This window comes from Acomys russatus, chromosome 3, assembly GCF_903995435.1.
Source record: "Acomys russatus chromosome 3, mAcoRus1.1, whole genome shotgun sequence".
Taxonomy (NCBI): Eukaryota; Metazoa; Chordata; class Mammalia; order Rodentia; family Muridae; genus Acomys; species Acomys russatus.
In genome coordinates this window covers 62,935,981-63,189,908 of record NC_067139.1, presented here as the reverse complement: position 1 = coordinate 63,189,908, position 253,928 = coordinate 62,935,981, and the positions used below count along the sequence as shown (strand labels likewise).

At 44.9% G+C, this 253,928-nt stretch overlaps 7 protein-coding genes across 11 annotated transcripts; 4 read left to right on the top strand and 3 right to left on the bottom strand.

Annotated features, from left to right (window-relative positions):
* Positions 1-8,105: 8,105 nt before the first annotated feature.
* On the bottom strand, positions 8,106-28,917 carry Mmrn2 (multimerin 2). Its single transcript, XM_051141980.1, has 7 exons — positions 28,536-28,917; positions 14,773-14,895; positions 14,590-14,696; positions 14,421-14,501; positions 13,595-13,771; positions 11,698-13,494; positions 8,106-9,149 (listed from the first exon to the last, which is right to left on the bottom strand). Exons 1-7 carry the CDS (start codon positions 28,859-28,861, stop codon positions 8,767-8,769), a joined length of 2,994 nt encoding a protein of 997 aa, XP_050997937.1. The 5' UTR covers positions 28,862-28,917; the 3' UTR covers positions 8,106-8,766.
* A 714-nt stretch (positions 28,918-29,631) lies between these two features.
* Sncg (synuclein gamma) lies at positions 29,632-33,850 on the top strand. The gene is made up of 5 exons (XM_051141958.1): positions 29,632-29,857; positions 30,684-30,725; positions 31,036-31,163; positions 33,214-33,279; positions 33,540-33,850. Exons 1-5 carry the CDS (start codon positions 29,737-29,739, stop codon positions 33,558-33,560), a joined length of 378 nt encoding a protein of 125 aa, XP_050997915.1. The 5' UTR covers positions 29,632-29,736; the 3' UTR covers positions 33,561-33,850.
* A 23,456-nt stretch (positions 33,851-57,306) lies between these two features.
* On the top strand, positions 57,307-61,011 carry Fam25a (family with sequence similarity 25 member A). Its single transcript, XM_051141967.1, has 3 exons — positions 57,307-57,473; positions 58,691-58,753; positions 60,820-61,011. Exons 1-3 carry the CDS (start codon positions 57,401-57,403, stop codon positions 60,951-60,953), a joined length of 270 nt encoding a protein of 89 aa, XP_050997924.1. The 5' UTR covers positions 57,307-57,400; the 3' UTR covers positions 60,954-61,011.
* Positions 61,012-70,130: 9,119 nt separating this feature from the next.
* Positions 70,131-109,284, bottom strand: Glud1 (glutamate dehydrogenase 1). The gene is made up of 13 exons (XM_051141915.1): positions 108,695-109,284; positions 94,917-94,997; positions 93,098-93,153; positions 90,871-90,934; positions 86,496-86,590; positions 81,430-81,609; positions 79,791-79,928; positions 78,993-79,130; positions 78,514-78,594; positions 74,869-74,992; positions 73,625-73,716; positions 71,996-72,058; positions 70,131-70,606 (listed from the first exon to the last, which is right to left on the bottom strand). Exons 1-13 carry the CDS (start codon positions 109,137-109,139, stop codon positions 70,487-70,489), a joined length of 1,677 nt encoding a protein of 558 aa, XP_050997872.1. The 5' UTR covers positions 109,140-109,284; the 3' UTR covers positions 70,131-70,486.
* A 176-nt stretch (positions 109,285-109,460) lies between these two features.
* Shld2 (shieldin complex subunit 2) lies at positions 109,461-194,284 on the top strand. Of its 5 annotated transcripts, none has more exons than XM_051141897.1 (11): positions 109,461-109,826; positions 151,350-151,449; positions 152,587-152,647; positions 153,365-154,885; positions 164,377-164,484; positions 174,748-174,936; positions 175,084-175,218; positions 179,461-179,667; positions 180,747-180,975; positions 192,346-192,461; positions 193,949-194,284. In XM_051141897.1, the coding sequence occupies exons 4-11, from the start codon at positions 153,370-153,372 to the stop codon at positions 194,188-194,190; spliced, it is 2,742 nt and encodes a 913-aa protein (XP_050997854.1). In that variant the 5' UTR covers positions 109,461-109,826; positions 151,350-151,449; positions 152,587-152,647; positions 153,365-153,369; the 3' UTR covers positions 194,191-194,284. The 5 variants fall into 5 exon arrangements, with proteins under 5 accessions (XP_050997854.1, XP_050997856.1, XP_050997861.1 ...); XM_051141899.1 differs by lacking the exon at positions 109,461-109,826 and adding an exon at positions 111,065-111,175; XM_051141904.1 differs by lacking the exon at positions 109,461-109,826 and adding an exon at positions 111,122-111,145.
* Positions 194,285-202,708: 8,424 nt separating this feature from the next.
* LOC127185561 (synaptotagmin-15) lies at positions 202,709-211,021 on the bottom strand. Its single transcript, XM_051142002.1, has 7 exons — positions 210,706-211,021; positions 209,888-210,030; positions 208,689-208,984; positions 206,663-206,833; positions 204,728-204,848; positions 203,738-203,917; positions 202,709-202,896 (listed from the first exon to the last, which is right to left on the bottom strand). Exons 1-7 carry the CDS (start codon positions 210,915-210,917, stop codon positions 202,754-202,756), a joined length of 1,266 nt encoding a protein of 421 aa, XP_050997959.1. The 5' UTR covers positions 210,918-211,021; the 3' UTR covers positions 202,709-202,753.
* Positions 211,022-230,474: 19,453 nt separating this feature from the next.
* Gprin2 (G protein regulated inducer of neurite outgrowth 2) lies at positions 230,475-237,277 on the top strand. The gene is made up of 2 exons (XM_051141950.1): positions 230,475-230,652; positions 235,885-237,277. The coding sequence occupies exon 2, from the start codon at positions 235,891-235,893 to the stop codon at positions 237,256-237,258; it is 1,368 nt and encodes a 455-aa protein (XP_050997907.1). The 5' UTR covers positions 230,475-230,652; positions 235,885-235,890; the 3' UTR covers positions 237,259-237,277.
* Positions 237,278-253,928: the final 16,651 nt, after the last annotated feature.

Sequence of the window (253,928 nt, the reverse complement as noted above, 5' to 3'; positions counted from 1 at the left end):
AGGCCAGCCTGGTCTACAAAGTGAGTCCAGAACAGCCAGAGAAACCCTGTCTCAACAAAAAACAAGATTTGCCCAGCCCAATTATCTGAGGCATCTACAGCACTGAGTATAGTTCTGAGTATAAAATTTGAACTGATTTCTCTAGAAATTTTGTAACAAAAGATATTTTAGTCTGCGTTTTACCCTTTCAGGGTCTAGAAACGTTCCTAAGCCCATAAAGTGACATTTTGCTGTTATCATCCTAATGACAATAACATTTTTCTTTTTAGATATTTTTCTTGTTTAGGAAAAAAAAAACGGTAATTTTTCAAGAACCGTGCATCTCTGATTTGGCAAGTGGTCAAATTGGATATTGAATAGTCTATTCCAGGGCAGACTTCCTAAGTGAAAACTTGTCTTTTCAGATGTGTATTGTTTGAAATATTTCCAAATGTCTAAGATAATTTCAACAGGAATGTACTCATGTAAAAAGAAAGGTTGTGTAGCCCTTGCGGTAATCACACAAATTGACTAGGCAGGGTCAGGTGGATCTCTGAGTTCGAGGACAGCCTGGTCTACAAAGCAAGCCCAAGACAGCTAAGGCTACACAGAGAAACCCTGTCTCAGAAAAAAACAAACAACACAAATTAAACTTGAGTCAGATGCTAAGCAATGACAGTTCGCTCACCTGGCTGTGAGAGCGGTGGAGACTAGGCAATCAGAACTTGTTCCTCTGGTGCAGTGTGTGAATGAATCCACAGGGAAGGGTCATCCCATAAAGAAAGCCTATGGATATGGCTTTTGCAGAGAATTAGACATTATTGTAATTTTAGATTGTGCTCTGTACTCTCCTTTAAGTGAAATTATTTAAGCGCTTTAGTGACCTTTGTTTTCCCCACTTAAAAAATAAAATGTAGCATATATTGTATAAAATGAAAATATTATAGCTTAGGGAAACTGTACATAAGGCATTGACAGGTTTAAAAAGTGTTTTTATTATGCAATTGTAAAACACCAAAAATATAGATTCACCTTTGATATGTAACACACTAAATGTATTTTGTACAGCATCTGATTTAAAAGGTGCCTTATTAAGTTTACCATTAATTGCTTTGTTCTATATACAGATTATGTCCAATGTATCATTTTTCAGTAAATAACCTTATTTTAGTATACTTCAGTGATGTGTTTTGTGATGCTGTTCTTGGATTTATTGTGTATCAGAAGTCATCTGTTGAGATTTTATAGTAAGTAAGCTAGTGTACACATACATGTTCCTGCGCATGCATGTCAGCTTCCAGAAAACATGCATGGAGCATGGCTAGGTAAGTGCCCATACATTTTACCTTCATGTAGAGACGATGAACCTACTATAGTGAGGGGATTTTTTTTCCTTCTATAAAAAAATAGAATATTGTTCTCTGGTTATAAAACTGTGTATTTATGACAGCTTTTGAGAAATAGGAAAAGAATAAAGAAGCAAATAAACTACTAAAGTTTATTGCCAGGCAACACTATTTACATTTGAATGTTTCCTGCATTGTTTTGGGGGTTTGGTTTGGTTTGGTTTGGTAACCTTAAGATCATGGTATTCTATTACATTTCAGTGGAAAACACCTTATATTGGCTGGGCTTGGTGGTACATGTCTTTAATCCCAGCACTCAGAAAGCAGAGGCGGATCTCTGTGAGTAGCAGAGGACAGCCAGGGCTACACAGAGAAACCCTGTCTTATATATTACCATTCCATTCCCACAAAAGAAGCCCTTAAACTCCACTCTTACAATCCTGTGCCTCCCAAGTAGCGGGGACTCTAGATGCAGACCATAGACCATAGAGCTCAGCTTTAAAAAGTGTAACTTTGAAGCCAGGTGTGGTGGCCTTTTGCATTCTCTGTGAGTTTGAGGCCAGCCTGGTCTACATAGTTCCAGAACAACCAGACCCTGCCTCAAAAAAAAAATTGTTTTCAAAAATAAACATGTAGAAATAACTTGTTTCTATGATCTCCTTTTTGGTTTTTAGTTAATTTTTTTTCATGTTTTGTAGTTTTGATTTTCAGAGGAAGAGGGTGAAACTGGGTCTTGCTCATAATCCAGGCTAGTCTCATCCCTTTGTGTGCTTAGCCCTGAGCTGTGTCTTCAGCCCCTTCACAGTAAGACGTGTATTGAGCATCATAGTGCACAGACCGTCTTGTCTCTGTCCTAAATGCAGATATGTATATTATAATACTGTTTGCAATAAAGGAAAGTTGAGGCTCTTGATACTGTCCTGTCATCTTCAAACATATCTGTTACACTGTGCAAAATAGTATGTTCTTCAAGGCTTTTTTTCTATTTGGTTAGGTGCCTTTAAATATCCTTACAGTGTTCCCACTGCAATGTGATAGAAATCCTTGGGTAGCTTTCTTCTATCCCACATTGCCTTTCCCACGTACATTCACCCTTGCCACCCACTGAGTACTGTTTGCACCTTCCGCTTCTAGAGAGCCAGACAGGTTTCCATTTTAGAAGAGTCGGCACTGGTTTATGTTACTCAGCAGCATGCTTGGAGACAGCCTATTCCATGTTAGTGTAAAGCAATGGGTTGCAACAAAATTCTGAGTCATCAGCTTAAAAGAAGAGAGGCTTGTTTTAGCTCAGTGTCCATTGGCAGAGAAGGATGGCAACAGGGCTTGGTCCATGGAACTGAGCTGAGGCCAAACCAGAAGCTGACAACTCCCCACTTCTGTTAGTCCACAGTCCACAAAGTTCCAAAACCAGCTAGGCAGAGCTCATTTATAAAGTGTTTGTCTCATAAACATAAAGGTTGGGTTCAATCCCCAGAACCTGTTAAAACCCCAGACATGATGGTGTGGGCTCTGATCCCAGCACCCCTAGTCTACCTGGCCCCAGGCCAGTGAGGACCAGAGACGCTCTCAGCAGACATAGCAGCTCACAGCCCTCTGTGACCAGTTCCTGAGGATCTAACACCCTCTTCTAGTCTCCCTTTTTCCTGTGTATGTGGTGTAGCATGTGTACCTGTTGCCTAAACAGTCCATAGATGGTGGATCCGTCCCTTTGGAACTGGACTTGGCAGATTGTCATAAGCTGTGCTGTGGGTGCTAGGAACCAAATCCAGATCCTCTGCAAAAGCAGTTGCTGTTTTTAAATACCAAGCCATCTCCTTGGCTTTTGTTTTTTGAGATGGGCTCTCTGTATTGCCTGGCCTGGCCTCAAGCTGAGGGCCTCCTGCTTGAGCTTTCCTGGTACCTAGGACTAAGGCGCATGCCACCAAGCCCAGGCAAACCTCCTGTGAGATAATGTATTTTCTGCATGTCTCCTCCACAGTAATAGCCTGCTTTTTTTTTTTTTTTTTTTTTTTTTTTAAATTTTAGCCTGCTTGTTTTATGTTCCATTCTCTCCTTTGTTTTTAGCCCATGCACTGATTTTTTTCTTTCAATTGCCTGATTTAGCACTTTTAAAATATTTTTCATCTGCAGGAACTTACAAAGATGCTATAAAGGATCCCATTTACTCTTCATGCAGTTTCATTAACATTTTGCATAACTGCTATGTGGGATGTAATTGTGTGCTGTTTAGAGCTGTTTGGAGTAAGTGAAAGAACTTATGCCCTCTAAAGACTTCAGGAATATTCTATTATGTGCAGTGATAAAAATCAGGAAAATTGGCATTGACACCATAAGAACGGTTGACAATACCACGACCTGCAGGCTTCACTCAAATTTTACCAATTCCAGTAAAGTCCTCATGAGTGACATTTTCTACTGGGTGATGTGGTCTGGATAGTGTGATGTGTTCAGTTCTTGGGTCTCTTCAAGAAGAAAACATGGTTTATGAGGTGGGCTAGATGGCACACGCCTTTAATCCTAGCCCTCAGGGAAGCAGAGGCAGGCTGATTGCTGTGAGTTTGAGGCTAGCCTGGACTGCAAAGCAAGTCCAGGCCAACCAAGGCTACATAGAGAAACTATCTTGAAAAACAAAACGACAACAACAGAACATGTTTTATGTTGCTCTCCCCCCTCCCCCCATGAGACAGGGTTTCTCTGTGTAGTCCTGGCTGTCCTAGACTCACTTTGTAGACCAGGCTGGCCTTGAACTCACAGCGATCCACCTACCTCTGCGTCCCAAGTGCTGGGATTAAAGGCGTGTGCCACCACTGCCTGGCTTTTTTTTTTTTTTTTTTTTTTCCTTCTTTTCTTAAATGTAGGTGGACCTGATCTTTAAATGGACTTTGAACATGGCAGTCCCTGTTTCTGTCTCCTGAATGCTGCCATACCCATATGTGCCATCACCGCATTCCTGCAAGGAATTGTTAATGTCAGTGCCAGCCACTGGCTTACTGTATGTCTTCAGGTTTCTGCAGCTGTGATAAGGTATTAAGACCAAAACTTGGGAAGAAGGGCTTTATATGACGTACACCTTCACATCATAGTCCATCACTGAATGAAGAAGTCAGGGCAGGAACCTGGAAGTGGAAATTGAGGCAGAAGCCATGAAGGAGTACTGGCTTGCTCCCCATGGCTTGTTCAGCCTGCCTTTCTTATACCATCCAGGACCACATTCCCAAGGGTGGCTCTGCCTCCAGTGAGTTGGGCCCACATATATCAATCACTAATCAAGAAGATGCACCACAGACTGCCCCTTAGGCTTTTTCTCAATTAAGAGCCCCTCTTCTCAGATGACTAGCTTTTGTCACGTTAACATAAAACTAATCAGGACACCATGATAGCTGGTTTCTGTAAAGTTGCCATTCTGTTTGTATTGAGTACATTGTGGGGCATGCTTTGGACTACCTAGGAATTGTGTATTAGTGGTTAATGCCATCTTATTTCATCTACAGTTCCCATTGGCATTGTGTAAGGAAGTGCTTTTCTTACACAGCTTACCAGTATGGACTCCTGGGTTCCTATCTGTTGGTTATAGTCCTTTAAGTCACTGTGCTTCCATGCTCAAATGGTCCCCTACTTGTCTACAAGGATCCCCTTGAGCTGACTCAGGAAGCCTCTTGGCACATACATGCCCATCATATTTTGAACCCTTAATTGATACATTGGGAGGTCTGAGCCCCCAGCATGGAGTGAGCCATTTCTCCAGGGTTGGATGGGATTCAGAGTTGAGCCCTGGATGGCAGTAAGCCTGGTTTACGTTTCCTCTTCCGTGGTGCTGGTAATGCAGGTCAAAGGCAGTAGAGCACTTGCCTACCAAATACGAGGCAACACAACTTTTTAGAAAACACCAACTTCCTCAGTTATTTCTAAAGATGTTCATGTTCCCAGATCTTCAGTTTGGTGAGTTTGGGGTCTTGTTCATTACTGTGCTTTCCACAGATGTTTGGTAAGGAGTTATAGGTGCTCATCTTTGTATTAACCTGCCCCTCTTCATCTTCCTGTGAGTGCCTCAACTTCCCACTAGGGCCAGGTGATAGGACCATACCCGTTAGAAAAACACAAAAGCAACCCTCCTCTTGCCTGCTCCAAAGGATTCTGGCTTTTCCTTCAACATTTTTTTTTTTTTTTTAAACTCCTTCCAGAGAGTTCTGTCACTGTCTGGAGTTTTTCTGATGAAGGATGGGAAGTTTCAGGCTAAACCTAGGTAAAGAGTTTTCATGCTTTTGACATAAGACAACCCTTAAAACATGAGAGGGGGAGGTCTTTTAAAATGCCACTATCACCACCCTGTCCTTGGAACCCAGGTCTTAATGAATGCAACCAAGGGTGTTCCTGCTGCACCACACACAACTCTAGCGAACACATTTTAGACTGTGTATCCTCAGGTAAGACATTATCTAGCCATGGTAGGGTGATTGTGACTCATGTAAGGTCACCCCTGTCACCTGTGGTTCAGCTCTTTCCCTCCAGAGAGTCAGCGGCTGTCTTGTATTGGGCTTAGGACTGACTGGCTACATAGTTCTTGTTCTGCCCAGGACTCCCAGGTAATTCGGGCAGTTTAAGCTTGAGGCTCTCTGGCAATACTAAGAGGGCTGGCTTAGGATTGTTTAGGACTCACTTTGTATACCAAGCTGGCTTTGAACTCACAGAGATTGGCCTGCCTCTGCCTCTGCCCCTCCAGTACCGGGTTTAAAGGTGTGCACCACCACACTCGGGTTTCTACCTTTTCAAAGAATCACTAAGTCATCTCGATGTGGCTCTGGTGCTCTTTCGTAGTTATTTTCAGTGTTTCAACTGCCCTGTGTCAGCCCCATGTCTACCTGGAGGACACTGGGAAAGTTTCCACCTGGTATCAGATATCTCAATACAGATGAGACTCCATCAAAAGAATTTTGAATTCTTACTGATAGGAACCCAGGGAGATGGATCAGTTGGTAAAGTGCCTGCCTTGCAAGCATGAGGACCTAAATTTGGCTCGCTGGCACCTATCTGAAAAGCTGGGTGCAATGTATATCTGTAATCCCAGCAGTGGGGGTCGGGACACAGAGGTAGATCCAGGAGCCCATTGGCCATGCAGCCTAACCAAATTAATGAGCTCCAGTTTAAGTGAGAGACTACCTCAAAAAATAAGGTGGAGATTAACTAGTAAGATGCCCAGTGTTGTCAGCTTCTGGCCTCCATGAATACCACACACATACACCCAAATGAATACATACATTCAATTTTTACTGATTTGGGGTCCTAATCATAGAACTGTCTAAGCAGAAAAGCATGGCCTGAGCTTGGTGTTAAGGCTTTGTAAAATTTAACCAGCTGTGTACCCTTGCTATTAGAACTGTTATTTGTCCTCACCCAAGAAACTTCCAGAGTGCCTCGTACAGTGGTGATGGAAGACCTGACCAACTAGTGCTTTTTATTACCTTCCCATGAGAGCTAGTTTCTTGAGGGAACTAGAGTCACACTGTATTGTATGCCAGAGATTCTGAATGGAAGTCTGTAGGGCTGAGACTGCGTTACCCTAACTCACCAACTTAGTACTCACAAGGGACTGGCCAGTGAGGAAGATGGAGCCTAAGAAGTTAGCGAAGTCTACTGGCAACAGAGGTGACCTGCCACACACAGGTCACCCTAGGCTTTGGTCTGGGAGGCCCAACAACACATACCCTAGATCAGAAATAGTCTTGACAACTAAGATAAGTGAGAATCAGGGAAGTGGGCAAGATCAGGGAGTTCCAGAGAGCTGGATGAGAGCCTTTAGCTTAACCATCTCACTACAGATGAATTAAAGGTTAGCAGAAATGTGGCTTAGCTCATGGTCAAACTGTCACTGACAACTGTCTGGCTTACTGTCCATCTGACCCTGATACCTCAGCACACCAAGTGCTCAAGGCTTAATAGTAAATTCTGAAGGCCAGTTATTTGAATGATAATTGATAGCAACCTATTACCAAGTCAATCTCATTTAATATGCAGGAGAGGATATTTGGCTAGCACTGAGCCCTACCAAAAGCCTGCTTTACTTCCTGATGGTGGCATGGCTGCTTTCTTGAGTCTGTTGTAGGTCTAGAGATTTGTAAGCCACATGTGGATGCTGCAAAAAGAACTGCCATTCTGCACTGTCCTGTCCAGTGACTGTCCCTGTCTGGTGAGAAGGCCTCCAGATAGCCTGTGTAGGGTATACTGAATATTAACAGTGGGAGTCAAATATGCCTGGGATGACAAGTCACGTTAACCCTAGTTTCATTCTGCCCCATTTCCCCAAGTGCTTTACCAAATGTTTTCCCTCCCAGCAGTAAACAAGGCAGAGCTTTGGAGGGCATTGCTTTATTCCAAGTTCAATTTTCCTCCTTCCCTTCCACAGAGATGCCGGGGAGGATGTGGACTGTACGATACTGGGAGAATGAAATGGGGGGGGGCATGCACAGTATTGTCCCTGTTGGACACCTGTTGGCCTTTACGCTGAGTGAAGCAAGGAAAAAAGGGTGTGAAATTTAAATACACAGATAAAGACAAAGAGTGACTGAAAGTTAAAATAACTTCTCTCTCATATCCCAGGCTAGCCTTGAACTTATTATGAAGCTTAGGATGGATCTGAACTTAATGATCTTTGTGCTGAGATCACAGATGTATTCCACTAGTGCTGGGGACTGGATCCAGGGCTTAATTTCATATCCCATGGTTAATTCAACCAAGTGTTAGATCCCTTCTGAGACTAGAAAGACTGTTTTTGTTTTTTGTTTTTTGAGACAAGGTCTCTCTGTGTTAGCCTTGGCTGTCCTGGACTCGCTTTGTAGACCAGGCTGGCCTTGAACTCACAGAGATCCGCCTGTCTCTGTCTCTGCTGGGATTAAAGGCATGCACCCAGCTAGAACGACTGTTTTTAACTAGCTTTTCTATAGTAATTGGAGACTTGTTTCCAGTTTCAGGTTAAACTCCAAGTCTTTTGAGGTATTGGAAAGAGAACATGGGACCTTTTGCATGTCAAATGCTCCCTGAGCTACATATGGCTGGCCCAGCATCTTCACTGTAAACATTCCTGGGAGACAGTGACTTCCTAACACAGGGAAGAGGAAACAGGGAAAGGTTTAAATGTACAGAAATTTCCAACCACGAGGAAGAGGAGGAGAAGTCGAAATGATTGTTTCAGAGCCAAGTCAAGTCATTCCCATTGGGGAAGGCATACCCAGCTCCTATTCCGGGCACAAGCCCAGCCCAGGGAGTAGCACTCCTGGCCTCCCCAACCTGTGTGGCAGAAGGTACATGCTGCCTACTGCAGGGTCTTTGCAGAAGGTATCCAGGGAAGAGCTAGGCCACTACATGTTCTCCAGCCATTTCTGGCCAGAGCCTCAATCTAAGAGCAGCTGGCAAGTCTACCATGTCTGATGCAAGCTAAGTCCAGAGTTCAGGTCTTGAACATCAGGAAGCCCGCAAATGCAGTGCCTGGCTGGCTCCTCTTCATTACTGACCCTTGGATTAACTCAAACCACACCCTCTCACCCTTTTGCAGCTCTGCCATAGCAAAAGTAGTGGCTGTACTCCCACCCCTCTGTTCTGTACTGTAGACTGGAACCCGATGATGACCTTCAAATACCAGCTGCCCCATGCCTGGGCCTGGGCCAAAAGTAATGCTCACTGCAAACAAGTAGACACCACGCTTGGGGGCTTGGAAGTAGCTGTGTTCGGGGAAGTAGCTGCCGCCCACATTGATGGACGTGGTGTTGAACTTCACCATGTGCAAAGCGGTTGCCGCTTCTGAAGAACGGGCATAGAAGGCCACAGAGGAGCCTGGGGTGAGGGAAATAGTCAGTTAGCCATTCGCTCGCAAACTCTGCCTTCTTCCTCTTACTTGCTCTAGAAGCAGGACACTATGTTTAGCTACCTTCAACATTCCCAAAGGTGTTTGTCTCAGACAGTCAGTGTGGTTTCAAAGAGGATGGGAATACAGATCTGCTGTCTGACTGACAAAGGCATTTCCCCCTTTGATCCTCAACAAAGAACTTCAACTCAAGAGATAAGTGTCTTTGGCTACCCAAGGCTCATGCCTTGGTGGGCTGTGCTAGGAACCTGGGTATCAAACTCCCTGCTTCCTGCGAAGGAGCTTCCCTCCCTCGTTCCCTCTCTCCCCCCCCCCTCTTTACAAATCAGTGCTAGGGATGGAAAATGGGACTACAGTCATGCCCCCAGCACATACCTGCTAGGAATCTGAGATACTGGGGGAGGAAGGGACTATTACCCATCCTCAAAATAATGTTACTGCCAGGAAATGACTGGCAACAAGAATGGTGGTTCTTACCAGATGTGGGCACAAGACCATAAAGGGAAAGGAAGGAGAAACCCTTTGAGGCCAGTCTGAGCTACACGGTAAGACATTTCTCAGCAGGGGGAGCCCCCCTCTGGTTAGTCATCTAAAATGTAATTATTTTATGTGTAGGATAATTGCTTGCATGTATGTCTGTGTGCCATGTGCATGGGTGGTGCCCACAGAGGCCAGGAAAGGTCACCAGATCCCCTGTAACTGAACATCTAGATAGATGGTTGTGAGCTGTCATGTGGGTGCTGAGAATTGATCCCAGGTCCCGTGGAAGAGCAGCCAGAGCTCTTAACTGCTGAGTTGTCTCTCAAGCCCTGGTTACTCATTGTAAGTTTCCAAAATGTGACACAGCGCTCTGGCATTGCATATGGGGAACCTGGAGCCTGTGAAGGGACAGTCTGCCACACATGCAGACCTTGGCCCTCTTGACTTGGGGTGCTCTCCTGTCCTTCTCACTTGCAAAAGCACCTCTTCCAACCTCAGAAGCACAGTTATGCTGAAACTAGAGGCAGAGGAACACCCTACCTGTATAGTGAGGAAAGGTGCTGGCTGTTCCACCTGTTTAGGAATCTCAGGGGGCGGAGAGAGCTGGGGAACAGACTGATAAACACAAGATGGGACAAGAACAATATACCTTACGGGAGAGTCCAGAAAGTAAAGCCAACCCTTTAAGAGGATCCTCTTGGGAGGCCCTTTATCATTGTGTGTGTGTGTGTGTGTGTGTGTGTGTGTGTGTGTGTGTGTGTGTGTGTAAGCCCTCCATTTCTCAGGAAATGGAACCAAGGCCTCAGAGAAGTTCGCAGAGCAGTTGGCCACTGAGACTTAAGCACATCTTTTTGTATCCAAATCCAAAAATAGCTTTATGAACAAGAAAATTTTGCTTCTCTCTGTGTCTGGAAGATTTAATGAGAATTGTTTATGAATAGCTTTTCCTGTTTGTGCCACAGTGAAAGCTGGTCTGCTGCTTCAGTCCCCGCAGCACCCAGCAGGTGGCGCTATTGCTTTGGTGAAAGGCGGCTTCCCTACAGCGCCCACTGTTGGCTGTTCTTCTTTCAACCCGCCTACATAGGGCGCCCAGGGTAGGAAAAGGAAGACCTAAGGGCTGTGTAAAATGAGGGTGCACTTCCCTGCAGGCCACAAATTCAAGCTCTATGGCCTTCTTGGAAGAAAAGAGTTTTTAAATGGAAAATCATTTTTTTCTGAAATAATAAAAAATATTTCAGGGGTAAACAGATGCTTAACCTTAGCAGGCAAATGGTGAAAGGCATGTTGGGGCTTGTACCACTCACAGGAAAAAAAGAGATGGAAGAGCTAGCGTAAGCACACGCAGCTCTCTGGAGATGCTGGGGGAATTGAGAGAACTGCCTGGGTTTCTGCATACTAAGTCTGTGCTGGGGAAATGAAGCTGTCAGGGTTTTGTAGCAGCTCTTTTGTGTATGTGGCCTCCTTGGGGATCGCCCTTCTGTGGATTTGCTGCACCTGAGAGCTAGCCTCACTGTGCTGCTCACTGGTTGGGTTAGAAGGTCATTTCCTGGGCTTGAGCCTCAGGTAAGATGTGATAATAATGAATTCCTAATTGAGCAGCTAAGGCTGAGTCTCCATAAAGGCCAGGAAATGTAGTGAAGCACATTTACAGGGCTCCTTCCTTCCGAGCATAAGGCTTTGGTGGGGTGCTGCTGTGGACGAATGACCCCTGCTCCAATCCACCCTCCCTAGGGTGCAGGAGTGAGCTGATGAGAGGCAGGACTGGGGCGAGGGTGAAGCATTGAGACACGTTCCACTGTGCTCCACAGAGGAGGCCAATACATGGACTCTGGAACACAACTGACTCACCTCCCTGTCCTCCAGTAAGCTTACGAGACCCATAGCCCCGAAAGTAGCCCCCCCCCTGAGTAGTGGGTGACCAATGATCCTGCTTTCTTGCACCCCATGCCCAACCCCCACCGCAACAGGAGAAGGGAGCAGCTGGGTTGGTAGATAGCCTTGTCCTAGATTCACAGTCTCCAGGGCCCCGGCACTCACCTCCCTCCCAGAGCTCTGAGTCTAGGACACCTTGTGCATCTGCAGACAACACCACTTGCTTCTTCTCCCTCTTTCGGGATGCTCCTAGGCCTTTCTGTTGCTTCTTATCTTTCTTGCTCAACACGGCCTGTAGTTTACCCAGGTCCAGGCTGATGTTGCTTGCCACCAGCCCTTGGAAGTTCTGGAAGAGGCTGTGGAAGAGCTGCTGGTGCTGTCTTAGGCTGTGCTGGGTGTCAGAGAGCATGCCGTGTAGATCTTCAAGGGAGCCATTGAGGGAGTTGGCCCAGGAGGCCTCACAGCACTGCCCAACCTGCTTGACATCGGAGCTCAGGCGCTGAATTTCCTGCTCCAGGTCTGCCAAAGCCATGGCTTCCTCCGCCCTCCCAGAGTCGTGGCTGGGCTCCAGGCGCTCTGCCAACTGTGGGTGCTGCTCCGCGAGGACATCTGCAGCCTGCTCCAAGGTCTCCACCCGAAGGACCAAGGCCTCCCAATCAGATGCCTGTTCCTGCAGTCCGGTGGCAGCGTCCCGCAGGGCGAGACAGATCTGTTCATAATTCAGGGGCAGCAGATGAGGGGCCTCCTCCGACATCTCCTCTATCATCTCCTCCCCAAAGAGTGCGGCCAGCACAGCCTGATGCCGCAGTGCATCCTCCAGCAAGGCTGCGAAGGAGCCATGCAGCTGGCGCATCTCTTTGCGAGTCCCGTTCGCCGCGGTCTTCAACGCTTCCACCGCATGGTCCAGAGCCCGCAGCTGGCTCCGCATCCTGGCCCTCTCGGCTCGGGCCCTCTCACCCTCACCTTTGTACACGTCCATCGCGGAGGACATGGCATCTACAGTGCTTTGCAAAGCCTGCAAAGAAGAACCGTCCAGTTGGTGCTGCTCGTTCAGGCTCACTTGGGTCTCTTCCAGGGTGCGCATGGCGTCCCTTTGGCCATCCCGGATGACGTCCATGTCAGAGTGTGGCCTCTGGCAGTTGCAGTCCTTAACGTACTTGATGAGGTCCGCGTGGCCTGCCTGTAGATGCTGCAGAGTGAGGTTGAGTTCCAACAGTTGCCGCTCCATCTGCTCTTTGTTCTCCTCCATGATCAGGGACTTTTCCATCAGGATCACACGCAGCTCTCGAAGCCCGGTGTGGTTCACCAACAGCTCCTCCATCTGCCGTTCTACCTTGCTGATCTGGTCGAAGGTGTCATCCGATTCAGAGTACAGCTCCTTGATTTCATCCCCGTGCTGTTTTAGGACACCGTCCATGTCCCTGAGGGTGCTCTGCAGCTCCTCCTCCCTCTGGGTGATGACCACGTGCAGAGCCGAGAGGTTTCTCTGCAGCTGTCCCAGCCTGGCCTGCAGGCTTTCTGGCTCTGGCCTTGCTGCTGCAGCTGCAGATGCCACCACCTGGCTGCCATTGGCCCCCGGAAGTTCCTGAGTCTTGGCAAGCTGCTTTAACTTGGTGCTCACTTCAACCTGGACCTCAGAGAGGGCATGGTGCAGGGAACGGCGCTGGGCATGCAGCTGGTCCTCCACATCCTGCCACAGCTGGCCTAGTCTCTGACTATTCTCCTGGACCTTGGCATCATATTTGGCACCAAGCTCTTGGAAGTCAGCCCTGGCCACGGTGCCCTCCTGGATCATCTTGATGGCCTGGTGATTGGCTTCCACATCAAGAGACAAGTTTCTGATAGCCTGGGAGAGGCTATGCAAGCTCTCACCAAAGTCCTTCCAGATGGGACTGAAGTGTGCTTGCAGGAACGCATTGATTTGGGGCTGTAGCGGGTGCTCTGAAATCCTGCCAGGAACCTCTGCAACACGCACCATGTGTGAAAACGCAAGCCTGCTGCAGCAGACACCTCTCCCCAGGCTGGGAGAGCAGGGCCTCTGAGGCCCCAGGCTGCTACTCACCTAGTTCTGTTTGATTGGCTTCTGTCACCTCAGCTGTGAGGTTGTTGTCTGGGGCCTCCCAAAGGCCTGGAAAGCCATCTTCTACCAGCTGGGCATCATTCTGCAGATTTTGAAGCAGGTGTTCCCGTCTTTCCTGTGGCACCTGGGTCTCACTGAACTCTGTGACAGGAAGGTGGCCTGAAAACACACCAGATATCATTGTTAAAGGCCGACTCCCCAGGCCTGGGCAGATAATGAGGTCAGGAAAAGACTTAAGCAGGAGTTGGCCCCTTTTGAGCTGGAACTTAGAAACCATTAGCCTTCTAAGAAGGGAAAGTGCAGATCTCTTAGCTATCGCCTTTCCGCCCTTACCCACAGCAGACAAGACTAATCAATCAGCTCACTTCTTTCCTTAGCCACAGTTTCATTCCTGATAGCTCTAACTGATAGTTGATCACATCATGAAATCCACTCCCTAGCCCACCCTTGAAATCAATTCGTAAATGGTGACTCTTTTGTGTTGACACTGACACCAGGGGACAGAATGACTTCCAGGCCCTGGTGTTGAGCAAGGAGGTGCAAGAGTATGGAAGAGCCTCCTCCAGGCCTGGAAGCTCGTAGCGATCAAAGAGCAAGAAAGGTACCCAGCAAAGGCAACTTTCCAAGAAAAATAGGGTCAGTAAAAATGGATAGGTATCGGCCCAGGTAGTGTGAAGGGCCCTGGGAACCTGGCCCTAAGAGAATAGTGCGGGGTCACAAGGAAGCCCATGCTAAGGCTAAGGGCAAAGCCTATCAGAGGAAGAAGAACTAGACGCAGGAATTCTGTCCTTCCAGGAAAGCAACACACCCAGTTCAAAGCCATCCAGCTGGTCCCAGGTCTCCTGCAGTTTGCCACTCGCCTCTGTGGGCTCCGGGCTTGCTGTGGGATCTGCAGGAGGAACCATGGTGTGTTAAGCCCAGGAGTCAGAGGAATAGCATGATTTCTGGGGTTAAGAAGGAGCTTTGGGGAGCCCTACCATGGTCCTGGCAGTCTGTACCCTGGAACCCTGGGCAGCACCTCCAGGCCACAGAGAAGAGCACCTTTTGCTGGACCTGGTACACTGGCTTCTGGGCCACTCGGTACCTGAGAAAGAAGGCAAGGGACTCAGCACGTCTGGGGAGCCCACTGGGCCTGGAAATGGCCCGTCCACCCGACTCACGTGACTCTCCTGCAGTCAGAAGCCCCCTGTTGACATGGCTGCTGTGAATGGACCAGGACTTTCTCTGTTTTGCAAGCAGCTACGAAGGTGACCAACCTGGACTTCTGGTAAGGGCACCAGTTCCTGGAAAAGAAGCCATAGGAAGATTGCCGAATCTTGCTTGGTCTCCTCCCAGATGTCTAGGGATGCCCTACCCTGCTTCCTGTTCTGCTCAGCTCTGGGATTCCGGAAACCATTAAATGCCAGGGAAGGGAACTCTTGCCTTAATTCCTACACTCTACAAAGCCACTCAAAAGAGCACCTGGCCCACTGTCTTACCGAAGCCTCCCCAGGGGCCAGTGCAGTGAGGCCAAGGAGTCTTAACACAGCTACCTGCAAGCTAGGGAGTTGTCACTAATGCCTGACACCAGGGGGCATCATGGTGCACCTGGAGCTTGGGGAACCTTAGGTCTGAATTGCGTTTTGGTGGCTGCGTGACACACTGAAGGAGTTCTTACTTCCCCCCCCCCCCCATCTGCCGTTGGCAGTGGTGATGCCCATTTCTTAGCGGGTGGAGTATCAAGTGCTCTGGGAGCACTTCATGCCCTGTCCTGGCAGCTGCCCAATTCTACTCCCATCTTTTCTCACCAGAATATGCCTGTGGCTCTTACTTCCTGGCCCTGCCTCCTGGGCAGCTGGCTCTCCAGCAGTTATGGAGGAAAGAAGATGGCTGGGTGGAAAAGCCTACTCTCTGGGAAAGGCCTCTACTTAGTGATCCCACAGAGCAGTTGGGGGTCACACTCGGTGTGCTCAACCCTTCAGAGGCAGCTTCTCCACTTTTACCCCTTGCCAGTATGCACTGTAGAGGTCCCGGGATGGAGAGCATGCTCACACTGACCTAGGGCTGACTCCCTGGTTCAATGCAAGGGTCAAAGCATTCTGCCTCACAGTTAGCTCTCAGAACAAAGCTCTGCTGCCCCATCCAATCCATTGCCTCTTGGGTGTCAGGTGCTGGACTCAAACTCAGCAGTTACTGTGACACTATGTTGATGCAGACTTTCCTTTCAGGGTACCAAGGAGAACAGCCAATCTCAGAAGAAGGAATGTGGTTAGGACCTGTAAAAGATCAGATATAGATAGACAGACATATAGATGATAGATAAATAGATGACAGATGATAGATAGATAGATAGATAGATAGATAGATAGATAGATAGATAGATAGAAAGATAGCTAGCTGAGAGTGTGGACAGAGCTATGGAAGTCAGAAGAAACTGCAGATGGAGACAAGAGAACTAGAACCATGCTAGGGAGGCATGGGTACCAGAGAAAGAACTGGGCCATTTCTTGAGGTCATGAGGAAGCAGAGAGGGGCTTCAATCAGGGAAGCAATTATCACAGAGGCACTCTCATCCCAGGGACCAGAAAGGATAGGAGTCAGTAAGCTATGGATGTCCTAGGGTAATGGTTTTAGGGACTAGAGGAGAAATTCAGGCATCTTTGGACCAAGTGATGGGGACTTGGAGGAAGTGGCCATGTCTGTAGGCATCAGAGATCAGTGTTCAGGGGCTTTGCTGATTGGGTGGCTTCTTGGTATTGGATTTCACTTTCTGAAGCTGCCCTTTGTCCTGGGGCCATTAGGCACCATTAAAGATACTGCTGAGGAGAGTGGAGGGAAGGACTTAATGGTCATGTGGAACCACATCCATTGTTATCCTGAGATACCCCCTCCCACCCACACTCACCCCACCACACAGCCTGCTTTCCCGCTAGGCTTCTAGAAGCCTGACAGGCAGCCTTTACCTTCTGGGTAGCAGGCCAGGAAAGCTCTGCAGAAAAACTACTCAGTCCCCACAAAAGAAACCTGAAGATGTTGACATCAGGGGAGCCTCTCGGTGAACTGCCCAACAGAGCCTCCTACATCAGAACAGCTCAGAAAGGCACAACCGGACCTCTGAGAGTGACCCCTGACCTCTGAGGATGACCCCCTGAGAAAAAATATGTTACAAAACAAGGCAGCTGGACCAAGTTGTAGCTTGGAGTTAGAGCTATGAGGCCCTAATTAAATTCTCAGGACTGAAAAGAAGAACAAAACAGATCAGTGGGAGGTCAGAAGGGACAAACCGGGAGAGGGGTCAGTTTGAAGGGAATCACAGCTGTGCACAAAGAAAGGCTGCCATCTCCAGATTCACACTAGTATTTCCAGATAGTAAAAAGTTGCTACATGGAAGAAACAAGACAAGGACTGTCGGGGGTGGGACAAGTGTAAGGGTTTGGCAGGGTATTAAGAGAACACCTGAAAATGAAAAGCCTGTATTAGAAATGGGGGAAAACAAAACCAGGCTGGGGACATAGCTTGGCTGGCTGAGAGCTTGCCTTGCAGACAGGAAGAACTGGGCTACATTTCCAGCACAGAGTACAAACAGGTTTAGTGGCTCAGGCCTGTCATCCGAGCAATTAGGAGGAGGAAGCAGGAAGATCAGGAGCCAACGTCAACATCACCTACACAATGAGTTTTAGGCTAGCCTGGGCTGTATGAGTCCCTGTTTCCAAAACAAAAACCAACATAAAAATAGGCACTAGAAGGATGGCTCAGTGGTTAAGAGCACTTGTTGCCGCAGTAGAGGACCCAGGTTCCACTCCCAACACCTACATGACAGTTTATCAGCATCGCTAGCTCCGGTTCTTCTGACCCCCATAGGCTTCCAGCACCCATTTGGTGCACAAATGTACATACAGACAAAACACCTATACACATAAACAACAACAAAAACAAACAAATGGCAAGAAGACAGGAAGATCAAGTAGAGATGAAAATAAGAACTACAGAGCGCTATTCCCATGCCCAACACCCAAACGGCAAGGATGACAGAGCAAAGGGAAGGAGTCTGATGAAACTGTGTGTGTGTGTGTGTGTGTGTGTGTGTGTGTGTGTGCGCGCGTGTGTGTGTGTGTGCATGTGTGTGCTCATGCACACAAGTGTGCCTATGTGTGTGTATGTGTGTATGCATGCATGACTGTGTGTGTGTGCTTATGTGCATGTGTGTTTGTGTGTGTATGTGTGTGTTCCTGACAGAGATGAAAAGACTTAAATTTTCAGATGCAAGAGGCCCACTAAGTACCTGCAATAAGAAATAAACTTACATCAAAGCTCACCACTGTGACATTTTAGAACTCTGGCAGCAAAGTGGTTACATCTATATTCTTATAGAAAGAAAAACCAGCATGCACGCAGGCATGTGTGCGCGCGCGCGCACGCGCACACACACACACACACGAGAGAGAGAGAGAGAGAGAGAGAGAGAGAGAGTTGGGGCAGAATGGCCTTGAACCTCTCAACCCTATCCCCTGGAATAGAATCATAGTGAGAATTACATTAAAAATATTGGCAGAAAACAATTGCTAACCTAGAATCCTATGCACATATCATCTATCAGTCAACACTACAGAAGAATACAGAGCAGACATGATCTCAAACACAGCAAGTTTCAACAGGGTCACCTTAGCGTGCCAAGCTGTGAGGGTCTTCTGAGCTCAGAGTTGAAGGCCAGCCTGAGCAACAGTGGAGACCTCTATCCAAGAAAGAAAGAAAGAAAGAAAGAAAGAAAGAAAGAAAATATATTAGGTTTTTAACCTGTTGTCTCCCATGTACCTCTTAGTAGGAGGTTACTCATAAGTTGATTCCAACCCTTGCTGTTTTGTTTTGCTTTTCGAGGCCGAGTTTCTCTGTGTAGCCTTGGCTGTACTGGACTAGACCAGGCTGCCCTCGAACTCACAGAGATCTGCCTACCTCTGCCCCCAGTGTGCTGGGATTACAGGTGTGTACCACCACACCCGGGGTTCATCTGTGCTTTTTAAAAGCAAAAGTTCCCTTGTGGGTTGAAAGTGCATCTTGATGGTAGAGCATTTGCTGGGCATGCCAGAGATTCACTCCCAAGCATTGTCATAAAGTAATAATAACAATAAACCTTTAATCCCAACCCCAGACCAGTTTCAGGAGACCCCCAAGTCTTGGCCAGTGCATTAGCATTCTAGAATTCTCCGGGTCACTCCAAGGCACAGCCTAGAACTGAGTGCCATGGGGACACAGAAGAAAATAGCCAGGTGTGGTGGAGAATGCCTATAATCCCAGCATTCGGGAGTCTGAGGCAGGAGGATTTTAAGTTCCAGTCTAGCTTGAATTACATAGAGACTTCAAAGGCACACAAAGCTATATATCAAGATTCTGTCTTTTGAGCCTAGAAGAGATGACTCAGTGGTTAAGAAGACTAGCTGCAAGCGGCACACTTCTCCATTGCTGGTGGAAGTGCAAACTTGTACAGCCACTATGCAAATCAATAGGGTATTTTCTCAGAAAATAGGGAATTAATCTACCTCAACACTCAGTTATACCACTCCTGGACATATACCCAAAGGATGCTCCATCCTACCACAAGGATACTTGCTCAACCATGTTCATTGCTGCTCTATTCATAATAGCTAGAAACTGGAAACAACCTAGATGTTCCTCAACAGAAGGATAGATTTTAAAAATGTGGTACATTTAGACAATGGAGTATTATTCAGCTGTTAAAAAATAACATCATGAAATTTTCAGGAAAATAGATGGAACCAGGGGGGGGCATTCTGAGTGAAGTAACCCAGACCCAGAAAGACACACATGGTATGCACTCACTTACACAGGGGCATTAGCTGTTAAGTAAAGGATAATCATGCTACAACCCACAGACCCAGAGAGGCCAAGTAACAATCAGGGTCAAAAGGGGATGCCTGGATCTCCCTGGGAAGGGGAGCTGGAATAGACTTTGCAGGTGGACTGAGCGCAGGGAGGGATGGGAAAGGAGGGAGCAGGTGCGGATGGATGGGGGAGGGGGTGACATAACTGGAACTAAGGAGCATTTGGGTGGCAATCTGGAAACCTAGTGCAGTGGAAACTCCCTGGAATCTACAAGGGTGACCCTAGTAAAGACTTCTGGTAATGGGGGATATGGAGCCTGAACTGGCCATCTTCCATAGCCAAGCAAAGCTTCCAGCAATGGGACTGGGACATCAACCCAGCGACAAAATCTTCAACCTAGGATCCATTCTGCCTCTGAGATGTGCTGGGTGCTGAGTGCTGGGTGCTGAGATGTGGGGTGGTTCAGAACTTGTGGGAGTGGCCAAGCGACGACTGTTCCAACTTGAGGCCCACACCAGGAGAGGAAGCCCCATGCTGGACACTGCCTGGATGGCCAGGAACTAGAAGCTGGACAGCACAGAGACCCAGGACAGACCCAAACACAACTGGCAAAGAAAACAGCTCAATGAAACGATACTTTACTATTCTCAGATTGGTGCTTAGCCCAAGTGTCATCAGAGAGGTTTCATCCAGCAATTGATTGGAGAAGATGCAGAGATCCATAGCCAAACACTAGGCAGAGCCAGGGGAACCCCACAGGAGAGGGAGAGGAAGGATTATAGTAGCCAGAGAGGTCAAAGACACCAAGAGAACACCATCCACAGAATCATCCAAGCAGGTATCATAGGGGCTGATAGAGACGGAAGCCACAATCACTGACCCTGTATGGTTCTGAGCTAGATCCTCTGTGTATATAGTATGGTTGGGTAGCTTGGTATTCTTGTGGGACTCCTCCTGACAGTGGGGTTGAGGGCAGGGGGCGATGTCTCTGACTCTTTTGCCTGCACTTGGGACCCTTTTCCTCCTACTGAGTTGCCTCACCCAGCCTTGATACTAGGGGTTGTGCCTGGTCTTCTTCTTATAACTTATTGTGTGATGTTTGGTTGATAGCATCCCTGGGAGGCCCGCTCTTTATTTGAAGGGAGACAAAGGAAGAGTGGATCTGGGAGAGAAGGGGTCGGGATGGAGACAAGGAAGAGTAGAGAAAGGGGAGACTTCACAGTCAGGATGTAATGCATGAGAGAAGTATTAAATAAATGGATGCATGGATGGATGCATGCATGTATGTATGTATGTATGTATGTATGAATGAATGAATGAATGAATAAATAAATAAATAAATAAATAAATAAATAAATAAATAAATGGAGCTGGCTACTCTTCCAGAGCATCAACTCCACTTCTAGGGCATCCAACACCTTCTTCTGGCCTCTGCAGGCACAAGGCACACACATCATGCATAGACAGACACTCAGGCACACAGCACTCAGGACAATGGTGGGACAATGCTGTGGTCCAGAGGGCAGCTCTGGAAGAGTCTTCACCAAGAACACACAGATGTTTGAACATCCGGTATGAGTGCCAAGATCAGATATGGACAAATGGTTGAGAAGTTCAGCTTTTAAACAGAAACAGAAAACCGAGTGAAGGGGTGTTTTACTCCAGAGAAAACTAAATGCTTGCAGAGGAAAAAATGATTCATGGTTTATTTCAAGACTCAAGTCAAGTAGCATTTACAGTCACATGGCTAGAAGTATTCTGAAGATAAGAGAGGACGGTGAGGTGCACTGGCTGGCGTTCGCCTCTGCATGGCATGCGGGGGCAGAGATGAGAGCCGACTCATAGGCAATACTAATTCCAAAGAAGTAGCAATGCTAAATATGTAATTCAAAAATACAGAAATCAATGACAAAAGCATTGCCTAATGAGTTGAAGATTATCACTTCTGGAGACTAGAGGGTGTTGGGACTTTTAATGGTCTCAGTGAGCCTTACAGAATTGGCTGACTTCAACCTCGGAGTGTCATACTTAGCTTCAGCTGTGAACTTGAGATGATCTAAAGTGGCCTGGGAATAGGGAACCTCAACTGAGGAACTGCCTAGGTGAGATTAGCCTGTGTCCAGCCCACTGTGGGCGGTGTTATCCCTAGGCAAGTGGACCTGGGCTGTGTAAGAAAGACACCCGAGGAAGCCAGAGGTAAGCAGCCTCCCCCAAGGCCGCTGCTTTAGTTACTGTCTTCGTTTCACTCTCATCTTCTCACTGGGAACGTGTATTAAGTCTATGTAGATGGGCTGTAACCTATAAGCCAAACAAGCCTTTGCTTATTGCACTCAAATTGGTTTTGATAGTATTTTATCACACAGAGGCAAACTAGAACAAGTGGTCAGCAGGCTTTCTCTCTAAAAAGACAGATACAGTAAATATTTTATACAAGCTTAACTGAGCAACTTGCCCAGGGCAGAATGGAAATTTGAGCTATTTGTTCAATAATTATTAAGAATTTTAAAATGCTAACTGCAGGAAGGTACCCAAATGTAGGCCTTTGAGAGTCCTTGTAGATTCCCAGGGAAGAGCCCTTCCTGACAGAAGTCCTTGAAGCTGGCCCTGAGTTTTTCAGGTCGGAATGGATTTTTGTCACAGCTACTTAAGTCTGTCACTATAATATAAAGCAGTCATTGAAGATACATAAATAAATGAACCCAGTTGAGCGCCAATAAAATGTTATTTAAGGGGCTAGAGAGATGGCTCAGTGGTTAAGAGCCCTATCTGTTCTTCTAGAGGTTCTGAGTTCAATTCCCAGCAACCACATGGTGGCTCAGAACCATCTATAATGTGATCTGATGCCCTCTTCTGGCCTGCAGGTGTACTTGACGGTAGAACAATCATATACATAAAATAAATAAATGTTTAAAAAGATCCTTATTTAAGCAAAACTTGGTGGCCCACTGGCCATTGTTTTCTGGCTGCATAGGAACACATATATCTAAAAACCTGAACTTTAAAATAAATAAATGAGCTGAGGGTGGTGGTGGCAGCAGTGTGGTGGAGTACACCTTTAATCCCAGCACTCGGTAGGCGCAGCAAGTGGATCTTCGTGAGTTCCAGGCCAGCCTGGTCTACAAAGTGAGTCCAAGACAGGCAGAGCTATTACCCAGATAAACCCTGTCTCAAATAAATAAATAAATAAATAAATTAAATAAAATAAATGAATGAAATTGTGGGAGGCGAGGTAATACATGCCTATAATCCCAGTACTTAAGAAACTGAGGAAGGGGGATTACAAGTTTCTGGGCAACCTGGCCTACATAGTAAGACCTGAAAAACAAAAACATACAAACAAACAACAGCAAGAGAGGCTGGGGGCCTAGGTCTGAAAAGTACTTGTCACATAAGTATGGTGGCCTGAGTGTGGTTCCTGGCACCCATGTAAAAAGGCAGACACAGTGGTGCACACCTGGAATCCAGCTCTGAGGAGGTGAAGAGGACTCCTGGGCCTTGCTGGCCAACTAATGTGAGCTACTTAGTGAGCACGAGGGTCAAGGAGAGACCCTTCAGTAGGTACAGGGCACTTAAGGAAGACACTTGATGCTCCCCTTAGGCCTCCACATACATGAATACACACACATGTGTACACAAATATGTACACATATGAACACATGCATACACACACAAAGGGAGCATGTAGCTCAGTTGATAGAGTGCAAGCACAGAGTCCTGAGTTCAATACCAGCAGCACATAAAACCAGGAACGGTGGCACAAGCCTGTAATCCCAGCACTCAGGTGGTGGAGGCAGGAGGATCGGAAGTTCAAGGTCACCCTCTTGTGACCAGGCCAGCATCTAGAGTACATACAGAACAAAGGAAGGAAGGAAGGAAGAAGGGGCATGTATGGTGATACTTACCTGTATTCTTGGTACTCGGTAGGTGGAGGCAGGAGGTTCAGTAGTTCAGAGTCATCCTCAGCTACCATAGGATGTTTGAAGCCAGCCTGGGCTATCAGAGACAAAACAAAACATAGGAATTCTGGCCAGGATATGGAGGTGGGAGTGCGGGTAAAAATGAAAATGAGTGCAAAATGGCTATCAGTGTAGACATTCTGGGTGACCATGTCCACGCATGCCTGTAATCTCTGCACTTGGGGCAGGAAGTAGGAGGAGCAGACATTTGAAGCCAATAATGGACTATATCGAGAGTTCAAGGCCAGCATGGCTTATATATAGAGACCCTGTCTAAAAAACAAAGGGACTGGAGAGAGGGCTCGGTGGTTAAGAGCACTGGCTGTTTTCCCAGAGCGCCTGGGTTCAAGTCACAGTGCCTACGTGGTGGTTCCACAACTGTCTGTAACTCCAGTTCCAGGGACCCAACACCCTCTTCTGTCCTTCTCAGGCACCAGGCACACACATGGTGCACAGTCAAACTTGCAGGCAAAGCACCCATTCACATAACAATTTTTATTTTAATTTTTACAATTTTATCTTTTTTTAAGTAACAGAAAATATTTTGTGTGTATTTATGGAGTACAATATAATTTTTATTATTTTTAATTAACAACATGTATACAAAATTAAAGGAAAATAGTTAGACCCTAAAACTAAAACAAAATATATAATTAACATGTGGTCTATCTCTAGCACACCAGGGTGCCTGTTGAGAGGGATCTGTACCAGCAAACAGGCACCTACACAGTATGTTTACCAGGCAACATTTATAACAGTTGAGGTATGCAATTAGAGGGGATACCTATCAACAAATAAACGGATAAAGAAAAAAAATTGCTGGGCATGGTGGCACATGCCTTGAATCCCAGCACTTGGGAGGCAGAGGCAGGCAGATCGTTGTGAGTTTGAGACCAGCCTGGTCTACAAAGCAAGTCCAGGACAGCCTAGGCTACACAGAGAAATCTTCTCTCAAAACAAACACACACACACACACAAACAAAATTATATATGGTATATATAAGTGTGAAATATATAGTCAACCATAAAGAAGATTGAAACCAAGAAGAGACTTGATACCCTATGAGCATATACAGGGGGAGGAGGTCCCCCTCAGTCACAGACATAGGGGAGGGAAATAGGGGGAAAGCAGGAGGGAGGGAGGAATGGGAGGATACAAGGGATGGGATAACAATTGAGATGTAACACAAATAAATTAATAAAATACTTTTTTAAAAAAGAAGACTGAAATAGCGGCATTTGCAGGAAAACTAATGGAACTCTAGATCATCATATTAAGGGAAATTAGCCACACTCAGAGAAGCAAATAGCCCGTGCTTATTCTCGTATGTAGAACCTAGACTTAAAAACAAAAAGGACCCAGAAGTAAAAGAGAGACTTCTGAGAAGAGGAAGATGATGGGACGAGGAGGGGAACAGGAGAGGATAAGAGGGAGGGGTGAACATGATCAAAGACATACTGTGAATGTCTGAAAATGTCATAGTGAGGCACTAGGGCGATGGTTTGCTGACAAAGCGCTTGTCTGTGCAAGCACAGGAGCCTGGGTCTGGATCATCAGCCTGCATGAAAAAGGCAGGTGTGATAGCATGCACTTGCAATCGCAGCACTGGGGGACCAGAGAGAGAGAGAGAGAGATAGGAGGATCCCGGGGTTCGGAGGACCATCAGTGTAACTGAATCGGTGAGCTCTGGGCTCAGTGAGAGCCCCTGCCTCAAAAAGATAAGACACAGCGCATTGAGGACACTTGATATCAATCACTTGCTTTCACATACAAGTGGACACGTACATGTACGGAGACCATCGTGGACCAGTGAATGTCCTGAGATGCACATGCCATACTCCACCTATAAGGAATTATCCAGTCCAGAGTGCCTCGGAACAAGTCTAAACAAGCCCCTCACCTTGAAGCTTGTTAACAGAGGCCAGGAGGCCAGGTCCAGCCTGCCAGGAGAGATGGGACTTTCCAGCTCCCTCCCCTGAACTGAGAGCCATGCTTACCCACCCTTCCTGCCCAGGAACTTTCTCTGCTGAGCTACCATACCGCTGCTGGCTCTCCCTCCTCCCTTGGCAGCTCCCCCTTTGGCATAGCACAGGCAGCCAGCACGCTCGAGGCCCTGGGAAAATTCCTAACCTTTGCTTTGGTTTCCTCAGGCTCTTGGCAGCTCCTGGGAGGCCCCGGGCACATGTACCCCAGGCTGGGCGTGCTGAAATGCCCCATTGTTCTCACTGCCCTCTGCCTCAGGCCTCTTATGAGGAGCTGTGCTGGGTGTATTGAGCGTCAGGTGCCAGGCAAGAGTGAGTGTAGGGTTTGTCCCCCAGCCTGGTGTGGCACAGATAGGAGGGGATGTGGAGCCTGACTGAGAGCTGGGAACCTGAAGGTCCCCTCCCCTTTCCTTCCTGGACTCTGGTGACCTTGAACCAGGCCCTCCTCCCACTCCTGGAAATGTGCAGAAGCCATATCCCTGGAGACACTGAGAGGGGGAAGGCTGACAGAGCCTGTCACAGGGAGAGGCTGTGGCTTTCTGCATAATGGATGTGCCTCGGCTGTGCCTGTGTGGCTGCCTTGGCAAGTAAGTCTTTGCTAGCCAAAAAGCCCATCTCTACAGCCTCTTCCTGGGCTGAAGGCTGTCCTCGCTGGCAGCCATGTTTTCTGAGGCCTGTATCCAGCTGTCAGTGTGACATCCTAGGGAAGACAACTGTCCCAGGGCTTTGTCCCTGAACCCAGACTGCTGGCGTGGTGGTCTCTCTTGGCGGGGAAGTACAATGCCCATTCAACAGGCAGCCTGGCTCTGGGACTCGCTGAGTATAAGCCTAGCTGCCTCCCCTTGGCCCGTGGGGCTCCACTCTGCTGCTGTGTGACCTCCAGTGTGTGCTGAACAGCTCTGGGCCTTAGTGACCAGCTACAAAAGTCCCCTAGTGTTCCTCCCGTTAGGAGGAGCCCGGTACTGGGATTAACAAACACTGCTTGATCCCCGCCCTGCATAGGAGCCTATCAGGACCGGAACACCTGGCTCCATTCTTTATGGGATCCTGAGGCCCTGAATGGCAGCCTCACATCTCTGAAATGTCATAACGAAGTAGATGGGCCATTTCTTCCGGGTTTGGCAAGGCTCCTACCACAGACCTACCCTCTCTGGGGCAGCTGACTTGGGTCTGAGGAGACCACACTTTATATACACAAGCATGACAAGAAGCTGGGAGGGACCTCTTATCCCTGAGAGCCAAAGGTGCTCCTTGTTAGGTCCCTGGCCCTGCCCTCGAAGGATCCCCAGGGGCTTGGGAAGCAGCTCTCCCTGGGCCCTGGCAGCCTGGGGAGACAGGATGTGGAGGCTCCAACTTGTTCGCTATTCTTCCAAAGACTCTTCTTGTCCCTATGAATCCAGGGTCTGCCTGGTCCCTGGTCTTGGGAAATTGGAAGGGCCAAAGAGAAAGCTGAAGGCCTGGCTCTGGCAACAGAGGTTTGGTGACTGATGCTGATTCCCCCACCCCCACCCTCACCCCCACCCCTACCCCCAGCTGATGGAGTAGTGGAACAGAGTGCCTGGGACCCCTCACCCCCCTTCTCCTTCTGTCCAAGGACTTTGAGCAGCACTTCCGCCTCCAGTCACAGGAACATGGGAAGCAATCAGCCCAGGAAACTGCAGCGTTTCCTTCCTTTCCCACCGGGCCCTCCAGACACTTCAATAACTTGGGCTTGGACTATGGGGATGTGGAAAGGAAACCCCGGAAGGCAGGAATCCTGGCTTAGGTCACCGGGGCATTCTTGGGTCCCTGTGCAGTACGCCCAAACCCTTTAGTCACTAGTCTGACACCACCACCCAGGGAGAGATGGAGAGTCCTCTGTTAGCAGGGGCTAAGGGGGCCAGCAAGCTGTCTTCACAGCCAGGAGGCAGGAAGAACAAAGATCAAAACTCCTTCCTCCTGGCCCCTCAAGTTCCTTCATCCTTCCCTGTGCTTGGGAGCCTGTGGTAGAAGAACAGGGCACCTCCTCTCCCCATACAGCCACACCCACCCTTTTCTCACGAGGGGGCAGCGCACGATTCCTCTCACCCTATGGCCAAGCAGGCTTTCTACAAAGCTCCCAACAGACATCCCCTTGCGAGTGTCAGAAGCAGATGGAAACCTGGTCCAGGTAGATTTGTTGGGAACCCTATCACAGACCCTTTTATATATGTCAGGGAGGGCTGTGGGGAGGGAGGGGTCTGAGTTGGCAGCTCACCCTATAGATCGAGGGGTTCCACTCTGAGAGCTGGCTGTGAAAGCAAAAGTCCAAGCTGGGCATTGGTGGCGCATGCCTTTAATCCCAGCACTCGGGAGGCAGAGGCAGGTGGATCGCTGTGAGTTCAAGACCAGCCTAGTCCACAAAGCAAATCCAGGACGGCCAAGGCTAATACGGAGAAACTATCTCAAAAAAACAAAACAAAACAAAAAAGACAAAAACAACAACAAAAGCAAAGGTCTAGCTCTCCTTGCCCTGGGGCAAGTTACTCAACCCCTGCAAGCTTCAGGCTTCTCCACTGGTCCATGGCCTCCCATGTGCCTTGGTTATGTTTAGCCATTAGACTCCAAACCTTGAGGACAGACTCAGAGTCCAGGCCCCTCTAAGCATAAAGAGGATGTTGGAAAATCATGTCTGGGGGTCCAGCTGCATCCTGTCCATGCAGGAAGGAGACTGCACGGGATCATCACTCTGGGATTCTTTGCCTCCGTGAGCTCTGAGGGATTGCGGAGCCCTCGCTCACTGTTCAGCAATTGTGGCCTGGCTGGTACCTCAGGCACTTAGATCCAAATGGCTCTTCCCTGGGAGTGGCTGTCCCCTAGGGTTTGGCCTGGGCCAGCCTTGCTGGGGCTCAGCTTTTAGAGCTGAGTTCCTTCGAAGAGCAGGAGGCACAGCCTCATCAGCTTGAGGCATCTAGAACAACCTTTTAAGACCTATGCTGGTAGTGGAAGCTGCTTGCCCTGTTGCCTCCCCCAGCCAAATCCCCTTGCTACGGGTCAAGCAGGAATCACCCTGGCAGCCTCAGCTTGGGTCCAGAAGTACTAATCCAGGAAACTAGCTCCCGTTCACCACAGAGACAGCCAGCCACACGTCAGCTCACTCTATAGATATCATCATCCCATGACCTCCACCAAGGCCGGGATGTCCTTACCATCTGATGGGGTCTCTGCCGGTGTTCTCAGCCTCTATTGGCCAGCCTGGAGTCACTCTGGCTCTGTTGGGATCAGAGAACCTGGCAGTAGGGTCCTGTGCCCAGGTCCCGAGTAGTCCCCAGTTCAGGTACCCCCCAAGGCCCAGCAGCAGTGTTAGGATCATGGCGCGGGGCAGACTTAGCTGGTTCTGCTGTGACTCAGCCTTGCAAGTGGCTCCCAAATTTGCTGGTGACGTGGTCTTCAAGTAAAATCCCAGAAAGAAAAGAAAACACGAGAACAACAAAGGGAGGAAGTGGCCTGGTCCGGCCCACCCGGTAAGTCTCATCCGCCCCCGCCTCTTCCAGCCTGGCCCCCTCTGAGGCCACCAACCACTCAGGCCAATTCCTGTGTCCTGAGGGCACTTGAATCAAGGACACTGGGCGGCTAGGAGACACATGAAGGTGGCCCTACAGGACTCTGCCCTCAGTCTGGAGATAGAGCTGGTGCTATCCACATTGTTGGCCAGGAAGTAGGGAGCCAGTGTACCACACTCTCTCAGCACCTTTCAGCTGTGGCTGTGGCTGCCTGCTATGGGAACCAGCAGGTGGGTGGAAGCTCAGAGAAGGAAATGAACTATGCTGGAGTCACACAGCATGCAGCCCTGTCTAAGGGCATAGAGGAAGCTTTGTGTGTTTCTGGCCTCAGTTTTCCAACAGGTTTGACTGGCGCTCCAGGCTCAGGAGCATCCAGGATGCTATGGGTTGCTGGACAGCCAGGATAGCCTACAGGTTGGTCACTCACTGGACAGACCCTGACCCCTGGCCAGCCCGGGACACTGAGGCATCAGCCAAGGCGTGTTTCTCTTCTGCACACATGGCCAGGGCACAAGACCACCAGGGCTTTCTGAGGATGAATGAAGGAAAATGGTAGATTAGGCTATGCCCAGCCTCCTACAAGTACCCCCTCCCCGGGGATGGTAGGAGTCAGCAGGGCAGAATTGAGCCAGCAGGGGCCTGCTCTCTGGTGTCCCCCTGGGGCAGGCTTCTTTCCAGCCCGCCCCTCCCCGCCCCCACTCTGCCCTGGGCTGGCTAGGCTCCAGCCAGCAACTACAGCATCAATATTTCACCCGCGTCAATAAGAGGCAGCGGCAGCAGGGACAGCAGCTGCAGCAGCACTCCAGCCCATAGCTCACAGCAGTCAGGTCCCATCCGTGCAACCACCATGGACGTCTTTAAGAAAGGCTTCTCCATTGCCAAGGAAGGTGTTGTGGGTGCCGTGGAGAAGACCAAGCAGGGAGTGACAGAGGCAGCTGAAAAGACCAAGGAGGGGGTCATGTACGTGGGTGAGTGTGGCAGGTGGGGCGGGGCAGGGTGGGGCAGAGGGCTCCCTAACGGAGAGTCGGATCCCCCTACCTTCCCTCTGTTGATTCCCCCCAGCTTCTGGGGAGCACTTGGGGAGGGATGAAACCCTGATTGTTGAGGCAGGGTCCCCACCCCCTGGAGAATATGCTAGTGTCTATTTGTTTTTGGAACTCTGCGGGGAGAGACTCTGAGGTCTCCAGGACAGAATCAGAGCGCTGCTCAGACCACCTGAGTGTGTGCACACAAAGGGACACACACACACACACACACACACACACACACACACACACACACACACACCTGGGGGGGGGGGCGTCTCCTAACCCTAGAGGCCCTGCGGTAATGATCTGCTCAAGCAGACCCTGTTTTTCTCCAATGGGAGCTGCTGCAGCCAAACCAGGCCACATGACCCCACTTGGCTTAGAGGGAAAGGGCAGGCTGTGAAAATGGGCCCAGTTTAGTGTTCAACCCACCCCTGCTCTCTGGTATTCCCTCCAAAGAGGGTGCATGGGTGGCCAAGCCTGTGACTCAGCTTTCTTTGCCCTCTTCAGCTGCTGCTTCTGAGGCTCCGGCCACACCCATGCAAGAGCCATAGACCCATCTGTAGTAACTCTACCTCAGGCCTGGTCTCTGTGTCTCCTCTTCCTGTCCTGTCTCCTTCCCGTCTGTCCTCTATCCTTCAGACATAGCAGGAAACGGCCCTTTGAAGGGGCTGCCGTTCCCAGCCACGGTACTCATCCCCCTCCTGGCCCCCACAGTGTGTCCAGCATTTGCCCTGACAGCCTGTGCATCGCTTCCCTCCAATAGGTACCAAAACCAAGGAGAATGTGGTACAAAGTGTAACCTCAGGTAAGGCAACCCAGAATCGGGGACCCCACGAATCCTGTCCCATACCCAGAGCCCACAGCCTGGAGTCCTCCTTGTACCAACTGGAACCCCAAGCCCTAGGTGCCCCAAACCACTATGTCCCCTGAAGAGAGACCAGAGTAGGCTCCTGCTCTCCCTCACATTGTTGCTACCCTAGAGTCAGAGAAAGGCATGGAAATAAGTCACCAGGAGTCAGACATCCGAGCTCTGGGGAGGGGCTGCTCTTCCCGACTCGGGTAGGCAGCAGTGGAGATGGCCGGACAGGGCTGAGTCCAGCCGGAATCCTCTGCAGTGGCCGAGAAGACCAAGGAGCAGGCCAATGCTGTGAGTGACGCTGTGGTCACCAGCGTCAACACGGTGGCCACCAAGACCGTGGAGGAGGCAGAAAACATCGCGGTCACCTCTGGGGTGGTACGAAAGGTGAGCCTGGCTCATGGCCTCTCCCTAGGCTCCCTGGCAACAGGAGATGCTGCTGCACTTTTAGGACACTTGGGTAAAGAGTATTAGGCCCTGCCTGGCTTTACAGGCAGCACCCATTGTGTGTTGGGGTGACGTGATGTTCTTATACCCATTCATATCTGCAACCCTCACCCCAACCCCGAGAACGGGGACTTGGAATTTATTTTATGCACAAGGAAAGTGGCACTCAAGCCACGCCCAGTGCATCGCTTTTGGTACACGGGAAATTAATTGTACAAGGGCCCTATATGGTGAAGGGCAGCCTTCTAGACAGGCTAAAGCTGCCAAGCCACCGTCAGGACTACCCGCTATGCTATCTATGTCCCAGGGTCTGGCTGCTGCCTCCCTGTGAAGGAGTGATGGCAGCACTGCCCACTTGTGGCAGACAAGCAGCAGGGCTCTGACCCCACCCTCTGCTGAAGTCTTTGTGTGAGCATGTGGGCGTGTGAGCATGCTCGTTATAGGTAGGGTGGAGATGTATGCGAATGTGCGTGAATGTGCGTGCGTGTGTGAACAAGTGTGCATGCGTATGTGTATGGCACAGGGGCATCAGGCTCTCTAAGGAAAGACACCAGGTATAGGAGCCGTCTCAGCCCTTGCTAAAGAGCTTTTTACACTTACTAACCCATTTAATGGGCTCTCAGATTCCACAAAACAGGATGTGGAAAGGAAGGCCTAGAGAGATTGGGTGATGCAATGGGTGTACCACAGTCACATGGCGCGTCTACACAAACCTGGAGGTTCCACGGGTGGCCAGCTGATGGGCTACACTCTTAAAAGACTAAGTATAGATTGCGGAGGGATGTGGGTTCCGGAATGGAGGTTGGAGAGGAAGCTGCTTCCAAAGACGTGTTATCTCCGGTCCCCCACTTATAACGGCAACCCCAGTGGTGCAGCCCCAGGGTCCCACACAGCTGAAACTACAGAAGTCTGCTTTAAGGAGTAGGGGGAAGGGGAGGGGTCACCCATCCCAAACAGCTGCCTTCAGGGCCAGCATAAGGTCTCCTGCCACTGGGATGTGTGGGTGCGTCTCTGTAGGCTGTGTGACTTTGAGAACATCCTATTTGGGTCCCCATGTCCTCATCTGAAATGGCACCATCTCACGGGGCTGTGGGAGAAGGCAGAGAAGTGATGCCGGGAGGCAATTCTGACAGGCACATGGTGAGCACCCATCATCACTATACCCACTGTCACCAGTGCTGTAGGCACCCCAGGAAGCTTGCTCCCATGCCACTAGGAAGGAGGATCCTGGAAGAAAGTTCCAGGCTACCCCTTGCTAACCCCAAAGGTGCTCCTGTGCCCTTGGAGCTGTGCCAAGGGATGGTCTTTTTTTTTCTGGTGACACACAAACTAGTTGTGACACTATACCTAGCCCTGCCGGTGAACTTGAGATGAATGTAGCATGGCTGTCTAGCCACTCACACCACGGGTTTCAGGGGCCATTCTACGTCTAAGCAAGCAGTCACCTATCCTTCATCCTGACAGTTCGGTGTCCTTTTGTCTTTCATTGCTTTGGGTCCTGAGGTAATACAGGTAGGTTCTGAGAAAAGACTCTAGACTGGCCATCAGAAGACAGGAAGAGGGACTCACAGTGCTGAGGACTTGAAAGGGACCTGACACAAGCAGGGACCCATGGCAGCAAGCCCTGATGCTTTATCTCTGAGGCTTTGCACTAGTGTCTAGGGTCTGAGCCCTGCTCTCAGGGTCTCGGTGAACAGTAATGGCATCTACTGCTCATATAGCCTAAGTGAGGGGGTTCATGCAATTCAAGGGTCTCTGCTCACCCCCCAACCTTACTCCACATCCTCCGGGCTTTCTTACTTAAAGAGCCCAAGTGTGTAGGAAGGCGGGTACCTTGGGATCTGTTTGTGGAAGATGCTTGCAGGGTGTCTGGCACACTCAGAAATCTGTCTTTGGTTATCTGGCACCTCCAGACCCTCTAAGCACAGGGGAGGCCCTGGCTGGTCAGCGTATCTTCCCATAGCCTCGTGTTCCCTTTACTCCCCCATAGGAGGACTTGGAACAACCTGCCCCTGCACAGGAACTGGAGGCCAAAGAGCAAGAGGAGGATGAAGAGGTAAGAGCTGGGCTCCCAGGGCACACCAGAAAATTCTGGGGGTAGAGACCTGAGCCATATAGACTCTCTACTTTCATTTCTGTGTCCCAGGAGACTCTCCACAGCCTCCCATGGGGATGTGGGTTGGGGCGGTCAGGGGCCTGAGTGTGTGATCTCCCCATGAGTGACCACTTCTTGATGGTCAGGGAGAGCTGTGGGCCTGGGGCTGGGTGCCAGTCTCTCCTCCTTCTCTTCCTCCTTCCCTTCCCTCTCTCTGGCAGGCCAAGAGTGGAGGAGACTAGAAAGCCACCAGTCAGCCACAGAGGCCCAAGGGACACCCCCCTCTCTCTCTCTGCCTTGGACCCTGTCCCAACCAGATACACTGAGTGCCCTGCCTAGAGTGCCCTGCAGGTTGCTCACATTCTCTGCTCCCCAGCCCAGTGCCACAAGGCTGTCTACGCACGCTACTGCCAGCGCCAGCGCCCCCTGCTGGCTCCTTCTGCCCTATGGTCCCCCTGATCACAGATTGGATGCTGCTGTGGATTTTTTTTTTTTTTTTAAATGATTCCAAATAAAATCTGAGCTCCACTCCCACCCATGCTTCTTCTCTGTGCTGTGCCATCACTCACAAAGCCTCATGGACACTCCCAGGGGAAAGGCATCAAGGCTCAGCATTTGATGGGGCCAGGTACTCTTCAAGAGCTCTTCTGGAACCTGTGCCTTCAGGAGCACTGTCCCCTCATATCCCTCCTGCCTTTAGCAGTAGGGTGGTGGCCTTTCCTCTCAGCTCCCCAACACTGACACTGACACTGTCCACAGAAGTGCAACTGGACAGATTCGGGTCTCAGCTTCAGTGATCCCACCACCTGCCTGCTTTGTGTGTTTGAGGAAGCTCAGGAGGGCAGAGGGTGAGCTTGCCTCTAATTTCAGCCTGGGTGCTATGAGGACAGGGGCACCTTATACCTTCCCTGGAACAAATGGTGAAGCCTACACCCATAGTGAGGACAGGCACTGCAGAGCAGCCTGACCCCAGGTACCCTCCCACCTGGCCCCAGGCACCCTCCCACCTGGCCCCAGGCACCCTCCCACCAGGCCCCAGGCCCCTCCCACCTGGCCCCAGGCACTTCCCACCTGGCCTCAGGCACCCTCCCACCAGGCCCCAGGCACCTCCCACCTGGCCCCAGGCACCCTCCCACCTGGCCCTAGGCATCCTCAGGAAGGTGGGATTCCCTTTCCTGTCTAGCCCAGGAGCCTACAGGACATCACAAATAAAAGAAAATGGCATTGGTATATTTGGTACTGGGAGTAGAGCTCAGTGGCAGAATGCTTGCCTACCGAGCATGAGGCGGTAGGGTCAATCTTCAGTACAGCAGATGAGTAAATAAGCACAGCTGGGATGTACCATAGTGAGCCTTGAGAAGGAATTAACGAACTGAGTTCAAACAACTTGCCCAGGGGCACCGAGCTGAGGACCATTGGAACTGGGCACACACTAGATGGCTTTGTTCCCGAGCCACCTGAGGTCGTGCCCTGCCATGGTCTCCACAGTGCCTGTTCATAGTCCTCCCCCCCCTCCAAATTTTCAAAATAGTCCAGGCACCCTGCCTGTCTGGGGCCAGCATGAGGCTGTTTCGTCTTGGAATCTTTCTTGGCCATCACCCTTGCCTTGGACACTCAGCTTGGGTTCAGAACTTTGAAGTGTCTGGTCCAGGCCTCCATCCAGTCTGGTGCCAGTGACAAAGCCACAGCTTGAGTCCACAGTGGCTTGAGACACCTGTCTTCCAGGCAGCCTGTGCAATGCGGAGCAGGGGTGGGGAGGGGGTCAAGGAGAGCCTAATCAACCTGCCCCTGAGCTCTTTATCCTGATGGGTTAGTCACAAACATCACTGCTGAGGAGGAAGGAAAGAACTGAGGGGCGCCGGTCCCGTGGATAGGAGGAAGGGGTAGAGGAGGCTCAGGGCAGCCAGGTGCTCCTGCACACACCTCCTTTCCACAAATTTCAGGAAGTTGTTCCTGCCCAAGAAGTGTGCCTACCTAAGAGCTGTGCCCACCAGGGAGCTCTCTGGGCTGGAAGAGCAAGGCTAGCTTGGGCAGTGGGTGTGGAGGAAGGGCAGTAGACCTGGTCTGAGGAAGTCTCACACTTCCCAAGTGCCTTTGCAGATGTTTCTGCTCCCCCAGACCCCCTGTTGTGGACCAAATGACAAACATCAAGGTTAGCCTGCTCCAGGAAGACCCTTCTCCAACCTACAGGCACCTGCAGTGTTCCTGGCCTTTAACCCCAGTCACAGGCTTTCGGCTAACCTCTGGAAAGGAAAAGCAATGCTCTGGCCTTAGGCCTGTGCTTCCTCAAGAAGCCCCACTCCCTGCCTCCTCCTGTGGGCTCTCTGGTGGGCTGGACTGTTTAACTTTGGGAAAAATAAACCTTTCAGCTGCTTTTAGTTAATCTCTGTTCCTCTCTCTCTCTCTCTCTCTCCTCTCTCTCTCTCTCTCTCTCTCTCTCTCTCTCTCTCTCTGTCTTTTAAAGTTAAATATTGATTTGATTTGTTTAGTTTTTAATTATATGTATATGCGTGTATCCAAATGTGCGTTTGTGCACACAAATGCAGTGCCCCCAGAGGTCAGAAGAGGGTGTCAAACTACTCGGAACTGGAGGTAGAGGCAGGTAAGAGGCACCCTTCACAGATTCTGGGACCAGATCTCCGATTCTCTGAAAGAGCAGCACGCATAAGAACTGCTGAGCCATCTCTCCAGCCTCCCTGTCTTTAAACTTTATTTATTTATTTATTTATTTATTTGTGACAAGGTCTCACTGTGTAGCTTTGGCTGTCCTGGAACTAGTTTTGTAGACCAGGCTGGCTTTGGGCACATAGAGATCTGCCTGCCACTGCCTCTTGAGTGCTGGGATTAAAGGCGTGAACCACTATACCCGCAGCTTATTTTTGTTTTTTTGATGCAAGATCTCATGTAGCTCAGATTGGGCTCAGACTTATCCTGTAGCTAAAGTGGCCCTGAACTCCTGACCCTCCTGTGTCCACCTTCCAAGTGCTGAGATCACAGCAGTACACCACTCATAGCATGTTTTGGGCTTTGCTCTACTTATTTATTTATTTAGTTAGTTACTTAGTTTTGGTTCTTTGGTGTTTCTGTGTCTAACAGCCCTGGCTGTCCTAGTCTCCCTTTGTACACCAGGCTAGCCTCGAGCTCACAAGAGATCTACCTACTTCTGCCTCCCAAGTGCTGGGATTAAAGGCATGCTTCACCACATCTGACTATATTTATTGGGTGTTTTGCTTGAACTACAAACAGTTGTGAGCTGTCATGTGGGTGCTGGGAATTGAACCCAGGGCCTTTGGAAGAGCAGCCAGTGCTCTTAACCACTGAGCCATTTCTCCCTGGTTTTGTTCTTTTAAGATAGTCTCATTTCATCGCCCAGGCTGGCCTCCAACTTCTTGCCTTGGCTTCCCAAGTGCTGGCATTAAGAATATGAGCCACCACATTGGGCTTTTTTGGTTGACTTCAAAAATCACTGATTTGGGGCCAGCGACATGGCTTGCTGCTGAGTCTGATGACCTGATTTCAGTCCCTGGAACTCCATGATGGGAGGAGAAAGCTGACCCCTGCAGGAACTACAACTTCTACCGTCACATCGAGGCACATGTGCACGCACGCGCACACACATGCATGTGATCACACTCACACACAAATAAATAACAAGTACACAATGTTTACATTTTTCTTTTAAAATAGCAGTAGTTTGGGGCCAGGTGAGGGGAGGTGAGTAGCCATTTGCTGGGCTCAAGAGACAGAGGCAGTGGCTGGAGAGATGGCTCAGAGGTTAAGAGCACTGACTGTTCTTCCAAAGGTCATGAGTTCAATTCCCAGCAACCACATGTTGGCTCACAACCATCTATAATGAAATCTGTATACATAATAAATAAATAAATAGAGAGAGAGAGAGAGAGAGAGAGAGAGAGAGAGAGAGAGAGACAGGAGAATCATGAGTTTGGAGCCAGACTGGGCTATAGGGAACCCTTGTCCTGGAAAAGAAAGTAAATTAAATAAATCAGTAAATGCACCTGTGCCACATGGGTTATAATGAAGCCTAGGATACTTTAGAAACCTGAAGGCCATTTCGCTAAAAACATACTTCAAAGTATCTGAAGGGTGATTGGCATGTGTGTCTCTTTTGTTGCCTTAACCTTTGGGTTATGCTTTGACTCGCCGATAGGCATGTTCTTCGGTTATGTAATATTTGTTTAGGGCTGGCAGTAAAGACTGACTTATCAAACTCAGCCAATCCCTCTCCTCCCCACTTGGGATCTGTGACTTCTCAGGGCTGCTAGTCCATTGGAGAGGGGCCTGCAAGTGTCCAGTCACCCAACTTTTCCTAACCAAAGCCCCCATTCTTTTCCTTTTGCCTGAGAACAAAACAAAACAAAAAAACAAAAGAACAAAAACAAAACAACAACAAAACAAAAACAAACAAAAAAGAGCTCGAGTTAGCTGAGTTTCGATCCAGGGCCAGCTCTGGCTTCTCCTTGGTTGGGGTCCTGAAGATCTTCCTCCTTCTCTGGGCCCCTTGATCACTCCGCAGACAGATGTTGAGTTTGGGGGAAAAAAAATGTCTTTCAATCCATTTCATGTCCACCGAAACACTTTAGGGTAACTGTGTTAGTGAAGGGGCTCCAGGGTTAGACGATGTGGGAACTTGTCCTAAGGATTTCAGAATCTGGGTTCTGACTCCAATATCTGTTACGATGGGACCTATATGTAGTACAGGGCCACATTAAGATGTCTTTAACAGCACCTCTTTAGGCTAATGTCCTCAATGAAGTCTCTGCCTTCCCATCGTGTGTACCATGGCAGACAGGACTGGCAGCCCTCCCTGTGGTGAGCAAGAACAGTGGCATGGGGGAAGGGGTGAGTGTTGGGAGGCCAGCAGGAGGGAGGCAGGGCCTGGCCTGGGCTTCTGGAGTCACAGATGTTAAGAGATAAGGTCTCTTGGTGCCTATATTATGGGACCTTTGTGTGTTGGCTCTGGTACCTTCCTGCACCCCACCCAATCTCGCAGCTGCCCCTTCCGCTAGTGTGTACACGAATACAAACCACACACATTCATTCCTCTCCCTGGCCCTCCAAAGGCCAGAGCTGACCCTCCACTCCTGTAAGCAGGAGGGCAGGGGTCATCAGGGTGGGCCTGGGTAGGCAGAGGCTCCCCAGAACTCCAGGAGACTCCAAACAGAGGTGGAGAAAGAATGAAGGAGTCACAACGCTGGGCTGGGGACTCAGAGGGGTGCACAGCAAACATTATGTCTGTTCCTTGAGAGGTGCCTATAGCTATGGCTGTTCTCTCGCTCCTTCCCCGGGGGTCCAGGCTCCCAACACCCTTCCTAGCACCTCCAAATTGTCCTCGGATTCAAGGAGCACCCCTTTGCAAGAAAGTAAAGTGAGCAATCTCAGGACATTCCTGCCCGCTGCCCAGCCAGTGGGTCTGGGTAACCTGTGCCAGGCTCCCTCTCTTGCCTGACACAGAGAACGATGTGTGCCCGCCCCCGAGTTGGGGCTGTATACTTGCACACTAAAATCTCACCTGCAGGGTTTTACCTCACCCTCCCTTAGCTAGTTAGATCCCAAGGGCCTGAAGTATATGGCCCACCTGCCGTGCCAGAGCCAGATGTGTGAGGATAGGGCTTCTGCGTTTACCACGACCCATGACGATGGATGTAAGTCCTGACTGTGGAGTTTGAGTAGAACCCGACTCACCATTTCGGCCTCAGTTTAACTTCTATAAACCAAAACTGTTTCAGCTCACTACATGATTCTGACAATTATACAAGAAACTGTAAAGCTTTGGGACAAGGGATGGTGTGTGTGTGTGTGTGTGTGTGTGTGTGTGTGTGTGTGTGTGTAAGAACTTGTCTTATATATGAATCTAAAATTTATACAAGAAACACACACACACACATACACACACACACCACAAATGCTCCAAAAAAAAACAAACAAAAACAAAAAAACCCTGCTACTATTAGTATCAATTCAGCTTTGAGCTCCTGGGATGAGCAGGTGGAATCCTCAAAGCTGAGGAAGAAGGAGCCACATCCTTTGGGTGAGTCATTTCCTGCATCTCTCACCTAGCCATTCAATATTCCTTAGCTGCCTTTCCCAGTCTAGTTAGGGTCTCTGCCTTCCCTGTGAGGAACCCCCGGGGGCCTGCCTGTGTCCCCACTCCCCCACCCCTCACGCACTCTTATTCCCTATTTCCCGCCTCAAACCCAATAATCTGCCAGCTGACCTGCAGCCACCCTGCCCCTTCCCTCTGCAGGGTGAGCCAGCTCTGGGCTACTTTTAAAAATTCCAAATCGGTGTTCAGATGAACCACAGCGCTCAACAGGATTGACCCTCTGCAGCCAGCTGTGCCCAGAACTCCTCCGAGCCATGGGAGTAAGATCACAAGAGACTTGGCATAGCAGGTAGAAGAGGCCCAGATGCCAGTGAGTGGAGCCCAAGCTGAGCACCAGCAAGGGCACCTTTCTGGGGCCCACCAGCAGGAGCAGCAGGTCTCTGTAGTGCGAAATCCTTGCACCTGGTCTCCCTGAGATGGGGGAGCCACAGGACACCTTGCTGGAGTTGTCTGAGGAGGAGTCAAGCAGGTAACCAGTCCTACAGGCTATGGTAAGGGTCCCCTGAGACGGACCCCTGCCACCTGAAAGACCTCCACGGTGTCCCAGCACCGGGCAGATGGGACCAAGAGATTCTTCCAGACCCCAATGAACTTTTCCCCCACAATCTCCTTGGGCGTTGGGGGCAGATTGGGGGGGGGGGACAATTGTTTATTACTTCGAAGTCTCACCTGTCAGGCAGGTCCCAGCCTCAGTTTCTCCACAACTAACTTCTTATGCCAAACTAGTAGGGAAACAAGCCAGGAAGAGGCCCAGAGCTATAGATTACCAAGGGGCAGGCTCACCAAGGCAAGAGACTTCACGTCAATGCCATGGGGCTAAGGACACTATCTTTTTGTTCCAAGAGATGAAAAAGGATGACCCCATCCCAGAGGACATACAGTAAATTCTAGTCGTGTTAGGGGTGGAGGCTGAGGGAGAGTGGGTACACACTTCTCAGGGGCTCGAACGCCTGCTTAATATTAGCCTCCTTTTTGCAGGCCCATCTGAGCAGCTCTGCCTTTAGCGACTGGAAAGTGCATTTCCTGAGGAGCCGATTCTAACCAGATTTAACCCTGCAAAGCTATGAGTGCCCAGGGCCTATGAGTCCTCTTTCCCAGGCACAGAGAAGCGCTGCCAGGCACCCAGGAACCAGGTTGCTGACCAGGATCTGACACGGTGGGCAAAGACTTCAGGCATCAGCAGTGAGGAGACTGGGCTCTTTTCTCCAGTTCGGGATCCGCTGATCTTGGCCCGGAGCTCTCTGTTCAGCTGCTGCCTCCTTGATCTGCCCTTAATTAAAGCTACTATTGTACACTTCAGTGATTTCGCCAAGCAGGGCCCAGCTCTTTGGCGCCGTTAGGGGCGGCTTCCCCATCCTCTCCGCCGCCTTCTACTCATTAGCTCCCCAATTCAAAGGTTTCCCCTGCTGTGGGAAGCAGACTGCACCTAGAATGGGGGTACCCAGTCCCCTGATCCTCCAGGGACTCCTCCTCTCAGACAGAAGTGGGGCGGAGTGCTGATGGACTTGCTCCAGGAGGCTGGGAAGGGGTCGCCGGCGCCTGGGAGGCGGTGCAAGCGACAGAACCGCCAGAGCTGTGCACCCGGCCACACCCTGCGGTGACTCACCAGGAGGGACCGCTGGGGTTTTGGTCATGGGCTCCAGGCAGAACCCCAGTGCCCCCCCCCGCAAAGGAAGAAGCGCACGTGCGGAGACCCTGTGCCGGCTGCCTTGTGGTTTAGGGACCGCGAAGCACGTTGTGCTTGTGAAAATAAGGTCGACCTCGCCTAAGCTTCCTTTCTTCTCAAGCTAACTAGAAACTTCTGGTCTAGAACGAAGCTGTGCATTTTCGTCCGGCGAGTCCCAAACAGAGTAGGGATCCTGCAAAACCAGCTCCCTCTCAGGTCGCAGCACGTGTCCACGCACGGGACCTCAGCCCGGGGCGCGCCCTGCTTCTGAGTGACTCACAGATGCCTCCCGGTGAGGCTATGCCTAGGCACCCATTCATAAGAAACACTGCCACACCCGGGGAGACATCTACCGGCTCCGTTCCCATCTCCAGGCATGTATGAAATTATTGTCATCGTCTGTAGTAGTGCCTTCCACCAAATGGCGCATAAAAAGGCTTACCACTTCAGTTTAAAAAAAAAAAAGAGGGACCACGCCCTTCCCAGTTCCTTGGAGATTAAGAAAAACCAGCCTCCGTTGCAAACTGGCCCCAGGCTGGCCCTGAAAGCCTTCCTCATTCTGCCAGCAGGGGGCAGTGTCTCCATGAGCAGGGAAAAAAAAAAAAAAAATCCTCGCTTCTTTCTTCACCCTCACTCCAGGGTTGCGCCCATATTGATGACAGTTCCCTACAAAGAAGGCCTACCCAAGTGCGCAAAAGAAGCCGATACAGTTGCCTCCAGCTCAAAGGGAAACGCCTAAAAAGGATAATTCGGGCTCTCTGAAGGCTTCGGGCATCTCCAAAAGAAAGACCTCACCTTCAGGCGCTGGTGCTGGGTCAGGACACAGTCGGGGCCACACTGGGAAACTGACGGGGCTGAATCTATGAGGTCCCACTATCTTTCTGATGTTCATCCTCGCCCTGTGTGACTCAGGGGTAACTCCAAAGAGGCTCACACGGCTGCATCCTACCTGCCCTGCTTTAAGCATGGATGTGGGGCCCAGCTCTTGCCAGGAGAGAAAAGGTCAAGTCTGTGAGGGTAAAAGAGCTTCTAAGTTAGGCTTTGTGTTCCAATGGAAAGCTAAGTCTTCCCCCTGTTCCCCGTGCTCCAAAGCCATGTCAGCTGTTTCTCAGGCAGTCCCTTCCTCCCTGTCTCAGCCGTATGGACAAGCCCTTCTTCAGGTACCCATGGGCCAACACTCTGCTTTTTGTGTCTGCTGTCCCCTCATAAACTACCCTTACCTAGCTGCATATTGGCTCTTGTCTCAGTTTGGCAGAGCACTCCTGTCTGTCAGTCTGTCTGTCTGTCTGTCTGTCTGTCTGTCTGCCTCTGGCATCAGACCCCTTGAGGTGGAGTTGCAGGTGGCTGTAAGTTGACTGACATGAGTGCTGGATCCTGAACTCACGTCCTCTGCAAGAGCGGTATTCATTCTTAACTACTCTGCAGCCAAAGCCATTCATTCATTCATTCATTCATTCATCTGGTTGTTTGTTTATAGATAACAGTATCTCAGTGCGCAGCCTGGCCATTCCCAGGCTCCAACCTCCCCAGTACTGGGCTTACAGGCAAGTAGCTGGCAGCTTCCAGTCCGAATTCACTTTAGACATGTAAACAGGCAAGAGCGGAATTTCCTAGCTCCCAGTCTCTCTTCTTTCACCCTCTCCCTCTCCTTCGCGGCGCTCTCCTGTCTACTTTGTGAACACGCGCAGCTTTTACATTCCATTGCCCAACCCTGAGCCGCTCCTTTGTTTTCGACTTAGATCTACAGCTGAAGATAGTAAGTTTCCCATCTGCCCCTTGGCTGAAGGATTTTCTGCTGTCTCCTGATTGGTTGAAGTCATTCCTCCAGAAGCGGTTTCAAGACTGAAACACCGATAAGCTATTCGGGATCTAAGATGACAATTTTTACAATTGGGTAAAGGGCCCATAAAATTTATAAAATTCCAGTTCCTTCCTTCCTTCCTTCCTTTCTTCTGCGGCCCCACGGGGCCCCCCAATTTTTATTTTTATTTTTCGAGACAAGGTCTCTCTGTGTAGCCTTGGCTGTCCTGGACTTGCATTGTAGACCAGGCTGGCCTCGAACTCACATCGATCTACCTGCCTCTGCCTCCCGATCTTTTGGGTTTTTTGAGACAGCATTTCTCTGTGTAGCCCTGTTTGTCCTGGAACTCTCTCTGTAGAACAGGCTGGCCTTGAGTTTACAGAGATCTGCCTGCCTCTGCCTCCTGAGTGCTGGGATTAAAGACATGCGCCACTACCACCTCCTGCCCCACCTGCGCTGGCATTTTCTATTTTTAAAAATGTTAAAAATTTAAAAAGAAATCGGTTGCAGTAATGTGCACCTGTCTCGAAAAACCAAAACAAACCAAAACAAAAATTAAAAAGAAAGGAGGGGGGTGTGTAGAAAGGTTCTGCAGTCAGCACTTGCTTCCTCCCCTCTCTGTATCTCTGTCTCTGTCTCTCTCTGTCTCTGTCTCTCTGTGTCTCGGTGTCTCTGTCTCTGTCTGTCTCTCTGTCTCTGTCTCTCTCTCTTTTTCCCAGACAGGGTTCCTCTGTGTAGCCTTGGCTGTCCTGGACTCACTTTGAAGACCAGGCTGGCTTTGAACTCACAGTGATCTGCCTGCCTCTGGTTCCAAAGTGCTGGATTTAAAAGGGTGCACCACCATGCCTGGCTTATCCACAACCTGGGTTTGGTTCCCAGCACCCACACGGTGGCTCAGAGTCCTCTGTAACTCCAGTTGAGGGGACCCACTGCCCTTTTCTCACCTCCAAGAACACTGCATACACATGGCGCAGATACATACACAGGCTAAGCACTCACAACACAGAAAAGGCAAGTCAATAAACTTTTTTGAAAGGAAGGGCTGTATGCCTCATGTGTGTCAGGCACAGCATCCACCACTGAGCTCCATCGTTGGGCCCTTTACCTTGAGACGGGCAGTCTCACTAAGTTGTTGGGGAACCCGTGTTGTATCTTCAGGAGGCCTTGGCTTTGTACCATTCCTTCCTTGGCCTCCTACATAGTAGCTAGAAATAGAGGCACAGGCCCTGAAGCCTAGATATCCTGCATTTTCGATGGGCAGGGCAAGCACGGGAGATGCTTTGCATCCTGTCCTACTCCCCACTTCCTATGTGGTTAAGCATACTCCCTCCTCTTGTAATTACGCACTTGACAGTCTAGTTCCTCCATCTGCTCCTACTGTGTGCACACATACCTCTCTCCAAGTGCACCTACCAACTTCAGAGCCCCTTGACCTCCACGTGCAACTGGTTATATGAGCCCCCATGCCTGAGCAACGCTGTAGGGTTCCCCACCCCCCAGTAACAATCAAATTTAGACAGTTTCTATCCTATCCAGGTACGAAGAATAGAAGGGCCAATCTGGTCTGACCTAGTTTTGAGTGTGTGTGCAGTGAGGCAAAAGTGTGTCCCCTAGTAACCATGTAGGGAAAATTCCCTGTTTATCATTTTCTGCTGATGCATAATTGGGTGTGCATATAATTAAAATCAGATGCATTATGGGAAGGGCATGTTCAGTAAGAAAAATAAATATATGGCCTGCACACTAGTAACCAGTCCCTCTTTCTCTTGAATCCCATAAGAGGAAGCCCCAAACAATTATTAGGACCCTTGAGTATTTTCATTCATATGGTCCACCATCAATTGGAATGATCTCTCTCTCTCTCTCTCTCTCTCTCTCTCTCTCTCTCTCTCTCTCTCACTGCACTGTCACTTTGATCCAAATAAAATGATCTTATCTCGTTTATTTGCAAATCCTGGAAACACTAGCACTGCCAGAAACATCAACTATTAATGTTGTTTGTTGATCTTGTCAAATACATATTACAGGAGGCCTTGTTTTGAAGTAAATGCCTGCAAAGACCAGGTTAAAAATCAAAATGGATGGCCAGGTGTGATGGTCCTCATCTTTAATCCCAGCACTTGGGGAGGCGGGGGAGGCAGAGGCAGAGGTAAAATCAGGTGGATCTGTGTGAGCTGGAGGCTAGCCTGTTCTACATAGTGACTTCCAGGACAGCCTGAGTTGTGTAGAGAGATCCTGTCTCAAAAAACAAGAACAAACAAACACAAATCAAAATGGAGTCACTCATGCTAAAGTTCCAGGTCACCAATTGGAAACCTTATCTGTTTATCTGTCCCACCCAGACGTCAGGACTGGGGGAACAATAGAGATATCAAACAGGCCAGTTTCAGTTGGCAAGCAATGACTTGCTTCTGCCTTAATCCCTCCACAGAGGCAACCTGGAGTAACCTGCTGCTCACTAATTACTTCACAGTGTTCTGGCTCCAGGTCCATCCCTGCCTAGAGGGGAAGGCTATCTGGTTGTCTGATTGGTTCTTTTTTTTTTTTTTTAAATTAAAAAAAATTATTTTAAAAGCCGGGCGTGGTGGCGCACGCCTTTAATCCCAGCACTCGGGAGGCAGAGGCAGGCGGATCGCTGTGAGTTCGAGGCCAGCCTGGTCTACAAAGTGAGTCCAGGATGGCCAAGGCTACACAGAGAAACCCTGTCTCGAAAAACCAAAAAAAAAAAAAAAAAAAAAAAAAAAAAAAAAAAAAAAATTATTTTATTTATACAGTGTTCTGCCGGCATGTGTGCCTGCATGCCAGAAGATGGCACCAGATCTCATTAGATGGTTGTGAGCCACCATGTGGTTAGTTGGGAATTGAACTCCGGACCTTTGGAAGAACAGACAGGGCTCTTAACATCTGAGCCATCTCTCCAGCACTGTCCCCCCCCCCCCTTTTAAAAACAGGAACTTGGGTGTTCCTAGGCTGGTCTCCAGCTTGTTATATAGTTGAAGGTGACCTTGAAGGTCTAATCATCTTGCCTGTGCCACTATGTCTGGGTTATATTGTGCTGGGAACTAAACTCAGGGCTTCATGCATGTTAGGCAAGCACTCTCCCAACTGAGCACATTCCCAGCCCCACTCTGTCTTTTTATTCAGTTTGCCTTTTTCTCCTCCCATCCTTGTAGTTGCTACTATCTGTATCTTTGAATTTGACTTTTGTAGACCATTCACTTCTTGGTTTATTTGTTCTGTTGTTGTTGTTTTGAGATAGGGTTTCTCTGTGTAGCCCTGGCTGTCCTGGACTCAATTTGCAGACTAGGCTGGCCTCCAACTCACAGCAATCCACCTGTCTCTGCCTCTCAGAGTGCTAGGATTACAGGTGGGTGCCACCACACCAGGTTTTACCATACCCGACTTCAATACTTGTCTTTCTACATTTTGATTATTTCACTTAGCATAATGTCGGGGTCTCTATAATGATTCCATTTTTATATTTGTGTGTGTGTGTGCGCGCACACGCACGCGTCCCAAGCCATGCCACACAGAGGAAGTGAGTGGCTTTAGGTTTTTCTTTTCACCATATGGGTCCTGGGAATCGAACTCAGGTGGCCAGACTTGGCAGCTGGCTCCTTTAACTCACTGCGTCACCTCCCAGCCCCACTTAGATTTTGAACCTTGCATTGCGTAGTCACCTCCTGCGAGATGCTCTTTCTTAGGCTTCTTAGGGGCCTTATTTCTGCACTTCTTTGTTACGTCTTCTGCCTGTCTGTTTAACTTCTCACCTATGTAAGTTCCCACCCACTCTGTTACTCCTAGTGGCAGGCCCTCTCACCCCAGAATTCTGGTATTTCTGATTGCAGACTTCTTTCATCACTGTTTATTATGAATCTTCTGGCCTTTTTGAAATCCATGTTGAAAGGTTGGGTGATAATTTTCATTTGCCTTCTCGGAAGTAAGCTTCTCTGGTGGGATTTATCTATGTGTGATGTGATTTTAGTCACCTTTCTTCCCCACTTAAAAAGTGTGTTTAGCCGGGCAGTGGTGGTACACACCTTTAATTCCAGCACTTGGGAGGCAGAGGCAAGCAGATTCCATTCAGGGCCAGCCTGGTCTACAGAGTGAGTTCCAGGGCATCCAAGCCTACACAGAGAAACCCTGTTTTGGAAAAACAACACAACAACAACAAACAACAAAGTGTGTTTCAGGCTGGTGAGATGACTCTGTAGGAAAAGGCACTTTCCCCCCAACCCTACCTGATCCCTGACACTCCCCCCTCCCCCCACCACACACCATACCCCAACACCACACATACACACACCATACCCCCCCCACACACACACATACACACGCACAAGTAAACAGGCAAACTTTAAAACTGAGTTTTAAGACAGGTGCAATGGCACACACCTGTAGTTCATTGCTATTGGAAAGCTTAGGTACAGAGATCAGTTAGCCTTGGAGTTTGAAGCCAGCCTGGGCTGCATCATGAGACCCTGTCTAAAAAAATGTTTTTACTGTTAAGCAGACAAAAGTGAAATGTAATGTACACTTCCTGTGTGTGTTGTAAGAAACCCTGCAAGTGACTGAGGATGTTGGTGACCTACAGGGGGCAGTAGAGAGGAGTGGGAGAAGCAGAGTAAGAGATAACCAACTATTTCCCAGACCTCGTCCCTCTCCCTCTGTGTGTGGGCAGGCTAGAATGTTGGGGGTTGGGAACCCAAAATGGAACAGAAGTGTTAACAAATGAACCTAATGCTATTACAAATGCAAGTAGGTGCTGGGAATGGTGGCACTTATTTGTAATTTTAGCACCCAGGAAGCTGTGGTAGGAAGAACGTGTGTTAGAGGTCAGCCTGGCTTCATAGAGAGTTCAGTGGCAGATTGAGCTACATAGAAAGAATTTGTCTCAAAAACCAAATGCTAGCCAGTCAGTAGTGGTGGTGATGGTGGCGGCGGCGGCACACGCCTTTGATCCCAGCACTTGGGCGGCAGAGGCAGGGGTATCTGTGTGAGTTTGAGTCCAGCCTGCTCTACTGATCAAGTTCCAGGACAGCCAGGGCTACACAGAGAGACCCTGTGTGGAAAAGCAAAACAAAAACAAGCAAACAAAGGCTAAAGAGTATGACAGCCTTGAGAAGAAAGGGTTGAGTGGGAGGGGAAGGGGGTGGGGATAATGGAGAGAGGCAGTCACGGTATTTGTGTGTGTGAAACAGTGAAATGCATACCATTAAAAAAAAATCTATACTCTGGCATCATTGCATACACCTCTATTCCCAAGATTTGGGAGGCTGAGGCAGGAGGATCAGGAGTTTAAGCCCACACTCAGTTTGCCCATATCAGTAGACCCACTCCTTCAAGGCTCCTTTGGGGCAGTGGAGTGAAAGCCATCGTACGGAGCGTAAGTGGCTGTGCGCCCACAGTGGCACACACAAGTCAGGGGTTAAATAAGTGTGGAGAAGGAGGGACCTTACCATAGATTTCCAGCCAGTCAACGTGGAAAGCAGAGGGCAATGGCGGCGGCACTGGGCAAAACACGGAAGAGTTGCTGCAAACAGCTGGGCGCTCACGCTGAGAACGGTCAGATGATAGGTCTCCCTTTTATTTTATTTTAATGTTTTTCAGTTATTTGTTTTGTTTTGTTTTATATGTATGAGTTTTTGCCTACATGTGTGTATGTGTGCCATATGTTTGCAGTGCCTGTGGAGGCCAGAAGAGGACATCAGATCCCCTGGGACTACAATTACAGACAGTTGTGAGCTGCCACACTGGGAATTGAACCTGGGTCCTCAGAAAGAGCAGCAGAGCTCCAGCACTTTTAACTGCTGAATCATCTCTCCAGCCCTAGTTTTCTCTTAAGAGAGAGAGAGAGAGAGAGAGAGAGAGAGAGAGAGAGAGAGAGAGAGAGATGGGCCAGGCATAGTGGTGCACACTTTTAATCTCAGCAATTAGAAGGCAGAAGTGTGTGTGTGTGTGTGTGTGTGTGTGTGTGTGTGTGTGTGTGTGAATTCATGGCCAGCCTGGTCAATTTAGTGGGCTCCAAAACAGCCAGTACTACATAGCCCTTGTCTCAAAAAACACAAAACACTAACACCACACCACCCACACACCCACCCAGCCCCCCACATACACACAGCATACTCCCACCCGCACCACATCCACACCCTCACACAAACCACACATACACACACACTACACCTCCACCCACACCATAATAAACACACCATACACCCCAGCACACACACATATACACACACACACCATACCCTCCATAGCACACACCACACATAAACACACACACACACACACCCATACCACATATACACACACTATACCTACACACACACACACACACACACACACACACACAACCATACCACACATACCATACCCCCCACACACACACCACATACACATATATCCCATACACACACACACACACACACACACACACCTGACTCCCCTACACATACACTTGGGCACTGGACAGATGAATCAGCTGTTAACAGCACTTACGTTATTGCTCTTGTAGAGGACTCAGGCTCAGTTTCCAACACCCACTTGAGAGCTCATAACAGCCCGTGACTCCAGAGCGTGGGTTCTAGGAATTTGTCAAAGTCCTGCTTTGACATCCAGGGTAGACTGAGGCAGGATGAGTGGTGGGTGGGGTGGGGAGCTGATAGCTTCTGGTGAGAAACTCTGAACTTTCTTTAACCCTTTAAGGGCCGGAGCTGATAGCTTCTGTTGATTGGGGGTGGGGGACTCCAGTTGTAGCAGCAGGTGATTAACTCTTTAGGGTCAGTGCTGGAAGCTCCTGGTGATTGAGGGCAAAGCTCCAAACACTCTCTATATACATATATGAACATATACATATATACATATATAAAGACAACCAGACAATCAGAGAGACACATATTTGGTGGATGGAGCAAACTCCAGTGGCTCCAATAGCTCCAACAACTTTTATTTTTGTCTTTAGGCTTTTCTACCCTCTAAGAAAAAAATTATCTCATAGCCATAAAAGCAATGATCACAAAAACAGCTAAAACTGTTGCCCAAGAGGGAGTCACAGTAGAATTAATGAGTACATGTCTTTCTATTAGAACTGAACCCGACTAAACATACTTTAATTATCTTTTTTTTATTCCACAAGTTCAAAGCAATAGATTTTATGTCATAGGTTAACAAGGTTTTTACCAAGAAACAGGTCATGTATCTTATGTCTTATTTTTGAGGTCTTCTATAGTCACACTAGTTAATTATCTACTTTCTGTTTCTGGCTTATCTATCAGGGTGCACACCGAGACCTGATCTCATCTCTCATCTCTGGACCTAACTTACAGTAAATGTTTTCCTACACGGTAAATTTGCCTCAAGCCTGTTCTTCTTCCTAGTGCAATTTATAATTTATGTGCTTGTGACACATGAAGGTTCACAGAACTCCCTTAATGCAGCCTTTGCTATTTTCTGGGGAAAGGACGGGGGCACCTTAAAGTTGCTTGAATCAAATCAGGAATTCTACAAAATCTTTATCAGGAATTATAAAATCATCAATTCATCTAAGCAGTGAAAGCAATCTTCATATTGATCTGCAGGAAATCTGCCCAACAGAGTGGGGTAAATACCTAGGAAACAATAGGCCGTGAGGATTCTCCAGGACACGCCAGCTATACGAGAGATACAGCAATGACAAACATGAAAAGGCATGGCAGCAACAAGAAGCAATTTGGAGACAAAACCCCTGGGGTCCATGCCTCTCCAGGGCAAACGCGGCACAGCCGTGTAAAAATGGCGGGCATCTCCAGGAGGCTCACTTGCTTGCTGCAGCTTTTCCTGAAAGGCCTTTGCCCAGAATTAAACTTAGGTCTTCAGGTTACCAGGCTTTCATAGCAAGGCCTTTACCCATCTGCCTGGCCCAGATGATTTTCAGGAGAGGAAATTCTGACCTATGCTACTTTATGGAGGAAACTTGAATGTATATATATTTTGTGAATATATATATGTATATTATATGAATATATATGCATATATACACATATACATACATAAATAATCACCAAATATACCAGTTGCTGAAGTGTTTATGGTCTCACCTACAGTGTCTAGTGCAAACTGACACATAGAAACAGGGAGTGCTGCTGTATTTCCTGTACAGCAATGCTGGTTGTCAGAGACTTTGCTAGAAGAGTGGGCTCTGGACACTGGTTACATAGCAAAGGGATTCTACTTGGCTCTACTCAGTGCACACCTGCAAACTGTTAAGATAGTGAAGTTTGCCAGGTAGTGATGGTGTACGCCTTTGATCCCGGAACTCAGGTGGGAGGCAGAGGCAGAGGCAGGTGGAGCTCTGTGAGTTTGAGGCCAGCCTGGTGTACCTAAAGAGTTCCAGGACAGCCAGGCTACACAGAGAAACCATCTTTAAAAACAACAAAACAAACAAAGAAAGAAAGAAAGAAAGAAAAACAAAAAAGGGACTAGAGATGTCTCAGTGGTTAAGAGCACTGGCTGCTTTTCCAGAGGACCCAGGTTCAATTCCCAGCACCTACATGGCAGCTCACAACTGTCTGTAACTCCAGGTCCAGGGGATCCCACTCCCTCACAAGTGCGGGCAAAAGACCAATGTACATAAAAAAGAAAATATACAAATTGGGCTGGAGAGATGGCTCAGTGGTTAAGAACACTATCTGTTCTCCCAGAGGTCCTGAGTTCAATTCCCAGCAACCACATGGTGGCTCACAACTATCTATATTGGGATCTGATTTCTTCTTTTGGCATGTAGATGTACATGCAAATAGAGCACTCATCTACATAAAATAAATAAATCTTAAAAAAGAAAATATGTAAATTACAAAAAACAATAAACAAAACAAAACAAAAAGGATAGCAAAGTTTATATTTTGTGAAGCGCTGTGAGTCCTGCACTGGGAAAGGCACTTGTCTAAGGTATTTTTCTCTTTGGAAGCAGGGTCTCACTAGAGCCTCAGGCACTCTCCAACTCTATGGCTGAGGCTGGCCTGGAAGGCATAGGTCCTCCTCCTACGTTAGCCTCTCGATGCTGGCTGACATTTCAGATGGGAGCCACCATGGCAGCTCTGAGGTATTCTTGTCAAGCACGCATCACTTCTCTCCAGTCATGGGAAGTCAAACCCACACCAAAGAACATTTGACAAATCTTGACCAGGACCAGTTAAATGTGTCAAGGTCATGAAAGAAAAAGAAAGACAGACTTAGAGTAAATATCGCAATGCAATGTCTGAATTGAAACCCAATAGCGGGATGGAGAAGTCAGCATTTGAATGAACAAGGGTAAACTGTGCACAGTCCACAAGAACCTTATGCCAACAGCCATAGGAGCCATTCATAGAAACCACAGTACAGACATAACCTCCAAATGCAGTGTGTGAGCCTGGATGGAACCATTAGTGGGACATCATTAGTGGGAAGGACATTAGTGGGAAGGCTGGTAAAAGTCCAATGAGGTCTTTACTTTATGTAATACCTTACAGTTAATTATTTATCTTATATCTGAGGGCATATATGTGCTCCACATGTGTGCATGAGCCCACAGAGGACAGAAGAGGGCCTTGGGTCTCCTGGAACTTCAGTCTCTGACAGCTGTGACCCTTTGTGTGGGTGCTGGGAGCTAACTCCAGTTTCCCCACAAAGAGCGGAAAGTGCTCTTAACCTCTGAGCCATCTCTCCAGACCCTAGTTTATCTTATATATTTGTTTTGTTGTGTGTGTGTTCTGAGATATGGGCTCACACTGTAGCCAAGGCTAGCCTCAAATTCACAGTAATCCTCCTGCCTCACGTTGTTGAATGATGAGATTACAATGGGAGTCACCACGCTACGCTAGTATGTTCAGTTTAAGTCAGTTAATTAGTTAAAATTTATTTGACTTTTTTATTTAGGAGACACAGGCAATAGAATCAAGAGTTCAAAGCCATCCTTAGCTATGTAGTAAACTGAAGGCCGGCTTGGGTGACATGAGACCCTTTGTCAAAAGCAACAGAAACAAAGCTAAACTGACAAATTCAGACAAAAACAACCGGTGGATATTTAATTAAATAACTTGAAATCATTTAGTTAAATTGACACACTTTTTTTTTTTTTTTGAAATTAGTCCTGTACACTGTTGTCAGCTTCCTGGATCTGCTTGCTGTGCTGTGGTTAGGGAAGATGGGGCTATTTGGGAGGCTGAGAAGGAGACATAGAAACACGCAGTGAGGCAGGACCTGAGACTCTAGTATGGCAGTATTGAAGGAGCTGTGGGAGGGGAGGACCTTCCTTTCCTGAGGTAGTACCAAAACCTTCTGTCTCTCAAAATGTAGTCAGCTTCGGGAAGGTTCTCCTGCCAGGCTTCTTTCACTGGTGGCAGGCCCTAGGGACTCTCAGATGTCCACAGGCCTGGACTTCCATGGCACCATCACCAGTGCCTTCCCGGCTCACTTCCACAGGAGTCCTCTCTGCTGTGACAGAAGTCCCTCTGCCCTGCCCTGCCCGTCCCTCCCATCATTTGCTCCTTGCTTCCCACACAGGTTCCACACAGGTTCTGCTCAGCTCATTTGCCTCTGGGTTTCCAGACCTTCCCCATCTCCCAGGTCTCTGAAGTCAAGCATGACGAGGGGGATGGGGGTGGGGGTGGGGAGCTTTATTTTCTTCCTTTTGTGGTTCCACACAATTCTAGGGAGGAGTGAGGGGGATTTAGACTTAAGCCACTGGTTCTGGGAAGATAAGCTGGTATTTTGATCCCCTTCCACACCCACTATCTCCCTGCACAGCTCTCCTGGGCTGCATTACCTGGGCTCCTGCCTCTGAGACTGACTGGGACCAGTCAGAGGGAGACCAGTCAGAGATTCAAGAGTTGCTTTAATTCCTGATGACTAGTGTCCCCCCCCCGTCTCTTATCATCTGCCCCTGTGAATGGTCTCTTCCCTTGAGCATACATCTAAATGTGCTCTCTGCCTTCCACCAGGAGTCTAGCTGACATCCTGGCTATATGTAGGATGACGTGATACAGATAGCTTCCTTTGGTGACCCACAAGCCAGGTCTATACGAGTCTGGATGAACAAGGTTCCACTGTGGCTGGGAGGGCTCAGCATGTGCAGGAGTTGTGGGTACAGCATCTCCTCCAAAACTGATCCTGGAGCCGAAGTGTGAGGAGGCACAGACAGGATGGCCCATCATTCTTTGGATGTTTGTGACGGTCAGGCGTGAGACAGACAGCCTATGGGTTTAGCCACCCAACGTCAACATTTTAAAAAGAGCACTGGCATTTGTGAAGTTGGCAATTGGTGTTTGAAAAATCAGCTTTCTTCGACTTGATGATTCAGCCAGCAGGTCCTTTGCCAAACTGGGGTTGCTGAGAAAATTCTTCTTGGGGAATTAGTTCACTCCTGTAAAAGCCAGATTATCCCAGCCCAAGGGAAGGCTCGACTCGACCAGCTGGCTCAGGATGGGTTGGCCTGGGTGCCTGCGTTCAAGGGTTGCTTTCCTGGAGTGTCTTCCAAGATGTGGTAATGGAGGGCAGCTGCGCCCCCCAACCCGCCACCCCCTCCCCACCTAAGTCATCTTTGGCCTCATGCAGGCAAGTGGAGCTGCCGAATGACGTGGACCAGAATCCATCATGGTTAGGAGACTCTTTGTCTAAGAAGGAATCCAGTAGTGTCAGAAATCTAGAGGGAGCACAGAGGCCATGTCAGGACACTCAGGACAGGATGCAGGACACAGCTGGAGCTGAGTGACTGGTGAGCCTGGACCAGGGCCAGAGCCAAAGGGTCAGGGAACTAAGTCCATCTCTGAGCTGTTTGGCCTTTCCAGGTCCCTCTACTTTTCCTGGCCAGGCATTTGGGGGTGTGTGTGTCTGGGCAAAGGGCAATAGTGTGACATCACTGGAGTGCTCACCCAGAGACAGTGTCCTAAAAAGGGCAGGATTCCTGGGCAGCAGTGCCTGAAGGGCAGGGGGAAGGACGGCTGTGTGAGCTGACTTTTGACAAGGGTCTGTTGAGGCTGGTAAGCTTCAGAGAGGAGAGCCATGCTGAGAAGTAGACTCGGGGAACACAGGGAAGGGTCTGGAGGCCATCCTACAGCTGGTAGGGGAATAGCAAGAAGTCCTGGTGAGAAACGGGGTCACGGGCACCCTCAAAGGAAACAGGGCCTTTGATAGGTCTAAAAGTATCTCCATGCATGTTGAAATCCCATCCCCACCAGCTGTACACTCCTTCCCTAACCTAATGATCTGAGTGGAACACTCTGGAACTTTGTCCTAAGTGGGGAAGGATGGTGGGGACTAGACTTACTTGAGTACCCCACTTTCACGGTAGTTTTCCCACCCATGGGGATACACCACACACACACACACACACACACACACACACACACACACACACACACATCACATTATTGTGTTCTTTTTCTTTCTTTAAAAAAAGTAGTTGTGGGGATGGGGTGAGGGGTAGGGTGAGGGGGATGGGGGGCTGGAGGGCTGGGGGGATGGGGGGACTGGGGGGATGGGTGGTAGTGGTGCATGCCTGTAATCCCAGCACTCAAGAGGCAGAGGCAGGCAGGTCTCTCTGAGTTTAAGGCCAGCCTGGTCTATAAAGCGAGCCCAGGACAGGCAAGGGTCCACAGAGAAACTCTGTCTAAAAAAAACCTAAAAAAAAAAAAAAAAGTTGCCTTGTGTATGGCCTTGTGTGTGTGTGTGTGTGTGTGTGTGTGTATGTGAATGCAGGCATGTGTGTGCTGTGACATGGTTCCCACTGTATATACCAGGCTGGCTGGCCCAAACCATCCTGGGAATCTCCTGCCGTTGGTTCCCATCCTCCTCCTGTACTACTTCTAGGATTATGGATCCTCCATATTGCATTTGGCTTCATGTGGATCCTGGGGTTTGAACCCAGGTCCTTTTGCTTACACAACAAATGTTTTACCCACTGAGTCACTTCCCCAGCCTTCTTTCTTCTTAAAGGGGCTCTTCCAAATTAAGTGTCTGTCCAGTTCTGACCTAAGGAGATAGCTGTGACATGTGACCGGAAGTCCTGCTGTTCACAGTACCCTTCAGCTACCCTAACCACAGCCCAGGGCCTGCCAACACCCACCACACAGGAATGTGAGAGAGCCTCAGCTCTCAAGGGCATGGACTGTGAGGGCCCTTGGTCTGGTAAACACTAATTAAATCCTGACACACCTAGCAGGACGGGTTTGAGGAATGAGAGAGGCTTTATAGGGCGGAGGTCTCAGCCTCCTGAGGCAGGTCGAGACCATAGGAGTGGGAACATTGGAAGACCTTCTGGCCCTGGCGCTGGGCCAGTGGAGTCTGTATCCCCCAGCTCTCTAGCTCCAAGGGGTCTAACCCCACCCCTCCTGTTGCACTTGGCCTCCTGCTGTAGTAAGTAGGACCTCCTGCTGAGAGGGACTTTCCTCAGCATGTGTTCCTCATCCTCATCGATGACCGAGAATGAACAGGTATTTATTTGCAAGAACTTGTGTGCTTTGTCCCACTGACTGTCAGTGACACAGCCAGGAAGGCATAGCTGCCCCATTTTATAGATGAGGAAACCGAGGCTTAGTATGGGCTAGGGATTAAAGGAGGTACGTGATTAAGGGTGGTATGTGGCTTGAGAAATCCAGGCCTAACCTGAGTAATGAGGGAGGCAGCCTGACCCTCTGCATGTGACACATCAGGAAGCTGTAGAGCTGCCCCTTGAGTTCTAACTAGAGACACATCTCCCCAAGTGGTGGTGGGGCCTTCCGCCTACTTGTCTAGGATGTGGGGAATTCAGTAGCTTCTGTTCAACTCACAGAACTTGCTTAGAAGCTGGACCCTGTTGTTACAAAGTGGCTAGGACTCTCCCGTGCGTGCGCTGGCTGCCCCAGGAGCTAGGATGAGTGAAGATCATCTGACTGAGCCAGGATGACTGCACATCTGTCAATGCTGTGCTTTCGAGAGGGCCAGACAGCACTCTGAGCCTCCTGTCCAGCAGCTATTACAAGCCTGGTCTGCTGGAGCAGGGTCCTTGGCAGAGGGAAAAGCAATGGTGCCCACTCCACTTGTGCCTGCCCTCAGGGCCACTTTGGCTCTAGGCTCTAAAAGCCTGGCTAGGCCACATTGGGGACCCTGGTAGGCAGGCTGCAGGTCTTCTCGTAAGGTACATGTCAGGATTAGACCCCAGCCAGGGCCTGTTCCCAAGTGCTATCATCTCACAGAGCATGCAAGCTCCCTGCCATGGGGACCAGATATGTTCAGAACCGACTTCTCTGGTCCTGCCTTCTGACTCAACTGCCCAGAACTCCTACTAGAGGGAGTAGGACGTGGGGACTCACTGAAAGAAGGGTAGTGCACACTATTAGGGTAGCCCCACCCCGGCTTTGAACTGACTCATCTGCTCAGCCTACTACTGGCTGAGTAAGTTGGTGCCCTGGAGCCTGGCAGGGCGTCTCAGGCATGTATAAAAGCAAGTTAATCCAGTCTGCAGCCTTCTACTGTCACTGTCTGTTGCTACAGGATGCTCGGAGGCTTGGGGAAGCTGGCGGCCGAGGGCCTGGCCCACCGCACTGAGAAAGCCACTGAGGGAGCGGGTAAGGGCACTGGGGAAGATTGAGGCCGAGGTCCGTCAGGAAGCTTGGCCCACTGCCACCACCAAGAGACAGCAGAGTTGGGGGCACAGAGGCTGGGGTGGTTGCTCAGGGTACAGCCACCACGCAAGCAGCCTCCCTACTAGGGACTTGCTCCATGACCCAGGCTCAGCTTGCTTGGAGGTCAGGAGGCTCTAGGGTGGGGGGTAGGGGTGGGGGGAGGTGGGCGGCAGACTCAGGTGCTGGAAGGGGGGCTGGTGGCTTGGATCCTCTGTATGGAAGTATAGAGTACCTTTTATGTCAGTACTGTTTATTCCAGGGCCTGAGTCTGTATCTCAATGATAGGACAGTTGTCTATGCAAAGCCCTAGGTTTTTTTTTTCTTTCAAGAACTATAAAACAAAATGAAACAAAAATCCTGCCTATTTTGATTAGTTTATATAGAAAAAAAGGAGGGTAGATTTTAATTTTCACCATACTTTAAAGCTTCAAATGTTCCTCTATTATGAAACCATGGAGTCCAATCTTGTTCATAGTCTAAAAGGACACTTCTATTTCTTCCAAGAACCTAGGACATGGTTTTGCCAGTCGAGGCCTGTGGCTACATGTGGCGGTTCATATGAGCCCCACGTTGGGACATAGAGGAAAACCTGTGTTAAGTTTGCTGTTGCCTTTGGAACTGGCTGCGGACATATCAGCACTTATTTCATTTTTAACTCTACAGCAGGGTCTGGCCCCTTCTTAACCTTCCAGCTGTCTGAGTTGTGAGGGACATGGCCAGTGGTGTTAGAAACAGTTCTGTCTCTAAAATTTGGGTCCACCAAACCCTCGAGAACCCAGAGGTGGGTAGGGGTTCCCTCTTCCAGGAAGAGCTGCCTCGAGGAGCTTAGCTTCCCTGGAGATGTACAGATGTGACTAACTGACAAATAGACTTGCGCTGACTCAGGTGTCCAGCTGGCAGAAGGCTGTTCCAGGTATCCATGCCCTTCCAAGCTGAGGGGAGGGGCATGGAGGGCCTTGCACATCTCCAACGGCCAGGCCTCTTGGAGTCTATGAAGGGAGGCAGTGAGGGGTTCTCCTGAGCTGTCTGTCATGACGGGGGTGTTGGGGGTGGGGAGAAGCACACCGAGTCTCACCCTATTGTCTAAGAGGCACCCGGGTCACTTTAAGCGGAAGTGGGCTTCCATCTACCCTCACTCTGAACTTTCCCTCTCTCTTCAGTTCATGCAGTGGAGGAGGTGGTGAAGGAGGTGGTGGACCACGCCAAGGAGGCTGGAGAGAAGGGTGAGGCTGAGGTTGTTTGGAGATAGGGATGGGGGGAGGGAGGGGAAGAAGGAAGGATAAAAGGGGGGGAGTGTAGCGCGGTGGGTACCTCACATCGGAAGTGGTTGCATCCCTAGCATGGGAACAGAAGTAAGTAGGGAGAGAACCAGCAAGCTGCCAGGAAGACAGCGAGGGAGGAAGGAAGCCCAGGTGCTAGAGCCTTCCTTGCTCAAGCAGACCCCGCCCCGCCCCAGGTGTAGCACCCTCGCAGCTAGGTTGCAATTATCTGTACATTCTCCCAATATGTAATTATCTGTCAGCTTGTACCTAGTGTCGGGGCTCCAGCTAGGCTGTTTTCTCTGTGGAGTGAATCCTAAGGAGACAATGTCACAAAAAGCGACATGGAAGCACATGGGGGCAAGACATTTAAAACAGACAATTTTATGTTTAAATACGTATCTGGATAAAAACCTACTATGTATGTGGTGTGCTGTGAGCAGAACAGTGTGCAAAGCATATCACATGCCACTCTCCACAGTGAGGCAGAGCCCAGAGGGATGAAGAACTAACATTTAAATACACGGATGTATTGAGCTGTTTAGACTATAACTGTTTGAGCTCAAACCGCTAAAATGAAATGCCACACATTCAATGGCTCATAAACAGCAGGAATTTACTGTTTCTACTCTCAGGCATGGTGGAGCATGTCTGTGATCCCAGGACTTAGGAGAATGAGGCAGGATGATAGTGAGTTTGAGGCTAGCCTGGGTTACACAGCAAGTGTCAGGCCAGCCTCAACTATATAGTGAAACCCTCACTCAAAAAAGAAGGAGAAAAGGGGGAAAGAAAAGAAGGAAATGGGTTGTTCCTGGCATTGAAGTTGGAAAGCATCCGTGGCAGCAGATGAGCATCGGGGGAAGTTGGCTCCTGGCTCACACGTGGTACCGCTCTGCTATGTCCTCACATGGCTGAAGGACTAGCTTACTTTCCTGGGTGTTACCCTCTCCTGCTCATGAGGCGTCATCCACCCTCCTAACCTAACCAGCACCACAGCTCCCATCTCCTCATGGCACGATCTGCAGGAGGATTACAACACAGAATTTTGGAGACATAAAAAAATTCAGATCAAAGGAGTGTCCTAAGAGACCTTAGTATGATCCTGGAGAGGAGAGGCTTTTTGTTTGTTTTGTTTTGTTTTGTTTTGTTTTGAGACAGGGCTTCTCTGTTTTAGCCCCGGGTGTCCTGGAACTCACTCTGTAGACCAGGCTGACCTCGTACTCAGAGATCCACTGAGTCCACTGTCTCCTGAGTGCTGGGACTAAAAGTGTAAGCACCATGCTTGGCTTTGTGTGTGTGTGTCTTTTTGACTGAGATTAAAAAACAAAAACAACCCAGTAGTCATAAAGAAAATATTAGGTAAAAATTTCAGTATGAAAGTTCAATTTTGCTGGATGGTGATGGCAGTGCATGCCTTTAATCCCTGCACTTGGGAGGTAGAGGCAGGTGGATCTCTGTGATCTGAGGGTAGCCTGGTCTACAAAGCGAGTCCAGGACAGGCAAGGTTACACAGAGAAATCCTGTTGTTTTGGAAGAACAAAACACCAAACCAAAACCAAACCAACCAATCAACCAAAAAAAAAAAAGAAAGAAAGAAACTTCACTATTTCACACAGGAGGGGTAAGGGAGGGGAGAGAACACAAAAAGCAAAGCAAAACGGGAGTTAAGTCAAAAGGAAGGCCACCAACTGTGTGAAACAGAAACAGTAATGTCACAGAAACAATAATCCAGTATTAAATGGTCAAAGTACACAAAGCAGCGGTCTGCAGGAAAATGAAGTCTAAGTAGCCAGCACACCCATGAGCTGCTTGTGCTGTCTCACCCAACTTTGAAGAAACAAAAGTTGTTGGGGAGAATCAAACCAAATTGGAGTGATAGGGGCACTTTGCCCTTTGTCCTGGGGGGGAGGTGGGGGAGGGGGAGGGCGCTCCAGGATGATCCTGTAAGATGGTCTTGCCCCATAGGCCTCTTTTTCTGGAAGCACAATGGGTCACTTACCTGTTTCTTTCTCTTTTTCTTTTCCCGACAGCCCTTGCAGATGCCCTAAAGAGAGCCCAAGAATCAGGGGAAAAAGTGGTGAAGGAGGTCACTGAGAAGGTGACCCACACTGTCACTGACGCTGTTACCCATGCTGCAGAAGGCCTGGGTAGACTGGGGCAGTGAGTCCTTCTACCAGCACGGCTGCCTCTTCCTGAACATCAATAAAATTGGTGAAATGTGAGCAGTCCTGAGTTTACTCCTGTTTGGGTGGAACCCCCAGGCAAAATGGTGTTTTGTTGTGTTTTGTTTTGGATACAGGGGCTTAGTTGGAGCAGGATGGCCTGGACTCACTTGCTGTGTAGTGGAGGTTGACCTTGAACTCTTGATTCTTTTGCCTCCATCTCCTGAGTGTGGGACTGCCGACAAATGGCAACAGGACTGCCTAGGCTAAACGGTCAAGAGCCCCTCCCCCACACACCCCCTGCCCCCCTCCCCGAGACAGGGTTTCTCTGTGTAGCCTTGGTTGTCCTGGACTCCCTTTGTAGACCAGGCTGGCCTCGAACTCACAAAGATCTGTCTGCCTCTACCTCCCTGAGAATGTTGGGATTAAAGGTGTGAGCCACTGCGTTTGTTTTGTTTTTAAATGGAAACACTGCATATTGTGGCTTCTCCGTTATAGAGTATCCGACATGGTGGGTACCTCTTGTGGTTTCCACCCAATGAATGAAATGAGGAATTATCATTCCAGCAAGCAGTCTTCCAGTGTGTGTGTGTGTGTGTGTGTGTGTGTGTGTGTGTGCTGAGACAGGGTCTCTAACTGGCCTGTAGCTGGCTGACCTGCAAGCCCCAGAAATCTGCCTATCTGCACCTTTGGCAGCACAGGGAATACAACCATGGCTGTTTTTTTTAAAATTTTTATTCTTGTTATTTGTTTTTTTGAGACAGGGTTTCTCTAGGTAGCCTTGGCTGTCTTAGAACTCACTTTGTAGACCAGGCTGGCCTTGAACTCAGAGATCCACCTGCCTCTGCCTCCCAAGTGCTGGGATTAAAGGCGTGCGCCACCAGTACCTGGCTTGGCCCTTTTGTTTATTTTAAATGTGGGTTCTGAGGATAAAGCCCAGGTCTTTATGATTGTACAGCAAGGCCTTTACCTAGGAAGTTATTGTGCCTTGAACTGTTAACCAGCCTTTTCCCACGTCTCTCTTTTATTTTTCTTCTCTGCTCTATTTGTCAAGTGAACAGAGCCCTTAACAAGCAGTAAGCTGGGCTGGAGAGGTGGCAATAAGAGGGCAATATAGCATATATATATATATATAAAATATATATGTACACACATATATACACATATATATTATATATGTACACGCACGCACACACACACACACACACACACACACACACACACACACACACACACACACACAGAAGCCAAATGTGGTGGTATGTGCTGGAAATTCCAGCTCTTGGACGGTAAAGGGAGGCAGCTGAGTTGAAAGCCAGCCTGGGCTACACAAAAACCTGCAAAGAGGGGCTGAGGACAAGGTGGGCGAAGTGCTTGCTGTACAAGAATGAGGACGTGAGTTTGAGTGCTCAGCATCCATGTCCTCCGTATGTGAGCAGAGACGGGTGGATCCTGGAGTCTTGCTTGCAAACCCCGGCTCACAAATCAAGGTGAAGCATGGTAGAAGAAGGCACTCTACACCAACCTCTGGTCTCCCTATTTGTATGGGCTAGTGTACCTGCACAGACATGTGCAACATGCATGTATCATTCACACACACACACACACGTGCACATGTACATTTTTGGGAAAATAGATTAAGAGAGATTCTGTATAAAATGATGATGTTTTTATTTATCTTGCTGGAAGCTATTTGCTCTTAGTAGAAATGAGGAAAATGAGGAGAAAAGGCGTTGGTTAGGGAATAAATAGCTGTTGGTTTTCTTTTGATTTTCAAGACAGGGTTTCTCTGTGTTATAGCCATGGCTATCCTGGAGCTCACTGTATAGATCAGGGTGGCCTCACAGAGATTTGCCTGCCCCTGCCTCAAGTGCTGGGATTTAAGGTATGCCACCCCCTATGGCTAAATCAGTTTCTTGGCATGTTTTGGCTCTTCTCAAACTGTATCACAGACTTCTAAAAGGCTCAGGAATCTCCAAAGGGTCAACACTGGAACTGCTCTAGCCAGTGTTGGAATTACCTTGCTTTGGCTCCTGGAGACTTCTGAATGTCCCCAATCCAGACCCAGGCTTATGAGTGGAGGCAAGAATGGGAAAAGTGGCAAAGGGAGAATGCAGCTTTACTGTAGCATGTTCATGGTAGCAAGGGCACGAAAGCAAGATGAAAACATCTGGAAACCAGGTGCCTATAAAATCTGCTGAACCATAAGTTCCTCAGTCTGGAAAATGAGATCTGTGCCTGGAAAGCTACCACTCATCTTTGGCTAACAAACAGTGCCTATACAGGAAAGGGAACATTCCACGTGGCCAGAGGAGGAAGGGCTGAAATGTAGGCCGTTCGTACAGTGCTTGCCTAAGACAGGCAAGGCCCACCCCAGGCCTGAAAAGCAACTAGAGGGATGTAAATATACTGTGTCAACTAAGTTAGTAATGTGCAAAATACATGTGCAGAGCAAGTTCATTTTTCATAAGGCAAATGGCATAATTATATAAGACCAGCATGAAAACTGGACAGCTCATACCTGGCAATGTTAGCAGTGGTCCTCTCTATGGGAATATGAGAAATTCTTTAGCATTGTATATTTCTCTGATGTTTGAATTTAAGAGGAAACTAACGCAGCTGTTTTTTAAAAATGCAGTTGTGGAGGGTAATATAGGATGTTCAGGACTGTTCCCCAGGCCAGGTGATGGTGGTGCACACCTTTGATCCCAGTACTCCAGAGGCAGAGGCAGGTGGATCGCTGTGAGTTCAAGGCCAGCCTGGTCTACAAAGTGAGTTCAGGTCAGCCAAGTCTACACAGAGAAACCCTGTCTTAGAAAAACAGCAAACAAACAAACAAAAGACTGTTCCCTAGTGACGTGCCACTTAGAGTGTGCTGCCACTTGGGAAGAGTGACAGAGCAGCATTTGGAAACTGAGCACTGTGGTGTTGTGGACATCCAGGGAGGACTCTGTGGGCTCCAGAGACCAGTTTGCCCTGTTGAACGTGCATGGTGAATCTCATGTGAGCTAGCCCACATGCCGTGAGTTAGATCAACAATGAAATTGTTCTATCTGAGGCTGGTGAGATGCCCCCGTGGATAAAATGCTTGCTCAGTAAGCCTGAATTCAGTCCCTGGAGCCCATGTAAGAAAGCATAGGGGTAGAACAAACCCCACAAAGTTGTCCTCTGACCTCTGCACGCACACTGTGGCATGTGCGTGGCCTTACCACACAATAACAATAAAATATCCAAAGAATTGTTCCATCTCCAAACAAGGGTCAAAGTGCTGCCTGCGTCTGGATTCACCCCCATACTGCCATTTCCTAGACCAAGCACTTTTTCCATCTTTCATTTTCTTCTCTGCATAGTTGGCGATGAGGGGCATGAAGTCAGAGTTATCAAAATAATAGTGGTGTCAGCAAAAATGGCGTGATGCAGTGTTTTCAGTTTGTCTTACTCTTGGCTCATCCTCCACTCCTGTCTTTGCCACAGCCTAGAAAACTGCTGGCCCACAATCACAGTGAAAATCAACAGTCCTGAAATTCTAGCACTAGAAAGTTTGAAGTACAATTCCCAAAAGTTCAGGGCCAGACTGGGCTGTAAGAGTCCAGACCCTGTCTCGCAAAGGCTGAACAGCCTACATGCCCCTTCAAAGACAGGATGTAAGTTGGAGTTCTTTGAAGATCTCATTTGGCCGGGCGACATACACCTTAAATTCCAGCACTCAGAATAGAGAGGCAAGAAGATCCTGAGTGTGTGGCCAGCCTGAGCTACGCAGGGAGACTCTGTCTCGGACAACTAAGGGCAGGGGGTGTAGCTCAAGGGTAGAGCACCTGCTAGTATGTGCTAAGTCCTGGGTTCCATTTAGAGAGCCACAGGAAAACAAGCTGATCCATCAACTGTAGAGACGCGGGTCTCTGGTCCCCAGGAACACTCACTGCCAGGTTGTCTTTATTTCTCCTGCCTAGGAGCTCATGTTACACTAAAAGTCTTCATTGGGGACAGTTGACAAAAACACTCAGATGTCATCATTTAAGTTGGTGGGTGGCAACAATTTGAGCAAAAAAGATAAGGAGCCCAAACTGGGGGGCTCGGTCTGCAGGGACGGTTCCTCTGACCTTGAGGTTTTGGGCCAGCAGTGAAGCTAGGCAGAGGCGCTCTGCCCGTGGTTGAAGAGGATCCCCAACCTGCAATGAAGTCTGACTAGATCCGGATTGAAGAAACCTGCCTACTCACTGATCACTAAATTGGGTGAGCAAAACTTTCAGAGGCCACATACAACAGACTTCAGGGTCAGTTGGGTCATTAAATAAGGACATGGAGACAAGGGAGCAAAGTCTGAGCTGGCCTCTGGTCCACAGGAACACCCCCTCTCCCCATATATCAGCACCCTGAAAATGTCCCAGATGGGGTGCAGTTTAGAGGCTGAGTACTTGCCGGGCACACTGTCGGCCGCTCTTCTTACTGCTAAGCAGCTAAACTCATTGTTATGTGTATGGGTGTTTTTGCATGTATGTATGTATGTATGTATGTATGTATGTATGTATGTATGTATATATGTATGTATGTGCCATGCATTTACCTGGTACCCCTAGAGACCGGAGAGGTATCAGGATGGGAGTTAAGGCAAGTGTGAGCCACCATATGGGTGTTGGAATTGGACCTGGTTTCTCTGGAGGGGCAGCCAGTGCTCTTAACCGCTGAGCCATCTCTGCAGCATCTTTCATCCCAACTCCACACTCTCTGCCTCCTTGCGCTCATAGTTATGCTATATTGTACTGTACTATACCATAAAGCTATACTATAGCCTTTGAGGTTAACCCCGCTGACCACTCAGCAAGCTGCCAGTCTCCTAAGAGCACTCAACCCTAACTTCTGGTAGAAAAGGTTTCTGTGGCCTACCACAGCGGCAGCTCATCGCGCTCTCCCCAGGCCACAGGGTGAGATGGTGGCTGCTATGAGGCCTGCATGGGAGTCCCTGGGTTTTAGGGGCCTCCCTTATGGTTACCCAGACAGCCCTGGCTTGTTTGACAGCTGGTTCACCCTGGGTCCAGTTCTTGGAGTGCCCTACTCTGTGGTCATCAACGCCATCTCACATGAGGGGCTTTGTCAACCACTGGGGAGCTAGAAAATTGTCCTGTGGCTCCAAGAGAGAACTTTGTTTTTTCCCAAAGACACAGCAGGGGACATTTAGGGACAACCCCAATTCCTTGCCCATTCTCTATCCTGATACCTTTGTGAGCACTTTTTTCTAATCCCTTGTAACATTTCCCTAACTATACCTAGGACTATGGTTAACATGCTGTGAGGAGGGAGGAATGGAAGACCTCAGCAGCCACCTGCCTGGTATGGGGTTTGAGAGGGAATCAGTCTATACTCTGTTCTCCCGGCCTCACAATTCATATACCACAACGACAAGCAAAAGTGTGCTTAATTATACCCCAAGAACACCCAGTGGCACTGCTACTATCATCACAGGCATGTGCTTGGAAACACCCAGTTTTCTTTCTTTCTCTTCCTTTTCTTCTTTTCTTCTTCTTCTTCTTCTTCTTCTTCTTCTTCTTCTTCTTCTTCTTCTTCTTCTTCTTCTTCTTCTTCTTTTTAGGCAGGGTTTCTTGTGTAGCCTTGGATGTCCTGGACTCACTCCCTCCCCCCACCCCCCAAGGCAGTGTTTCTCTATGTTATCTTGGCTGTCCTGGACTCACTTTGTAGGCCAGGCTAGCCTTGAACTCACAGCAATCCGCCTGCCTCTGCTTCCTGAGTGCTGGGTTTAAAGGTGTGCATCACCACCACCTGGCTTTCCAGGACTTTCTTATACCCTTGGAATTAGATGTAGAGGCAGAAAACTGAAGCTTCTGTGTGTGGAAATCAAATATCTCTGGCACTTCCACAGAATGGAAGCTGGCTAGTTTAGCTGTCTCCTTCCTACATTAATAATTATAGACTGAACCAATTTGATCATTTATAAGTACTTTAAAGTAAATGTTATATAAACAAACATATACACCTACATAAGTACTACCAATAGGTAGTCAAATTAGCTATGGCAGAACTGAGGATGACCCTAAGTTCCTGATCCTCCTGCATCAACCTCCTTAGTGCTGACATTAAGGGTGTGTGCTACCAGCCTGTTTATGTGGCACTGGAGACTGAATCTAAGCACTCAGCCATCTGGGCTATACCCCCACCCCCCCATGTAATATATTCTTTTCTGTATCTTTTGTCTTTTTCACACAAGGTTTCACATTGCTATGCTGGCCTTGAACAGGCTACGCAGCTGAGGGTGATCTTGACCTCCTGCTCCCCCACTCAATTAGGATACTTCCATTCTTTAGTGTGTAAGATAATGGGTTTCATTCCCCACAGCATTAGCTCACAGCTGATGTCTGTTACCCTTTCTTGCCCCACCTCTCTCTAGTTCCCCTCTGCTTTCAGCTCACATATGTATTAATTTAATTGGCTAAAGGCATGTGCCACCACTCTCAGTTTAGAAAACACACTATCTACCCTTTCCTTTGTCCCAGATCTTTCATGTCTTATACATGCATGCGCATATACTACATCTAACATATATATTAACTCCTGTGTGTTTGTGTATGCAATATAAATCAGCAGACCTTTTTAAAATTAAAAATAAAACTAAAAAAATTAAAAATGATCCACTCAAAGGAATATACCCAAAAAAGTCTAAGTTAACACACCACAGAGATACTGGCACATCCACAGTCATCCATAGAACTTGAGAAGGCTTAGCAGTTAAAAGTACTTGTTGCCAGAGAAACCCTGTTCGAAAAAACAACAAAAGTACTTATTGCTTTTGCTGAGGGGCTGAGTTGGGTTCCCAGAACTTACATAGCAGTTTATAACTATCTGAAATGTCAGTTTCAGGGGGAATACAATGCCCCTTTCTGACCCCCATTGGCACAGGCACACATATGGTGCACATATCTACATGTATACGAAACACTAATACATAAAATAAAAACATAAATTTTGGGCCTAGAAGGATGGTTCAGAGGTTAAGAACACTGGCTGCTCTTCCATGAAACCCTGGCTCCATTTTCAGAGTTCACATGGTGGCTTATAGTCTTCTGTAATTCCAGTCTCAGGGAATCCACCATGCTCTTAGTCTTCCACAGGTACTGCATACACACACATGTAGGCAAGACACCCACACACATAAAAAAAGAAATAGATTTAAAAATCTTAAGAAAAAAACCCAAAACCTTTAATCCCAGCACCCAGGAGGCAGATCTCTGTAAGTTCATGGCCAGCCTGGTCTACAAAGTGAGTCCAGGACAGCTGAGGCTACACAGAGAAACCCTGTCTCAAAAAACAAAAAACAACAAAAAATTAAAAATCTTAAGAAAAAAAACCCCAAAACCTAGAATCTGAATATGAAAACATGTCTGAATGCCTTATTTCACTTACTGTGGTGATCCATTGTTTTATCTACTTTTCTACAAATGACACAAGATTCTTTTTCATGGCTAAATACAGCTTCATTGTGTATAGGCATCCATTCGTTCACTGATGGACATCTAAACTGGTTCCATTTTGGCTATGGATGTGCCAGTATCTCTGTGGTGTGTCAACTCAGACTTTAGGTATATTCCTAGTTCATTTATGTATGACTGCTCTGCCTGCATGTACACCTGTATGGCAGGAGAGGGTAGCAGACCCCTTTTTATAGATGGTCACAAGCCACCATGTGGTTGCTGGGAATTGAACTCAGAACCTCTGGAAGAGCAGGCAGTGCTCTTAACTACTGAGCCATTTCACCAGCTCCGGTAGTTCTATGTTCTTTTGTTTTGTTTTTTGAGACAGGGTCTCTCTGTGTAGCCTTGGCTGTCCCAGACTCGCTTTGTAGACCACAGTGATCTGCCTGCCTCTGCCTCCCAAGTGCTGGGATTAAAGGCATGCGCTACCACATGCAACTCTATTTTTGATTTGAAAAATGTCCATACTGTTTTTCCCCCTCATTATCTTAAGTAGCCTTTAAATTCTATAGCTAAACTGCTTCAAACAAAAAGATACCAGAAAAAGGTAGGTGTGATGGAAGTAGTCTGGTGCAAGAGGCAGGAGGAGTTCAAGACTCAGCCCAGCTAAAAGCAAGTTTGAGGCCAGCTGGGCTATGTAAGACCTTCTTTCAAACAAAAAGTACCAGATTACACTAGTGTACTAGCTTTATACACTACAGCCTCTTACCCATTACAGTTTAATAAAATGAAATAAAAAATAATCCAGAAATAAAATTTGAGCATCTCATAATAGATGGAAGTGACACAGACAGTTAAGAAAATTTCTGAACCTCAATTACCGTTTTATCACTTACTAAGAGATTATCAACATGAAAACACAGAAAAGAATCATAAATTTTGGAAAAGGTAGACTTTTAATAACTGCTTTTATCACCAAGTTAATCATGCAGTTACAAAGTAGTTAGAAATTTCTGAAAGGGTATTATTTAAAAAAAGCATTCATTTTTATATAAATAATATCTGGTACTTCTGTGGAACACTCCTGTTTAAAGCCCTGGCCAGGAACTCCCCAAACAGAAGTCAATTCCGGGCAGTCTCCAGCCTGCTGTTGGTGAAGCACTGTGCAGACTGCAAAGCCTCGGAACAAGGGGACACACGGGTTGAGCCTGGCCACGGGCTGTGCTTGAAGCCTGCCAGACTCCAAACAGGGAGCCCAAGTGTTTTTTTTCTAGGACACTCTACTTGAATTATGGTTCAATTACTCAACACAATAGATCTCCAAATGAGAAGAGCAAGTAATTTTTATGGCAAAGAGATTTCTGCACTCTCTGGGCTGAGTCAGAAGTTCCCAAGAGTCCCTATCACTTGCAGGTATGAGGAGAGTGCCCCATAGTGCTACTTTATTTCTGCTGGACAATGCAGGGCCAATAAGCTACAAATGATACTGTTTTATGTTATAAAAAACTAGCTTCTCCCATCTATTATGTTTTTAGGCATTCACTGCTTGAGTCAAGTTAGGCATAAGTGATTAAAGGCAATTTTATTACAGCAGCATGTACTAGTTTTATTCTGAAAGAATAAAATACATGAGAAATAGCTTTTATTTTTGTTTGCAACTTAGAAAATGGAGTTATTTTGTTGATGTAAAAGAGCAATAACTCACTTGAGGACCATGCCACCTCTGGAAAACACCACACACCTACTTCTTACGTGTCGAAGTTCCCAGGCTTGTCCAGAAGCGCCTGCCTACTCTCGACTGCCTTCCTTGGCAATAGCACTGGCCCTGCTGGGTTGCGCCAGAGCCAGGCAGTGCAGCCAGGAGGAGAGAGTCTATCTAAAGCAAACACCTAACCGGCTCTGATACACGTGATTCCTACTTTACACTCATCAGTTGTACATGATCCTCTAACTTAATCTCTTTCTCTTTAGGGGCTGATTCCCACCAACTTGTTGAGAACAGTGTCCATTAACTAATAGTCACAAGAACAGATTTCTGTGGTTACATGTAAACTTGTGACAGGTCTGCAGAAAGTATAGGTGAAGAGGGCGGTAGAGGAGTCAGCTGTGATGGTCTATGTGAAGGTGACGCCAGCCTCGTTGTACACCTTGAAGACTTTCTCAATGGCGTTGACATAGGCAGCTGTTCTCAGGTCCAACCCCAGGTTATACTTCATGGCTGTGCGCATAATTTGCTGAAATGAAGGAGAAAAGGTAGTGAGGAGGCCTGACTGGGTAGCAGGATGTGGACAAAGGTACACGTGGAGGTCTGGTACTCATCACCCACCCGACACCCAGGTAAGTTTAAGACTCAGAGGGCCAAAGACAAATGACCGTAGCAGCAGAAAAGTTTCTAGCATGATGACTAATTCTCTGGAACTCATGTAAGTTGTTATTGTCCAGGGACAGCAAGAAATGACTCCTAAGGACTACAGGTGTGAACGGTTTCTCTGTGTGGTAACTATCCTGTTGTCTGGAATGAGCTCAGATTGTTTCTGAGCTCACTTAGTGATTGTTTAAATAACCAAGGCCAGGCGGTGATGGCGCATGCCTTTAATCCTGGCACTCGGGAGGCAGAGGCAGGTGGATCAATGTGAGTTTGAGGCCAGCCAGGTCTACAAAGTGAGTCCAGGACAGCCAAGGCTACACAGAGAAACCCTGTCTCGAAAAACAAAAAAATAAAGTTAAAAAAAACAAAACAAAACAAAAAACAAAAACAAAAAAACCAACCAAGAACAGGGAACTAGGAACATTCTAGAACTTCAGCAATGACATCTGCATCTGCACAGCCTTGTGAATATATTACAGGCTGATGAACTGTATACTTTAAAAGATGATTATAGTGTTAAAAGGTAAATTTCCTGATTTTGTGTATGTGTGTGCTGTGTGCATGTGCACTCTCGTGTGCCAATGTATGTGTCAGAGGAATACTTGAGTGGGTGGGTTCTTTCCTTCTACCATCTGAGTCCCAAGAGTTGAACTCAGACTGTCAAATATGGCAAGCGTCTTTATCCACGGAGCCATCTTGCCAGACCATTAAACTGTTTTAATTATATCTCAATTAAGAAGTGCCACCTTCTTCAGTAAAATCTGTCTGTGTGTTTCAACCTGGAAATCCAAATGGACAGAATCTGATCAAGAAGAAATCAGTCTTTAATGCTAGCACTTGAGGAGGCAGAGGCAGGCAGACCTCTCTGCATTCAAGACTAGCCTGGTCCTACATTCAGAGTTCCAGAACAGCCAGGGCTACATAGAGAGACTTTGTCCCAACCAACCAACCAACCAACCAACCAACCAACCAACCAACCAAACAAACAAAAACCTGTGCTCAAACTGTGTTACATTTAAGGCCCTGGTGTAAAAAGGGTTCAAGTGATAAAACAAAACTCAAATATTTCTTACTTAAACCAACTCAGCACGATGTCTTCCTAGGCCTGGGAAACGCTGACAATAATAGTGCTCATCACCTGACGCTGAGAAGGTACATAAGTAAGGACCAGGTAACAGAGTACTGCCTGCCAAGACAGCATGGCTATCTGTGCTTCATGTTATTAACACAAAGGCAGTCCCATCTGCACACCTACCCTGGCAGATCTCTCCATTGTGTAGGCCAAGCCGGAGTGCACGATGTCTTTCTCAGACGCACCCTGTTAGGAAAAAGAACATTAACTTAACAAAGACACATGAAGATATGGTTCGTGACTCTAGAAGAATATCAAGGGTTAAGCTGATATGCAGCAATATAGGAAAGACATATAATTTCTATACTGTATCAATAGATACTAGCGAGCAGACAAAACACATTTTCACACACAGCTTAGTTTTAGTGGTAGTGGACAGCTACAAATACTCGTAAGGCAAGATCACAATGAACACACACACAGAAAGGCAGCCCTGGGGCAGGCGAGTAGTCAGTCAGCAGCCTCCTCACTTCTCCAGGCAAGAGGGCCACCAGACACAGAAAGGAATATGGCTAACGCTGACCGCAGCTCTGGGACAATCTCGCCTGTGCACTTAGTAGCCCTACCTTTAAAACTGGAGGGTCTAAGATCTTTATATTTCTATAGATTCTATTTAATTTCTTTCTTGGAAGGATTTCTAAAAAAATGTATAAATCACTATCACTCCAAATGTAACAACAAAGCTGTACAACATATATCCTATGGTGCCAGATAAAAACTTGAAGTGGGTTACCAAAAAAAGTGATCTGCTCTGAGCTGGGCGTGGTGGCGCGCGTCTTTAATCCCAGCACTTGAGAAGCAGAGGCAGGTGGATCTCTGAGTTCAAGGCCAGAGTGAGTCCAGGACAGCCAAGGCTACACAGAGAAACCCTGTCTTGAAAAACCATTAAAAAAAAAAGTGGCCCGTTCTCCTCCAGAGCTTGGGAGGAGGAGGGAGAAGGGTCAGGAGCTGGTCCTTGGCCACTTTTTGCAAAAAAAAAAAGTTATTTATACTGAACATCTTGCAGCTCATACTTCTGCAGCATTTATGTTATACTTTGTTTTGGTCCATAAAATTAGGAGACAAAACAAGCTTACTTAATAGGTGGAATAGTGCTGTTTCTTTCACTCATTCAAACATTTATTAAAAACACTATGTCCTAGGCATGTTTAGGCATTAGGGACACAGGAATAAAAAAAAAAAAAAACCCTGTGTTTTCAAGGACATGATGCATGTGTGTATGTACATAAACCACATATATACAGACCTGAAACTTGGAGGCTAAAGAGATATACAACTTTTTGGGTTTTTTTGAGACAAGGTCTCTGTGGCCCAGGCTGGTCTTAAATTCATACCAAGTCTCTTACTTCTGCCCCTTGAGTTCTAGGACTACAGATTAAGTTCTCTTTGTAATGTGCACATACTATGGCTACACCATGTCAAGAATGGATTGGTGTTCTCTTTGCTACTTGGCTAACTATGTGTCCATATAATTATTTCATATTTTCATATACTTCAGTCTCACATTTACTTTTCAGTTCTAGTTTGTTCTCTGAAACTTGAGTAATAAAGTATGGCAATCCTTCATGACTGTGTTGAATAACTGCTGTGCTGCAGCCATCATTTCTAGAATGGAATGAACGATGAAGTATAATCACATGATACAATTACGGTTAACATCTTTTGATAATACTACATTTAATCTACCTAGCCTGTCTGAAACACAGGGCAGGGAACAGGTATAAAGTGCCACTCTGGTTTCACCACACTCACCGATATCCTGTCCTGGAACTCCGCTGTGGGGACCACAGGAATAGTTCCGCCATGCTTTCCGAATTTTCTCTCTAAACTCTCTTGAACAGACACTGTGAAAAGCCAAGACATCAGAGTAAGATACAGCTATACAGGTGGGAGAGACTAAATGCAGAACTTAAAGTAACTAACCTATATATGTGTAACCCCAAAACTAATGTTTTAGAAATCTTTACCCCTAATGGCACAGAAGGGTTAATCATTAAACACTTAGCAAGGAGAAGTCTGCCAAATTCCTATAGAAATGTGAATTTAGGTCACTGCTCCGTTTCCATAACACCCACCACTAGCCTTTTCTTCTCTTGGCTCTGTTAAAAAGAACTGTTGAGGGAAGAGAAAAGGACAGGAGGAACATTCTCAGAGTGGCAGAGGACTGGAGCACAGTTGGAGGTCTTGGTTTTATTTCAGCTGGATAAGAGATTCTTTTCTCTCTCTCTCTCTCTCTCTTTTTTTTATTAATTTATTCTTATTACATCTCAATGGTTATCCTATCCCTTGTATCCTTCCATTCTTCCCTCCCTCCTATTTTCCCCTTACTCCCCAAGAGATTCTTCTTTTTTTTTTTTTTTTTAAGTTTTTTGAGACAGTATTTCTCTGTGTAACTGCCCTGGCTGTACTAGACTTGCATTGTAGACCAGGCTGGCCTCAGACTTACTGCAATTGGCCTGCCTTTGCCTCCCAAGTGCTGGCCTGGCTGGATGAGGGATTCTTTTTAAAAATATTAAAAAATTTATTTTTGATGAGAGATTCTTAATGGAGTTTACTCTGGTCAAATAAAAACTATTACCAGAGGACTCAAAAAAGGGTTTCCACACAAGGTTGGACTTCTTTTAATTAGTGAAGGAGAGAATAGGTTTCACTCCATTTTCAGAAATATTAGTGAGGACTTCTCTGAGAGCAACTAGCGATTAGTAAGATCAGAGGTGGACTACTTGTCTACAAAGACTCTACAGTATCACTAATTTAGATTATATTTGGGGAAAACGAGATTATAAAATAATAATTTGACTATAAGCATCTGAGACCATTTATAAAAAATGGTATACTTTTGCTCTATGGCCCAGGACACACACAACTGTCTTTTGTTCTAGGCAAAGGTCTCTAGGATTATCAGGAAAAATTTCTCAAGTATGAATGCTTTCCCAGCTCTGTCTTTGGCCCAAAGCACACTTTTTGGAGATGCAGACAAGATTCTAAGAACTCACTGAGCAAGTGGTAGTTAGAGTCCCTTTCGTATTTGAAGGTCAATCGGCCATAGCTGACATGATTTAGGTTCTTCAGCCACTCAAAGTAAGACACTGTCACTCCTCCAGCATTTAAGTAGAGATCCTATACACAAAATGTGACACAGAAAATATAAAGAAAATGAAAAGATGACTTTAATAAAAAATTATTAGAAAACAATGAACTCACACATACAAACAAATGTATGTGTGTGAACATTTATGTGTCTTGCATGTGTTACATGTACAGGTCAGAAGACAACTTCTGAGATTCAGTTATCGTCTTCTAGCACGTCAAACTCTTGGGGACGGAACTCTGGAAACCAAGTTTGGAGCTTAGCATCTTTAATACCTTAGCCATTTTGTCAGGCTTAGGAACTCAATTTCAATACTAAGGTGGACTACATATCTGTGCTGGATAGATTTTGTTTTTTTTTTTGGTTTTCGAGATAGGGTTTCTCTGTGTGATAGTCCTGGCTGTCCTGGAATCACTCTGTAGACCAGGCTGGCCTTGAACTCACAGTGATTCCCCTGCCTCTGCCTCCTGAGTGCTGGGACTAAAGATGTGCACCACCAAGCCAGTCTTGTGCTAGACAATTTTATGCCAACTTCACACAAGCTAAAGTCGTCTGAGAGGTGGGAACCTCAATTAAGAAAATGCCTCCATAAAACCCAGCTGTAGGTAAGCCTGAAGGGCAGTGGCTTTCAAGCATTCTAACACCGTAACCCTTCAATACAGTTCCTCATGTAGTGGTGATCCTAACCCTAAAACTATTTTTGCTGCTACTTCATAACTGTACTTTTACTACTGTTATGAATCATAATGTAAATATTTTTGGAGACAGAGGTCTGTCAAAGGGGTCAAGACCCACAGGTTGAGAAACACTGCTGCATGGCATTTTTAATTAGTGACTGATGGGGGAGGGCCCAGCCTGTTGTGGGTGGTGCCACCCCTGGGCTGGTGGGCTGGTGGTCCTGGGTTCTATGAGAAAGCAGGCTGAGTAAGTCATGGGAGCCAGTATACAGAATTCTCCATGGCTTCTGCATCAGCTCCTGTGTCCAGGTTCCTGCCCTGCCCTTTGATGAACAGAGCTGTGGAAGTGTTGCTTTGGTCACTGTGTCTCACCACAGCAACAGATCATCAAACACAGCAAATGTATCTTAGAGGTCATTGGATGGTAGTGATACTTTTTTTTAGACAGGGTTTCTCTGTGTAGCCTTGGCTGTCTTGGAACTCATTCTGTAGACCAGGATAAACTTGAACTCACAGAGATCCACTGCCTCTGCCTCCCAATGCTGGGATTAAGGGCATGCTAGCTTATTCTTACCATGATCTCAGACTAAACTGTCTGCTCACCCATCAGTGGACTCACGGTGCCTCCAGTGCCTCTTCAGACGCCAGCATTACTTTTGCCTCCATCTAAAGGCAGCCTACTTCAACTAAATCAGATTACTATTTTTTTAAAACACATTTTCTGCAAAGAGGGCTCTTCTGGGTGACATTAAGTCCCAATGACCCCTCCATTACACCCCAGACTCTGAATACATGCTCCTTGTAGTAGTTAAAAAAAGAAATGTGTACAGGTGCCTGCAAGGGCCAGAAGAGTGTCAGATCCCCTGAAGCTGGGGGTACAGGAAGGTTGTGAGTTGCCCAGCATTGAAGCTCTGAACTTGCAAGAGCACTCTAGGCTTTTAACTGCTGTGCCATCTCTCTAACCCTGTTTTCCTTTCCTTTCTTCTTCTTCTTCTTCTTCTTCTTCTTCTTCTTCTTCTTCTTCTTCTTCTTCTTCTTCTTCTTCTTCTTCTTCCTCCTCCTCCTCCTCCTCCTCCTCCTCCTCCTCTTCTTCATTCCCCCCCCCCTCGTCCCAGTAATGCAGGAAGAGCCAGTCAAGATGCACAAAGTTTGGAACTGTATAGCAAAACTTAGGAATTTAGTGTAGGATTGTATTTTCAGCACAGTATAAATTTAACATAACCAGATTTTTAGAGGGTTACATATACTCAAGTTACACATGAAGAGTGTTCAGGACTAAGAGAAAAGTGGCTAGTATACTATATTAACCATGCTTGAATCCTCCCTGCGTCTCTTTTTTCTTGAGGTGCTGGGGACTGAGCCCTGGACTTCATGTTAGGCAAGAACCCTACCATTGAGACCGTGGCCTCAGCCTTGTTGCCATTATATTTTCTTCTTATTAATTTATTTATTCACTTTACATCCCAGTTGTAGCCCCCTTCCTCCCTCCAACCCGTCCTCCCCTATTCCTCAGAAGAAGGGGGCCCCACCCCCACCCCAGCTCGTCATGTTGCATCAGGACTGAATTTGTCCTCTTCCCCTGTGGCCTGGCAAGGCAGTCCTGTCAGGGGAAGTGATCAAAAAGCAGGCAACAGAGTTCATGTCAGAGACAGCCGCCACCCCTCAGCTGCCCATCGGCTACATCTATAGAGAGGACCTAGGTCCAGTCCACCCATGGTCCTTGGTTGGTGCTTCAGGTCCCCTCTGGGCCTTGGTTAGTTGGCTCTGTTGGTCTTGTGGAGCTCGTCACTTCTAGGTCCTTTTATCCTTCCTACAACTTTTCCACTAGACTTCCTATGCTTTGTCCAATGTTTAGCTATGAGTCTCAGCATCTGTTTCCAACCACTGCTGAGGGGAGCCTCTCAGAGGACAATTCTGATAGGCTTCTGTCTAAAAGTATAGCAGAATATCATTAATAGTGTCAGAGGTTGGCTCTCTTCCATGGGGTAGGCCTTGGGTTGGGCCAGGCATTGGTTGGACATTCCCTCAATCTCTGCTCTATCTGTTCTATCTTTATCCTTGCATGCCTTATAAGCAGGGTGAATTTCCCCCCTCCACTAGGAGTCTCATCTAGTTAGAAAGGTATCCTCTTCGGTCTCTACAAAGCCTGCTACTAGGAGTCTCAGTTATAGTTCCCCTCATATTCTCCCTGAGGCCTGTTCTGACTTAGGTCTCCAGCTTGTCACAGAGAAGGCCCCACCCACAGTTTCTCTTCTCTGCAGGCCTTCTGTCTTCCACCTCTGCTCTCTCTAGGTCTGATCTCCACCCTTATTTCTCTCTGTGCTCCCTCTCTTACCTTGATCCCTCTCTTCATCCACTACCTCTGCCTAGTCTATGCCATTATATTTTCTTTTTTTCGAGATAGGGTTTCTCTGTGTAGTTTTGGCTGTTCCGGACTCACTTTGTAGACCAGGCTGGCCTCAAACTCACAGTGATCCACCTGCCTCTGCCTCTCAAGTGCTGGGATTCAAGACGTGCACCACCACCGCCCGGCCTGCCCTTATATTTTCTTAAAAGTAAATAAAAATTAGGAGTTTACCATAGCTGCTGGGTGGTGGTGGCGGCAGCGCACACATTTAATCACAGCATTTGGAAGGCAGAAGCAGAGGGACCTTTGTGAGTTCGAGGCCAGCCTGATATAAAGAGCAAATTCCAGGACAGCCAGAGCAATACAGAGAAACCCTGCCTCTAAAAACAAAACAAAACAATACACAACAAAATAATTTGCCACAACTTGTGACACCATTGGGTCCTTTCTTCTGCCAGTTGCTATCAAAATAAAATTATGATTCCCAGAACATATAAAACCCGAAGAACATAGATAGGTGACCTACTGGAATAACCATGATGTTCCTTTCCAGGAAAATCTTATCAGCCTCTGGGGTGGTCGGTCCATTAGCACCCTCAGCAATGATCTGAAAGAGAATTAGGGACATGCACAGATGCTGGGAAAACCTTCATAACAAAGAGATGTATATATGGGTAAGGAGCTAAAAGACAGAACATAATTCAGCTTTCTGTTTCTTTAACTTTCTTAACTATGTTGGAAACTGGTGACGATGGTATAAACTGCCAATCAGACTTTTGTGACACCTAATGCCCTTGCACACTGAAGATGCTGACACCCTTAATGCCCTTGCACTGAAGATGCTGATGCCCCTAATGCCCTTGCACACTAAAGATATTGACACTCTAATGCCCTTGCACACTGATGATGCTGACACTCCTAATGCCCTTGCACACTGATGATGCTGACACTCCTAATGCCCTTGCACACTGAAGATGCTGACTTTGGCTTTCACAGTGGTTTTACCTTGGCTTTGACTCTGGGTGCATTGGACTTGGTCAACTGCTTCTCGCTGGCTGCAGGGATTAGAATATCACAGTCAGCCTCCAAGATGCTTCCTTCATAGACCTTGGCTTTGGGAAAGCCCAGAATTGATCCATGTTGCTGTAATTGACCAGAAATCAGAATTAATGGCTGACAACTGAATTTAAATGCTGGCTTTAGTGTCTACTATACAAAATCTGTTTATTAAGAGACTTTTGAGAACCGGGTATGGTGGTCCATATCCCTGTAGTAGGGATGCTGAGGCAAGGAGAATATTGTGTGTTTGCAACCAGGCTGGGCTACCAAGGGAATATAAGGCCAACAAAGTGCACATAGCAGGAGCATGTCTCAAATGACCAAGCCAAGCTTGAATGAAAAAACTCAACCCCACCACCCAAACATAAAACTGAAAGGAAAAAGAAATAAGACTTAAGGTTCCTGTTACCAAGGAGACTGATAATCTGAGTTCAAGCACCCATACAGTGGAAGGAGAAAACTGCTGCATGTTTCCTCTGACCTCCACGTGCACATGGTGGTACATGTTAATAAATTAAAAAAAATTTTTTTTAAAAAGGGCTGGTGAGATGGCTCAGTGCTTGCCATCAAGCAATGACCTGAGCTTGAACCCTGGGACCCATATGGTATAAGGAGAGAGCAGACTCCTGTAGGTGATCCTCTGACCTCCAACTGTGTATCACAGCACATGAAAATGTAATTAAGGAAAAAAAAATCTATTCTCTGAAAAAATTTAAAAGACTAGTAGATATCAGAATAACATACCAACTTAAAATCTTCCAGTTCTTTTGGATCAATACCATCTGGATTCCATATGCTCCCATCAGATTCACCAACACCAACACATTTAGCACCAAAACGATGTAGGTATCTCATAGAGTGCAGGCCCACGTTACCAAATCCCTGTGAAGAACAATTATGCATGACACAGACTTGGTACAGATAGCATCAGTCATTTTGGCCAACATAAATCTATATTCTGCTAGTTTAGAATCAAGTACCAAATTCCTTTTCCTAAAAGAAGCAATGTCCTGGGCCAGTAGATGGCTTAGAGGGCACTTGTCACCAAGTGTACTCTGATGATCTCTGAACGGAGAGAACCAACTACTATAAGGGTGTCCTCTATGTGTGCTTTGGCACACAGATATATACACAAATACAAACAAAATAAGTAAATATATATTTAAAAAGAAGAGATATGCTGAATGAATGGTTTCTTCAGTGGCAAATTTCTATGATCAAAAATCTAAAACCCAACCTCCAGTTACCCATGAGACTGAGCTCTGGACAAGTTTGGTGAGAGAAGGGCAATGGGGACAGCCCAGGCCAGTGTAGTCAGGGTCCAGCGGTCTTCTACTGACTGTACGTATGAAGACACGCTACTGACTGTATGTATGAAGACACGCTACTGACTGTATGTATGAAGACACGCTACTGGCTGTATGTATGAAGACACGCTACTGGCTGTATGTATGAAGACACGCTACTGGCTGTATGTATGTATGAAGACACGCTACTGACTGTATGTATGAAGACACGCTACTGACTGTATGAAGACACGCTACTGACTGTATGTATGTATGAAGACACGCTACTGACTGTATGTATGAAGACACGCTACTGACTGTATGTATGAAGACACGCTACTGACTGTATGTATGAAGACACGCTACTGACTGTATGTATGAAGACACGCTACTGACTGTATGTATAAAGACACGCTACTGACTGTATGTATGAAGACACGCTACTGACTGTATGTATGAAGACACGCTACTGACTGTATGTATAAAGACATGCTACTGACTGTATGTATGAAGACACGCTACTGACTGTATGTATAAAGACACGCCACTATTCTAAGGTGATGCTAACTGAACTAAGTGAAATACACGCTAACATATAAGACAAATTTAGGTCAATGTGAAAATACTTGTGCACATTTCAATAGCTTTATAGTTGAAGCCTTTTCCCCTCCTGAATGCAATTTTATGCTTAAATAAGAACCAAAAGAAGTTGGTAAGTTGTATATTTAATATCTAAGAGATATTAAATTGGGTTTAATTCTATGAATCATATCAAGATTAAGAAAAAAAGATGTTTCACTTTGAAGACAACCACTCTAAAAATCTAACAAATTCTCAAAGAGTCCAATGTTAGTGCCATAAATTGAAAACTTTTTAAACCTTTTATGTATTATAAAGACAAAAACTAGGGGCTGGTGAGATGGATGGATGGATGGATAAAAGCATGTGTACCCAAGCCTGATGACCTGAATTTAATCCTTAGGGTTTACATGGAAGAACTGACTCCTCCCTGACCTGCAATGCATCCTATAGCATGCATCTTCCCATATAAATACATGTAAGGAGTAGAGCAAAACGAAACCTTCAAGTTCTTTTACCTGAACAACAAATGTCTTGTCGCCAAACCCTGGTGTCATTCCTAAAATGCTCATGTAAGAAGCTTCATTGATGAAGTTTTCAATTCCATGGAAAACACCACGGCCAGTAGCGGAGATGCGCCCATGGATGCCTCCTTGACTGATGGGTTTACCAGTAACACAGGCATGTGCATTGATGTCCTGAAAGAGAGGGCTAGAGATATAGCTCACAAGTAAAGTGCTTGTTTAGTGTCAATGAGGCTTGAGTTTAAGCCTGGTGCCATGTTAAAAAAAATTCCTGTGAGAGGAAAGGAGTCATATTTAAAGTCACATATTGAAATAGGTCAGCTGCCTTGAACTTGTGACCCTTGTTTCAACCTTCTCGAGCACTGGGATTACAGGCATGTGCCACCATACCCAGTGCTAAGCCCTGTGTCTATGATCGACCAAATACAATGAAGCACATTCCTGTTAGCTAACCATATTTCCATTAAGAGTGTATTCATGTTGGTGTCGTGGCACTGCCTGTGACCCCCAACATTTGCAGGGGCAGAAGAAGCTCAAGTTCAAGGGTACTCTGGTTATGTAGCAAGACTGTTTCAAACCACAAAACTTAAACAAGGGTGTGCAAATCTCTTGAGTAAGAGTGACTCATGTAAAGTTCATATTCAACAAAAGGGAGGGGCCTTTCCCAACTTTCTGTTCTTAGGAATCTATTAATGTAGGCCGCTTTCCACACTGTAACAGTTTGGGAATTTAGTGTTAAGCATAAGCATAGATATAATTCAGCTTGAAGCCCTTACTCCTTCATTGAAAAATTAAGCCACATGATGCTAGGGTATACATTCCACTTGCAAGTGCCTTAAGACTGTCAAAACATAAACAAAACAAAAAATGCAGAACCAGAAGAAATATTCTAACTTTCTTGGACGGAAAGATGGATACTGTGTTGTATTCTGCCAAACTCATTTTTAAATTTAACATGTCATTGAAGAGAAAAAGAAAACCAACCAACCAACCATAACAACCCTCCGCCCCAGAAAAGTTAGGATTGGTAACAGGCCCGTAATCTTAGCACTTGGGTCGCGAGGCTGAGGCAGGAGGATCTTTGCCGTCAGGGCCACCCTGGTCTACACAGTGAGCTCCAGGCCTGCCAAGGCTGCACAGGAAAACCTTGCCTCATTCAAATAAAGAAAGAATTTAAAAAGATGACATTTAAATGATTTTTTTTTTTTAGGTTTTTTTTTTTTTTTTTTTTTTTTTTAGTTTTGAGACAGGGTTTCTCTGTGTTATCTTGGATGTCTTGGACTCGCTTTGTAGGTCAGGCTGGCCTAGAACTCAGTGATCCACTTGCCTCTGCCTCCTGAGTGCTGGGATTACAGGCATGTGCCACCATGCCAGCGTGAAAAGAAAAATTTAAATGGTGTTCACGGGTAGGATGCAGATGCCTTTGGTAGTACCAACAAATCTGTAAAATGGATAGAGGGGTGATTCCACTCTTACCACCTACCTTTTTATCTTCTTTCAATTAAGGCTGTGCATGTCTTTTTGTTTACAAAGAGGCATAGTTAGTAAAATAGGTTCTTTGGGGCCTGGACAGATGGCTCAGTTGGTAAAGCACTTTGTGTGCAAGCATGAATATCCCTAGGGCTTTCTGGCTGCTTGGCCAGTGTTGCCAAAGCAGTGAGCTCCATGTCCGGCACGACTTTGCCTTAAAAAATAAAAGAGGAGGGCTAGAGAGATGGCTCAGTGGTTAAGAACATAGCCTGGTCTTCCAAAGGTCCTGAGTTCAATTCCCAGTGTCCACATGGTGGCTCACAACCATCTATAGTGAGATCTGGTGCCTTCTTCTGGCCTGCTAGTATACATGCAGGCAGAACACTGTATATTTAATAAATAAATAAATCTTTTAAAAAATGAGGAGATCTACACTGGAAGACAATGTTGACCTTGGGGGACACACACACACATACACACACACACACACACACACACACACACACACACACAGAGGGGGGAACATGGGTTTCTTTTCTGAAGTACTGCACACTATAAACATAGCAAGCAGAACTTTGTGGAATAGACACATTCACTGATAACTAAACAGAAGAAATGAGGCAGTACAATCACACCTAGAAGATCAACAGAAGATGAAGGATAATTTTTAATCAGTTTCAAAAGCATGCTGCTGAGTGAAGTCATTTATTGCAATGAAGTGATCAACTCCCTATCGCATCCCTACTCAGAGGTCAGCAGACCTTTACTCCTCTTATTTAAACATTTTTTTAAAAACAGACAGAACTTAGAATTGTATTAGTTGTACAGTTACCAACAAAAGAATGAAAGCAAATTTGAAAATTAGGCAGTTTAGTAAAGACCTTAGAATTAGTTTTCCCACAGTTCTTTCATGAATAATTAACACCATGAACACAGAAATGCAAAATTGGTGCCAAATGGTTCTAAACTGTGGAAATGCAAATGCTGGGGCTGAAGGAAATACTGTGTGAGGTCAGGCCTGATGCCAACTGACTCCCCAGCATACCTAGTGGCCTGGGAACCCGGGAGCATGGGATCATGTCCTCCAACACTATATGGCCAGTAGAGTGACATGGCGAGTAATGATAGCTTCTGGGTCTGTAGATTTTCTATCAGTTAAAGATGGAAGGACTCCTACCAGCTCTATCCCAGGTTTATTTGGCAAGCCTCATAAAACTTCATGCTGCCACAACTGTGAAGGCGCTATGAGTAACAGTGCACTGTCTAGCAGCTTGCACTGGTCAGCAAAGGCCAGTTCCCAGCTCAAGAGCAAGATAGCACAATTAGTACTTTCTTAACATTAAAAGACAGCATGCAAGCCAGGTGTGACAATGAAGGCTGAGATTCAGCTGTGACAAACTCAATTCTTTGGGAGCCTGAAGCAGGATAGCTCTAAGTTTCAGTCCAAACTGGGCTACATAGCAAGATTCTGTTTCTTTAAAAAAAAAAAAAAGAAGAAGAAAAGAAAAAATAATGAAGGTAGAATGGTAATCTGAATCTTACACTGTTGCACTTTATTTCATAGATGGAGGCACACTTTTTAAAAAAAACTTACTAAGGGCTGTGGATTGTTCTAAGTACATTATTTAATAGTCTTATAAAGAAGATATTATTGTTTCCTTACATATGAGGAAGTAAGGCTGAGACTCCCAGTTCATGAAGTGGTATGTGAAGGAGGCGGGACTAGAACCCAGATGGCCGGCCTGCGCTCCAAGCCAGTGTTCAGGAAACATGCTTCTCCTCCGAAGCCTAGCTTCCCATTGGGGCCAGCCCTGGAACTCCCCTGTCCCCCTCAACTACCCCAGCCTTTTACTCCCTGAAGGGCTGTATTCCTCTTACATGGTCTGCCTTGCACACCAATGAGTCTGTGGCTCACATCCAGTTAACAGTCAGACAACAACAAAAACCTCCTTTCCCAGGCAGCAGTTACCTTTTAGACTGTTTCTTTTTTCTTCTCTCCAGCGCCTCTTTTCTTAGCTGGAGGTTTTACTTAATGTCCTATTTCCCTCTTTTCATACTCACTGCTGTCTGGGATCCTCTATCTAGCCCTCAACAATTCCATCTCCTGCTATGCAGGGTGAAGCACTAATTATAAGCTCTTCATGGCTTCCCCATTTTCAGGACAAAGCTTCAAGTCCTGGCTGTCCTCAATAAGCAGTGCTCTGGCAGGAGCCCTTCAGTCTTCTGGACCATTCTCCTCTCCCACTGACTGGTTCTAACACCCACCTCCCTGCCTGTGAAGCTCACTTGTCTTCTGTACTTCAGTACTTTCTAGATACTTCTTTTCGCCTCCCCTCCTCCCCCGACATGAACTTTCATCTTTCAGAGCTCAAAACATTTCTAAAGGTCTTTAGACTCTACTTCCAAAGGCTCCGGTTAGGCCTCACTATCTTTTTTATAGCTCTGAAACAGCTTCCATATTTATGCCAGTTGTAGCACGCACCTGATTACTACTCAGTGTAAATGAATTTTTTTCTTTCTTTGGTTTTTTTGAGATAGGGTTTCTCTGTGTAGTTCTGGTTGTTCTGGAACTCTCTGAAGATCAGGCAGCTCTTGAACTTACAGATCTTCCTGCCTTTGCCTCCAGAGTGCTGGGATTAAAGGAAGGCATTACCCCGGCACTAAAATCCCCTTCCTAACCTAGCCGCCCAACTTCTCGTTCTTGTGTTCACTCTCACCCACCGCGCTCAAGCAAGCAAACAAGCTGGGCATGCGTTAATCCCAGAACCTTGGAGGCAGAGGCAGGCAGAGCTCTGTGAGTTCAAGGATAGCCGGGATTACACCGAGAAACCTTGTCTTGAAAAACAAAACAAAAAAGCCACTTCTCTTCCTAGTTTATGGATGTTTTATTTCCTGGGTTCCACAGCTTTCAGAAATGGCTGAAGTTGTTCTCTACAGGCCTGGGTTCCCGAGCCGTGAAGATGGGGCTGGTGTCACATGGATGGCTACTCCTCCTGAAGGGGAGGTCACAGCAAAGGCTCTTCGCTATCAAGTAAAACCCACACTAGGGCTCCACATTTGTAGTGGTTCACTTACCTCTTCAAGCATCGCCTTTCCACATGCATGTCTTACCTGCAATCTCAGCTGCTTCTCTTCCTCTTAGCCCCCAAATCTCCAGATGTTGAAACTCAACCATATTTTCAAGGTCCAGGCCAAATATCCCTTCAAAAAGACCTTCTTCCAGAACCCAGAACTCTATATCATCACACTATTTCCATATCGTAGCTCATGTGCCTTAGCTCCTCTTTAAGTTAAAGCACTTTGGAGGGGGAAGCAGACTGAATGAACCATCTCTAGTGTCTTAGCAACTGAGCTGCTTGGGAAGGGTCTGGGTTCAGTGCCCAGTATAGGGCAGCATGGAAGCAGAAACCCAGTTCATGCTCACTATGCTTGCAGTTTCAGAAGAGAGAGAGGGCAAAGTAATGTGCACAGCAAATTTATGACTAAAAGTGAGATGAGCCCAGTGATTACCAACTTCTCATTAAATCAGATGAACTGTTACTTCTTATGGACAGCAATGCAGGACGCCTCAGGTTTCAGTGGATACTCACATAGTGCCCTATGGTGCTGGCATAGGTGTCAGCGATCCAGGACATCTCCCGCTCACCCGTGCTCATGTCTGGGGCAGGCACATCAATGCCAGGACCTGGGAGCACAGGGAAAGGGCAGTGCGCCAGTTTTTAAGATAAACTTATCCCAAACATAAAGATGCTTGCAATTCTCTAAGAGAACAATGTCACTGTGGCTAGAAAACTTTAGATCTCATTTTGGTAACAAACTGAAGTCATAAAAATACTCATTAAATATCTCTTCTCTATGAAACGTGTATACACAATGTTATGTTGCTACTTCTTCTGCTGTTGCTACAGGCAACAGATATAAGTTATCCTGAGACTTCAGGGTATGGCACTGGCAAATGTGTGGTCTCTCAACTTCAGTTCCCTACACAGTAATTAGAGATAATGTATCATTTTACCCGCTACAACAGGATCATTCTGGTTACTGAGTAGAAAATGGGGAAGTGACACTGCTAAAGCAAGTGTTTTATAAAGTCTGTGATACTTTCACTCACTGAACACTTCTGGTTGACTTATTAGCCAATGGTTGCTGTATATAATGTTCTCAGGCTCAGCTTTTAGTTCACTTTGTAATTACAAAGCAAGTATGAGAATAACAATGGCTTCTGGGCAATAACAGCACCATTGCTGTTTCTAACATCACTGGATATAGTGAACTTACTGAGCAACACATTCAGTGATGTGTCTCCAACTGTAAAGGGAGAACTATGTTGAAAACCAAGAGATAAAAACAATTATTTAAGATGCCAAGTAAGTAAGATATGGCACAGCCACACAAAGTACTAACTAGCCATTAAAACGTAGAGTTAATGGCTTGCAATCATCATAAAATCTACCATGTGGAAAAAGGCAGGTTTCTATAGGCATATATGTTCTCATTTATACAAAATTCTATGCTCTCTTCCTTCCCTCCCCACTTCCTCGCACATGCATATCTATAAATAAATAAGTGTGTGTGTGTGTGTGTGTGTGTGTGTGTGTAGTAAGATAGGTCTCAATACCTTGTTTACTATACTCTGGGATTCTAGTATTATAACTTTCTATAATATACTGTTGGAGTTGCATCATACATTATTTTCATAAAAATAACTTAAAATGCTCAAATAGTGTTTGAGTTGTAGTATACATTATTTCACAAAAATAACTTAAAAAATGCTCAAATTATTAAGTCCATCCATAAATAAAGCTCTTAAGTGTATATAAATTCTAAAACTTTTAACTTTTAGTCAACAAAATAAGTATATCTTTTTTGCTTTCTAAACAAATTGTGATATATTGGAAACAAGATTGGCACAAAAAAACCTTTAAGTCAAGGTCCAAGGTTTATCTCCCCCTCCCCCCACCCTTTGTTTCTGTTTTTAGGCATCTTTAAATCTCAGGGTGTCTAGCCTCCATAACCTGATTACCACACAGAACTTCGATCTGAAGGGTTGACATTCTGGCCTCATCACTGATGAAAGGTTCTACTTGTCTACTTTGCTTACTTTCTATTTCTTGAGTGAAATACTCGGGCTACAGGTCAGTATAATTTTGCTTAACTATATTTCTTTCCTAAGCTACAATTGCTACCAGATTTGTCTAGAAATATCTGTGGTGTATTATCCTAGCTTTCAGCAATATTACTTGCTTCAAATAAAAATATGAATTGGTAAGTCTGAGGTAAGTAAGTTTGTCAATCAAAAGACATTGAAAAAACATGAAGACATGACTGTTGACTGATAAGCTTGCATTTTACAAGTTTCACAAGGGGAGCAAGGAGAAAGTCCACCAAAAAATTAGTCTAGACTTGCACTAACCAAGGACAGAAAAATAGTAAACATCGAACCGCTACTCTGATCTACCCAATGGACAGGACATTCTCCACAGTTATGTGGAGAGTAGGGACTGACTTTGACATGAGCTCTGGTGCCCCATATTTGACCACCTCCCTTTGGTAGGGAGGCCTGTTGGACTCAAAGAGAGTAATCAGGCTACTAAGATGAGACTTGATAGCCTATGACCAGATAGTGGGGGAGGAGGCCCCCTTCGGTTATAGACCTAGGGGAGGGGAATAGGGTGAAAGTGGGAGGGAGGGAGGAATGGGAGGATACAAGTGATGGGATAACAATTGAGTTGTAATCTGAATAAATTAATAAAATTAAAAAAAAATTAGCCTAGACATGCTAAGGTAAGACAGATTTCCTAGTAAGTTAATGAATTTCCTGCCTCAGAGAGTATCAATCTATGGGGATGTACAGATCACAAGTAATTCCTGTACTACAAATTCATCCTTAAATGCACCTTGTTTGAAAATAATAAGATTCTAACAGAACATAAACATAAGGGAAGAGCTGAAATCAGGGTAATTTTGGTGTATGGAGACATGAGGAGTAAGAAATAGAGATAAGGAACCTACAGCAAAGTTACAGTTGATAGGATCCATCTAAACACACACAAAGAATGAACATTTTCAAGCTTTTCCATGAATCTTAAGAGGAAGGAGCATTTTCCAATTTGTTCTGTGAGGCTGGTATTACTTTATTACCAAGTCTGGACAAAGAATAATCATAAAGCAAGAAAACAATAACCAAGTTTAAGTTCATACTATGCAGGAATAAATAGTCATAATGGTCTACACATGTTAAATTTCATTATTTCCTTTTGTGCAGAGACAACACACTGTATGAAATACGTAACATCTTACCCATGTGGATATGACTATAGAAATTATTAAGTATGCTAACCAAAGCAAAATAAAAAATGACTCAACAGCCAACGCCCCCATAAATCAATATCCTTTATAATAGCATCAAAAAGACTATGCAGCTATCTCTAATATTGAGGAGTATGAGGCAGTGTTTAAGGAAGTAAGAGGCTCAGTAAGTAGAAAGAGGGCCGCGTTCAAGGATTAGAAGGTTAAATCTGGCAAACATGGCAACTCCCCACCAAATGGTCTCCATATTCAACTCGATTCCTATCAAAATCTTAGTTTTCCTCCTCTAACCCGACCCCATGGAATCTGACAAGATAACCCTAAACTCACAAAGTTAATTCAGACTCAAGCCTGAGGCACACTGGAGAACTCAGGAAGGGAAGTGAGAGGATAACAGATAAGCTTTGAAAGTTTGCTCTCTACAAGCAAAGGGCCAGATTACTCATATTTAAGGTTTGCCTTTTTTCAGAGTACCAATGAGTCACTTTTTACCTTTTAGAACTGTCAAGATTTACAACTAAGCTGGAAAAAACTCTAGATGGCAATACATACGACTGATGAAATCTAAAAAACTCAAGGATGTTAAAATGTAGTTAAGATTTTAGGCTAAGAGCAAACATGCTACTTAAATAACCACAAAGGTCATCACCAGGTTGGAATATGATTTCAAGTCACCATCTTGAAATTCAGACAGCATCCCTGCAGGCATGAGTGAGGTGCTCATTAACTTCTATTAGCAAAATGTCCCTGTGCAACCAGGCACACGTGAAACTCATAGTAGTGTTCATATGAGGAATGTCAAGAACCCTAATGACTTTAGACCAAATCTTGTAACATCCTGGCTTTTCCTATAGTCACTCCTGTATTAATTCATTTATTTCATACTTTGTTTCCTAAAAACAGGGCAAGTTTCAATAGATAGCTTAATTTCATAGGAACTTGTCACTTGTGGAAGAAACATGGAGGGAAAACAAGGGTAGGAAAGCAGTTAAGAGTATGGTTGTGCCCAACCCCATTTCAGCCAGCTTTCCTTTGTTTTACATCCTACTGAGTAACCTTACTTATTTTATTTAAATAAACCAGAAGCCTTATAGACGAAGACAAACTGCTTAGAAATCAAAGGGTAACGTGTATGTCACAGAGTATTCATATCTCACAAAGAATATATCAACACAAATGAGGCAATAAAAAATATCAAGCAAACGGAAGTTCCCTTAGAACTGAGCATGCGTCACAAAAGCTCCTAAGTGAATAGCGCAGTGGGTATGTTCCATCAGCCTCACTGTTGACCCCCAGCAGCTTGAAGGAACAGCTAATGCATATTAAAAACCACTAGCTTCATAAGACATCAGATTTTTTTTCACATGTTAAAAATACTGTTATGAATCCAGCATTTAGTGGTCATGTCCTTTTTCATGTTTCAGAAAAGAATGGGAACAAGGCAGGAGAGATCTCGCCGTAGTATCCTTGTCCTACGCGGCAGTGAGAACCCGAACCTGCCTATTGGAGATAGGCAAAGGTAGGCTAAGATGTCTATGAGCTCTCTGTAATGAAACTTGGCTTCTAGAAGGGAAAGGACAACTATATTCAGGCACTTTATAAAATATTTTTTTAGGTGTTTCCAGTTTATATAGAAACACATATGGCAACACATACCAATAAAACCCTTCTTTGCCAGCTCCATAGTAAACCTCCGTGTAATCTTCTCTAATTCATTATCCTATAGAGAGAAAACAAAACAAAACAAACCTAAAACAATGAAAAACATTTTTGATGTAAAAATCAAATGGAAAGAGGATTTTTATCATGTTTTCTATGTAAAGGACATTGTCACATTCCCTCATAAACTCCACAGTACAACCAATAGAGCAAGCATTTCTATTTGCTTTTTGAGTCATGGTCTTACTATGTAGTAGTCTAGGCAGACCTTGAACTTACTATGCATCTCAGACTGGTTAAGAAAAGTAGTGGTCAATAATCCCAGTGTGAAAAAAAGTTTTGTTTGTTTGTTTTTCAAGACAGGGTTTCTCTTTGTAGCCCTGGATATCCTGGAACTTACACTGCATACCAGGCTGTCCTCGAACTCAGAGATCCACCCACTTCTTCCTTCCAAGTGGTGGGATTAAAGGCATGCACCACCACCGTCTGGTGAAAAAGTGATTTCAAAAGGCCTGCTTGGACCATAGAGAATCCAAGGCAACCTTGTGAAGCCCTGTCTCAGAATAAAAAGTAAAGAGAAGGATGGGGAGACATAGCTTAGTAGAACATTTGCTTAGTATATGAGTAGGGCCTGGGCTCAATTTTCAATCCTGTGTGTGTGCACATGGAGGGAGAAGAAGACATGACTGAATTGTTTTTGAGAGTCTTACTATGTAGCATTGGCTGGCCTTGAACTTGCTATATAGTATAGATTAGCTGTGAACTCAAGAAATGCACTTATATCTGCCAGGTGTGGTATCTGCAATTCCATCCTTGGGAGACTGAGGCAGAAGAAGCTAGAGATAGATATAGGCTATATAGGTACAGGCTACATAGGGAAACTTTGCCTAAAATGTATGTACGTATGTATGTATGTATATGTGGGTATGTAAAGCAGAGCACGAGAGTGCATCCTACAATCCTAGTACCTGGGAAGTAAAGAAAAAAGCCATCCTAGGGTATATATAGTAAGCCAGGGCTTCGAAGTGATAAATTTCTCCTCCTTAAGTTTCTATCTCATACACACACACACACACACACACACAAAACAATTCTATCTATATAGACCCTGAGGTGGTTTGAATAAGAATGGCCCCCATAGACTCCTGCGTTTGAATGCTTGGCCCATGGGACGTGGCACTATTAGGAGGTGTGGCCTTGTTGGAAGAGCGTGTCACTATAGGGGTGGGTTTTGAGATCTCATATGCTCAAACTAGGCCCAGAGTGGCGCAGTCTCCTTCTGTTGCCTATGGACCCAGATGTAGAACTCTCAGCTCCTTCTCCAGAACCATGTCTGCCTGCATGCTGCCATGCTTCCCACAATGACGATAATGCACTAAACCTCTGAACCTGTAAGCCAGCCCCAGTTAAACGTTTTCCTTTATAAGAATTGCTGTGGTCATGGTATCTCTTCACAGTAATAAAATCTAAGATGGATCCCATGGGTCATGCCTGCACTTTCATTTAAATGTTAAGTTTTAATATGGGTGTGATGGCTTGTGCCTGTAACCCCAGGTCTCAGGAGGACTGCCGAGAATTTGCAGTCAACCTGGACTATATAGTGAGTCCCTGTCTCAAAACAGCAAAATCACATGCAAAAAGGTGAAACAGAGTTGGTGTTTAACATAGATGTTCAATATTGGCATGAGGGTTAAGAGTAAAAAAAGACAAGACACATCTGAGATGGGTGTGGACTTCTTAGAGTTACTGAAACAAATAAGACACACCCAAGTGTGGGTGACAGGATGTTCAAGGAACATCAAAAGGTGGATTTCAGACAGAATAAAGCCAATTAACCACGGCAGCAAGCAGCTTTAGTTAACTTGAACTACTAAAAGAATAAACATGATTTTTTACCATATTAGTTATTTGTTGCTAGAACAAAATCTCCACATTAGAACTTCAGAGCAAAATCTTATTGTATGTATGTAGACCAGGCTGGCCTTGAACTCGGAGATCTGGGATTAAAGGTGTGTGCCATCATTAATATTAAAGTACTAATTACTCATTAACTAAGTAAGAAAAATACATAGATGGCAAACAAGTACATCTGGCATTGAGTAGCTAATTTATGTAGTTATTTGTTTTCCTATTCCTTCAGGAAAGCAATGGAAACCATTACTCTCACTGGCCTGAGGAATACAGGCCCTCCCTGTGTGTGTACAAACACAAGCTGGATACTCACTGTATAGTTCTTGGGATTGATCTTAACACCTGCTTTAGCACCTCCAAATGGCACATCTGAAAAAGAAAACTGAAAGATGTTTTTCCATATAAAGCTTAAAAATTATAAAACCAGAAAGCATTGCCCAATACAGAGAGAGCAACTCTCATTAAGTGTTTCTTGCATTTCAGATTTTTAAATTTACATATACACAATTAGACATCTTCTTGAGGATGGGATCCAACCCTAGACAACAATTTTATGTTTCTTATTAACATAGTCTACAGGTAATGGTGTAGAACATTTTACTGTTGCCTAGGTTTTGCTTTTGTTTGCTTATTTGTTTTTCAAGATAGGGTTTCTCTGTGTAGTGCTGGATATCCTAGAATTCTCTCTATAAACCAGAAATGGTCTTGAACTCAGAGATCCACCTGCCTCTGTCTCCAGAGTGCTGGTATTTAAGGTGTGCGCCACCACCGCCCGCCTGGGCCTGACGCTCATTGCGTAAGGTCAGGTATGGAGCTTTCTACTAGGGAATCATCTTGGTGTTCATAGTTTCAGATTCTGAAGCATTTCAAATTAGCAAATTAGGAATACTCAACATTTACTACAAAAATATAAGACTTTTTATTCTAGAAAATTGCAAGAAAAAAAATATTCCAGTACTGAAGCCGTAGCTTAGTTGGTAAAGTTCCTACCTAGCATGCACAATGCCCTGGGTTCAATTCCCAGCATCACCAGAAAACAGTGTTAAACTTGAAATGAAATCTTACCAAACAGATATTATAATGCCAGCCAGGTGTTAATTACATTTCATCAGTACTCTACTACTTCTAAGAGAATACTATATTTACTTTTCTTCTACTATGATTTGACACCCCTACCCCCATGCCAAGACAGAGTTTCTCTGTGTTAGCCTTGGCTGTCCTAGATTCACTTTGTACACCAGGCTGGCCTCTAACTCACAGAGATCCACCTGTCTCTGCCTACCAAAGTGTTGCAATTACAGGTATGCGCCTGTACCTGGCTTGATTTGATCTTATTTATAGACTATGGATAAGCATTTAAAACAAAGATTTATGCTTAAAGAAAATCCACTTAGCTTCTATAAAAACTTTACTGTTAAGTTTGGAAATGATGACAAACTTCTTATTTCTTTAATCAACACGTTCTCTTTGGTGATATATATTCCATTACATATTGTACACATACAATCTGCAGTGATATACAACTGTACATGCAAATACATAAAAGAATGAAAGCAGCCTACACTCCCAATAGCATCTGAAGAGATCCTAAAGAGCAAAATCTGTGTTATAATTCAGAAATGAAGACTAGTATGAAATCAAATTTAAGAATAAAAAGAAAGAAAATAAAAAGACTAAGCCAGGTTTGGTGACACACACCTTTAATTCCAGCATTTGGAAGGCAGAGGCAGGAAGATCTCTCAATTCAATGCCAGACTGGTCTACATAGAGAGCTCCAGGCCAGCTAGGGCTAAATAGTGGAGACCCTATCTCAACAAACAAACAAACAAACAAACAAAGCCATTAAAAAAAGCAAAACCAGTACCGTTAAATATTTTCATAGCATACTAAAAGTAACCTGGGGGCCAATGAGTTGGCTCAGCAGGACAGAACTTATAAGTTTGACAACCTGAGTTTGATTCTGGGAACTCAAGTAAAGGGAAGTAGGAGAGAATCAACTCTACAATGTTGCCTCTGAATTGCACACACATATCATTATAAACATAGTAATAAAAAGTAATTTAAAAAAGTAACCTTGTATATATAGTCTTTCCCCAAAGAGTTATTAGGTATCAGCAGAGAGGACCACTTACCAACCACTGCACACTTGTACGTCATTAAGGAGGCCAGTGCTTTCACTTCATCCACACTCACTTCCGTGCTGTAACGGATTCCTAGTGATATTTTCATAAAAAAAAAAAAAAAAAAAGGAGGGGGAAGAAAAGTTATATTTAGAACAAACTTCCGGTAAGTTAATGAATAGCTATAAATTGAAAAATGCCTGAACCATTTATACTTTACAGCCAAGCTATTTCTATAAATACTTGAAATATATTTTATTTATTTTAAGTTGTTTGAGACAGGGTTTCTCTGTGTTGCCCTGCCTATTCTGGATCTCACAGAGATTCACCTGCATTTGCCTCCTGAGTGCTGAGATTAAGACTGTGCCACCACACCTGGCTGTAACACTTGAAATATCTTACATAATAGGATACCATGAAAAGGAAAAAAGAAAAGCTGCTAATTAGACACCCAAAAGGAGTTACAGAATGGGCACCAAATGAATTAATTTAATTTATTCTGATAGACAAGGTGGTCATGAATCTTAGAAAAGATTCTCAGAAAGAGATTTAAAGGCAACTAAATCATCCTCTCTGCCTTAAGGAACTTATTGCTCAGTAGAAAAGAACAGTAACTAGTTTCACAAAGACAAAGGTTATCTCTTGGGATGAAGGGCAGGGTGAGAGGGCGAGTGGGCAAAAAGTGTTTGCTGTGAAAGTCTGACAAATTGAGTTTGATCCCTGGAAGCCAATGGTGAAAGAAGGGAACAGATTGTTGAAAGGTATTCTATGATCTTCACACATGCTTTCTGGCACAATGTGACCACACTTAAGATAGCATACATATAAAAAGTACAGTAAGAAAATTTAAAGTTATCTCCAGGGTGTGGAGAGATGGCTGAACAGTTGGACCTAGGCTTGGTTCCCAGGACTCTCATGGCACTAACAACTGCCTGCAATTCCGGTTCTAGGGCTTCAATTGTAGATGTGGGGCACAAACAGGAGATGTGGTGAATAAACAGGTAAAACATGCGGGTGTGTGTGTGTGTGTGTGTGTGTGTGTGTGTCTGCTCGCACGCGCGCGTACACACACATATATCTGAATATGTTAAGAATAAAAGCTTAAAAAAGCTGTGTGGTCGTACATACCTTTAATCCCAGAATTTGGGAGCCAGAAGTAGGCAAATCTCTGAGTTCAAGGCCAGCCTGGTCTACAAATTGAGTCTAGGATAGCTAAGACTGTTACACAGAGAAACCCTTTCTCCAAAAACCAAACCAAACTAAAACAATCTCCTCCAATAAACCACAAACAGGGCTTCCTATCCAGGCTGACAACCTCTTGACATCCCGAGTGCTGAGATTACAGGGATGTTTACACTATTTCCCATGCTCCATTTCAGTTCTGGCTTATTGATTTTCCTTTTACTCTGTGGTTTGGGTGATTTGGAAACAGTGATCTCAAATGAACAGTCACCAGGTTTGATGAATTCAATCTCATTACCAGATGTGTAATTCTAGCATTCTAGAAGCTGAGGCAGGAAGAGTGGCACAAGTTTGTGGCCAACCTGGGCTATAGAGTAAGTTCTAGGTCAGTATGGACTATACAGTGAGAACCTATAAACCCCAGATGTATCCCTATATATCATGAAAGGACTAAAATAGACTACTACGAAGCATCAAGTCCTAAGCCAGACATGGTAAAGCACGTAGGCAATTCTGGCACCCCAGCCTCAAGGAGAAATAGCTGCTATGAATTTGAGTGCAGCCTGGGCTAGTCAGTGAGTTTAAGGTCAGCCTAGGATACCTATCTCAAATGAAACAAAGCAAAACTTTCTGAAAGGTAATCCACGAAAATGAAAGTTCGCAAAGAAGATGAAGTAGTTTTTATAACAAAATGTTGCTTAAATGCTAAATGTATTTTTTTCAAATTGCTGAAAAAGCTATAATTATTAGTGAAAACTATGCCAAAGCAAGAAACTCAGTTTAGTGCCTGTCCAGGTGACTAGCCTACAGCACCTGGAGAGTGATAATACTGTCCTTCACTGGGGTAAAGGCTGTTGAACTTTTTGCACAGGGCTCTACACTGTTAAGTCAACTCCAGTGTCAACTGACACTGATTACCACCATCACAAGCAAGTACAAAGCAGCACAGCAAAGCAATTTATAGGCAGAATCTTGTTGCATGGTTTAGGCTAGCCTTGAACTCCTTACCTTCCTGCCTCCACTTTCCAAGTGCAGGGATTAGGCTTGAAGCAGTCTACTTTTTAAAAATTATTTATTATTATTTTATGTCCGTTGGTGCTTTTCTTATGTGTATGTCAGTGTGAGGGTGTCAGATCTTGGGGTCACAGACAGTTGTGAGTTGCCATGTGGGTGCTGGGAATTGAACATGGGTCCTTTGGAAGAGGATTCAGTGTTCTTAACTGCTGAGTCATCTTTCTAGTCCCTGAAGCAATTTACTTTTTAAAAGGGGGTCTATTTTGACAGAAAGCTGAATATACACATTAATTACTCTAGCTTTACTACTTTTCAAAATAACCTGGTAGAAGTGTTAAAATAAGCAACCAAGAAATTTTGTTGCATGTGGCAGTGCTTTTCTGCAATCCCAAAATTTAAGAGGAGGATTTGCAGCTAGTCAGGATTAGTGATTTCCAGGCCAGTATGAACAATACAGGGAGATCTGTTTCAAAAACTAAGGGCCTAGGGTAGAGCAATTGCTTAGCACTCAAAAATAAATAAGTGCTGTGTCTGATGCCCAGAACTGCAAAAATAAAACAACAACAACAACAACAACAACGAAGGCATGCCAGTGAGATGGCTTAGCAGGTAATGATGCTTGCCACTAAGAATAATTACTTGCTTTTAAGTACAGTGTGAGCCACAGGACTCACATGATAATAGATAATTGCTACATGTGCTGTGGTACCCAACATACACAAACCAATCAATCAATCAAAATAAATAAAATAATCATTACTTCTTCTCTTACATGTATCACCTAAAAATTATTAATGTGTTATTTACATTTTATTCCAAAAATCTTGGAAAGATAACAGCGAGAAATTTAGAGTCTATCAGTACATATTTCTGCTGAGGATCTATAAACTTCATGTTAAAAAATAGTGGGGTGGTGGTGGCACGGGCCTTTAATCCCGGGATTCAGGAGACAAAGGCAGGCAGATCTGAGTTCAAGGGCAGCCTGGTTTAAAGTGAGTTCTAGGACAGTTAGGCCTACACAGTGGAACCCTGACTCGAAAAATAAAACAAAGCAAAACAAAAACCAAAACATGTTTCCAATAGGTGGAACTCAGCAATTTTTGTTTGTGAAGTGAAGAAAAATTTCCCCAGCTACACCCATGTGGAATTATTAGTCACACCACAGGCATTTTTCTGTGGACTATGAACTAATGAGAAACTTATTTAAAGAAATTATTTAGCCAGGGCTGTTACACAGAAAAACCCTGTCTGGAAAAACCACCCCCACACCTTCACCCCCCCCCCCCACAACAACAACAAAACAAAACAAAAAAGAAGAAAGAAAGAAAGAAAGAAAGAAAGAAAAGAAAGTTTTCTTGTAAACTTTCCAGTTACTTCATAGCACACAGGTGCTTTTACTACTATTGGGCTAGCAGGCACAGTAGTATATGGTTAAACTGTCACGAATAACAAAAGATCTCAAAGTAAACCAGGGAGGCAAAAGATAACCCACACTCCAGGAAAGCTAGTTATCCTCCCTCTGGGATCCAAAGACAGGCAAGGTCACTAACCTTGGAAATTCTTCACCACATTTGAATAAACATTTAAGATATTCATGCAAGAACAGGACTACAGAAATGGAGATACACTGTGTTAAATTTACTAATTCATTACCCTGAGAAATTAGCACAGCTAGCGCATATGAACAGCATACTATACCCTATACCATCTACTAGCCTTTATTGCTCCTGGCATTACCTGTCTGGTTTGGGGCAGCAATGTAGCAGGTTTAGTAGATTAGCACTAAGAGGTGTGGGTGGATATAGAGGATTTTAACAAAAAAGCAGGGGCCCTATGGCCACCTGACCTAGAATGGCTAATGGGTGGATTACAGAACTGTGGACCACAGAATGGCTGTTATCAGGAGGGCTGTCAAATCTAGGGCCATGTTTTACTCTGCTGACAAAAACAAACAAACAAACAAACAAACAAAACATCAAAAATCCATGCTCCAGTCCACAGAAAACAACAAATACCACCATGATGATGTTCATATATATCAATTATGAGAAAACTAGAAGGAGGGCAGAGCTTTAGTCAAGGATGCTGCTGTGACAGAAGACCATCACCATAAAGAACACAGGGAAGAAGGAGTTTATCCCAGATTATAGTTCCTCACTGCTGTCTATCAAAAGAAATCAGGGCAGGAACTCAAACAGGGAATGGGCCTTTGTGTAGACGCTGATGCAGAGGCCATGGAGGAGTGCTGCTAACTGGCTTGCTCAGCCAGCTTTCTTACAGCATGCAGGACCACCAGCCCAGGAGTGACGCTGCACACAGTGAGCTGTATCAATTGCTAATCAAGAAAGTGCACCACAGGCTTGCCTGCAGGACAATCGGGTGGGGGCTTTTTCTCAACTGAGGTTTGCTTTTCCAAAATTACTCTAGCTCATGTCAAGTTAGCCTAAAACTAGTCAGCACAGGCAGAGACAAAATGAAAAGCTTACTACCACAGAAAACATTTTAGACAATTTATTCTTGAAAAGTTAAGGTAAGACTTCCACATTTATTACTAATGAAATGCAAGAGATATATGCAAACTACACATGGTACAAAAACTAGTCTAGCCTTTCCTATTAAAAACACATTCTTAGCTGGGCAGTGGTGGCACACGCCTTTAATCCCAGCACTTGGGAGGCAGAGGCAGGCGGATCGCTGGGAGTTCGAGGCCAATCTGGTCTACAAAGTGAGTCCAGGACAGCCAAGACTACACAGAGAAACTCTGTCTCGAAAAACCAAAAACCAAACCAAACCAAAACAAACCTCAACAAAACAAAACTAACAAAAAGCACATTTTTATTATTTCACATGTATGGGTGTTTTGCTGGTATGTATGTTTGTTTGTGGGTCAGGTGCATGCCTGGTGCCCGTAGAGCACAAAAAAAGGGTGTCAGATCTGAACTATAGTCACAGGTGGTTCTGAGCTTCTGTGTGGGTGCTGGGAATTGAACCTGGGTCCTCTGTCAGAAAGAGCACCATGTGCTCTCAAGTCCCAAGCCCTCGTCCAGCCCCACTAGCCTGCATTTTATTACCACATGATTCTCGCATGGTGACTGCCTGGAGGACTCTAGTTCAGGCAGGCCACAGCTGCCTGTGCTGGGATTGTAGTCAGGCACCATCATAGCTAGCTGTTTAGCATCAAACCTGTTGTGGATGGAAGTGTGACTAAGCCATTGTCAAAGAAAAAAAACATGTGCTAGGCACGGCAGTGCACCCTGTAATCCCAGCATTCAGGGAGGAAGAGGCAGGCAGATCTCTGAGTTCCAGGCCAGCCTGGCCTACAGTGAGTCTAGCACTGCCAAGGCTACACAGAGAAAGCTGTCTTGAAAAATAAAAACAACAACAACAAACCCAAAAAGGAATCTGTAAAAGCACACATCAGCCAGAGCAGACAGATGGGTAAGTCAATACTTAGGAAACTGAGGCAGAAGGACCAGTCCAAGTCCAATGCCAAGCTGGACAGCATAGTAGCATCTAGTTATAGAGTGGGAACGCATTCCCAAATAACAAAAACCAGAGCCAGAAAGATGGTTCAGCAAGACCTTTGTAGCCAAAAGTTCCAGCCCTGGGATCAACTTGAAACAGAGGAGTAGATTCTTGCAAGTTGTCCGCTGAGGCACAAAATAAAGAAATGGCAAACAAAATAAATCCCACAAAACATAAAAACAAAACCAAACCAAATCTCCTAACCCTTCAAAACTAGCTGGGATTGCCATAGTGATAGAGAAAAACAAACTTAAAGCTTAAAAAAAAAAAAAAAAAAAAAAAAAAAAAAAAAAGACCAAGTAAAACCCACAACTGACAGCTTGACATTTTCTTCCTTTTTCTAGCTGACTCAAAACCAAACACACGCTCACATAACTCCTTAGCTACCATCCTCTTGTATGGTCAATCAGTAACTAAACATTTGTGGAAACTCAAACTTTTAAAAAATTCCTTGAACTGGCATCTCCTTAATGGGGCATGGCTCATCCACCAGGTCAATTCCAGCTGTAGTCTGAACTATGTAGTTCATAAACAGGAGTCCTAGGCTGTGACCGTGGCTAGTGATGGAGTGCTCCCGCAAGGCTTCATCACTAGAAAGAGAGACAAGAAGAGAGAAGGAAAGGAGGAAGAAAACCAATGCACTTACTGGGCAGTGCAAGGAGCTGCTGAAGAAGGCAGGGAACAAGGGTCTAAGAGCGGCTAACCCACTACTGTAGGTGATCATTTAGCCACTTGGAGGCGAGACACTTATGCTTCTTGGAAGGGAAAGAAAGTTTAGCTTCTTCATTAAAAATTTAAATTATATCTTACATATGAATGTCTCTCTTTTTAAAAAATTACAATTTGTCACTTGATTAGCACGCATGACTACCCTTTTCCTTTGGGAGTGGGCATTCTCAGTGACTTAAATCTGTATCTTGGGAATGGGGTAACACACTTATTTACATCTTCCCAAATAATCTTTATGCAGAATAGCTATCAACAATGTAGCTGTCTTTATGCTTAAAGCTTGCCTTATCACTCAAACAGATGAGAGATTATGCATTAAAAAGGGGGTTTGTTAGATTTTAAATAAAAAAAATCTTAAATATTCTTTTCTTCTGATAGTTACACTTCCATCCCCAGTAGGTTTGATGCTAAACAGGTTTGATGGGAGCTAGGTATGATGGTGCATGACTGCAATCCCAGCACAGGATCCCAGCAACTGATACCTCTGACCTACAGATGAAGTTGGGTAACATTTAACAAAAGGCAACAGTAACTATCTTAACTTCTTAGGAGAAGGTTCACAGGATGGAGGGGTTAAAAGCTCAGCTATCTAGTTTCAATAGGTCTTCAGAGAATAAGAGCAGAATTACTATTGAGGAAAAGGAGGCAACTGACCACAAAAACAACTGTCAAGACGGGGCAATATGCTATGCTAAGGCACAGTCAAGAAAAATACATGCCTGAGCTTTACCCATCATCATTTTACATAAGACAGCTTAAAAAAAATTAAAAACCCTTCTTTAAAGAGAATCATTTTAATGAATTAATGTCTGTATGTGTTTGTATGAGCATGCGCCACAGCGTGTGTGTGGAGGTCAGAGGACAATCTGGAGCTAGTTCTCTCCTACCATGTAGATTCCAGGGATGGAAATCAGGGCATCAGGCTTGGCAGCAAACACGTTTACCTGATACATTTTGCTAACCCCAATTCTCTGTACTGGGGTTATGTCCTAAAAAAGTTAGTAGATGACCAAAAGTATGCATGATGATACATTAAATACTATGTATCTTCTATCCATATATATTATATATCTGTATAAACTATTACTTTTCAATTAAAAAAGTACTTCAGAGCTGGGCATGGTGGCATAGGCCTGTAATCCCAGCATTCTGTGAGTTTGAGGCCAGCCTGGTCTACATGAGGAGTCCAGGACAGCCAAGGCTATACAGAGAAACTCTGTCTCAAAAAACCAACCAACCAACCAAATAAATAAATAAATAGTCAATCAATCACTTCATTATTATTTTTTTTAAAAATAAATTTTAGTATGGGTTTTTGTCTGCCTGCATGTCTGTACACTAAGTGCATGTCTGTTGCCCACTGAGGCCAGAAGAGGGCACTGGATCACTTGGAATTGGCATGACAGGCAGTTTTGAGTTGAGCAGCTGTGTGCTGACAATAGAACCAGGTTCCTCTGAAAGAGCAAGTGCCCTTAATGGTAGAGTCATCTCCTGAGCTTTATTTAGTTTTATTCTTTAGAGACTGTGGCTCTGCAGTCTTAGCTGGTCTTGGCCTTCCTCCTGCTTCAGCCTCCTAATTGTTGGGATTGTAGGTATGAGCCATCACATTTGGCAAAGAAAACACTTACTTTGCAGCTGCTCTCTGGCATATCTAAATTGCCAGCACCATCACAAAGCATAGGCAGTGTGGATATGTTAAGACAAAGGCATGGCCTAGTGGAGGTAGGTTATCATGAGATTTATGTCACTTCCCAGAGTGGTACACCAATTAAGATCATTAATGGCCTTTCCCTGGTATTTTCTATTTAGACTATGGTTGAATGCCTTTACAGGTGGGGGCTACTGTTGCCCTAGTTTGTCCCTACTATTATTATTTTTTCCAACCAATCTCTTAGGCTGAAAACTTTGTGGTTATCTTTGATCTTTCCCATTTCCATCCCTTATATACTCTTTGAGGAATGTCATTGTTCCTTCAAAATATTTTAGTTTACCTCTTTTCTTTCTCATACTATTATCACCTATAACTGTCATTCTCAGTTTTGATGCTGCCTGGTTTTCTGTATACCCATTAGGTTTACCATTCAACAAAGCTTTTTGAAAAGGGAAGACTTTCTATCCATCAGTTTTGACATCTAATGTATGGACTTTTTGGGTTCTCTGCCAACACAAAGTGGTCATCCCTACTTTAATTCACATCCAACACTAACCGTCTATAGCTCAGACCACACAGGTTAAATAAAGGCTCAATAATCTCACAAGATCACCATTCTTCAGACACTAGCTACAAGTACCAGGTTTGACTTGGATACACACCGAGGGCTTTCACAGGCCCTTCCTCAGGGTCAGTGATATGCTACCAGCCTTACAGAACTCAAATATCTTACATATAACTAAGGAGTTTCTTCCCGTTCTAGAAACAAAGACATACCATCCTGGAAGCTCTCCGAACCTCCCATTATCATATTACTTTTTTCTTTTTGAGGACAGGTGATCACTATGTAGCCTTGGCTGGCCTGGAAAAATCTAAAGACCAGCCAAGCCTTAAACTAAGAGTTCTTCCTGCTTCTGCCCTCAATATCTGTAACATTAGTGGATAAAAACTGATTTTTATCAGGAATTTAAATTATTAGAGTGGTAAATACAATTTCTTCCTGTTGTAAGTCAAAAAGCTCATCTTTTCAGTTCTTTTATGTAAACATTAATCATTACCTGTTTTTCTGGAGCTTTGTGCGCTGGTGCTTAGTTTCTGAACTGTGACTTGCCAGTTTTCTTTTACACAGTGTACTCGGTATGAGTGACCTGTAACTAGTGAAGTGACCTGCATATGTAAAGAATGGGAGAAAAAGGGGCTGGAGAGATGGCTCAGAGGCTAAGAGCACCGTCTGCTCTTCCAGAGGTCCTGAGTTCAATTCCCAGCCACTACATGGTGGCTCACAACCATCTTTAATATGATCTGATTCCTTCTGCAGATAAAGCACTCATATACAATAAATAAATAAAGATTAAAAAAAAAAGAATAGGAGAAAAAAATCTGTAGCATACACAGTCTCAGGTTTCAGAGCTCTTCATTTGTTAGCCCATCAGGACTGGGGACACACAGCTTTTATGAAATGACATATCTGTATAAAGGCAAACAACTCTGCATTTAACTAAAAGTATTACAAATACCATCTCTCAGCTGAATGCTAAAGAACACATAAATCATATGGCTCGTAAAACAGGTTAAATTCTGTATTCTATTTTGTAGCAGCAGATGCAGACACAGCAATGCTTTCAAAATATTAGAAGGTCACCATCTATATTTAAATGATGATTTGAGGAAGTTCTAATATGGAAGAAAGAACTGTTGATGGGAAAACTGACTTAAAGTAAGATCAAGACACTGGGGGGAATTTGAAGACAAAGAAAAGTGATTCCAACATTGCTGAACCTTTCTCCTAAACTGTTTTTATTTTACTGTTTCATTTTATGTGTATGAATGTGTACTACATGATGCCTGAGGAGACAGGAAGTAGGCATCAGGAGCTTGTGTGGTGGCACAAGCCTGTGATCCCAGCACTCGGGAAGCAGAGGCAGACGGACCTCTATGAGTTCGAGGGCAGGCTGGTCTACAAAAAGACTTCCAGGACAGCCAGGGCTATCACACGGAGAAACCCTGCCCCGAAAAAATCAAAACAAACAAAAAACTACCAAAACCCCAAAACAAACAAATCTTTATGCTAAAGCTGTTTATAGAACAATCTGCTGAGAAAGTTGTTCCCGTTCAGAATGTGAAGCTTCAGGAGAGATGCAAATGGAGCGGTGACTGCAGGCACCCACCTGAAGAGATAGATCTGCCTTAGCAACAACTGCATGGCAGATGTCCTAGAACACCCTCATGTCCAGCAGGAACAATCTACAGTGTCTTACAGCATACCACAGCCTTTGAACAAGTCTTCTAAAATCAGTTATTACAATACCATCTTTACTGCAAAGTAGATTTTTTGTTTTTTTTTTTTTTTTGAGACAGGATCTATCTATGTAGTCCAGGCTGGCCATGACCTTCAGATCTTCCTCCATTGTCTCCTTAGTGCTGGGGATTATAGAATTATAGATGAATATTGCCATACGTGGCTACGGATTGAATACAGGCCTCGAGTATGCTAGGCAAGTCTTCTGTAAATCGTCACCAGAGGCAAATCTAGTAGTCTCAGTTAAGCAAGACTTGGAAGAAGAAAATCACAAAACCAGGCTTATTAAATATTTACTTGGAATAAGTACTCACCAGTACTCACAGGTCTTTAAACTATCTCTTTTCATTACAGCTTAACTATGCTTCAATATAGGATTTGTTTTTGTTTTTTGAGACAGGGTCTTACTGAGTCCCTCAGGCTAGACATTAATTCACAATTCTCCTGGCTCAGCCCTCAGAGCTAGGATTGCAGCAAGTAGTCACCAGGCCTGGTTCAACCTTGAGGACTTTATTTTAGGAAACTCAGGTGTAAGGTCGGTGTGGAGTAAAGATTAGACAGAGAAAGCTGAAGGCTGGGAAAAGGGTGTAAAGGAACAGATGCTGTTTCCCTTAATAAACACTGGGAGATCTGAGCACGAGGGCACCGACCTGTATCTCCAGCAAGCTGGAGACTGAGGCAGGAGGATAAAAAACAAAATCCCCAAACACTATGAGAGAGAAGACAGTTCACTTGAGGGGATGGTGGAAGTAGTGTGAAAATGTTAAGGCAGACAGTGGCTACACACACCTTAATCACAAGAGGATCTCTGTGAGTTTGTGATCAGCCTGGTTTGCAAAGTGAATTCTAGGAGAGCCAAGGTTACAAAGAGAAACTTTGTCTTGAACAACTAAAGCAAAGCAAACTCTCTCCGACACTCCCCCCAGAAGCTTTGTTCATCAGAGAGACATGGTCTCCTATGTCGCCTAGACTCATATCAAACTCCCAGGTTCTAATGATACCTATGCCCCTGTCTCCTGAGTAGCTGGGAAAATAGATGCATACTAAACACATTAGTTATCAAGAAAGCTTTAGATGGGGCTAGAGAGATGGCTCAGAGGTTAAGAGCCTTGGCTGCTCTTCCAAAGGTCCTGAGTTCAATTCCCAGCAACCACGTGGTGGCTCACAACCATCTATAACGAGATCTGGTGCCTTCTGGCCTGCAGGCAGGTATACATAATAAATAAATCTTTACAAAAAAAGAAACCCTGTCCAAAAAAAAAAAAAAATGTTTTGGTGGAGAAAAGCCCATTGAAAGTAAGTTCCATTTATGTATATTTTCTTCAAGAGTATCAAGCTTGTTAATACTTTCAAAGTAAAGGATTGGGAGTCCATAGCACTCAAAATTTGCTAATCATCTGATATACTGCTTATTACATTTTCTTAAAGCTTTCATGGCTATATACTCTTTCCCAGTTCGTATTCCTCTTCTGATTCCTTAAGATGTAAGTAATAAAGACCATTTTCTTTTTCTTACTGTCTCATCATGCAATGCTATCACTGTTAACTAACTAGAAACCCCTTTCTCTGTTTCTGTTCTGGGACTTAACAGACCTCTTTGCAGATACAGACCAATCAACTGCATCTTTCACTCTCCTCTGAGCAAGTGCTCTGGTTACTGTGAGCTGGTAAGGCTGATGGGATTTGTTGCTAGGTTCAATATTTTGGTATTAAAACTTCTGTGACAAGAGCATTTAAAATGACAAATTATGGCAAAACAGAATTGCTTTAATGATTGAAGCTAGCTGGGACAAGACAGAAAACAAACAAATCCCCATCAAATCACAGGATGCTGAAAAAACTAACCCCCTAAGAGACTGGAAAAATGTTGCATGCCCTATGTGAGGACAAGAACAATTTAGTATTTGCAATACAACGTGTCTTGCTCCCACATCCTTGTTTGCTCTGTCGGGGAGTACAATGTGTGTTCCTGGCTTGGGGAGTGAGGGAGTGGTAGGAAGAAGGAAGGTGAGGCAGGGGAATGACTACCCTTTTATATAATTTTGGAACAGCATGGGAAATTAGAGGTCAATGTGCTTCCAATAGCTTCTAGCAGAGGGAACTACCCCGCTATGGGACAATTAGGCTCCAAAGGTAAGCCCTTACAAGTAGGCAGGCTCAATGCAAATTTGGTGAATCATTAAACCCTTAGCCACCTTTGTTCCACCACTGGGAACACCATCACCGATTCAGTTTTTCCAGTGTAGAAACATTTCTACAATAGACAAGTCAGCTGGTAGCAAAAACTACTAGGCAGAGCTTAGGCAGACAAAGGTGCATCCTGCAGTTCTCAACCTATGGGTCACACCACGACCCCTTGGGGGGGGGCATATCACATAGCCTGCACATCAGGCATTTACAACACGACTCGTAACAGTAGCAAAATTAGTTATGAAGTAACAATGAAATGACCCAACCTCCTCTGTGCCAGTTCAACCTCCATCAAGCCTCCTACTGAATATATTAAGTCTAAGTAATAGAAAAAAGGTGGTTTTCCTTTTAACCTTAGGTCGTTTTTTTGTTTTTTGTTTTTTAAAGCACCTTTAAAGCTGTGTTGTGAATGTATTGGGGGAGAAAACTGAAAAAAGGCTTTTACTTGCCTAAAGAAAGCTGTTAGCCAAATCCACACACACTGAGAGTTTAAACCACTGGATACCTTGGAGACTACCAAATTTAACTGCCTCAACTCTTTAAGGACTCCACCTATGCAGAGGCTCAAATCTGGTACTAGCCAGGACAAGAACACACCCCCAGGGCTATTTCATTCTATTGGCTGGCAGGCACTTCAGCAGTCGACACCCTTTAAATTTAATGTCAGGACACTGTTTGTCAGAGACACCACTCCAGTTTTCTTTCTTTCTTTCTTTCTTTCTTTTTTGAGGGGGAGAGAAGGCAAAACACAAAAAGTCATCAGTGTAAAACTATACCGTTAGAAGATTAGTAAGCTACGTTGGTTGACCAAACTTTCTAGATTTCAACTCCAGAATGAAAACCATTTCCTCTGTTCTTGTATCATCAGCCACTGGTGCTAAGGGCTCAGGCTCCGGTGACAGGCACTGAACCCAAAAGGTTTAAACCGGCGCAGTGTCCTCAGTGCAGAGAGCATCAACACATGTAAAGGCCTGGGGTGAAGGCTTGCCCAGAAGAAGAAAAAAAAAAAAAAAAAGGCTGGCATATTACGTGGTAGTTTTAGGGCGTTAAAAAAGAATCTGTATCCTCCAAGGGTGCCACACCCGAGGCGGGGAGCCCGGAGAGGGGTACGGCCTGCGGAACTGGGCTGGGCCGAATAGCGGCCCGGGCTACGGGAGGCTCTAACGGAGGGAGGGCGGGCAGGAGCCGGAGGGCGCTCACCTCCCTTGCAGGGCGTGCGGTGCTGGCTGTGCTGGGCCCGGTAGCCTTCGATGACCTCCCAGGAGCCGTCGTCGCGCCGGATGGGGAAGGAGAGGCTCAACACATGGTTGCAGGGCTTGATAATCCGCAGGATGCCGCGCACCCGGTTCCGCTTCTGCTCCTCGCTCTCCCTGGTCTTCAGGTCTTCCACCAGCTTGTCCTCTACGATGCTGGCGCCGCGGTCAAAGAAGCCCTCCACCATCTTGAAGAAGTTGGGGTCGTCTTCGCGGTCGGCGGCCGCTTCGCTGTAGCGGCGCCGGCCGACCGGGGCGAGCCCGGGTTGCGGGGCAGCGGAGGGCTGTCCGCGGGCCCAGCCCAGCAGCGCGGCTGAGTCTGCGGCCGCAGAGCCCAGGGCAGCGGGCCCGGCGCGGGACAGCAGCAGTGCTTCGCCCAGGCGGCGGTACATGGCGGCGGGCTGAAGCAAGAACGGCAGGACCGGAGAAGACTAAAGCTCACAGGCCTGGACCGCGGGAGGAAGGGCTGGGCGCGAGCTGCCCCTTTTAAGCCGCAGCTTCCTGCTTGCCCGGCTGTCCCCTCCCCTGCGCTGCTTGTCGCCCCACCGGGAGGACGGACTTCGGCGGCCGCGCGCCGCCCAGGGCGCTGGGCCTGGCCTCGCCCGGCCTCCAGGCGGCGGCGCGTGCGGTTGGCGGCGTCGGGGGCGCGCAGGCGCGGGCGGGGTTGGTGCGCATGCTCGCGGGGGCGGGGCGGGGCGAGCGCGGGTGCGCGCGCGGGCCGCGGTTTGCAGGCTCGGGATCTTCGGAGCCCTCTGCCGTGTACGCGGCCCGGAAGGTCGGTCCCCTGGTGTATGCCGGGAGGCCTAATAAGTGGCAGCCGGCTGCAGGGAGGCCTCGCGGGCTGGCCAGCAGCCCGGGCCGCGTGAGTCACCAGGACCCTCCCTTCCGCCCTGGGCCCGAACGGTATGCGCGTCCGCTGAGCGGCGGGGAGGAGAGCGACGAGGAGCAGCGGCGGCCGAGGCGCTGGGAGAAAGCAAGAAGAAGCCTTTGGCATTGATTAGAGGGAGTCCCTAGCCCCATTGGCTTTTACTGTGCACAAGGTTTTAATTTGTTCTGTTCAACTACTCAGCGATTTTGAGGTAAAAGAGTTATGCAAAGCATTGTCGTCTCTCTCGCGTGCCACTTTTTTTTTACTTTTTTAGGTCAGTCTTACTCTGTAGCCCCCAGGCTTGTCTGGAACTCATGGTAACGTGCCTGCTTCAGCCAACCCCCATCCCCACCCCTCCCCGCCAAGTTTTTAGGATTACAGGCATGAGTGACCACGCCAGCACATTGCTGTAACTCTACTATTGGCCAAGTGTGTCCCTCTCTTTTCGAATCATGACCTAAAGTAAGATAAGGAAACTAGAAATACGATAACGCCCCCAGGAATGTCTCGGTATATATATATATTTTATTTCTGAGAGTCGATTCATGGATCAGGCTGGCCTTGAACATCTCAGAGATCGGTCCTCCCCTGCCTCTTGAGTGCTCAGATTGAAGGAATGTTTTATATATATACACATACATACATACACACACACATATATATGTTCCACATATATATTCACATACATATTTTACATATACATATTTTACATATACTTTAAACGGTCCAGGATCTGATTTCTGAGTTATAAGTTTCACAATGGTAGCCAGGCTTGGCTGCTGCATGCTCAGAACCCCAAGACCTGAAGAGTTAGGAGCAGGGGGGTTAAGTTTGAGCCCAGCCTGGGCTACACGAGTCACCCTTTTTTCTTGAAAACAAACAAAATGAAGCTACAAGAGACTTTAGTTACACACACACAGACACACACAGACACACGGGGGTGGGTGAGGTGGGGCGGGAGGGATTGGTGCTTGAAAAGGTCCAATAACATTAGCATCCTTTAAGGCAAGGTACCAAATGCTGAATTATTATTGAAATCATACCGGAGAGCATTGGCAGTTTTGTAAAGCAAGTCTTGTACTTCCTGACATCTTTCATCTATTGCGTGAGTTTATTCATCTACTAAACATGGAAGAGAAATTCTTAGTTTTTTCAGTGTTTTGTAAATGTGAGGTGACAGCCTAGACGGGTTGAGTTACGTTCATTTACCTCATTGAACTCTGAAGCAAAGCAGACCTCTTTTTTTTTTTTTTTAAACCAGTGTGCAACTTATCTCTTACCTTACTTGCTGAATAAATGATAACCATTAATTTTATTTGTATTGTGTTTTTTTAGCAAAGAGAAGATTCTCTGGCCTGCACCATGGATTTTGGCTTGATATGAAAAGAGGAAGGTACCAAATTTCCTTCTCACTTGATAAGATTATCACTTGATGCCTTTGCTCTGCAAGAAACATAGCGTCCCACCCAGTACCTGAGATTTCAGAAGACTAAGCCCTCAAATCCTGAGGTGCACAGCACAAGCCTGACCGTAAGCATACGCATAAGTGTATCCATGGCTGTAAGCATAATCCCTGAGCACGTGAACGCAGATCTTTTGATGGTTTCGGAAGAATGGGTTTAAAAAAAACTCAGCTTTCTCTTTCTTTTATGGTTTTCTGTTCGTTCGTTTGTTTTGAGACAAGAGCTTCACTTTATAAGCCCAGGCAAGTCTGTAACTCTCTTTGTTTATAGCTTAGGCTGGGATTGCCTGGTAAACTACCATATCAGTTTTTTTTCTTTATTGATAAGCATAAGCCTTCAAAAAATGTTTAATATTGCTTTTTCTATGGTTTAGTTACCTGAATTGAAAATGGTAGAATGAAGATATTTTTGGAAGGTATAAGAAATACAGCTGTAGAAATTTTTTTTTTTTTTTTAAATTGCTTATCTCCTGTGTGTCAGTATCTTAAAAATGGGCAAGGTCAGTGGGCATGTGGTGCGGTCTGTGATCTCAGCACCTGAGTGGCTGAAGCAGGAGGATTGCCATGAATGGAGGCCATCCTGGGCTACGTAATGAATTCCAGGCTAGCCAGTGAGACACTGTCTTAAGGGGGAAAAAAGCAAACTAACAAAAAGCTGGGTGTGGTGGAGCACATCTTTAATCCCAACACTTGAGAGGCAGAGGCAGGTGGATTGTTGTGAGTTCGAAGCCAGCCTGGTCCACAAAGCTGCTCCATGACAGCTAAGGCTACACAGAGAAACCCTGTCTCAGGAAAAAAAAAAAAAAAAAAAAAAAAAAGCAAACTAACAAAATTACAACTCTGAGAACCGATAATATAGCTGTTTTTATCTTTAAAAAATTAATAATGTTTAACATTACATGTAAGTTACACAAAATTTAAATACTATATATTGATAGGTTTTAAAAGTAAGAGTGCGTGGGCATGTTAGCACATGCCTTTGCTCTCAGGCGGAGGCAGGCTAATCTCTGATTTGGAGAGAAACCTGGGTTATATAGTGAGAACATGACCCCCCTTCCCCCCAAAAAAGAATGAATTGCTCTAAGTCTGCCTCTCTGTTTAGTATATAGTTGGAGTTTTCCTTTTACTCTAAAGGGGGTTTTCATAACTTCTAACTTACCAGGAGGGACTAGGCCCAGAGGCACAAGTAAATTGTGATATTCACCTGTCAAATAAATAAATAAAAGTCAAACTTTTATATTTGACTCCAAAGTTCTATTATCTTTACTTATCTATAACATGTATATTTAGTCCATTTAGCCTTACAATTGACTGCTTTGTAAAAAAATGAATAATTTCCAAATTACAGTTTAATTATTCATAGTCACTTCCATTTCAAAAGGAGACCAAAATTTCCCTTGAAAAGAATTTAGTCTTTGATGGCATTCAACAAAGACAAATTGGTTTTCTGCCTTTGAGGCTGGTATGACTTTTCCTTGCTGTTTTACAATCTTGCTCTGTTCTTGATCCATAGTGTTCTTTTGTACTTTCAAGTGCTTGAAAAAAATTTTAGAAGGATGTTAGAATTTACATATAGCATATAAATAATGAGCAAAAATCATTGGACGAATTACTTAGTTTGAAAGGGTTGTATACATTTTCTATTCTGTACATTTTATTTTAATGGGATCACTCAGTATATGATCTTTAGTGGCTATCATCTTTCACAGGACTTGTTTTAAGTATATTAATGTAGTGTGTATTAATATTTCATTGTTGATTGTACGCCTCTATTTTTTTTTTTTTAACTGATCTATCACTAAGCTATACCTACAATGTCACATTCCCCACCTCACCCCCCACTTTGAGATAAAGTTTCTTTGTGTAGCCCTGGCTGTCCTGGAACTAGTACTATAGAAGAGACTGTCCTTGAACTCACAGAGATCCACCTGCCCCTGCTGGCATTAAAGGCCTGCCCCACTACTGTCACACTTTAAAATTTCTTTGGTCACAGATAGACCTTTGGCTTATTTTGAACAATTAGGAATAGTGTTATGAACGTACTTGTATAAGTTTTTGTGTCGAAATGTTTTTGCAATCTTAGGTGTTTACCTGGGAAGGGAGTTGGTAGGTGGCGGGGTTAAGTTTGTGTTTATTCTCTTGAGAAACTGTGAAATCGTATGCACTATTAAAATTCCCATTGTCCTTGGTAAGGGGCTCTAGTTTCTCTCATCAGTGTGTCTGGTTTTTTTTTTTTTTTTTTTTTTTTTTTGGTTGTTGCATCTAGTGGGTGTTAAGTGAAACCATTTGCCTATCCTTGAGTCTAATAGTCTAATAATGTCGAGCTTGACCATCTTGCTGTGTTCTTACTGTACATTGCGTTGTGGGCATGTGTGTTCATATCCTTTGCTCATTTTTAAAGTTTAATTATTTGTCTTTTATTACCTCTGCCCCCCCTCCTTTGTAGACAGGATCTCTCCACATAGCCATGGCTGTCCTCGATGTAGAACAGGCTGGTCTTGAACCCACAGTGGTCTACCTGTCTCTATCTCTTGAGTGCTGGATCAAAGGTATATACCTTATACCTGGCTCTTTTCTTTTTCTTTTTTTTCTTTTTCTTTTCTTTTTAGACAAGGTCTTATTTTATAGCTTAGGTTTGTCCAGTAACTTACTATGTAGCCCACTATACAGTAATCTTTCTACCTCAGCTTATGTTTTGAGCTTATAGGCATTAGCCTTGATGCCTGGATTGCCCTTTAATTTGTTTATTTTTTTGAGGCAGGGTCTCATGTAGCATATCTGGCCACAAACTCACTTTGTAGCTGCGATGACGACCTGATCCTCTTGCCTCTTCCTTCCAGGTGCTAGTACTACAGGCGTGAGCCAGTCACTCAGTTCCCTTTTATTAATGAATTATGAGAATTCTTTTGGTACTCTGGAATAAGTCCTTTGTCAGATATGTGTTTGCAAGTGCCTTCCTCCTTTCTAAGTGTTATCTTTTCTTCACGTGTGATATGATTATATGGTATATGATACGGTAGAATTCACACACATGCATGTGTGCACACATATACACACACGCGCACACACGTACACACACACACACCTTAACATATACTCTGGAAAATAAGGTGACTAAATGTGTTTATATCTCTTCATTTTTATTCACCTATATGCCCATTGTTTTAATTAAAATTTTATTACTATTGTGTGTAGGGAGTGTGCCTGTTGCAGCTCATATGTAGACATCAGAGAACAAGTTTCAGGAGTTAGGTTTTCTTTCTACCATGTGGGATGTGGGAATCTGTGCAGGTCATCAGGCTTGGCAGCAGGAGTCTTTACTCACTGAGTCACCTCACTGGCCCGCATTCATTTTTATATCAGTACCACACTGTCTTGATTATTGTAGTTTTCTTGTTTGTTTAGAGACAAGATCTCATGTAGCCCATGTTGGCCTCAAACTTGCTGTGTGACTGAGACAGGAGGTCTGTCTCCACCTCCTGAGTACTGGTTTTATAGGTGTCTCCCCCCCCCCACCCCCTCTGTCTTTCCCTCCCTCCCTCTCTCTGTTTTTTCCTTTTCCCTTTCACTATAGCTTTGTGCTATAGTCCAACCTTGTTGTTGTTTTTTTTTTGTGTGTGATTGGTTTTATACCACTTGAATTTCTATATGAATTTTAAGATCTTGCTGATCTCTGTAAAGAATTCAAAATTTTGATTTATAAATCAATTTCTGACAGTTCTCAAAAGTTATATGAGAATGTAACCCTGAAATTCTGCAGAACAACAGAACTGGTACATCAGTGGTGAGCATATTTCAAACTCTGAGCACTTTTGTATCAAGATAGAATTGAAAAATCATAAAGACTACAGTAATAATTTTTGGATTTACAGATTTGTACACACTTGACTTAAGTGTTTTTGTAGAATTACTTTTTAAGGCATCAGTCTATGATTCCAAAATAAAATGTGTAGCAAACTAATAAAAAATAAAGTCTACACTTTGTTGTTTTTAATTTATCAGTATGGCCTAATAATGCTTATTATTAGGCCTATACCTATTATTATTATTATGTCAATTTTACCCGCTAGTAATCAATTAAGACACAGACACCTGTTATATTTTAAAATAGCCTTAGTTAACCTGGGGCAGGGCAGACATTAATCCTCTAAACTACTTCCCATAGTGGGGCCGGCATCAATCCCATGTCTTCTGTTTCTCATCAAGCTACCTCCATAATCCCATATACTTGCTGATGTTCTTCATCTGGGCCAAATCCCCATCCATGCCAGCCACGTGCTTCTCCTCCACCCAATCCATGCTGGTGCAACTTTGTTCTCAATTCTCCCCCCCCCCCCCCCAAGATTCTTTCTGTCTTTCCAAGCTTGGGAACCTTAGCCACACCTATCTCATTTGCCCTGCCCAGGTGATGGCCTTTTATTGGTCACAGAGACCCCGCAAGCAGTAATTAGCATCAGAACACATCAGAACAACAGCGCTTCTTTGAGTTTTCTTTGTGTGTGTATGGCTGTGGATATTTAGTATGAGTCAGAACTTTATGTTTTAGCTTCCCAAGTGCTGAGATTACAGTCTTGCACCAGGATTCCTAGTTTGTGCTTCTTTTTATTTTGTTTTGTTTTTTCGAGACAGGGTTTCCCTTTGTAGCCTTGGCTGTCCTAGAATTCACTCTATAGGCTAGGTTGGCCATGAACTCACAATGATCTGTTTGCCTCTGCCTCCCTGAGTGCTGAGATTAAAGGCATGTGCCACCATGCCTGGCTTAGTTTGTACCTATTGAGTAGTTTATTCTACTATTTTATGAGCTATGGTCTCATTGTATAGTGCAGGCTGACCTTGAGTTTGATCTGTTGCATAGGCTAACCTCAAACCCGAGGTCCTTTTGTTTCTTCCTCTCAAGTATTGGAGTTATAGGCATGTGCCACCATGCTTGGCTTCTTTTATCCTTTTGAATATTTTTGAGATGGGTCCCAAGTAACTTATGCTTACCTCAGATTCCTATATTGTCTCAGCTGGCCTGAATTTTTGACCCGCTGCTCTCCGCTTCCCAAGTGCTGGGATTACAGACAGGTGCCACCAACTGTGCCTAGGCTTTTTGATTTATTTTAAATGGAATTTTAAAAAATTAAACTCATATTTGCTCTGGTGCAAATGTGGAGGTCAGAGGACAATTTGCTGGTATTGGTTCTCTCCTTCCACCATTTGAGTCCTGGGAATTGACCTCACACCATCAGGTTTTATGCACCTTTACCTGCTGAGTCACTTGGCAGGTGGTTTTTCACTGATTATACCCCTGTCCCTGAAAATATTAATGACATTAGTAATACTTGTAGCTAAATTTAGTTATAGTAATAATTATAGCTGAAATTTATAAAGCTTTATTATATTCAGTAATCTGATGTACATTCCTCTTTTCCCCCTTAGTGGTTTTTTGCCTTCCTTCCTGAGTGAAACAAATGAAATGAAAGCAGGACATGACTACTCTGAAAACATGGAGATTTTTATGGTAGATACAATGGAGAAGCAGGCAGAGGGCAGACTAAACATGGTAGCAGACTAAACTGGACCATGAGAGGAGAGAGTGTGAGGGAAAGCAAGAGAGGAGCCACCAACCAAGAGGTGGCCTCTGCCAAGATGCCAGGAGACCCCCCATGGCCTGACTGGATTATATAGGGGCAAAGGGAAGCAGAAGCTCCTGGAAGGGAGAGGGTTAGGGGAAGGGGGCGGAGTGAGAGGTGCTGAGAGGAGCCACAGGCACTGAGTGATGCTGAGAGAGCTGGCCAGTCTGCTTTGGCACCTCAACCTTTTACCATTTCTGGGACCTGACACCTTTAGTTTCCTGCCTTTCTTTTCTGTTTCCTTCTTGGTGTATTAGTGAAAACCTGTGAAGAGGAGGAATATGGGGATCTGATACAAATGCCAGTGATGTTAGTTGGTTTTTTAGAAAGTTATTTTTTAAAAAAAGATTTGTGATTATTCTAATGATGTCAAATGGTAGGGTCTTGCTTTTTATGGCCCAAGCTGTTCTTAATCTCCCACAAGCCTTCGCGAGATTCTCCTGCTTCAGACTCCAAATGCTGGCTTTTATAGGCATGTGCCACCACATCCAGCAAGATTTGCTTTTATAGAGCTGGTATGGAATGGATATTAGAAGGCTTCTCTACCCCAGCTAGTTCCCAAATAATCGATAAAGACCTTTTAGATTGATAAAAGCTTAAAAGCACCACAACTGGGCAGATATCAGCCTTCTAAGCTATTTTGCTATTTCCTAGCTATACACCCAAGTTCCTTGCTATAATTGTTCCTGCCTGGGCTGCTTCTGTCCCATTAGGCCAGCCCTCATGGCCATGTGCTCTTGGTCCATACTGCTCCATGATGACTCCCTTCTCTCCAGCTTTCTCTCCTGACCCCAAGCTGGGGAATGTAAGCTCTGCCTACTTCTCTTCTGCCCAGTTACAGGTTTATAGCTATTTTTATTAACCAACCATCTTGAAATTGGGGAGCAAGTTATACACAGTATCACTTGGTATATGGTGACAATATGGCCATCTGGATAGCAACCAGATCTTGGGGGAGGGGGGCAGCATTTAAAATTTGAATACATAGCACCACACCAACCCCCAACACAGACTTGAGACAGACATGTTGGCATGTACCCATCATTCTATCACTTGGGAGGCTAAGGCTGAAGATTTGTTAGTTTGAGCTAGCCTGTAAGCTAGGGAGAACCATGCCTTCCCCAACACAGACTTGAGACAGACATGTTGGCATGTACCCATCATTCTATCACTTGGGAGGCTAAGGCTGAAGATTTGTTAGTTTGAGCTAGCCTGTAAGCTAGGGAGAACCATGCCTTCAATATTCTGTACTTGTTAGGTCAAGAGCCAGAGAGCTGGCTCAAAGGTTAAGAATGTGTGCTGTTCTTGCAGGTGATCTAGTTTGGACCCCAGCACCACATGGTAGCCCACAACCATGTGTAATTTAGTTGCTAGGGATCCAGTGCTATTTTCGGCCTCTACTGATAGTCTTCACATGATGTACAGTAATTCATGCAGACACACACACACACACCTTTAAAAAGAAAAAAAAAAATCTGGGTAGTAGTGGTACAAACCTTTGATCCCAGTACTCTGGAGGCAGAGGAAGGCAGATCTCTGAGTTTAAGGCCAGCCTGGTCTACAGAGAGAGAGAGTTTCAGGATATCCAGGGTTATACAGAGAAACTCTGTCTTGAAAAAAAACATCTTAAAAAAATGTTAGGTTATAACACGTGTACACCTACACACAATAAGCAAATGTAATAAAAAATTTTTTAAGGCTACTTTCTCCCCAGCAGAGGCAGCCACCCTCGTGTGTTTTCCCAATAAATCTCTTGTGTGAGGTTTGCTGTGGGGTGTGGCTTTGTGATATTCCTTGGCTCCCGGCTGCCAGGAAACATTTCCCCTCAGAGCCGTAATACTTATAACCAGGTCTTATCATTGACATCTGGATTGAACAGTTGGGAAGCAGATGATTTTAAACAACAAGGCAGCACAGTTTGCTGGGCGTGACCAGTGCTGCTGGCTGACATTTACTGGAAATGTAGAAAGGGACTCCTTCAGTGAGAACAATTCATCCTGTCCTGGGGACAGAAAGACAGCTGACCACTGAATGCCACCACCTTATGGACAGAGTGAGGAGTAGCAACATCCCACATGTGATGCAGGTTATAGTGGGAGCAGGTCATCTCAAGGGTAGGGAGCTGAGCAGAGGCCCCCCTCCCCCAGCTTCTGGGCAGGGGTGTCAGGGCCAGGGATGGGATCATCCAGAACCTAGCTCTGGGTCCCAGAAGAGAGAATTAGCATTATTTAAGCTGGGTGGGGGGTGAGTGGGGTGGGTGTGGGTGGGAGGGGCGGTGGGAGGAGAGCATCAGCTGCTAGCAGAGAGAGATAAACAGGATGCTGTGGGAGTTACGGAGGAGGAGGAGGAGGAGGAGGAGAAATAGTTTAATAAAAAATTTAAGTCAATTTAATATTGAGTTGGCATTTGAATGATAATAAAGAAAGCTAAATTAAAAGGTAGGGCATATCTGCTCAGCAGTTAAAAGTAGACATAACTGAAAAGTATACTAGAAAAGTAAAAAGTACTTTTCCCTTAATCATGGAAGACTTACAGTAGAAGCAGAATTTTACTTGAAGGCATAGATGTGAGTATAATCGTACTTGCTCCAAAAAGCAGAAAAGATACAGGCCAGTGCCACTCATGTGCTGAGGCAATGCCTAAGCAGGCATCTGACTTTCGGGACTGGATAGCATAAAGGGAACAGATATTTGCTAGTGAATTTAGTTAGGCTGCTTTGACATATCCAAATTAAAATGGCTTAAGCTCAACCCATAAACTAAGATAACTATTGCCTATCAAGAAGCCTGGAGACAGAGCTTTCTCTCTGTAAGTACAAAAGGTAAGTGATAACGTGAGATACCAAAGTACTCTTTCATGTTTTATATTCAGATAGCTGGTGATCTTTTTCCTAACGGTTATGAGATGACTATCTCAGTTCCAGGGGTCACAGGCAGACAGGACTAAGTACTAAAAAGGAACAGCAGTTCCAATCCCTTTATTAGTGCAGATAACCCTTTCCAAAGGCTAACATCCTCTTCAGGTCTCTCAGGCCCAGTAACCAGGTCAAAGTTGTATGTCCATGCCCTGGGTATGAGGAAGGCCAAGAGAGGGCCACTCCCCTCTTAAGGATAGGCAGGCTCTGCCAGCAAGATGGTGTGGAAGAAGTAATTACTTGAAAACAATTTTCCTAGTTTGCTTTATCTTTCTGTGATAAAAATTCGTGATCAAGAACAACTTGGAGAGGAAAGGCTTTATTTGGTTTACACATCCCGTTCATAGTCCATCAGAGAGGGACCTCAGAAGAGCCCATGGAGGAATGCTTACTGTCTTGCTCTTTGTGGTTTGTTCAGTCTCCCCTCTCCCCCCTCCTCCCCCATCTCTCTCTCACTTAATTGTTTTTGTTTTTTGTTTTGTTTTTTTGAGACAGGGTCTTTATGTAGTCCTGACTGTCCTAGAACTTACTATGACCACCAGGCTAGCCTGAAACTCATAGAGGCTACCTGCCTCTGCCTCCAGAGATCTGGGATTAAAAGCAAGTGCCACCATACTGGGCCAGCTTGCCTTCTTATACAGGTTCAGAGGTAGTACTGCCCACAGTGGGCTGGACCCTCCAACATCAGTCATTAATTAAGAAAATGCCCCAGAGTCTGGCCTTACAGGCTGGCATGCTGGAAGCAGCTTCTCAGTTGAGGCTTCCTCTTCTCAGATAGTCTTGGCTTATGTCAAGTTGACAGAAAACTAGCCAGCATCGCAACCAACAGTTTTTTGCCATATTAGCCACAGAAAAATAACTACCTTGCTATTTGTTATCTCCTTGTGATAATGTATTTTCCCTGACTACATTGAATGGAGGGATACTCCTGGAGTATGACATGAGAATATTGATGTTTTCAACACTAAAACCTGAAAATTCTAGTTCTCTTTGAGATCTTATGAATGCTGATCATTTTAAGATCATGCTTTGAGTTTTTTAATAACAGCTTATTGTTGAAGTTATTTTTATAAAACAGTGTTTGTTTCTCTTAGCTTATAACCCAGCTATCACACAAATAACAAGTACAACAACAACAACAACAATAATGCTTCACAACACAATCTTGAGCAGTTTAAGGCTATTTTTAACCTTCTATGCCGTTTGTCTTACTCCCAGCAAACATCCCAATGATACTTGCACTTTGTAGCTTTCTTTGGCTCCAGTTCCTTCCTCCTGATCATCCTTGGACCTCTACCAGTGGCTGAATCCCTTGGCTGAGTCCCCTACTTCCTCTCCTAGCTCCTCCTCCCCTGGCTGGCAGGAAGTCCAGCTCTGTTGTCTCCCCTGCTCAGCAATTGGCTGTAAGCTGCTTTATTGGCATACAAGGAAACAACTGGGGAATAGTGTTCATATAACATTTAGACAGGAAATCAGAATTTAAACTACACAATAACCTTATGCCTACATTTCTCCCTTTTAGTCTAATAAAAGGCTCTTTTTCTTATAATAACATACTATATGTAATACAACAATTATGAAAATTATTAGATAAGACTTACATTTGTATATTTGGCAATCCTTGGACAAAGTATTTTAGTATCAGTTTCTATCATCCTAAACAATTTAAGTTTAACTATGAGACTTAACTACTAGTCTGTAACCCCAGCAGAGACTTAAGAAGGAATAAATATTACCTAAATATTTAAGAAGTGCAGGTAAGTAGCTTCCAAAAGTATAGAAATGATAAATATATTTAGCTGCCTGGACAGTCCCTCAAAATTTTGCTGTGATATTGGAGCATCATCTTCAGCCTTCTGGCTCAGAATACTTGACAGACTTTTCTGTGAAACAGAAATTATCAAGGACTTTCCTACCTTATCCTTCCAAAGCTTGACAGGTAACTCTCTTATATCCAGTTTGTCCTGTTTGGACAGTATTCTGTGTGTAATTGTCACAAGGGTGTTTTCTCACACAGTGGCTTGCTTGCCACATATGAAACAAAAAAACAAAAAGATACAAGGAGGATGGTAGAAGTACCCTTTAAAATAGTTAACCACCATAATTTTCTTATTAAATATAGGTTATTTATGATTGTCTCCTTGGAGAGCCCTTGAAAATGAAACACAAAGAGATTGTATACATATACACAGACATGCACATATATAAAATATAATAAAAACTTTAAAACATGTATAAATGACCAAATAAATACATAGAAAATGGAAATACAAACAAAAATTACAGATACTATTTCATATCCTCTAGGAATGACTGTAATAATACAATCAAGAAAATAACTGGTGTCAGTGGGATGTAGAGAAATGAGAACCCTGATGGAAGCACAAAATAGTACAGCAATGGTGGAAGCTAGCTTGGCACTTCCTAAAACAGGTTACTGTTAGCAATATTCCTAAGAGTTTTGATGCAATGTGTGTATACAGTATCTTGTGTAGTAGTGTTGATGCCAACTGTGTTCATTATGATAGAAACCTGAGAACAATATACATGTCTATCAGCTCATAAATGTATAAACACAGTTGGCATTTTCCACACAATGGAGTATTATTAGCCATAAAAAGAATGAAACACTGAGTTTGGAATCTAGCTTAGTTGGTAGAGTCTCTGCCTAACATATGTGAGGTCGTGCGTTACTGCTCTAGCACCATGTACACTGGGTGTGATGGTGCTCACCATAGTTCCAGCACTTTGGAGGTGGAGGCAGGAGAATCAGAAGTTCAAGGTCATTCTTGATTACATAAGGAATTGGAGAACAGTCTATGACTCAGAGTCTCAATACAAAACAAAACAACACAAAGAAATGAAAGACTGATTTCTGCAACACTACCAACGAACCTTAAAAACATTACTAAGTGAAAGAAGGCAGACACAAAAGATTTACATTTTACGATCGCATTTCTGTGAAATGTGCAGAACAGGCAGCTCTGTGGCAGCAGGTAGCTGACTGGTTTGCAGGAGATGACAGCAGAGGCTTGGGAATGAGTGTTAACCACAGCGGCCTTCCTTGTGGAACAGTTGCACAGTGTGTTGGGGACGCTATAAACATGGAACTGTAAACACTGAAGTGGTAAATCATACCAATTTTGTCCCCAAACTTCTTTTCTTTAAAAAAAAATATTTATTTTGTGTGTTTATGCATACATGGCAAGTGTGTCAGAACATGAGTGTGGTCAGAGGACTTGTGGGAGTCCACTTTCTTCTTCCACTACGTGGGTTCCAGAGATCGAACTCAGATTGCCAGGCTTGGTGGCAAGTGCCTCTACCCACTAAGCCGTTTCACTGGCCCTCAAAGTTTATTTTCACTTTGAAATTAACTACATTGCTTTTAGCTACCCAGCTGACTTCTTTGTTTTATATGAATTTGTCTTTACACTAGTAGTTGAATGATGTTGATCCGCAGAATCAGTGTGTAGAGGGTTTTGCAATAAGCATATTGTCAGGAATAGAAATTGTTTTCCCTGGCCTGAGTATGTAGCACGGTATTTACACGCTTACCTAGAGTTGAGAAGGCCCTGTCTCTGATCTCTAGCACCTCAAATAAATACTTTACCGCCACCTATAAAACATACTAATTTAACAGTTTTAAATGAGTCATGTTGCCGGATATAGTGCACACCTATAATCCTAGCACTTGGGAAGTGGAGGCAGAACTGTTGTGACTGCAAGGGCAGCCTGGGTGACACAATAAGACCCTGTCTCAAAAAACCCAAACTAAAATCAAACGAAGCTGGTAAGCAGTGTGTGCCAGTTTCTATTTTTGAAGATCTCTTATCTGTTTCATGGATACTAGATTGAGGAGACTTGGTGACACTGGCATTATTATAAGTTGTTCTATAGTAGTGAACTTGAAAGTGGGGGGACATGAAAGGTGAAGCAAAGTTCGTATGTGTGATTGTTAAGTTCCGGCTTTCATAATGCTACCATTTTGAAGATAAATGGTACCATGTAGGGCATTCTGAAGTTGAGATACTTGCTAAGGAATCAACGAAATGAGTTCAGGACAGATCTGGATCAGAGCTATAAATGTAACTGACATCTAAAAGAGTGAAAAGACACCTTAGGGGCCAAGTGTAGAAACAGCGTAGTTCCCAGGTATAGTTATGGAAGATCCACATGCGCAGTTTTGGACAGCGGCAGATTATGTCCGTTCTGTCAGAGTGCAGCGCACAGCCATAGAATGGCTAAGAGGGAGTGCATCTCTGCCAGATGGCCAAATTCAGTTCTCAGCACCTATATCATCAGGTGGCTAATAACTATATCAAACTCTAGCTCCAGGTTATGGCATCCTTGCAAGAACATGTGTACATGTGTGCCTATGTTCGTGTGTGGGTGTAAAAGAAAAGAAAAACTCAATGGTAAGGTGTTCACTGCTTGTGCAGGTTCCTGGGCTCCATCCTAGGTCTACTACTGCAATTTAAATGATGAAGTAGCTTACAGGAGACGCAGTGGTGACAGGGGAAAGAGTGTTTTTGGTGCAAGGATGAGGACTGAAGTCAAGTAGAGAGTAAATTAAACATGCAGAAGTAGACGATACACTAAAACAGGTTTTGAGAAATTTGAACTGAAAGAAAATAAAACTTGTGGGTAGGCAGTTTATGGGTGGTTTTAAGGGTCAAAAGGGAGGTTTGCTTTGAAAACGGTAGACATTAGCAACTATTCTTCTAAAAATGAGAGGGAGAGGTTATTGTAATGGAGATGCTGTACAGGAGGTGTGTGAGGACTAGGACAGAGGAGATGGTACCTAGGGAGGCTTGGAAGGCCATTTTGGAGAGCATGAGACTGAGGAGCTATAGTAGCAAGTCTAATTTAGGAATTTGAAACAGGAAGAGGATACCTACCATCAATGCCCTTTCTTATAGACTGAATGGATTTAGAAAGTCTAATTTGGAGATGTACATTTGTTATCATCAGGAGGAGATTATATAAATAAGGTGAGCAGAGTAAACAAAAAGGTCCTAGGGGAGTATCTGAACCTAAAGGTTGAGTAGAAAGAAGTGATCTGAGATGGTATTGGAAGAGAACAAATTATTCCAGAATCTTCCAGTGTTGCTTCTAAGTTGCTGGCTTTTTTTGGGGGGTGGTGTGGTGGTGGTGTGGGGGATAGAACCTAGGGCCTTGGGCATGCTAGGCAACTGCTCCACTACTGAGCTACATCCTCAGCCTTTGAAATGAACCTTTTCCCAGTCAAGTTTGGGATTACAGCAGCCTGAGATTATAGGAAGGACCGGGGAGTGTAGCTAAGACATTGAGAAAATGGGAGAGTTTTGAGAAGGCCTTTGGAGAAAGTGCAGGTAGATGCAATGAGAGTAGCTAGGAGAGCTGAGGCAGTGCATTTCCCACTGTTCTGCTGTGTGCAGTAGTTATATGAGTGACTTTTATCTGAGAAGACAAGTTAGACAATTCAGCTGGTCTTGGTATAAATTCTATGCCCTAGTGTGACACAAGGGCTAGTGTGGCAAGAGATTACAGTAGCAAATTTTTAAAGTGATAGGCTTTGAAATTAGGCTGACAGAATAAATAAAACCAGAAGATACTGGGTGTTGTAATTCAAGAGTTGAAAGTACAATTGCTGTTATAACAGAATGTAGGATGTGGCTATTGAGAAATGGAGACAAAGTGGAGGTTCCTAGCGTCAAGCTAAGGGGACTGTAAAGCTAGGTTATTAGAGGAGTCAGTGGCAGAGCCAGGGAGTGCGGAGACTCTGAACCAGTGTTGCCAAGTCTTTCGCAAATAGAGTGAGCAGGTCAGTAGGTAATAGAAACACATGCTTCCTTAATTAAGGAAATTCATGTATTGTCAAACATGTTGAAGATTCTCAGTCCTAATTATCCTCCCTCTTCCCCTAAGGAATTGCTCTCAATTTTGTTACATGAATGAATCATGAAACAGTTGGAAATGAGGAGCTGTGCTAAGTAGTTTCAGACGTGAGCTTTCTCAGTTTTTGCTGGCATCAGCTACACTTCTCACAAAGTGATGTTGCCGTGATAACCACAGGTTCTAAAGGAGTTAAAACCAGTTTCCTTCCTGCTTTCCAACTGACATAATAAGCAGGATCTAAGCCTGACTGGTAAACACAGACCTATTTATTAGCTCACCTATTATTAATGCTAAACTAGCTTTGCTGCTGACTTCTCCTGTTCTTTTTGAAATTTCACTGTTGCCATTTCTTCAGAAGCCCACCGTGGTTAAAACAGCTGCCAGAGCACGTGAACATCTTCCCTAAAATGGTCTGACCTGTTAGTATGTTCAAAGTCATGTGTGTAGGATGATGCACCATGTGTTTATGGTGTTTATGGGTAGTACTTTGCTAATGTGACCTGAGCATGGACAGTCATTTAAAATGAAGTGATTACAGTAAAAATCTACAGGAAGTTTAAGTTGTACAACTTACTACACCCTTGGCTGAAAGAGTATGGTTACAGGACACTGTAGTGTACACTTGCGGCTCCAGCCTTTGAGATGCTGGGACTGGAGGACCTTGAGTTTGAGGCTAGCCTGGGCCATGTGTAGAATTTGAGGCAGTAGTCTAGGCCACAGAAACCTTGTCTTAAAAAAAAAAAAAAAAGTCCCAGCTATCAAAGAAGCCCAGGCAAGAGCATTGCTAAATTCAATTTCCAATCCTAAGTCTGTGTCTTATCATTTCTATGATTTCAAGAGGTTTCTGATTTTTCAGTTTCCTTATACATGAGAAAGGTAGTACCAAATTTACCTACTTTGTCCCAGTAATTACTATTTAGCCATGTAATCAGTACAGCATAGTTACACATAGGAAGCACACAGCACTTTGAGTGTTTCTTCCAAATAACCTATTGCATTCATCAGGAATGTTCTTTTCAATCTCATTTTTCTTTTATTCCCTAAACATTTAGAAACTATATATTCAAGGGAGAATATAAATGTTTAATAATTAAACTGAAAATACATTCCTTTTTGGCTCACTCAAAGTGTTTCAGCAAAAAATGATTTTGTGTCTGACAGATCTTGGTTTGAAACTTCATTTGCAATGTTGGTGTCATTTGCAATGTTTTCTATAGGTAAATTATTTAAACTCTCTATAAAGTGTTGTGAGACTCTGGGATGGAAAAATGGCTCCATGGGCAAGAACACTGTGCAAGCATGAAGACCTGAGTTTGGATCCCTAGTGCCCGTGTACACAGCCAGGCATGGCTGTGTTGGCTGTGTTGTATATGCTGTAACTCCAGCATGGGGGTTTGCTTTTCAGCCAAGGTCCTTAAACTTATGCTGCACCTTCTGGAATTTGGACGGGAAGTCTATTTATCAGTTTTGGTCATATAATCTGATTTTCATTTTAACAAATGCTTATGTAGTCTATGAATTTATATAAGACAAAATAATAAATAAAATAAATCGGTTCCAATAAAAGTATAGAAATTTAAGGCAGAAAGGGCAATCAATACAGTTAATACTTATGGAAGTTGAATATGGTGACACATGCTTATAATTTCAGCATTTGGGAAGCTGGGGCAAGAGTGTTACCATGAATTAACTGCTACTCTGGGCTATGTGATGGACACTAGGCCAGCTAGCATTGACTGCATAGCAAGACCCTATCTCAAACAAAAACAACCTTTCCAAGAAAAAGTACACCCCTCCTAAGAAAACCCACCAAAAAGAAGGTCTTAGAATTGACCCAGGTCAGCCTAGACTTCATAAGATATTGATTCAAGACAAAAAGAATGTATTACAGACATTCAGTTGTTTCCTTAGAGCAGTGGTTCTCAACATGGCCTTGTGACCTTTGGGTATTGAGTGACCCTTTCACAGGGTCACATATCAGATATCCTGCAAATCACATATTTATATAAAGATTCATAGCTAGCAAAATTATGGTTATGAAGTAACAATGAAGATAGTTTTATGGTTGGGGTCACCACAACATGAAGAACTGTACTAAAGAGTCACAGCATAAGGAAGGCTGAGAATTGCTGCCTTGGAAGTTCTTTTCTTTTCTTTCTCTCATATTTAAATTGGGGATAGAATGTAGTGTACATGTTGGACAAGCTCTTTATCATTTTCTTCAAAAATTTTAAATATCAAGGTCTATATCATTATGAGCAGTCAATAGTTTATAAAAGTCTATAACTTAAGTAGTAATCTTTAGTAATTTTGTAGTTACTTTTATGTCTAAAATAATCTGTGTTGTCATTGAATGGCTTTGGTCATATAGCTTTGTCTACTTAGATAAAGTCAAAATATGGATTGTTGGATTTGAGTTAGAGAAATATTAGATTCTACTCTGGAGTTTTGGGTAAATTTTGAGTTGTAATAGTTTTGGGAGGAGGTTTTTTTTTTTAATGTTTAGAAAAAGTGTGTGTGTGTGTGTGTGTGTGTGTGTGTGTGTGTGAGATGGTGCATGTGTAGGAGTCAGAGGACAACTTTGAGAGCTGAGTTCTCTCTACCATGTGAGTTTTGGGGACTGAATGCAAGTCAGCAGGCTTAGCAGCCCCTTTACATGCAGAGGCTACTTACCAGCTTTTGTGAGTCACTGGCCTCACTTTTGGCTGTAGTGTAATTTGCAATTGATAATCTTCTATACTAATTGGAATTGTGCATAAATGCACAATTCAACTTATTGATAAAGGAAAAGAAGTCAGGGAAAGTTTGGAGGTTAAGTTTTATATTATGAAATCTCAACAGAATGATTTATGCATACTTAGATATAGCAAGTCATCCAACTAAAACATGATTTTCATGGGGCTTATCTGAATACACTCTGAAGTTCTTGGTGTCCCAGCTCTGGTCTTGCTGCTGAGATCAAGGAAGATGTTCTTTCAAGTAGAAATGGTCATGCATTGTCCTGAGACCCAGCTTGGTTCTAGTGGAACTCTGAATTCTTATTCATTATTCATTAAACAACCATTCTAACTCTGAATGGAAGCAAGTGCTCTGCTGCACATTGTGTTTAAAACAATCCAAAGATAAATAAAATGATTATGATACTATTTGTAATCTTAAATTTGTGCATTTCCCCCCTTTCTGTCTGTGGGGAGCACAAAACATGTGGTTGAAAGTTATCTAAATTGGTTGTTTATTCCTTTAATCCCCAGTGGTTCTTAGTAGGTACTTTATAGGTTTAGTTGGTTAGTAGGCTTTGGTTATTGCCATGGCCTTAGCTTTATTCCATCATTTTGTAGTGAACTGTAAGTCTCCTTGGAGAATACAGTCTATATGTATAAGTTGGAGAATTTACCTGTGGTAGAATGGTACAGTGCTTGCTTCAGCATTACTGGGTTAATGTATAGTTGGTACAAAGTTTTCTCTTTTAATGACTAACTTGTTTAGTGAGAGTGAATGATTAATTATGGCAACTGAAAGTATGAGATAAAACGTGAGTGTTCTTCAGATACACCATTCTTCAGTATGATAGGTGTCTTCATAAATAACTTTCATTTAAAAAAATCTTGGATATGGAACACTAGACCACCACTCTCCTCTTTTATTGTTATCTATTTTTTTTTTTTTTTTTTTGGTATTTGCTTTTTTGAGACATCGTCTCATGTAGCCCAGCCTGACCCCAAACTTGGTGTAAGTCAGGGATGACCTTGCATTTTGATCCTCCTGTTTTCTAAGGGTTGGTGTTAGAGACAAGTGCCACTGTGCCTTTCATTCGATACTTTTAAATTGTTCCAATTTTTATATTTGTTTTATATTTGTTTGTTTGCTTCCTTGGTTGTTTTTTGAGGCAAGGTTTCTCTGTGTAGCCCTGGATGTCCTGGAACCTGCTCTGTAGAGCAGGCTGGCCTTGAGATCAGAGATCTGCTTGTCTCTGCTTTCCAAGTTCTATGATTAAAGGCATGTGTCTGGATCGAAACTTTTAAAAGGAGGCATAACATGAAAAGCATAGAAGCTTTGAGTATACTAGATAAGTATTACTGTGGAATTGAATATTCTGATATGAAAACAATTGTAGTTGTTTAAAAACACAGGAAATTACTAACTTTATTAATAATATTTATATTGAACATTGTAGTAAGTGTTATAGGTACATTAGCTTTTAAAAATGACACCTAAGCTGGTTGCAGTACTGCACACCTGTAATTCCAGCACTTGGTGAGGTAGAGGTAGGCAGATCTCTATGAGTTCAAGGTTAGCCAAGGCTACATAGAGAAACTCCGCCCTCCCCCCCAAATAAAAATGACCCCTAGATTTTACTTAAAACTTATTTTTATTTTATGTACATGAGTATTTTGCCTGCATATATGTATGTGTACCATGTGTGTTCAGTGTCTGAATGGGCCAGAAGTGGGTGGTGGATCCACTGGGACGGGAGAGAGTTACTGACTGTTGTGAGTCACCATCTGGGTGCTGGGAACTGGACCCAGGTCCGATGCAAGAGCAATAAGTGCTCTTATCTTCCAAGCCATCTGTCTAGCTCCCATTATCTTATGCTTTGTAAAAACTGCACAAAAGGAATGCTTACAGACTAGAAGCGTCAAAGGACCGAAACCTAAGATTTCTTTTGTTAGTGTCACTTATTTAATAAGAGTTTTGACGTGAGAATAGTGTTACTTCTTTTTCTCCTTTAAACTCATTTGTTTTATTATTTTATATCTTACAGGGCAGTTTTGTCATATATGGTTTTCAGAGGTCAGGTTTAGTTCCCAAGTTGGATTTTATGTCTTTATGACTCTGGGAAAGCCTCAGGTACTACATTCCACCCTTTTTATCTTCATCTTTTTTCGAAACTGTGTAGTTTAATGAGTCAAGAGACTGTCAAGGATTGTTAAAAAGTAATTCTCAACCTCTTATCACTTAATTCACTCAACCCAAGAAACTTTACATCAACTGTCTACATTATCTACTTTTTCATTTTGTTTTTAAAAGACATGGTCTTGTATATAGCTCAGGTTAGCCCTGAACTCACTATGTAGCTAACCCAGGCCTCAAACTTAGTGTATATCCCAAACTGGCCTTGAACTTGTGATCTTCTGCTTTAGCCTGCTGCTTTCTGTAACTCTCCATGCCTAGTTTGTTATGTTTCTTTTACAAGTCTAATTAACTTGTGTTTTAGTTTCTTACTTAATTAGAGGGAAACACTTTAAGATTATATCTTTGAAATCCTAAGGTATTATTGTATCTTTTTCTTAACTTTGGAATTCTTCCTTTTTATTTAGTTTCATTGTTCCTTCTGCAGTCCTCTTATTTAAAGCCAAATATCAAAAATACCAGTTTTTGCCACATAATCATTAACAGCATTTTTTTTGTTTCCAGAAACTACTAGGATCATTTTGAAAAATGATGAATGGTAATTAGCAAGCAATGAGTACTTCTTCATTTTCACTGAAAGCAATTATTAATTTTATCATTATAAAGAGTATATACAGTTTCTTCTCAGAACAGGAATTGATACCAAGATATGAGGAAGTAGTGAAAGACTTGGCTAGAAAAGTAGGTGTGATAAATAATATGCTGCACAAAGAAAGTGACAAGCGTTACACAAGTTCAGTTTTGTTTTTAGTTTTCTAAACTCCTGGTCTCCCATAAGACTATCTCTTTTATTTAGTTGGCCCCCAAAGCAAACTGAAATAATTTGAAATCTGTAAGTAGTCATATCTGCTCAAAACCATCTATATGGTGACTGATGAGAAAAAGAAAATTCCCATGGATCCTACCTTTAGTGGAGGATACAGGTAAACAGCAGACTCGAAAATGAAAATGAGGGCTGTAGAAGTAATGAAGTAAGTAAGTTATGGGGGTGAGGGGCACCTGGAATCTGGTTAGACTTTTTAGATGGGGTTAGACAGTAATGTACTGCAGCAGTGAGCCTCTACACTCTGAGGAAAACATTCTGTTGTCTTGTCATATGGACAAGCTATAGTGTCCACACTACAGCCCAGGCTGACCTGGAACTCTGCACCTTACGCTGTAGTCCAGGGCGGCATTTGTGCTTCAGCCCCCTGGGGTTAGAGATGTGACCCGTAGCAACATTGCCATTCTTTCCCAGAAAATTACTAGATGCTAAATAAAGATAAAAACCATCACAGGGAATGTAGCTAAGTTGGCAGAATGCTTGCCTGGCATGCACAGTTTTGGATTTGATCTCTAGTACCTCATAACCAAGTATGGTGTTAAATGCCTACAGTCCCAGGACTCAACCTCTTGAATGAAGGTAGGAGGATCAGACAGGTGTTCATCATCCTTGGTTACATAAAGACTTGGAGGTCAGTTTGGGTTAGAGATTCTGCCTCACATATAAATAAATAAATAGATAAATTTCCATAACAGAGTTGAGGATATATAGACCCCTCAGTGAACCATATGAGGGCTGATATAAAAAGTTAGTTTCCAGGCATCTTTACTTTTGCACCACAGTCTTCACTGAATATTTAGGTGTGGTAAGCCAACACCTGTGTCAGGAGAGTAGAGCTGGTAAATATCCTGTCTTAGTTAGGATTTCTGTTGCAACAACCAAACACTTAAGACCATAAAGCAAGTTGGGGAGGAAAGGGTTTATTTGGCTTACGTTTCCATATTGATGTTCATCATTAAAGGAAGTCAGGGCAGGAACCCAAACAGAGCAAGAACTTGGAGGCAGGAGCTCATGTAGAGACCATGAAAGGGGTGCTACTTACTGGCTCGATCCCCATGGCTTGCTCAGCCCATTTTCTTATAGAACCTAGGACCATCAGCCCAGGGATGGCACCACACCCAGTGGACTGGATCTGCCTTCAGCAATCACTAATAAAGAAAATACGCTACAGCTGGATCTTATGGAGACATCATCTTAATTGAGGCTCCCTCCTCTCAGATCACTCTAGTCTGTGCGTCAAGTTGACATAAGACTGAGCATCATAGTTCCTATTAGAGGCAATGGAACCTTTCCCAAGGGTGGGATAGCCACCCTCAGGGCAGGAACATTGAGGGAGACAAATGGCATTCTGTGCTTTCAGTTCTGGAAGACCGAGACCTTTTACTCTATACCCTGGCACTCCCTGTATTTAACTAATAAGGGCTGTGGACAGGGCAGAAGGTAAGAGAAAGACCTCACATTTACTTGAGTCCTTCACCCAGCATCAGAAACTTCATTCAAAAATAAAGACTGGTAAGGACGAACAGGCCAGAGAGAGAGCACTTTAGCTGCAGGAAAGAATGTATGGGGTTGGACAGCAAAAAGAACTTTCCTGCCAACGGAAAGCCTGGCATCTGCCCTTAAAATGAAGAGCTGGTATATCATCTGCTTTTGGTTTTGTTTCTGCTTTTGCTTTTGGTTTTCTGTCTCCAGTAAGCTTTAGGTTTGTAATAGTTTGAAGTTTGTTGAAAAACTGTAAAGATGGTATAAAGAGTCATCCTCTGCCCGTACCTGTGTTTACACGTATTTGACTTATATATTTATTTTATTATATAAACTACTGGCCTTTGGAATTGTGGGAAATGAATTTCTGCATATGGGCTCCCCAGCCTATGATATATTGTATAATAGACATAACTGAAAAAGACACTAAGATTATGAAGTGTATGAACCACAAGATGGTGGTGTGATCTCTTTAAAACACTGAAGTAAATGAAGAACTATTACCATATAATCAGTAAAAAGATTCTTTAAAAAATTTTTAGATTACAGCTGGAGAGATGGCTCAGCAGTTAAGAGCACTGTCCGCTCTTCAAGAGGTTCTGAGTTCAGTTCCCAGCGACCACATGGTGGCTCACAACCATCTATAATGAGATCTGATGCCCTCTTCCGGGGTGCAGGTGTACAAGGAAGCAGAACACTGTATATGTAATAAATAAGTATTTAAAAAATTTTAGATTAACAATGATAAAGCAGAGCCATGAAACAATCAGGAATTATATTAACATTACATTCATAATGTTTTGGTTATTTGTATTTGGCAGCCTTGAAGAAAATACTTTCCCTTCTTAGTGAAGTCTAAAATTCTGAATGTAAATTAATATCTAACATATCTCATCTCTGTCAACTTAAAACATCTATCTAGACCTAAAAATATCCTAACCCCTAAACAACTAAGCTTAATTGTGAAACTAAACTATCTGGTCTTCAATCCCATCAGAGACTTGAGAAGGAATAAAATTAATTACCTGAGTAAACAGGAAATACGGGTTAGCAGCTACATGTATATGTAAAAGAAATACTAAAACAAACAAACAAACAAACAAAAAACTAAAAACAATGATGAAGAAATTGCTAGCAGATCTGATCTATTTAAAAAGTATTATCTGCCTTGTATGGTTGTGAGTTCTAGGACAGCCAGAGCTATGCAATAAGACCCTGTCTTAAAAACCAAAACAAGCAAAAAGAAAACAGTTGGGGCAAATTTGTCCTATCAGAGGAAGAGAACAGGTAAAACAACCATTCATTAGAATCCTGGGCAGGCCTCCTCAGAGCCATTAGAGAGACTGATGATTTCTTCTACCACTGTCTACTGTGGATGCACACTGTGGAGGAGTCCATAGTCTGGCTCAAGAGCTCTAGACACTTTTCACTGGCCAGAGTTAAGTTCAGAAAACTGGCTTTCAGGTCTCTATTATAACTCTGTGAAAAACATTAGGAGACAAAGTTAATGAGGAAAATTATATAACATTATTAATATAAATCTTGTTTGTAAGGTAAAATGTAGTTATACAGTGGCTGGTTCATGTACCAGAGCCTTGTAGAAGAATAAGGCGAGAGAAGAAATGGTGTTCTCTATATGTAGAGATATGGACAGATTGTCTAGTTTTTAAGCAGAAGCAAAATATTAGAGGAGGAGTTGAATGTAATTGAATAGGTTAAAAAATAGGCAGCTGGGTGTCCAGCACTCAGGTAGCAGAGAAAATCAGATTTCTGTTGAGTTCAAGGCCAGACTGGTCTACAAATAAGTTCCAGAACAGCCAGGGCTACACAGAACCCTATCTGGAAAAACCAGGAAGAAGGAGGAGGAGGAGGAGAAGAAGAAGAAGAGGAGGAGGAGAAGAAGAGGAGGAAGAGGAAGAGGAAGAGGGAGGAGGAGGAGGAGGAAGAGGAGGAAGCTAGGTGAAGTACTCTTTTTGTTGTTGTTTGTTCATTCCTTTGATTTTTCAAGACAAACAGAGTCCTAAAACTCACTCTGTAGACCAGGCTGGCTTCAAATTCAGAGATCCACCTGCCTGGATTGCTCAATTTTTATTACTAAGAATAATTGATTATATAAAGAAGCAATAGTTATAGCATGTTTTAAGTGTGTGTGTGTGTGTGTGTGTGTGTGTGTGTGTGTGTGTGTGTGTGTGATATGCAGGTGGCTTCTGACTTATTATGATTCAAGGTAGGATTTTTGTCTTTATGATGCTGTAAAGATAATAGATATTCAATGGCAATTGCACTTGAATTTGATCTTTCCCTGAGCCAGCAGTATGTGGTAGGGGACTCTTTGGAGATGCTGGGCAGTAGCAGCTCCCAGTGAGCCATGTGATTATGAGAGTAAACAGCTGTGCCTGTGGTGCATGGTGTTGCTAAGCTAGGTTGTTCAGTAAGTTAGTATGCTGACTACATTTTTATATGGAATGGTAATTTATTCTTTAATGTCATCTGAATCCATGTGGTTTCCCCCCAATTCTCAAAACTGTCTTTTGCATGGATTCAAATACAATCCAGATATGATACTTGGTTCATCTCTTAGATATCTTTTATTTAAAAGTCTTCTCATATTTTTGTTATGTGCTAACTTATAATTTTTAAAATTTATTTACTTACTTTTTATTCCCCCCCTCTCTCTCTCCGTCTGTGCCTCCCCCTCTCCCCCTGTCTCCCCGCCCCCATGATTCATCAGATCAGAAGATAGCATGTAGGAGTCTAGTCCCTGGTCACATCATGTGGATCTCAAGGATCAAACTCAGGTTGTCAAACTCAATGACAAGCACCTTTAATTTACCCTCTAGAGCAGTGGTTCTCAACCTTCCTAAATACACTTACTCATGTTGTGGTAATCCCCAACCACACAATTCTCTTCACTGCTACTTCCTAACTGTATCTTTGTAATTTTGAATCATAACATAAAAGATTTTTGGAGATACAGATGACTCAGTATTTTTTGAGACCCACTGCTCTGAGTCATCTCTCTGGCCTATGCCTTAGTCTCTTTACTGAAGAAACTAAGCCACTTTTATAACAGTCTCTCTTGAGATACTGCCATGTCATGTTAACATGTTCTTTTATTCCTTGTATTGCCGGTGAAGTGGATTGATAATGTTAGCTTATATTTTGATTCTGGGGACTTTCATTACTTTGAGATAATATCTTGATATGTTGCTCAGATTGGCTGTGAACTTCTGGAATCATGCAGGCTCTCAAGCAGCTATGACTGACTATTAATATGTGTGCCATCTTGCCCAGCTTTTAAAATTTGTCTGCCTGTCTACCTACCTACGTACTTAAGAGAGAGTCTCTCTATGTAGCCATAGCTGTCCTAGAATTCAGCATATAGACCAGGCTGGCCTTGAACTCAGAGATCTCCCTCCTAGGATTACATGCTTGTGTCATTATCTCAGCTTTGTTTTTATTTTAAATAAACCTATAAACCCAAGTCAATGTTAGGTTTTGTGTAAACATTTAAGTAAGTACATGGTATAAGTTGTATCTTCCCTATTAGACATTTGGCAGACAACTTTTTAACTGTGATTGTTAGCTGGTTTATAAGTATTAACGAACCTGAATTTAATTTTCTAAGCATATAACAATTCTATTTAAGAAATTTTATTTTTTGTTTTTTTGTTTTTTGTTTTTTTTTTTTTCGAGACAGGGTTTCTTTGTGTAGCCTTGGCTATCCTAGACTCGTTTTGTAAGCCAAGCTGGCCTCGAACTTATGTCAATCCACCTGCCTCTGCCTCCCAAGTGCTGGGATTAAAGGCATGCACCATCATGCCTGGCTTAGGAAATTTTCTTTTTTGTATTATTTTCCTTTCTTAATAACAGTTGAATTTGAATATTAAGAAGTCTTAAAGCCTGTAGTCTGTGGTTCTCTATCTTCCAAAGCTAATGTAAATAAATACCCACAGGAATACTATGTGCATGAATTTGTCTAAGCTATAGCAACAAAATTCTATGAACTGGGATGATTTAAGCCAGAGATGTATTATCTAACAGTTCTGAGGACCAGAAGTCTAAAATTAAGGTGTTGGTAGGGTGTTGAGCAAGATTTGCTCTAGTATTAGGTGGTTTATTATTTTATTTTTTATTTTATTATTTATATGCATAAAGAGATCAGAGGTTAACTTTCATATGTCAGTTCTCTCCTTTTACCATGTGTGTTCCTATGGATCCAACTCAAGTCATTAAACTTGATGATAATTGATTTTATGTAGAGGAATGTTAATTCAGAACAAGGCTTTTCTGGCAAGAGATCACGTTCAAAGACCTTCTTGGTCTATGCAGTTCAGCTGGCAAGAGATCACATCCAAAGATCTTCTAGGTCTGTGTGATCTGGCTGGGATACAAACGTGCCTTTAATCCAGGAGACAGAGGCAAACAGATCTGAGTTCAAGGCCATCCTGGTGCAGAGCAAGTATCAGGTAAAGAAAAGCTTGGGTCCAGGCGTGGTGGTACATGCCTTTAATCCCAAAGGTAAAGTTAGTTTGTAGAAGGAAGCACTCATGTTTGAAAGTGATGTCTAATTGAGTAGCAGAGTAGTAGAGAGGAAAGGGAAGCTACTTAAGAGGCAGTTTTACACAGAGAGGGGCAGTTTCCAGGGCAGAAATAGAAAGACGAGTGGCCGGTAGAGAACTCAGGTGAAGACAATGAGCCAGAAAATGAGAAGCCAGAAGATGAGCGCAGATCGTTGAGTTTGAGATCAAGTAGAGCAATTCCGGGCTGAGAGAGAAGCCAGATTGAATAAGTCAGCTGGGAGAAGAGTTTGAGCCAGAACAGCTGAGTTGAACCAGCCAGCCCAGAGCTCAGAAAGAACAAGTAAAGGTGAGATTATTAAGCAGTAAGTCTCAGAGGCTGAAAACATTCTAGGCCTAGGTTAGAGGCTAGAAGCTTCCAGGGCTAGGATTATATTAACGGAAGGAGGCACTAATCCTCCCAGACAACAATTGATTCAGGAGAATAAAAGTTACCTTTATACCTTCACTTATTGAGTCATCTTATTGGCCTGAGTTTTTATTTATTTTGAAACGGTCTCACTGTAACCTAGGCTGACCTAGAAATTACAATGTAGCACAAACTGCTTTTGAACTTGTGAAAGTCCTCCTGCCTCAGGCTCTTCAGTGCTGGGATTATAGATGGGAGCCATCATACCTGCATTTTAAATGTATTTTTTGACTTACTCTATCTGCTATTTAGGCAGTTGATCAAGATATAGCCCTATTGTAAATCAAGAATCATCTTCGTCATTCTAGACAGCATAAGAAGTCAAGAGAACCCAGGTGCTCTCGTACATGCCTGTGATCGCAGCACTCTGGAGGCAGAGGCATGCACATCTCTGTGAGTTTAAGGCCAGCCTGGTCTACATGTCAAGTTGTAGGCATCCAGGGCTATATATAAAAACCAAGCAAACTAAACTAAAATAAATAGAGTTCAACAGAGAAACGAACAAATGAAAAAGCACTTAAATACTATAGTTCTTGAATTTGTAATTGACATGGTTATACACATTAAAAATCTCATAGGACCTATAAAAGTTACTTTTTCAAGTGAATCTAGCAGTCTATATGCAAAAGCTGTATAAGTAGTTCTCTTCAACAGCAGTGGACAGGCCAGGGGTGGTGCGCACGCCTGTAACCCCAGCACTCAGGGCGGCAGAGGCAGAGGCTGATCTCTGAGTTCTGAGGCCTGCCTGCTCTACAAAGTCCAAGACAGCCAAGGCTACACAGAGAAATCCTGTCTCAAAAAAAAAAAAAAAAAAAAAAGCAATGAACAATTTATAAGTTTTAAAAAAATTTTCAGTGTCATTGAAATACCAAATGCTTATAATAAATCTAAAAGTATGCTTTCAACACTGAAATGTATAAAGCATTGCAAATAAGTTTTAAAAAATGACTTAAGGGTGAGGTCGTGGTGGCTTGGAAAAGTCAGTGTTGTAACATTGGAGCTCTCTCTAGTGTACCATAGAATTAGATTTTTCATTAACATCTCAGTTGGCTTTGTTTGGAGAAATATACAAACTAATTCTATAACTTTTTTAAAATGTAAAGGACTAACAAGGACCAAAACATTTAAAAGGACTTTTTTTTTTTTTTTTTTTTTTTTTTTGCTGATACCAATATTTTCTTTAAAAAAAAAAAAAAAGATTTATTTATTTACTATGTGTACAGTGGTCTTCCTGCATGTACATGCACAGGCCAGAAAAGGGCATCAGATCACCTTAAAGATGGCAGTGAGCCACCATGTGGTTGCTGGGAATTGAACTCAGAACCTCTGGAAGAGCAGACAGTGCTCTTAACCTCTGAGCCATCTCTCCAGCCTTGTCAATATTTTCTTTATGCCATAGTAAATAGGACGGTATGGTCTTGGCCTAAGAATAGTCATAGACCACAAACAGAGAACTCAGAAGAGGCTCATACATGTGGTTCCCATCCGTTTGCCCAGTCCAGCCCAATGGGAGAAATAAAATGTCATATGGATATGGGTATGGGAAGCAATGAACTCACACTTCTACTTACTCCACATACAGAAACCACTGCAATAAAATGTAAAAGCAGAAGCTGTAGAATCTGTATATCTTGCTACATGTAACAAGTTCCCCAAGACTTAGTGGGTTAAAGACTTAGTGTATTTGTTACTCGGTAGTTACAGTGTGAAGAGCTCAGGAGGGGTTTGCTAGCTAAGGGTCTCCTTCAGGTTGCAGTCAAGATGTTAGGAAAGTGTAGTCATCTCAAGGCTGGATTGGGGTTGGAGAGTTTTTCTAAGGTGATTGGCGTCCCACAGCTGTTGGCCAGCAGCCTTGGTTCATACAAGCCGGTAGTAGAGCTCAGTTCTTTACCACTTGAATCTGCTGATAGATCTTCCTGGAAGACAGCTTTGCCTTTCATCAAGCAAGGGATCCAAGACTGAGAGCTAGGAGGAAGATATAATGCTTTCTAAAAATTTTGTTGCCAAAAAACCAACCAACCAACCAAAAAAAAAAAAACCCAACCAAACAAACAAAAATTTTGTTGCCTAGCTAGGCTTAAACTCTTAAGATCGGGGACCTCTGGAGCACCAGGATAACAGGCAGGCTACCACCTGTGTCCAGCATTTATGTGGGTGCTGGGGGTCTCGTGTTTGCATAGTAAGCACTTCACTTGCTCAGAGTCTCCCCATCTCCTCTCTGATTTTTTTTTTCTCCCAGAGACAGGGTTTCTCTGTGTAGCCTTGGTTGTCCTGGAGCTCACTCTGGAGACCAGGCTGTCCTCGAACTCACAGAGATCTACCTGCCTCTGCCTTCTGAGTGCTGGGATTAAAGACATGTGCCACCACCACCAGGTCCCTCTCTTGATATTTTTAAAAGGAGATTACTTTTCTTTCCATACCCAAACTTTTAGTTTATTTGTCCTCTCAGAAGTCCCCCCATCACAGCAGATCAAACCACCACAGATCTATCCTTTTGCTGTAGTCCGTCTCTGCTCACTTTTTGTCACTACCAACATCGGCCTTTGCAGTCTCCCTGATCTTCATTCTGTTTTTGTGGTCCTTTTGATGTTTTCTCGAGATCCTTTTCTTCTCATAAAGGCCATGTCATCTTGCAAGTCTGTGTTTAGGCTCATTCTACTTTGCATAATCTAAAGAATCAGGCCAAAGCCATTTGTCTTGCCACCACTAAAGTTGATTCTGAGTTCACATGCTAAGATGACATCTAGTGTGGTTTTGTATATTTTGTCCAGCTTTTCCTGATTTTTTTGTCGTTGCTACTATTGCTTTCCCAGGGGAAGGACAACAGTGACCATCTGTTTCCCCCAAAACAGAAGGTTGGTTGAGAACTTCCTAGTCTGTTACTGTGTCATTCATGATGGTGGCAGTCCCCAAGCTGTCAAGGAGGGGTTTTAGGGTGGTTACTTATAGTTACGAAGTTTCCTTGTCTGTATCTCGGAGGTTCTGCTAAGTTGTCTCATTTTTAGTTGATTCTGGGAATTTAAATTTTTCTTCTGATTTCTTTAATGATCTACTGTTCATTTATTTATTTATTTGGTCTTTATTATGTAGCCTTGGCTAATTTGGAAGTCACAAAGATCTACTTACATCTGCCTGCTGAGTGCTGGGACTAAGGGCCTGTGTTACCACACCCAGCCTGCACTGTTCCTTGAAAAGTGTCCTACTCAGTCTTCAAGTGTTCAAATATTTTCTGAGGGTTCTTTTGCTGTTGATCTTTAATTTTACGATGATCTGAGAGGGCACAGGGAATTGTTTCTATTGTTCTGTATTTGTTAAAGGTTGCCTTGTAGCCCACAGTGTGGTCAGTCTTGAGATGGTTCCATGCACCACCGAGAAGAAAGTGTATTCATTGTCAGCAGAATGGAATGTTGTGTAGCTCTGTTAAATCTAGTGCAGTTATCTGTGGTGCAGTTCAGCTCTGGCATTGCTTTGCTGATTTTATTTTGGAAAATGGGTCTAGCCGTGACTGGAGTACTGAAGTTCTAGCTGAGCACTGGAGTCTCCACTCTGACTGTGTGATGGCCTGTGTGGGCATTTATGCTTTTTAGTGTTTATGAATTCAGAGATTTCCTGTGTAAATATTTTTAATCAAACTTTCCACCTATTCATATGTAGTGGCACTCTTTATCTCTCCTGACTCATTATGGATTGAAGCCTACTTTATCAGATTAGAGATTTGCTATGCCAGTTTGTCTATGGCTTCCATTTTCTTGGTAGTGTGATTTTTAACCATTGGCTCTCAGTTTTAATCTGTTTCTTGGTTACAAATCTCTGGATCTTGTTTTCAAATCCAGGTGGCTTAGCCTGCCTTTCAATGTGTGCCTCAAGGCGCTTTATGTTGGAGGTTGTACAGGAGAAGGGGTTGCTGTTACTTGCGATTCTATTGTTTGCTACTCTGATTGCTATTGGCAGTTCCTTCCTCCTCTCCTGGTAGCTAGGTGTTTGCTCTGTTGGTCATCACTGATTGATTCCAGTTCTCCTGGGAGAGTTCAGCCATTGTTTTCATGAAATACACTCTTTCTTCCATTCTTGTGTATGAAACTTTTTTATTCTTCTGTATGTGGTATTCCTTTAAGAAGTTTCTTGACCCAGGTATTGTGGCACACACCTTTAGTCCCAGAACTGGGAGACAGAGGCAGGCAGATCTCTGAGAGTTCAAGACTAGCCTAATCTACAAAGTAAATTCCAGGCCAGCCAGTGCTACATAGATAAAAAAAAATTTTTTTTCCAGTTCTGGCAAGTTGTCATGAATTGACTTACCTTGTGCTTGTATTATAATGTCTGTGTATAATCAGTTAATTTTTAAATATGTTTTTCTAGTTATAGCCATCTTGGTTGACATCATTTAGTATTAGGGCTTGTATCATTCCGTGCTTCACTGGCTTTCGAGTTGCTGACGACAGCTATGTCTTCTGATAGTTCCTCTATACGTTAGTTGGTATTGTCCTTTGCTACTTTTAGCATTGTTTCTTTGATATCTGAGCTCTGTTGTACCATGGAGAGTCTTTTCAAGTCAAGTCTGTGTAGAATATAATTGCTTCCTATATTTGGTTATCTGTTCCTTTAGGTTTGGACATTTCTCTGCTATGATATATTGACTAGGCCATTTGATTTGGGTCTCATCTCTTCTATCCCATGGGTTCTTAGGGTTAGTTTTTCTAATATATATATATTGCTTGGAGGTTTTGGTCATGTTTTTTTCATTTTTTTCTCTTCATATGTCTGTGTGTTACTGTCTTGAGAACTGTCTCCATTTCTGTGGTCTGTTTTACTGCTTGGTGTTACCTGTTGACAATACTGCCAGCTGTGCTTTGCCTCTGATTGGCTGGTTCTTTCATCACCACAGTTCCTGTTTGGTTCTTTGTCAGCATCTCAGTTCCCTTGCTAACTTTTCCTCCATGCTTTGAAATTCCCTCCAAGTTAGTGTTTCTTTTATTCACTTTAGCAACTTTCTAGTTTATGTCTTCAGTTGATTACATGTTCTTATTCAGGTTTTGAATTGTATTTTTAAAATCTGTTTATTTGAGTCCTGGTTTGGTCATTGGTATCCTATATAAGTGGAAGTCTGAAGTCTTTTTCTGACATTTCAACTATCTTCAACAATCTGTAGAATTGAGAAGTTGTTAGCCTGTGGTGATACATAGTGGACCCCCCCTCTCTTTCTCTGCTGTGTTTTGTGTATCTGCTAGAGTATATGTCTCTCTAGTTTATAGGTTCCCTCCTTAATTTTGCTTATTTTATTTTATGTGTGCCTTGCTGGTGAGTTGTCTTCTTCTTTGGATTTATGTTTGGGGGAAGTCAACTAGTAACAACACTTGACAGATGTCCCAGCGTTGGCTGCAGGAGAAGCTACCATGAACCTGCTTGGAGGCAGGGAGTCTAGGATGGGTCCTGGGTGGAAAAATAGTTTATAGTTTTGGGCATCCCCTGCTCTAAGCTAAGGATATAATTAATACTTAAGTGGTGAGATGAAGATGTAAGGACTAAAGAGAGTAAGAACGAGAAGGAAACTATATAGGTTAGAAGAAAGAAAGCCACTAGAGAAATTAGTATATATTAGGTTTCTAGAAAAGAACAGACAAAACAGTCTTTTAAACAAGATACAAATTATCACATGCCTGTCAAAAATACTTAAGGTATAAAAGTGTATATAATAAGAAAAAGATTTTAAAAATTAAATATATGGGCTAGACAGATGGCTCAGAGGTTAATTAAAAAAAATGTATTTATTATATATACAGTGTTCTGCCTGCATGTACACCTGCAGGCCAGAAGAGGGCATCAGATCACATTCTAGATGGTTGTGAGCCACCATGTGGTTGCTGGGAATTGAACTCAGGACCTCTGGAAGAGCAGTCAGTCTTCTTAACCTCTGAGCCATCTCTCCAGGCCCAATTTAGATTTTTAAGTGGAGCAAACCCTAAATAAAGTAGGTTTAAAAAAAAAAATCTAAGCCTAGGGCTAGAGAGATGGCTCAGAGGTTAAGAGCACTGGCTGCTCTTCCAGAGGTCCTGACTTCAAGTCCCAGCAACCACATGGTGGCTCACAACCATCTAGAATGTGATCTGATGCCCTCTTCTGGCCTTCTTTTTTATTTTTTATTTTTTATTTTTATTTTTATTTTTTTCTTCTAGCCTTCTTTAAAAATAATTAAATATATATGTTTATAAAAATAGAAAAGCAAAGCAAAGGTAAAAAATATAAACACAAGCCAGGCAATGGTGGTGCAGGCATTTAATCCCAGCACTCGAGAGGCACAGACAGGTGGATTGATGTGAGTTCGAGGCCAGCCTGGTCTACAAAGCCAGTCCAGGACAGCCAAGGCTAACACAGAGAGACCCTGTTTCAAAAAAAATATATACGTGCACGCACACACACACACACACACATACACACACACACACACACACATACACACACACACACACACACACACACACACACACACAAATGAGCAATGTTCAGCAAATACTTCTTTCTGGCTTAGTGGTTAAGAGCGCTGCCTGCTCTTCCAAAGGTCCTGAGTTCAGTTCCCAGCAACCACATGGTAGCTCACAACCATCTGTAACATGATCTGATGCCCTCTTCTGGCCTACAGGTGTACATGCAGGCAGAACACTGTATACATAATAATAAATAAATCTTAAAAAAAAAAAAAAAAAAAAAAAAAAGCAAATACTTCTTTCTGATGGGAGCCAGCCTACCTTTAGTGTTTAGTTCTGCCCATTAGGACTCAAGTGTTTCATCAAATTCTGTCACAGATTTTCTGTGACCCATATATTCCCTGCTATGGCTAGGGCAGAGTGCTGAAACTCCCAGCTTCAGACACCCTTACCCCACTGGTGCTGCTGCCTGTATAATCTTTGTCTTTTGAGGTCTGTTACCCCAATTTGGATACTGTTCCTTATTCCACCTTCTGCCACTTTCTTTCCAGGGTTTTGCTGGGTCATTTGCTCCACAGGGAAAAGAATGGTTGTGGAGCTGAGGAGCACTGCAGGTATCCTCACTGCAGGCCCCTTGTCTTTTCTGTCCTTGGACTGCTGAGCTGTCCTCCTTTGCTGGGAGATTTGAGCAGGCTGACTGCAGCCATCTTTGTTATCTAGGCAAGACAACTGTAAACACAGTGTTGACACCATCCAAGACACCAGAAGTCAGTGTAATGCAGGTGAGCCTCTTGTCCTGTTTGTGGTACACTGGGGATTTCTCCCTCTCCTTTGCAGAGTCCCTGCGTTTTCCCAGTAGTCAGAACACTCAAATATGAACTGCACCTTCATCTAGCTTATTTTACTTTGTTTTACCCTCTGAATTTTTCCACAACGATCCTCATTAGGCAGCTATGCAAGGCTCTTCATTCTCCTTCCACTCTCAGAACACTTGAAGATAAGTTACATAGCCATCTTAGTGAAGACCTATACGCATACATGAACATATATTCTGATTTTAAAGAGTGCGTTTATTGATACACACATCTTGTACATTTTTCACAGAAACATGTCAAATAGGAATAATTTAAGCAATAAAGGAAACACTCTGTTCCCTATTTTTTGTGTTAAAAATATTTAAATAATATGCCAGGCAGTGGTGGCGCACACCTTTAATCCCAGCACTCGGGAGGCAGAGGCAGTTTATCTCTATGAGTTCAAGGCCAGTCTGGTCTACAGAGTGAGTTCAGGACAGCCGAGGCTGCACAGAGAAACCCTGTCTCAAAAAAACCAAAGAAGGAAAAACAAAACAAACAAACAAACAAACAAACACAAGGAAGGAGGACCAGAAGCTCAGTCATCTTTGGCTACATAGCCAAGTTTGGGGCTAACCTGGGGTATATGAATCACTGTTTCAACAACAACAAACTCGTATCCCACCACAGAGATACTTGCATTCGTGTTTATTGCTGCTCTTTTTTTTTTTTTTTAAACAGTGCAAAGAAATTGAATCAACCTGGATGTTCTAAGATTATTTTGTGTGTGTATGTGTTGCTGGGAATTGAGCTGAAGGGCTTAAGCAATTAACCTCTGAGCCGTAGGCCCTAGCTGACCCTAGATTTCCACCAGTAGATGAATGGGCAGTGGAAATTTGTTATATACACACTATGGAATTCAGCTGTAAGCAAAGGTGAAAATATGGAATTCATTGGAAAATGAAAATATTCCATTAAAGGAGGTAACCCAGCCTCAGATAAATATCTCTATTCTCTCTCACACACAGATCCTAGTTTGTAATAATTACATATATGTATCTGTGTGCATGTGTGGAGAATGCCAGAAAACCAGAGAAAGACCTGTGAGATGGGGAAAAGAGGTTTGGAAGGAGAGGAATGGTCGAGATAATAGGCTAATGTGACATGAAAGTAGAAGTGAGATTACTAGGACAGAAGAGAATAGTAGGGAGATGGGAGGAGTGTGCGGTCAGGGTAAGTGTGAGAATGTCATAAAGAATACACTACTCTGTGTATTTCACACAAGTTATGAAAGTTGATGGAGTGCTTGTTTGTTTTTCTAGTTCTGATGGTCGTGAATTTGGCCTTTTGGTTGTAGTTAAGTGCATAACAATATATTTGATGATAAAAATATAAAACTCAGTGTGATGCGCCACAAAATCCCTTCTAAATGATTGCTCGAACAGAATAGCAGCTCATTGAGCTATATTGTCTTTGGGTCTGCATAATTTCTATCTATGACTTTTTTATTTGCAGTGTTTTTTTAAATGATAAAGTTTAAAATTAAAAAAAAATAAGGAAACATTACTTTGTGTGGCAATTAAAAACATGTTTACGGTACCATTAAGAATGTTTCAGAAGATAACGAATTGGCATAAGAGGTAGTCATATGTGGATCAAAGCAGTGAAAAATGTCAATTTTATCATTGCCATGTGTGAAAATATATAGGAACAAAAAACTTAAAGAAAATACAACTTGTTGGGTATGCCAGCAAGTATGCGTGAGTGTGGTTTCCTAGATTTAAGACTGTAGAAGGCTAAGAGGTGTGTGCCATCTCACAGCATTTTGCAGTAGGAATTGATGTTATTCTCATTTAGCAAAGAAACAATTCTCACTTGATGGATAAAGAAGCTTAACATTATTATGAATATAAAAATACATAGAAATAGAATAATAGACTGAACCCAGTGTGGCTGCCACCTGGCCTTGAGCACTGCTCGTTTTAGAGTAGGAGGGTTTGAGCTCATACGTGTCTTACTGCCTTTGGTTACAGTCCCCTTTTACATTGTTGTCCACTGGTGTCACTGAGTAATCTTAGAATTGCTTTCTATTTGGGGGAAGTAGACCTGTAAAGCCTTCACAATGGCTATAGCACATTGCAATTGTGAGATTTTCTGGTTATCTATGGGGTAGAGAAAGTAGTTTCTTTTAATCACATGGAGTTTGTAAGAAGCTTTTTTTTTTTTTTTTTTTAAAGTGATGTCGGCAAAGAAAAAACCTGCGGATACTGTTCACCCTGTTGCATAGATCTTTGACCCACGCGTCAGACTCTGGCCACGCTAAAGATAAAGACTGATGTGTTAGCCATTCTGACTGGTGGCCTGCTGCAGATTGAGAAATTGTGTAATTATTAACTATGCTAATGGACATGTACTTGCTGGTTTCACCTGGTATCTTAATGAGCTTTAACCCTCTGAGTACAACCAAAACATAGCCTAGGCTAGGATCATGGGAACTCCTCATTTATCGGTGACTGTTTGTATGTGAGATTGCTACGATCAGCATCTTACTGCTGCCCACCAGTCCTCTCTCCTTCCAGCCCCACTCACACGCTCATCGTTCCTATACCTTACACGTAGTAGCATTTGGTATAATTCTAAAAACTGTAGAGAGTGTGTGTGTGTGTGTGTGTGTGTGTGTGTGTGTGTGTGTGTATGCCTGCATGTGGAGATCAAAGGACAACTTTCGAAAGTTAATTCTTTTCTTCCATTCTGAGTTCCAGAGATTGAATTCAGGCCTTCATCAGGTTTGCTCAGTAAATACGTTTATCTCCTGAGCCACCTCACTGCCCTTGTTATAACTACTCAGTTATAAATAACCAAAGCCATTTTCTAGCTAATTCCTAAAGAGTGGAAGTCCCACACTTTATTTGTTGAGACAAATAAATGACGACATGGTGAAACAAATGTTATATATAAATAACCATGCGTTTTACATAATTTGGATTCATCCCAGATGTTTCTGGATCTGGGAGGTTTCTCTCAAGTATCAAAACTGATCGTGTTATCCTGTGTGTACCACCATCTATCCCTGTGCAGAAGGGAAGGAGGTCTTTGAATTTTTACCTTTGATTCTTTTGTGATACTGTCAAATGTAGTAATGCTACAAACGTGAATAGGTCTGATGTTGAAGAAGGGTTAGCTCAGCACAAACTCAGAAAGCATAATTGAATATGTGGCCGGGGAATGGATAGGCTTGGATGCAGTTCTGTATATTTGTGTGGAAATAACAAGAACAGAAAGGAAAAGTCAGACCAGTGGAAGAACTGGTTGGGAAAGCGCAGTGTTCTGAAACTAAGGAACAGAGTGTCTCCCAGCTGGAGCACTGCGAGTTCACATTTGGCAACTCGGACTTTGCTGTTGTCTTAATAGAGATAGGAAGTGAGAGTCAGAGTTATTAGATTTCAAGATACTGAGAAGATGCTAAGTGAGGACACAGGCAGGGGATGCTTTGCATTCTATGCATCTTGGAGACAACCTGCAGGAGTGTGGCCTTTGGGTAAGCCCACTAGGACAGCTTTCCGGGCCTGTGTTGGTTTGGGGAATGGGTATGATTCCGGACTGTAGTTCCCTTTTTTTCTGAATATTATTAAACTTTTTAACTAATCATATCCCTAAGAGCATATTGAAGATACAGGTGGTAAGCAGTTCCATACTTATTGTGCTGACCTACACATCTCCTTTCTCTTTACTTCCTGCTTTTTAACTCTGCATGGTTTCTTCTCTCTCTTCGATGATCACCACTTTATCTTTCCCATTATACTATAAACTCCCTAGATTCCCTTATTACTGATTTTCCAGTGCCTAGTATGATGTCCCCGACAAGTAATTTTGATTATTAAATAAATTAATACATATCTGTCTTTTAAAACCCAAAGTAATTCTATGTCGGTCATCTCACAGAATTAAAAAGAGAAATGTTTGAGGAAAGGATTGATAAACAGTTTCAAATGGCAGTAAGGCTAGGATTGAAAACTGACCTTTGATATGTCTATTAGAATGTTCTTCATACTGAAAGGATTGCAGCAAAATTGTTGTAATAGGGGACAAATGGGATGAAGGAAAAATGAGGACAAAGAACGCATAGAACTTAGAACACATAGAACTTCTTTTTCCTTTAAAAAAATTTAGGCTAGACAAGGATGCCCAGAAGTTTCTGAGTGGAGGGGTTGTTGTCCGTCTTACTTTTGTGCCTTGATTTGCCATGTACGTATTCTCTCTGCCTCTTGATAGCATTATGAAGGTTTTTGCAGCGCTATTTGGGGCCTCCTTGTGGTGAATCTAACAATGACATATAAATTATAAAAACTTGATACACCAATTTTGCATATGTAGGTCATTTAGGGTTAAATGAAGATGGGCTTTGTGGCCATTATAGGAATGCTGCCTGAATGACAAAGTAAAAAAGGACTGGTATTGTGAAAATAATACATATTAATCATACATCACAAAATTAAACATAGAACTATTTAAAATAATCATGTATAATCTTGGTCCTTCATGATCTTTTTGAGACACAGAGTCTAGCTTTGTAGCTCCAGGCTGGCCTCAAACTTGTGAGTCCTGCTACTATACCTAGGCAGTCTTGGTCCTTTATGTTTTTCTGAATAGGCTTTTTAATATAAATGCTTTTGAACATTATAACAAATATATCTGTAACCATACCCAATTTTTAAACATGAAACTTCATCAATATAGTTGATGCCTTATGAGTACCTTTACCACATATCCATTACTGATCTCCAAGGTCAGCTTCAATCCTTTGTTGTTTTATTCTGTGTGTTTGTGTATGTGTGTAAATACTCACATGTGCGTGCATATGTGTATGTGGAAGTCAGGGGTCAATCTTAGGTGTTTAATAAGCCATTTACCTTATTAAAAATGATTATATACATTTGTATATGGTAGTGCCTGCTGTGGTGCATGTATGGAGGCCAGAGAGAAACACTTTGCAGGTCATTACTCTCTTTCCACCTTCTCATGGTGTATTAGTAACTGTTCTGTTACTGCGGATAAGGCACTGTGACCAAGGCAGTTCATAAAAGGAAGCGCTTACTTGGCTTATGGTTTGGGGGAAGACATGGCAGCAGGAGCTGAGGGATCACACCTTAAACTGCAAATGCCACATAGTTAATGGCTATAAATTCTCAAGCACTTCTTCCAGCAAGGTTTCATCTCCCCAAACAGCACCACAGACTGGGTGTTCAACTATGTGAGCCTATGGGGGACATTTCTCATTCAAACCACCACACACAGGTTCACGAGATCAAACTCAGGACTCAGGTTGCCAACCTTGCCTTTTAAGAAATTAATAAAATTTTTTAAAAATCAAAAAAAAAAAAAAAAAAAAAAAAAAAAGACGAAGTCTCTCCATGGGACCTGGACCTTGCTTATTATATAGACCCAGAAAGCTTCAGGGACCTGCCACCTCCACCATCCCAGAACTGGGATTACAGACGGGCCGGACCTAGTTTGTTTTTCTTTTTTTCTTTTATTTTTATTTAATGTCAACAAGTGTTTTGCCTACATGTATGGATGTGTACCATGTGCATGCATGGTGCCCACAAAGGTCAGAGGAAGGCACTGGATTTCTTGGAGCTGGTTGTGAGCTGTCATGTGGGTCCTCTGGAAGAACAACAAATGTTTTTAACTGCTGAGGCGTCTCTCCAGCCCTGGGCCTGGCTTTTCACATGGGTGCTGGGGATTCAACTCAGGCCTTCAGTCAGTACCTCATGGCAGGTACCTTACCGACTCAGCCATCCCACCTCACCCCACCACACTCCCACCCTGCAGCCCCTGGCTTTTTTATTTCCAGGCACATTTTAAAACTTGATACATGCATGCCATAAATAATATATTCTTATTGGTGTTGTTTTCTGTTTTGCTTTGTTTTATTTTTGAGGCAGTGTCTCTTATATCGCTCTGGCTGTCCTGGAACTCACTACTAGGCTGGCGTCTAACTCACCTGGCTCTGCCTCCCAGGTGCTGGGACTAAAAGTTTGTGGATTATTTTTTGTTTGTTTGTTTCAAGACAGGGTTTCTCTGTGTAGCCTTGGCTATCTTGGACTCACTTTGTTGACCAGGCTGGCCTCAAACTCAGAGATCCTCCTGCCTTTGCCTCCCCTAGTGCTAGGATTAAAGGTGTGGGCCACTACCGTCCGGGTTGGTTTGTAGGTCCTTAATGTTAAATTTTCCATTAAAATTTATGTGTTTCTTCTAAATACATGCATCTATATTAACACTGGATCTTTTGTTTATATATTTTTGCTGCAATATAATAGTACCCCTCTCTAGGTATTCCATGCTTCCTTTGTTCTCTTTATAGGCTGTTATTTTATTTTAAATATATGCTTAGAAAGTCTATTGTCATCACTCTTGTACATGCTGTGTTTTACTGTTTTGCCAGTTATTCCTCAAAATGGAGGATTGACATGGGTTCTGGGACTACAGGCATGGACCAAGCATGGTGGAGGCTAAATAAAGTAGAAGGATCACCATGGATCACTGTGAGTTCTGGGATAACTTGGGCTGCAGGCTAAGACCTTGTCTTAAGGTCAGTCAGTCTGTCAGTCAGCCAGACTCATAGGACTTTCTTTTCCTTCCCTGCCCCATTCATTCATTCCCTCCCTCCTTTTTTTCCTTCCTTCCTTTTTTCTCCATGGCACTTGAGATAAATTTCAAAGAGCTGTTCATGTTAGGCAGGTGTTTCTCCACTAATATATATCTCTAGTTCTTTGATATTCAAACATGCACAAAGTAAGTTAACACACACACACACACACACACACACACACACACACACTCATGCATGTACATGCACACAGAGTGTGAAAATACAGCCATAGTAACAGGAAGGTAGGAGTTACATTGCTAAGTGTAAAAGGAATCAGCAATATAGTCACCTGAGTATGTGAGGCCATGGAGGAGATGCCAGAGATTTAGATGGAAGAGATAGAAAAGTTATTTCAAAGAGGATTATGTATGTAGGAACAGGATTGCTAGGATCTATTTTGGGATTAATGGCAATGAACTTTAAACAAAAACACTTTTCATATAATCATGCCCCGCCTCAGCCTAGTTTATAGTCAAAGTAAGTGATGATTCAGGCTAAGAGGACCTCAGGCCTAAAACCTTATCTGCCTTCTGCCCCCATACTATTGTAATAATCAATGCTTCTTAGTAATTCTAGGACTAGGTCTGTTAAAGTGAGTATGAGCAACTGATCAGTTTGATTCTTTACCAACCTAATAGGATGTTTTCTTAGATTTACTTATACCAGGTGTCATAGTTAATAAAAAAAAAGTTTAAATTATGAGGTTCTTTTTTATATTACATATTTATCAAAATACATTTGTTTGTATTATAGAAATGATGAAGCTGGGCATGACCCAGCACACTTGTAAACTCAGTATTTGGGAAGTGGAGGGGAATTCTTGGATGTGTATAGCAGGTTCAGGCCCAGACTAGAGTACATAAGGCCCAGTCTCATAAAATACTCCCAATAAAGAAAAAAAAAAAAGAAACAATCATTTTCAATTATTGTACTAAGTCACTTGTACATTTTAAGGAAAGCCTTGCTTTAAAAAAGAAGAAAAAAATATATTCTTTGCCTTTGAGTTTAAGCCTTCTATTTTGGTTTCCAGGTTGAATTTAGACCAAGCTTACTGAGAGAATCCGTGGAGTGAAGAAGATGGATATTTAAAGGTAACATAATACAATTAAATAAATGCATACCCTTTAAAACTAAATTGTTACTTAAATGGGACAGGATGTTACTGCACAAGAAAGGAACTTTCTAAAAATGTACTTGTTTGATGCTTAGCCTGTTTCTCTGACTATTTTAAAATTAAAATTTAAGCTGGGTACAGTAACACACACCTTTAATCCTGGCACTAGAGAAGGCAGGTGGATCTTGAGTTCGAGGCCAGCCTGCTCTACAAATCAGTCCAGGACATCCAGGGGTACACAAAGAAACCCTGTCTTGAAAAACAACAACAACAAAAAACCTAAAACAAAACAAACAAAAGAAATAAAATGGAAGTTAAATTTTATTATTACTATTTGTGTGTGTTATGTATGTGAGTGGTAGGCCCAGGTGTGCTACAGTGTGTGGGCAGAGGGCAGAAGACAACTTTGAGAGTCACTCTGTCCTTCGGCCTGCTTTCAAAGGACTGAGCTCAGGTTGTCAGGCTTGCATAGCAGGCGCTTTGCCCACTGAGTCACCTTGCTGGCCCTTTTCTCAGTATTTAACTAAAGACTTTCTTGTGACTAATTTGATTTTCTTGTAATGTTGACTTTATTAATTTTATAATTGAATAGCATACCAAAATAACCAACCTGCATGTTTGTAATTTATAGTTTGTTTTTTATCAGATCTAAGAATATATAATAAATTAATGTTGAAATTTCTATTTTTATCAGAAATCATGAGTCGAAGATCTCAAGTTCACATTTTTTGGGGTGCTCCTGTTGCTCCACTGAAAATGACAATATCACAGGGAACAACTTCCTTAATGTCCACGGCCAACACCTGGGAAAAAGTCCAACTTTTTTACAAACAGCATTCTTCATACCTAAAGGCTGAAAACCAGGAACTTAAAAATCTGGAAGACTGTCCAGTCCCAGAAGCTCTTGGTCCTCCAGACCCTCTTAGTGGTCACCTTTTAGCGACTTACGTGAGTAGTCCTGCTCAGGTGGAAGGAGGCTTTGCACATTCTGCTTTTGAAAGCCAGAGGGTAAGATTCCAGGAGATTAACGTGAGGGATGTGGCTAGTGTGCAAACATGTGGGGATAAGGACAGAGTTCAGCCTTTACCTGGAGAAGAAAACGATCCAAAGCATCAGTGTGAAAATGAGGACATCGCAGATGAGCAATGTAAAGATGAGTCACATCCTGGGGTTGAGAACTGTCAAGCAGATGTGTCTCGGTTAGATCCTAAGTGTGCTGCTGGGCTGGATGTGGACTGTAGTGCTGAACACACTAATATAGGGCCAGAAGCTATGAGGACAGAGCCTGTGCCAACAGCACGGCATGAAACGCAAAGTCAGGAGATCTTTTCCTCTGACACACACTGTGAACCAGAGTCTGAGGGAGCAGTCAGGAAAGCCTCGGACCAGAAAGTATCTACTGACACCGAATTTCTCAGTATAATGACCTCCAGCCAGTGTGCTTTTCTAGCTCAAGGGAGTAGTAAAGGTCAAGACTGTATAAATAAAAAAACTGTAAACGTGGAGACAGAAGCAACAGGAAGGCAGGGCGTAAGACCAAGTAAAGGTGATGTTATGAAGCCCAGTGAAGATTTTGCACAAGGGCCTGAGGATGAGCAAAGCCAGGCACATTCCCTGGAGCTCTTCAGTCCTGTGTGTCCTGAATCTGAGAGCACTCACATTCACATAAGCCCTGGAAAAAGTCTTGAAGAAAACATAAGCTCACAAGAACTTTTCAGTAATGAAGAAAACCTGCCACCAAATGAGGAACACAACATTGAGTGGTGTAGCTCGGGAGTGCTGCGTTCCCAACGCGGTGCCTTCCACCAAAGTGCTGCTAAAAGGAGCTGGTCCCCTGAAGGCAGTTCCCATCACTCTAAAGCTCTTTCTGAAGTCCGTCAGGTGTCCAAGAAGCCAAGGACCGACTCAGACACAGGAGAGTCAGCCAAAACAGTGCCCCTGAGGATCATGTCCAAATTTAAGGACATTAAACACATATCATTAATAAAAAACTGTGACTCTAAAAGTCAGAAGTATAACTGCTTAGTCATGGTGCTAACCCCATGCCACGTGAAGGAAATAAACGTAAAATCTGGACCAAATTCTGGTTCTAAAGTGCCGTTAGCAACGATTGTCGTAACTGATCAATCAGAAATTAAGAAGAGGGTTGTTCTCTGGAGGAGTGCAGCATTTTGGGCACTCACAGTGTTTCCTGGAGATATAATTCTACTTACAGGTAGAGTGGTGGCTTGTTGTGTAAAGCTATGTTTTCTGTTTGTTGCCTTCCCAGTCCCTTCCTTTGCCGCTTGTCTTCCCTGGGTGTGATGGACCCCCTTATAGCACGGGTGTTGATCTCCTTATGGCTTCCCCGGAGCTTTAATTCCCTTCTTCATTCTGTGCTGCCTTCCCATTCATTTCCTCCTCCAAGAAGCCTTCCCTGGTTGTTTCTTATAAGCATCCATCATGTGTCAGTAGGAGCCCTGCCCTGGACTCTTTACTGTTGCCTTGTAGCTATGTTTATACATGTCTTATTGACTCTTATTTTACCAGCAGTATTATTATGAAAGAACAATATTTCTGCTACTTCACTCCAATAGTGCTCTGCACATTAAACTCTCACCGAAGGAACAGACACAGATGTTGATGGCCTTTATTTGTTGCTTTGTGACAGAGTCTCATGTAGCCCAGGCTGGCCTCGAATTTGCTGTTCTGTTCAGCAGAGGATGACCTTCCATTCTTGCTCTTCCTGCCTACTTGCCAAATGTTGGAATTACAGGCGTGTGCTGCCACACTCTGCTTGATTGTGGTATGTGTGTGGTGTGGTTGTGAGTTTGCAGACATAGGAGTACATGTGCATGTAGGTATATGTGTGTGCACATGCATGTGGAGGCCAGAGGTTGACGTCAGGGGCTTTTCTTGCTGGCTTATACTGAGTCAGGGTCACTTGACCTCAGAGGTTGCCAGGCCTGTTAGTCTAGATAGGTGCTTGATTCAGGGATCCTGTGTCTCTGCCCCTCTCATTCTGGGATTACAGGTGGCTGCCATGTGGGCCCAGCATTTACTTGGGTGCTAGGGATCCAAACTCTATCGTCATGGGTTCATGGAAAGTGCTTCTACTCACGGAGCCATCTCCTCAGCCCACTGACTGCACTATTAAAACTAAAATTATATTAATCACATTTGAAATAAAGAAAAGCCTCATAGAGTTAATAAATATACAGACTGCTCCCTCAAGTTACTATCTATGCATATATCAATATGCTTGTGTACTGAAACCTTACTTTGTGCCAGGCCCTGCTAATTTAGATTCTACATGTGTATCTCATTATTGTAATTAGATGAGGAAGATGTTTATTATCCCCATTTTTCCAAGATACAGAAAAATAAACTGCACAATAGCACAAATCTAGGAAGAGATGAAGCATGACATCATTTAGACCCTAGAATCTATCTATCTGTCTATCTACCTATCTATCTATCTATGTCTATATCTATATTAGTTTTTGAGACAGGGTTTCTCTGTAGCCTTGGTTGTCTTGGACCTTGTCCTGCAGACCAGGCTGGCCTCAAACTCATAGAGATCTGCCTGCCTCTGCCTCCTAAGTGCTGGCATCAAAGGCGTGTACCATCACCACCTGACTCCTATTCTTATTATGTAGTTATAATCATAAAGAACATATAATTCTTAATTTTATTTTTCACCTAACAAGAAATCTAACTCTTTTGGTTTGTATATGTGTTTTGAGGCAGGATCCTACTAGCCTACCTTGGGGCAAGTCAGCTCTGCTTCAGAATCCCTTTGCTGTGATTTATATGCGTGTTCCACCACTCTAGACTACAAACTTTTGTTACATGTTCTTAGTTAACTTAAAATCAATACAGTAGTAGCTGGGTGTGGTGGTGCACACCTTTAATCCCAGCACTTGGGAGGCAGAGGCAGGTGGATTGCTGTGAGTTCAAGGCCAGCCTGGTCTACTAAGTGAGTCCAGGACAGCTAAGGCTAACACAGAGAAACCTGTCTCGAAAAAACAAACAAACAAAAACAAAAACAAAGCCTGCCCCCCCCCCCCAAATGAATACAGTAGCATGGCATGGTGGTTCAGGCCTTAAGAGGCAGAGACAAGAAGCTCAGGACTTCAAGGCCAGCATCTGCTATAAAGAAGTTTAAGACCAGCTTAGCTATGTGAGACCTTGTCCCAAACAAACAAAATATAAAATAAAACCAATACACAGCAAAGCTAGGAAGAAGTTAGTTAATCTTACTAGCCTAGCTAAGAAAGGATGTGAGGGAGCCAGGCACTGTTGGCCTAAGTTGAGAAAATGAAAATTGCAGTATGTTCACTACAGTACGAAATTGTTTGCAGGGGGTGCAAGACCTTTAGCTAATGTGTCCTGGTGTGTTCTTTTTATATTTTTCGCAGCAGTTTTTAATGGAATGTAAACACAGAGTTATAACCAACAGCTCCATACCACCTTTAATGTGTTGTCACACTGCTGTTGGAGAGTTAGTTTATCTAACTCATATTCTGACTCAGTACTCAATTGCATGTGACATGGCTTCCCAGTTATAGAGCTATTTACGAGGTGAGAACACACTGTAAATGCTGTTTCTTTGGTAAATAATACTGTGGTCACTCTTACTCAAGGCCATTTTACTTCAAATCATTCACTGTGTGATCTCCCAATAGGCCTCTTCTAGGTTCGTAGAAACAGGCCTGCTGCATCCCTGCTTACAACTTGCTAACAACAAGCGACTGCTGGAATTTAGCCAGCCATTTTCTATTGTAGGACAGTTACTTATGAATGCCCTTTAAAGGTATCTTTTTTGTTATTGTTGCATTATTTCTTTTAAAAAGCATATCTAAGTCTGGGTGTGGTGGCACATGCCTTTAGTCCCAGCACTCAAGAGGCAGAGACAGGCAGATCGCTGTGAGTTAGAGGCTAGCCTGGTCTACAAAGTGAGTTCCAGGGCAGCCAAAGATACATAGTGAGACCTTGTTTCAAAATGAAACAAAACAAACAACCCTACCCCACAACAATAACAAAACAAAAAGAAATATCTAGTATGCTTATTGTTTTCTTGTGTGTGGAGCAAATGGGAAATTTGTGAGAAAAGAAAGCTATACTTTTATATTGTCTTATCTTTTTAAGACATTTATTTATTTATTTATTTACTTTACATCCTTGTCATAGCCCCATCCCTTCTCACTTCTCACCTTTCTTCCTCCCTCTACCCCCTCCCCCTCTCCTATTCCTCAGAAGAGGGGAGCCTCCTGTCCCATCTACCCCAGCTCATCAAGTCATATCAGGACTGAGTGTGTTGTCCTCTTCCCCTGTGGGCTGGCAAGGCAGTCCTGCTAGGGGGAAGTAACTGAAAAGCTGGCTAGAGAGTCCATGTCAAAGACAGCCCCCAGTTCCCTTACTAGAGGACCCACATGAATCCTGAGCTGGCCCTCAGCTACACCTTTGTAGGGGGCCTAGGTCCTGTCCATGCAAGGTCCTTGGTGGATGCTTCAGTCCCAGCAGGCCCCCTGGGCCCTGGTTAGTTGGCTCTCTTGGTCTTCTTGTGAAACACCTGTCATCTCCAGGTTCTTTTCTCCTTCCCCCCACTTTTCCATAAAGCTCCTATACATTGTCCGATGTTTGGGCATAAGTCTTAGCATCTATTTCAAGGTGCTGCTGGGTGGAGACTTTCAGAGGACAACTCTGCTAGGCTCCTGTCTGCAAGCCTAGGAGAATATCTTTAATAGTGTCAGGGGTTGGTTCTCTCCCTTGGGTGGGTCTTGGGTTGGGCCAGGCGTTGGTTGGACCATTTCCCTCAATCTCTGCTCTATCTGCTCCATCTTTATCCATGCACAACTTAACTTGTAGGCAGGGTGAATTTTGAGTTAAAGTTTTTGTGGGTGGGTTGGTGTTCCCCTCCCTCTACTAGGAGACTCATCTAGTCAGAGGGTGTCCTCTTCATTCTCCATGGCTCCTGTTACTAGGAGTCTCTGCTAGAGTCCCTCTCATATCCCCCGGGAGCCTACCCAGACTTAGGTCTCCGGCTTGTCACAGAGATGCCCCCATCACAGTTTCTCTTTGCTCTATAGACTTTTTGTCCTCCCGCCCCCGCTCTCCCCGAGTCTGATATCTCTCATATCTCCTCTGTGTTTCCTCTCCCACTTTGTTCCCTCTTTTCAACCACTACCTCCGTCTATTCTGTTTTCTTTTCCAAGTGAGGTTTACACATCCTCCCTTGGATTCTCCTTGTTACTTAACTTCTTTGAGTCTGTGCATTGTAGTATATTTATGGCTAAAATCCACTTATAAGTGAGTACATACCATGTGTGTCTTTCTGGGTCTGGGTTACCTCACTCAGGATGATCTTTTCTGGTTCCATCCATTTGCCTGCAAATTTCATGATACCATTGTTTTTTAATAGCTAAGTAGTATTCCATTGTGTAAATGTACCACAGTGTCTTTACCCATCCTTTGGCTGTGGGACGTCTAGGTTGTTCCCAGATTCTAGCTATTATGAAAAAGGCTGCTATGAACATAGTTGAGCAAATGTCCTTGTTGTATGGCAGAGTGTCTTTTGGGTGTATACCCGAGTGATGTAGCTGGGTCTTGAGGTAAAGCTATTGCCAATTTTCTGAGAAAGTTCCAGATTGATTTCTTTTTTTTTATTTCTTACAGACCCCCTAGGCAGTTAATTTTTTTATAATTTATTCAGATTACATCCTCAATGTTATTCCCTTGCTTGTATCTTCCTGTTTCTACCCTCCCTCCCTCTTTTGCCCTATTCCCCTCCCCTAAACCTCAGACAGAAGGGGACCTCCTCCCCCACTATATGGCCACAGTATATCAGGTCTCATCTGAATAGTCTGCTTCCCCTTTCTTTGTGTGCCTCCACCAGGCCTCCCCACCAAGGGGAAATGATCAAATTGGGGCACCAGAGTTCATATCAGAAGTAGCAAATTGGTTTTCAAAGTAGTTGTACAAGTTCACACTCCCACCAGCAATGGAGGAGTGTTCCCTTTGCTCAATATCTTTGCCAGCATGTGCTGTGGCTTGAGTTTTTGATCTTAGCCATCCTGACAGTGTAAGGTGGAATCTGAGGATCAGTTTGATTTGCATTTCCCTGATGGCTAAGGGCATTGACCTTTAAGTGCTACTTGGCCATTTGATATTCCTCTGTTGAAAATTGGGTTATTTTGTTTGTGAGTGTTTAATGTTTTGAGTTCTTTATATATTTTGGATATTAGCCCTTATTGTCTTATGTTAAGTAGTGAATTATATTCCCATAGAAATTTATGAGTGACATCTAATTTTCATTGATAGCATTCAACTGTGCATTATTATATCTCTGCCTATAATAGGTCATTTTAGCTATTGATAGAGATCTCAGAATTGAAAGATTCTGTGTAGCAGATAAGTTCTACAACATGTTCTGTGTAGAGCAAGGTAGACTTTTAGCAACAGAAGTAAGATAATGGAAATTCAAATTGTCGGGCTGAAGAGATGGCTCAGTGGTTAAGAGCACTGATTGCTCTTCCAGAGGTCCTGAGTTCAATTCCCAGCACCCACATGGTGGCTCATAACCATCTGTATTATGATCTGATGCCCTCTTCTGGTGTACATGAAGACAGAGTACTCATATACATAATAAATAAATAAATATCTTTAAAAGAAAAAGAAATTTAAATTGTCCAAGAGTGTCTACTACTAGAATTAAAAACAAGGGGACCTGGGACGAACCTTGGAGAGCCCTAGAATTTAAGAATAGGTAGAAGGAAACGAGTTGAGAGAGCTGGGCCATAGAAGTAAGTGGGCAAAAGACAGCTAGCAGGGAGGTGGGGGGTGGAAGGTCTAGGCCACCATTTTGTCCTACCCTATCACCTAATGTCTCACTAATCCAACATAGAGTTTAAACATTTCTTGAAAATTCTCAGTTCTTGTCTTCTGAAGAGCAGGCATTCTGAGCATCACATCATGAAAAGTCTGGGTTTTTCTTTTTGATAAGTTTGGGGATTGAACCCAGGGCCTTACACATAGGAGCCACATGCTCTATAATGACAAGTTTTGAAAGCTGTGCTAGCCTTTCCTGGCTAGGTGGTGGGGAGCCAAAGAATATTAGTGTTAAAATCATATACCATTTGTAATAAATACTTTGGCACGACAATTATATCTTACTCATGAGTTATTTGAGAATCTTTACACGTGTAAGTACATTTCTGTCATATCCACCTTCATAACTTCTCTCCAACTCATCTCAGACCCCCCCCCCCCGACACACACAGTTATTTTTACCGGTTGGTGTGTTAATTCCCACTAAATAAATTTTCTCTGTCTGTCTTGGATCTATAGCATTTTCTTTTCCACTGAAAAAGGTTTAACTCTTGAAAGTATTCTACTTTCAACATCTATAGAATATGAATAGCATGCTGCTTAGGAAAAAATAATAGAAAAAATTAAAGACTGCCATATGTTCACGTATATCCACAGCACAAGGCAGTGACACACACAATGATTACTGTTTGAGGCAGCACTACTTTGGAATTGCTATTTTTTTCCCCCTAATCTTAAACAGACACAGTAGTAGCATGTTGTCTAGCATGGGTATAACCCTAAGCTAATCTGTCAAAAGGCACATCGTTTAGCATGCATCCATCCCTCCATTTATTTTTCCCCTTTTTATTTTTTGAGACAGCGTCTTACTCCATATCCTAAGCTGGCATCAAACTCATGGCAGTTTTCCTGCTTCTGCGTCCTGAGGAATAGTATTTCCGTATGCTACCATGCCTGGTGAAGCCATTTTGTTTTGTTTTCACCCTAAGAACTCAGGGCCACACTGTGCTAGGCAAACACATTACGTTACATCTCTAGCCCATCCTCCTTTCATTTGTAGTAATCCCTCAACGTGATGTTTGGTGTATCTGACATATGAGTAATATAGTCCCCAACATGAAGTGACACGCTGTTTGGAAATATCAAAACAGCTGGTAATAGTAGCACATGTCTTTGATCCCAGTATGGAGGAGGCAGAGGCAGGCAGATCTCTGAGTTCAAGACCAGCCTGGTCTACATAGTGACTTGCAGGGCAGCCAGAGCAACATAATGAGACCCTGTGTACACACCCACACCCCCCCCCACACACACATACACACACACACACACACGTATACATGTGGTAGTTTGAATAATTTGAATATTATATGCCTAAAATCCATGTATGATGTAACTTGTTTCATAGTGAAGTCCTTTGTTGGTTAATATTTTTGTCAACTTAATACAAGGTAGAGTCATCAGAGAAGAGAGAACCGCAGTTGAGAAAATGTCCTCATCTGATTGACTAGTAGATAAGCTTCTGGTGCATTTTCTTGATTGATGATTGCTGTGGAAGGGCCCAGCCCATTGTAGGTGGTGCTATTCCTGAGCAGGTGGTCCTGGGTTGTAAATGGAGGCAGGCTGAACAAGCAATGGCGAGTGAGCTATGGAGAGCAAGCCAGTAAGTGCCATTCCTCCATGGTTACTGCTTCACTTCCTGCTCACAGGTCTCTGCACTAAGCTTCTGCCCCGACTTCCCTCAGTGAAGAACTATAAGCTGGAAGGTTAAATAACCCCCTTTCCCCTTGGTTGCTTTTGGCCATGGTCTTCATCCCAGCAATAGGAAGCAAATGCACAGCAACTGCTCAGTAAGAAGTGCAACCACAAGTCATCTAGCAGATCATTACAAGCAGAAATAAAGTATCTGTGGTTGCCTATACCGATACAGTCACCCACTCAGGAGCAATGACGACCAGATTTCACTTGCATCAGCTGGACACACCACAGTGCTTGTAACTCCTTGGTTTCTGAATCAGATAGGCCACTGCAGAATATGCTGGAATCCAGACATCTTGTCTCTGTCGTTCAGCTGTTGTCTTTTTCTTTTGTTCTTCTTTAGCTTTAATAACCCGTGGATCTGACCTTCAAATTCTTCTGGAATTGTAGATTAGTGTACTACCATTGGCAAGGAATGGAAGATGAGTTAAAAAGTTGACATCATTCCCTAAGCAGAACAACATGTCACATTTAGAAATTGGTTGTCAGGTATATTCCAAGGGACAATGCATTGAACTATCAAAAAAAGACTGAGAAAAGTTGTGACCCAAACACACCAGGAAGTAGCTCTTTAATGAGACAAGAGTGCATAGTTTAACCTGCCCTAAGCCAGCCAGCCAAAGAGCCAGCAGAGAAGTGCCTAGCGCTATTTTTCTGATAAAATTCCTTATAAACTTGGAGCTTTCTAAGGGAAAGTGCATTGTATGCTTTTGCTTGCCTTGCCTCTTGTGAGTGACCAATCACACATGCTTTTCCCTCTTTGCTGAATCAAATGCTGATCCACTCTTGGTATTCTGGGCACTAGGATTAGCTCCAGCTTCCAGGGGACTAATGACTGTGATATTGGCACTACTCAGTGCAGCTCAGAGTCTGGGTGATACTTGTCACCATATGACTTTAAACATTAGAAACAATGTAACTGAATGTATAGTCTATATTCTGTAAGTTCGCTACATTAAAGGAGCTACTTCAGTCTGATCCATCATACTAACATGTGGCATTTTTGCTGAGATAAAGCACAATGGTATGTGCCCAAATTTAGTGGCCAATGAGCACATGGATTTTAATTCTTGATCTATTAATGAAAAATCTATACCACATTTCATTTTTGATATAGCATGGATAAATGACCTTGTCTTGTAGCCCAAATGCAATAGTGTTGAATTCATGTCTCCTCCAAGTTCATCCACAGCAGCGCCTTTTGAAACTGAATAAACCATTTCTGTTATTGACGGCAGCCAAATGGCAGAGTATAGCTTTTCCTTTGCTCGTCATGTGTATAACGTGCTGCCACAAATTCTCAGTTGTGTTTATGTATTCCATATTATCTAGGCTTGAGTAACTTCATGTACTGTAGTTCCACCCAAGAAGTTCTTCGTGTTTTTAATGGTGTTGCAGCTTGACTTTCTGTGGATAGAAAAGGGGAATGCCTCAGTATTCCACTAATGCCAGTGGTCTGCCTCCTTGGAGTGATATCATTCCTACTGCTGCATGCTGGGAAAAGCTGGTGGGGCTTGGGATGGGAAAGGCAAACTCAGAGGAAGGCAATGGGAATGCCACTTCCTCTTCCCTTAGACTAGGTGACTCCTGGCTTGCTCATGCCTCAGAAGGTTCAGAAATTAAATTTGCTGTTTTATCATGCTGTGCCTTTGGGTAGGTCTTTCAACCTATTAGACCATTAGTTGCCTGGTGTATGAGATGTATGCGTAATGTTTTGCTATGAGTGGCTACTACTCTGTATTTAATTATAAGTTAACCACAGTCTAAAGGAGTTCATAGCATGACCAGCTTTTTTTCTTTTTTTAGATTTTTTTATTAATTTATTCATATTACATCTCGATTGTTAGCCCTTCCCCTGTTTCCTCCCATTCTTCCCTCCCTCCCATTTCTCCCCTTCTCCCCTCCCCTATGTCCGTGACCTAGGGAGACCTCCTCCCCCTATACATGCTCTCAGAATATCAAGTCTCTTCTTGGTAACTAGCTATCCTTCCTCTGAGTGCCACCAGGTCTCCCCATCCAGGGGACGTGGTCAGAAAAGGGGCACCAGAGTTCCTGTGAGAGTCAGATCTCACTCTCCACTCAACGGTGGAGAGTATCATGTTCGTCGGCTAATGACCAGCTTTTGTTCTGTTCTGTTTTTAGATGTGACTGTTCATGAGGATCAGTGGGTTGGTGAAACAGTGCTGCAATCAACATTTACCAGTCAGTTGTTTAATCTTGGAAGTTATTCATGTGTCCGGCCTGAAAAATGTAAGACATATTTTGAGTGTTCTGAACTTAGAATGTTTCAATTTATGACTTTCTGGCTTTAGGATGGTATAAACCCAGTAAGAACATGCTTTGGATGTTGATCTTTTCTGGACTAGTGATGTTCCCTGGAATGTTACCTCATTATAAATCTACTTTGTAAGTCTGCAAATATATTAGGAAATGTTTGAGTAAAGATGGTTTTTATGTTTTAAAAACAGCTATTTTCATTTGTAAGATGGAATTGGAATTCATTAATTTAATTTTTTTTTTTTTTGCAGTATTAGGATTGAAAATAGGCCCCACCCAATGCTAAGCCTGTGCTCTATCTATATCCTTAAAAAAAAATTGAAAGTAGAGCTTTAAAAGATGATTGTAGAAGGGGTAATCAGGCGTCCCAGCCTGTGTGCCTAGAAGAGAGATGGGGCGGGGGGGGGGACTTGTCTATTGTAAATCACATAAAGTATTGTGATTCATGCTTCATTTTCTTCTTAGGGAGTCTGCAAAGTGGTGGGTTGTAACATTTAATGAGTTATCTCTTTGAGATGCTGTGGAGCATGTCTACAGAAAAATGTAGGTAGGCAAAAAAGAAAAAAGGAAAACATTCTGAAGCTTACCCTTATAATTTCTGGGCCTCTGAATCTTTGAGATAATTAAAAGTCCAATTAGACTCACAGTCAGACAAATGTAGTTTGAATTTTTTTCTATCATTGCTGAGAAAAACTACCTCCTTTTTTGGTGAGCGTTGTATGCATCAATAGTTATTTCTCTTTAGTGTTGACTAGTATTCTGTTATATGGACCTACTCTTGTTTGCTTTATTATTTACTTGTTGAACATTCGAGTTATTTCACAGTTGAGGTTTTTAGGAGTATAGATTTTTGTGTGAACATAAATGTTCATATCTTTGGCACACATATTTCTTATGTTTTGGATTGTGAGCCTAGCCTTTAATGGCGGAGCCATCTCTCCAGTCCTTTGGCACAGATTTCTAGGGTGCAGTGGCTGAATTGTATTACAAATACATACATTCCTTTAATCTCAGCACTTGCAGAGGCAGATGGATCTCTGAGTTCAAGGCCAGCTGGCTATAGAAAACAAGTTCCAGGAGAGCCAGGGCTACACAGAGAAACCCTATTTCAAAAAACAAACAAAAACCCAACAACAAAAAGAAATTACCAAACTCTTTTCTGTTGTGGCTATGCTACTTTATAGTCTTTGCCTAGGCTGGGGCGCAGCACACTGGTAAAGGGCCGGCCTGCTCTATGCAAGGCTTTGTGCTTGATCTCTAACGCCTCAAAATACACAAATCAATGAATGAATCAATAGGCCATGTCGGTAGCTCATGTTTGAAATCACAGCTTCTTGGGAAGCTGATATAGAATATTACAAAGTTGAGGCCAGCCTACTTACCAAAAAGCAGGTAAACGTAGAGACTATAGGCTGACGCAAAGCTGAGGCCAGCCTACTTACCAAAAAAGTAGGTAAACGTAGAGACATAGGCTGATTCCCAACTGCAAAATAGGTAAAAAAAAATGCAGCTACTTAGTAGGAATATATTATAACTTTATTGACATATTTTTGAATACCTGTAAGAAAAATTATATGAGCTGTTCTGTTCCACAGTAGGTAACTACAGATAATAGTAACATATTGTTACTAAAGCTAGAATTAAGTATTTGAAATGCTTTTGCCATAAAGAAAACAAGTAATTTATGCGGAGAAAGGTGTGTTTAGCTTTATTTGAACGTTTTACGATGTGCTCATGTATTATAGCATCACATTAATTTGTATAAAATTTTATGTTTATCAAAAATAAATACATTTAGTAAATAAATAAAATAAAGCTGGAGATATAATTCTATGGAAGAACACTGGCCTAGTGCATGTGCATCACACTGGATTTGATCCCTAGTACCACAAAAATAAATAATACAGGTTCATACCAGCAATACTGTTTATAATTTCTCTATTTCCTTGTCAACTTTTACTGCCTTTTTTTTTTTTTTTTTTTTTTTTTTGAGACAGGGCTTCTTTGTATAGCCTTGGTTTTCCTGGACTCTGTAGACCAGGCTGACAGAGATCCACCTGCGTCTGTCTCCCCTAGTGCTGAGATTACAGGCATGCATCACCATACCTGGCTGTCATTTTATTTTATTTTACTTTATTTATTTTTTGGTTTTTCTTTTTCTTTTTCTTTTTCTTTTTTTTTTTAAGATTTATTTATTATGTATACAGTATTCTGCCTGCAGGCTAGAACAGAGTACCAGATCTCATTATAGATGGTTGTGAGCCACCATGTGGTTGCTGGGAATTGAACTCATGACCTTCAGAAGAGCAGTCAGTGCTCTTAACCTCTGAGCCATCTCTCCAGCCCCTATTTTTTGGTTTTTCAAGACAGGGTTTCTCTATGTAGCCTTGGCTGTCCTGGACTCCGTTTGTAGACCAGGCTGGCCTTGAACTCACAGCGATCCACCTGCCTCTGCCTCCCAAGTACTAGGATTAAAGCCATGCCTGGCTTGTCATTTTTAATTAAGTTTAATCCATTCTACGAGATTTATACTAGAACTCATTGAGGAGTCATTTTCCTAATGGCACAAGACAGCTCTAATATACAAAACATAATTAAAGGGCTAGAAGATCTAATTAATATACCTCATTAATTAGGTATATGTATAAATAAGGTTATATAGAACATGCTGTATCTTCAGACACATTAATTCTATAGTGGATTGTCGAAAACTCAGTGACTTCCATCAAGTAGGACCATAAATCCATGCTTAAGGACATACTATAAAACTAGAATACATTAACAGCAACAAAAACTAGCTCCTTTCTTTTTAAGTTTTGAAATTTTTAAAACAAATTTTGGATTTAAAGGAGTGATATAAAATTTACAGATGTAATGGCCGTTATATGTATTGGAACGAGAAGGCTTTCTTTCTTTCTTTCTTTCTTGTTTTTTTGTTTGCTTGTTTTTTGGGGTGCTTGTTTTTGTTTTGCTTTTTTAGAGACAGGGTTTCCCTATGTAGCCTTGGCTGTCCTGGACTCATTTTGTAGACCAGGCTGGCCTCAAACTCACAGCAATCCGCCTGCCACTCCCTCCCTGAGCGTACAGAAGGCTATACAGAAGGTATTCTTAGAGCAGCCAGCAGACCAGTATATCTTAGCCAGACACTTGTACCAATAAAAATAAAATTTCAAGCTTAGAAAATTTGCAAAACTAAGTAAGCCACAGAAACCAAAAAGTATAAAATAATAACATAAATCAGAAATGAAAGGACAAAATTGTAAAATGAAACAACGTAATAGTCTAGGGTCTTCTACCCCCTGACAAGGGTATCTCTGTGTACCTCTAGCTACCCTGAAACTTGCCCTGTAGACCAGGCTGTCTTCAAACTCAGAGATCTATCTGCCCTTGCTTCCCAAGTGCTGAGATGGGATTGAAGGTGTGCACCACCACCACCCAGCATCAGAGTCTCCTTTTAAAAAGTAGATAAGTCAGTTGGCTAATTTCGTCAATTAAAAATTAGGTACAAATATACAAAATAAATGTTAATACAGAAATAATCATTGAAACAATTAAAAAACAGCAAAAGGCCTTTTGGAACTCTACCTATATAAAGTTCTAGGGAAAGACAGTTGCTAAAGCTGACTTCATTAGAGATATAAAATTTAACCGTACCAGATGTTATAATAAATAGAGAATGAGAGGAAAAGGAGGCCCCGATAGCTACACAGAAAAACCTCTCACAACCTATCAAGACTGGATAGTCTCAGGTTCTATAATCTATTCCAGAGTGTAGTAGAGGGAAACCTTCTACTCCCCTTTAAATGTACGATAGGACATTGACACCTAAGCCACATGAACATATTATGAACGCACATATATGTGATTATAAAATATAAACAAAACAGACTTTGGACAAGTAAGATGATTTAGCAATGAGAGTTCTGAACTATGAATATCATGTACCATACTAATATTTCTAAGGAAGAATTGGTTACCTTAATAAATACTGAAAAGGGTATTGACAAAATTTAACACCTACTGTGGGGTGTTCAGGGCGTGCTCACTTGTTTAGCACCTTGGATACCCTGGATTTGATCCTTAGTACCACAAGACAGAAAACAAAATACCCCGGGAAATAAAAACTGAGGGATCTTTTTTTCCCTTCAGAATCAACAGACAGTATCAATGCAGCAGAATAAGTATAATACAACTAATAGTGTCTCAACAAAATAAATATACATAACCCTAATGACAATCTCTTATGGTTTTGTTTGTTTAGTTATTTCTAGACAGTGTCCTATATAGTGCAGGCTAGCTTCAGACTCTCTATGTAGTAGAGGGCAGCCTTGAACCTCTGATCTTCTTGCCTACATCTTCCCAGTGTTAGATCACAGGCATGTGCCACCATATCAGTGTGTGTGTGTGTATGTGTGTGTGTGTGTGTGTGTGTGTGGGCTAGAGGTCAACACTGAGCATCTTTCTCAGCAGTCTCTTCCTTAGTTTTTTTATATTTCTTTTTTTTTACATATACATTTACATTATTACACGTAAATAAAATAAGCTACATACAGCAGGAAGAACCATGAAACAATCAGGAATTATATAAATGTTACATTCATTCTACCTTATTTTTTTAAGACAGGGTCTCTCACTGATTATGGAGCTTATCAATTTGGCTAGGCAGCTGCAATGAGTTACAGGACTCTGTATGTTGCTGCCTCTCCACTGCTAGGACTACAGCTGTGGGTGAATGGTTTTTGCATGGGTTCAGAGATTCCAAAGCCAGGACCTTATACTTGCACAACAAGGAATTTGCTGACTTAGCTATCTCCTTAGCCCACAAAAATGTACAACCAGATTCCAATTATAACAAAACAATGGAGAAACCCAAATGAAGGAGCATTTCATAAAATATTGATCAGTTTTCTTCAGAAGTATCAAGGTCATGAAATAAAAACCAACAACAAAAACTGAGGACTGATACAGCCTGGAGGAAAATAAGGAGAAATTGCAACTAAATGTGATGTGGACTTTTGTACAGGGATCTACATAGAAGAAAAATGATATTTTTAGTGGATAACTAAAATTTTAAAAGATCAGCAATTGAATAATATTAACCAAATAATTTTCTATCTAAAATAATTGTTCTAGAAGTTGCCAGTGCTCCCAGCTTGTAGAGGTGGCTTTGTTCAGAATCTCCTTATGGAGGTAAAGAGATGGAGCCCACACCAGGACTGCTATCTCAGAGATGGGGAAGATGAGCTTCAGAAATAAGCTGCTTTGTAAATATTTAGTTGTACTATGAGATGCCTTGACAGACTTTCTGGTTTGCCTGAGGAAGAAGGAAGTTCATGTTTTGTGCCTTGGGTTACGTAGCAGTCAAACAACAATCCTTAAACTAATCGTACAGCGTTCAGTGTCAAAGTTTAGTTCCCAAAGTAGGAATCAACATACTGACATCCAGATCAGCTAGTTAGTTCTTTATGGTGTTTCTTTTCTTTTCTTTTCTTTTTAGTTAATTAATTTATTCAGATTACATCTCAATTGCTATTCCATCACTTGCATCCTCCCGTTCCTCCCTCTGTCTCTCCTGCTTTCACCCTATTCTCCTCCCCTAGGTCTGTGACAGAAGGTGACCTCCTCCCCTACCATATGGTCACAGCCTATCAAGTCTCATCCTGGTAGCCTGCTTATCCTTTTTCTGAGTGCTACCAGGCCTCCCCACCAAGGGGAAGTGGTCAAATATGGGGCAGCAGAGTTCATGTCAGAGTCAGTCCCCGCTTTCCACACAACTGTGGAGAATGTCCTGTCCATTGGCTAGATATGAATACATGTCAAATCAAGGAAGACTCAGAAATCTCTGGAAACAGTATTAAGGGAAGGGCAAGCCATTATTTTTGTATATTGGTAGCAGTGATAAATTGATGATTGTTGCTAAAATGGAATTTAATATTCTACCAAATAATCCAGACATTAACTGCCTTCAAATCCCAGTCTTGTTCTTTATAAATAAAATGGGTCATAGAGACACAGTGTCATCTGTAGATGTGTGCCATTTGCTGCGCTTTAGAAGAGCTCAAAGATAAACTGGGCATGCTTCATGCTAGTAAAGTCATCAGTGGCTGCACGGGGGTGTGCCTGGGAGACTAGAAAAGACTGTCTCTGGAAACTTCAGCAGTTTTGAATTCAAGAAAGATACCTAAGGCCAACTGAGTTCTTTAAACACGTGAAAAGAGTGTGTGTGTGCAGCAAGTCGTATTCTATTCGCCTTTTGCTTTCATGGGCTCTGAATGTGCTTCTTAAGAATGTAGAATTTATCTTGTCTTCAAGCTTATTCGGCCTCTGATCTTTTTCTATTGGTGAGGCTTACACTGCACTTTTTATTTAACTTACTGTGTTTTCATTTTCAGTATTTCCTCCATAGCTGTTAATGGGATTCCTCTTTTCTCTCTGGAATGCACTTCCTTATTTTGTTCAGTTCCTGTCGGATTTTATTGGGTTTGCTCTCACTGGAGGCTATTACTTGAGGATTGGTGATTTTTGGAGAAGTTATGCTACATTGTTTTTATATACATATAATATATATTTATATTATTGCATTGGAATGTATGCATCTGGATTTATTTCATTCCTTGGGCTTATTGTTGTTGGTTTTTTCATTCGCTGTACTTTTCAAAGAAAGCATTCCTTCTCCCTCCACCCCCCAGACATGGTTTCTCTGTGTAATAGCCCTGGATGCCCTGGACTCTCTCTTTGTAGACCAGGCTGGCCTTGATCTCACAGAGATCTGCCTGCCTCTGCCTCCTGAGTGCTGGGATTAATGGCGCACACCACCACACCCAGCAGAAAGGGCTTTTAATGTTCAAGTGAAGCCTGGTTGTGGTGTAGTTGGAGTGTCAGTGGGCAGTCCACTGTGGACTTGGACCCAGAGGGCCCTAGAAACCTACAAGAAGAACATCATGACAGGTGGATCTGGGTCCAGGGGGGTCTGCTCAAACTACTGCACCAACCAAGGACAATACATCTAGCCAATGGACAGGACATTCTCCACGGTTATGTGGAGAGTGGGGACTGACTCTGACATGAACTCTGGTGCCCCATATTTGACCACTTCCCCTTGATGGGGAGGCCTGGTGGCACTCAGAGAAGGAATAAGCAGGCTACCAGGATGAGACTTGATAGCCTATGACCATATAGTGGGGGAGGAGCTACCCCTTGGTCATAGACCTAGGGGAGGGGAATAGGGTGAAAGTGGGAGGGAGGATACAAGTGATGGGATAACAATTGAGATGTAATCTGAATAAATTAATAAAAAATTTAAAAATCTGTTACTGAGAGCACAGTTACTATGAGGCTTTTTGTCTTAAGCGTGACTCTGGTCACTTCCTTTGTGAGGAGGGAGCTCCTTAGTCCACACTAATCCCTGGGACAGACTTGCTATTGTACTAGGGATTTTCAGTCATCACCTACCTCCTCGCAGAGCTGTTATCCATGTTCTCCAGTTCATTCCTTGGAAATTCTAACCAACTGTCTTTTAGTTAGCTCTTTTTCTATGTCTGTGTTTTCAGAAATGTTTCTCTCCTTTCCCAGCTCTCCCTTCCCCCTTCTTCTATCCCTCTGACCATTTATGGCTCTGGGGATGGAGCCCAGTGCCACCCACGTGCTAGGTAAGCAATTTACTGAGAGTCAAGCCTGTCCTCAGTTTATATCCTGTGCTGAGTGTTTGTCACCGTCTGTCTCTAGGTCAATCAGTAACTCTTTCTGTGTTGAGATTGTGATGTGGTTTTTCTCTGTATCCTTAGCACCTGGTATAGCGCCTGTCACACAGGAGATGCCCCTCTGGTGGGTAAGTAAACAGTTAGGTGTTAGTGTAGCAGATGGAGGAGATGCAGGTGTTCACGTTGATGGGAGAAAAAAGAAGAATCATAAATTAGTCTATAAACCCTTGATTTCTAAAAACAAACAAAAAAATTTATGGGCAGCATCTTCTTTTGGCCATAAGTCTGTCATGTGTATGAACATATCTCCCTTTCCTTCAGGAGAATTTAATTGATGAGCAAAGCTCATTAATTCATACTCTTAAATATTTACCTAGTTAGTTTGTGTGTGTGTGTGTGTGTGTGTGTGTGTGTGTGTGTGTGTGTGTATCTGTGTGGAATTCAGAAGACAACTTGTAGGAGTTGGTTCTCTCCATCATGTAAGTCCTGGCATTAGAACTCAGCCCATCAGGTTTGGTACCTGCTGAGCATTTTGTGGGTTCAGTCGATGCTTCTAAATATGTATATTTTATCCTATGTAAAGTTTATCTAGACAGAATTTAAAGCAGAGTCTGGAGAATTGGCTCAGTGGTGACCAGATCTTTTTACAGAGGTCCTGGGTTTGAGGCCCAGCACCCGTATGGTAGCTCACAACCATCTATAAATCCGGTTCCAGGATATCTGACACACTCTGTGGGTACCAGGAACTCATGTGGTACACAGCAAAACAGTCATACACATAAAATCATCTAACAATTTTTTTAAAAAAACCATTGAAACAGGAAGATAAAATTATTTAGGTGGTATTATTACTGAATAATTAAATGAATGTTCTTACAATAAAAACCATTATAATGTAACACATGGTTAAATGAGAATTAGGGAAGGAAGAGTTTTACATATGTGTAGTTTTACATATGTGTAGCTGCTGTGCTGTGTGGAATTTGGTTGTGAAGAGGAGTGTGATGACTTTAAAGCATCTTGACAGTGATGCAGATGACATTCTAAATTTGGGATGGTATAGGGCAGGCTCAGGAGAGTCTGTTAGGTGGCTTGTAGGACATTTAAAATATGATGTGCTAAGGAGCTTGTTGATGAAGGACTGTTGTCAGGAGAGCTGGGAAAGACAGGATCAAATTAGACTCTAGAGATTGGGAGCCCACTAGATAATTTCAGGGTCATCGGAGAACAAAAAATATGGCAAACCTGAGCCTGGTTGTAGATTGGGAACAGAATAAATTTCTTGGAGATGATAAGTTTCTGTTGCCTAACAGGATCAACTTTCATTTTTTGGTTTAAGCTGAGTCAAGAATAAGCTACATATTTTATAGAAATTAAGTAGTGTTTCATATGTATTTATATATCACAACATAAAACATAGTTCAAAGAAAATACTATACATAACATGAACAAGAACTCCTGAAAAGAAACTGTGTTTGCAGAGACTAACTGATCAAAATTTCAATACTGTGGGGCTGGAGAGATGGTTCAGGCTTATAGGCTGGGCTCACAACCAAAACATAAGAATTTCAGTACTGTGAAAGTATTGGAACGTTGCAAGTCCACTTATTTGGAACTAGTTCTAGCCCTCTGGAACAGCCATTCCTTGACCATTTCTGTTTCGAAACGATCATCTTGTAACTGATTGGTAAAAAACACTTTGGAATCTAATAACTCAGCAGATTATTTTATTATTTTTTAAAATTTATTTATTTTGTATGTATGGGTGTTTTGCCTGCATGTATGTCTGTGCACCATGTATGTGCCTGAGGAGGTCAGAATAGGTCATTAAACTCTGTGGAACTGAAGTTATGGATAGTTGTGAGCCACCATGTGGGTGCTGGGAACTCACATGGGTCCTCGACAGAGCAGCTAGTGCTCTTAATCACTAAGCCATCTCTCTAGCCCCACAACAAATGTTTTGTAAAATTGCCTTGATTTATGGCTTTCTTCTGTGAAACTTTAAAACTTCATGAAACTGCTTCTACATTGGAACATGGAATTTGGGATCCTAAATCTGTGTTCCTGAATCATTTCTCAAAGATAGCTTCATAATTAACTATTTCTCACTCTTTTAAAGATGAGAGCTGTTGTTCTGGTCAGTGTTCCATTACTGTGAATAGACACTATGACCATGGCAACTCTTATAAAATAAAGCATTTAACTGGGATTCGCTTACAGTTTCAGAGTCCATTATCATCATGGTAGGGAGCACGGTGGCACACAGGCAGGCATGTTGCTGGAGGAGTAGCGGAAAGTTCTACATTCATATCTGCAGGCAGCAGGAAGAGGGCACCACTGGGCCTGGTATGGGCTTTTCAAACCTCAAAGCCACACCTTCTAATCCTTTTCAACTAGTGTCATTCCCTGATGACTAAGAATTCAAATATATGAGCATTCTTACTCAAACCACCCCAGCTGTGGTTTTCCCATTTATGATTACCAGCAAATATGACGTCATCCTTTGTGTATCTTTTTCTGTTTTTTGCTCCCTTAGATTCCAGTGCAGTTGCCAATGTTCAGGACTTACTGGCATATGTGTCTTTAAAACATTCCTATCTCAAAGATCTGCCTCAGAGGCAGCCTCAGAAAATGAACGCTGTAGAGTTTGTGGAATTGGAGCAGCTGCAGCCTGATACATTAGTCCATGCAGTACTCAGAGTAGTGGATGTCACTGTACTGACAGGTAAACACTTTTAATTTTAGCTTATAAATACTAATGTACAGGACCATCTTAGTGTATTAGTTGGTTATCACTCTGTATTTACCATGAGGTGCTGTGGTGTCACCCAAGCAGAGTAATGCCAAGTAAAATGTCCTTTTCCTTTTCTAGAGGCATTATATAGTTATAGAGGACAGAAGCAAAGGAAAATTCTGTTAACAGTGGAACAGACTCAAGGTCAGCATTATGTGCTTGTATTATGGGGTCCTGGAGCAGCCTGGTATACTCAGCTTCAAAGGAAAAAAGGTAAATACACTGAAAAAAAAAAAGCATTTAACCTATCTATCTCTTGGTAAATGATTAATGTTTATTTGTTCTAGGTGCAGAGACTCTGAAGAGATTACAGCATTTGAAATAATAATGATTGACTGCTCCTCTACAAATTTCTCTTGCTATAATTTTATACTTAATGCACTTTAGTTATCTAGTAGTCCTTTGTAATTAATGGTGACAAAATTAAGGCTTGAATGTTTCCATGCTTACTATATGAAGACACTAGTAAAAACATTATCTCCTTCAAATAATGTTCTTTTAAAAATGATTTATTGTTACTGTTTTTTAAATTATATGTATGTGTTTGTTGGGGTGTGTGTGTGTGTGTGTGTGTGTGTGTGTGTGTGTGTGTGTCTGTATGTGGGTATTTGCATGTGAGTGCAGGTGCCTCAGAAGTTACAGCTGCCTGATGTGAGTGTTGGAACAGTTGTCTTTTGTGAGAGCAGTGCATGCTTTTAACTGCCGAACCATCTTTCTAGCCCCTCCAAGGTGTTCTTTAAATTTTAATTATGGAGAAATATCTGTAGTTTAATTTTTTTCAGAGTGTTCTTGTAAATAAATTTAGTCAGAGGCAGGTGTTGAGAAGATAGCATAGGTAAGTCTTTCAAGTCCTCGTTTCCTACTGAACTAACTACTGTGCTCTGGGTTTCTATCCCAGTTCAAAATGTGGGCTCTTAGCCATGATAGAATGGTTGCTTAACAAAATACCATCAAGCAGCGTGTTTTTAAAAGCATAAGTTAATAATTTATGGTACATTAAATGAAAAGGGATTGATATTTCAATAAATTCGTATAATATCTTCCTTAGTACTGTGAAATTCTGATATTAATGACCAGAGATAATTTAATTAGTGGTTTTTTAGTTACTTTACTCTGAAAAAATAATTTAGACATCGATCATCTGATTTACTATTTCATACTTGAATGAGTTAATGTTGCATTCCAAACTTCTGCCTGAATGCTTCTCTGGAGGTAGGATCTGTCACATTGTCTCTTAATCATTAATAGCCTATAACTAGGATTTGAGATAAGTCTGACTTTTATGTTCCGATCAAATAGTGACAGATGTTTGTCCAGTTGTGAAATTTGACAAACATGTATTGATGACAGACATGATCACTGACCATCCTATCTCAACCGTGAACACGAGTTCAGTGCATGCAAAACAAAATGTAGGTCAGAGGTAGAGTGGTGGTGGAGCACAACACATTGCTCTTTTCTTAATGTGACTTTTTTTTAAGAGTTAAGAATTTGGGGCTGGAGAGTTGGCTCAGTGGTTAAGAGCACTGTCTGCTCTTCCAGAGGACCCGAGTTCGATTCCTAGCACCCACATGGCAGCTCACAACTGTCTGTAACTCCAAGATCTGACACCCTCACACCAATGCACATAAATTTAAAATTAAATAAAAAATATTAAAAAAAAAAAAGAGTTAAGAATTTTGTGGTATATCTGGGCACGGTGGTGCATACCTTTAATTCCAGCACTCAGCCAGGCAGAGGTAGGCATATCTCTGTGAGTTTGAGGCCAGCCTGGTCTACAAAGCAAGTCCAGGACAGCCAAGGCTACACAGAGAAACCTTGTCTTGGGTGTGGGGAATTTTTTGGTAATAGAAGAGAAATTATTAATATCTATGGATAATTCTATGGATTTTTAGTTAATATTAAAAACTTATAAAGCCAGGAATTTTGATATAAATTGTTTTTGCTGAACTCACTAATTAAGCCTAAATTTATTTATACTCTCATTATTTTAAGTTTCAACATCTCCTTTAATAGTTTAAACAGTTCTCTTTAATAGAAAAATTACAACTTTGAAGGATAATTTAAGTGATCATACTTTGATAGTTACTCTTCTTTTTATTCATTTAACAGTTCTTTATATCATCTCCATATCAGCCTCTGTAGTAGGCACTGGCTGTCACATACTCTTAAGGGTAATAAGCATAGCTTACATATAAGAAATGATCACCAAGTAGTTATTATTCAATACTAAAGAAAATAGAATTGATGTTTTGGGGATGAATAAGAAGAAATCCCAAATTTTCTTTTTCTTTTTTTAACTATTTATTTACTTATTTATTATGTATACAGTATTCTGCCTGCAGGCCAGAAGAGGACATTAAATCTCATCAAAGATGGTTGTGAGTCACCATGTGGTTGCTAGGAACTGAACTCAGGACCTTTGGAAGAATAGCCAGTGCCCTCTCTCCAGCTCAAAATCCCAAAGTTTCATTCCTTTGAAATGTGCATTGCTAGCAGGAAGCTAACATGTATACAGGAGGCATTGGTCACAGCTTAGCTTCTAATGAAGGTACCCTAGCAACATAAATCATACTTCTTAAGAGTAATTGCTTGTAATTTCACTACGGGAGGCACAAGGAGCAGGAATTCAAGCTATCTTTGGGTATATAGGTATTTGAAGCCAGCCTGGGCTACATGAGACCCTGTCACAAACAAAGGAGTAATTAGGTGAGCATAAAATAATTTATTCAGAATCAAAGCCATTTCTTTCTTTTCTTTTTTGTTTGTTTGCTTGTTTTGTTTTGCTTTTTGAGACAGGGTTTCTCTGTGTAGCCTTGGTTGTCTTGGACTTATTTTATAGACCAGGCTGGCCTTGAACTCACAGCAATCTGCCTGCCTCTTGTTTCCCTGAGTGCTAGGACTAAAGGTCTGCCACCACACCCAGCTTGAAATGCCATTTTCATGCAGTTATTTTAAAAAGCAGCCTACCTTTTCAAATTCGTAAAAAATTGTGACAAAATACTCTGATAATAGAGCTAATTAAGCAGAGGCATGCAAATGGCCCCAATTTATGATTATATATTATCCAAAAGCCAGAGTTATGCCTATATATCCTAAATCTACAGTTCAAATGTGGATTTGAATTGGTTAAAAAACCTAGTTAATATTACTTCCTCAAGTTTGCCATAACTTATTTACTGGTGAGCAATTTCGCTGTCTTCTCTAGAACCGCAATAACAAAAGGGTGTTTAGACACAGTATCACCTATTCCAATAACCTCCGGAAGGGCTGATTTGTGTTGTTGTTGAGACAGAGGCCTCCAGCTCACTAAGTAGTTGAGAACGATCTTGAATTTCTGATCATCAAGTGGCTAGCTATGTGCCCCATGCTTAGTGCTGAGGATCAAAGCCAGGGTCTCATGCATCCTGGGAACTCTGCCAACAAGATTCTAAGATTTAAGATTTAAACGAAAGCAATATAGACTTTCTTGTCAAACAATCATATTTTCTATTGTATATTCTACTTTAAAATTATACTAAAGAAGCCGGGCACAGTGGCGCACACCTTTAATCCTAGCACTTGGGAGGCAGAGGCAGGTGAATCTCCATAAGTGAGTCTAGGACAGCCAGGGCTCTGTTACCCAGAGAAATGCTGTTAACAAAACAAAAACAAAAACAAAACAAACAAAAAACCCACTAAAGTAGAAGGAGATTTCTCAGCACATTTTTTTTTCTGATTACCAAGTATAGGTTCTTAGTGGAGGATCTGACTCAATTCCCAGTGCCCACCTGATATCTATCTAATGATATCTGAGTAGACTAGTTGACTTATTTGTCAATTCTGAACAAAAACAAAACAACAATAACTAGTTCTAGCTGGGAGAATTAGAATACACCCGTTTCTCAACTAGTTAAAAAAATAAACTTTATAGGCCTCAAAATTAGAATATGCTAGTCTAAAAGGCAGTTGTTTAGGAGTCTAAGAAATCTTTAGAAAGCATTATTAAGATGCTATCTAGAGCTGGCCGTGAGGTGCATACCTGTAATCTTAGTACTGGGAGAAGAAGAGGGAGGCATATCTCTGTGAGTTCTAGGCCAGCCTGGTCTACACAGTGAATCCGACACAGCCAAGGCTATACAGAGAAATTCTGTCTCAAAAATAACAAACAGGAAACATGCTATGTAGCCAGGTGTGGTAGTGCACATTTGCCAATTCCAGTACTTGGAGGCAGAGGCAGGAGGAGTAAGAGCTAAAAGCAGCCTATACTATATAGAGGGACTCAAGATTCTTAAAGCCTGTAGCATTTAAATTTGTTTGCTTAAACACACTGTGATATTTTGTCTTTTTTTCCCAAATTCTTTTGTGATAAAAATTGTGTTTAGCTGATTTAATTAGGTTAGTCTACTTAATCTGATTCTGAGCATAGACCCTTTTATTTAGGTGACTTTTTGTTTTTATTTGTTTTTGTTTAAGATTGTATTTGGGAATTTAAGTACCTTTTTGTTCAGCGCAACTGCATACTAGAAAACTTAGAACTACATGGCACACTGTGGTCATCCTGTGAGTGCTTGTTTGATGATGATAAAAGAGCAGTTTCATTTAAAGCAAAATTTCAAAAAAATACACCCTCCTTTGTCAAGATATCAGACTTGTCAACTCACCTAAAGGATAAGTATTCAGGTAAGATCTCTTTAGACATAAAATGTTGCTAGCTTTAATGTAAACAAAGAGGCTACCACGTGTGAGAATAACTCACGTAGAGATATATATGGCCTGAGTAGAAGAAATAATGAAAGCATCTCTAGGTCCCAAGAGACTGAGGCAAATGAAAGACATTAAGGAGAGTTGCCACTATTGAACTCCAAAAAAGATAGTCAGAAAATAGAACAGAGACAAATATGATACAACCTGATCTATAATTTGTAAGAGGATCATGGTGGATAAGCTTGATTGCTGACTTGATTGGGTTAAAATGGACTAGGAAAGCAGTGAAGTGCAACTCTGCGTGAGCCTGTGGGGTAGGTAGTTCCAAAGCCAATAGACTGAAGTTGGCCACATCTCATAGGCTGGTGGCCCAGATGGTGGAAGAGGGAAAGGAAAACTCCAGCCACACCAGCACTCCCCCTCTGCTTCCTGGCTGCTGTGATGTGAGCTGCCTTGCTCTGCTGTCCTCACCCACCATGGCTTCCCTGACACTTCTGAAACCAGGAGCCCAAGTTCATCTCTCTGCATTTACATTATGCCAGATACTCTGATTTAGTGATGAAAAGCTGACTAACAACAAAGAACAGAGCTGAAGGCTTAAAGAAAGCTTTAAATGAGTATGGAGAGGAGAGAAGTGTTCAGATAGATTCATAGGCTATCCTAGAATGCAGAAAAATAAAAATTAGTTATGATCAAAAGATCATAGTAGATGGTGTATATATTCAGTATATATTTAGTAGGTAAGTGAATTGTTGATAAATGAACATGCTCGAAGTTACAGTGAATGACAAAAGAAACCATAATGCCCTCCCCATTCCTTTTTGAATGGGAACTCAGACTCATTCAGGCAAATCCTCCACTATATTCTAGGTTCTTTATGGAAGCCATAAGTGAGTTGAGATTCTCTGGGAAGGGATGAATTCCAAGAACAGAACCTTGGTGTGGTGTGGCTTATACTGTAACTGTAAATGAATCGTATTGGTAGCTGTGTTCATCAATTAAAGTTATTGTTGGATCTAACAATTAATACTTCTTTTTTTTTTTTTTTCATGTAGGAGTGGTTCTGATTAAAGCCAAGGTTTCAGAGCTGGTGTTTTCTACTGCAGCAGCTCAGAAGATAGCTCTGAATGCTCACAGCTCTCTGAAGGGCATCTTCTCTTCTCTCCCCAACATTACATATGCTGGCTGTGCACAGTGTGGATCGGAACTAGAACCAGATGAGAACAGGATCTACAGACAGTGTCTGAGCTGCTTGCCATTTGCTGGGAAGAAAACATTCTATAGGTAAGGCAGCAAAATATGATTTGATAGAAAATATTTATTGCATAAGACTGGAAGTGACTAAGAACTGAAAATACCAGTCCTTTATAATATAACTAATCAAGCACTTAAGCAGGAGAATTAAATTTCCCTGAGTGACAAATAACTATTTATGAAACCAAGAATTTCCCAGTAATGAATAAGGCTATTTTAAAGAGTTAACTAGATCTTAATTTCTTTAAACAGCGGTACTGAAGACTTTGTTCACTTTTAACCGGTATCTGACTGTTTCATCGCTAACTCATTTCCTATCTTGGCATATAATGACAATGTAAAGGTTAAAAGTGTATGTGACCTCACCCTGAGTTGTTTGCAGAGGCTGGGAAATATTTGTTTAGCCTTCAGTGGTTCAGCATCTCACCTTTGCTTTAGAAGTAAAAAATGAGCTAGGCAATGTATGTTCTCTGGTAAAATTGTTAACTAGCTCAGTGAAAAGCACACTGCTTTCAGATCAGTGTTCACAGTCTTGGATAATTGTGGTTTTATTTCCTCCCTGAGACAGGGTTTCTCTGGGTAGCCTTGGCTGTTCTGTACTTGCTTTGCAGACCAGGCTGGCCTCAAAGCCTTGAGCTCAGAGTGATCCACCTACCTCTGCCTCCTGAGTGCTGGGATTAAAGGTGTACACCACCACCACCTAGCAGATAATTGTTTTTTATAATCATAAAATTGCATTCCTTTTCAAAGGACTGGAGGTGACTCACGGTTTTTTTTTTCCAATTATTTACAAATATTGAAGTATCTCAAAAGTAAATTCATGAGTATTCATTGGTTTTGTTTTATTTATTTATTTTTGTGTTGTTTTAGACAGGGTCTTGTTCGGTAGCCCAGGCTAGTGTCGAACTCATAATCCCCCTACATCAGCGCCCTAAGTGACAGGCATTCCCTTCATGCGCATCTGTATTCAGCAGTTCATTTGTTGTGGCATGCATAAGAAAATGCACGAAGCTTGGTCAGAACCTTATATCTCTTTACAGATATCTGTGTTTGTTAGAAATAAGTGAATAAAGCTGAGCATGTGACACTGGTTGGAAATGGCAAAGCTGGCGTGGCAGGACCCATCAAATATGTGTTGGCTGGAGCTGGTTGACTTGGATTGACTGTGGTAGGCTGAGCTGGGTTAGAATGGGGTCAGGCCAAATAAGCTGCTGTGGGTCTCCATGAAACTGTGACCTTTGAGATATAGGCAATGCTTGAGGCTTGTCCACGGCTGGGAGAGGCAAAGGTACTGACTTGATCTTCCCAGCTGGGGGCAGCTCATGCTGGAATGAAGATGGACATCCTTCGCAGCACTGCTCTCTGTGCTTCACCTGGGGCTTTTTCAGGACCTTGCCTCTCAGGTGGGATACGCAACTCTGCCTTGATGCCTGGGCTAGCTCGAGTTATTTAGTGCTGTTGGTTTCTCAGAGCCTGGGAGGAGGAGATTCCAGTTTTCTTCTCATTCTTCTTTCCCAGTGCATGAAAGGCTTGCAGTGATTCCAGCATGTGCATAGCTCAGTGAGCTCAAGGCTTTTAAAGCCTTTCTGGCTGATTCAGATGGATTGTTTTTCCTCTTTGTCTTGGGACTGGTCTGCTTCTCATCTGCCTTGACTGTGTTCCTTGACTGCTTGCACTTTTGGTTCTTAGAGTTGTTTGCTCTGGTCCTTTTGGTCTTTTCTTGCCCTCAGCAAAAATGCTAAGGAAAGACAGCTTTCCTAACTTGACTGTCAGAGAACTTGGCCATGTCATCAGGAGCCCTGTCTCTGTCCACAGCACTGCCATGGCTACTTCTCCTCCATCACACTCACGGGCCCTGGTGCTGGGTTTTGGTCTGAGCAGTTCCATCAAGACACTCAGAAGCAAGAAGCCTTATCCTTTTCCTTCTTCCTGACCTAACAGAAGGATCTGGTAGAACACTTGACTTTTCCTGCACCCAATTTACTTCAATGGCTGCTGTGAGATCTTCATTTGGTTTGCTTTGGTTTGGTTTTGACACAGTTTCATGTATCCCAGGTTTGCCTTGAACTTGTTGTATAGCAGACTTAGTGGCTTTAACCTCTGATCCTCTTGCCTGTACTTCCCATGTTCTGGGATTATGGCTGTTCATCATCATACCTGGTTTCTGTTGTGAGAATTGAATCTGGGGTTTATGTATGCTAGGCAAGCATACTAACTGAGATACATCCTCAGTATGGTTTCTTTTTATTGCAAAGTAATATTCCACTGTATGTGTGTCTTATGTTATTCATCCATTCATAAGTCGGTGAACATTGGAGTTGTTGCCTCCTTGGGCCTCCTGTGAACATACATATACATGTTTTGTGTAGACATAGTTTTCAATAATTGTGGTGTATACTCAGGAATGTGTTTACTGTGTTATATGCCACTTGAGGAATGGCCAAAGCTGTTTTCCAAAACAGGTGTGCAATTTTATATCTTCCTAGGAAGCAAGGCAAGGGTCACTCTACTCTTTCCACACCCTTGCTACTGTGTTATGCCTTTTGTTTTAATTTTTGTAGCTTGATTTTTTTGGTGCTAGATATAAAGATACCTTTCTTTTTCTCTTTTTCCTTTTTTTTTTTTTTCTTTGAGATAAAGTTTCTCTGTGTGTAGCTCTGGCTGACCTGGAACTCATTCTGTAGATCAGGATTACCTCAAACTCACAGAGATCCGCCTGCCTCTGCCTCCCAAGTGCTGGAACTGAAGTTGTGTACCACCACTGCCTGGCCAAAGGTGCCTTTCTTAAGCCAAGATTATGGAGATTTACACTTACATTTTCTTTCAAAGGTTTAGTAGTTTTAGCTATTATAGTTAGATTTGAAATTTGCCCTGTATTGACTTCCTTGTGTGATATAAGGAAGAAGGCCAATTTCCTTCTTTTGCATATTGATATATATTTGTTCTAGCATGAATTAAAAATATGTACTTTATTTTTAGGTTAGCGCAGAGAGCGGTGGGTTTCATCATGACTTCTTTCATATATTTGTATCATTATACTTTGTTCTCCTTCAGTCCTTTCCCCATATGCCTCCTCATGTAGTTCCAGATGATTCCCTTTCTTCAACCAGTTGGTCCTCTCTTCTGCCTTCATGAATACAATATTTAAAATCTTATCTATAGTATGTATAGTATAGATAATTACATATATAGGCTATATAAAATTTTTAACATGGGCTTTCCATATAAAATAAAATATGTGATATTTGTCCTTCTGAATCTGGCCTCTTTTATTTAACATGATTTCCAATTGTATTCTTTTTCCTGCATATATTTTCCAGCATGATTTATTGAAAAGGTCATTCTGGCCCACATTGAGTCATTTTGGCAACTTTATAAAAAAAATTTCTAATCTTGGAGTTAGATGTAAAGGTTAGTAGCATAGCGTTTGACCAACATGCATGAGCTCCTGGATTAGATCCCTAGCACAAAACCAACAAAACCCAATCCCAACCAGCCAGCAAACCAGCCAATGAACCAACCAACCAGCCAACCAGCCAGCCAACTAACCAACCAACCAACTAACCAACCAACCAACCAGCCAGCCAACCAGCCAGCCAGCCAACCAGCCAACCAGCTAACCAGCCATCAAGCCAACCAACCAACCAGCCAACCAGTCAGCACACCACAAAACCAATCAGAGCAGTAGCAACAACAAAATAAACAAAACACCCAAACAAACAAACAAAACTCCCTTTCCTATCAGATTCCCAAGTTCCTTGCATGAAGGAACCAGATTTGTCTTGTCATGAGTGTACATTAGCATTAGCATGGCCCATGGCACATACTAGAGACTAATTTGTATTTGTTGAAATAATGAAGGAAATCAAGAGAGGATAAGAGCAAACAAGAGGCGGAGACAGACGCAGAGGCAGAGGTAGACAGAGAGAAAGACTGGCATATAGAGATGAAAGGACCCTAAGTAATGTGGGTAAAAGGGGTGACGTCTGCTGTCATGTTTTGTCTTTGCTTCACTACTTCCTTTCTTTTTTTTAAATGAAGAGAATCATAAATAACATTTATTTTGTCTTAGTATACATACATACATACAGACAGACAGACAGACAGACAGACATATTCAACTACTGCTCAGTACTATAGATTTATAAGTTAAAAAGAGAAAGCCACTATATGACATTATAAGACAAGGACGCTTCAAATATGACAGAGTTTTGTATTTGTTTTTGTTTTTTCTATTGACATTTACTGCTGGGCATGCAGCTTACTTTTTTTTTTAAATTTTTTTATTAATTTATTCTTGTTACATCTCAATGGTTATCCCATCCCTTGTATCCTCCCATTCTTCCCTCCCTCCCATTTTCCCCTTATTCCCCTCCCCTATGACTGTGACTGAGGGGGGGATTACCTCCCCCTGTATATGCTCATTGGGTATCAAGTCTCTTCTTGGCTACCTGCTGTCCTTCCTCTGAGTGCCACCAGGTCTCCCCCTCCAGGGGACATGGTCAAATATGAGGCACCAGAGTTCGTGTGAAAGTCATACCCCACTCTCCACTCAACTGTGGAGAATGTCCTGTCCATTGGCTAGATCTGGGTAGGGGTTTAAAGTTTACCGCCTGTATTGTCCTTGGCTGGTGTCTTAGTTTGAGCGGGACCCCTGGGCACAAATCTGCCTATCATAATGTTCCTCTTGTAGGTTTCTAGGACCCTCTGCATCCTTCTACTTTGCTATTCTCCCATGGTTCTCTCATCTAGAGTCCCAATAGGATGTCCTCCCCTCTGTCCCAGTTTCCTGGTAAGTGAAGGCTTTCGTGGGACATGCCCTTTGGGCTAGTATGCAGATATAAGTGCTTCTGGGTTAACTCACTCATTATGATCATTTCTAGCTCAATCCATTTGTCCACACATTTCGGGAATTCCTTGTTTTTAATAGCTGAGTAGTATTCCACAGTGTATATGTACCACAGTTTCTTTATCCATTCTTCTACTGAGGGACACTTAGGCTGTTTCCATGTCCTGGCTATTATGAATAAGGCTGCTATGAACATGGTTGAGCAAATTTTCTTGTTGTGTGCTGGAGCATCTTCTGGGTATATTCAAAGGAGTGGAATAGCTGGGTCTTGAGGAAGCCCTATTCCCAGTTTTCTGAAATAGCACCAGATAGATTTCTAAAGTGGCTGTACTAGTTTGTATTCCCACCAGCAATGAAGGAGTGTTCCTCTCTCTCCACATCCTCGCCAGCATGTGGTGTCACTTGAATTTTTATCTTAGCCATTCTGATGGGTGTAAGATGGAATCTCAGAGTTGTTTTGATTTGCATTTCCCTGATGACTAAGGAGGTTGAGCATTTCTTTAAGTGTTTCTCAGCCATTTGATATTCCTCTGTTGAGAATTCTCTGTTTAGTTCCAAGCCCCATTTCTCAATTGGGTTATTTGGTTTGGTGGTGTTTAATTTCTTGAGTTCTTTATATATTTTGGATATTAGACCTTTGTCAGATGTAGGATTGGTGAAGATCTTTTCCCAGTCTGTAGGCTGTCGCTTGGTTCTCTTGACAGTGTCTCCTGCCTTACAGAAGCTTCTCAGCCTCATGAGGTCCCATTTATTAATTGTTGACATTAAGGCCTGGGCCGTTGGTGTTCTGTTCAGGAAGTTGTCTCCTGTACCAATATGTTCCAGGCTCTTCCCCACTTTTTCTTCTAAGTGACTTAGTGTCTCTGGTTTTATGTTGAGGTCTTTAATCCACTTGGATTTGAGTTTTGTGCAAGGTGACAAATATGGATCCAGTTGCATTTTTTTTACACATAGACCTCTAGTTAGACCAGCACCATTTGTTGAAGATGTTATCCTTTTTCCTTTGAATGGATTTGGCTTCTTTATCAAAAATCAAGTGACCATATGTGTGTGGATTCATATCTGGGTCTTTGATTCGATTCCACTGATCAACCAGCCTGTTGCTGTGCCAGTACCATGCTGTTTTAATTACTGTTGCTTTATAGTACAGTTTGAGATCAGGTATGGAGATTCCTCCAGAGGATCTTTTATTGTACAAGATTGTTTTAGCTATTCTGGGTTTTTTGTTTTTCCATATGAAGTTCAGAATTGAACTTTCAATGTCTTTAAAAAATTGTGTAGGTATTTTGATAGGGATTACATTGAATCTGTAGATTGCTTTTGGTAGGATGGCCAATTTTACTATGTTAATTCTCCCGATCCATGAACAAGGAAGATCATTCCATCTTCTCATGTCACCTTCAGTCTCTTTCTTCAGAGTTTTGAAACTTTTTTCAAACAAGTCCTTCACTTGCTTAGTTAGAGTAACTCCTAGATATTTTATATTGCTTGTGGCTAATATGAAGGGTGTGGTTTTCCTAATTTCTTCCTCTGCAAGCTTGTCATTTGTGTATAGGAAGGCTACAGACTTCTCTGAGTTAATTTTGTATCCAGCCAATTTGCTGAAGGTGTTTATCAGCTTTAGGAGTTCTCTGGTGGAATTTTGAGGGTCACTTATGTACACTATCATATCATCTGCAAATAGGGATAATTTGACTTCCTCCTTTCCCATTTGGATCCCCTTGATCTCCTTTTGTTGTCTTATTGCTCTAGCTAGAACTTCCAGCATTATATTGAAGAGATATGGAGAGAGTGGGCAGCCTTGCCTTGTTCCCGATTTTAGAGGAATTTCCTTGAGTATCTCACCATTTAATTTGATTTTGGCTATTGGCTTGCTGTATATAGCCTTTATTATGTTGAGGAAAGTGCCTTGTATCCCCGATCTCTCTAAAACTTTAAACATGAATGGGTGTTGGATGTTATCAAATGCTTTCTCTGCATCTAAGGAGATGATCATGTGGTTTTTTATTTTCAGTTTGTTTATATGGTGGATTACATTGATGTATTTCAGTATATTAAACCATCCCGGCATGTCTGGAATGAAGCCTACTTGGTCATGATGAATGATATCTTTGATGTGTTCTTGTATTCGTTTTGCAAGTATTTTATTTAGTATTTTTGCATCGATGTTCATAAGAGAAATTGGTCTGAAATTCTCTTTGTTGAGTCTTTGTGAGGTTTAGGTATCAATGTGACTATGGCCTCATAGAATGAATTTGGTAATGTTCTATCCATTTCTATCTTTTGAAGTAGCTTGAAGAGTATCGGTATTAGTTCACCCTTGAAGGTCTGGTAGAATTCTGCACTGAAACCATCTGGCCCTGGGCTTTTTTTGGTTGGGAGACTCTGAATGATTGCATCTATTTCTGTAGGGGAAATGGGACTATTTAGCTTGTTTATCTGTTCTTCACTCAACTTTGGCAAGTGAAATTGATCAAGAAAATCATCCATTTCCCTTAGCTTTTCAAATTTTTTGGCTTATATGCCTTTGAAGTAGGATCTTATGATTCTTTGTATTTCTTCAGTGTCTGTTGTTATGTCTCCCTTTTCGTTTCTGATTTTGTTGATTTCAATACTGTCTCTCTGCCTTTTAGTCAGTTTGGCTAACGGTCTGTCTATCTTGTTGATTTTCTCAAAGAACCAGATCTTGGTTTTGTTGATTCTTTGGACTGTTTTCTTAGTTTCTAATTTGTTAATTTCAGCCCTGAGTTTGATTATTTCCAGACTACTCCTTTTGAGTGTTTCTGCTTTTTTTCCTAGGGCTTTCAGTTGTGTCGTTAAGATGATTATGTGTGATGTTTCCAGTTTCTTTTTAAAGGCACTTAGTGCTATGATTTTTCCTCTTAGCACTACTTTCAATGTATCCCACAAATTTGGGTATGTTGTTCCTTCATTTTCATTGAATTTCAGAAACTCCTTGATTTCTTTTTTTATTTCTTCCCTGCCCCAGGTGTCATTTAGCAGAGAGTTGTTTAGTTTCCACGTGGGTGTAGGCTTTTTGTTATTTCTGTTGTTGTTGAATTGCAGCCTAAGAGCATGGTGATACAAGATATTGTTTCAGTCCTCTTGTATCTGTTGAGGCCTGCTTTGTGACCTACAATGTGATCAATTTTGGAGAAGGTTCCATGGGGTGCAGAGAAGAAGGTATATTCTTTCTTGTTTGGGTGAAAGGTTCTATAGATATCTGTTAGATCCATTTGACCCATGGCATTGGTTAATGATGTCATTTCTCGGCTTAGTTTCTGTTTCAGTGACTTATCCTTCAGTGAGAGTGGGGTGTTGAAGTCTCCCACTATTATTGTGTGGGGATCGATGTGTGGTTTAAGCTTCTTTAGCAGATCTTTTTCAAATGTGAGTGCCCTTGTATTGGGAGCATAGATGTTCAGAATTGTGATGTCATCTTGGTTAACTTTACCTTTGATGAGAATGAAGTGTCCTTCTGCACCCCTTTTGATTAATTTTGGTTGAAAGTCTATTTTATTTGATATTAAAATGGCTATGCCTGCTTGCTTCTTGTGACCATTTGCTTGGAATATTTTTTCCAACCTTTTACACTGAGGTAATGCCTATCGTTATGGGTAAGATGTGTTTCTTGAATGCAGAAGAATGTTGGATCTTGTTTATGCACCCATTCAGTTAGTCTGTGTCTTTTTATTGGAGAATTGAGACCATTGATGTTGAGAGAGATTAATGACCAGTGACTGTTAAGAGTCTTAATTTTGATGTTGGTTCCAGTCGAGCGTTTGTGTAGTTGTGGTTTTGCCATGGTATAATTATCTATTTCCTGAGTAGTTTTGGTTGTAGCTTGACCCTTTGGGATGTAGTTTTCCTTCTAGTACCTTCTGTAAAGCTGGATTTGTGGATAGGTACTGTTTGAATTTGTTTTTGTCATGGAATATTTTGTTTTCTCCATCAATGGTTATTGGTAGTTTTGCTGGGTAAAGTAGACTGGCCTGGCATCTGTGGTCTCTTAGGGTTTGCAGGATCTCTGTCCAGGCCCTTCTGGCTTTTATGGTCTCTGCTGAGAAGTCGGGTGTAATTCTGATAGATTTGCCATTAAATGTTATTTGGCCCTTTTCCCTTGCAGCTTTTAATATTTTTTCTTTATTCTGTATGTTTTGTGTTTTGATTATTATGTGATGGGCAGTTTTTCTTTTCTGGTCAATTCTATTTGGCGTTCTGTAGGCCTCTTGTATGTTTATAGGCATCTCTTTCTTTAGATTGGGGAAATTTTTTTCTATGATTTTGTTGAGAATAGTTTCTGGGCCTTGGAGTCTGATATCTTCTCTTTCTTCAATACCTATTATCCTCAGATTTCTTCTTTTCATGGTGTCCTTGATTTCTTGGATGCTTTGTGTCAGGAGTTTTCCAAATTTGGCATTTTCCTTAATGGTTGCTTCAAGATCTGTGATTGTATCTTCTCGACCTGAGATTCGTTCTTCCAGCTCTTGGATTCTGTTAGAAAAGCTCACCTCTGTGTTGCTCGCCTTCTTCTCTGAGGTCTCACGTTCTCGTTTTTCTTCTGTTTGTGTGTTTATCATTGAATCCATTTTCATCTTCAGATCTTGAACTGATTTTTTGATTTCTTTCATCTGATTGTTTGTATATTCCTGAGTTTCTTCCATTACCTCTTCATAGGTCTTCAGAGCTTGAACCGTTTTATTTATTCCTTTCATCTGGTTGTTTGCATTTTCCTGAAATTTTTCCGGTTCCACTCTATGTGCTTCTTTTATGTCTCTCACCTGTTTGGCTGCGTCTTCCTGCGTTTGTTTATGAATTTTGTTTCCTCCATTATCATCCTCATTACTAAGGATTTGAGGTCATTTTCTTGTATTTCTGTTGTGTTTGAGTTCTCTGGGTTGTTTTCTTTGGGATAGCTGGAAACTGGAGATGCCATGTTGTTTTGTTTTGTTTTGTTTTGTTTGCGTATGCTTTTACGCTGTCCTTTAGACATCTTGCCATCTCTGTTTTCGTTGGGTAGCTTCCAGAGTAGGGTGGAGGGAGTCTGATGATAGATTCACTTGTTTTCTCACGATTTCCCTAGGCTGTAAGCTCTGATGCTTCACTGGTGTGGTTGGTAGGAGGCTATCCCTGTCATTTTGGACTCTCACAGCCAGTGATCTTCAGCTCCTCTGTGCTGTGGGTCCTGCAATTGTTCTAGGTCTCTGAATGAGCGTTGGGTCATGCCAAAGTATCCACAGCCTTCTGGGTCTCCTGCCAAGTCCACCCAGGGACACTGGGCCCAAACCACACGCCGAGCTCAGCTAGATTCTCAGGGCCCAAATCGTCTGCTGAGCTCAGCTAAGGACTCTGGGTCCAATCCACGCACTGAGCTCCCCTAGGTTCTCTGGCCCCAAAATGCACGCAGAGTCCAGCCAGAATTTTTGGGCTGGGACTGCGCACCAAGCTCAGCTAGGGGCTTTTGGCCCAAAGTGCGTGCTGTGGTCAGCTAGAGAATCAGGGCCCAAACTGTCTGCCAAGCTCAGCCAGGAATTCTGGATTCAAACTGTGCACTGTGTCCAACCAGAGTCTTAGAGCTGGGACTGTGCCAAAAGCTCAGCTAGAGTCTCTGGGCCCAACCTGTCTGCCAAACACAGTTAGGGACTCTGGCCCCAAACTGCACTCCGAGCTCTGCCCGAGTCTCTGGGGCGGAATTGTGCACCGAGCTCAGCCAGGGTCTCTGGACTCACACTGCGCTCTCAATTCAGCCCGGGACTCCAGGCCTAAACTGCGTGGAGAGTCCAGCCAGAGTCTCAGGGCCACCAAGCTTGTGCGCAAAGCTCAGCTAGAGTCTCTGGGCCCAACCTGCCCAGGGACTCTGGGCCGAATCTGCGTGCTGACCTCAGCCTGAGTCAGAGCAGCAGAACTGCACGCTGAGCTGAGCTAGCGCCTCAGGTGGAACTGAATGCTCTGCCCAGCCTGCATCACAGCAGGGGAGCTGCTGCTGAGCTGAGCTAGTGCCTTGGGCAGAACTGCTTGCTGAGCTGAGCTAACGTTTCCACAGCACTGCACACTGAGCTGAACTTGGGACTCAGGGGCTGAACTGTCTGCCAAGTCCAGTTTGGGTCTCAAGGCACCGCGTGACCCAAATCCTGCCCAGAGTCCCCTCTCCCGCAGCAACTCCCACTGGCCACCACAGCAATCGCCTCCGCCGGAGGCCTCCGAGCTGCAAACCTCAGCCGCTGCTGCTGCCGCTGCTGCTGCCGCTGCTGCTGCCGCCACTGTTGCCATTGCTGCTGCTGCCACTGCTGCTCCAATCCGAGGAAAATGCGTGCTCCTCCTGTGTGCAGGGGCATGCAGGTCCTCTGCACCCTGGTCCCTTTGAACTGTGGAGCACTCCTGCTGCTGTGGTGTGGGGATCTTGGTGTTCCTGGCTCAGAAATCTGTGCAAACCCCTGAATTGTTTACTGGAGCTTCTAAACATGGTCCACACTGCTCGCCGCCATCTTGGATCTCCCACTTCCTTTCTTTTTATGAGTCAGATTCTAAGTTCTGTTGTTTATTTTTTGTAGGCCAGCTTTAATGACCATAGCTGATGGAAGACATAAGACTTGTGTCCATGTAGGGTCAAAGATGATGGAGCGGATTCTTCTCAACATTTCTCCAGATTGCCTCAACAGAGCGATAGGTAAAACAGCAGCACAGCATCCAGCCATTGTTCTATGAGACTATCCTCAGAAGTGGTCAAGGCACAAAGAATGCAATGCTATAAATAAAGCTGTTTCTCCCTCATCAGTACAAAAGTAGAAAGACGGTTTAGTTTGAGTGAAAGAAAAGTTTACATAAGTTGCGTGGTGAGACCTCTTTACTTCTGTCTCATACACAAATAAAGGAAGCACCTAATCTCTTTAGCCTAAATTCCTAATTGGTCAGTAAAAACACTAGGATCCTAGGCTCACAATAGTTTTTTGTTTTGTTTTGTTTTTGTTTTTTAAGGAATGTGTGGCACCATGTATTGAAAGAGACAGTTTACTGCCTGAAGTAAACTCAAAACTCAAAACTCTCTCTAACGTTGGAGCATCATCTTCAGCCTTCTGGCTCATTATATCTGACAGACATATTTGTGAGGCAGGAACTATTGAGGACTTACTTATCCTGTCTTGGCAGTTTGGCCGTCAACTCTGACTGCATCCAAGCTTGCCTATTTTCAGGCAGAATTCTGCCAGTGACCAAAATGAGGACATTTGATTGGCATGGATTTTTAAGCTTTTCAGCTATGATGTCAAGCACAGTTGGGGGCTAAGGAGACAAACACCCCCTACCTGTCATATGACTGCTTCATGCCTGTCCTCATTGTCCCTGGGTGGACAAGCTAGCCTCGTTCTTTTGCTTAGTTTTGTAATAGTCAGTTGCTCTTTGTGTTAATAAAAGATTGAGTATCTAATCCAAAAATAGGATACATAATATATTTCATGTTTAGGTCTGAGTCTTATTCCTAAGATAACTTATCATGTATATACAAATGTTTGGAGCTATTTAGTTGTTTGATTTTTAATTCTAACATTCAAAAATATTCTGGTTTCAAGAACTTTGTCTCAGAAATGCTTAGCTTGTATATGTACTTATTTGATTAAAAACTGTAGAAAGGTAAGTGTGAGTGAGGCCCTTTTTGATATAGACATGCCCTTTTAAAAATTTTATTTTCAGATTTATTTTATGTGTTTGAATGTTTTGTTCAACCTGTATGGCTATACACCAGAAGAGGTTAAAAGAGTGCATTGGATTCCCTAGAACTGGAGTTAGGAATTGTTGTGAGCTGCCAGGTCCTTTGCAAGGGCAGGTGGTCCTGACTGCTGAGCCGTCTCTGGCCCCGAGTGACATGCTCTTATTTCCAGCAAGCAAACCTCAGCTCCTCATGCTGTTCGGAAGCTGATGGCTGGAGCTGCTGTTAGTCTGAGCATTGTCTGTGCTTGCTTTTGTATTCAGTAGGGACCACATCGTCTTTCTAGGCCACCTCCAACAATTGGAAGCTAGAAACAAGGAAAGGCATAGGATGAGAAATGTAGGATACACGTGAACCGCGAGGAGCCAAGGGAAACAAGGAAAGCCTTCAGAATGTTTTGCTGTGACGCTAGTAGGGGTCCTGAGCCACATGTGTGTTTTGTTCTTTCTCAGTGCCTTCCTCCGAGGTCACCTACGGCACAGTAGCAGCAGACTTGCTCCACTCCTTGCTGGCGGTCAGTGCAGAACTGTGTGTGTTGAAGATTCAGAGCCTTTTTGAGTTGGATGAAAACAGCTACCCATTGCAACAGAATTTCTCCCTACTAGATTTCTGTCCTGATTCGTGTAAGAGGTGGAGCCCGGGACTTTGTCTAAGGCCAGAGGAGAACACGGAAGGCATTCCAAGGAAGGAGTGATGAGATAATCTGTCTTTTGAAGATTTATTTATTTTTATTATATGTATGAAGGGTTTCGCCTATGTATGCCTGGTGCCCACAGAGACCAGGAGAGGGTGCCAGATCCCCTGAGATTAGAGTAATAGATGCTTGTGAGCCACCATGTAGATTTTGAGAAAGTGCTCTTAACTGCTGAGCCATCCAATCCTATGATCTGTCTTTTGAAATAAATGAAATGACATGAGTTTTTCTTAGAGGTTTAAAAATAAATAATTTATTAGCATAATATAATTATAATAAATATATAAATTAAATTTTATCTAAGAAAATTCTGTGAAGCTTTTATTATTTGCTTTTTTGTTGGTATTCTTTCTATTCTGGAGAAATGATCTAGCAATAAAGGCAGTAGATCACAGTTTCCTTGGAGTTACGGGTCCCTCGCTTGTCATTTCAATTAGACCCTGATGCATTGAAGAGCCACATGTAAGTTTCTTCAGAAGTCACGTTTATGTTAAAAACTCTACTGCTTTTTCTTATCTATATCTAAGTAAGTTTCCAATGTGAATTGCTTTTCTTGATTATAATTGTACGTGCTGGGCTAGGGATGCGGTGTTGTTGGGAAAGTAGCTAATGTGGCAGGTGAGCTAGCCGCTTTTTTGTTGCTATGACAGAACACCTGGCAACAGTAATTTAAGGGAGGAAGGTTGTCTGGCTTGCAGGATGAAAGTAGTTACCGTTCTGAAGAGGAACTGATGGGACTGGGAAAAAGAGATAACCACAGGAGAAGAATGAGACTGGACCCCAGTCTCTGTTCCAGTGCAGAATGTGATTCAAATTGGATTATATCTTTAAGATCTGAAACATTGACACTACTACTAGAAAGAACAAGGAAAATACTTGCAAGATACAAACACAGGCCAGGACTTCCTGGCACATCCAGGCTGGTGTGGCCGTAGAATGTAGTGTCTCATGGAAGGACTCCAGTAGCTTAGGAAATTAAATAAACCAAGAACTCACAAAGGGAACTGCAGACAATTTTAAAACTTCTACAAAGCAAAGCAAACCACAGAGTGAAGAAAGAGCATATAGGACAGCAGAGAAACTGTCAGCTTGTTTTTGACTTGGGATTAGTATCTAGAATAAAGAGCAACAAACAAAATCAGTAAATGACAAGAGTCAAACAAATACTTCTCCACAGAAGTACCAGTGAGCTGGGTGGTGGTGGTGCACGCCTTTAATCCCCACACTCCGAAGGAGGCAGAGAGAGGCGGATCTCTGTGAGTTAGAGGCCAGCCTCATCTACAGAGAGAGTTGCAGGGCAGCCAGGACTACACAGAGAAACTCTGTCTCAGAAACAACAACAACAACAAAGAGAAGTGCAAGTGGTCTGTAAGTCTGTGAAGACAATATTCAACGTCTCTAGCCCTCAGGGACATGCAAACAAAAATTATAGTCAGAGTCCATCCATCCCAACTAAAGGGGCTATCATCAAGGAGACAAACAGCAAATGTTGGTGAGAGTGTGGGGAGAGGGGAACCCTTACACTCCAAACTACGAAGCTCATGAGCATAAACAGCATCGCACAGTTCACATGAGGGTATACCTGACACACAAAATGAGTCACACTCAAAGCATAGTGTGACGGCAAACTGGAATAGCACACATCTTCCCTCACCCCTTAAATGATATATACAATGCTGTACATTATATATCACATATAGTTATACGATGTGGGCCTAATATTTTTAAAATTTATTTATTACATACTGTATTGTGCTTGCATGTAAACCTATACACAAGAAGAGGGCACCAGATCTCATTATAGATGATTGTGAGCCACCATATGGTTGCTGGGAATTGAACTCAGGACCTCTGGAAGAGCAGACAGTGCTCTTACCCACTGAGCCATCTCTCTAGGCCGATATGTGCCTAATATTATATAGTACTTGGTCAGGTGATAAAAGCCAAGTGTAACTGTGGTAGACATCAGGGAAGAAGAGGCAGCTCTTGGGAAGGTCCACCCTGGAAGGTTGTGTGGCTTGCTGGCACTTGCTCTGAGGTAACAGCCAGTCTAGTGAGTGGCAACCATGATGCTGAACAGTAGAGGGCGGTGGAGGCGCACCACAGAAGGCTTTGCTGCAGTCCTGTTGAGCTGGAAGCCATACCAGAGTGCCCAATCCTCTGGCACCACTGTTGGGGCTAAGCCAGGCTCTCAGTCACATGCCTGCTCCCTCCTGCCCTGGACACTAAGCACTCTAGGCTGGGCCCTATTGGTGGGTCTCCTTTGCTCACTCCTGCCTGAAAGTGTTTCAGTCAGCAAACTAATGCAAGCCCAAAGCCAGAGAACCAAAGTGGTTATTTGCCTGAAGAAGCAAAGTTAATTTACACAGAAACGTGGGAGAAAGTGAGAAGTTTAAGGAGAAAGGCAGGAAGAACGGGCTACCTGCTGCAGACCCTGACTGCAGAGTACCACAGTGCTGAGCTCTCCGGTGAAATGGAATACTGACAGCGTTTTCAGACATCCGGAATCTGGTTCCAGCTCTAGTGCTGCCATGTAGCTGCAAGGCTCTGAGGAACAGCATGTGCTCCTTTCTCCTCTGCTGACAGGAGGGAGATCTCTCCTGGCCTTTGGGGTAGGTACAGCGTTAACCTGCTAATGTACCAAGCTGTACTCAGTTCCCAAGGGATAGTTTCTTCCTCCCCTCCACAACTGAAACACAACTCCTTAAAGCAAACAGCGATTCGGGCAGATCGTCCCGTAGTATGTACAGTGGAATATAATGAGCAAGTATTACAGTGTGTTTTTAAAATTGCATGCCAAATTCAATTAAGAAATTTGTCAATTATGTTGAAGGAGCTGGGCAGATGGAATCTAATAAATGAATTATCTTATTATATTTTTCTAGTTAACTATTCCGGCGTTCTTGGCAGATAGCTAGCTTCTCCCTGCTCGTTGGATAAAAATTTAGGGCAAGTCTCATGACTCTTTTTTCTTTTCTTTCTTTCTTTTTTCCAGTATTGTGACTGTTTTGATCACATTAGTTGTAAGTAAATAGAATGAAATCTGACCGGTAGCATCTACTACCATAGGCAGCCTCTGTCCACACAATGTTTAGTGTGACACAGTCATCCACACGTCCAGTATCCAGCTGCAGCTGACTTGCTGCTTGGGTCCCGTTGCTCTACTTTGTGTTTCTGTCCTTCCTTCCTTTCCTGCCTTGTTCACAGATGAGCATCCAAGCAGGAACTTGGATATGATGAGCTAGAAGGAAGATCACTTAAGGGGCAGGAAGCTCTCTAGTTGATGGCAGCCCCAGTTCTGAGCCCTTCCCCCGCCCTGCCTATAGTGAGGTTGGCTTCCCCTCCTTTTTGTGACCTTGCTTTGCTACAGTGTCCATTGGCAGCAACATTGTTCCAACTTCTCCCCATTTGTTTTTTCAGTGGGGCATTGCCTTTGTCTGGAAAAGGAAGTCAGTTTTGAAAATACATTTCTCAAACTCTCTTATGAACAGAATTCAGGTAAATTCTGCTAATTATGGGGCACTCAAGGGGGACCAGAAAATAGCAAAAGGGTAAAACTAATCTCCCTTCCTCGGATAATTATCCCCTGACAGGAGTTCAGGATGCTCAGGGCTCTTGAAGTAATTTGGGCAAACATTCCACAGTGAAAAGTAAGAAGAGCATAATTGGCAAATGACTGCACAAATTACAACATATCATTATGGGATGCCAAATTGACAGCCATAACACTGAGGCAGGGAGGCAGCTGCAGGAAAGGCGCTGCCCTGGGATTACACCTTCAGGAGTGTACATGGGCTCTTGGAGCTGCCCGGGATTACCCACTTTAATTCTCCACCCCTCCCTGGAGCTGTGCCCATTGTTCCGTAGTCTTGGGGGCAGGGGGCCGGAGGGGGGGAAGAATGTTGACTTATCTGCCCCTTGATTCTGCCCAGGAACATCAGGAGGTACCATGTAAGCAGAAGACAAAAACATGTCTTCCCTCTTAGGCTTCTGTCTCCACCTTGTAGAGCTGTCCCTGGGTAGCCGTTGCCAATTTAGCTGGTGCTCAGTGTGATCAACTGTGGCACTGGGTTGGTGAGGAGCCCAGCCCAGGCAGACCCACAGCTTGAGTTGCTTCACCTGGAGAAGTTGATGCTCAGATGACCCACAGATGCAGAGGACAGACTGTTCATACTGTTTACCCTGAGAAGCTGTGGTCATTTGATATGTGCCATTATTGCTGCTCAGAGAGCCAAATGGATACAAACAGCTCTGCTCTGACTGAGGGTTTCCTTGAGTCCTGGTTCTCTTGTCTCTGCCTACCACCTCCCTGCCATTCTGCCATCCCCATCTGGGCATTCTTTTTCTGCTAGAGGCCGACAGATGTTCACATTAACAACAAGGGGAGGGGGAGCTGAATGAGACACAGACAATCTTAAACAAACAAACAAACAAACAAAAAGAGCCACAAAGTCAGAAGCAAACCACAGAGAGAAGTGATTTCTGAGAACCACTTTCCTCTCCAGGAACTTTTGGGTTTGGCTGACAGGCTGAGCACATGAACAGAGTCACGGTCAAGGGCAGCAAAGGCTGCAGCATCTCAGGAGCTTGGGAGGTAAGAAACTGGAGACTAACATTGCCAAAGCAGCTGAGCAAAGATAGGCACAGAAGCCACGTTACCACTTAGGGACTTTGTCTCTGGAAACGTTTGTTGAATTGTTGAGCTGAACTATGAAAGTTAGCAGTTTGGGGGAACATCACAATGCTTTTAAAAATTAGAATCAGAAGCCACAGAGGAAGAGCTCTTGGTTGGCTTCCTTGAAGGACACTCATGATTCCGCCAAACCTGACAACTGATTTGCCATGCTTAGTTTAAATAATGACTGTATCCATTCATACTCCCTCACTCAGCATTTATACACCTATCATAGTCATGGGGTGTTCCCTTTCCTCCTGTCTTGTAGACTCAGAATGTTCTTTTTCTTTGTTCTCTTGACTTCGGGGGAAAGCAGAATGCTGATGCTATTTTCTTATGATGACCAGTAATTTCTTATCCTTAAAACATCTGCCCTCTGAACTCCTTTATGAAAGTTAATTCTATCAGTTGATAATTAAATTTGATACTGCCCCCAGTAGAGCCAGGTTGCTGTTGATTTTGCAAGAAGATGTCAATAACAGCAGAGTTTGGAGTTGAGCTTCACTGTGGAGCTCACGGCCGGTGGTCGGTACCTCCATGGGCCGCGTTCCTAGAAACAAGTGCCTGTGTTTTTCTGGCTTCGCTAACCCTATATGTGCCTGAAGTAGTGTCATCTCACATGCGCTGTCTGCTAAAAACAGCTTTATGAACATGCAGAAAAGCTGCTTCCTTCTGTTTTAGAATGAAGACCAGTTGCTTCTCTACCAAAAAATTATGAATCTAAATCTCATTGGTTTGAAGGAAAATGGTTTTATAGTGAGGGTTTGACATCCCACTTTCCTTTTTAGATGGGGGCTCATTATATAGTCTGGCTTAATAGTTGAAACCTTTCTGCCTCAGTCTTCTGCATGCTGCGGCTATAAGTATGCATCACTATGCCAGCATGGGATTTGGATTTTGATGATCTCTTTAAAAATCTATATTGATGGAGCTAAAGAGGTGGCCCACAGCTGTTATGAACATTGCTGCTCTTCCAGATGATCTGAGTTTAATTCCCAGCACCCACATCAGGAATTCCAGTGCCAGGGGCTCTGGAGTCCTCTTCTGTCCTTCCTGGATGCCTGCATGCACATGGTGCACATAGACACACACACACACACACACACACACACACACACACACACACACACACAGAGAGAGAAATTAAAATGTTTTTAACTTAAAAATTATTATAACAAATATTTTTCTAATTCTATGATCTTTAAAAGTATTTTCTTTAGAAAATAAAATCCTATCTAAAACAGATGTTTTTCTTATTCATTTTTATATTAAATTGTTCTCACAGCTAATATTTCTCATATTTGGCATTTTATATGATTACTATCTTTTAAAAAATGTTTTATCAAGCTTATGGCTGGATGTTCTTCCAGAGATTTGCAATTTATTTACACAATAAATTTCCAATTTGCCATATTTAACTAATTTTTTAATGTTATGCAACTTTAGTAACAATGCTCTAATTTTACCAGTAATGTATCTTTTACAATGTAATTTTAATTTTTTTATGTGTCTAGGTGTGTCTGTATACCACTGCATGCCTGATTCTTGCATAGGCTAGAAGATGATGTTGGATCCTCTGGAATTGGAGGTACAGCCATGAACTGCCATGGGTGCTGGGAATCAAACCCAGGTCTTCTATAAGAGCAGCAAGTGCTCTTAACTGTTAAGTCATCTCTCCAGTCCCTACAATGTCATTTTTTACTTGTACCATCTCTTGGGTACTTTTGGGTGGCACGTGTCATGTCTCATAATTAAAGAATCTAATATTTTGGTCCATGCAACTGTTGGACATCACTGGTAGGTTGTCTTTGTAGATATGCCGGTGTGCACAGAGCTGTATTCTGAAGCCCCATGATGGAGCCATGAAACGTCACAGGAAGATGGACAAGATCAGTTGTGTTTAGCACAGCCTTGATTATTTTTCTCCAGTTAAAGATCACACATACAGTAAACATCAAAGAGATGGCTAGAAAAACATTTTTCCTATGAATTAAAAAAATTTAAAATGAGTACGAAAATAAACTCTTAAGCAGGGCATGGTGGCACATGGCTTTAATCTCAGCACTTGGGAAGCAGATGCAGGCAGATCTGTGTGAGGTTGAGGCCAGCCTGGTCTACATAGTGAGCTCCAGGCCAGCTGTGGATACATAGTAACACACTGTCTCAAACAAGCAAACAACAGCACCAGCAGCAACAACCCCCCCCCCCAAATCCCTCTTATTATAAAAGCAAAAGAAATGGATAAATATATCACACTACTGGATTGAAAGTTGAGTATCCTAAATTTGTCAAATGGTTCTCAAATTGGTATGTGTTAAATAAAATTCAGTCAATTGTGAGCACTTTCTGAGGAAGTGATCACTTTAAGATATTCTGTGGGAATTTAAAGAGTTTCCGTTAGAGTCATATACAGACAGAATTTGAGACAGCCCCTAAGAGTTCAACTGGCCCATGAAAATCTGTGTTTGTACACATCTCTACAATATGGCTGTCCTCCTTTCACCCCTCAGAGGACACCACCTGCTGATTTCTTGCCATTTCAGTTTCCCAGAGGCCCATCAGATGTATCAGTCTACCAACGTTCTCTTGTCATCTGAGAATGTCACCCATTGTAAATTAGGAGTTTCCCATCAGAGCACGAGTGTGGTGGCATCTACTGCCTCTGGCTCCAGATGAAACACAGCAGTTCCACTTCAGTAACCTGCCCTGCAGGCATAAGAAAGTCCAGTCTGTGTGTGCAATGAAGCTATTAGAAGCCACCGCAGTGTGAATCATGTTCAAAATGTGTAGGTGACACGAGGGAGGAAGAAGCAAACAAGATGGTGTGTCCTTCCAGACAGTCAGGCAACACTTGTGTTTTATATTGACCTAAAGAGGCACAGATAATGCTCACTGCTGCTTTGGCTGAAGTCACTTCACTACAGACAGCCAGAGAAACACGGGTGCGAAGTTCTGCACTAGTTACAATGCATGGACTCTGCCTGTGTGGTGTAGGGTACAGATACACACAGGAACAACAGGCAGAGTGTCTGTTAGAACACCTAATGGGCATTTGGTGACAATGACTGCTTGTGGGGACCACTAATCTAATGAAGTTTATACCTACGAGGGCATAGTCATGCCACTGCCTTGTGGACAATATCATGGTCCCACGGATTCACCTGTCCAAAGCAAGAGCCAGGAGCTGAATGCCCAAATTCTGTTAACCAGGTGACCACGAAACCCAGCAAAACATCACCCGAAAGACTAGGGTGTGAGGTATGGCATTCTGAGGAGTATGGCTGTGGACAAGACTTCATATGATTTTGCCTGCTATGTCTATGTGTCATGGCTCCAGTGAGGGGCTACACAGCAAGCTGTGCTGACCACTTGTTGACCTGGTATGTGGGTGGACTGCTCAACAGGTCTCTCCCTGTTGTGTCCCTAGAGTGATGTGTGCTTGCTCTGCTGGGTGGAAAACCGAGAAACCCCAGCTTCAAGAAAAACAAACAAACAATGCAGCTGTGGACTCAACCTACTGCCAGCTTTCCAAGGTGGTGGGACTCAGTTCACGATGCACTCCCATTCGGCATATGTAGCTGTGCTCCACCAAATAGAAAATCTGTTCTCAACACCTGAGATCCTGTTGAAGGTCATGACCTTGATGATCAGCAGCCCCACAGGTGGAAAGGGGTGCTGAGGTGGGTTGGGAGAGGCTCCTGGCCACAGACACTGGCCAAAGCTGAGCTTTTGTCCCTCTTCCTTCTCGCACACGAACTTCACTCGTGGACCACTGGCTCAGGCTAGCCCCACAGTGCACTGGGTGTAAGATGAGATGCCCATGGTGTGATGTTGCACACACTGATGAAGACATGAGTTTCCAAAGCCGGATGAGGTCCTGGGGACGGCTCAGGGCTCTGTGGGGCGGCAGAGTGCATGCCAGCGCTTCACCAGTTCCTTGGGCTTGTGAAGCATCTGGTCCCAGTGCTCCAGCTCTTTGCCTCGGGCGTACATGTAGGGGCCCACGACCACACGGCCCAGTGGGTAGCTCTCTGCAGGGGAGAGAAAGCTCCATCACGGTCTTAGATACAGAAAGTCATGTTACTCTCGTCTCAGTGTCTGCCCTGACTTCTCACTGTGTTTCCCATTCCCTCTCCCTCTGGAAGGAAGTAGCAAGCTCCTCCCGCCCCAGCCATGAGCCACCCAGCACTGTCTCCTCCCCCTGGGAACTTGGAGGAGGAGAGCAGGTGAGAACTTGGCACTGCAGCCCTGTCCTTCACTGCCTAACCCCCTGCCCCAGGCCATGTGAATCCCCAGGCGTGCTGAATTGCTATGGGAGAAAGCACTTTGTAGAAGGAAGGCCTCTTCCATTGCTTCCTTATACACTGGGCAAGAGCATTAGGCAGCGATATCCACCCATCAACTACCACTGGCCAGAAGATCCCAAATCCAGCCCATGAGCAATCACAGCTTTTGCTTCTGTAGGCAGTGACAGTGAATACTCTGGCAAGTGTAGCAAGGACCCACCCAGGACCTTACCTGCTCATGTAGAAGGCATGGAGAAATGTGGAGAATACAACACCCAGGACAGGAAAGTGACTGCCTAATATCCAAATAATTTACCCAGATCGAGAAAGAGGAGACGTTTTTAGCCTCTTTCTAGAGTACTACAGAATCCAGTTGAACTAAAGCTAGACATGAGCCCCAGGCTTCCCACTGGCAAGCTCTGTGGCCTTGGGCAAGCATCTCAGCCTCTCTGGGAGCTGGTGTTTTTAATTAGAAACAGGGACAACTCCACTTGAGGGTAGCCATTCACTCCGCCTACAACTGAGTAGCCCCAGTTACGCATTGCCCCAACACCATGTCCCCTGCTTCCCACTCCCCAGGCCTTACTGTCCCCTTCTGTGATCTGCAGCACCGTCAGGCTAAGGCTGGCAGTGTCCAGCTCACTGGTGTCGGCCTTGAAGCTGAAGGTTTCATTGTACACAGGGTTGACAGAGCCCAGGACAGCCGAAGTCCTTTTGCACTTCACGAATTTGTTGTGATTCATCAGAGACACTTTGACAAACACACCTGCAGGGCACATACACTAGTGGGTAGGAGAAGAGAGCACAAGCCCCGCCCCTAAAGGTAGGATCTCTGGCTAGTAGGGCATGTGCTCCTTCCCTAAGCACCAGGCCCCCATCACAGTCTGATCCTCAGCTGCTGAGGCCAGAGCATGTGACAGAAGGAGGTTAATTAGTGTTAATGCTTTTGACCCAGGGAAACCTGGCTTCCTTTTTCCTCTGGCTCTGGAGGCCCAGTTTACTAGAACCTGGCAATGGGAAAGTAGTGCCTGCTGGGCACTCAGGGCTTTGGGCCTTCTTAAAGCCCTGCTTGTCCAGAGGCTGAGGGCTTTGGGGTGGGGGTGCGGAGGAGTTCTGGAGCTCTGAACTCCAGCAGATAGCGGACAACCACCACCTGGATGGGAGTCATGAGGTGAGCGGGGTCAGTGCCTGGCTCCAGTGTTCTGGAAGGCCAGGGAGCAGCAGCAGCAGTATCAAGGTGCCAGCATCCCAAAGGATAGGAGCCCTTCCTCAGGCACGGGAAGGTGTGGAGCTGAACCACAGGTGTGGCCCTGGAGCCATCAGCAGAGGGACGGTCTTCAGTCAGTGCAGAGCCCTTTGGCACCTAATGTTGCCTTAGAAAAGGCTTTGATATCAGAAGCATCCGCAGAGGGAGCACAGAGTGGAGTAGAGGGAGTGTCTGGTACTTGGTCTTGGGCACATGAAACAATTTTGATGTCTGGTGGGGAGGTCAGACTCTGTGTAGGCCCGGCCAAGCTCCCTAGGAGGGACCTTCCTTAGGATAGGGATGGGGGATAGAGGAGTGGGGATGACTCACTGACAACACCCCTGTTCTCCTGGAGCTGGAGACCTTTGGCACGGAGCACAACCACAGTCAGGCGGTTCAGGTAGTCGTTGTAGCTGAGGCAGAACTGGAGATCACCAAACTCTGAGGGGGGCTAGGGAGGCAGAGATGGAAGTATTCACTCCTGTCATTCTGGCAGGTGGCAGAGGAACTGAGGATGACCTCCCTACTCTAGAGTTCAGCTGCAGGTGCCTGTGACACATCTGCATGGTCTCCTTTGTGACCAGCACCATTTTATAGACAGGAAAGCAGAGGTGTGGGTATTTGAAGACACTTGTAGAACACAGATTAGACATTCCCAAATACAAAACCCCTAAATCTGAAGTGATCAGATGTTCAAAACCTTTTGAGTGACAAATGTTAAGTCACATGCCATGAAACTTTGCTTTATGCTTTTCAGTGTGAAAGCGTCATGGGTAGGCTCAGATGCTCAGGTCCTTGCAGAGGCCAGAAAGAAGGTGGCTTTGGGCACCTTCCTCCCTCTCTGCCTTTTTGCCTCAACACCGTGTCTCTTATGGAACCTGAAGTTTTCTGTGTTAGGTTGGCTGGACAGCAAGCCCCCAGGATCCATCTGTTGCTACTCCGCAGTGCCCCAGCTATGGGGTTAAAAGGCCACATGGCAGCCTTTTCCATGGATGCTTGAGATGTGAAATCAGGCTCTCTTTCTTCCCAGAGAGTATTTTTACTCACTGGCCATTTCCCTAGCCCCAAATGCTCAAAATTATTTAAAATGCTGTGTAAAAATAATATCTATGCATTATAATTAATGTGTATATAATATACATTGCATTAGACTTGGGTCTCCTCCCCAAGATGACATCTCATTTATATATATATATGTATATATATATACATACACACACACACACATATATGTGTGTATACACATATATACATATTATGTACATGTTATATACATATATGTGTATATATGCACATATATGTAAATTTTGCAAAATCTGAAAAAAAAATTAAAATCTGAAAACTTCCCAGTCCTAAGCATTGTGGATAAGACATCCCAACCTGTATTAATGGGCCAGAGCCCAGCCTCTGGGATCTAAAGCCTGTTTGGACTCACCTGGGTCCTCCCTGGGGGCGAAACAAGAGATAAACATTTCCGGAGCTGGAGAGATGGCTCAGAGTTTAAGAGCACTGTCTGGTTTTCCAAAGGCCCTGAGCTCAAGTCCTAGAAACCACATGGTGGCTCACAACCATCTATAATGAGGGCTGGTGCCCTCATGCAGGCATACATGTGGGCAGAATACTGTATAAATAATAAATACATAAATCTTTAGAGAGAGAGATCTGTGGATCTAAGCTTTCCCATTTGATGTGTTCCTTTCACAGCCTTCGGACCTATGTGCGAATCCAAATGTGCATTTCTTTTTGAGATGGAGGCTCACTTATGTAGTCCAAGCTGGCCTCAAACTGGTGATATGGCCAGTGCAGTGGCTCAGCAGGTTAAACCTGAGCATGTGGGTTCAGGCTCCAGGGCCTGTGTGGCAGAAGGAGAGCCAACTTCTGCAAGTCGTCCCCTACAAGTATGCCATCGCACTCCCTGAATAGATCAATAAAAATGTAATTTTAAAAAATTGTGATTCTTTTGCCTCAGCTTCCTGGATGCTGGGATGATAGAGGGAGGTGTGCCACCACACCTGATCCCCAAATGTGGCTTTCTGGATTATCATTTGAAGAATCTCAGTGTCCTGTGTCTGCTTAGCTGTATGTAGGTCCATCCTCTCCTGCGGGGCCTGTGCCCATCTCCCTGAGCCACTGTAGCATAGTGATGAGGTGTTGAGGGAAGATGCTGGCCAGGTGGTGCTGGGGGGATGGGGTAGGTCCTGGGCACATCATGGCTACCCACAGTAGTGCTGATACGAGATGGCATGAGTCTGGTGACCGTCTCACCTCCAGGTTCTCAGCTTCCAGGTCTCTCCAGATGACACGGTGGCGGTCCCCCGCCAGGCTCTCATTCTTCAGTGGGAAGAGGACCTGTCCCAGGAGCTGGTGCTTCTTTTGTTTGTTCACCTGGTACACGGAGAATTTCAGCACTCTCTGGGTGACACTTTTGCTGGATACCTGAGGAAAGAGAGGACCTACGTCAGGGTCAGGTCTGGGAGCAGGGGCCAAGTGGATAACATGCTGTCGACAGGACACACATCCGAACCCAGGCTTCGTTGGGGCCCCTTCTCAGCAGCAAGACCCAGCAGCCTGGGGAAGTGTATGCATGGGCTTGAGCCTTGTCACACAGTGTTTTGAGGACTTGTACCCATTGCTGCCTGGGACCTTGGAACCCCAGCAACCAGAATCTGCCCTGGGAAAGTGTTTGCTTGCAGAAAAAGTATGCAGAAATCATGGCCCGGTCTTGCAGAAATGGGCTCCTTTCTCTCCGAGCCTTGGACTTCACAGCTGTGAGATGGGGGCAGGGGAGGGGCAGTGTGGGGAGGTCACTATTCTTCTTGTCTACATTGTAAAACCCCTGGCCCTGTGTCTGGCCTGTAGCAGATGGCGAAATAATACTGTTTCTTCTTCAGCCCCTTCTTCCCAGACCACGGGGAGCCAGGATCAAGTAGGGGCATGATAGCTAGCCAAAGTGCTGAACCGCTTCTTCCCAAGGTGCTGGCCCCCTCTTCCCACCCAAAGCTCAGAGAACACCTAAGAGAAAGCAAAGCCTGGAAGAACCAGCTATGGCGGTGAATAGTGGGAAACAGAAGCAGCTGGATCTCTGTGAGCTCGAGAGAGACCACCTGGCTTAAAAAGGGGAAGCCAGGGTTACATAGTGAGACCCTGCAGAGAGAGAGAGAGAGAGAGAGAGAGAGAGAGAGAGAGAGAGAGAGAGAGACAGACAGACAGACAGACAGACAGACAGACAGACAGAGACAGAGACAGAGAAGAGAAGACATGAACTTGGGAGGACTGTGGTGGGGTATTTGCAAGTGGAAATGAGGACAATATGATCATGCTTTATGCTTTATTGGAAACATATATGAGATTCTCAAGAACAAAGAAAAATTAACACTTAAAGTTAATATTAAGGTACCCTATGGCAAGGGCCTAGTATCCAGCTGTAACAACAACAGGAAAGAGAAAAGCCAAATGCGAATAAACAAATGAGATAATCCCTAAAAACAAACAAACAAACAAACAAACAAGCACCCCTCAGCTGTGGAAGCCTGGGGAAGCGATAAGAGAAGAGCAGGCATTTCTGTTAGGTCTCCCAGGCCTGGCTCCTGTAGGAGGGCTGGCAGGACCACACCTCTCCCCAGCTCTCATCCTCCAGGAGAAAGGCCTGAACCACATTCCAGCCCCAGTAATCATGTGCTTTCTGGAAATGGCCTGGCCTCTCCTTCCCTCTCAGGCCATTGTGCTGCACAGCTCTTAAGAAATATTTGTCTAAGACCTCTTGGCAGGTCCTTCTAAGAGGCCCTGGACACCTGCTGTGTTCCCAGGCTGCTGTAAGCCTGGTGAGACCTAGGGTGTGGCACCAACAGGCTGCAGTGTGGCCCCAGTCCCTGACACTTCCACTAGGACAGGTAGTTTCTGCCCGGATTCAAACAGGCCTGAGGGTCTTCCTTGGATGACTTTACCCATAATGCCCAGGGCACTGGGTCACTTCCAACAGCCCCATGAGCCAGAGTCTAGCAAGGAGTAGGTATTTCAAAATGTGCTTTCTCTTTCCTCTTTCCCCCAGGCAGCCAGGACAGAAAGAGCCCAGGTTCTGACTATCTGTCTCTAAGCCTCATTTAAAATCTTCACCAGGGGCTACCTCCTGTAGACTCTGCTGCTGCCTGCTGAGTGAAACTGGGCTGGAGGCTCAAGGGTCCTGGAGGGATGGAAAGCCCTGTCTATAGGAGGCCGTGTTACCTATCCTGCACAAATGGCTCCCTCCCAGGGAGCCTGAGGGCACTGGATACCACTGCGCCGGAGGAGGTACCTGGAAGATGAAGCTCTCATCAAAGTGTGGGTTGCATGTTTTGCGTTTGGTCTTGGACTGGAGGAAACGCCGTTCGTCAGGCAGCAGGTGGAGCTTCACCAGGGTGCTACAGGTCTCTGAGGGAACTTGCAGTTGCCGAACCTTGATCAGGCCCACCAACAGCCGCTCGGACTCCTGCTGGTAGTCCACCGAGAACCACAGGCGGCCCAGGCAGCCATCAGGGAAGTCTGTCTCACTCGTGTCCTCTGGGGACTTGTAGAGCTCTGGGTTGATGTTCCCTATCACACGTGCATCTCCTACAACAGAAGGTCAGGGAGGTCTGGCCAGCTAGAGGAAGACTGGGGACAGGAGGGATGGTGGCCAGCTCGAGGTGCACCCAGCCACTCATCATATGTCAGAGCCCATTACACCTGTCCCTCTGATTAACCTCACCCTTGGAGGCCAGGGCTTGCTTTCTGGCCCATCATCCCCATCACCTGGTCTGACTCCTTTCCTCAGTGTCTAGGGGATGATAAACAGTGACAAAATGTTGCCTTGGCTGCTTACTGGCATGTATCCTGGGAGATCTTCAGAGAAAGAGGTAGTTGCAAAGCACTGCTAACACCCCCTAGCCTTCTGCCTTCTTAGTTGGCCAAGCCATCATTCTGGGGCAGGACCCAGGCCAGTTCTGCCCGCGTTCCAATTCTATATAGAACCCTTTAAAATGTTTGTTATACTTAGTATTATGATTATTTTTGTTTGTATGTATGTATGTATGTATGTATGTATGTATGTATGGTATATGTGTATGGCATGCACATGACATGGTATGTGCTTGTGTGAACATTGTTCTCTCCTTACACTTTTACATGGTATGGGGGGAGTGGTCAGACATAAACAGGCAAGTTTACATGGCAAGTGCTTTTTACCCACAAAGGCTTCTTGTGGGCCTCTACATCAGATCCTGCTGCCTCTGTGTCCTTGGGCAAAGCACTGCCAACTTTGCCCAGCTTCGGTTATAAATGAGGTCAGAGTTCTCCCCGCTTCAGAGTGAGGAACACAGTGAGGTCCAACTCCAAAACAGCATATGAGTATGGAGTGAAGCTGGCACTCAGTGAACGGTGGTCACTGGGTAACTCTGCCATGCTTGGGCTGGCCAGAGCAGTGAAAGCAGGTGCTACACCCAGGCAGAGCAGACTCTGAGTCATGAGAGAACTTACCAGGGTTGGCACTAGAGGTATCAGGCATGTGCTCTGAGACAGGGCAGGGGTCCTGTGGAGCCAGAGCCCAATCTCCACCATGTAGGGCCATCCAGTCTCGGCCTTGGTGAGAACGGGGTACCACAAACGGTACACTTGGTAGCCTGTCCAAAGGGACGGAAACAACACGAAGATGGTGAGCAAGTTATGTGACCTCAATGCTCAGCCAAGAGGCTGAGTGCCAGAGGCCAGAAAGAGAAGAGCCAGCAAGAGCCAAGAGCATCACTTCTGGGGGTATACAAGGACACACAGACACATACACACACAGACACACAGAGAGACACACAGACACATATACACACACAGACACACCCTGGCACATGCACACACAGTCAGTGCCTGTCTGCACACACATACACATACACAGTGCCTATCTGCCCCCACCCTGACACACACACACACACACACACACACACACACACACACACACACACACACACATCCTGACACATAAACACAAACAGTGCCTGTCTGCCCACAACAGTGTGTTGTGGAAATCAGAACCTCTAACAACAGCCTGTCTGGGTTCTACTTCCTAGTTGTGGCATCTGCACCTGTTTTTTAATATCCTCTGGGCCATTTTTCCCATATGGAAAGTAGGGTTCACAAAGCCTGCCTCCAGCTTATTGTAAGGTTACTGGGGGTTTCTTGGCATAATTTCCAGCATGCTGATGGCTGATGGGCATCCCCACAACAAAACATTTCTTTTCCACCTTACCCCCACCCCACTGGCAAGTACCCAAGCAAGGCTTCAGAGAAAGAAAGGCCCAGAACCTCACCTGCCAGGTGGGGTCCCAGCATACTGGCTGAGCTTGTCCCCTTGTCTGCTGAAGGAAGAGGCAGTGGCTGGGTCTGGTGTCTCCGGCAACTCCTCATAGGTGAAGGTGGTGCAAAGCCTCCTCCACAGACAGCAGCTGGCTCCAATCAGCAGCAGCAGTCCCCCAGTGATGCCCCCTATCATCAAGGCCAGCTGCTCTGAGGCAGAGATCATCGGTGCAGCCTGTGAGCAGGGTGAGGGAAGCCACCCCACCAACTCACACACACACACCTCTGTCCTTGGGAGTGAGCAGACGGACAGTGCCCCATCCCGGGAATGGCACATAAGTTTGCTCTTTGCTGGTCTCAGCCCAAAAGATACTTCTCTTGGGCACAGCTGGCTCCGAACCTGGGTGTGGCTGTGCTCTGGAGCAGAAAGCAAACCTTCCCTCATAGAGCCTCCACTTCCCCAGAGTTTGGATGTGAGCTTGGGTGACGGTTCTGTGCACTTATGAGAAGTCTAGGGAGGCTTGGCAGAGCTCTTTTTTGGGGAGGGCGTGTCCTGGAACCAGCTGGAAGACCCAACATGCTCTAGTCTCTATAGTCAGTGTCCGTCCTCTTCCCCCCACTCACCCTCTGTTAAAGGGGAGCCCATGCTTTGGATGGAAGGTGGCAGGCAGGGAAGCCTAGGGTAAAGGGGGAAACAGACCGGCAGATTTAAGAAATAGAAATCTACATTTTCAGTGACCCAGGAGGCTATGCCTGGAGCTACCAAGAAGGCTCAGAAGCTTTGTCTCACTTGCTGGTTGCCCATGGGCAAAGCAGCCTCCTAGGCATGTGCGGGCATGGGTTTCCTTCGGGTTCAGGGGTCTAGACAGCTGGTGAGAGTGCGGGACCGGTACCCATCCTAACCCTAACTATCGGCGAAGAGCTAGCTCCACCTTCCACTCATTTCCGAGGGTGGCAGGGTCAAGACAAGTGCTTGAACTGTTGCGGAGAGCAGACTCCGTGCCCTGGGACAGAGGTAGGAGGTGAGGTCACTTACCTGCCATGGGGTTTGCGGCTTGACTCGCGGGCTCTAAGACTTCGGGTGCTGCTAAGACGTCGCGGCGGGGGCCCAGGTGGGCGACGAGTGTCTCCACAACTGCAGCCCTCCGGAAAGCGAACGCTGCTATTGGAGGCTGGGAGGCAGGGCTCCAGCGCCCCAGGCCACGGCAGCGCCCCGCCCAGTGCTGGCCCCTGCCCGGGAGGGGCTCAGAGGCGCTGCTGCAAGTCCGGAAATCGCGGGCTCCAGGAGGGGCAGGTCCAAGGCGCCGGCGCCAAAGGCACTAGCAGCTCCCTGCGGGGCCCCTGCTGGTTCGGGGGCCAGGGTCACTGCCATCACTGAGGGCAGAGCAAAGCCTTCTCCACCAGCGTCTGACAGTGGGCTCCGCGCCAGTTGTCTCACACTTAGTGACCCTCTACTGATCCTTCGAAGGCTGAGTTGTGTCCCCTCCAAACCCTAACCAGGTTTGGTTCCGGGAGCCTTTTCGATCCCAGGCCAGCGTTCTTGAGCTTTCCCGGGCTCAGATCTACCTGCCGATTGTCCCAGCCCCTGTGTGGAGTGGAGCTCGGGTTTCACAAGGCCAGCTTTCCTGGTTTCCACCCTAATCTGTCACTCACAACTTTTTGCCAAAGCCTTTCTCACCTAGGTTAGCAATAACACCCCGAGAGTGAATATCAGGGGTTCTCACACCCTCGACAGTCTTAGTGGTGACTTACAAAGTGTATAAGGGATGGCAGTTACTATGAAGGTGACAATCTGACTCAAGTGATCATTAACTGAGTCTTCTCTGTGCACCGGTTAACACAGTGACTGTCATCCCGCTGCTGTGACAATGAGAGGCTCCCTGTAGGGGTTCTGCAGGGATCTTCAGCGGTTCCTACCTGGTGAGTTCACGTCTTCAGTAAGCACCCTTTCTCCACTCCTGAGAACTTCCCTGGGAAGGTGTAAAGAGCAACTCCGAGATACAGTGGCATCTGTGAGAGGAGGGTTAAGAAAGCGAGGGAAAGGCAGGTCCGTCTTGTGTTTTACAGCCGTAGAAGGAAGGTCCAAAGAGGAAGCTTTGGATACTGCTGGGTCTCCAGAGGTACTGGTGTGATGTCTACCAAAGGTCCCGTGTGGTAGGTTGGTAGGTTGGTGGGAAGGCTCTGCTCGACTGGAACTTTCCCTCACCTGAGGTAAGGCAGGGTGAGCTGTGAACAGCGGAGCCTCTGCCACAGATGCACAGCCTCTACCCAGTTGTCCCCAAGGAGTGGCCACACCATCTCATTCCTGAGCTTCTCCTGGTGAGGCAGGCCACCCTGGCATTTCTCTACTCTCCTTTCCTCCAGCAACTGTCCTGGCAACACAGTCAGGTTGGAGGGTGCCAGGGGAATCCCGCTCTCAGAGGCGATCAACAGGAAGATGGGGTTCGCCAAGCCCCTCAACTTTCCTTCTAAGTGTGAGTTAAATGCCTGCATGTATTTGTTTCTAATGCTGCACTGACAGCAATTCCAAGGTCAGAAGGCTGAGGGATGTCTTCACAGCAGTCTCTCCCTAGAGGCTCCAGAGGCGAGACCTTTTCCAATTGCCACGACAGCTTCCTAGAGGCCCCTCCTTCATCTTTAAAGCCTGCTGTGCAGCATTTTCCAATCTTTGATTCTGGGTCTTTTGTTTGATTGTTTGTTTTTTCTTGTTTGTTTTGTTTTTGAGACAGGGTCTTTGTACATAGCCCTGGCTGTCCTGGAATTCACTCCATAGACCATGCTAGACTGTAACTTACAGAGATCCACCTGTCTCTGTCTCCCAGGGGCTGGGATTAAAAGTCTATGCCACCATGCCCAACCTGGGTCCAACTCTTTCTTCTTTTATAAGGATCCTCAAGATTGTAGGAATGCCCCCAGGCCACGCAGGATAATTGCCTCATGTCAGGGCCATTAACTTAACCTGCAAGACCCCTTTTGCCATGCAAGGTGATCTCATGGGGGTGTTGTGCTGCCTAATTTCTATGTCAACTTGATACAGGCCAGAGTCAGATGAGAGGAAGGAATTCCAACTGAGAAAATGCCTCTATAAGACTGGGCTGTAAGCAAGCCTAGGGAACATTTTTTAAAATTAGTGATTGATGACGACCATGTGGATCAGGCCATCCCAGGGCTGGTGGTCCTGGGTTCTATAAGAAAGCAGGCTGAGCAAGTCATGAAGAGCAAGCCAGTAGGCAGTGCCCCTCAGTGGCCTTTGCATCAGCTCCTGCCTCCTGGTTCCTGCCCTGCTTGAGTTCCTGCCCTCACTGCTTTTGATGATGAACTGTTACACGGAACTGAAAGTGAAATAAACCCTTCCTTCCCCAAGTTGCTTTTGGTCACGGTGTTTCATGACAGCAATAGTAACCCTAACTAAGACAGGTATGGGCAACTTTGGGACAGTCATTGGGCTGATCACAACGTGTATGCATTGTGGGGGTTCACAACCTTTTTTTCCTGCACCTGGAGCCTTCGCTTGTGTCTCAGGACTGGCTTCGGGTATCTAGCAAGGCCTACAAGTCTCCTTCCTGGTTACGCTGTCCATAATGAGGTATGATGCCTTTTTTGTGCTTGTTTCCTTTATTTCTGAGCCTGAGTTGTGCTGGGTCTAAATCTGGGTATTGAGTAGAGACTGATATGCCCCTGGCCTCATGCTATGCCTTCCCGGTGCAGCCATCTTCCTCTCTGGACATTTTTGGCCACCAACATCCAACCCAGCTCTTCTTCCTCTGTTTATTTTCATCACCTCCAAAACCCTCTTCCAGGCTTCCCTCATCAATAGTGCTGCATAGGGTTTCTCTGGGTGCCTCACATTCAACCACCTATCTCTCCCATCTCATCTCTTTCAAGTTCTTCCTGTCCCTCTGCATGTCCAAGGTCTGGCCTGATGCAGATGCTCTCCAAGACCTGCTGCCAACACACTGGCTTCCTTTCAGTATACCTGAAATACTCAGTGCCCCTCCCTCCTGCCTTGAACAGGCTCATCATGCTGGATGAACCTCTGGAACCTTCTTCATGAAGCTGGTCACTAGCTCCTTGCTCTCATAGTCCCTGAAGCTGCCATGATGACTAAGGGACACCACGCCTGTAGCTGGAGTTAGGGCTATCCTCTTCTCCCTCGCAGATTAGCTCCTACGCAGAGGCAGAGCTGTGCCATATTCAGCACCGCTGAATATGGCCATTGCTGTGACGACGGTGATGTGTGCCAGCACTGGCCACATAGCACAGATACTTCAAGCTTCTCAGGGGCTCCTCTTCTTGGGTCCCAGTTGCTGGGACTCAGGTTCCTGCTGTTAGCTCTGTCTACAAGCACTGTCAGCATCCGGTCGGCTCACATAGCTTGGGACCTTTCTCAACTGGAAGAGATGCAGGAGGCAGAAGGGAACGCATTCTTCTTTGTGGCTCTCAATGTTCTGAGCACTGTAATTCAGGCCCACTTTGTACCATCCTAGTGAATTTCATGTTAGCCTCGAGAGGGAGAGAGCCAGGCTTTCAGATAAAGATGCTAAGGAGGCATCTCTGCTCTTCCAGATGTGGCAGAACTAAATCCCTTCTGCCCTCTTTCCCACTGATCAGCTGACAGGGCCACATGAGTCCCCAGGAGACATGTTATTTGGTGCTGCCCCTGAACCAGGCCAGAGCCCAAGGGCTGTGGAGTTCCCCCTCTGTACCTTGAGTGCTCTGAGACCAGGCTGGCTTAGGGCCAACTCCACATAATAGAAGTGCCACCCAGGGCTGGCTGCAGCCATGGCCCCTGTTTCCTGTTTTCAGATCTGGCTGATTTCTGGGTCTCTGGTGCTGGGAAACCTGGAAACAGTAGGAGTGGTTTCTCTCTTCCATAGTCAAAAGGAGCTCACATCTTCATTGGCTAGCGCAGTTCCAAGGAGCTTTACTCGAAGCCCAAGAGTTGAAAGGCCTTTGCATGCCTGCAGGTGATAAATAATTCAGTGCGGTGGGTGAGTGAGAAAGGCCACTTTCAATTAACCTTAAGAATCAGCCATCATCTAAGGAAGTGTCACCTCTCATCACTTAGGAACAGAGAAGCCAGGGCAGGATAAAGGCCACACTGAGGGACATGGACGAAACCGAGCTTCACATCTGTCTAAACTCCTCCCTGGTTAAGGTTGCTATTTATGAGAGAGGGAAACTGCTCTCTTGTTTAGCTATGGTGGCCTCAGACTTTCTCTCTTTCCCCCCAGCCCTCTCCTTTTAAAGACAGGGTTTCTCTATGTAGCTCTGGCTGTCCTGGACTCACTTTGTAGACCAGGCTGGCCTCAAACTCACAGAGATTCCCTTGCCTCTGCCTCCCAAGTGCTGAGATTAAAGGAATGGCCATGACCACCTGGATAGATTTAATTTCTTACAGTCTTATTATAGTTTGGGTCACACACTTATCCCAAAGGCATACACGTTGAGAGTTGATCCCCAGCCTGTGGTGCTACTGGAATGAGATGGACTCAAGCAGGTGGAGTCTAGTAAAAAGACAATAGGTCATTGGAGAGTGCCTTTAAAGGGGAAATTGGAACCCTAGTACCTTCCTGTTTCTGTCTTTGCTTCTGGGCTACTTGTTTTCCTATGTGTTTCCCTCTGTGGTGCCATCTCCTCAATGGCACAAGAACATTGGCAACAACTCGGCAGAGGCTGGAACCTTTGAAGAGTGATCTTTATGGATCTTTCCAGTTCAGGGTTAATCTTGAACATTGTGAGAGAAAGACCAGTTCCACAATTTTTGAGCTGAATTCAAGGCAAGCTTTAAACCAGGATGATGGACTCTGGCCATGTCCATCTCTGGGTTCCACAGGACCACCGAATTTCCCATCAGGTGATGTAATTCCTGCCTCCGTACCTCTCACCTACATCTGGTCAAGCATATCTGGTGTACTTGGGCCAAATGAACTTGTTTGGGGGGGGGTGGTAAAAACATAAACAATAGCCTTTAGCATTTAACCTTGGCTCTCACCTTAGGTTGTTTACCTCAGGTCTTTTGTCACATTAGGGAAAGCCTGTTAAGTGGCAAAAGGGTATCCTGGCAATCAGAGGGCCAAGGAAAGCCACAAAATCACACCACACAACAGACATCAAACAAGAGATTTATTGGGGATGGGGGAAGCTGCCTCTGAATTGTGGGATAAAAGAAGAGAGAAAGAGGCCGTGATGGAGTGGGCTTTATGGGGCATATGGAGTATGTGCATGGGGAAAATACCTGATTGTGGCAACAGTGGAAATGTGTCACATTGGCTGCTAGTGATGCTGGGTGCTGGTGCTGAGTCACTGAAGATGGGATGAGGGATGGTGGAGCATCTGGTTTCTGGAATGTGGCTGGATCTCAGTTGACCAAGAGAAAGCCAACTAATGGGTTCAGGGTGGAAGTTGAGAAAACTAATTGCAGACACAAAAGCTTAAAATGAAAGTTTTCTGAGCTTGGGGTGGGGTGGGGTGGGGTGGGGGGGTGGCTAGTTCGGGATCTGAACCATGTCCCTGAGGAGAAGTTGTATTGCATATTTAAAGGTGAAAACAGCAATTAGCTCATACAGGGGGTGGCGGATGGTGGAACAGGGTGATCATCTTGGACTCAAGTTATTTTGCTAACAAGAAGTTCTAGCTAACCTTGAAAATGTGCCTGCCAGTTAGGGGCAGCTGGGTTTATGGTTGTTTTTTTTTTTTTTTTTTTTTGTGATTCATAAGGCCATAGGGCATGCTGATCATGAATGTAGTTTAGTTTACGGTCAACCTGACCTTGTGTAGGAATTCTTTTACACCAGCAAAGAGTTGAGGTGATGGGGCTGGTGGGCCTGAAATAACAATATCTATAGTTATGCTACCCAAAGGGAACAGGCCTCAACACTAACATAAGACCTCTCTTTTATCTTTAACAGTTTTTCTTAAATTAGCATTTGTTTGTTATATAAACAACAGCAACAACAATAACAATGTATGTATAATGTACTTCTCTCATATTTATCTCCATTACCTTTTATCGCTTCCTGCCCCAATAGCGCCACTTCTATTTTGGGATCACATACACACTTAAATCTAGAGTTTACATATGAGGGAAACATACAGTATTTGTTCTTCCAGTCTGGATAACTTTGTTTAACAGATGACTTCCTGCTCGCCATTTTCTTGCAGATGCCACACTTTCATTCTTCCTCACAGCTGAAGAGAGCTCCATTGTGTGTATGTATCACAAGCTTTCTCTTTTGAGGAACTTAAAGGGAGTATATCCAGTTGAGCCAGAAGTCCCCTCTGTCCCTCACCTCACTGCATGTGTCCAGTCCCATGGCAACCCCTCTGAATGCCAAGATAGTCACCTCTATCCAAGGAGTCACCCCTCATTCACTCCTGCTCCCGGTCTTCTTGTGCTTTCCTACCCTGTTCTCTCTTTCTCCTTTCCTTGCCTCTCTGCTGCCTTTTTCTTACACAGGATCAGACATTCTGCTTTCTCCTGAGGAAATTACTTCCCCACTTCCTTATCCAAAAAGTCCCTGCAAAGCAAGTGCCATTCTGGTCCTGGCTGCATGTCCTCACCAGAGCTGGGAGCTTTGCATAGTACCTAGCCGTGGCCAATCTAAGTGTTTCATTGGTCGGTCACAAAGCTAGTGATACAGCCTAGGGTTTGGATTGGCTTCATTATCTCCGCCACTTTAAAAAAAATTAAAAGGCAGGAAAAATCTGGAATGCAGCAGGTAGCATTGGAGAACCTATTAAACACTGCAGACAGCAGCGGGCAGAATCAGCATTTGAGAAAGGCATTTATCTGGGGAGAGAAAAAAACAAAACAAAGCACACCCATGCAGCAGACACACTGCAAAGCAAAGGCAGGGTGGTGGGTGGTGGTGGTGGGGCAGTGGTAATGGGACTCAGAGAGCCAAACAACCCTGTCTTTTCTTAGAGGCTGGGGTTCTAAAAGTGCCTGAAAAGTCTTCTTTCTCTAATTTAGGGTTTTAAGCTGCCCAGCCTTTATCTTGAGTCAGGAGAATGAGAAAGAAGTTAATCATCTTGGAAACTCACCACCTTTATGACGTAGCCATAGCCCCTCTTCCTGGCTGTCTCGCTCCTTAGTGTCTCACTAGGTTTGGAGAAGGATCTATGACCTCTGGGAGAGTCACCGTTCACCCTGGGAATCTCTGTGGCTTCTGCTGAGGAAGAGAAGCTTCTTTTTGAGGAGTTACTGAGTTGAAGGAGATGTCCAGGCTAATGGAAGCCTGTTAAGACAGAGTTGGTGCAGGAGCGTGAGGCAGAAGCAGAGGCCCAGAGAGATCCAGTTTGCTGTTGGAACCCTGCCTGTGCTGCGCTGCGTCTGCCTCTCTCTGGATGTCTGTTTCTATTCAACAAATCACCATGTGTGTCCCCTTAGCTAGAATGAGGTCATTTCTGGCTACTTACGACTTAACAGTCACATGAGCAGCAGTCCTCTCCCCGCTTACCTGCTTCTGAGGTTTCAGTTATGAGGTTAACTATGTTCTGAAACGACTAACCAGGGTATTAGTTAATCTTCTGCTGCTGTGACAAAAGGTCACGGCCAAGGCAGTTTATAGAAGAAAAAGTTTATCTTGGGTTACAGCTGTAGAAGGAAAAGAGTCCATCGTGGTGGGGTGGAGGCATGGCAGCAAGCAGCAGTGGGGGCAGCAGGAGCTTGAAGCAGAGAGCGCATATCCTTAACTGTAAGCTTGAAGCTGAAAGAGTAAGCTAGAATTAGCGAGAGGCTGCACACTTTCAAAGCCCACGAAGCTAAATCTCTTCCTAAATCTCTCCAAACAGCACTGCTGACTGGTTGTTCAAGTGTCTGAGCCTGTCAGGGGACGGTGGTTCTCATCGAAACCGCCACAAATGGAAAACACAAGAATAAGCAACTTATGACATTTCCTTCCTACCTGGGACTTAAATCGACTCTTGTTTCCTATCCATGTTCTATGTGCTGTCCTCCAATTAGCCACAGTAACCCTCTTGTTTGTCAGATCAGCTGTTGCAGTGTGGCTGTGCCTGCGTTTAAGTACCATTCCCATAGTCACCTAGCACTATTAAAACATGTCTGTACCATTTACCTCACTTTATCCCATCACAAGGCACTGTAATTTCTCAGAGCATTGCAAAAGAAGGGTAATTATAGCATAATAAGGTTGATAGAGAAAGATCACATCAACAAAACTTTTACTATAGTGTTTAATTGTGTAATCTATTATATTGTTAATCACTGCTGTTAATCTCTTATTGTCCCTAGCATAAATTTAGTCTAGTGCAGTTTGTGATGGATAAGAAAAAACATAGAACATGCACAGCATATGTGGGGTTTGATACCACTGTGGTTTCACGCATCCACTGGGGATGTTGCAATGTGTTCTTATTTAGTAAGTAAAAGCAGAGGATGAGTGGGGGTCGCAGGTTGGCTTTTATTTCATTGTACTCAGCAGGGAAGCAAGTGGCTGAGGTGAGAGGTGACTAAGAAGGGCCTGATCTGAGTCTGCTAGCAGCTAGCTGTTCCAGGTTCTGTCTGTGCTAGTTTGAATGTAGGCTCATGTATTCCAAGACGGGTCCTCAGTTGGTGGCATTGTTTGGGTATTGTAGGGTGTTTTTCCTCCCGCTCTAAGCTCCCAGAACAATGACTCATGAGTCTCAAAATACTATTTACAAATACCTAGGGCAGGCTCTTCTCTGACTAGCTCATAACTTAAAAGAACCCATTTTACTAATCTACATTCTGCCACATGGCTAGTTACTTCCTCACATCTTGCTGGATGAATCTCCCGTGTCTGGCTCTATCCCAGAATCCTTTCTGTCTGTGGGCTGGCCCACCTCCTATTTCTTGCCTAAGCTATAGGCCATCAGATTTACTATTGACAGGTGATGTTTCCGTAAGACATAAGATATTCTCTCAACATTTGGGTGGTGTTATGGAATCTTTGGGGCGTGTGGCCTTAGTGAAGGAAACACACCTTTTTAAAAGAGACTTTACATAATATTTTTATTGATTATTTGGGAATGTCACAAGATGCACGCTGATCACATTACTTCCCAATCCTCCCAGGTTGACCTCCCCGTGTAGCCTCCCTTTTCTGCCTCCGAAAAAGAAGAAAAAAAAAAAAATCTAATTTGTGTTGCCCTTATACTCACTGAAGCATGGTCAAAGTCCCAGTGGCCAGCTCCTTAAAGAAAATTGAGTCCTTCCTTACCTGTACCCCCACCAAGAGCCATCAGTTGTGAAGAGCTGTGCGTCAGCATCTATGTCACAAACTTTAAGAGTTCTCTTTGATGGCTTTCTGTCTAGGCTGTTAGTTTTCAGGGGAGTGAGGTGGGGATAGGGGTTGTTATAGAAGCCCTCTGTGTCTCTCCTTCTCAGCTGTGAGTCTGCTGCCACCCATACCATGCAAAAACAACTTCCTTGCCCTTTATAGTCAGCGGGAGCATGGATCATGGACTTACACATGGTTTCTGGTGACAGCACGGACAATGGACATGCACATAGTCTCTGACATTAGCACGTGTCACGGACCTCAGCATTGTCTCCATTGTCAGGACAGGCCATAGACATCAATGCGGCCCTCTGCCTTAGCGGAAGCCATGGACATCTCACCACAACCCTCAGTGGCAGCATGTGCTATTGACATCCACATGGTCTCAGATGACTGCATAGGCCACCCAGGAGCATGTCTTGAGTCTTGTCCCTCATTGTTTTTGGCCAGACCATCCACAGCTAGGGTAGTTTCACGAGTGACCAAGAAAGTGAGTGACTGATCTTTTCAGTCTTACCTTGAGGAGCTGGTCAAAGGAAAAAAGGACTCTGGGAATGGCTGCGTGCTATTGCCTGTTTTTCCTTATTAATGAAAGAAAGCAAGGAAAACAAGAATTCAAAAATTTTAGGTAACTGACCCCACCCCCACCCCCAAAAACCCTACCAAGCCCAGATTTGGACCTGGTGTGGTTCAGCCTCTATTGCACCATAAGTCATCTGTATATTAAAGACTGATCAACAAGAAACGTCAAGCATAGAAAAGGCAAATAATAAGGAATGCGTTTGGGTGGAACAACAAACCATCAAATAGATAGGAGTGGGTTGTTCTCACCGACTACAGCTATGTAAGTGTTTTACCCAAACCCCAGGCTCCCTTGTCTCTCTCCTTCAGTTTTCCTCAGCTTCTGGTCTGTGCTGCTAGTTTTATGTCAACCTGGCACAACTATAGTCATCAGAGAGGAGGAAGCAAACAGAAAAGCTTGTAGGGCATTTTCTTAATTGAGATTGGGAGGGGATGGGGGTGGCGGGGGTGGGGTGCGGGGGCGGCGTGAGGGCTCCACCCATTGTGGATGGAGACATGCTGGATAAGACTGTCAGGAAGGAGGAAGGGGAAAGGCAGATGGAACAGTCATTGTTAGTTGGTTAAAAAAAAAAAAAAATCCCTATTTAGAATCAGGAATGGACTTCTGATTTATTTGAGCCCATGAGAATAGAAACAGTGTCTGTCACTTCCCAACAGAAACTTTAAGAGCTGATACATAACCTCTCGTGGTTTTTGCATTGATATTGTAAACGCAGGTGTCAAGAAGCCACCCTGAGGAACAGAGCCCTCCTGCCAACCCGTTATGGGAGTAAGACGGAGAAACAAGCTTTTGTTTAGTTCGGATGTTGATGATTTTATAGAATGCATGTATCTGGAGATTTTGTCTATACTGGTACAGGCAGGCAGTTAGCAGGATGTACATGCACATGGTCCCTGAGTTCAAGGCCAGCCTGGTCTACAGAGTGATCTCCAGGATGGCCAAAGCTACAGAGAAACCTTGTCTAGAAAAACAAATAAACAAAAACGTTAAGCTATCTGAGCGGAGTCTTGGTGAGGGTCCTGTATTGACAGTGTAGTAGAAGCCAAAGGCTTTGAACCAGTCCATTAACTCACTGCAATGAACATTTGCAGATAAAGCTGTCTGAGGCTGTACTGTGCATGGCACACTGCTGCTCTGAATGCCACTACAAGGAACAAATAGTGATGGAGAGGTGAGAAAGACAGAGGAGCAGAGTGGTACTCACAAGGCAGAAGTTGAGATGTGATGGCTGTGACAGGTGTGACAGAAGGCTACTTTGATAGAAGGGCAGGTGAATTTTTTTTTGTTAATTTTTATTTTTATTTTCATTTTAATTAATTAATTAATTAATTAATTTGGTAGGAGAGGTTACAAGGATGGGAGCAGCCATGGAAGGACTGGGAAATAAATGGGATTGAGATACATCATGGGATATTCACAAAGAATCAATAAAAATATATTGGAGAGAGAGAGAGAGAGAGAAAGAGAGAGAGAGAGAGAGAGACAGACAGACAGAGAGAGAGAGAGAGAGAGAGAGAGAGACAGACAGACAGACAGAGAGAGAGACAGAGAGAGAGAGAGAGAGAGAGAGAGAGAGAGAGAGAGAGAGAGAGAGAGAGAGAGAGAGAGAGAGAGAGAGAGAGAGAGAGAGAGAGAGAATAAAAAGCCACCAGCTGGACATGCAAGGTTCAAAGCAATAGACATCTTTTGTCAGTAGAGGGCGCCCTCTGGTTGAAAGACCAGAGAGGAGCAAAAGACAAAGAAAGCCAGACTGATGGATGGTTCATGTCTGAACTCTGGTCTGCAATGCCTCTATAATCCTTTCAAGACTGCTGGTAAGTCTGTCACTGCTACCCCTTTTGGAAACAAGGGATATAAATCTCTCCAAAAATGTTTACATAAAAAGGCAATGCACTTTGTTTCCATGATTGAGGTATGGAAGGACGAGTTAGGTTTGGTCTTCCCTGACTGAAGGCGCCAGTGTAGACTTGGACAGTCTTACTTTCCCATTCCCCCAGCTTTTCCCTGTTGGCCTTGTGTAAGATGGCTGCAGCACCTTCAGTGCTCACACAGTGTCACCCCTCAGGTCCTCCAAAGAATGTCATATGACTTGTTCTAAATGGGACATATGTTTGCCCAGAATAGCCAGGGTAAGGTGGCATAGGGATTGGCTTTTTGCCTAGTCACACCCCTATCCTCTGAGACCCTCCTACAGCACCTGGATGGACAGGAGAGGGAAAGGTGACTAATCTTTAAACCATGGGCTGAAGAGAAAGAGGCTTAAGCAAGAGAGAGGTTCTCCATCACCTGCAGGCAGGTAAGCAGCCTGCAGACCCAGGGTTTTCCTAGTTTGTTGCTTTACTGTCCTAGGTATCATTTATGAAGTGAGCTAAGACATCTGCACTGCCCAATCAAAAGCAACAGAGAGAAAGGGCCGAGGGGAGGATTCCCCCTTCTGGTTAAAAGATTTGACGCTCTTCACCTCAGACCTGCTGTTCAGTGACTTGGCCAAACATAGGTTCTGGGAGATGTGCAAATACACCTTGCTACTACTATCCTCAGAGAAAAACCTTTAACACAGAGATGAAAGCAATTTGGGAGTAATTAACAATCTCAGCTGTGTGCCTCTCAGGCCAGCCAGATGTCCGTGTGCCCTGTCCTTCTCATATATGTCCTGTCCCTGGGAGACACAACCCTGAGACTCTATTCAGGGCTCACATCTAGCTCCAAGCCTGGTTGCTGGTGAAAGCTAGCCTGTCCCATGTGCATAGGCCCATGTATGATACAGTTACGGCTCTTTCCATCCAGCAAACCACTGCTAGTAAGAACAGGATAAGCCATTGGGATCTCCCGCCCAGAAGAAAAAGTGGCAGCTGTCAGTCCTTGGAGGCCGAAAATTACAAGGTCCTAGGGGGTAGAGCACATTCCTTGAGGATGACTTCCTTCTCTGGGATTTTCCTTTGGAAGTTGACATCATCGGGTCTGTGGTTTCCTCTTTGTCCATCTTCCACCCGAAGTGGGCATTGAACTGTGTTCACTTAGGGGCTTACAGCTTTGTAGCCACTTCCTGTTAGAGAAGCCTTGGCAACAGTGGGGTAGGGGCTCTTCCTGGAGAAGCATACAGTCTCTGGTAACAGGTGTCCTTTAGAAGCTCAGCTGCTTTCTATCTGCTTGCTTCCAGTGTTTCCCATAGGCAAGCAATGGAATTGAGCCAGAAAACCACGTCCTGTTATTGATCAGACCAGATGTTGTATATAATCTATGTATGGCATCCTTAACCTGATGCCAGCATAAATATTCACCTTGGTCTAGAAGGAGCAGCCTTGGTTTGGTCTTGGCTATTCAGGCCCTGTCATGGCAGGCTCAGAGACCCTTCATCAAAGGGGCTGGAGAAAGGCATCTTCCTGCTTGACCTGCTAACACAACCTCTTAGAAACTTCTGCAGTGCCTTCCTCAATTTGTAGTACAGCATGGCTATAGTTACTCTCTCCCACCTCTGCCTGTGCAGGTTGAGCTCTGTCTGTGTCCTTCCAACACATGCAGGCCTTTATGGGAATTTGGGAAATGCCAACACCATAAAGTTTCCAACCATGCCTCTTAGAGTCAAAGGTGATTTTTAAAATCACTGTAGGGAATGATAAAACAAGAGCATCCAGCTGTCCAGCCTACCTTATTTATTTATTTATTTATCGTGCATATATTTAGAAACTTTTTTTCTTACATTTTTTAGTTTTCTTTTAGTTATGATTTCTATTGCTTTGATAAAACACCATGAACAAATCAACTTGGGTAAGAAAGGATTTATTTGTCTTATAGTTTCACATCACACTCTATCACTGAGGGAAATCAGGGCAGGAACTCAAACAGAGCAGGAACCTGGAGGCAGGAGCTGATGCAGAGACCATGGATGTCTTCTTCTTCTTCTTCTTCTTCTTCTTCTTCTTCTTCTTCTTCTTCTTCTTCTTCTTCTTCTTCTTCTTCTTCTTCCGAGACAGGGTTTCTCTGTCTAGCCTTGGCTGTCCTGGACTTACTTTGTAGACTAGGCTGACCTCAAACTCACAGAGATCCTCCTGCCTCTGTTTCCCCCAGTGCTGGGGATTACAGGTGTGCTCTACCACGCCTGGCAGAGGAGTGGTTCTTATTGGCCTACTCCACCTGGCTTGCTCAGCATACTTTCTTATAGAACCCAGGACCACTTGTCCACAGGTGACACTGCCCAGAGTGTCCTGGGCTTTTCTGCATTAATCATCAATAAAATAAAATGTACCACAGGCTTGCCTAAAGGCCAATCTGGGGAGGGACATCTTCTCATTTGGGGTGCTCTCTTCCTAAATGACTCAAACTGTGTCAAACTGACATAAAAGTAGCCAGCACAAGCTCTGTACCTCTTCCAGGTGTAAATTCTGCATTTACTAGTACATAGGCTTTTCTTCAGGAAGGCAGTCCCCATGCCAAATAGTGGAGGACACAGGGTAGATATCAACTTCTCTTTTGTGTAAAGTCTGGTCACAAATAGTCAAGAGCTGATAGGCTATGTTGGGGTTTGGCCTATGACACCTCTAGGTTCTTACCTTCATTGGAGTGGTACAAACAAGCATCACGACTTCATCGTGTTTGTGGGAGAGGTAAAAAATAAAGCATGTTGCTTCTGAAGAGCATAAGCAAGAAACTACAGAAATTGTTTCACCTCTCAGGGGGCAGAATGCACCCCTATAGTTTCATGGTACCTAAGAAATGTAACCAGTGTTCTGGGTAGTGTTCTTGGCTAGAGAAATGTCTACAGATGAGGAGAGAGTAGACTGGGGTTGGTCTCTGTGAGGGCTGATCTTTAAACAAAATGAAGAGAATGTGGGGAGCTGGAAAGCATGCCATTAGAATGCATTTTCGTGTGCCCTAGACCCTTCTGATTCCTGCTGTTGCTGTGACCCAGTTGTTCATGTGTGCATCTGTCATCAGTTTCCCTGAACTCCTCTAAGGCAGGCTTTGGGGCAAAGGCACCTACGAATCAGTCCATTCTGTACTTCAGGTGCACAATCTGGGACTCAGGAAAATGTAGAGTTGAACTAAGATGGAGTCGGTATTCTTGGATAAATTATCATCCATCATCCATCCATCCATCCATCCATCCATCCATCCATCCATCCATCCAACCATCTGCCCACCACCTACTGTATACATGGAGAGTTAGTGCCCTTTTATGTGTAGAGCTGATGGTTAAAGGAGTCTTGCATTGTGGGGATATTTTTGCTAGAAAAACATACAGTTTGACATAGCTGATGCTTTCTCCTCCTCAGCCATCAGCACATCCCAATTTAGTGGTACATCTCTTCTAAATTATCTCAGATACTGTGTGTTATCCGACCTGCAGCTGAGGAGCCCCCTTTCCCTGCCCTAAGCTTGGTGTAAACGATATTAGTATGCAAGCTTTTTAGATTCCAAGATTTGTAGATCACATTTTCAGGCCAGGGTTACCAGGAGGAAAGAAACTGAATCTGTTCACTATTGTCATAATATTTCTTCTTGCTCCTGTTACATTAAAAACAGAAAAGAGGCCTGCCCCTCCTCCTCTTTAACTTGCTCTACATCTCAGCCCTTTGGAGACTTTGCACACAGCAGTGACTCCATGCACAGTGCACACTACCCTGTCTCTTTTGGGCCACTCTGCCTCCATTCCTCTTTTGAGAGAAAGCATGGTGTGTGTGTGTGTGTGTGTGTGTGTGTGTGTGTGTGTGTTCTCAATGGGGTGATGGGGCTCCTAGAGAGGCATTCTTACAGAGGAGCAAAGAGAGTGTTAATTGTTAATGTGACAGAAGCTACAATCACCTGGAATATGGGGCACTGGTAATGCCTGTGGGAGATTATCTTGATCAAGTTAATTGATGTGAGATCAATCTTAATTATGAATGGGACAATTCCCAGGGTAGGGGAGCCTTGACTGAGCAAAGTGGAGATGGTATGCCGAGCATTAGCACACATGTATGGAGCTCTGCTTCCAGGGTATGAATACCATGTGACCAGCTGCCTCAAGCTCCCTCTGCCCTGACCTCCCTGCTGCAGTGGACTGCATCCTAGAACTGTGAGCTAGAATAAAGCATTCCTCTCTCAAGCTCCTTTTATCAGAGTATTTTATCACAGCACCAGGGAGAGAAACTACGATAGGAGCCAAGCACTTCCTTCCAAGGCAGTCACAGGGTGCGACATCACGGGATGTTATGTCACCTGGCTCCTGCCTTGAGGAGGCAAGCTGGTTTTTCAATGTCAGCTTCCACTGACATTGCTCCCTGCATTGATGCTCACTGCCCTTTTGCTTAGCTTAACCAGAATTAATTGTGTGACAACAAGGCAAGATTCGGCATATTGAAAGTCACACAGAAGGAACAAAACCTACTAAAATAAAAACAGCCTTCTTGGCCCCCATATTTCTTTCCAGCGATATCTGTCTTCTCCTTTTTATGGCCATGGTTTAGCTGACTGAGTATATACCTTGTCAATTTCTCCTCTCCAAACGGTTCCTCTCCCCATTCTTGGAGGGTCTGCCTCCAGCAGCTCTATGAAGAATATGCTCTAGCTGCCCTGGGTCACCTCAATGTACCTGTTTTCTTCTATGCTGTCTAGTTTCCAGTCCTTGCCACTTGGCTTCTCATAGCTTGGTCTCTAAACTTCTTCTTACTCATCTCTTTCCCTGAAGATCTTACTCACCCCTGAGTCACCTCTGTGTCTGTGATGCTCACACCTCCCGAGAGACTCCTGCTTCTCTACTGAGCGACACCAGCCTCTCACTGTGCCCACTACAAGCCTCTGAGAACATTCCATGACTGCTCCTCTCAGAAAATGGCACTTGGCCCATATGGTTATCAAGCCATATACACCTCTCCTTCCCACAGTGCTCTACAAAGTCCCATCTCCACCTTACTCCCAACAGCCAGAGCTTGTACTCGTAGAGCATAGGAGAGGCGAGGTAATTATGTGAGTGGCAGCAGCAAGAACATTGCACAGAACACTTTCACAATCCAGCCTCCCCACAGCCCATGAGATAGGGAGGTAATTACCATCGTTTATCAGATGAGCGAACTAATTCCCAGAGAGATGAACAGTCTTTCTTGCCTGGGTGTGGGATCACAGGGTAAATGAATACGTTGGAAGTTGGATAGGAATTGTTATCTAAGTCCCTATGACAGGCTCTCCCTGGGTCACTATGATAGCCAGGGGGAGCCTCCTTGCTAAGCCATGGGACCAGTGAGCCAACAGGCCAAGAGCAAGGTGATGTTCAGAGGTCCTGGTGGCATGGTCCAGCCAGAACATGCCTGTGTATATGCAGTATGTCAGACATCTACTGACATCCAATCCAGAGCAGGCTTCCTTGGCGTATACACAGCAAGGTTCTGGTCAGGATGCCCTGGTAGCTAGGAGCCCTGGGCTTGGGGTCTACATCTGGCTCTCAATGTGACCACATTTACCTCATCCCTTCCTTCTTGGTATGCAAGAGACTTCTCCAGAAAGGGAACATGAATATGAGAAGAGCAGTGATTCCTGGGAGGGACGGCTGTTGGTCAGTGTCCCTGGCACAGAAATCGTATAACAGCTCTCCGGGCAGGATTCTTCAGGCAGGCTGTGAGAGTGGGGAAGCAGGAACCCGAGGCCCCTACTTGGATACCCTTGTTGTTAGCGTGCTCAGCTCTTCCAAGATGGCTGTCTTCCCTATCTGGAGAGAATGCTGTGAAGTCCTACTGGGAAGAGGAGACTGCAGAAATCTAGGTATTTCTGAGAAGATAGAGATGCCCCTACTGGGGGAGGAACAAAGATGGTGTTGGCTCCCCATAAGTACATGGAAGGATTGTAGACAACCCTAGGCAAGTTGGGGCCCCCAGGGCCGCTGTCAACAAAGAAGTGTGATGCTGGGACTTAATCCTCTGAGACTGGCCTCAGAAGAAGCACAGGCTCCTCTTACTGTGTGGCCCTGGGTACCAGGGTTCCAGGAATTACTGGCCAGATCTGGGTGGGGTGGCTTCCTGTCCTGTGTATCTGGAGATGTTGAGGGAATTGTTACGGGATTCCTAGGTTTCCCATGAGACCAGGCAGCCCCAGAATCTGTAGAGCTTTTAGGAAGGGACAAGGTGGAATCAAGGCCTTCAGGGAATTATAGGGAAAGAATTCAGACCCCAGTGAGTCTCTTCCTCTGGTAGTCACTGTGTATGTCAACTCTTTGTATACCTGAGGCAGCCTGGGAAATGGAAGCCCTCAAGTTGGATTGGATCAGAGGACAAGGGTGGAAATGGTCCTGGAAGCGGATGGGGTGACAGGATGTCAACAATATGGACCTCAGAGGACATGGCTGAGGATGTGTCTTTGGAAAATGAGACTGTCAAGTTGGGGCCCTGGGGCCTGGCCAAGTGTTTCCGAGGACCTGAAAGAACTGGGGTTAAGCTTGGGTTTCTCCTTAAGGTGAGTGTAGACCTGGAAGGGTAGTACTGTTGGATCCAGGCCCGAAGAACCCCTAAGCCATAGCTGTAGGGAAAGGCCCAGAGAATTGTGAGAAGTGGGATAAAATGATAAAAGATAGGGGGCTGGGACCATGAGGTCTGTAGATCCTGGTGCCAGAGGGAGGAGTGGAAAGGGCAAATCTCTAAGGGAGTAAATTTGGGACATGGAGGATTTGCTGCAGTTACCTATGCAAGGCTGAACACGGCTAGACCGGGACAGGACGATGGCGCCCATTAGGGGTGGAAGACTGGAACACTCCAGCCGGCTGTGTCAAGAGGTCTGCAAAGAGGGGTGATCCCACAGTGGGGAAACAGCCTCGAGGAGGGGTCTCCAAGGGAGTTGGACGCTCTTGGGGGCGGAGCTTAGAGAAGTGGGCGGGGGCGGGGCCGAGACAGGGGCGGGGCCGGCACGCCGAAGCAGTGAAGAGGCGGGGCGCGCCCAGGTGAGAGAGCCGCCGCCCCCTATCCCCCAGCGCCCCTGCTCCAGGTTCCAGTGCCAGCCTCACCGTCTGCCCTTTGGCCGCGCGGGCTCCGCGGCTGCACCGCGGCGGGCTAGACCCGGTGGGGCTCCGGATCCATCTTGGCGCCGGGCACCTGTGGCGGCTGCAGGAGCAGAGCTTCCGCCGGCCTGTGCGGCCCTGTGGCGGCGACTGGGTGAGAGTCTGGCTCCACGCGGGCCGTGGTGGGTGCTGGGGTGGTGTGGGCGCCGCCGCCCCTTCCTTGAACCCCTGAACCCACATCTCACCGCTGCCTGCGCCGCATTCCTCCGTACCGTCGTCTCCCCTTACACTCTCCGGTCCCCTATTCCATGTCACCTCTGCTCAGCCTCCGTGTTTTGTATTTTGCTTTTCTCTGACCCCGACCTCTGTCCACTGGCCTCCGCCCCCTTCCTTTGCTTCTTCCCTCCGTGGTTCCTCCTTTCTTCCATCTGCATCCCCCACCCTGTCCTCTATTGCAAACACTCCGCCCTCTTCTGCCCTGGAGCATCCCTACCCGCAAGCTCACTGCCCCACGTCCTTTGAGCCTTTGTCCTGCAAAGGTCTGTACTTCCGAGGCTTGTGTTGGCTTCTTCTCCTTAAGACCCCTGTGGGGTTTGCTTTGGAGGTGCGGAGAAGGGAGCCCTGCCTGGTCTGGGAGGCTGCGTGGTGTGTGGTGCATTCAGGCCTTTGCCCGCAGCACGGGCGGCCTGTGCTTGGCATGCAGAGTGCTGCTGTGTGAACGAACGAACGTTCTCTCCTACAGGCTGGGACTGTAAACCGGCCTGTGCGGCCTTTGGGGTGACCACAGTGAGGCGAGTGCCCAAACTGGGGCACTGTGCTGGGGAGTACAGGTAGAGTCACAGTGGTCACCTGGGCAGCTTTCATGCCTTTGCTGCTGACCAGGAGACTTATTTAGCCCACCAGAAGCCCCTCTAAGGGAGATGGCAAACCCTTACAGGGCCCAGGTTGTGGGACTCTTAGGGGTTTAGATCTGTTTACAGAGAGCAGGGTGATTTCTTGACGTTGTTGCCCCAGGCTTACCCCAAGAACCCTTTCCTGGCATTCCTCTGCCTTTAGGCTCTGTATCATCCCTAAGAGGATAGAGGCTAAGAGGGGCTGGTTTTGTCTGAGGACCCCCTCCCCCACCTCCTTTTAGGAATGTCTCCTGCTGCATTTCCCATTCGGATTGAGTGTTGGGTCTTTTTATTTGCTCTGGGACGGATCAAACCACCTGCTGTAGGTGGCCACACCCCTCTATGCGAGATTATTTGAGGTATTTGTAGTGGGTCTCCTTAGCTTGTCCTTGAATATTTTCTAACGCTGTGACCTGTCCTGGTTCTCCCCTCACCCCATGCTCCCTCCTTTGTGGACTTGCTTTTCCTTTTTGTGGCTTTCTGGATATGGAAGTTGTCATCTAAGCACCTGCGACTTAAGAGGAGTGTACTTACATGGATGACATAGTGTGTCTGAGATGGGCCCCTTAGACGCCTTCCTGGACCCACCCAAAGGTCTGGGCTTCTCAGCTGGAGGTGAGAATTGGAACTTCCAACCAAGCAGAGTCTCAGGCTGGGCTAGTCTGGAAGTTTCTGAAAATCTGGGGGAGCACTTCATCAAAATGACATTGATACTGCATGTGAGGGTGGTTGGTTGTCGGCTGTTGAGGGGAGAACCTGGGGCAGCAGGACCAACAGTCCAACAGTGACCACATGACGTCAGCCACAGCTGTCACAACTTTTGCATTAAACAAGGTGGGAGAAAGAGCATCTTGAACATTAAGGCCCTTGGAGACCTTTGTCTGTCCCCTTTTCTGTTAGGCTAAAACCTCTTCTAAGGAGAGAGTATCTGTGTGTGGGTATGTACATGTGAATATGGATGCCTGTGGACATCAGAGACTTCTGGTCCTTTGGAGCTGAAGTTCTAGGTAGTTGAAAGCCACCCGACATGAGTGTTAGGAACCAAACTTAGGTCCTCTGCAAGAGCAGTATGTGCCCTTAACCACTGAGCCGTCTCTTCAGCCTCTTCCCAGGATCTGATTTGGGTGAAACTAGAACCTGCCCATAACTGCAACATGATGCTGTAGGCACGTGCATGTATACCCCAGCCCTGTGTGTATGCATAGCCTACCAGATGAAGGTTTAAAATCAGCCCTGGGAAACTAAGTGTGGTGATGGGGGGCACTGGGGAAACTGGTAATGTCACAGAATAGGATGAAGGTAGCAAGAACTGCAAGATGAAGCTTACCTGTGGGGCATCTTGGTGGCTTCCTAAAATGTTGTCTTTGCTTCTAGCACTTACCCAGTGCTAGTTCCTATAACACTGTGGTTCAAGTCACCGATGATGATGACAATGGAGGAGAAAAAGATGATTACCTCATGCCATTGTGTTCAGCCTTCACAGCAACCTAGTGGGGTAGGGTTTACTTCAGTTTTGTAGACTGGGGAGAGTGAGGCTCAAAGAAACCTAAGGGCAGAGATGCAGTAGAAAGAAGAGCCAATACTGGGAGCAGGGTCTGCTCTGTCCTCCTCACCCTGGGAGTCCTTCCCCTCAGCCTAGCCCAATGTGTTGGTGACAGGGAGCAGGGGAAGCCTCCCCTCCCAAGGGTTATCTAGATGCTTCCCTTGGAGCCCTCCTCCTGTAGAGCTGATAAGCCACCCCCAATGCATCGTATTGCTTAACAAGAGGGATTGGCGCCTTGGTCGTCCTACTTGGGCATATCCTAAGATCTAGATTTCTGGGCTGGGGCAAGTGGCTCTCTTTGGCTGAGCTGGTCTGGAAGTTTCTGCAAAGCTGGTTTTTTTTTTTTTTCTCATTCAAAACGCCATTGGTTGGTTGCCTCATTTGAGAGTGGTTGATACACTGGTGAGGCTTTAAATTAGCTATTTGCAGCTGTGGCTCCTTTGACATCTTTGAATTGCTCCAGCCCTGTGTGTTGTTACTTGCAGAGTGGTGGAATAGATAAGGTAGCCATCGGATACACAGCTTCCCACTGGGGTTTCTGACGTCACTTGTCTCTCTGGGCACTGAGCGGTGTGTAGGGGCGCAAGTGTAACAACATCCTTCTTGCAAATGGCTTCTTACTAGGTCTTGGTGGGGTTGGGGTTGCCTCAGTCTTGTCCCACCTGTTTCTTCTGAGATCCTAAGGACTGGCCTGTTCTTTCTATGCTTCCTGTTCCCTGGGAAGATCCATAGTAGTGGGTCTCACCCAAGAGTTGTGTAGGTTTTTCCGATGGTGTTTCCTCAGGGCTCTTAGACCCCATGGCTGGGTGGTTGGCTCCTTGCCGAGGATAACGTGGTGCGCACAGGACTTTTTGGACTGTGGGTGTCTTTCTGTCCTTATTCTATGCAGCATAAGAATTGAGTGAGGTGCATGGGTGGGTGGGGGGTGTCAAGCTTTGCTCCTACTCATTTGATCCCTTGGCAGGTCATGGACACCATCGGGAGTGACAGAGGTGGGGGAGATGGTACTAGAACTCCAGGTGCCTACACTGGTCAGGTCAGAGATCTGCACACTGTTCCGAGGAGCAGAGGACCGCATATACTCATGGGCTTGATTACTGATGGAGCTCTGGTCAGACCACTGAGCTTCTGAGCTGTGACCTCATTTGTAGAGCGGAAGTGATGACTTACACCATGAGGTTGCTGTGACAATGGAATGAGACAGTGTTAGCAAAGGGTATGGCCCAAACCTGCAGCATTCAAAGTTGTTATTGTCATCACCGTAACTGCCAGTTGCTTTAGTCCTTTCACTTGATTGTTGATTGTTGAATTCCCTGAGGCCAGTAGGCGGCTAAAGTCTTGGCCATTCATCCAGTCTGGCTTTGGGCACAAGGAACAGCTGGGACGGGACACTCCTTACCGTATTGGCTGTGTTCAGAGCGGCATGGCCCGATACAGTGACCATTAGCCACACGTGGCATTTTGGGTGGCCTTGCTCCTGGCCAGGGTGGTTGGTTTCCTGTCAGTCTTTATCAGCCAAAGATAGGTGGGGAGGATTGGGATTGCCTAAACCAAAACTGTTGCCTTCTCTATCTGCCATGCCTCTCCAGCCCGTCCCGCCTGACAGGGAGTCCCAAGGTGATCTTCCCCATCTGACCAGGGCTGGGTTGGCCCAGTTATCCTGACCTTCCTGCCCTGCCCATGTCCCAGCTTGCCTGGCCCTTTCTTGTGTCACCTGACCACCTACCTGTTCCTTCATCTCCCCAGCCTTGGTCCCCATGAGAATTCTCCAGAAAGTCTTTCCCTAGCATTCCTGCGAGTTCTTTGCCTTGGCAGGGCCTTTCCTCGCACTGAGTTCTGGGCACTTAGCCCACTCCACCATGGCCTTGTTCTTATGCTCACTCTGTGTCAGCCATGCAGCAGATGAGTGCCAGCAGCATGTCAGAGCAAGGTGCTAACCTGACGGCAAGGACCAGGCCATAGCCCTGACTCTGCTAACCTCAGGGGAGGGGGAAGGAGGGGGGAGGAGGAGGGGGGCTGAGGGTCATGAAGTAGGAAGGGGCTATGTAGAGTTTAGGTGGTTCTGGGTGTGGGGTGGCTCTTGGGTTGGAGTAGGCAGGCTGGGAAGACAGAGTTGGCTGTTTGCAGAGGGTGTGTCTGATTTTTGCCATTAGACTCTATTTTTTTTTTCTCTTTTTCTTTTTCCCTTTCCCTTTCCACTGCTGGATGGTCATCCCCAGGCATAGCCAGAGCTAAATGGCTCCCACGTTCCCAAGGGCAGCAGGGGCTCTGGAAATGGCTGCAGATGAATGAACATCTGGTATTAAGGGCTGGTCACGTGGTCGCCCCTTCCTAGGGGCAGGGTGAGAGCCAGGAACCTGACAAGACAATCCGAGACAGTGTCACAGTTCAGTAGGTCAGGATGGGACAAGGACATGGGAAGAACCAGGGAACTGCTTGGCCTACTCAGTGTTCATTGGTTCCTCATCCTACAAGCCTTCTCTGAGCCCCAACTCCATACCCAGGAGGCCGCGGTCCCTATTAAAGTGGATGCTGCCAGTCCCAGGAGTACTCAGCTGTGCTGGCTGTTAAAATCTGCGATGTCTCTGTGTTGGTGGCCCTCTCGTGATGATACCACATGCCCACTTCTAGGGCCCCAGCAAAGTTGGCCTTTCTCCTGGGTCCCGTCTCCCCCCCCCCCCCCCCCCCCCCCCCCCGGCCACCAGCACACCTATCTCATAAGTATGGTAGACAACTGGCATAGTGGTGGTCTTCAGGGCCTGTTTCTGGAGTAGTGGTTATTAGATATTTTCAGTGGAAGCCTTGATTTGAGATGTCTCTGATATGTGACTTGTCACTGACAACCTTATGGCTCTGATCAGTCCGGTAGGCTGGGATGGAGGCTAGAAGAATTCAGCTGAGGTGCCGACACCCAGCTTGGCTTCACTCACTTCCCTTTTCTCTCTTGTAGGCAGCCATGAGTTCGAGTCACCGTGAACCAGGGACCCGGGAGCCCCAGAGTCCCCGCCCACAGCCCCTGTCTCAGAGCTCTTCCAGCTTGCTGTGTGAAGGCCGGGAGCAGAGGCCAGAGCTGCGCAAGAGTGCCAGCAGCACTGTATGGCAGGCACAACAGGGTGAGGCTGGCATGAGTGCCCGGACCCTGGAGGAAGCGGGCTGCCAGACAGAGAGCGTAGAACAAGCACAGACCTCAAGTCCTCGGTCGCAGACTGGTGCCGCAGGCCAGTGGAGGAGCAGCACTGTTGGCAATGTGTCTACCATGGGCATCGGTGACCTGTGTCGCCTGCGGGCTCCCAGTGTGGCAGCTGTACAGAGGAGCCACTCAGACTTGGTCCACAGTACCCAGACCCGGGGTCATGGAAGTGTTCAGAAGGCCAGCCTTAGCTGTTCCGCCCTTGGTAGCTCACCTGTCCACAGGGCTCAACTGCAGCTTGGCAGTGTTGCTGGCCAAGGAGACCAGACCCATGCTGTCCTGCAAAGTGACCCAGCTCCAGAGGATGGAATTTCTAAATCAGCCTGTGTGTTGGGGGAGAGTCAGGTGTGGGTGCCAACCGTAGAACTGGAAGGTGCAACCGGTCTTATCAGCAGTCCCCAGGGTGAACCCAAAGGTACTGGACAGCCATCTACCACTTCCTGCCATGCGCTGCCCCCAGCAGCTCTGCTCTGCACTGTGAGGGAGGCTGTGGCTGGTGGCTGCTGCCATGCTCTGCCTGCCACAGGCATCCTGGCCTTTCCCAAATTGGTGGCATCCGTGAGTGAGTCTGGGTTGCAAGCTCCGTGTGGGATGAAATTCCACTGTAAGTTGCCTGGGGGCGTTTCTGGACACCCTCACTGCTGTGTCCACCCTTGGGGTCCATCAGGGCTAGCCACAGAATCTGGCTCTAGGACCAAAGATGTGTGGACCATGACCTCAGCCACTGATTTGGCCCTGGGTGTGACATCAGCCCAGGATGCTGGGGTTCAGGTGGCTCCAGTGGCAGCCTGCAAGGCTGTGGCTACCAGCCCGTCCCTGGAAGCACCTGAGACTCTGAACATATTCCCAGAGGTAATGCTGGGATCCAGCCTGGAGGAGGCGTCATCGCCTGTGAGGGATGTGCGATGGGATGCCGAGGGCATGACATGGGAGGTGTACGGAGCCTCGGTGGACCCTGAGGTGCTCGGCATCGCCATCCAGAAGCACCTGGAGATGCAGTTTGAGCAGCTGCAGCAGGCACCAGCCAGCGAGGACAGCCTGTCGACAGAGGGCCGCAGGGGCCCTCTGCAGGCTGTCATGCAGTCGCTGCGTCGGCCGAGCTGCTGTGGCTGTTCTGGAGCTGCTCCAGAGTGAAGAGCTGTGTGACCCTGAAGCTGGACTTGGTCCCTAGGCCAGTGAAAGGGCACCGTGGAGACTCCACGTCACTGGAACCCACCCTCTCACTTGAACACCAGCCTTGGGCTTACGAGTCCATGCAGCTGGGCTACCATTTAAGGGCTTTATTCCCGAGAGCCACTTGTCCCATCCATTCTGGGCTCTGAACTTTGTTTGGGACAGGGATTTTTGCACTGCACATCAGCGAAAGCTTGACTTCTCTCCCGTAAAGGTACTTAGCCTTTTGTTTAGCCTGTCTACAGGGCTTTGCTGTCACTCCCCTGGGATTCTTAGCAGTTTTATTTTTTAATAGCATCGCTAGGAAATAATGAATTCTTGCATTACACAGGAGGCCCAGGTGGCTGGGGTTGCCTCAGTCTTCAGAGAACTGACACTGCAGGAAGCCTCCTGCGTACCATATACTGTGCTTGTCACCTACTGTGCTTGTTGGGGTTTCACTCTTTGCCCCACTTCCCAATTGTCACAGCTGAAGTTTGGCGAAGAGATCTGCCAATGAGCCCTGAGGTAGGCAGTTCGGTATAGCATGAAAGGCTTAGAGCCAGGGCTGCTCCAACCCTGGTGCTGGTGACATAGAGCTGGGCCAGCTCACTTGTGCCTGGGGACAGGAAGGACTAATTGAGTGCACATCTCTGCCAGGGTCTGTGGTCCTGTGAGGAATGAGACGCGGCTTCTGCCCACAGAGTGCAGGGGCCTGACTGACCGTTACAGAAGGGCTGCTTGCGTCACTTGGAGGGGCTTCCAACAGCCTGCCTCCCCACCCCCACAGGTCACTTGTACCAGGCTCCCTGCCTCAGGAAGTGGGGAGCAAGTACCCACCTGTCCCCAGGTGTGCTGCAAAGCTTGAAAGGCTGCCATTCTCACTCCGCTCCATAGGGGTTTATTCTAGCTGGTGCCTTTCTTCTGGTGGGAAGCCTGGCTTAGGGTGGGGCTTGGGGGCAGTGCCAGGCTCGAGGTTCCCACGTGGTAGGAAATGACTACAGTTCAGAGGCGCTGAACCTTAGGGTTAGAGATGGCCTGTTTGTGTTAGGAATGCCCTAGCGTGGGCTGGGCAGTGGGGAGACGGGGGACACAAAGGCTTTAACTGCCTGATTTTATTACCCAGGGGCTTCTCAAGGCCCAGGAAGATGGGGCTTGTTGAAGATTTTAGTCTCCTGGGGTGGGGCCCCTCATGTATACATGTGAGAAAGCTCAGGGTTAGGGTGACTCGGGCCTCAGGCCTGGCTCTGCTCCTGTAATAGGTTGTTCAAGGGAAGGCTGAGGGCAGTCCTGGTACCCCAGGCCCTGAAGGACGTATCTGCCCCATCAGCAAGGTCCTGCTGCTCACTGAGGGACAGAAACTGTAACGAAGGCCTTTGGTTTGGAGCAGGAATGGCATGTCAGTGGGTTAGAAAAACAAGGTGAGATAGACTGGCGTCAGGCAAGAAGCCTCGGGATAGGGCAGTCTTGCTGCCTCTATGCCTTTCCCAGGGGTCAAGCACACCCCTTAGAGGCCTGAGTATGTCTGAATATCTGTGCAACACAAGGCCAGTACCTCGTGCTTTTGTGTACGGTGTATGGTCATCTTGTTTTCTTTGTACATGGGTACCAGCAGCCCAGCCTTGGAGCCTGAATAGGAGTGAGCAAATGGCTATGGCGACATGGGACAGTGGTACCTTCACACAGGGCTACAGGTGAGAAGGCTATTGACACAGAGGGCCTGGGCAGGTGGGTGGAGCGGGGACAGCTTGGAGATGTCTGTTCTGCTGGAATATGGTAACGCATTGTTGGTCAGGTGCCATCCGGGTGTTCATCAGCTGGGATGCTGGCTTGGTTGCCTGTGGCAAGCATTATGGGATAGGCAGGAGGTGGTCGTAGGACAGTCTGTGAGAAGGAAGTCAAGGAGGCTGAGATCCTTTCATTTGGGGCAGGAGGACAGCAAGGCCACTTTCATCTGGGTCAAGCAAAGGTGTTGGGCAGTCTCAGGAGGCCTACAGGAAGGGCAACACACCACAGGGCTTGCCTGGTAACAGTGAAACCTACCATACAAAGACCTTCTCCTCTGCCACCTGCAGATCTCAAGTTCATTGTCGGGCCGGTGGCGCCAACCTGCATTTCCCACGCTGCAGCTGGTGCCTAGTTGAAAGCCAGGCTAGGCCCACTGTAGGTCAGGACAGACCAGTCACCTGCCCACTTAGCTTCTTCCTGATGGATAAACATTTGTATGATGGTGCTAGAACCCAGCCCAGCTTGTGTGTTGGTCGGGGGCCCCTAGAACACCCACTAGCTGAGCTGTGTAGCCTCTGTTCTCAGGTCTGCCTGTGACTCAGTCCTACTTCCTGTCAGGCCCCCTCCTGGGTAAGGCTTGATTGGGTCCTGGGCCAGGGCTGTTGGAGGTTGTCATGGACTCTTCTTATAGACTTCCGCTCTTGGGCTCTGGATCTCCAGTTGGACATTTGGTGCCCCTTTTGGAGGTGGTGGCTTTCACTGTCCATGTTTGTCTTACTTTGAATTCAAAATAAATGCAAGTTGAGAAATCGGAGCTTTGACAGGCCTTAGCAAACAGGGGGCATCGAGCATGTCTGGTCTTGTTTTCCTTTATTCTGGTAAAGTCTGTCCTCTGAGGCCTAAACTCTAGAGTCCAAGGGCTGGCTCCATGTTCTAGCAGGTTCCTCTGTCTTATGAGGCCATCCCTCTCCGTCTATTCGGTCTCCTCCTCAGCCGCCTTGGGCCTTGGAGAGCTAAAGCCTGGTTTCCTGGAGTCGACCTCCCCCAGGTCTGCCTTTCTGTGGGCCACACACAGGAGTTCATGCCTTGCCTGGTTCTAGGGTGCCATCACTCTTAAGGAGCCACTTCAAATGTAGGCTCGTCACCTGCTGGCAGTGTCAGCCGAGGAGGGTGGGAAGCAGAGAAGAGTCCTCTTCCACTGTGATGTCACTTGTTCTGGCCTCTGTCCCCTGCACGTGTTAGGTTATTATTTGACATGGCTGTAGTGGACCTGCTCCATGGAGGTACTAATGTCTTGGGCTTGGGGTAGGCTACCATAACCTAGGGGTCTAGAGCTGGGCCTTGAACTTGGGATTCACATTGCAGTTCCTAAATTCTTGGGCAAGACATCAGCCCTGAAGACCTGAAGCACCTTCAGCTCTAAAATGGGGGCGGGAGCTGTGTTTTCGGTTTTGGCTTCTGAGAATGAGATTTCATAACCCACGTTGGTGCTGCCCAGCGTTTCATGGCCACAGGACAGGGCTAGTGGCTCTTCCCAGCTGGCTTGGGTGCCGCTACAGTCCACATCGAATCCCCTGAAAGTTCCTCCTTAGAGCCTCACCCCATGTTCTTCACCCCCAATTTTGTGCCCCTCTATAGGACAGGTACCTTCCGGCCGGGAGGCTCTGAAATCAGTTCCTAGAGGCACGCAGAGGAGGAGATCCCCTCCTGACTAGTTCCTGCTGAGGTGAGGAGAATGAGGTAGGGAAGGACAGAAGCTAAGCAAGGACGCGTCTTGAGGCCAGTCTAGACCTCACAGCAGAGCTCTCTCTCTCTCCCTGTCTCCCGGGGTGGACAGTAGACCCCAGGCGTGCTTTTGCTCTTGGGTACGCAGGCTTGGAAGCTCCAGGAACCTTGGGTGTAGGCCTCGTATTGAGTCCTCGGGTCTGTCCATAAGGGAATGCTGTGTACCCACAGGCAGGTGCATCTGTGCCTGCATCTGCCCACCACTCAGTAAGTACGGCCTGCGGTCCACATGCTGCCCAGGCCTTTCCTCTCGATACCATATAGAAGCAATTCTGCCCCGACCGGCGCACCTGCCAGGCGACCTTGCTTAAAGGTAAAGCTTGGCATCTGTTCATGTTGAATTCCTTCTCCTTTGTCATTTTAGCCTGGCCCAGTTTTGTCATCAGAAGCTACGAGTTCTTATCCGACTTGTCAGGCAGGGCAAGGCCTCTGCAGAGTCGGAAGTGTGGCACTGGGTTACTCTGTTGTCATCTTGGTCCCCCCAGTGCCTTTCCCACAGTGCACACACACATCATCGGGGGAGTCTTTCAAGGCGAATTCGTTAACATCAGCACCACCTAAATCCAGTCCCAGGACCCTCTTCAACACAGAAGGAGGCTGGCGTGGCCTAATAGGATTCAGTCAGCAGTGCAGCCTCTTCTTCCCCACCTTACCTGCTTCTCTTTGACACACTGTTTTAGAAGTTTCGGACCAGCAGTCTAAGATTTGCTCATTCTTGTCCTCTGGGGAACAGAGGCCAGCTCCACCCCTTAGCCTTGGCATACCATCTGTTTAGCCTCCAGTTCCTAAAGCTGCTGTTCCTGAAGCTTGGTCCCTAACCTGCTAGTTTCCAGGAAGGTGACCTTGAGGGTCAGGAAGGAGCCTCCTTTAAATATCTGCCTTTTAGAACCGCCCTCATTAGTTTGCTCCTCTGTTCTGTGGGGACTCCCTAGACGGACCGGACCGTGGAACCATGCTGGCTGTGTAGGTTTGGAGAACACGGGATTGGTGCCGGTGCTGTGGTCACCGAAAAAGAAGGGCACCTGAAAAAGGTTCGATGTTGGAGAACTAAGCCAAACCGAAGTGGCACGGGCTGACCGGATTGGGGCAGATGGGAGTGTCTGACTCTGCAAGAGCTGGGCACAGGTCACCTCTGCTATCCTTGAGTGGTGACTCTGCAGGATTCATGCTGAGTCATCCCCCCTCCCCCAGTGACAGCCAGAGACAGTGCAGCAAGAAGGCAGGTCTGGGCCCTGTAACAGGAGCTCTTCAAACAGGTATCCGAAAATCTGGCTTTCATGGCCTCACTTTATTAGGAAGGAATGCAAATGACGGGGCGGGGGCGGGGGCGGAGCCTGGGATGTGAAGTGTGCTCAATTTTAAGGCTCCCATAGACTTGCTTAGTCTGTCCTGGCTGGGGATTTTTGATTTCACAGCATCTTTCTGCAGAAAGACCTATGGTGCTTTTTCTTTTTTCTTTTTCATATTCTCCCCCCCCCCCCCGCCATCATGTCTGTGCAGCCAAGGGCAAGCTGGCCTTCTGCCCTCTCTCCTAGATGTTCTGTCTCCAGTGTCTTCCTCTTCTCTGTCTCAACTTCTCCTGTCCCTAGAGTGCTTTGTATCTCCACTATCCCGATACCCTCGACCCCGGGCCCTCCTTCAGTTTAAGGCAAGGGTCTGCCTTGCCTTGGCCTTGTCGATCCAAACCTTAGTATTTCTCTTCCTGTGGTCTGGAATATTTCGCCTAGGCCATGGCTTAGTCCGGGTCTCAGCATCCTTGATTTTGGGGGCACCTAGACTTTCTCCTCTTGTTTTTTGTTTCTCTTTGGACACACACTAAAAGACTGAGTTTACAAACCAGATCCTTAGACAGGGAGGCCTCACTGGGGCCTTCACTTGAAGAAGAAACTGTCACTGGTCTCCCTGGGTGAATGCAAGGACTGAGGTCAGACTAGAAGGGCATCCCATGAGTCCTAGGTTCGGCTGGCACACTTGCTGCCTTAAAGTGGCTCATCTCTTCTTCCGTACATTCAGAATCTTGCTTGGCTTGTAATTAGTTTTGGCTGTGGCTTGAGCCTCTTTTGGGGGGTGGGCACAACAGCACTGTCCCATCTTTGTGCCTTTCCTTTGTGGAACTGGGCTCCTATCCAGGAAGTCAGGTCTAGAGCCTGGGTCAGAAGATTTCTGATTTTGATACCAACTGCCTACACAGACCTAGACCTGAGAGGGGCTGAAGCAGGGAGCCTCTGTAGGGCTGGAACTTTCCACGTGCTTCCCCAGTGCTAATCTGGGATGCTGGAGGAGGTGGGTTTCCAAGCCTAAACTCACTGTGCATGGCCCATTCTGCTTGAAGTGGACTCTGCTCTGGGCAGGGCAGGGACTAGAAACTTGGTCACAAGTCACTGGCCTGGGAAAGTTAGCAGGGAGAGTCCTGTTTTATTGGAGATATCTTACCGTTTATTTTTTTTCCCACTCGTTTTGGTTTTAAGATGTTACATTAAAACATTATTTGTCTTGATTACAAAGTCTTTTGGCATGGCTGTGCAGTTGGTTCCTAGCCACCACCTGATTTTCTAGGTCTTGAGCCTCCTTCCTGCTCTTGCTCTGGAACTGGGGCTTAGGGTAGAAGCACTTTCCAGCATGTGCAGCATGTGTTACAGATGCCCCCTAGTGAGACGATGGGGGTACAGCATGAGAACCACCTACTGGGTGGAGCTCCTAGTGGGAGCTGTGTTCAGTTTCACCTTGAAGGGTGGAGCTCCCATGGCTGGTGGAATGGCTTCTGGGCAGGCAGTCATTTTCACTGCTACGTACCTTTCTAACACGTCACTCCCCTCCTGTGGGGGCTCTGATCCCATCTGGACCACAGGTAGAAGATCCAGGGGGAGACAAAGACAGGGAAGGCGGAGGCAGGGCAGCAGTACAAGGCGCTGTCTGCCCAACCAGTGGCAGACAACACTTTCACTCCAGATGGGCTCTGTGTGTGAGGGGCTGGGTGGGAACCTTGCCCCTCCCGCCTAACCTATGTGGTTGTTTAGACCTTAATTGACTTACCTCCATCTTTCAACTTTCAACATTCCATGCCTCAAATGTGCTTGGCTGTCTCACCCAGGAAGGTCTCCCCCAGGCCTGAGGAAAGGAGGTGGATGGTCAGGACTGTCCCCGTCCTGGGTATGTCTGGTGGAAGAGACCAGAGGGACGGGAATGGGAGTAGGCTGGACATGGAAGTGAGCCACGTTTGGCGGTGACTGGAAGAGGCAGACTGGGCCTGCAGCTTCCTGGGGGGAGGCTGCACCTCTTATCTGCAGCCCCAGGCTGCGGGAGAGAGCCTGCTTCTCTGCTTCTTACAGAGGGTTTTCACAAAGGAAGTGGGGGTGAGGGGTCGGCATGGGGATGAAAGCCAAGTAGAATGTGAGCAGGCGCCCTGGCTTCTCAGCCAAGGTGGGGGGGGGGCAGGGGGTGTCTGTCCAGACAAGTGCTCCTCTCACTCCAGTTCACATGGCATCCGAGGCGCTGCCTCAGGATCTCTTGGCTGCAAATGACTGAATTGGGAACTGACAGTTACCTGGGCGCTTAGAATGTTCCCTTCCCATTTAAGAATTCAGGAGGTCTCTGGTTCCAGGCTTGGTTCTGTGGCCCAACACAGATATCAAGGACTCAAGTTCTTTCCAGGTATCTGCTCTGCCATCTTTAGGGTCTTAGCGAGGGTGACCTCATGGTCACATGATAGCTGCTGTGCCTCCAGGCATCATACTCTCGTCCAAATCTGCCATAGGAAGACACCGTGGACACGCATTAAAAGATTGAAAATTGGGCTCTCAGTCCGGTTTAAGAAATGATTTGAAAATGGACTGAGGAGGAAGTTTGAGGCCAGTTTTACTAGAGTGAGCGAGGAGGGGAAAGAGATGGCAGGCAAGCTAAGTCTGAGCAGTTGCCAGGAGGAGAGAGATGGAGAAGGGGAGGGGAGGAGAGACGCCCACCAGGCTAGCACGGTCTGCGGCCAAGGTCAGTAAGTGGCCACCTGGCAACCAACAGCTGCATGGTAGAAGTAGGAGGGACACAGTTTCAGAGAAAGAGGGAGAAAGCCCAGAGTGCCTGGGGACTCATACCTAGGTCTTAACCACTATCTAGAAGAAAAAGAAACGGAAGAGGAAGGAGAAGTTATGTTTTTATGAGGTTCTATGGTTGCTGCACGATATGCCGTTCTGCAAGCATCTGCATGGAGGGAGGGGCTTCCAGGAGGGACAAGCACATCATCTCATGAAAGGGAGGAGTTTAATCTTCTCCTTACCTTAGCACATCTTCAGGTAAACCAAATGTGGGGAGGGAAGTTGGTGGGGGGTGGACGGAGCCTCCACCATGGCTGTTGCCTCTCGGTCTGTCTGTCTGTCTGTCTGTCTGCCTGTCTGTCCATGCATTAATAACTTTGATCATAAACTCTGTACTCCTCCAGAAATCTGTCTCAGTGTCCTTCTTGAGTTACCCTCTGAGATCTTTCCGTTGGCTCCCTTCTTTTTTAGTGCTGGATAGTATTCCAATATATGGATGTATCAGAGTTTGTCTATGCTGCTGAAGGATGTCTTGTTTGCTGTATATCTGGACTTCATAGGTAAAGCTTCTCTAGCCAGCATCATATGGTGGCAACAGAAGTCCAGCTCGGTAGGGTGAATTCTTATGAGCATGGTGCTGGATTGAGTGGCAAGACGAAACTCTAGCACCGGAAGAAACTCTGATTCAAAGCTGTCTCTAATAGCAGCTGCCCAAATTTGTGTCCTCACTGGCAAGATGTGAGAGGTCTATTTCTCATCTCTTTATTGTTAGTTATTACACAGCCATGTAAAGTGGGTATCACTATGTACAGACTTTTATGGCTATGTGTGGGACTATCTGCAGGGTAGCCTTTGCATCAAATGACACGTTGGCGCATCACTTTTCGAAAATGATTTTCATCTGCAACGCCTGAAAATGCTCATTTTTCACACCCACGTTTGACTCTGTGCTACCAAACTTTAATGTAATTTTGGCAATATGACAAGTGAGATAAAGGATGTTGCCTGCAAGGCTTTCACTGTGACAGGGTGAAGTGGTGTTCTGCCTGCCTGACTGAACGAGGTTCTTTCTCTGGTGACTCTCAAGATGTGCAATGCTGGGCAAGTTCCTGAACGTCTCTGGACTTCAGTCCTTCCACCTATAAAGTGAAGACAGCAATGGTCCTGCCTTGTTGATTGGACTTGAGGACTCAAAGGTATCCGTCCTGTAAAATGCAATCACATCTCTGTCTCTAAGTAAGCAGTAAGTTAGTAAATATTATTACATAATATGTTTGTGACAACTTGGGTTTCTTGGCTTATGGTCTGGAAGTTCATGTTGCTTTCTCATCTCCTCTGGATTCTTCTTTTGCATACTGATTAGTGCTCTTTGTATTTTAATAAATTTCATATATACGCCATTTGTATTTTTCATCCAGCTGTTTGACTTGCCTCTGGCTCTGAACCAGTGTAACATTCTTCTCTGGGACACAGCATGTCAAAAGCCCACACAGCCCCACATTTCCCATCTACTTTCCTTCTGAGTACAGTCATGCCAGCCAAGCCTATGGACTTTTCAGTAAGCGCGGGAGCAGACGGGTCAAAGCAGGGCAAGCAAACTGCCCCAGGACTCCAGGCAGTTGGGTCTGGATGGTCTCCATGTTCCTTAGGTTTGGCCTTTGCTCTTAGAGAGAGGAGGGGAATTTAGAGGGTTAGGGAAGAGAAGGTCCAAATCACCGTGATAGGCAGCTTCTGCATGTCCCCTCCTGGAACCCAGGGTCCCTTGTTCTGGAGAGTTTGGACCAAGTATAGAGGACCTGAGTTCACTGAGAGAGAGGCTCCCTTTCTCGGTTTCTGGTTGAAGAACAGGCGTGTGTGGTATGTGCGTAGTGTGTGGTATGTATTGTGTGTTTTGTATGTGTGTGAGTGTGTGTGTGTGCTGTGTATGTATGGTATGTGTGTGAGTGAGGGTGTGTGGTATGTGGTATGTGTGCGATGTGTGTGTGAGTGAGTACGTATGTGGTGTGTATGTGCTGTGAGTGTGTGTGGTGTGTGTGAGTGAGTGTGTGGTGTGTGTGAGTGTGTGGTGTGTTTAGTATTTTGAGATAAGGTCTCACTGTGTAGCTCGTATGACTTCATACTCGATGTCTTTTGACTTCTGAGTGCTGGAGCTACGAGCTGAGGCACTGGCCCTGGCTCGGTATGTATGCTCTTAAGTTCCCCAGCACTGGAAAGGAGAACAAGACTTTGAACTGGCCCTGACCTTGGAGATGAGAACAGTAGTCTGGTCTCAGCTCTTCAGTTTTCTGTTTCACAAGCTTTGGGGACACAGTGCTCCTCGGCGTGTGATGGGCACTGTCTGATCAGCTCACCCGTAGCCAAACCTGGCCTAAGTAAGACATGCATTTCATAGATGCAACCTCCCTGGAGCCCTGCCTAACGACAGCTCACCCTGGCATACCCAGCCCTTTTCTGGACTCTGCAATACTCTCTACTGCTCCCAAGGGAGGAGCCAATTCACAAGCCTGTGGGTGTACCAGAGCCTGGTTGGTAGTTTTCCCTCCTGGCCGTGAACAGCAGTGTCGTGGATTGAGTGTTACATGCCAACTATTTGGTAGTTAGTTAGTTAGTTAGTTAGTTAGTTAGTTAATTTGTTTACTTATTTACAGATAGGGTTTTACTCTGAAGTCTGGGCTGGCCTACAGCTTGTCCTTCAGTCTCCCAAGTACTAGAGTTAGAGGCATGAGGCCCTGTTCCTGACTTCTCTCACCTTTATTCTGCCAGGGCCCCACAGTCCTATGGGGTAAGGGTCCCACGGCCCTATGGCGTCAGGGTCCCATGGTCCTCTGGGGTCAGGGTCCCACAATCCTATGGGCTCAGGGTCCTACCTTAACAGCTTCCCTTAGCCTCCAGGTGAGCCCCTGTCATTTCCTCTGTCTACTGTGGGGACAGAGAACAGCAGGCCAGGGGGTGCCCGAGTAACAGGTGGCCCACTACCACCAGGCCACTTGTCACTGTTTGTAGTAAATTGGTACCGTTCACCAAAAAAACATGGCTAAGCAGGGTCACCTAGTACAGCCTCAAGTTGGGCCAAGTCGCTAGGGCTGTTAAAGCCTGTCACACTATAGCCATCCTCAGGCTTATCTCTATACCCTGGGTCTCCTGCCCAAGCCCAGATACCTCTCCTGATTCAAGTGGCCACTGCTGTACCCTGTAACTCTCTGCCAGGCTAGCATTCTAAAATCATTACCTCAGTCACTCTTTCAGTAAATATTGCCTGAGGCCTACCAGGAGCTATGTCCTGTGTCAGCACTCGGTGTGGGCGTGGTGGTGGGGAAACAGGCCCTAAGACCACATTAGGGGCACTTAGGGAAGAAGGAGGTTGCTTGCTTTTGGGAGATTTTTGAAGTGGTAGAACAAACCAGAAGAGGCACGGGAGAGCCCCAGGGGACACAAACTGCCAGGTGAAAGATCTGGAGTTGCCTGATTGGCGGAGACAACCGTGGGCAGGTTTCAATATGGAAAGGATCGTCGGAATGTTTACCACCAGGTCTCTTCTGCCTGGCTGAACTGTTGAACTTGACAAAGGGGCCGGAGTTTGGTGCCTCCTGTATCCCAGGGCTACCTAGAATCCACACTCCTGGCTTGACTTCTCCTGATCCTCATCTCCAGGCCTGGCTGGAAGCCTGGAAAGTCCACAGCTGGTCAGTGACCTCAGGAGGAGGGAGTACAGCCTCCCCATCTGATAGCATCCTCCTGAGGGAGCTTAGAGGTAGGTATCCTATAACCACATGCCTTCCAGACTTGGTGTTGAAAAGCTTGGTGGAGGCCTGGAGGAACTTGCCTGAGCACCCCTCTTCACCTCTCCCCTCCCCCCCAGCACCCTCTCTCACCCTGCGCCCCCCACCCCCTACCCCCGGAGCATCCTCTCCATATCCTCTCCATTTGAGGAATGAGCCGTCTCCAGTGAAGAACCGGGCATCAGCAGACCTAGCACTGCATGGACAAGGATATGAAACAGTTATCAAGGCAGAAGTATGCAGCCCAGAGCCCTTGCCATGGCACCTGAGCTCCTGGTCCAACATGCTTATGTACATATTGTGATGTGCTATCTTGATGCATGCATACACTTAAATAATTTAAATCAGGTTAACTATATCTAACTCCCCAAACATCAGTTTCTAAGCCCTCAACTCACAAGTCCCTTTCCTTTAACTGTTTGGATGTAGAGTGCGTTCTCTCCTAAAGGAATGGTTTTGAGCTTTTCCTTCCTTACTCCACTGTGAACTTCGCGGAGATGCAGACACTGGCTCTCAGGTCTCTTCTTCCCCAGCACTTGTTCCTGAGGATGACCTTCAAGGGAACACAGAGTTTTAAAAGATCAAAGTGTGGCCTACCTGGGCTGGCCTCCTAGACCAAAGGTTCAGGGAGCAGGAAGCTGGACACTGAAAAGTAGCACCCGAGCCCACTTCTATCCTGGGGGTTTTCAGTTCTCAGCTGATGCAAGGGAAACCACTCACCTGGAGAAAAGCCATGGGGACCCGAAGGCATACAAGGCAAAATTTAAGACATAGGAGCCTACAAAACTCTCCCATTTGGGGCAGGGATTCAGAGTATACTCCTGGGGCCCTCATCCCGCCCCCCTCAGCACATCGCTGTGTTCTGGTTCTGGTTGAGAACGTGGGACCCCCTGGATCTGTAGGTCCCCAGGGTTTCCTGTGGACATGGGAGTAAGTCCAACTCACCCACAGGCCCCCACCTTGCAGTGAGTCAGCAGTTTCAGGAACAGCCCGTGGTTAATCCAGGGCCAGGAAGTGGCTGATAAAACATCTCAGCCTCCTCAGTTCTGAGGGACTGTTGCATAGCGTGGACAGCAGGCGATGAGCAGAGCCTCACGAAAGAGGGATTTTTGTATCGTTTTGTTTTGTTTTCCCCCACAACTCTTTGTTTTTGTTTCAGCAAATCACAATGGACCAAAGTCCACATGTGTATCATTTCCTAATGCTAGGTGGCCTGGTCAGCTAACCGAGATGTCATTACTAATCCATCACGCAGGCTCTGCCCAAGATGACGGAGGAGCACAGCAGAGGCCCTCTCTGCTTTCCCTTCGTGGTGGCACTCAACCTGCCTCTGGGTGGCCCTTTAACTCCTAGTTTTCTCATACTGCCTTTGGATGGATGACCTAGTTAAATGCCCCCATGACTCCAACTCAAACGACTCCAACCACTCTTCCATTCAGGGACAGGGAGGCGTTTCTGGATGTCACACTTCCTTTCTGCTGTGTTTTTCCACAGGCCATCTCTGCTGCATGTTCCTGGCTCCTCACAAAGGCCTGTCAAGCAACCTTTCTTCCTTCTCAACCCCTCACGACTTCCTTGGGCTTCGGGTGATTTTGTCCTCTGGAATGCTGTAGCAAGCTGAGCCTGTGGATCCCTGGGCTCTGGGTCTGACGTGAGCAAAGGACCTGGAAGCCCAGCTCTCCTTACCTGTAGCCGTGTAGCTGGGGTTGCTGTCTGGGCTGGGTATTTTCAGGTGCTCAATGCATTGAAATAAATGCACACGTTTGTAAAATAATAGCAAGGAAACTTTATTTGAAGCAAAATAGTAGTATAGGTCAGAAAGAAATACCCTAGACACTCCTGTAATCCCAGCATTCAAGGAGGCAGAGGCAGATGGATCTCTGTGATTTTGAGGCCCAACCTGGTCTACAAAGGGAATCAAGGACAGCCAAGGCTACACAGAGAAACCCTGTCTTGAAAAATCATAAACAAAAAAAAGACTGAGCAGGGCCCCAATTTGAACTTCAGGATATGTGTACAGAACGTTGTTATTGTTGTTGCTGCTGCTCCTCCTCCTGCTCCTCCTCCTCCTCCTCTTCTTCTTCTTCTTCTCCTCCTCCTCCTTCTTCTATTTCTTCTTCTTTTTGCCATTTTTATTGTTGTCACTGTTGTTGTTTTGAGAGAGGATCTCACTATGTGTTGGCTGCCTGGGCACTTGCTCTATAAGCCAGGCTGGCCTTGAACTAACAGAGTTCCACTTGCCTCAGCCCTCCAAGGCTGGGATTAAAGGCACTTGCCACCATGCTGGATAAGAAATGCTATGACCGGCAGGAAGATCGTGGAGGAGACTGTTCCAACAGGTAGGCAGGAGTTTTAATCACACCACAGAATGTTCTTCCCAATGCAATTTACCTCTCCCTGGTCATGAAGTCCTTGCCGGTGGAATCTGCAGGAAGCCAAAAACCAGCTGAATGCCTGGCATATGGAAGGCATAAATACATGCCAATTGTTGATTCTATAAGTGGATGTTTTGGAAACACAAACTATCACTGCCTTCCACGCACTGCCCTGCAGAGCTGGACCTCCTCCTGCCTTGTTTGCACCTGATCTTGACTTCTGTTCTCAGCTGCAGGGAGAGTGTAAAGTTGGTGTTGGCCAGCTGATCCGGACAGAGAGCATGGCTCTTGCTCACAGTTTCAGTAGTTTCCTTTGATTGCCGCTGGCTTTCTTTGTAGGAAACACAAAAGTGGAAGCACTTAGATTTAAAACCAGTAAGACTAGAATGAAAGGTTTTTGGGCTTGCTCAAGCAGGGCCCAGTTCTGTATGGGATGCCCATAGGGGGCGCGCGCACGCGCGCGCGCACCCACCCCCACCCCCCCACATCTCTGGTAAAACAAAGCCCCAAACAATAGAACTCTTGAGTGTTTTCTCTTGTGGTTTGATGTCACTCTTTAAAAATCTCTTAAGATTTGTCTTATTTGTATGTATGTTTGTGTCTGACATATATATTCAGGTGCCTGCAGAAGCCAGAAGAAGGCATAGGATCCCAGGGAGCTTGAGTTACAGGCTTTGGTAACCTGCCCCATGGCTGCTGGGATCTGAACTCAAGTCCTCTGGGAGAGCTGCAAGTAGGTTTTTTGTTGTTGTTTTTTGTTTTTTTGCTTTTTCGAGACAGAGTTTCTCTGTTTAGCCCTGGCTGACCTGGACTCACTTTATGGACCAGGCTGGCCTCAAACTCACAGCGATCCACTTTCCTCTGCCTCCCGCGGCAAGTGTTCTTAACCACTAAGCCATGCCTCTAGACCGGCCTGCTGTCAATCTCGACAGGGTATTCTTGCGGTAATACTACAAAGTTTGCAAGCAAGCAGACAGAAAGGTTCACCTGTGTGACCCATGCATGCAGAGACAGATGCAAGTCCACCTTCAGCAAACACTGGAAAACATTTCATGGTCTCATCCTGCCTTGCACTGACACGAGACCCATCTCACTGCATAAGTCCATGTCCCTAACTCCTCATGCTGATGCTCAGGAACATTTTCTCTGCAAGCAAAGTCCCACAGATAAAGACTGAGCAGGAGCCGGGAGGTGGTGGTGCACATCTTTAATCCTATAACATACATTACTGTTGGCTGGTATTTGACTATAGTATTCTGTTTCCCCCATCCACCTGCCCGAGGAGGCTCTGACTGCACACACACTTTTCTCTGGAAATTCACCTCTGCCTCCTGGAGGCCCAGCTGTGGCTATACCCCTGGTTCCCACTGTGCTTCCTTTATGAGTCTTGGGCCATGCAGCACATCTGAGAGCCAGCTGTTTACTCATGGGCCATTGCTTCGAGATGGCTTCGTGTCATTTGAGTTCTCAGTGGGTGGCACAGGATTTGGGCAAGAGACATTCAGCTGGCAGAGAGAGAGAGAGAGAGAGAGAGAGAGAGAGAGAGAGAGAGAGAGAGAATAGGGGCTACCAGGAAAAGAGATACATGGCACTTGAGGAGCGCATGGAGCTGAGACAAGAACATACCCCGTGTCTTTCTTCCTCAGGGCCCCCCTCTCTCCGGGATCCTGCTCCCCTTCCTTCTCATGGCTAAATGAAGAGGTGCTGACCATTTCCCAAGAACCTTTCTCTGTCAGGTGAGAGGGAGGAACAATACAGCTGAGACGTGGAAGGAGAGGGGAAAGCTCTGCTGCTGGAAGCATCACGGGTGGCTTTAACCTTTCTCCACTGGAAAGGTGACCCTGAGTGCCCCCGGTAACCCTCTATTGGTGCCAAGAGGCCTTGCACATGCCACGGCACCCCTGACAGCTGGTCTTCTCCCTTTTCAGCTGTGTATGTCACACACTGAGTGTTCCCAGGAGTAAGGGAATACCCGGCAGACCCTACCCAGGCAGCTTCCCGAGTCCCATGCCAACCTCTCCTTCCCTCCCTCCTCCAATCCAGCTAGCCCCTATCTGACTTCCAGTAACCACTCCCCTGTGTATAAGTGCATATGTGTATATATACCAGATGCTGTTACACAACCAGATGTGTATAAGTGTATATACACCAGATGAGGGATCAGAGCTTTGTAGGACTTAGTTTTCCCTGTTTCATAGAAGAGAAAAAAATGCAAAAAGCGGCCCAGGTACACTGTATACTTGTTTCCAGTCCATATAGCCCTCACCCAGCTCAGGATATGAAAGAACTGGAATCCAGACTGTATTGCACCTCATACTAGCATGGAATAAGCATGCCTCAAACCAGGAGTGGAGCTGCAAATGTCCTGTGCCAGGAAACCCAGGATGCAGACAGGAGGAAGGCCAGCCTTACACAGCTGGACCCAGCAATCAGGATCCACAGTGGCTCAGCATTTATTAAGATGTCGACAGCCACTGGGCCTCTCCTACAGGGCTTGGAGGACAGACTGGGGCAAAGCCAGCAGCAGCGTCAGGAGTTGCAGTTAGGAAGAGAGAAAAGGCTAATGGAGGAACTTGCTTCCCTAGACTAGAGCAGGAGGAAAGAGTGAGAGTGGCGAAAACTTCCAGCCTGAAGCTGATTAATTCATTTGAAGAAGATGAAGATGGAGGGCTCCCACTGCCTAGCTTCCTGACCTATCTCAAGGCTGCAGTAATTGAGTCTGATGCAGGCAGAAGGACAGACACATAGATCAAAGAACAGAAAGGTAACCCAGAAAAATAGAGCCGTAGCAACATGCCTGGCTAATTTTGACAAAGTACAAAAGCGATTCAATGAAGAAAGAGCAATCGTTTCAGTGAGTCAGATGAAGCAACTGAACCTCCACAGGCCAGCAAAAGGGGGGACACAACCCAAATCTTACGAGTGTTGCAAAGTGTATCATAGATTTAAATGTAACG

Excerpts from the sequence above, each read along its gene's own strand:
- Mmrn2 (XM_051141980.1), bottom strand. The coding sequence starts at position 28,861 with ATGAGACTTACCGGGTGGGCCGGACCAGGCCACTTCCTCCCTTTGTTG. Across the intron at positions 14,502-14,589 it reads TACAGACTGCCAGGACCATG|ATCCCACAGCAAGCCCGGAG; the intron begins GTAGGGCTCCCC and ends TTCCTCCTGCAG. Across the intron at positions 13,772-14,420 it reads GCTGGATGGCTTTGAACTGG|GCCACCTTCCTGTCACAGAG; the intron begins GTGTGTTGCTTT and ends GTGTGTTTTCAG.
- Sncg (XM_051141958.1), top strand. The coding sequence starts at position 29,737 with ATGGACGTCTTTAAGAAAGGCTTCTCCATTGCCAAGGAAGGTGTTGTG. Across the intron at positions 29,858-30,683 it reads GGAGGGGGTCATGTACGTGG|GTACCAAAACCAAGGAGAAT; the intron begins GTGAGTGTGGCA and ends TCCCTCCAATAG. Across the intron at positions 30,726-31,035 it reads GGTACAAAGTGTAACCTCAG|TGGCCGAGAAGACCAAGGAG; the intron begins GTAAGGCAACCC and ends AATCCTCTGCAG.
- Fam25a (XM_051141967.1), top strand. The coding sequence starts at position 57,401 with ATGCTCGGAGGCTTGGGGAAGCTGGCGGCCGAGGGCCTGGCCCACCGC. Across the intron at positions 57,474-58,690 it reads GAAAGCCACTGAGGGAGCGG|TTCATGCAGTGGAGGAGGTG; the intron begins GTAAGGGCACTG and ends CTCTCTCTTCAG. Across the intron at positions 58,754-60,819 it reads CAAGGAGGCTGGAGAGAAGG|CCCTTGCAGATGCCCTAAAG; the intron begins GTGAGGCTGAGG and ends TTTTCCCGACAG.
- Glud1 (XM_051141915.1), bottom strand. The coding sequence starts at position 109,139 with ATGTACCGCCGCCTGGGCGAAGCACTGCTGCTGTCCCGCGCCGGGCCC. Across the intron at positions 78,595-78,992 it reads CACCCAGAGTCAAAGCCAAG|ATCATTGCTGAGGGTGCTAA; the intron begins GTAAAACCACTG and ends ATTCTCTTTCAG. Across the intron at positions 72,059-73,624 it reads AGTTCCAGGACAGGATATCG|GGTGCGTCTGAGAAAGACAT; the intron begins GTGAGTGTGGTG and ends TTTTCCTAACAG.
- Shld2 (XM_051141897.1), top strand. The coding sequence starts at position 153,370 with ATGAGTCGAAGATCTCAAGTTCACATTTTTTGGGGTGCTCCTGTTGCT. Across the intron at positions 175,219-179,460 it reads TCAGCTTCAAAGGAAAAAAG|ATTGTATTTGGGAATTTAAG; the intron begins GTAAATACACTG and ends TTTTTGTTTAAG. Across the intron at positions 179,668-180,746 it reads CCTAAAGGATAAGTATTCAG|GAGTGGTTCTGATTAAAGCC; the intron begins GTAAGATCTCTT and ends TTTTTCATGTAG.
- LOC127185561 (XM_051142002.1), bottom strand. The coding sequence starts at position 210,917 with ATGATCTCTGCCTCAGAGCAGCTGGCCTTGATGATAGGGGGCATCACT. Across the intron at positions 203,918-204,727 it reads GGAGAACAGGGGTGTTGTCA|GTGTGTTTGTCAAAGTGTCT; the intron begins GTGAGTCATCCC and ends TGTGCCCTGCAG. Across the intron at positions 202,897-203,737 it reads GCAGATCACAGAAGGGGACA|AGAGCTACCCACTGGGCCGT; the intron begins GTAAGGCCTGGG and ends TCTCCCCTGCAG.
- Gprin2 (XM_051141950.1), top strand. The coding sequence starts at position 235,891 with ATGAGTTCGAGTCACCGTGAACCAGGGACCCGGGAGCCCCAGAGTCCC.